Genomic DNA, 210,073 nt, shown 5'->3' on the forward strand with positions numbered 1-210,073 from the left:
TAATAAAAATGTTATCTTGGACAACCACTCAATATGTATACAGACCTCTGTGTCCATGGATAACAAATAATGTCATTTAAAAGTTTATGAGGGTACTGAGCTTTTGCCTGAACTTAGTGGAGGTTGATTATATATGATTAATAAATTATGAAGAGGTACTCAAAATCTTTCTGTTCTATATTGTCAACAAAATTAATTTTTAAAAATATAAATTGATTTTTTTTAATAAATTGTATATTAACTATAAGTAAACTTTTTAGAAATTATAGTAATAAGTGTAAATGTAAGGTTTTTAAGGGATTTATTAAGAATATATTTTTTAATACGCAGATCAAAGGAAAATCCAGATCCAAATACAGCACCAAGAACATAAGTTCCTTTATCTTATCTTATATCTCATGTTTATTAAAAATGATTTTGGATATTTATCTGATAAGTTAGCACTTTTTAATGCTAAAAAAAACTTATTCTTGCTGATTCACGTTATCATTTTTTCTTTTTCTGCTTAATCTTAAAGTAGCTATTCACAATTTGTAATAAAGTCCCACTGTGATTAACAAATATAAAAAACACTGATAGCCTAAAGTTGAGGTGTGGAACACGAGAAAATACATTAAATTAGTGTCAATCTGATATAATTGGGGTTATAATTTGAAGGACTTTAAGACTAACAAATAGAAGAAGAACCTCTTTCAAAACTTTCACACAATCTTAAAGGAAAAAACTTTAATACAAATAATACATAAACATAAGTATAATGATCATTTTCTTTTGTTACAGTTTGATCATGAGTGGGAGTATGGCTTTAGTAAGAAAATTATTAAAAAATGTTGGTGTAAAAAATTCAAAAAATTCAATGTTACGAACAAAACTATTAATGATAATATCATTATACATATTAATTCAATCAATTTTAGCATTAATACGTAACTGGGATCAGCTTGAGTTACGATTTGTATCATTAGAAGATTTAAATGACAGTTTATTTAGTACAGCAATATTAATCGAATTCGCTTTGCTTCCATCAGATGTATTTACATTACTTATAACAGCTGAAAAGAAATATTTTTGTGAAAATTATTACAATTCTTTATCAAAAAAATATCAGTTATTCATAAAAAAATCAAATAAAACTGAAAAAATTATAGTTAAAAGAATAAGAAATTTATATATATGTTTTTTTTTTAATTTGTCATTACCATCATTATTTTTGTCAATAAAAAACTATATAAAAAATTACGATAAGAGATATCCTTTTGAAGGAATTTATCCTTTTGATTCAAATAATATAAAATATTACATACCACTTTATATATTTCAATGTTTTTATTGTTTAGTTGCAAGTTCCAATACATTTTGTATCGTCTCAACATCAACAATATCAATGTATCATTTAATGAAAGAAATTCAAATATTTTGTATGTCAATAAATGAAATAGATGATAAAATACATAATTACTTAACTTCAAATAATGAATTAGAATTAAAAAGTAATTTAAATAATGAAAATAATAATTTTATAAGAAAACATGAGAAAAAATTTAAGAATATATTTGAATATCAGTTGAAAGAATATATTAAACAAGTAGCAGAACATCAAGATTACATATATAGGTATATTTTATGATTCAGTATTAGTAATGACAACACTCAGTTGCATCTGGGTGATGGACATGTATAAAAATCGGTGAAGCCAAAAATAAAAATAATATATTGATGACAATAATATTTATTTTGCATCAATTAATAAACATAATTATTAAATTCATTAATAATTACAAAATAAACCAGTTGTTATTAATGAAAAGTCAAGAAAGACATCCCTGAACAAACATTCTTGTTATTACTGCTGTTCTCTTAATTATTAATCCATTTCTAATAAAGTTAGAAATGAGAGAATTTTATCTAACTTCTACTTACACTACATACGCTAAGTTAATATAATTTATTTATCTTGTGTTTTGCCAGTTTAATGACATATTTTATTTCTTTTCAAATATTAAAAAGTTAGATTTTTCGTAATTTTTGAGGGGGTCTTCCCTGATCTATAAAATTAATATTTATATATTTTATGCATTTTAGTATACCTTTTTATTAGTACATTTAAATCAACTTGATAGCATACCACTGTTACTGCATGATTATATTAAAAAAATTTAATTTTGGTGACCATTTTAAGGTAATCATGTATTTTTGTAATCCTCCAACAATACAATCAAAATTTGAAGTCAGAATCAGAGACAAATAGTGTTCACACACACACACACACACACACACACACACACACACACACACACACACACACTGACATCAATAACATACTGTATATTCATTGAAAACCATAATAGAGATAAGAAAATTAAATCAGATAAACTGAATTGTCCATCTAGATGTACATAAAGACATAAACATTAAAAAACAATCTATCATTAAAAGGAATGAACAAAATTCTTTTTGAAAATTTGGTATCACTTTTGACAAAAAATCTGTTTTTGTGATTATGCAACAGAAAATAATTTTACTTTAAATTACTTTGTGGCAAGATTTTTCGATTTTGAAACCAAACACCTTGATTTTGCTGAATTAATTAAATTATATATGATAACGTAGTCATGTTCCTGTTGGATGATAAATTTTTGTATAATCTGTAAAATTAACTGTGGTCATGAATGATTTTGTGAACAAGAAGAAGGAAATTGTAAATTTGTTTCAAACATGGTTACTATGAGATTAAGCAATTGCAACAAGATAATTTTCTCACCAGAACCATAAATTAGTTTCAGAAAATTTATTTATTGTTGAGGGAACATGCATAAGTCAATTGTTTGTTTAAATGACCAAATTACAGTTATAAGATCTGTATTAATGATATTCTGAAAAGTATCTTATCAGCTGGGAAGTAGGGATAATGTTTTAGAACTTAGTGATTTTCACCAACTAAAGGAACATCAAGGAGACTCAATTTTCAACAGATGAAGAAAAACAAGTTGTATAATCATGGAAAATTAGTTGCTCATTCTTGTATATATGACTGCATGAGTAAATTATTGGTACAAATGATTTACTCTTCTGTTTAATAAAAAATACTTTTATATTATTGTTAGAAATGCAAACAAAAACTAGAACCATATTTTTTTTGTTTCAGAATGTATAAAAGTGTAAATGAAAGTCTGAGTATAAGTTCATTATTCATTTATGCAGCAATATGTCTATTGACTTGCATATCTTTATTTTGGATTGCTGAGGTAATAATAATGTGTTTCATTTACTTAATAACTTAAATATTTGTTATTAACTATCATTTATTTATTCTCATGGTAACTGTGAGAAGGTACTAATACATTTTCTGTGACATAAGAAATTGCATTTGCAATTTTTTTTAAATGTCAAACTTTAGTAGAATTCAAATCCAGAATATTCCAGGTGATAGGTAGAGATACTGCAATTCCATAACTGTAATATTACGTAAAATATTTTCCATAATTGTAAATTGGGCAGCCCAGTGTACAATAAAATAAAATAAAGACAACTTAAAAGAGACTGCAGAAAAAACAATACTTTTAAATTTTTATTTATATTTTAAATTTTAGGAATTTGTAAAAAGCCCATTTACCATTAAATGCAGCACCCAATTTGATGTTGCATTCACAAAATCAAAATTAAAGAATTTTAAAAATATGATTTTTTTGTATTATTCAGTGGATTCCTTTTTGAAGTAAACATTTAAATTTTTTTTAAGTTTGAATAGCCCAAGGTAAAAAGATAATTTAAATAGTACCAATTAAGTAAATACCAGTTGGAAATGGGAAAAAAAATAGTTATTTGAAACTAACTATTTTAAAATGTTTTCATTTTAAAAAAAGAAGTCAGGATGAAGAATTTAGCCGTAGCCGCTAAATTCTTCTTAATGTTAATATTTCTTTTATGGCAACAAATAGAATGCTCCCAATTCTGTGTGTTGTGATTTCTATTGGAACGCATAATCAAAAATTATAAAATGAAACATTAAATAGTAATTACCCAGTGGGAACACTGGACTGTTGTCCACTGGACTGTTGAGTAATTGTTGTGTTTACCTGGTGCAGTGCAAATGCTAACAGTCTTCCTCGTATAATGATTAGCTAACCTCAAGGTGATCATCTTACAATATTCTAACACTGACTTCCATGCAATAATCTATTTTGAATATGCCACATACTACAAAAGCCAACTACATTCTACTTGTTAAACTGTTCAATTGACATTTTAAAAGGGTGGGCAATTGAAATTCATCATATCTGTAATTAAATTTTGCCATAGAAAGAAGTCTGCTAAAGATTGCAAATTAAAAAAAAAAATGAAAACGTTTTAAAATAGTTAGTTTCAATAACTATTTTTTTCTTCATTTCTAACTGGTATTCAGGAGTAATTAGACGAACTTGAATTATGAAAAAATGGTTCTACCGATTGTGGGGTGAGTCTGCTTAGTGTAAGAGTTTATTAGGAGCTGTCCCCACCTATCAGAAAATATTTTAAATAATATTAAAAAAATCCATTTCCTAATTTTAACCACTCAGTAAAGCATTCATTTCAGTTTTAAATTTGTGACTAACAAAAAAACTTAATTGTTATGCTATCAGAGAAGCTGGTTAAATAAATAAACAAATAATTGAATTCCATTTTTCAAAAAGAATTCCTAAAAACATTAGGTCTAAAATTCAAGATGTAAAATGTAATGTGATACAGAAAAGTGCCTGGGAGCTAACGTTTTTTATTATTTTTTAATTATTATCCTTAAGATATCAGAACGTTTATCTTTAACACAAATGATACCAATGTATTTATATTTACGGTAACTACTTATCATGATTAGAAAATTCATCATTGGCAATTCAAAAAAATCATTCCTTGAATGAATTTACTAACTTAAACATAGATAAAACCATAAATGTGGTTCTCAGCTAGATTATTATTGCTAAAATATATGCCCATAGAGGTCATTTTTGTTTCCTGTAATATGAAATTTTTGGGTGAGTTTTAGGATATTTTTGTTAATAATTAAGTAGATTTCATAAATTAAAATTATACATCGCTTTAAAAAATTTTAACAAATGCTAATTTTATTATTAATTCTTATTTAATGTGAATAAAATATGTACTTAATTTCAATTAATCTCTTAAAAACAGTTATTTTATTTTTTATTTTTATGCTTTATTATTTTTTTATTATAATTATTATTTATTAATGAAGAACCAATTTTTTATTATAAATTTTGTATTTGAAGGTGCTGCATTGATTAAGGTTTCATATAGCCTTCCTTCAAACTTCTGAAAAAGTGCTAGATCAGATATTTTCTTCTTTTTTTTTGTTCATGGGTTAACACCTAAAATTTTTGATGTAATCTATATAATGTTTAATTTTGTTTGATTTGATTGTTATTTTCTGCCATTCCTAGGATTGTCACCTTAACATTTGTAGTTTATATGTTTTGGAGTACCTTCATTTTCAAAACTACTTTTAGCAATGAGTCTTCCTAAGTTGAATTCCCAACTACGAATGTCAGAGTGGCAATGCTAGGAATGGCAGAAAATAATGCTCAAATTAATCACGATAATCCTCGCAGAAATATAAAATATTGTGAAAAATATAATCATATGTTAAACTGAATAATATATTTATTTACCATTTATGGATTTATCTATGTTTGTTAGTAAATTCATTCAAGGAAATCTAAAAATAACTAAAAAAGAAACAAAACAACAAAGTTCTATTCTAAATTTCAGGCCAGCAGTGTTGTAAAAATGGTTGAATACAGTTTGTTTTTATCTGCTGGTGTGCTTGTGCTGTACTTTTATCTATCTAATGGTCAAAGAGTGGTTGATGAGGTAAGGCATAAAGTTATGTAAGCATTATAATAGGATTTATCATTTAAAAAAATCTGTTTTCATGCAACAATTCTTTTTTAGGAAATTAAAAATTTCTCATTTGGTAATAAAACTTACTTAGATATTAGGTATTAAATAAGTATAAGCATAAAAAATATGGCCCACATAAAAAAAAAATGCCTTTGGAAGAACACAAAGAAACTTGCATCTGCATAAAAATATGTTAAAAAATGCTGAAAAATAATGTAGATTGCCACAGGGTAATTCTGTGTAGTATGCAAATATATAGAAAATTTCTAAAATGGTTGCCTGGCTGTAGTTTTTTGGATTCTACTTGTTAAACTAAACAAAAAGTATCCTTAGGAAAAATGACAATTTCTCCTTCGTTCTCCTCCTGTCACCATTTTGTTATATTTATGTAATAATTTATATCTCAAGTTCAGATGGTCGATCACATTAATATTTGGTAATCGTCTTGGTAATAGAGTTTTAAAATTATCAAAAAAATCAGAACTGAAATACCTTTGCAAATTACAAAATGAACTTGAAATATAAATTTTTATATAAAAATAACAAAATGGTGACGGGGGAGAATGAAGGAGAAATTGCCATTTTTTCTAAGGATTTTTTTGTTTAGTTTACTAGTAGAATCCAAAAAACTATAAACAGCCCACCATTTCAGAAACACTCTGTATATATTTCTGCAGTCCTGTTTCCTTAATATAAATCTTTTCTTTCATTGTAAGTCATTGACTAATTCACTCTAAGTTTTCCAATTAATTTTTTTGAATTTTTGTATAAAAATTCTTTATCAGTGACAACAGACTACAACAAACATTATTTAAAAACTCTTTAAAATTAGTAACGATAAATGTAAGAAGAAAATATCTTCCTTTTTTGTTTAAAACATCAATCATTTATGTTTACTACAGGAAATTTAAAACTAGAACATCCATAAAATGAAAAATTAATCATCAAAGTCAAAATATTCATTAAAAATTTATAAAGAAACAGCATAAGAAAACTGGACAGATATTTTTCAGAAGATTAAATTTTTTTCCTACATACTTTTATCTCTGAATATAGGTTTCCCCAATTTTCTAGCTTAATTTCTGTTGTAAGAATAATTAAAACTTATCAATTCTAATTCTTCCTCCATTTATTATTATTTCTACATGAATAAAATATTTGACGGAAATTTTATCAATATTGTAGCCATTATAAATTTTGAATAAAATAGGCTCATAGGTCTTAATTAAGTTGGTTATTTTATTTGTATTATATACTTTTTATTTTATAAATTTTGTATTACGTCGACAGATGATTTTAAAATGCGTATAACTATTCATTGCTGTTAGTAACATTTTTTTTGTGTTGAGTTACTGTAACTGCTTTTATGTCGTCTTAGGACATAACTTATCAAGCAGCATAGTCTTAGTACATTTTTTCATAAATCCCAACATTAGTAAATTCATTTTTTTTTTTAAATAAATTCTTTAATATTTTTGTAAAAAATTTTAATTTGGATAGTATAGAAACTTACAATGTAAAAAAATTATGTTAACAAAATGTCTGAACATTACATGAAACAGGCAAAAAAATGTGTTGCTGAACAATAAAATCATTATTAAAAACTGTCAAAATAGTTTAAATTTAAATAATGACTTTTCCATGCTAAGTAATTTTAAATATTAAATGCTTCAATAGTTATTGAAAAAAAAAAAATCTTATTTATCATAGGCTTATTTAAGGTGGTGAAGTTTTTGTTACTATTCAATTGTAATACTAAGTAATTTTTATGGTAAGTGATATTTATGAAGACACACAATTATTTATTAAACAATTCAGATAAACTGATGTATGTATATTGAAAGTTAATATTTCTAGTGATAACAGCATGTCTGCTGGTATCACTTCCAGCCCTATATTCAACAATTATGGCAATTCACGACTCCAAAAACATGAAATATCAGTCCATTAGAAATGAAATCTAATATAGTTGTTTCAAAATAAACTCGCTTCGGCTTATCATTACATTTAATTTCATAAAGTAGCTGCGTTTATAAGCACAAAGTTCCAATTGTTTGCAAACAACATCATAGACAGTGCTTTTAGGAATGCCTAGTAGATAACTAATACTATGAACTAAGTGTTTTGGACTAACTGTTGGAAGGACAGTTAATTTCTTTTTGAGTTTTTCGTACTTGTTTTAAGCTTACCTGATGAGTGTCCTTTCAAACTTTCAGAATGCTCCTGGGGTTCCTAAAAATGGTTCATCACATTTACATATGCTTTTTGTCACTAGGAAGATTTCTAGGCTCGAATTTAATTTTTTTGTATGACAGTAACTGATTTTATTTCTGTGAACCAATCGCTTTCTCTTGTGATGACACTATGGTACTGAAGCCTGGGTTCACAACAGCTTGGTCTGACGAACAGTCTAATGCAACGATCTGATGGATAATATGTTAAAACTAAATTGTTTTCTCTTTAAGATTACGCATAAAACACTACTGAGTGCTGCAAAATAAAAACTATATTCGTTCTTGGAACCCCAGTGTTCATTTTCAGACAACTGGTATTTCCAAGCATATAAATAAACAAAAATCTAATTACAGTGATTACATAAAGGGAAATTAACGCATCTTCTAAAGGATAGATAATGTGAAAATTAATGGACAAGTAATATATTTGAACATGTTGTTTGAACCACAGAAATAATTAATTTAAAAGTTAAAATTAATAGTTTTAAATAGTTAAAATTAATCAAAGTTATATTTATTTAAAAATATTATTTATTTTCAAATTATATGAAACAAACATAAACAAAAACAACATTAATTGTTGTTATCAAAAACAACAGCATTACCAAAAACAACATTAGTTTCATTATCTACCAACAGATGATAATAGCAGAAGAAGAATTTATTTTATATCAGAGTATGAAATGCTAAACATATCTCTCTGTGATTCTAATATTTTAAACTGTCTCTAATTAAATCATACTTATAGATAACATTATGCAGAAGAAATTCCTGCAAAAATACTACAAATTGAATAAAAAACAAAAGCATTAAGTGTAAAAAATTAATTTTATTAAGTATTGTACAGAATTTTTAAGAAAATGAATAAGGGAATGTGTGTGTGTATGTGTTCACGTGATTAAGAGTGAATGATTATTATGAATTTAAAATCCTTTTGTTTTGATTGTCAGATCTTATTGTAAGAGAATAAAGATTACAGAAATACAAGATATGATTGAGTAATTGAAGAGTAGAGGAAAATAAATTTTCCATAACTACGGAAAGATCACAGAGCATGGTAGAGGAGATAACAGTAAAAATTTGATGAGGGTACTATTAAGACACTTATGCTATCAGATTGTCATAATGATTAATCTATAATTAATCATGATCAGGCATTTACAAGAACATTACGTTTATATGGAACATCTAAGACTTGGAGAGTAGACTAGACTTGGTTTAGTGCTTGGAGAGCAGAATTGAAGAAAAAACTTATAATGCTGAGAATACTTAATCATAAGTAAATAAACAAAAATATTGCTACTTTGTGTTTCATATGTAAAATTTGTTAAGAAATGATTGATTTCAGAGTGAAAGGTTAGTAATGCATATTATTTTATATTTTTCTTTTAAAAGTAAATTTGATCTATTATAAAAGAGGACATTTAAATATTTATGTCAGTTGGGAGTATAGAAAGCAGCTGTTGTACAATATAGACCAAAAAATAAATTAATTTTAAAAGTTATATAATTTTTTATTTTTGATTTCTGCTTTTACAAAATTTCAGAGTGAAAATATGAGAAGAGCCTTATTTGCATGTAACTGGGTTGATAAACCAAAATGGTTTAAAACTTCAATTTTATTGATGATGATCAGATCAGCAAAAACATTAGAATTAAAACCATTTGGTTTGAATCATTTTTCGATGACTGTAGATACATTTGTAGCGGTAAATTAATTTTTACAATAATTTTAATTAATGAAAGTGTGTGTATATATATATATATATTTGTTGTATGTGTGTGAGCACATGTGGTGAATGTCTGTACATCAAAGCTCATCCATAATGCCTTTTGGGCCTCAGAAATATTTGTTCAGTATCATGTTTTGTTTCCTCTTTATTTGATGGTAAACAAACTAACTGTCTCTTCTTATTTCATAAAAGCATATAAATTTCTTATTTCAGTCGATGAGTTCACCAGCTGATTTTGATTATATATTACTTTTTTTTTATTGTATTATTAGTCTAATTCATACATTGATACATTTAGCTTAACTCTTAATAAATTCAAATATATTATTAATGATTCTAATAATAAACACATGCCGGCCTCTGTGGCGCTAGTGGTAGTGTCTCGGCCTTTCATCCGGAGGTCCTGGGTTCAAGTCCCGGTCAGGCATGGCATTTTGACATGCTACAAATCATTCATCTGATCCTCTGAAACAATACCTAACGGTGGTCCCGGAGATTAAAAAAATAATAAATACATAATGAATAAACATTACACTATTTAAACATTTTTAATCTGATATAAAATGTAAAGGATATCCTATGTAAATGTAATATAATCAATATAAATGTGTTAGACTGTTTATAAAATAAACATAATATATTCAACTAATCATATAATAAAAGCAACTACCTTTACAAGGACTTTGAAAATCAGATGATTTAATGATAACTAGTTTAACCAACAAACTAACCCAGCAGGTTGTATCATTATCCTGTGTAAACAGTAACCAAAACAAGATCGTCTGTATATAATATCTTAAACTTAAAAAATAGATAAGACAACAATAAATATTCCTACTTTAACCTGTTATATTTCATAACTAAATCAAATGCTGGCAGCAACTGATAGTATAATATTCTTGTACATCCCAGTTAATAAATTCTCAAAATGTTTTGAGTCTATATAAAACAGTTCATCTCTATCCATTTGGTCAAAGTACTCTGAAATTCACAAGTAGAATTTCTTATGCCTTCTCAATAATTTCAATTTAATATATATATATATATATATATAAGTTAAATATATTATAGATTGCTGAATAGAGTTTTCTAAATCCTGCCTAATATTCATGTAAAACCTAATTTGTATCGAGCCACTTCATAGAATAAAAATGTATTAATATCTAAAATTTTGTGGAACAAATTTATTCTTTAATTACATACTTAACTACAGTTAAATAACATTAAAATTAAATCAAGAGAATCCTCTGGAGCATATTAATAAACTCTCACAGGTATATCATATATCTTAGATGCTTCATTTTTCTTTGAAGTTCTAAGAACAAGCTGAAACTATTTCATTCCCAAATTCCCAACAAGCATTTCATTACAAGTCTGTTCTTGGAAAAATCTAAATCTTACTGAATTCCAGAAGGATTTATAATTCTTGGACATTACAATTTTATTCCCTATTCCCTACGGGTTTTCTATTTTTACCTAACAATTTTTTTTTTAATATCATTCACTTTTCAATAAAATTACAAAATCTAACTCTCTACACACCTTCTAACACTCCCAGTCATTTCCAAAATTATTTTGGAAAGCCCTTTTTACAAGAATAATTCCCTTTTGTTATTTTTTTATCACAACCCTCATAACCTCAACATTTTCAAGTAGTTTATATTGTCTCCTTTGCTTTCAGCTTAAGCATAGTTGTTTATCTACTTCTTCCAAGCACTGAAATATAGAAATATTATATATAGAAATATTTCACTATTATATATAGTATTTCTATATTTCAGTGCTTCCAAGTACCGACCAGTTAACCAGAACAGAATTATCGGTACACTCTCATTCACATCTAAACTAGATGCAAAACAACCTAATTGAATATTCATGTCACCTGAGTAATTGGACGGCACAAATTAAAAATTGTTAATTTATACTATTCTAATTTTATAATTAGTATTTAAAATTTAACTTTTAAATAATTTATAAAGTCTATACAATTCTTGAAAAAACTATCAGATTTTCCTGATATTAAAATTTGATTAATGTAGTAAAATTTATTTGACAACGCCCAATAATGGTTTTTACTCATTTAATGTAAAATAATATTATTATTAATTTTAAATATAACATGATGAGGTGTGTTCAGAAATTAACGAGAATTTTTTTTTGGAAAGAACTTTATTCGTCTACATTAACAGTCCCTTCAAAATAGTCCGCATTAGATATTGTACACTTATGCCAGCGCTTCTTCCAATCCCTGAAACACTTCTGGAACTCGATCTTTGGAAAAGTTTCTAGCTCTTTCAACTATTTGCTTTTAATTTCATCTATGTTTGTAAAACGATGGCTCTTTAAGGTTCTTTTTATTTTTGGGAATAGAAAAAAGTCACATGGGGCCATGTCTTGCGAATATGGCGGCTGGGTTATCATTACAGTGTTGTTTTTGGGTAAAAATTGACGAGGTAATGAAGTGCGAGCAGGCGCATTATCGTGGTGCAAAAGCGATGAATTGTTTCGCAATAAATCCGGGCGTTTTTTTCGCACTGCTTCACGCAAGTGGCGTTGAACTTGTAGGTAACACTTCTTATTGATCGTTTGACCTTGTGGCAAAAACTCAAAATACACTATGCCATTAAAATCTAAGAACACGGTAAGCATAACCTTCACATTCGACCGTACTTGTCGAGCTTTTTTCGGTCGTGGTGATCCAGAATGCTACCACTGGGGCAATTGAGCCTTACTTTCGACATCATATCCGTAAACCCATGTTTCATCACTTGTTGTGACACGTTTCAATAGTGCTGCATCGTTGTTGACTTCAGTTATCGACTCCTGATAACTTCCATTCGCCACTGTTTTTGTTCGAAATTCAATAATTTTGCTGCCAGACATTTCATACCCAAAACATCCGAAAAATGTCTGGCATGAGCCAATTGATGATATAATTAATTAACATCATCAGCGACTTCTCTGATTGTGATTTGGCGATCATTCATAATCATTTCTTTTACTTTTTCTACATTTTCATTGGTTGTTGATGTGCTTGGGCGTCCGGGGCTCTCGTCAACTTCAATGTCTTCATGACCTTGTAAACCCTTGTTTTACTCATTGCAGTCACACCAAAAGCAATATTTAATATTTTTTAAAACATTGCTACACCTTATTCCACTCTTATAGAAAAATTTAATACAAATTCTGTGATCCATTATTTACACGAAAAAAAAAATCGCTGATCATACCAAAACACGTTATCCTTTTGACATCTGATAACAGACTAAACATCCAATATGGCTAAAAATGTACAGATACTTTTCAGACATGTTTACCCACACAACAACGAAAAAATCTCAACAATCTGACTAATACAACCCGTGAAATTTCAAAATTCTTGTTACTTTTGAACATACCTCGTGTGTTTGAAAAGAAATGTTCCGTTTATTATTGTATAAACAGTTAAGACTGGGTTACTGGGTGAACTACATCTTCAGGGCAATGTGGTAATTGCATTCTGGGTAATTTAATAAAATGCATAGGTCAGTAAAGTTTAAACAAGGTGGGTAAATTTTCACTGCATGTTATAAAAATCAATAACTTCTAAACGAGCACTGTAATCGATACCAGGAAAAATGTTTCCCGAGTAAAATGTATAAAAGTAGTATAAAGAAATAATCAATACTAGATCTGTTCCAGAAAAATAATACAAGATGAAAGTTATTTCAGAAAGATAAGAAACAGGGTTAAAGACTTACCTCTACAAACATCTGTTACTCAGCTGTGACTTGATGTGATTACATACATAATGAATAGTTTAAAGTATTGAATGTAAAAGATAAGATTTGTGGATGTTTTTATTATAGTACCAAATGTTATGTTACAGGTGTTAAAAGCAGCATATACATATTTCCACGTATTAAGAACATTTCAGAATAAATAAAATCTCTTTATAAATTAATAAAGATTACGGTGGTTTATTGTTAGTTCATACTCATTTAAATTTTATTTATATTATATTAAATATTAATCTTTAAAATATTCATACTTATCTGTTAAATATTTATTAAAGCTTAAATTCCGTAAATTAAAACATTAAAACTGGCGTTTTCATTGTTCAGATATTGTAAAATGGAGTTTTTTAAAGATCTGTTTAAAAACATCATGGTTTATTGTTAGTTCATACTCATTTAAATTTTATTTATATTATATTAAATATTTATCTTTAAAATATTGATACTTATCTGTTAAATATTTATTAAAGCTTAAATTCCGTAAATTAAAACATTAAAACTTGCATTTTCATTGTTCAGATATTGTAAAATGGAGTTTTTTAAAGATCTGTTTAAAAACATCATGGTTTATTGTTAGTTCATACTCATTTAAATTTTATTTATATTATATTAAATATTTATCTTTAAAATATTGATACTTATCTGTTAAATATTTATTAAAGATTAAATTCCGTAAATTAAAACATTAAAACTTGCATTTTCATTGTTCAGATATTGTAAAATGGAGTTTTTTAAAGATCTGTTTAAAAATACATCAAATCTTTAAGGTATTTTAATAAAAACATTGTATTATTTTAATTCTAGCTCTTGTCTTATCTTGTAAATAAACATAATCAGACAGTGTGAACACGATACTTCTTAAAGACAAAATATTTTACTTTATCGTTAATTTCTTTTAATTATCTATTTAAAATTACTAAATGCTTTGTTTATAACAATACAAACACATGATGTTGAAATAATACAAACTTATAATGTTTTACAAACATATAAAACATTGATTTTTTTTCTTTCAATAAAAATATTTTATTATTATTATATTTTCATAATCATCTGTTCAAAATGTTTATGAATGCATCATTTAAAATAAAAAATTGGTTCTTTTATTATTTATTTAAAAAGATAAGTACAAGGCTTGTTTAAAGATATCCAATTTTTAAACTTTAAAATAGAAATATTTCACACATATTTTATATTTTAGTTCTAGCTGTAATTTTTAGCAAGTGTGATCTTTGTACTGAAATAAAATTCGGTCAGTGATCTTCATATGGTTGAAAACATTATTTATGGCAGTCTTGTTGATATCAGAGTGTTGAATGTTTTCCGATTATTTGAATTTTTAAGGAAAAACAGATATAGAGCGCTGCAATTACAGAGAAGTTACTCACCAAACCTAAGGAACTGCATGTTCAGTTACAAAGTTCTGTACTATGTTTCCTTGCATTCCTCACTGGCATTGAGATTTCGCAAGACTTGATCACGCTTGCACATTCTTTCACACTGGTTATATGAAACAGTCCATTATCAGAGAGATGTCTAGTCTTTAATGAATACTGTTGAAATGATGGAAGAATGCAATCAACGATTTACAATGTTGTTTACACCAGAACCCACTATGAAGTCCATTCACAATCTAGCAAGTAATCAACACTGAACAACTACATTCTAGCATGTCAAATTGTGAATAATATGTTACTTTTTCTAGCTTTCCATAGCTGTTATGAAAACTGTTCTACTCTATTTGTAATGTACATGGAAATATAATTTTTTAATTCAAAGATTATTTGAATAAGTTTTTGAAAAGGATAAAAATAAACACAATTATTTGAAATCACTCCATTGACATGGCCTTTCATCCAGAGGTACTGGGTTTGAATCCTGGTCAAACATGGCATTTTTCATACATTGCAAACTTTCATTTCCACATACAAGCTTCTATGTAACATTCTGTGATAAAATCAATTTATCAAAAAAAAAATTGTGATGGTAATTCTAAATCTATTGAAGTATAATACAAAGAAAGCTGGCAAAAGTACAGGATGACATTCCCAGTTTCGTTGGTCAAGTTTTACCTTGCACATCTTTATCATTGCAAAATCTTTCCAGATTTGCCCAAATGCCTTTGCAATTCTATCACTAAAAGCCTTATTTTTATTTTCAGAATAAACATTTAAATATACGTAACAAAAAAGATGTTGTGGCTCCCATATCAATGAGTTTTTTTAATTACTTATAATGATTAACTGAATTTAAGCATCATTTCCATTAAATAAAAAAATTAATGATTTTGGTGGGCTCCAATAGTCTGAGGAGAAAATTTAGTACAATTTTTTTTTATAAAGAAGAAGAAGAAGAAGAAAATTTTTTCTTATTCTTTATATAAAGAATAAATTTTTTTTTTTTTTCGGTTTAACCTCCGGGGCCGCAGTTAAGCATTACTGTACAGAGGATGAGATGAATGATTTGTAGCGTGTGTGAAAAAGAATAATTTAAAAATATTGAAAAAATAAAGTATAACTTTTATGATAGTAATAAAAAAATTGCTTCTTTTTTTGGGTTCAGGTTATATTATAGTGGTCAAAACTATTTAAATTTTAATTGCTCTTTAAGTGACAAAAACATTTTTTTTTAATAATAAAAATGTAAAAATTTCAAGCCAAAAAATAAGATATTATATTTTTTTAGCGGTGGGTAATAAATTTAAAAAACCATTTCTAAAAATATTCTTATATGGGTTAAGCTTAAAAACTTTCTTATGTAAAGTTTCCACTAAACCAAACGCCCCCTCCAGTGAAGGGTAAAACAAGAACATAAAGATTTTCAAAAAACCATTTCTGTGTTTTAGAAAATGGTAGACATTTTTTGATATGATGTATAAAATACCAGAACATTTTTTAAATATTAAAATTGAAAGGAGGTGAGTAAAAAACAAAAAACACATCTCAGTATAAGAAGTAGGGTTGAATTTTTGAAAAAATTATTATTATTTATATTTGCAATGTTGGTAACAAATTGGTTAACGTAAAATTTTTTCTAAAGTGCCTCTGAAGAAAATTTAAATTGGTGTTTAGCAATATCTCCCCACCATCTGAATGAATATTTGAAAAAAAGATTAATACAATCAGTGCCCCATGTATAGAAATATTTCATTAAAATTTGAAGAAAATCAAATTGGTCAGTCTTGAGATATAAAGCCAAAAGTGTGGCACACATACATACTAAATACATATGCTTTTTTGTGTAGCTGAACTAGTTGGAAATTGTAAAGATTTGCAAAATCTGTTACCAGTTTCTGAAATGATCACCATATTTTCTCCTTCAATGTGTGCTCTCTAGCTACTTTCAAAACTATTTTGAATTTGAAAGACACAGTTGACATATCAGACAGAAGATCTTGCCGTGTGTTATGATCAGTGATTTTATCAGAAATATATATTCAACACTTGAGAAAATATTAATACATATTAAAAACATACACATGATATTATTACGGGTAAGATACATTGACGACATTAGTGTTATATAATAAAAATATAACAACACAATATTTAATACACAGAATATTTCCAAAATGGTTTCATCATTTGATGAAATATTAAGCCTTTTATTTTGAACAAAATGACATTTTTTTAAAATCGGTTAACAAATAGCCAAGTTATGGCAGAAAATTGATGTAGTTTTGTGTCTGTTTTCATATTCTCCACTTTACGTTCAATTCAATTAAATATTAATTATTTTTATTTATTGTTAATTATAATATTGTAAATTAGTATCAAATTAAGTAATAATTTTCTCACAATAAAATTTAACATACACAATAATAAAGCAATCGATATTAATTTTTCACTTTTGAATAATTTTACACAGCGCCTACTACTGCTGATCATGTTAACAATGTAAAAATGAAGCTTCTTTCAACAGAAATAGTGTTCCAAACTATCATAAGCAGCATATCTGGAGCAATGAGTATCCCCATGGTACCTTCCAAAGTAGTCATGAACAAAGATTTTCCCTGAACATATGGGAAGGTATTGTTAACGACTATCTTTTGGATACTGTCATTTTACCAAATCGTTTAAAAGGAGAAAATTATCTTCTCATTTAACCGAAAATCTTCCAGTTTTTTGCAACCTCTACAATTAAGAGGAAATATGTGGTTTCACCACGATGGAGCTGCAGCACATTTCAGTCAGTCGGTATCACATTTCCTGTATGAAACTTTCTATCAAAAAATGGATAGGCCGCAGAGGGCTAGTGCCCTGGCCTGTCAACCACCTGACTTCTACCTGTGAGGCCATAATATGAAACATATTGTTTATTGAACTCCAATAATCAACATTGAGGATCTTTAACAAAGGATCCAAAACGGATTTCAAGAAATTAGGAATACTTCCGGGATTTTTGAACCGTTAAAACAATCTCTCAGAAAAAAGACTAGTCTTGTGTAATCTCTAATGGTGAACACTTTGAACATCTCTTATAATTTTTAACAGATGTTAACTGTTTATTTATAAAAAAAAAAAGTATACCTAATGTTTTGCAACAATTAACGAGGAATTATCATATGTAGTTGTTTTAGTTTTTTAATTATAGGTCTGTTATTGTGATAAAATTATTACTTAATTTGATACTAATTTACAGTATTACAATTAACAATAAATAAAAACAATATTTAATCGAATTGAACGTAAAGTGGAGGACGTGAAAACAAGACATAATTACAACATCAATTTTTTGCCATATCTCGGCTGTTTCTTAACCGATTTAAAAAATAAAAGGCTTAACCGACTTTAGAAAATAACATAAATTTTGATAAGACTAATATTTATGGAGATATAACGGATTGAAAAATAAACATGGCAGCCAATTTGTCATTTGCGAAGGTATTTAAGTCCTGATTTTTTTGCTAATTTTAAAACTTTATTACAAAGACGCTTACAAAGTATTAATGTGATTCGTCTATCCGAACTTGAGGTATAAATTATTATTTAAAAATAACAAAATGACGGACAGTAGAAGAACGAAGGACACCGAGTTGTTTCTACTCGTGAACGCGGCTTCCTAAATCAGCTGTCTTGGAAGTCGAGATTTGGAAAGCGTTCAAGTCCTAGTAAAGTCAGTTATTTTTACACGGATTTAAATACTAGATCGTGGATACGGTGTTCATTGGTGGTCGGGTTTCAATTAACCACACATCTAAGGAACGGTCGAACTGTGATGGTACAAGACTACACTTCATTCACACTCATCGTCATTCATCTTCTGAAGTATTATCTGAAAGGTAATTACCGGAAGCTAAACAGGAAAAAAGAACGGGGAGAACGAAGGAGAAATTGCCATTTTTCCTAAGGATTTTTTTTGTTTACCTTTACAAATAGAATCGGGAAAAGTATAGCCAGCTCACCATTTTGGAAACACGCCGATAGAAATATTTGAGCCAAATTTTAAAGAAAACCTCTGTGGTCTAGAACTAACTGGACCACACGAAGCTATACCGGTCTTGAAATAAAGGATTATGGAAATCTTTTTTCCAAATAATCATTAAATGTATGAAAATTTATAAATGTGATTAATCCTCGTTTTGCAATTAATTGTTTAATAATATTTTTGGAACAAATTTTAAGCTCCTTGTTCAATATAGTTAATATTGTTAAAGGTGCATATCAATGTAATAACTCAATTGAAGAACGATCTTACTTTCTTTTTTTTTTAATGAAAGTTAGTTATTAGAAATTTTAAAAAATCTATAGAAACATTAATTTATTATTAATAACATTTTTAATTCATTATAGTATTTTAAACGTTTCTTACTCTTTTTATGTTTGAAATGAACCAACAATAAAACAATATAAATTTAACAAAAATTTAAATACAGTAGGTTCAATAATACTGTTCATAATATTAATAATAATAATTATTTCAAAGGATTATCCTCGTTTTCAGTGATATACGTTCGTCTTTATCCATAATTAAAGAATATATAGTTACATAGTTAATTATAGTTTAAAAAAATGTAAATAGGTTTTTTTCATGGTGACTACGAATAATAGGGAACAAACTTTAATGTGTTATAAATCTTAAAATTTTTTTTGTATGAATAATTTAGGTTGCGTTTAAAAATTATGTATAGAACAAATCTGAACGCTTTTAAAAAACGCTCAAATTGACTAAAATCTGCCGAAATGTTAGATTAATCTAAAATTCCCAAAGTTGGGAACTGTAAAAAAAGTATTGAGGTTAAAATTTTAATTATATTTAGAAGATTTAACATCGGTGACTTGTTTGAAGATGTATAATCTTTTTCTTCTTTTTTCAAATTTAAACTGGACCACAACCACCATATGCATGCATCATAGTGTATGCATTAACATTATTGATGTAACATAATTTATTTTAGTTTAAGTGAATTAAAAAATAACTGTATTTCTTTTAAAATGTGTAATGTTTATACTGTATCAAATTTTGTATTTTATATTTTATTAATTATTGTTAAATAATTGTTATTTTTTTTAATTTTGTTAAATAAATTTGTAAAATATATTTTTTTATTACAAGTGAATTTAACAAAAACTGGTATTTTATATTTTAATGTACTTGTATTTTGTTTTTCGCAATTAATAAAGTAAATAGCGAAAAACAATAATTGTAATTTATAATTGATCTATATTGTTCTGGGAAAAGATTAGAATGTCGCAAACAATAATGTTTTCTGCTCTGGAGCTATCTTTCTTCACCGTTACGATTCTGCTAAGAGTTTGTAGACGTTAGGAAAGTAAATTATTGAATAATAAGACGTTAGGATAAAGTAAATTGAATAATAAAAGTTATTATTTAAATCGCTAAAAATTTTATAAACATACAGATATTTAGTCTAAGAGTAACCAATTTTAATTAGACTAGAAATAATGCGTAACTTTCAATTATAGAAACTAATGAATATTATTTAAAGTGCGTAATTATTAACCGGAATGTAAAATATATGAAGCCCATAATTAAATTGGAAAATAAAACAAATAAAGTGTAATTATTTTTAACAAAATTTACTATTTAAAGACTGTAATAATTATTTATTTAATTATTGTTTATCATTATATAATATTATTTTATTATTCTGAAAAAGGATTTCTAAGTCATTACGTGTTTTAAAATGTTTTTTTTTTTTAAACCTAGAACGTTTCAGATGGGTGACTAACTGGGCCGCGGATGTAGCAGTACATTTTTGATAAACCAGAAATAAACATTTATTATTACAAGAAACATTTCGGTTACAAAAAATGCCCATAAACAACAAGCTTTGGAAGAAATACTGTAAAAAAGAATAAAGTACACATATTTTCTATAAATACTCGGAATACATTGAAAGTAATAACAATTACTTTCGATTAACGATATTATTTTTTTTAAAATAGCAAAAATATGAAACAAGAAATTTACTACTGTCTGTCGACAAACCGTCAAAACACTATGATTTTCGTTTAATTTTCATTTAAAAAAATAATATATATTTTGAAAAAATTCCCGTTGGGCAAAAAAAAAAAAAGAAGGAATTACTTGTTACTTTAACTTTAATTTTCAGGATAAAAAATACACGACAGCAGTTTGTAAAAAGAGCAGTATTCAGTCTCGTTTAACAGAACCGCTAACGCACCAATCCTTCATTATAATAATTGTAAATATGCTTATTTACTCGTATTTAAAACCAGTACTAGCGAATAGCCAATTTCATATGAAAGTACGATAGGCCACTTCTACGAATCGAGCCATTATGTGATTTATAATAATATTATTCCCGATCCGTGAGGTATTCGTAACGTATTTTTCTTTAAAAAAATCATATTTCAATAAAATTCTCAAATAGATTTCCATTAAATATAGTTTTCAATATAAAAAAGACATAGACTACCAACGATTTGTACTAGTAATCATTCAGTATACTAGTACTGTATGATAAGTAGAAACGACTAGTCCACTAACGCCCCACTCGCATAATGTCTAAATCCGTTATTTTATAAAAAAATAAAAAAGGGAAGCGTTTAATATTTCATATGACATTTATCGATTTATTTATAGAAGCTTATTAAAAATGAACGAAGTCTTTTTTTAAAAAAGTATTCTTTGAATAACAATAAAAGAGTACCATACAATATATATATATTATCTTTTTTCTTAAAGATTTTTTTATCTGACGTATGTACTCATATAAATTCTTTTTCTGTCATATACATTACATTTTCATTTATGTAGTTATATTTACATACATTACATTTTTTGTCGTTATGTATATATATATATATATATATATATATATATATATATATATATATATATATATATATATATATATATATATATATATAAAACATATGCAGTCATATATATGTAAATATATATATACATACACACATAAAATACTTTCACAAAACTGAGGTTTGGTACATAGCAACATAGAAATTAGAACGAGCATTAAGCTTAAAAGATCTTAATCCCAGACTACGTTTGTAACAATATTCTAATTCTACTATTTAAAATTTATATAAGTCCAACATTAAAATTGTGGGAAAATAAAAATTTGCATTTAAAGGTAAGCTTTATTAACAATTTTTTTTTATTCTTCGTTTACGTAACTGCAATATTTAAATTCGGCTGTAATTTGACCGTCATCCAGTTTTTAGTTACTTAAAAAGTGTATTAAGTTAATACTTTTTAAGAAATATTTTCAGTGAACCGTTGATTTCGGATTAGCCTCAACTTATTTTAATCTAATTTTCTTGAACATGTTTTCCGCTGATGTATTTTAATAATAAAAAATAATTAAAACATTTTTTAACCAAAATAGACCAAATAAGTCGATTTTTTAATAATATGATGTAAAACTATTTCGTGTAGGCTGACCATTAATATATATACAATTTTTACCGTTGTTTAGTTCTTACTTTGTATTTTGTTTTCAGGAGGAAATATATTAAAAAAAGAAGAAAAAATTTATACGATGGACATCGGTGATAGAATAAAAGCTGCATTAACATTCTTAGGTTATGATTTTAATGATTACAGAAGACCAAAACTAAATATAAGAATTGTATCGTTTAATATACTGCAAATAGTTTTATTAATCGGTTGTTTTTTATATCTAATCGATAATTGGGATAATATTGATAAAAGAATAGATTCATTAAAAGGTATAACAGCTTACACAGTACTTCTCTCATTTGTAATCGTGTATTTAACATGTTGGAAGGATTTTCTGACTACTATTTTAATAGCTGTTCATGAAAATAAGGATATGTATCCTTTCGTTGTGTCAAAAGACCGAAAAATATTACTGGAAAGTAATAAAAGAGAAATAATTTTTAATAATAGTATATTGTATAATTTTATTTTGTTTGATATGGGCATTTTTTACATACTTCCTTTATCAACTACAATTTATATTCTGCTAAATACTGAAGATTTGAGTAATATTAAAGTAGAAAATTTACCACTATTCTTCCCAGCTTATTACCCTTGCAATTACAGGAAACTATATTTGTATTTCATATGGTACATGTTACAGTGTTTGTATATGACATTTGTAGGGCATTACGCTTATGTTACTTATTCCGTATGATTTATTTCAATGCAAGGAATTGTTGACGACATAAAATTACTTAGTTTATCCATAACAGAATTATTAATTCCGAAAAAAGGAAAAAACTCTTGTCACTGCGGCATTGAGGAAATTAATTCAAATAATTCAGCTTGGATTTTTTTGCAAGAGGATGATGAAAGTGATTCTTTTTTTGACGATAAAATAAAATTAACAAAAAGTTGCACAAGATATATTATTATAAATCATCAATTATTATACAAGTAAGAATTTATTATTTTTCTTTAATTAGATTACTTTCATCATAGATCTATTCTTGACAACGAATATTTGCACATTAATTAAAGCTCTTAAAAAATAGCCGACTGTATTTGTTTTATATAGTAATGTCTTGACTGATTGTGTAGGCACCGAAGGTCTTTTCAGCATTCATTTCTACGAACCATTAGTTATATAAGGCATTGAAAAAGTATGACAGATCTTTACATCTATAAAATTCTGAAAAAAATTTAGTGCTGAAGTAACCACTGATATTCTATGTTGAAACTGATCATTAATAATTTTGATAATTATAAATTGGAAGGAGTGATTATACTTAAAAATCGTGTGCTTACAGTTCACTTAAGTTAAAATCAGCCATTTTGCTTGTTATAACAAACAATTAATATATACATAATAAGTTAGAAATACGTAGAAGATATATGTTTATCTCTAAATTTGAGCTTCCCAAAGAACATCAATAGGGGTGCAGAACATTATTTTTGAATAACAGTAGGGGAAATATGCAGTTGCTTTCTACAATATGTATCTGATTAAAAGCTTTTTTGTAAAAGATATCCCCTCCCTTAAAATGTTTCATGGGAGGGGATATCTGTTTGATTTGTTTAAAATTCATCTACATTTATCGTTCTGGAGATAAATTTTTATAAGTCAAATCTGCGTAACGGGCGTGAATCAGGTCTCAGAAGTCAATTACACATTTCAGTCTTTTCCATGTTTTTGAGATAAAGTTGCTGTATATCGATTCTCTAAAATGGATACAGATGTTTGTAGTTTTTATTCACATTCTTTAAAAGCCTATTAAAAATACTCCTTTTATGTTTTCGTTGGTATTGAAAAACTCGCAATGATTTTTAGTGTTACTTCTTTGTTTTATATATTTTTCAGTGACAGTTAGCACAGTCTGTATTTCAGTTTAATAATTTATGTAAATAATGATTGACGTCAATTTTTTGTTTTTGTTAATAATAAGAAAATTTATATAAATACATAATAATTAGAAGCGGGAACCAATATAGGAAATCATATATAAATTGAATGTGAAAACAAACTCATAATATAATATAACAATGTAATTTATATGCGATTATATAATGGTACAATGTAGTATATAATAGTAATAATTAATTTTGTTATTATTATTAATTTTAGAATACTATTTTATAATTTCTTGTAGTAAGGAGTGCATGTTAACAGTAGTTATTATAGTAAGAGTGCGCTCTGATTTCGTTATTTCAGGTACGGTAACAAACCTTCTTTTCCATAGAATAAAATTAAATAATGTATATTTTCTAAAATAAATATTAAAATGGAGATTATGATTACAGGATAGTAAGTTTAATCAACAAAGGAATTCCAGGTGCATCGCTAGCAGTACTATGTTTAACAATCGGATATGCTTGTTTGTCTGTGTATTCTATCGTAAAGGTATTTATAAAAATATATATTTACAAAAAAAAAATTAGTAAATAATCACACTGGTCAACATAAAATTTGGGACTGAAAAGGCAGTAGGTGTTCTATATAGTTTTTTATATGTTTAATATGAATATATATTCCAAAACAATCCATCATGTAACATTCTTAAGTTACAACCCATTAAATTTATATTTTTCATCATTAGTGGTACAAACAATAAAAATATGTTAGTGTGTCTGTATGTTTGCTTATTCATATCTGATTTATATTGTGATGCATGCTGTAAATACATAATATATTTGATACATAACAGTCGAATGATGTCATTTCATGACAAGCCAGACATGTATAAACACGTCAGTTAGTCAAGTAATCAGTAAGTCAACATGATGAAATTTTTTTCAGTATAAGTTCAGCTCTTGCTATGATTTGCTATATTCTTTAGTTGTGATAGTGGTTTTTTCAAACACATATTATAAAGATTGTTTTGTAAGTGAAGCCATAAATGTAGTGAAAGATTTCTATGACAGAACATGTTTTGGTATTATTTTATTAAACATCAAGCTTTGTTATGTTGTGTGTGTGTTGTGCTTTATGACACTCCACGGTGAAAAAGTTTGATGAAGTATTGTAACTAATTAACTATTTATAAATTAAAACTTAATTATTTTTATAATAAAGTAACTATTTTTGTAATATTTCAGTTTACTTTCATTCATTAAAACATTTTGAATTTTACAATAAATAAAAATCAGGCTTGTAAAAATTTTCCAAATATTTTTGTTACGTTTGTGGAGTATTCACCAAGAAAAGTCAATGAAAACCAGTATCAAATCTGCCGAAAACTGCTTACAAACATTATTTTGACTTTCCCTTGGGAGACCAAGATAAATCCCTAGCTCCACATGTAGCATGCATCAAGTGTTTAATCCAACTGGTTAAAAGCAAAAAAGAGCATTTGCCTTTTGGCATTCTTATGTTTTGGCAAGAGCCTACTAACCATTATGATGAGTGCTATTTTTTTTTAACAACTGTTATTGGTTTTAATTCAAACAATAAAAGCAGTATCGTACATCCAAATGTTTGTTCAGCTATGAGACCAGTACTTTATAGTGTTGATTTACCAATTCTGATCGTTCCAACTTCGTGGAAAGAAATTTACAATTCCACAGAAGGCTCAACCAATGAATCCTCAACTTCAATAGATATTAATTACATTCCATAAAAATCAAATATTGAACCTCACCTCATCACACAAGCAGAGCTGAGCAACCTATTTCATGACATGCATTTGTTGAAACGATATGCAGAACTCATACGTTCATGTCTTAAAGAATGGAATTTATTAAACAAGTATATTAACATTTCAGTATATAGAAATCGAAACAAAAATTTACTAAAATACTTTAGAAGAGATGGTTTAATCTGTTCCTATCATGATGTTAGGGGCTGATATCTGAACTGGAATTGAACATGTTAATCATGATTGGTGATTATTTGTGGACTCATCAAAAAGAAGCTTAAAGGCAGTGTTTTTGCATAGCTCAAATAAGTCTTTTCCTATAGTGGTAGCACATGTTGTAAGAATGAAAGAAACATATAAAAGTATGTCAGCAATTTTAAAAGCTATTAAGTATGACAAACATTTATGGCAAATTATTGCTGACCTGAAAGCGATAGGGCTTCTTCTCGGTCTCCAGAGTGGCTTTACAAAATGTATATATATTTCTTTCTTTGTGGGATAGTCAGGCTGCAGATAAACACTATGCAGTTAAAGACTGTGGGTTTGTCACTACATCCACAATTAAGTGGAAAAGAAAGGATAAACATACTGCAGAAAAGATCCTGACAAGTATGTGTCTGATTTATGTGTGATGTTTGATTTTAGAAAACTAAATTCCATAATTTTCTTTCATTCTTTTTGTAATATTCTTTTTTTAGAAAACCAGCTTAATATCAAAGTTAGCAGAAGCACCTTACTGTGCTCTTTTGTTTTATATAATATATTTATTTGACGTCAGAGGTGAACACATGACAACAGAAGTAAGTATGGCTATTAACATCAGTATTTAATTAATACTAATACACATAAATTTGTTATTAAACTTTTTCAGAAATGTATTACAATAGTAATTTTACAGAATGTACATAACTTGGTTTTTGAAAATCTGCCCAGGAGTTTTAGGAATTATGAACATTTAAATAACTTATTAGGATCAAAGACTATTTGACATAATTTTATTGAATAATACTACTGATGTTTATACTTTTGTTAGAAAGTTAAAATCAGGAGCTTGTTTTCAAAACTGAACATAATCACAAATCATAATTTTTGCGTTTTCGACTGCCAATTACTTTTACAATAAAGTGTTTTAACTTATTAAAGGTTTTCTAGCAAAACTTAATAAATCCATTACAGAATTGCACATAAAAAGTTATTTTCACATCAGAACAAAACATATCCATTCCGTTATGTTTTGTAAATTGTTTTTTTGTCAAACGTGTACATTTTCATAGTATGTTATACAGCAAAAATTTCTTTAATATGTCAAACGATATCGCCACTATACTGTTTGTTTACCTATCACAGATATTTTGGTCTTCAATGTTGGCAGTGGAATGCTTGGATGGCACATGTGTTTATGAAGCAGCACTGTTTTTTTTTTGTAACTTATATTTGTTTACCTATTGTCAGTTCATTTTGATATTCGATTTAATGCTCTTAATTAATGACTGTTATATAATCATATTTGGATGATGGATAAACAAGTTAAATAGTGATTCCAGAAAGCTAGGTAGACCTAAAACATTGTTAGCCATGGCTAGAAAAAACTTCAAATATAAAGACTATGATCCTAACCGTATAATCCTCAAGAACATGTTGCACCTGTGTAATCATGAAAGTAAAACGTTTCAATGTAATTTGATAAAGAATGAAGGTATTAAGCAAAATCGTTTATTGTTTGATTTTGCAGAGGTAAAAGTGAATCAGGATAAAGCTTTACTTAGATTTATTTCTGCTATTGAGTTGAAACAAAAACGTTCTAAACAGAATAAAACCTGAAAGCGTCAGTCTTATTAAATTTTTTCTTAATGTGAAATCAAAAGGAATGATACAAGTCTGAAGTATAACAAAGTCTTTCACCTGAAGTATAACAAAGTCATGGGTCTTTGAATAAGGAAAGTTATTCATGAAGGTCGTGTTCCTGAAGAAAGACTTGGGGGGAGGGATAGAAAATTAAATCAATTTATCTCTAAAAGAAAAAAATGTTAGAATATTTTTGAATAGTTTTAAATGTTATGCATGCTAATATGTTTTACAGCATCATGAAAAACGTTCAAAATGACTTGAAAAAACTGCATCTTCTGCATTTAACCTTCAGCAGGCCCATCTTCCTAAAACGCCAATTCAAGAGACCTTTTATAGTCGACAGATTGGATTTTATTGTTTCTGTTGTGTTTCTCTTGACTTAAAAAATCCAATGTTTTGGGTTTGTGGTGAAAATATCAGTAAAATCATTTGTTTTGGGACGAATGGGCAGACAGAATAAAGATTTGTATATTGTCCATACATTATGCCATTGGCTGAAGACAGAATCTTCAGACAACATCACTTGTATTCAGTTGACCTTTCCTGTCTGCAGCCACAGTTTTATTCCGACAGATCAAACATTTGGTAGGGCAGAAAAAATTCTATAAAAACATTGAAATTAAAACGCAAGAAGAGTATGCAGCATTTTGTGGAGAAGAGGAACACTAAAAGAGTTATGCAAAGACTGGGTAGAATATAATATAAAAGCAATGGAAACTGTTTACTCAAAAATCAAAGGTATTAGTGATGTCAAACGTCTTATAATGAAACATAAATCAAGGAATGGCTATTTTCACCAAAATACAATACTTCACCAACTACAAATATTTTCTTCATCAGTTGAACTAGCAAATGCCAGGAGTATCTAAAAAAAAAAAAAAAAAAAAAAAAAAAAGAAGGTTCTGTATTATTAAAAGAGCAGCCGTTGAGACATTCATTATTATCAGAGAAAAAAGAGATATGATGAAACTACTGGAAAAACATTTTGTAAGTCAATGAAAAAGTATCCTGGAGTTGACATATTACAAAAATATTTTTGATAACAATGATGGGCAGATGCAAGAAAACCATCTTGGGAAAAGTGATATTTGCGATTGTCTTGTGGAAGACTGTGCTTGTATTTAATAATTTTTTTTCTGACCTATAATATCAATCTATTCTGACCTATAGTATCAATCTTAATACTTTGAAGAAAATTGTCATGAAAAAATGTGCAACAGTCTTACTGTTTAATAATTTAATCTCCGTAAAGACTGTCAGTGTTTATTATTTTATTATTCTAGAATAAAATTATGGAGTAACTTTAATTCATTATTCTTTTAACTATTAAATTAAATAGCATGTACAAAATTAATACTCTTTTGTTTTGTTTTCAAAAGTGAACATATCCAACTTTTTTCATCAAAACTGAGCAACTCCATATGTTTTTAATTGAAAACTTTGAAACCAATTAATATTTTTTTAAAGTGAAATCAGGGTCAGAAATAGTTATCAAAAACTTATATCTTAAATGTTAAGATAAATAAATATAAATTAAAAATACCCACACATCTCTGATGTACAAATTTTTTACATCTTCTGAGAAATTATGTTTACCGGATATGTTCACTTTTAAATACAAAAGCTTTTCAAATGTTGTTAATATAAAATCAAAGTTAAGTAAAATTACAAAAAACTGTTAAAATAATGAAGAGAGAAGGGCAGCTTAAATAAGAAATGTCAAAAAACACAACAAAATTTTTATTTTTGTGCTTAATGTATCAAAATCTTTTTCCGCTATCTATGAATGAATTAATTAAAAAATTGATTAGTACTTCGAAATCTGATCAGTCAGCACTGATCTAGATAATTCAATCATAAAATATATTATGATTTCTTACATAATTATAATTTACTTGAAAAGCATTGCCAAGAAATATTTAACTTTTTAGTATCTCAATAGACTACTTCCAGTTATTTTCATTTGGCATAATATCATCTTTCATTCTCATAACTTTTCATTATGTAATTTTTTTGTCTTAATATTCAGTTACTTAATTTTTTGTAAATTATACACTGTTTTGCCATTATATTTTACAAAAACTGTGCACAGTAGCAGTAAATATCAGTGTATAATAGTCTTACGAATTTAAAATTTCTATTTAACAAAAATAGTTATTTACATAACCACTATGTAATCAACAGCAGTCAAATGTCATCATGACGTCATTAAATTATGAATTCCCTATTGCCACTTCCATGCTCGTCATCCTTCAAAGAAATTATAAATGAATTTTTCTTAATAATTATTTATTTCCATCCTATTTATTCATCTTCATTAAAAATAAATAAATTTTTCTATTTTTTTACAGTGGGAAAATTTAAGAAATATTCTTTATGACTGCCAGTGGATAAATAAACCAATGTGGTTTAAAAAAATGTTGTTGATCATGATGACTCAAAATAATAAAAAAATTGAAATAAAACCTTTCGGAGTAACGGTTCTCAATCTGAATAATTTTGCTGTGGTAATAATTATTTTAATATGTATTAATAAAAATTTTCATATAATATAATATTTATTTAAAAGTTCATAAAAAAAAATACCTTAAATTAAGTGCAGCTTCATCCTTAAGTGCATTAAATTTTATCGTAGCTGCAATCAGTGAACTGATTCAGGAGAACTGTTAACATGAAGATGATCCTGATCGGCGAGCGGGATCATGATGATGATGATGATCATCATCATCATTTTTTTTTTCACCTTTACCTCGCCCACCCCAGAGACAACCCACAATTAAACATAACTACAGTTTTGGGAAGTGCCATCACCTCAAATTACTTCAGCAGAACTCAAGCTGGGACCCGGTCTTTTGATTATTCGCCATACTTAAAATGAGGGGATCCCTTAGGTATCCCCCATCAGGACTCCAGTCTTTATGCCTTGCCTCTTGTGAGGAACCCCAAGATGGATCCCCCACCAGGACTACAGTTTCACATTCCTTCCGCCTTCCTCTAATGGGGAACCCCCAAAGGGATCCCCAACAAGACTAAGGTCTGATTTACCCCCACGACTCCATTTGGAGTTCCCATCCACTCATCGGTGATGAGATGCTGGAGCATCACCTCTTCTGGATTAGGCTATCCCACATCATAGTCACCATAATTCTACACCTAACTTCTAGTGTACATTTCTGCAACCTCAGCCCCCCAAAGCATGGCCAGAGGTTTTGTAGGAAGTGCAGCAGGCTTCCTTCTGGCAATTCATCTTGACATGGCCAACCTCCCTGCAATTAAGACGTTGGTCCTGTCAGGACCAATCACAGCTTCGCCTGTACACACAGCTTCACCTGGTGCCTCATTTCCCAACAATAGAAGCATCGCTCTTCCAACGATTGTCATATTACTCTGCCGGTTACTCAAACAATCCGCACCAGGCCATCGTGCAACAATCCCTGAGTAACCGCGTAGGCAGGTCTCATTGAAAGCACATCAATTGTAACCAAATCACTGGTAGCACAATGAAGATCTCTCATGAACTCTTCATTTGTAGTTATGGCATCCACATCCTTAATAAGGACATGGACGACCCACCTACCTCCCAGTACCGTCGTAACACCTCTACCTTCTCTGCAAGTTTTAGTAGCTGACTATTGTAGGCAGAAAACTAAATATTTTCATAAAATTAGAACATCTAAGAGAGATTTTGGCATTTCTTATGGAAATTTAGGCATTAGGGAATAGGGAAGTAAACACCTATGGGGTGGCATTGGGCTCGCTGAATGTCATAGTACTGTTTTGTTGAAAACCTAATCTCCTCTTACTGTCAGTGAGTAATGTGTATAGAACTATCTCTTATCAGTCAGTTCTTGTTATTGCAGGTGCTTATTGATATCCATGCCACTGAGCACCAATTATGTTTTGATGCCAAAAAAAAAGGCCAACTCACCTCCATGCGAGAATTAGAGGACTAAGGATTCCATTCAGGGCAGATCAGGTGAAATGAATCCTGTAATGGCCATTACACACGTGATATTTTCCCAGATGTAATACGTTTACAAGTCACTTGGTGGGTTTCCCCCAACCGGCATATTACTCAGTTTCTTTCTGGACATGATACTTTTAGAGATAAGTTGGCTTGACTGTTTGGTCTATGTCCGGAAAGTAGAATTGATAACAATGTACATCATCTCCTGTATGTCTGCTCAAAGTACAAAGCTGAACGTTCTAGAATAGTTAGAGATCATGCAAGAAATGGGTTTCCAAGTCAATTGGAATGCCCAAAGGGAGTGGAATATAGTTTTTGACTTCCTTAGATTTTTGGCCCTGCAGAGGGTGGTTGAAGGGGTTTGATACCAATTGGGTTTGGCTATAATGGATAGAGTTGCAACCCAGTTGGCTAGGGGCCTGCTCTCTTCATCAAGGTAGGCGTTTTGGCATTGAGCCCCAGTTAATTGAGCTGTTCGATTTCAGGATACAGGTAGATTGTGTTATTAATTCTGTGATGGAGCAGCAGTGTGATAGAGTGAGACATTGCTTTGAAAGCGGACCAGATCAGGGAGAGTTAGTGTTTACTTCTTGTTAAACTTCCGTAATTGAATTTCTTATTTGTCGTTGACAAATTAAGATGTGGATTTGGGTATCTGAGACAGAATTGTCATTGTTGCAATCAAAACTTGTTTAAGAGGTATGAGAATAAAATTTTGAAGTGTCTAGTAGACTCAAAAATAATTATTTGACTGAAAACTGTAGTTTGAAATTTAGTTATAGTAAAGGTTATTTTTTTGTCCTTCGTTGTTATAGATGCAGGGATCGTGTTTCCACGAAATGGTTAATCATTTAGTTGAGAGGGCTACAAATGAGACTATACAAGTGAAATTTGGAAAAGCCTAATATGAAGGTGACAGTAAAGTTGAGTAAACATACTGATGGAAATCTCTTCCGAGGCATTTGCATCAGTCGCATTCTGACAAAATCAAACTGATAACTCCGATGTGTAATTAGATTTCATCTAAAAGCCAATCTTAGGTAAAGCCCAACAGGATTCTGAACAGAGGGGGTAGTATGGCAATTTTGACCATCACAAGGCGGTCAAAATTGCCATTGGTGTGGTGGGGGGGGGGGGGTCAGATCTGATTGTCAATGTAGATTCCAATAATTAATCAAGCTGAAATTTTTCTATAATCAAAAAAGAAGTGATTACAGAAATTGAAATGGATTCGTATTAACAAATTGAAGTGCTGAGAAAAAATTCCTCAGTATTTGAACAATTTCTTCTTCAATTGACACTCATGAAAATGTTCACATATTCTTCAAATAGGCTTTATAAAAATATTATAACCATTTAATTATGCTAACTGTGCTAATCAGTTGAAAAGTTCACCAACCCAACCAGGCATTATCATTCAAATTTTTCCACCAGTTTTATGATTATGGAACAGTTTTATTATATGCACAAGTAATATCTTTTTGAAAACTATTCATCTGCAATATCAAAAAATTCAAAATGTGATGATGTAACATTTAGGAATATGTAAGCATATGTAAGTCATGATATGTTTGGATGTCTATTAAGAAATAATATTGTCAGCTCTACCACAGTCGAACTGCTGCATTTATTATTGTTAGGTACTTAATCATTAACCAGGAGATGTGGACTAATTTTCTGTATCTAAATAATCAAATACACCACTACATTTATTTCATTTGTTTGTTTATCTGGCCTACATCAGTAATGTAATGTAATCGTTCATTGTAGTTGTACATTTGCTGTCTGCTTTTGATGAATATTATATGTACACTTTTTATAATACAAAGTACCAATAACTCGAAAGACAAGAAAGCTTAACTAGATGTGTGGAGACTCAGGACATCTTATTTAAAATAAGTAGCTTACAACAGTTTCTTCCATTCTGAGTTTCTTGTTTTTATTATTCATAGCTGAATAATAAAAAGAATTTTATTTTATATCCTGTTAAATTATTTATTAACAAGTCCATAATATTTTGAAATAATGGATTGTAATAGCAGAATGAGGAATAGAGATGGTTTATTTGGTGAGGTATTTAATGTTACTGCATTATGCTAACTTTGTCAACTATTTTTCACTTTGAATTTAGCATTGCTGAATTAAAATATCCTTTTTTTATATTGCTCTATTTTATATTTATATAACATATAATATAAATTTATAATTTATTTAATAATACAAGGAAATATTATTATTATTCTACAATAATATTTTCTTTTTGTTTCAGTCTATAAATGCTGTATACACATATTACAATATATTAACTAGATTTGAAAGTAACCAAACAAATTTGTAGTATATATTTAAAATAAATTAATTTGCTTTTATTTAAAATCGCAGTTAATTATTTATTCACAAAATTATAATTCGTGAGTTCATCCCATACATTAAATTTATGGAAACGACTACTGCTTCAATCCTATATCATTAATCAGGTAGATCAGTTGGTAGTGGAGGCACATACACAAGATCATGTATAAAACCCCAAAGAAAAAAATCACATGGGGTGAGATAGAGTAACCTTGGAGGCCACTGCAAACTACCTCTTTCATCAGATCTGATGAATTCTGTTACAAAGACTTGATAAAGCTAATAATTACTAAAATTAGTTTATAAATGTTGAGAATGGAAAAAAAAATTCCAAATTGTTTAAAATTGAGCGCCCAATTATCAAGAGGGTTTTTTTATACTGATTAAGCTGATTATAAAATAAGATTAAGCATCACAATTCCCAAATTTTGAATAATTTTTTTTTTATTTTAGGGGGTCCTTACTCTTTGGAGAAAATTTTGGACATTTTCTTTTATAAAGAAGTGATCTCTAACAAGAAAAATGATCTGGATTTCTGACAGGATCAGAGATAATTTAGTAGCTAATCTGATTACATTGGCTGTGAAAATTTGGTTGCAGGATTGCATGAATCAATTCAACAGGAATTAAACTGTATGTTGTATGTAGTATTATTATCTGTAGGTATTCCCATAAGACATACAAATCTGATCCAATAACTATTTTTTTAATGTATGACGGTTATGTAAATAAATATAAAATGGAAAAATATAATTAAATGTTTTAAAAAAACCAAAAATGGTTTTTAGATATTTGTCTAAAGAGTATTAAATATCCCAAGTGCATTAAAGCCCAAGTGTATATATGGTTTATTATTGTTGGAAATGGGGAAAATTTACAATCAAATTCTTTTTTTATCTTTCTTCACCATTTTCAAGGTTGAATTTCAAAAGCTTATAAATTGGTTTACATATGGTCTATGTATTTACATTAAAATTAAGTTGATCTCTTCATTTGTTACCAAGAGATAAAAAAAAATTGTCAGATTTAAAAAATATTCAAAATCCATTTTAACCCTTTAAAGTTGGAATGTCAAAAAATCTAGAACAGATTTTAGATATTCACATGAAAATTAGACACATCAAAAATCAAGTTGATATCTTCATTTGTTACAGAGAAATTCAAGAAAGAGTAAATTTTATTGTTACTCAATTTTAACCCTCTAAACAAAGAATTTCAAAAAATCCTTTCTTAATGTGCACTTACATCATAAGAAGAACATGTACACAAATTTTTATCAATTCACCTTCGGCAGTTTTTGCTGAGTGTTGATGAATCAATAATTTAAAAAGTAATTATTAATCCATAATGAATATCACCTTGTTTCTGTGGTATTAACCGAGCAAATTTTTGTTCTTAGCAGTAAATCAAAATAATTAGTAAATTTTTATTAATAACCAAAAGTATGCAATGTTTTTGAGACCCAATAGTGGAATCCCAATTTTTTCAAATATTTTACACATTAGGGCAAGCAAATCTTTTTAATACTATTAAAAAAAAAAAAAAATGGGAATATTTGGAAGATCTGTGGCTTCTGAATGTCAGTAGTGATTTGTCTACCATTCTTTAATATTAATGTTGATGAACTTATATTGATTCCCTTTGCACTTCTGCTGATTTTTAAGCCTTCTCATTAAAAAAAGAGAACGGGATAAGTGTTAAAAAAATCTTAGATCAGGAGTGCGGTAGAAATTTTTATAATGCAGAAATTCATATAACTACTCTTTTTACAAAACAGCTAATCGCCACCATAGTTAAATTTGCCCTAGGATCAATTTCTTTATTCTTAAATATTCTACTTATCCATTCCATCATCAAATGGTAAACAAGAAATTACTTAGAAGTCATGAGAAAGCTTTTCCAAAATTCAATCATAATCCAACACAATACTAAAATATTTTATTTTGTCAAACATTTTGAGAAACTGATTTTATTTTGGAGGATTTATTATATCTCTCTCCAAAGGGGAGATTAGAAAAAATTTAATTTAAAGTTAATATTAAATATAATAAATAATTATATTAAATAAATTATAATTACAAAGGCTGCCTTTCAAGACGCATCTCTGCTGGGCTCTTTTCCGGACTCCTGTCCGTGATGTTGGGTTGAGTAGAGGGTCTTCCTTCTTCTTCTTCCGATGACCTCTTCTTTCTTCTTTGGCCTGCACTTTCTGAGAATTGGCAGTAACCGAAGTTACATACCATTAACCTTGGTATTCCCGTGGCCCCGAAGGGCTGAACGGGGGAAAGTGCGGGTTTCTTCTTTCTTCCATACTGTCAGTGGCTGCTGGGCTGGTGACTGGCGGGCTGGTATCTGCTGAGCTGATGGCTGCTGGGCTCGTTCCCTCTTCTTTCTTGAAAGGAAAGGGAATAGGGAACTTACAATTTTTGATGACACCTATTCGAGATCACGGTTTTGGAGTGGCGATCGCCTTTGTAGAAGAACTGACTGAATCTAGTTGGGAGCCAGCTTATATAGTGTAGATGGAGCCGAGTGAACCACCAGGAGCTGTGTGAATCATCAGGAGCCGAGTGAATGCAACATGTTTACTTTTCCTTTTTTGTTTTTTTTTAACATTATATACATGAAATAATACAGAGTTAAATCTTAATAAATAATCAATACAAAAGGCATAAATAAAAATCAGTTGAGCATATATTTATATGTATGTTGAATGGAACGCATAAATTTCAGTGTATGAAAAATTTCTATTTATAATTGAAATATTCATTAGATCGAAATACAGTTAAATTTTAGATGAAAACAAGTCAAATACCAAACCAGTTGAATTAACTTAAAACTGCTTTACGCAATGGCATAAACACTCTCAAAAATATAAAAAATGTGTTAAAAGTGATACTATTTTGACTCACTAAGTGCTCCAAGGGGGTTCTTGTCTTCTTGGCACTTTAATATTTTTATACTTATTACTACATTTGACAGACTTGTTTGAATCATTCAACTTCAGTAGGTTTCAATTTTTTTTGAATTGGTCAAATAACCACCTTGTTTTTTGGGACACTTCAAATGGATTTACCGCTATAGGATAGAACCATATAATGCCTCTATTACCATTTTTAATAAATTACCTAACCAATTTAAAACCCCTGTGGACTATTTTATTCAAAATTGAAATAAAACATTTTATTTTTCAAAACACTCATTGTATGACTAAAAAAAAAATAATACTAATTAATCACCTGAATTTTCTTTGACCAAATTTAACTTTTTGATTGTTATGTTGCACAAATAAAAACAACTTGAAAATCTAACATATAAAATAAATTGTTTACAAACTAGATATGCTTGAAAAACTTATATAATAACTAGACTACCTTAAATATAAAAACACCCTAAATTATTAATTTAAATGACACATTTAATTCGAACATACCAAAAGCAAAAATAACTACCACAGCTGTCTCTGACAGAGCTCTACATAATGTAAAAGCTAGCTCAGACTAATGTTATGTTTTTTTTAATTTACACCTTGAAATACAGTGTAGTTAGTCAGTTTTTAAAACATGGAACATCATAAACAAAAAGATACAAAGAATAAAATACTTTTAGTCTTGTTGTTTTAATGATTAAACCAAATTAATTACTATCTGAAATCAGTAATAACAATGAAGACATGCAAATATATACACGCAAAAGATAAAATAATTTTCATTTTACATAGACTACTACTTACATTTTTAACATTATATGAAACTGATGTATTGTTGTCAAAAAATCTTTTAATGCTTTTTCATAAAGAATTGTCTCCTTTTGTAAATTATCTATTTTATTTTCACTATCATTAATATTTGTCCACTTTAAATCTAAACTTTTAATGTAGTTTGATAAGAAATCTAACTCATAACTAATGAAAGCTAAAACTGATGAAACTATAAAGAACCAAATTGCATTTACAAATATTAAAATTCCTAAAATAAAAATCTGCATTGTAAAAATTATTGTAAATTTTTTAACGTTATTTGTACAATCAATCGGTAGAAAAGATGGAAAGGGCATATGAGCATTGTTATAATCAATATTTTCATTTCTTATTATATCACAAATAAAAATATAAAACGGTATCCCACACACAAATCCACAAAACAGTGTATATCCAGAAATCATTAACCTGAAATTAGAAATTAACATACATTTTTAGAATATAAAAAAAAACACAATTTTTTTGTAACTGACTGAAATATTTTCTTGTGATTAACATATATATATGGTCATAACTTTTATTCAATTTTATACTTTTTACTTAGTGTTTACTGTCATTTAGCTTTTGTTAATTACATTCCTTTTTTAAACAGTCAGTGTTCTATGCTTGTAATTTTATTTTGCCTTCCCAATTTAAAGATCTCTCAAGTTAACATGACCAGTACATCTCCATGTTTTCCGGTGAAAAAACCATTTTTCCTCAAATATACTTTCAAGTTTACATCTTCCACTCACTTTCTCCTTCAATTTATTCACTCATTGTTTCTGTAGTAATTTGTTTTATTACTGGTGATGAAACTTGGATATATGAGTAGGACCCAGAAACAAAACGCCAGGGCAAGGAGTGGCACACTTCAAACTCACCACGTCCCAAAAATGAGTAAATCAAAACATGCTGATTTGTTTATTCGATAGTAATAGCATTGTTCATAATAAGTTTTTGCCTATAAAAAAGACTGTAAATGAATATGTTTACCGAGAAATTCTTGAAAGACTGCGGGAAAGAGTTGCCCGCGAAAGACCAGCCATCAAAGGCAATGTACTGTCAATTAATAAGATTTTGGCAAAAAAAAATATTCCTATAGTTCCTCAACTACTTTATTCACCTGACTTTAGTCCCTGCGACTTTTTCCTGTTCCCGACTTTAAAAAAAAACACGTCAAAGAACACTATTTTGGCAGAGTAGAAAACATTAAAAAAATGTAATCTGAAGGATGTGCCGGTTTCTGATTTCCAACTGCTGTGAACGGTGGGAAACCCGTTTGAAGCGATGCGTGGCTTCCAAAGAGAACTATTCAGAAGGTGATAGAAGAGTCCATGTATAATTGGATTTTAAATAAAAAGTTTTTCTTAACCGGTCTCATTATTTTATTCACATAACTCGTACCTATTGGTCATTACGAGCAGAATAAAAAAATCAGCCCGATCGCTCAGTAGAACGCTCACGCGGACTGGAAATAGCTTTTCACCCCAATTTTTTTAATATATAAGATTTTAATATTGTGGATCGATACGATGAATTTCTCAAGTTTTGTTTGAAATTATTTGAGAAGTAACCCAAAGTATTTTGTTTTAACAAAATAACGTATTAGATTCAATTAGAACAGATTTTAATATTCTTTATAAATATATTATGCTATGAATCGACGGATATGTTTGATGTACTTACTGTATGTAGTTAGTCAATAGTTCACTGTTTATGTCATTTTTGTATAATTTTATTGAGCAACCTTAATTAAGAAACACCGTAATAATAAACGCAGTAAGTCATATGCTAATTGTTATTAACATTTTTTATTTATTATGAAAAAAGGTTATATATCTATTACGCATATTATTAAATATAGGTGTCAACAAAATGACCCAGTTTATTATTATTGTTTACAGTTAAATGTGTAACAAATAGACTTACATATTGCCCTATCATACATTAATGTAAACTGGTGCATTCAAGTTTAAATTGAATTACTAAAAAAGATATTGTATTTCAAACATTGTAATTACTATTCCATCGGGATTTTAGTATTTTCGAATCTTTACTCAATTTTTTCTTCTTTTTTTGAAGTCTTATTTATCAAATTAAATAAAAATTTTTAAAAAATGATTAATTTTTTTTACCTCGTTACCAATAAGAAATGTGTATATATAGAAAACAAAATGTCCTGACTCATGAAGGCACAGTTCAAACCGCTTAATCTAGGTAGGTGAATTTTTGAGAGTACATTGTTTTGGTAATATAGGGTCATTCACGGGAACCGGATGTTTTTAAAATAATCATAAAAAATTGAATATTTAGTTTAAAAAAGTTTTATTGGTAATGAAACACTTGTTAAATCAAAGCATTTGTTACTTACTCATGAACGAAAAATTATGTCTGGCAAGTGATGTCCAATTTGGGCAATACATTGTAGCCTTTCACAGTAAATGGCCTCAATTCTTTGCAGCATGTCTACATCAATCTGGGTGACGTGATGACGAATTGCGATCTTTGGGTCCTCCGATGTACGCGGTTTATGGCCGTACACACGCGATTTCAGAAACCCCCACAGAAAAAAATCACAACTACTCAAGTCGGAGGACCGAGGGAGCCAAGGAGTGTCACCGAATCTGGAAACGATCCGTCCCGGAAACAAGTTACGGAGAACAGCCATCGTTGCCCTCGCTGTGCGCTGTAGCTCCATCCTGCTGGAATAACACATTTTGAAAATCGATTCCCCGGTTTCGTAACTCGGGGATGAAAAACGTATTCAGCATCGCAATGTAAAGATCAGCTGTTATAGTTACGGCAGCGTCATTTTCTTCAAAAAAATATGGTCCAATAACACCGACCTTTCCTATTGCACACCAGACAGTCACCTTTGGGCTATGAAGTGGTCTCTCGTGAAGCTGATGTGGGTTTCTTTTTGCCAAATACCGGCAATTCTATTTTTTGACGAAGCCATTCAGATGAAAATGGGCTTCGTCACTCATTAACAATAACAAATTTTCATTTTCTTCAAAAATGGTAAGCATTTGTCGACAAAATTGTAATAGCTGCGTGAAATCTTGCTCGTTTAACTGCTGCACGACGGCTATCTTGTAAGGATGGAAATGCAGGTCGGTATGCAGAATTCGTCTTACCGTACTTGTGCTCATTTGAAGCGCTGCTGAATGCCTCTGAATAGAGCGGCGTGGGCTTCTGACAATGGCTTCCCTTACTCGTTCGATGTTCTCCGGAGTGCTAGCAATTCGTTGGGGACCCGGTGGTTTTTTCTTGGCTTGGGGACCCGGTGGCTTGTTCGAAGGTTGTTTACCCGTCGCAATAATTGTGTTACGAGAAGGGACACTTGCATTACGATGGATATTAAACTGACGGCGGAAATCTCGCTGAACAGCAGTTACGGATTCGTCATTTCGCACAAAACTGTCATACGCGTACAGGCGTTGGTCTAGCGTCCACGGCTCCATCTCAACGACTAAAATGTAAATGCTATGAACAAAGGAAACGTCAGACACCAGCCACGTGCCCCTCCCACCACGAACGCCCGAGTACAACCCACTTCAAAAACATCCGGTTCCCGTGAATGACCCTGTATAAACATTCTACGAAGAAAGAATTTTGGAAAGCAGCGTTTATAAGGCGATTAGAAAAGGGGGCAAATATTTTTCAAAATTTTTTAAAACTTGCTTTATAATTTTTAGTCATACTTCGTTCAAATTATTATCACACATTGCATGAGTTTAATTTGGATTTCAAAAGATAACATCATATATTGAAATTTATAAAACATCAAACAAATTTTCAACGAAACATTTACTATACAAAGTAACGAAATAGTGAAGTTTTTGATTATTGAAATACAGTTTTAAATTAAAAAACTTTTTTTGTCGGTTATACACATTTTACAATTTTACCCCCGTACGGGGAAATGTTTACAAAAGAAATGGTGGAATGTTGTATTCTCACCCGACTTTAGTAATCGTGCAAAATTTCATCAATCGGCAATGCCAGGAAGTGTGTTAAACTAAGGATGCAAGATTTGAGGTCAAACATGAAAAAAACATTGTAAGTTATTAATTAAATTAAATTTTATGTACTTTTCATTTTAAAAAATGCGTATATGTAATTGTACAAGGAAGTCATCTGGTGTCTGCATCAGTTTTTTCATAACATTGTCACTTAACCAGATATCTGTAGGTATGGTTTCTTGTGGTCTGCTATAATAAAAAATCAAAGTTTTCGGTGCTGGAAAATTTACGATGCACCTCTGAACATCAGAGGAAAGGGTTCAAAGTGTCGTTTTTCAACCTTTATGCATTCTTAGAAATATTTAATCATTGAATTATATATATTTTTCAAATAAAGTCTTTACCATTTTATAAAATTAACTGAGTTCTCAATCGCTGCTTAATTCAGATTTTTTATGATTCCTCAGACAAATAATTCGTAAGCCATAAAATCACGTTAACGTGATAACCAATTAGAAATTAACCAATAGAAATTTTATCCGGTCAAGAGTACTTTGATGGAAGAAGTCTCTAATTTGACGAGATTCCTTGTCTTATATCCAAACATAAAGGATAAGAATTATCAAATACTGAGTTTGGGGTTGTGTAATATCCCAGGAATATTTCAAGATATGATTCTCCTGTTCAACTTCCAAACTCCCATCATATATATGCAGAGTGTTTCTAAAATGGTGGGCTTGTTATACTTTTTTTTATTCTACTTGTAAAACTAAACAAAAAATATCCGTAGGAAAAATGTCAATTTCTCCTTTGTTGTCCGCCATTTGTTGTTTTTATTTAAAAATATATATCTCAAGTTCGGATAGATGAATCACAGTAACATTTGATAAGCGTCTTGGTAATAAAGTTTTAAAATTAGCAAAAAATCAGGAATTAAATACATTTGAAAATTACAAGATTACGGTCATGTTTATTTTTCAAACCGTTATATCTCCGTAAATATAGTTTTATCAAAATTTATCTTATTTGTTAAAATTTTAAGCCTTTTATTTTAAACAAAATGAAATTTATTTTTTTTAAATCGGTTAACAAATAGTCGAGTTATAACAGAAAATTGATGTAATTTTGTGTCTATTTTCATGTCGTCCACTTTACGATCAATTCGATTAAATGTTAATTGTTAATTCTAAATTAGTATCAAATTAAGTAATAATTGTCTCACAATAAAATTTAATAGTAAATAATAGAATAATAATAATAAAATAATTGATATTAATTTTTCACTTTTGAATTATTTCTATTACTGCTGATCGTGTTAACAATGTAAAAATTGAAGCTTCTTTCAACAGGAATGGTGTTCAAAACTACCAAAACCAGCGTATCTGGAGCGACAAGAATCCTTAAGGTACCTTCCAAAGTAGCCATCAACAAAGATTTTCCCTGAACATATGGGCAGGTATTTTTAACGACTATCTTTTGGGTCCTGTCATTCTACCAAATCGTTTAAATGGAGAAAATTATCTTGCTCATTTAACTGAAAATCTTCCACATTTTTTTGGAAGATCTACCTCTACAGTTAACAGGAAATATGTGGTTTCACCATGTTGGAGTTCTGGTACATTTCAGTCAGCCGGTATCACATTTCCTGCATGAAACTTTCCATGAAAAATGGATAGGCCGCGGAAGGCCAGTGCCCTGGCCTGCCCGATCATCTGACTTAAATCCTCTTGACTTCTACCTGTGGGGCCCTTTGAAAAATATTATTGTTTATTAAATTCAACATTGAGGATCTTTAATAGAGGACCCAAAATGAATTTCAAGAAATTAGGAATACTCCCGGAATTTTTTAACGGTTAAGAAAACCTCTCAGAAAAAGAATGGAAACTTGTATAATTTCTAACGGTGGACACTTTGAACATCTCTGATAACTTTTAACAATTGTTAACTGTTTAAGTACACCTAATGTTCTACAATAATTAACGTAAGATTATCACAGGTAGTGGTTTTATTTTTTTAATTATTAGGTCTATTATTGTAAAAAAATTATTACTTAATTTGTTACTAATTTACAATACTAGAACTAGCATTAAATAAAAATTAATATTTAATCGAATTGAACATAAAGTGGAGGACATGAAAACAGACACAAAATTAAAATTTTCTGCCATAACTCGACAATTTGTTAACCGATTTAAAAAAATAAACTGTGATTTTGTTCAAAATAAAAGGATTAATATTTTAGAAAATGACATAAATTTTGATAAAACTAATATTTACGGAGATATCACGGATTGAAAACTAAAAATGGCCGCCATTTTGTAATTTGCGAAGGTAATTAATTGCTGATTTTTTACTAATTTTAAAACTTTATTACCAAGACGCTTACCAACTAATATGTTATATTATATTTTATGTATTATAGTATGTTAATATTATATTATTTTGGTTTTTATTGTGATTCGTCTATCCGAACTTGAGATATAAATTTTTATATAAAAATAACAAAATGGCGGACGGGGAAGAACAAAGAAGAAATATAAAAATTCAATATATCAGCCTCAGCCCGCGCAAAAGCTAACCGGAAATATAAATTACGCATATCGTTGGACAGGGGAGGTTATGGGCAACCCGCAGGTACCCCAATGTCTGATGCCGAGCGAGCGAGACTGTTTCGGGAGCGTTGCAAACGACGCCGACGGTGCGAGCACGTCTACCGCTGCTTATTTTGCCTTATATCTGTTCTTTCGTCTTATATTTATTATTTCTCATATCACAGATCAATATTACCATTTTTGCGGGGTCAACTGCACTACTATATGCTAGGAAAACAAAAAAAAGAATTCGGTTAAAAAATATGCAATAAATAAAAAGATAGCTTTTTTCGATTTTTGAGGGAGCGGGAATTTTGGTGCACTTTTTTTTAAACGGTAAGATAAGCATGTACGCATGTACTGTGAGCTTAATATAAAATGGGGTTACGTTGACAAAATTTTGAGAAAATTGACCACAAAACATTATCTACCCCACATCCTACAAATATTTACCCCAAAATTTTACCAACAAATCGCCCCATATAGTCTCTATTCAAAATTTCATTAAAATCGGTTTAGCCTAGTTAAAAGTTATTAAATTTTGAACACGCAAGCATATACGAGGTGCGACAATAAAGTAATGAGACTAATGTGGAAAAAAATGTTGCTTACTGTTTAGTCATGTTGTCTCCTTCAAAGTAGTTCCCCTCTGATTGCACACACTTATTCCAGCGCTTCTGCCATTAATGGTAACATTTCTGGAGCTCATCTTCTGTAATATCCTCCAAGACCCTCGTCACAGCTTTTTGGACTTCTTGTGTTGTTTGAAAATGGTTTCCCTTGACCGCCATTTTGACTCTTAGAAATATAAAAAAGTCGCACGGAGCGATATCTGGTGAATAAGGTGGCTATGGTAGTACTGAAATTTGTTTTGAGGTTAAAAATTGCTGTACTGACAGAGCAGTATGGGATGGCGCATTATCGTGATGCAGAATCCAATTATCAGCAATGTTGGCACGGACACGAAGAACTCGTTTACGAAGTTTTTGTAAAATTTCTTTGTAGAAATATCGGTTAACTGTTTGTCCAGGAGGCATCCACTCTTTATGAACAATTCCCTTGGAATCGAAGAAGCACACAAGCGTGCGTTTCACTTTTGACTTTGACATGCGAGCTTTTTTTGGTCTGGGTGATCCCTTTGAGCACCATTGCGAACTTTGGCGTTTTGTCTCTGGATCGTATTGAAAAAACCAACCTTCATGACCAGTGATAACACGGCTCAACAAATCTGGATTGATTTCCGTTTGCTCTAACAGATCGGCTGCCACATTTTTCCCCGTTTCTCGCTGTTGTGTGAGATTTTTGGGGACCATTTTTGCACAAATCTTTCTCATACCAAGATCTTCAGTTAATATTAGACGAACCGTTTCTCGATTGATGTTGAGTTCTTCTGCGATCATTTTCACGGATAATCTTCGATCAGATCGTACGATTTCACACATCCTGGTCAAGTTGACATCTGTCCGTGAGGTTGATGGTCGTCCACTGCGGTCTTCGATATTCGTTCTGCTTCACTAAAAATTTTATGCCGCCGAAAAACTTCAACTCTTGATATAACCTCCTCTTCAAAAGCCTTCTGAAGCTTACCATAAGTTGTCGTCGCGTTTTCACCCGATTTAACGCAAAAAGAAATGGCATACCGTTGCGCAATATTTTGCGGTTTCATTTCTGTGACGAGAGACGCAAACACGTGTTCACTTATTACAGCACAACTCACGACTCAGCAGTTGCATCAATGTGCCGCTTGGACTAGAAGTAGCTTATAGACCAAGGTCAAAGATGGTGTGCCTACGCAAGCTGCAGGGTTGCCACATCTTGCAAAGAAAAATCAGTCTCATTACTTTATTGTCGCACCTCGTATACGTACGTACAAAGATTACCTCCCATTTTTTTTTGGGGGGGGGAGGGGTCCCTGGGATATAAAATGTCGAGAAATGAAAGGTATAAAAACCTCATACCCTATTTTTTGACTGATTACCATACTTTACTTCTTGCAGCATAACTCTTAGAGAGCAATGATGCCAAGAAAATAAAAAACGAAATCTAAAAATTTGATAACATTTAAATGTATATTTTAACTTTATAAGGATTTTTTTTAAGTAGATTTCATAAGAAAGTTGCCTATTGTAATGGGTACCATGATTCGACTTCTGGAAAATTTTGACATATCTTCGCTTTTCACATCCCCAGACACGAAAACCACTGTCAGTTCGAAATTATATATATATATTTCATTTTTTGTGGACATGATAACTGCCTTATTTTTGCGCCAAACACTTTCAAATTGATACATAAAATATAACGACCAAAATTCTCGGTCATTTTCGTTAATGGGCAAAATCGGACCATAGGGGGCTTTTTCGGAAAACAAAATGTCGTTGTAACTTTCTAGTAAGTAAAATATCGAATTCGTTTAAAGTTCCTACTATTTTTTTTGAATAAGGGCCTAAAACTTATCTAAGTAAAGTTTTTTGATATCACTAACCATTAGCCCAGGAGGTTGAAAAAATGGGGTTTCTAAGACAAAAAAAAAGAATACCTCCCTTAATAGGCACAGTATCTCATCTTTTTAAAGTGGTCGTTACTCCTCTAAACATTACCTGAAACTTTTGTCTGAAACAATTTTTGATATGATCAATCCTTACGGCGGGCTGATCAAAATGCTGCTGGAATTGTAAGAAGATGGGGCTTGTCGTACGTTAAACATGTGAATCGTTTTTCACATGTCGTATTGAATAAATTTGAAGTTTTTCTTAACTTTAAGGTGGAAATCTTTTTTATCCCCTACTTATCACCGGTGAAATCTACCTCCGCCTTACGGTGTGCCGAAAGGGATTTTTTTAAATGGGATTTATTTATTTAAATTTATTTTATTGTTTATAATTTGGCGTCGATTTGATAAATATTTGTTTAAAATTGCTGTATTTGTTACGGTATTTTTTTAAAATTAATTTTGTAATAATTTTACGTAAGTTTACTACTACATTAGTAATCATAATTTTTACTATCTCTTAAAAGGTAGAAAAAAGAGCGGGAAATGTGGAAAGGAGTACTAATTAATGAAGATTACTAAGTATGAATAATTTGGTAATAAATAAGTTCTTTCGTTCTAGTAACTAATCAGAAAGTTTAGTAAAGTAAAACGTTGTCAGAAACCGTTGAGGGAATATTTTGTTCTACTAATAAATTGCAGTAGTTATGGTATCGGGCGCAATATAGACCAGTTAGGTAGGAGATCGGCTGCGAGGTAGTCGGACACGGTTAGCTCTGGCTGCTTGTTGACTATTGTACTATCTACGTAACATTCAACTCGTTAATATTTGTCTACGGAACCTATCAGCACTGGTGTCATCTCATTATGTACTAACTTTTAATATTGCATGTTCTAAATTAGCTCTGTCTTTCATCTTTACTGCCGTCGAATTTATTATTACTTCATAAAATAACAGGTATTTATTTTTGTTTAATAAATGTATTATAATATTTAAAAAAAAACTTAATATTCGTCGTACAGCAGTATTGCCGAAAATAACTATTAAGAATAAATTACACCAACAACTTATGGTATGGTTAATTGATCTCTAAAATATATATTATGTTATGATCTATCCCACTCTCCCAGCAGGGAAATATATATAGTTGAATAGATTGATTAATAAAATTAATTAATTAACAATTATAATTCCAACATATATTTAAAAGTCTAATTATTCTGATCGTATTAGAAAAAATAAACATATATTTATCGAATATAGAAGACTTTGTTATAATAAATTTAGATCATTTAAAAATAATTAAAACTAAAAAATGCTAACGAAATTATTAATAAATAAAATTTTGTTTAAATATTTGATTTAATCAAAACTTAATAATATACGAGTGTATTTAATAATTATTTGATTATTATTTATCAGCAGATTGTAATAGAGTAGAATAACAATTTTTATTTTAACGATCGATATATTATCAAATTTCTATCTTTACAAAGATATCTATACATTTTTAAAGTTTAATAAAATATTTTTAATTAATTAAATATATTCATTCTGAAAAATTAATCTTTATAAGAAGGAAAATAAAAAAAAAATCTAGAATGATAAATGCTATTTTCCATTGATACTTCTATTAACTTCTACAATTACATTTTATTACTGTAATTTTTTTAAAGAAAAACAAGGTACTTACATATCGACCAATAAATTGCAAATTTTTGGCTTATTGTTAATATCACCCGATATAACACCATTATATTACCATTTATATTTATTTGTTTTATAAATATAATTTAACAAAATGTAACCTACGCTTCGCTCGCTAACCTTGACTAATTAACACAGTAATGTTTTGAGTATTTAAATAATAAATTCAGTAATTATTCCAATTTTTTTTTTTAACCTCCGGATCCGCAGTCAATAATTGAGATGAATGTTTTGTAGCGTGTGTGAAAAATGCCATGCCCGACCGGGATTCGAACCCAGGACCTCCGGATGAAAAGCCGAGACGCTACCACTCGCGCTACGGAGGCAGGCCAGTTTTTTATTATTTAAATAATCAAAACAATACTGTTAATTAGTCGACGTTAGCGAACGTAGATTACATTTAGTTAATTTATATCTACAATTATAAGCAGCAAACTTTTAGGTTTTTTTTTAATATCACCCGATAAAACCATTTATAGTTATTTATTTTATAAATATATTTTAACCAAACTTAACCTGCGTTCGCTTCGCTCGCTAACCTTGACTAATTAACACAGTAATGTTTTCAGTATTTAAATACTAAATTCAGTAATTATTGCAATTATCAATACTTCCTTGTACGAAGTAAAAGAAGTATTGTGATCGCGAAAAATTTCGGTTTTCAGATTTCAACGGAAATATCCATTTTGACCATCCCTGAATCCATTTTGACTAGTTTCGGCGTGACGTCTGTACGTACGTACGTACGCAAGTACGTATCAGGCATAACTCAAAAACGATTAGCCGTAGGATGTTGAAATTTTGGATTCGTAACATCTAGTTGTATACCTTCCCTTTTGATTGCAATCGACCGAACCAAAAGTCCAAAATCCAAATGTTTTTGGATTTTTCTTAACTGCAGTAATAAGCCCTAATTGAGAGCTTTTAAGCGATACATTATAAGTGGTACTTATTTTAATTGGTTTCAGAGTTATAGCCAAATGAAATTTTAACTAATGAAATATTTGGATTTTACAAGGGGAAGCCACATCGATTCGAATCGGACTTCATCTCATTTTTTTTTATTTAAATATATTGATTTATTAATAATTATTAACCTCTGATTCTAAAAAAAATGTACGATAATTAATAATTCAATAATAATAATAGAAAAAAAGAATATGAAAAAATATCAGAAGTTATGATTAATAAAATATAATTTTACGTACTTTTTATTCTAAAAAAAAATGTATATATGTAATTTAATAGGCGTACAAGTAAGTGATGTGGTCCCACATCAGATTTTTTATTACTTAAATAACCAAAAACACTATTGTAAATTATTTGAGGTTAGCAGGCGAAGCGAGCGTAGATTAAGTTTGGTTAATTAATATCTATAATTATAAGCAATAATGCTTATATTTTTATTATGTAAAATATGTCAATGATCCAGTAACTTTGAATTATTTTCAAACTTACGGGTTCATTATGGTTATAGTCGACGGACTAATACGTAAGTACCAAAAACAAAATAAAAATTTATTTTTTAATTATGTATTTTTTACTCGCACTACTTTACGCCTATATTAAACAACTGAAAAAAGTTCTATATATGTCTTATTTACAGTATCATAGACTTTTCGGGTTTTTTTAACAAATAGATATTCAGTCAAAAAGAACTTTTAAATAAACTGTTTTTTTAAGCTGAATAAGAAAATATTTATATTAATATCAATCATAATTATTACTTAATAAATTGGTATCTAAAAATAAAAAACTCTTGTGAAATTCTACGCAAGAAGACCGACATTTCGTTAATTTAATTTGGTTTTAATATTTTTTTTTTTTTTTTTTTAATTTGTTTAAATATCACTAATAATAATAATAATAGATACCGCAGTTAAAAAAACGTAACTATTCCAACTTGCAGCATCACCGTGAACCACGCTTCTACTTGCCCCGCTTAAATTTTTTCGATTTAAATTTAGCGTAACTCAAGTAATCTTCATCAAATTTTCACATTTATAACTTTAAATACACTACTAATGTATATTTAAATTTCAATGAAATTAATCTAGTAGTAATCTTTGAAATATTTGAGCCACAACCTTTTTATACATAGACCTATAATTATAAGAAAACCACAACTTAAGTGAATGGTATTTCGTAATCTTCATACCTCAAAACGTAAAGAAAATTCATTTTCATCCCCCTCCCCAAATACACCATGTGACCGAAAGTAATACCATATTTTTCTTCAAAAAATCTGTAAAAAGAATTCCATTAAACTACCCAATTAACTGATACGGAAAGGAAACAGTACTGTAATGTAATCATTATTAATAGAATGCATTATTTTATTTATTATAAACAACTAATCTTGTCAAAATGTATCGGCAGTTAAATAATTATTGTAATTATTTAACCTAACCAACGATTTTTTGGTCATTATGTAGGGATATTATTTTCTGTGTATTTGGTTATTTCGACTTTTTTTCTTTGCATAGTCTTAAGTCTATCTGGGCTATAAGAAAGATGGGTGTTTTAATTTATTTACTTTAAGTCATCCTTCTTGGTGGCTTTTCTTTTTGTTTTGGTGTGTTTTTTTTTAATAAAATACAGATGTTTTAGCTGTTAAATATAATTCAAAGAAATTTGGTCGTTGTGTTTGACAGCGGCCATCTTGCATTGATCTGATTGGTTTTCCTTTGTTTACATTTCCAAATTAAAAATCTACAAATTAAAAATAGATAGATAGATTTATTAAAAATAAATGAAAACAATCTTTGATGCGTTATATATCGTGTAAAATTTGAGCTCCATCGGTGCAGAACATTTTGAGTTTTTGAAGCGTACACAAATGAACTTAACATTTTTATATATATAGATTACCAATTCACCCGTGATGTAACGGCTTTTATTTTACATATATTTTTACTTATACGAAGTAAAGTAAGTATTGTGATCGCAAAAAATTTATATTTTCAAATTTTCGTTGAAATCTGGAAACCATTTCTGAATCCATTTTGACTAGCATGTACGTACGTATTTATCTCGCATAATTTAAAAAACGATTAGCCGTAGAATGTTGAAATTTCGGATTTAGGATTGTTGTAACATCTTATTTTCCACCTCCCCTTTTGATTGCAAACAACTGGACCAAAAGTGTCCAAAAAAGCCCAAATTCTTAACTGCAGTAATAAACCCTCATTGAAAGCTTTCGACGATACATCATAAGTGGTACTTATTTTTATTGGTTCCACAGTTATAGCCAAATAACATTTTAATTAATGAAATATTTCGATCTTACAAGAAGAAGGCACATCCCACATTATTACAAAGTATAATAATAACAATAAAATAAATATCTGTAGTACTAATAATTTTGTATTATATTATATTTTTTCCCACTTTTTGAAGAAAAATATAGTATTACTTTCGGTCGCACGGTGGGATTGGGAGATGAAAGTGAATTCTCTTTACGTTTTACAAGTTATGTATAACACTTGTGGATCGAAAATCTCCAAACCTCTTATTCAATTTCATTGCAATTTAGATATCCTGCAGTAGTGTATTCTGAGGTTGTGCATGTGAAAATTTGATTAAAATTGGTTGAGTCGTTCCTGAGTTACGCTTGATTTAAGGTCGACTACATCAAACATAAGTTCAATTTGAGGTATTTTTTCGGTAATATGCTGGGAATGGCGGGTGAAAATGAATTTTCCTTACGTTTTAAGAAAAGGGGATTACGAAAATACCATTTAATTCATTTCTATTTCATAAATTGAATTCATAAATTTCAATTTAATTCATAAAATTCATTCATGTATAAAATTTTATACCTCGAAAATTTCCAAAATTGTTAGATCAACTTCATTGACATTTAGGTGCACTGTATTACTGTATCACCTGTGTGTATAACCTCTATTTCAGGTTATGTTGACTTTCTATTGGTGTATTTTCCATACGCGCTTATGAGTCATATGGTAAACGAGTTTAAAATTGATGCTTATGTGTAGGTCTAATCGTTAATCGAACGTGTACATTGTACTCTAAAAATTAGTGCATTTCTGACTGCGAAATAGTGAGGGCGTCGGAAACGAAAAGTCAGTCTTCTTGCGCAGAAGAATACCCCTGATATAGAGCATTTTATATAATCTATGAATTTTTTTAGTGTATTTTAGGTAGATTTTTATTGTAATGGGTACCATGATTCGACTTCCGGAAAATTTCGACATATCTTCTTGTTTCACATCTCTCAGACCCCAAAACCACTGTCAGTTCAAAAGTTTATATAAATATTATATATATATATATATATACAGTTATATATGTGTGTGTGTGTGTGTGTGTGTGTGTGTGAATTTCACTTTCTTGTGGACACGATAACTGCCTTAATTTTGCGCTAATCACTTTCAAATTGATACATAATATATAACGATCCAAAATCTCGGTCGAGTTCGTTAATGGGCAAAATCGGGGACCATGGAGATGGAAATAGGAGGGCTTTTCGAAAAAAACAAAATATCGCAAAAACTTTCCTATTAAATAAAATATCGGATTCGTTTAAAGTTCCTACTATTCTTTGGATAAGGGCAAAAAACTTATTTTAGTAAAGTTTTTTAATATCACCAACCATTGGCCCAGGGGGTGGAAAAACGGAGTTTCGAAGACAAAAAAAAAATCATACCTCCCTTAATAGGCACAGAATCGAATCTGTTTAAAGTAGTCGTCAGTCCTCTAAACATTACCTAAAACTTTTGTCTGAAACAATTTTTGATATGATCAACCCTTACGGCAAGGGATGATCAAAATTTGCTGGAATTGTAAGATGAGGCTTGTCGTATGCTAAACCCGTGAAAATTTTTATCACATGCAGCCATTGTCGTATTGAGTAAATTTGAAGTTTTTGTTAACTAGAAGGTAGAAATGTTTTTTATCTTCTACTTAGCGCCGGTGAAATCTACCTCCGCCCTCCGGCATGCAGAAAGGGATTTTTCTTTATGTAATCTGCCTTTATCGGATTTTTTTCGTTTTATTTTTAATCATTTCTATCTTTATTATTTTTGTTGTATTAATATAATTATTATTGTAATAGTAGTTTTATTTGTGAATTTAAAAAAAATTAATATTTTTTTTTATATTGCATTTTTTTTTTGTTTTAATTTTTTCCTGTTTACACATTTCAGTAATTGCACGCACGCAATCTATCACGCGAACAATATATATATATATTTTTTTTATATGCATGATGATTCGATCCACAGTGTAATATCTTATTGTCTGGTGTTGGTTTATTTACTCGTATGTATTTTAATTTTTTATTTTAATTTCTAAAAAGAAATCTGATGTGGACACCCCATCATTTCCTTGTTCGTCTATTACATTATATATACACATTTTTGTAGAATGAAAAGTACATAATATTTTATTTTATAATTAACTTCTGATATTTTTTTCATTTTTTTATTTTTATTTTTTTATTGATATTGAAATATTATTAATCGTAAAACTTTTTTTTACGATCACAGATTAATAATTATTAATAAATCAATATATTTAAATTTAAAAAAAAGTTAAAAAAAAGGAGATGAAGTTGGATTTGCACCGATGTGCCTTCCCCTGGTAAGATCCAGGCATTTTATTAATTAAAGTTTTATTTGGCTATAACTCTGGAACCAATGAAAATAAGTACCACTTATGATAAATCGTTGAAAAGCTCTCGACGAGAGCTTATTACTGCAGTAAAGAAAAAGTTCAAAATCCAATTTGTTTTTTGGATTTTGGGCTTTTTTTGGACACTTTTGGTCCAGTTGATTCCATTCAAAAGGAGGAGGTGCACATCTAGAGTTAAAACAATCCTAAATCCTACGACTAATCCTTTTTGAGTTATGCGAAATAGTACATATTAGTTTCGGCGTTTTTGACTTACGCCGAAGCTACTGAAAATGGATTCAGTTATGGTCAAAATGGATATTTCCGTTGAAAACTGAAATTTTTCGCGATCACAATGCTTCCTTTACTTCATACCAGGAAGTAAAAAGAAAGAATAAAACAAATCTTTCTCTTATTTTAACATTCCATTTTAATTGCTTATTGAATGATTAATATATTTTACTCAAAACTTAAAATATTAAAACTATTTTTTTTTTTTATATATATTATTAGAATTGTCATTTATATGTCATAATTACGATGACACTCATAACCTTTTGTTCTTGTGCTAACACACGTATTTTTTTTGACGTAAAAATAATAAAGCGGTTTACTGGATTTTTTTTATATGGTCATCGACTTCTAAGGTCATCATCAGCACTCTCACATTATTTAAAAAAAGGAATTAAATCGCCAGCAGGATCAACAGATGTAAGGGTGTATAAGAGCCCTTACATTTTAATAAAACTCAAAAATAAACCTAACATGACACATTTAAACAAAACGCACACATAAAAAGCTTACAGGGTGTAAAGGGCTCTGACATTTACATAAAAATAAAACATTAAACACACAGTAAAATAAAATATTAAAAATTTTGAATAACATCATACAATTTGAGAACTCTATGTTCGGGTGTAAAGTCCCTTCATGTAGAGGATTCTCGTTCTAACATAACACTTACCGACTTCGTCGAAGGTTTGGTATAAATGCGTTAGTAATTTGCTGGCATGAGGTAAACAATTATTTTTCCTAATTTTTTGCCATTTTCTAAATCAGCAGCAATATTATTTCTTAGTTCATATCTCTTTCTGAGCTCCTCATATACTGTACACTCTTCGAGTGGGTGATTCACATAACTGGTTTATCATACACCCTGCACATCGATCTTCTTCGCCGTTTAAAAAATATGAATCTGTCATTCCCTTGTGACCGATTTTGAGTTTGGACACCGCCACTTATTCCTGGGGAATAAGTTTCGCGTCGCTCTTCCAATTGTATGGAATAATTTTAATGGAATTTAATTTTGTGTTTAATTTTCTCCAGTCATTAATCCACGCGGTTCTGATTGTAATGGATAGACGATTTTTAACGTCTCTCACTCGAATAGAAATCGTTTTCACATTTTCACAGATTATTGCCACTCCGGCAGCTTTGTCTGCGCTTTCATTTCCTGAGATACCAGTATGCTGTGAATTCCATACAAATAATATTTCGATGATCTATTCGGTATAATGCATATAGAATGGACGAGAGTTTAGCGATAACGATATCCTCAAATGTTCTTGTTCCGATTATCAGTTAATGCGCTTAAAGAATCGGAACTTATAAATCACTCTCTCTTCGCAGAAATGTTCTGTGTAGAGAAGAGCAATGAGTTCTACCATGTAAACACTTGCCAATAACACTTGCCATCTGCAAATATTTACACGATTGTGCTTCTCCATCTATGTATATAGAACATCCAACATGCTGTTAACTTTTAGAACCATCAGTAAAGATTTTTATATATCCCTCGTAGTTATTAATGATTGTCGAAAATTCCTGTTTATGATCACTGCTGTTTTCTCTTTTATTTTTCCATGAATCGAATTTAATAAAGTTATTAATACATGGAAAAAACAAATTTATCAATTTAAAATAATAATTAGTAATATATATTGCGATATTTTTGTTAATTTAAATAAATAAAAACTTATTTTTTTTTTAGTTTTTATACGGATGAAGTTTATTCATGATAAAAACAGGTTTAACTAATTAACGTGCTTTTTCCTGTTCGTCAATTTAAAATATAAAATATTTTAAACAAATAACATAAATGTAAAATATTAATTATGATAGATGTATGAATTTTAACGTACTCGTATATCACTATTAAGTGATAAATGAAAATAATTTTTTGTTACATAATGGGGTCGAATGTACATGTAGACATTTACATTAAGAATTTTTTTCTTTTTAATCATTAAAACCACAAGCAGCTGTGACTACTAGGGCTTCACTATATGCCATAATATTTATTATTATTCTAATACATAAAAAGTACTCGAGATAAAAAATTACAATAAAACTGTAAACCGTACGGTAACAGTCTCGAAGATATTTCTTCTTTTTTTATTGTAAGCCCCCTCCTGGTACCGGTATTGAGTTGTCCCGCGAGGTCCTTTCAACACCATTGGAACGCATCGACCACCTCTTCTGGACAGCCAATGCGCCTTCCGCTGAAAAGGCTATCCTCCACGGCTCTATACTATCCGCAACAGACGAGTGTTACACTCGCCTACTGCTATCGCGACCCGCACATACCTTGAGGATCCTTCATGTCATCATCGGGGAGTTCCGACCTATCCATTTTTGCGTGTGGGCGGATCAAAACACCCTACACATGAGAAATATCAATACCTGTAAGAAACAATACCTAATGGTGGTCCCGGAGGTTAAAAAAAAAATATTCCTTCTGCTCAAAAAACAAATTTTCTGTAATATAAATAAAACTGTTTTTAATAAAATTAAACTGATATCAAAAAAGGTAAGATACTGTATTTCTGTTATCAAAATCTGTTATTAATTTAAAATTTAAAAAAAAATATATATATGTTAAATAAAACTCGAAACTACCAGTTAATGATGTTAAAGAACAATTTAGATTCGGAGTAATAGTACAAGGTGAAAAGATAAAGATGCTACAATTTGCTGATGATATAGTAATTCTAGCTGAGAATAAAAAGGATTTAGAAGAAACAATGAAAGGCATGGATGAAGTCCTACGCAAGAACTATCGCATGAAAATAAACAAGAACAAAACAAAAGTAATGAAATGTAGTAGAAATAACAAAGATGGACCACTGAATGTGAAAATAGGAGGAGAAAAGATTACGGAGGTAGAAGAATTTTGTTATTTGGGAAGTAGAATTACTAAAAATGGACGAAGCAGGAGCGATATCAAATGCCGAATAGCACAAGCTAAACGAGCCTTCAGTAAGAAATATAATTTGTTTACATCAAAAATTAATTTAAATGTCAGGAAAAGATTTTTGAAAGTGTATGTTTGGAGTGTCGCTTTATATGGAAGTGAAACTTGGACGATCGGAGTATCTGAGAAGAAAAGATTAGAAGCTTTTGAAATGCGGTGCTATAGGAGAATGTTAAAAATCAGATGGGTGGATAAAGTGACAAATGAAGAGGTATGGCGGCAAATAGATGAAGAAAGAAGCATTTGGAAAAATATAGTTAAAAGAAGAGACAGACTTATAGGCCACATACTAAGGCATCCTGGAATAGTCTCTTTAATATTGGAAGGACAGGTAGAAGGAAAAAATTGTGCAGGCAGGCAACGTTTGGAATATGTAAAACAAATTGTTAGGGATGTAGGATGTAGAGGGTATACTGAAATGAAACGACTAACACTAGATAGGGAATCTTGGAGAGCTGCATCAAAACAGTCAAATCACTGAAGACAAAAATAAAATAAAAATATATATATATATATATATATATATGTTAAATAAAACTCTTACCAGCCCGACTTCATTTTTATGTAATACACATCACATTTACTTAAGTAATACAATTGTTATGATTATTTGTTGTTTAATAAATGAAATCGGGCCGGTAAAAGTATTATTTAACATGTATTTTTTTTTTTTCATTCTTAATTAATAACAGATTTTGATAATAGAAATGTAAATGAATTACTTATTTTGATATCAGTATCATTTTGTTAAAAACAATTTTATTTATATTACAGAAATTTTTTTAGCGAAAGTAATGATATATGCCAGACTCTTACCGTACAATTTACAATTCAATTGTAATTTTTTTTGGTATCACTGCGTTTTGTTTGATTATTCTTTTATTTTTTTTTTTTTATAAATTACTGATTATTATCTTATGGATTTATTATTAAAATTTAATGCCTTTCTAGAACAAGTATACATTTTTTTTTAATTTCTCGGCCAATTTTTTTGTTGATAGTCATATCATTCGCTTCATACCATATTGTTCCTTTTTTAATAAAACTAGTATAATGACCTTCACGTGTCGAAGATTCGTGATGTAATGTTGCACTTATTACTTCATAAGTGTAAGCTTCGATTTTTATCGTATCCGTGGACATACCTTTTACTTCCTTGTACGAAGTAAGGAAGTATTGTAAATCGCGAAAAATTTCGGTTTCCAGATTTCAACGAAAATATCCATTTTGGCTAGTTTCAGCTTGACGTCTGTACGTAAGTATGTATTTCGCTTAACTCAAAAACGAATAACAGTAGGATGAAATTTTGAAAGCGGTTGAAATTTTGGATTTAGGACTGTTGTAACATCTAGTTGTGCACCTCCCCTTTTGATTGCAATCGGCTGAACCAAAAGTGTCCAAAAAAGCCTAAAATTCAAAAACATTTGGATTTTCAACGATATATCATAAGTGGTACTTATTTTCATTGGTTCCAGAGTTATAGCCAAATAAAATTTTAATTTATGAAATATTCGGATCTTACAAGGGGAAGGTACATCGGTTCGAATTCGACTTCATTTCCCTTTTTTAACTTTTTTTTTTTTATTTAAATATATTGATTTATTAATAATTTATTAACCTCTGATTGTAAAAAAAATTTCGATAAGTAATAATTCAATAATAAAAAAAAAAATGAAAAAATATCAGAAGTTTTTAATGAAATAAAATGTTATGTACTTTTAAAAATGTGTAAATGTAATTTAATAGGCGTACAAGGAAGTCGTGTGTTGTCCACATCAGATTTTTATATATTACTATTAAATTAACTTTTTCTTACTTTTTTTTTATTTCTCCATCAATTAATACTAATTATAGAATAAAAATTTTACCAATCGAATTTATTTCTGTTTTATGTAATAAATGTTTGTTGCCACATTTGCATTTTTTTTCTTTTAGTAGCTATAATACTACTGCTCTTGTAAACTAATACTTTTATTTGTTTTTAATGAAGTAATGGGAATTAAAATAATTGTTTCATCTTCAGTACTTTCATTTACACAACAGCATTTACTATCACAATAGGCTGTAGTATATTTTCTTTTAAATTTTATTATTTCAAATACATTATCTAGTTTTTGTACGCTACCTAGTACTATCAAGTACTGCTACCTAGCGGTACGTAAACCCACCTTTTTGAGGAAAAGTGACATATTCGAGTCCCGCGGTTCATCAACTGGAAGAAAAAAAACGTTTTCTAACAAAATTCGATGTATTTTTTGAAAGTATTCTTTAGTACAAATCTAATTGAACTGAAATATAATGTCTTAATACTTATTTTCATATTTTTCCCCCATTTCACTTTTAGGTTAGGTCATGTTTAGAACTTTAAACATAGTTCATTAACTTCACCGTGCCGTCCAATTCTGCGGATTCTTACCGGCGAACATTTTGATAACAAGCAACAATATTAAATATTTAAAATAGTTTAAATTTCAAAGTGACGTACAGGAAAAAGTGCTAACTTTTTTAGGAATAAATTTCATCCGTATAAAAAAAAACCTGTTTTCATTTATTTAAATTAGCAAAAATATCGTAATATATATAACGAATTGTTATTTTAAATTATTAAACTTTTTTCTCGCTTTTTAATTGTTCTATATGTATTATTAAAAAAAATTACTGTACCTCTTTTCGTTGTAAAACAATTTGTTGTACGCACTGCTTCTACTCAGAATGGGGACGATATATACAAAACGTTCCTGGCTTATCAATAGGAACAAAATTATTAATAATAATGACACCATCCAGATTTCCTTCCGGAGTCAGCCTCCGTGGCGCAAGTGGTAGCTTCTCGGCCTTTCATCCGGAGGTCCCGGGTTTGAGTCTCGGTCAGGCACGGCATTTTCACACGCTATGAAAATTGTCATTTCATCTCATTTTCTGAAACAATATTTAACGGTGGTCCCGAAGGTTAAAAAAAAGATAAAAATGACTTCCTTCCGGGAGGTCCCCGGGTTCGAATCCCGGTCAGGCATGGGAATTTTCATTAGTTAAATAATTTCTACTCTACATTATAATCACCCATAATTTCGTGGTTATATGGCGAATTAATCATTAACAAAAAGAAAAAGAATTAACCAAAACTTTTAGGAAATAAAATATATACGGTTAATAAATTATTATATCTAGAAATACTTTTGAATAAAATCAATTTTAGAAAATAACGATTTAATAAAACTTCCTTTAAAAAGTGTAAAATAATAAATTTTCAATTTAAATTTTGATTTTTTAAAGTCGTTACAAAACTAAATTAGACACCGATTTTATAAAAAAAAATTATAAATTTAAAAAAGTATTTTTTTAATCTTTTCATAGTTCAGTTTAATGATTTTTATCTATCTACTTTTATTCTTATCAAAAATACCATCGATCTTAGAATTTCAGTTTTTATAAATTTTTAACTTTTTTTTCTACCTATAGAAATTTACTAATTTTTATTTATAAATGAAGTGTTATCAGAGTAAGAAAATTTTATTTATCGATAATTCCCTCCATAAACTCTATAATGATAAAAGTTTTATAAATAGTATTTTAGAACCTTCATACTTTAAATTTGTGTAATTTTAAATTAAATATTATCAAATATTTTTTATAATTATTTGTATTTAAAGAGATTAAAATTAGTATAATTTGAGATGTTTCAATTTCATTTTAATATTTCTTATGATATTGATGGATTCTTACTATATGCGTTGGATTCAATTCGTCCTTAATTTTTATTTATATTTGATAACACTAATCTACATGAGATGTATTACACAGATAACACTGCCCAACAATGAAAATGTTTCGGGCTCAAAGATAGCTTTTATCCTTATGTATTTCCATCTGCTGAATTCAAAAATCACCATAAAAATGACCAATTAGCTCTTGCTTTGAACATACAATGATATATCATTTTTACCCGATCTACATTTTTAGTTTGGGGGTAATTTTGTTTTTGAAGTTGTCACGCATAGTAAATGACAAAACACAACGTTCTCCAACTGTTTGTAGGTTATAAAGACTATTACTGTTGCTCTGACTGTGAGTTTCATATTGTTTGTGTTGTAATTAGTGCAGAATTTCTGGTTTTCGAGTGCTTTTGAAGTGAAAAATTTGTTAAATAAAAATGCCATGAAAATTTGTAAATTCAGTGAATAATGTTTGTTACATTTGTGGTAAAATAACATTTTCGTCACAGAAACTAAATCTAACCCCTCTTGTGAAGACTGCGTATCAGCATTATTTTGGTACGAAACCCAACATTTTTTTTCACCAAAAGTGTCCAAAAAAGGCCAAAATCCAAAGATTTTGATTTTGGACTTTTACTTAACAGCAGTAATAAGCCCTCAATGAGAGTTTTTCAAATATATATCATAAGTGGTACTTATGTTCATTGGTTCCAGATTTATAACCAAATTAAATTTTAATTTATGAAATATTTGGATCTTAGAAGAGGAAGGCACATCGGTTCGAATCAGACCATCTCCTTCTTTTTTAATTTAAATATATTGATTTATTAATAATTATTATCCTGTAATTGTAAAAAAAAATTGTACTATAAATAATTCAATAATAACAATAAAAAAAAAATAAAAAAATCAGAAGTTATTAATGAAATAAACTTTTAGGTACTTTTCATTTAAAAAATAAGATCTGTATATGTAATTTAATACACATCAGATTCACATTCACATCATATTTTTTAATGACATAAAAAAAATAAATAAACAATTAATTTATCTGACGTAAATGATATAATGCACTTTATAAAATATTTAAGCCGTTTTTAATTTCGTCACTGGAATTATTTGTCTTAAGGTCATCAGACCAACTTATTCCACTTTTCATTTAATTTTATTATCTTTTCTTTTAAAATTATTATTTTTTTTGTTTAAGAATAATAAACAGGAAAAAAGTATAATTAAAAAATAATAACAATAAATTTTTGTAACGTTATTTTATTACAGAAACGCAATATCTGAATAATATTTAACAATAACATCTTACAAAGAATGTAACAAACTTTCAGTACATATTCTACTGGTAAAAATATCATATAAACATGGCTTCGGTAATTCTTCGTTAACCAGTGTTGCTGGTGGTGAAAAATTTCGTTCTGATATCTGCGCGTTAGATAAAATAAATCAACTGTAGTTCTTGGGACTCAAATTATGGGGTGAATTTAGTGATTTTATATGAAATCTGACTTGTATAACTGAAAAAAAATCGGATGTGGACACCACATAACTTCCTTGTACGCCTATTAAATTACATTTAACATTTTTAAAAGTACATAAAATTTTATTTCACTAATAACTTTTGATTTTTTTCATATTTTTTTATAATTTTATTGTTATTATTGAATTATTATTTATTGTAACATTTTTTTCTTTACAGTCACAGTTTAATATTTATTAATAGGTCAATATATTTAAATTAAAAAAAAGGTTAAAAAAACGGAAAATGAAGTCGAATTCGAATCGATGTGCCTTCCCCTTGTAAGATCGAAATATTTCAATAATTAAATTTTTTTTGGCTGTAACTCTGGAACCAATAAGTACCACTTGTGACATATCGTTGAAAGGTCTCAATGAGGACGTATTGCTGCAGTTAAGAAAAATACCAAAAACCAAAGAATTTGGATTTTGGGCTTTTTGGACACTTTTGGTCATGTCGATTACAATCAAAAGGGAAAGTTCACAACTAGATGCTACAACAGCCTTAAAACCAAAATTTCAACATCCTACGGCTAATCGTTTTTTAGTTATGAGATACATATGTACGTACGTATATACAGACGTCACGCTGAAACTAGTCAAAATGGATTTAGGGATGGTCTAAATGTATACTTCAATAAAAAATTTTTCGCTGTCACAATACTTTCTTTACTTCGTACAAGGAAGTAAAAAAGGTTCCTGTGTGTATTTTTTTAGTTTTCATGAAATCTGGGGTAAAAGACAATAGATTGGGGTCGAAAAACACTGTAACCATAATAATAATATAAATCTACCAAGTTTTTTATATGTTTTGTTTTTAATAAAGTTCAAATTTTTTATCTTTGTACTTAGTTTCAGTGGACTTCACTCATACCATTTTACTCGGAATAAAATTTTCTACTAATTTTGTTTATTACACCGAACATAAAATAGTGTGTTTTCGACCCCAAACCTTTATCCTTTACCCAAGAATTCTCGAAAACCACAAAAAATACAAGTAGAGATTATTTTTTTTCTTTTTTTTTCAGGTCATATTGTATATAAAACCTTAAAATTTATTCCTAAACTAGCAGACCCGACAATGTTTCGCTATTGCTAGATTTGAATATATGTATAGATTAAATAAACACAATTGAAAGTTTGATAAAACATTAACAAAATGAACATTACGGTACTCAAAATGTAATCTTTCCCTTTCTCCCTTTCTCTTCCCCCTTTCCTTTTCCCCCATTTTCCTTATTCATTTTTACGATATCCCCTTTTCCTTTCCCAATTTCCCCCCTTTCCTTCCATTTTACCTATTCTTATTTCCCCCTTTTCCCTTTTCCCCATTTCTTTTTTCTCCTTTACGTTTCCATTTCCTTTTCCCCTTTTCCAATTTCCCCTTATTCTTTTTTTTTCTACTTCCCTTTTACCTTTTTGATTTTTCCCTTTTCCAATGTTTCTCCCTTTATCCCTGCGCGTAAATCGTTCCAGTAATTTTTTAGTCTATAGCGGACACACATATCGGAAACATTGAAATGGAATCGTAAAATATTTAGTGTAGCGTGTGTTGCTTTTACGTTCAACAGATAGCGCTGTTTTTTCAAAAACAGCATGTTTTTACCTGTCACAGGTGTGATATCTTGGTAGGTATATAAAAAATACGCGCGTATTCGAATGCAACGTTGTGTCAAAATTTCAAAGCAATCGGTGAAGAACATTTGGAGTTTAAGATTTTGAACAGACGAACATTTACATTTTTATTTATATAGATATGGCTTCAAGAATTACTGTTTGGCTTAGATTTCTTTGCAGTTAATTTTTTTCCTCAATCTTTATTACATTTAAAAAAACATCCCACCCCACCGTATTTTCAGCATGAATGAATTTCAATTAGATTTTGTATACTTAGAAATTTGAATTGTTACTTTTTAAAATTGTTTAGTTTCTTTCTTTCATTTCTCTCCAAAAAAAGGGGAAAGATTTCATTATTATCTTGAAAAAATGTGAAAATAATTGACCTATAAATTCTGAACCTTTCAAGATTCCATCTGAAATAGATTCAAAATTAGATAGGGGTTGCAACACTTTTAGACTACCTTCTAAGTTTTAAAAATTAGAATTAAATGTTTTATTATGCAGATCCATTTATTACTATTTAGGCTTCGTAAAATAATTTTCTTACCTATAAATTAACAATTACGTATTTCGAATTCGTACTTAGATTTTTTAACTAATATTATTTATTTTAAAATATTTTATTGACGTAAAGAAAAATATCCCTAACTAGTAAAACTTGTTTATATCAAGAATAAACGTGATCGTAAAAAAATTTACTTTTTTAACAAAAATAAAAATAGGAGTACGGTAATTAAAAGCCAGAAATACCAGTATTCTAATTTAAAAATAATTTATCATTATTTTTAGCTCTTGATTTTTTAAATTATTTAATTTTTTATCACTTTATAATTACCATTTTTTTTTTATTTAAGATCAACTATAAATTGTTATTATTCTTTCATATTTCTTCGGATTCACTGTTTTTTAATTTTTTTTTTCAGATAAACCTTCACGAAAATGGCTTCAGCAATGGTACAACTAATAAAATGGAACTACCAGCAGATTTTAAATGAAACTTCAGCGGGTATGTTTTGATGTTTATTCCGTAATTATTATTTATTATTCTGTAATTATTTCCCGGCTAAAAAGACTATAACACATATAAAATATGTTATGTTTTCTTCATAAAATTAAAAGGATTCTCTTTGCCCTTTAAATCATCTATTAATTAATGATCCTGCTGAAATTATTGAATCATTCATCGTTATCCTCTTCAAATCTGACAAAACAATTATAATTATAATTACAGTTAGTATTTATATAAAAGTATAATTATTTAAAACGACTAGAAAATTCTACGTTAGCATTTCAACAATTTATTTACTGGATGAATTATTAATTATAAATTAGAACAAAATTATTGCATTTTGCTTTTAAGATAGAGGTAAATTTAGAAATCGCATGGATAATGTTCCCGTTTACAATAACGAGAAATATTTCTATTGTCCATAAGTAGGGAGTGACTAAATATATTTAGATGAAAAATTCTCGTGAGGCGTTCAAATTAATGTTGTTTGCAACAAAATCATACTGTATGGGGTTTTTTTTTTTTACTTTCCCGGTGAATATAACCAAGGTAGAAATGACCTACAATTATTAAAAAAAAATTGTTACCAATCACTATTTAATAAAAATCTCATGTGGACACCACATAACTTGCTTGTACGCCTAATTTTTTAAATTACATATACACATTTTTTTTTTTTAATGAAAAGTACATAAAATTTTATTTCATTAACTTCTGATACATTTTCATATCTTTTTTTTATTTTTATTATTGAATTTATTGTAATTTTTTTACAATCAAAGGTTAATAATTATTAATAAATGAATATATTTAAATTAAAATAAAAAAAAGGAAATGAAGTCGGATTCGAACCGATTTGCCTTCCCCTTCTAAGATTAAAATATTTCATTAATTAAAATTTAATTTGTCTATAGGCTAACTCTGGAACCAATGAAAATAAGTACTACTTATTATTTATAGTTGAAAAGCACTCAATTAGATCTTATTTCTGCAATTAAGGAAAAGTGCAAAATTCAAATGTTTTGAATTTTGGGCTTTTTTTGGATACTTTTGGTCCAGTCGATTGAAACAAAAGGGATGGTGTACAACTAGATGTTACGAGTCCTAAATCCAAAGTTTTTACATTCTACGGTTAAATCGTTTTTGAGTTATGCCAAATACATACGTACATACTTACAGACATCACGCCAAAACTAGTCAAAATGGATTCAGGGATGGTAAAAATGGATATTTCCGTTAAATCCGAAAACCGACATTTTTCGCGATTACAATACTTCCTTTACTTCGTACAAGGAAGTAAAAAGAACTTTGACATCGAAAAAATAAAATATCTATAATGATAGTAACAGTTTTTTAAAAAATATTTTAAAGATTTATCTGCACTATTTACAAGGTTTTTATCTATAGTTATTTCGCTCTAATTAGACTTTTTAAAAACTGTCGAGGCACATGAGAATAGAAAATTTCCGACAGCAAATTTTAATTTGTTGGCCGACCAAAAAACAATTATTTTACAAATTAAATTTACTTTATAAAAATCGGCTGTATTTTATAACAATTATGTAAAATTTATAACTTTTGAAAAATAGTTAAGTAAATAAATTTGAATTAAATATACAAAGAAACTAAGTATACTGTTAAAATAAAAGTAATTCGCTTTATTACAGAATGATATTTTTGTTCTGAAAATGAGTCTCTATAAAAATCCTTAACAGTTGAAAATCTGTATTATATTGAGACATCAAACGAGTCTCATAGCCCACTTGCACTTATAACTTAAGGCCCAGAATCGATCTCATAGTAGTCAATCTGTCATATCGTGTATATTACTAGCCGATCGGTGCTGGCTTCGCTCGCCCGACTTTCCAGTCAGGGGGCTCGTGGGAGCCGACCCAGGTGCTCGCTGGGGATACTAGGCCTACCCCAGAGCTACAGAAATCGCTTTTCTCACCGTTCTCGTCTAGCCAGAGGGCTCCACCCGCTGAACTACCTCGTGTTCGTTATCTTCACGGTTGTGAGAATAATACTGATATATAAATAAATGATAAATAACAATTACAGTATTCAGATTTTACGGAAATCTGAAAAATAAACTAAATTACAAAAGACAGAATAGTAGTAACTATGGGAACAAAAGTACATACACCTTTGACGATGAAAAATTCATAACCTATTTCTTTGCCACGGTGGCAGAAATATAACAACGAAGTATAAGGATTAATCTTCTTTTTTTTCTTTAATGAATATCTTTAATTCATAACTTCACTCGTAATAAGGATGCGGCCTCAGTGTATGGCTTAAAATCTTTCCTTGGATAACCCGAATGTATCCCAAGAATTTGAAAGCAATCGGTCGGTTGATTCTCGCGTTATGCGAAAACAAACTTTCTATATATATATATATATATATATATATATATATATATATATATATATATATATATATATATATATATATATATATATATATATATATATATATATATATATATATATAAGATAGACGCGATAGACGTCTAAGACGCGATAAGATGTAGACGCGATTACATTTTGGAAAGAATCCATCAAGGATATCCGATCCATCAAGTTGATATTGTGTACAATATATCAGAGGCATTTTTGATTCAAGTAATACTCATATTTACAAAAAAAAATTCAGAAAACCCTCTTACAAACTTTTGAAACATATTTATTTTAATCACAACTGATTTTCATTATTGTATTTTAATTATTGATTTACTATCTAATTTTATGGGAGCTAAAATCTTAATTTAATGAATATTTAAAAAATGGAGAAAGTGACGGTTTAACAAGTAATTGTTAATTTCTTTGAACTTCATTAGCCTAAAGACTTTCAATATGGTTAAATGACTTTTATATATAAGATCTTAATGAATTTTTAATTTAAAAATAACTTATTTTAATATTATAGAGAGATTCCCTTTACAAAATCGGAAAAGTTAAGCAATTTTTGTCACTTTTTTAATATGAATTGCTTAGAAATTCATCAACATAGGTTTTATAAAAGAAAATATTTCAGTTTTATTTTAAATAAATCGATTAGAAATGAATTGGTACTTTGTCGACTTAAATGAAAATGTATTAATATCTTCCATCCGGTAAGTTGTAAGTTCGAATTTTAATTGAGCATAATATATTTTTAAACGCTACAAAAATTCAGCTGTCATAAAAAATTAAAAAATAAAAATATTTGTAATTTGATTTGTAAATCAATAAATAACAAGGTTCTTTATCGCTAAATAAATAACAAGGACGAACTAATGTACTTTGTTACGTTAAGTATGTTTGTTTATTTTGACGGATAGTTTTTTTTTTTTTTTTTGTTAATCTATTTAATATTTTTGTGAAAAAGGATATATATTTACACCATAAATATAAACGTATGGTTAAGTTAAATGTTTCAGTTTGCTAAATATCGGTCAATACCGCTCATCAATATGAGCGGTAAATAATGACAGTCCATATTTATGCGTTCTGACTTTATGATGAAGCTCAAAAGATAATATTTTTACCCATGAAGGAACAGCGACGGTGTATGCGTTTGGGGGAAGAGGTTTTATGTGTGTGCGCACGCGCGCGCGTTTTACCGTTTTGCTCAGAACCTACTCGACCGATTTCGATGCGGTTTTCTGCATTACATAGGTATTACTTCAGAGCAGATTCTTAGACATGTTTTACGGTTATAGGCCAGCAGGGGGCACTAAAATAGATATATTTCTTCAAAACGGTTTCGTGGGTTTTTAAAATTTTTAATTTTATCAGTTGTTATATCTCAGAAGAAAATGGATATATAAAATAAATATCTAATATATAAATGCGAACTTTTGTGGCGGGTTTTATCTGTCCGTTTGCATCAGCACGCTAGAATCAACCGACCGATTGCTTTCAAATTTTCAGAATATATTTCTGTTATCCCAGGAACGGTTTTAAGCCATAGATCACGGACCTAGCCCCCTTGAGGGTGAAGTTGGTGAAGTTTTCCTCGTCAAAAGCCTTTGTACTTTAGTTACTATACTTATTACTATTCTAGTCTTTTGTAATTAGGTTTCTTTTTCAGAAATTTGTGAAGTCTGTATATTTTAAATGTTGTTTATCAGTAATATTCTCACCAAATGAGGATAACGAACACGCGGGGGACCAGGGGACGGAGCGTTCTGGTTAGACGGGAAGTTTAATAATAATTATGACAATGTTTTAAGATGAATTTTTAATTTAAAAAAAAAAATCGGTGGACAGAAAATATATATATATATATTTTAACTTCTGTGGAATTGTTATGTTTTTTAGATTACAAAATTTTCAGTTTAATATAAGTTTCAGAAAACATTTGCAACATCCTTGACTGTGTACTTTTTAATATCATGCAATTTTTTTAATATGTTTCCTGAGCCAGTTAAAAAATTTGAATAATATTTAATAAGAAATAACCAAGTTTTTAACCAAGGTCACAAGTTTATTACTTATTCGTTTAGTTAATTATGTAAGGACACCTCTGTACTATTATCTGTAAGCCCGCTTAAAATCATTAATTCATGAAAAAAACGAAATTGTAGTACAAGAGAAGAGTTAATTGTAATTATTACAATTCTTACAACTAATACAAAATAACCCTATTGAAATAAAAGATATAAGGATATAAGGTGAAAAACAGTGAGTGCGACACACATACATACGTAAGTTTTTAGTCTAGACCACAATAGAACGCTAAAACATAAATATTCTAAAAAATATTAAAAATAATTATAAAATTTTAAATCACGATTTCCAAAAAAAAATAAAAAATAAAAAAAAAATAAATTCAACTAAAAAAAAAAAGGTATGGAAAAAGAGGTGTAAAAATTGTTAAGTCGTATTTAATAAATAATATAATAAGTGACCGATCAACTTTCAGTTTTAATCCGTTTAAATACCTCTGAATAGTAATTGTCTCTTTAAAAATTAAATGTCCTGTATTAAGAAGAGCTCTATAAATTTTAAATAACCGCATTTAAACGTTTTCTTATCGATGTAAGACAGGTGAGGACTTTTAATTTTTAAATACCTGCTATTTCTTCAACGTCATAATTCATTTAAAAATTAAATCTCTCTCAAAGTTGATTGGTTACATATTATTTTATTTAATTTAAGAGAGAATAATGATGTTTGTTCTTCTTTTTCCATACCTTGTGTTTTTTTTTTTTTTTACTTCATTTATTTCAGTTTTTTTATTTTATTTTTTAATATTATTATTATTATTATTTATTTTACAAATTTTTTTTGGCAGTCATGTTTTTTTAAATTTTTATAACTATTTTTATTATTTATACGTATTATATATATATATATATATATATATATAATATGTATCGTATTTTTCTTCATCGCCTAAATAAATATTAATGAAAATAAAAGTAGCTTAATTAAATATTTTAAAAATTAAGTCAGAGTAAAAATTAAAGTAAAATTCAAAATGAAAAGCAATATTTTTCATTACTTTCATAAAAGTTATATTCTTAAAATATTTTCAAAGTAATTATTTCCCTCGTTAAAAATTTCTTTTTCAAATGTCTTTTACTCCAGATTTCTCCAAAACTATTAAAAACAAATCTGCGACCTAATTTTTTTTTTTTTTCAATTTTTCACCTTAGATTTCATATAAAACTACTTTATTCACTAGCGGAATCTGTGCCCCAAGAATTACAGTCTAGCTTAATTTTACCGAAAACGTAGAAATCAGAGCGAAATGTTTCGCCAGCCGGTACACACTAAAAGAACGTTTTCAAATCTATGGTTATACGAGCATCTTATTTATTTTCACCAATAGATGTTGTCGTAAAAGTTTGTTACATTCTTCGTGAATGTTTGTGTGTGGTGTGTGTGTGCGCGCGCGTGTGTGTTTAATTTATAAAATTATTTCTTCATTTAAAAGTTCTAAATTTTAATTGTTAAAAGTTATTTATTAATTAAATCAAATTTTATTAATATAACTAATATTAATAAACAGTTGCAGTATACTTTAGTTTAATTACAATTTGTTATTTCAGTTACAGTTACTGTACTTTAATTATGCAAATAAATAAAAAAAAGCTATATTTATTAAACTAAAAAAAAAAAATACACATTAAACGGAAAATGAACAAAATTAATCAAGTCAAGGATACCTACAAATTGCATTAATTTTTTTTTTACAAAATATACGATTTTTTTTTTAACTTTTCTAGTTTTAAAATAAAATCTTAATCCATTAGTGTATTAGCTTTTTCAGTTAAATAAAAAACATGGTATATATATGTATGTAAAATTGTATTTTTTAAAAACCCACGGGCACTAAATACAAGCGTAAGAATTTCGAATTTTATTAAAAACAGAATTGTTCGTTTGTTCAAATTCTTAAATCTCCGAAAGTTCTCCACCGATTACTTTGAAATGTTGACACAACGTTGCATTCGAATACGCGCGTGTTTATATACCTACTATTTATATACCTAAGATGTCACACCTGTGACAGGTAAAAACATGCTTTTTTTAAAAACAGAGCTAAAAAAGCAACACACGCTATACTAAATATTTTACGATTCCATTTTAATGTTTCCGATATGTGTGCCTGCTATAGATTAAAAAACTACTAAACTGATTTACGCGCGGGGGAAACCGGGAGGAAAGGAAAAATTAGAAAAGGGAAAAGGGGAAAATGGAAAAAAGAAAAAGGGAAAACGGGAAAAGGAAATGGAAAGAGAAAAAATAAAAGGTGAAAGGAGGAAGAGGAAGGAGGAAAGCGCAATAAGGAAAAGAGAAATGAGAGAATGAAAGGGGTATAAGTGGCAATTGGGAACGGGGTAATAAGTGCAGTGTTATTAAAATTACATTATATAAAATTACATACGTAATAATGATAAAAATGATAATAACAAGTTTTGAGAGCTAAAAAGTTTTTAAACGCAAAATACAAGTAAAATAACTCAAGTTTTTTTTAGGTTTTTTTTTATTATTAATTATTTTTATTATTTAATTTGATTATTATTTTACTTTTATAATAAAAATTAAAACATTCGTAGTAATATTAAGTATTCAGAGGAATTTTATAAAATATTTTACTAAAACAAATTTCTTACCTACAATGCATATGTAAATAAACACTTTTTTCAAAAAAATCAACCCCGATCTCTTAAAATTGAAATATGTTTTTTGACGTGAAACGTCTTTAAAATCACACCGAAACATACGGGTACCAGAACAGAAATTTGTAGCGTAACGAAAATATCTACATCATCCTGCGTTAATAACTCTCTTAACTATTAGTCTCATGCGGTGTCATTTTATAACTTACATGGTCAGCTCAGCGATACGACTTTGAGTTTGCGTCACTGGTGAGAGGGCACAGCTCAGATCGGCTAAAACTGGCGCTCTCGCTCATTCCTATTCAGTGTAGCTCACGACTTAGACGTGATAGCGCGGTGATTCGTGTGTTTGTATTTATAGTATGTCGAGATAGATCAATTTAAGTAATAAGTATATTTTGGACGATATTTATGTGTAAAAAAATTAAAGTTTACATGTAAAAAAGTATAAAAATTCAATATATCAGCCTCAGTCCGCGCAAAAGCTAGCCGGAAATATAAATTACGCATATCGTTGGACAGGGGCAGTTATGGGCCACGCATAGATACCCCAATATCCGCTGCCGAGCGAGTGAGACTGTTTGGGATCGTTGCTAAGTTGACACGGCGCGCTCAGTAAACGACGCCGACGGAGCGTACACCTCTACCCCTGCTTATTGTGTCTATATCTCATACTTCTCATATCACAAACCAATCATGAACAAAATTGTCGTAGAATATTAGTCGAAATAAATATCATGTACCATTTAGTGTTTGTTTTATATTAAAATAAAATTTAGTACGCAGTCAATATCTCATTTTTAATTCAATGCAATTCACTAAAAGTGACTCGTTGGCATACAGACCGAACAATTTATCTGTAGAGTTGGCCAAACGAAGAAACTAAAAGTTTTTATTGGAGACTTTCAGTTTTGTTTAAAAAAGATACGATGGTGGGTCTCCCATTTAACTCTACTGACAAGTTGGTCAGTCTGTATCTTGGAAGAACTTCATCCAAGGTCTGTAACGTTTTACGGTAAGCAACGGGCGTGCGCCCCGACACAGCCCCACCCGAATTTTGTTTTTTGTTTTTTTGCTCTAGTTCCCTTCGGTTTAAATATTTTTCAAAAATTCTTTGAAAGTTTATACTTCATATATAGATATCAAGAAATGTCTCATTTTTATTAAATTATAGACCCCGGACCTAAAATGCTTAAAAGTTTATTGTATGACACGACCGGTGTAACCAGAAAAATCGTATAATACTTTACCAGATTTTTTAATTCATTGACAAGTAATATTATTGTTCTCTTAAAATAAAAGTTTTTAATATTTTTCTTAACACGTTAGTTGGAAGAGTTTCTAAATCGCTGATATAGTTATTTTTAAGAATAAATTACTATTCTGTTTAACAAAAATTGCAAATTCAAAAATGTAAATACGTGTATAATTTTAATTTCTTTTAAATATCAGTACACATGATTATTGGTTTTAAAAAATAACCTGACAACCCATTTTTGCATATTATTCTGACGTTTTGAGGGAGAGAACCCCAAAATATTATATTATACTTTAGAAGGATATATACGTAAGCACAATTATTTTTTTCTTTTCTGGCCATCATAGCTCTAGAGCTATACTGGAAGAAGGAAAGTATGGTAATTGGTCAGAAAATGAGGTATGGGTATTTTTTAGCAATACTCCGCGTTTTGTGACCCAGGGACACCAAAAAACAAAGAAAAAGTGAGGGGTAATTTTCATACGTATATATACATATGTGTTGGTGTGTTAAAAGCTTAATAAGTTAATTTATTAAACGTGGAACAGAGAAATATTTTGGCATGTTTGATTACGGGTACAAAATAAAGATTATGTTTTTTAGCGATGAAAATTTTGAATATCACTGTACCGTTTCTGAATAGTAGGAAAAAATGAAGAAATGTGTACATGAAAAACGGAAACAGTATAAACCATTCACGTACGTGTTGTTAGAAAAAAAAAACTTGCAGTAGGATTTGATGCAGACTACTAACAACTCGTTTTCTATGAATAATTCCCTCGCTTAACACAGATTCTTATTGTTAATAAAGTGTACCGTTACTAAATCCATTCATAAAAAAAGTGTTTTATATAACGCTAGTCATCACCTAACTATGATGTACCGTAACGTTCAATTTATCATCATCATCGCCACGCTATTCTTTTTTCTTCTTTTGCTTCTTCATCACCTTTTAGCGATTAGTGAAAAGAAGCGAATCAGTTCTAGTACATCATTCAATGCTATCTTGATATGATACGATATATATATATATGTATATACACACTTATGTAGGTTAGTAGGGTTTATAAAATAACGTAATCTTGTCATCATCAGCACATCGAATAAGTAAAACAATTTTTTTTGCAAATATGCAAAAATTGAATGAGATTTTATATACATTAAAATAAAATCATTATAAGTTAGATATTATTACATATGTAAATGATTCATAAAATAGAATTTTTTCTCTTGAATTAAAAATATTGTGTTTTTAAGCTACCTCTACTATATATATATATATATATATAAAGAGAGAGAGAGCGAAAGAAAGAGGGAGAGTAATATTACTCGTTCGAGTTCAACGAAATATTTTGTAAATGCAAATTTCAATACGTATGTCAATTGAATAACAAGAAAAACTCAAAAGTTTTATTTAAAATCTAAAATTAGAAGGTCATTTAAATAGATTATTAAACAATTAACATCAGTACAAGCTCAGGAAGTTACACAGTGTTTCACGAAGAAACTAAAAGAATTTCAGGACACGTTCTATAAGTGAAAATAAAGGAAAACATCTGACAACAAAATTGCAATACTTTACGGCCATTTTTTATTTATACAGTGAAAAAAATGATAAATTTTTTTTAAAATCGATATTTTTACTTTTTTCTGCTCCCTTTTCCTCCGAAAAATTTGTTTATCTTTTCTATATTAAATAAAAGAAACTTTTAAAAAATCCACTAAAAGTGGAAACTATAAAAAGTTTTCTAAGATTTCTTTTTTGAGGATTCGGGTTGAAATATGACGAAATTTTATTGCAATATTATTGTTAAAAATTCAATTATACCAAAATAAGAATTTTAAAAAATTCAAAAAATCGATATTTTTAAACTTTGATTGGTTTCCTTACCCCAATATTTGTTTCTTTTTTTTACGACCTAGTTAGAGATATGAAAAAATTCTGTTAAAAAATATGTTATATAAAAAGATAGTTTTTTTCGATTTTTGGAAAAGAGGGAATTTGGGGCAAATTCTTTTTTTTTAATGTCAGATAAGCACGTCGCATGTACTCAGATTAATATAAAGTAGAGTTATGTTTACAAAATATTCGAAAATTGACCCAAAAATCTATCTGTCCGAACCCCTGGAGAGACTGACCTAAAATTTTAATGAAAAAATGTCCCATATATACAACTCTGTACAAAATTTCATCAAAATCGATTTAGTCAAAAGTTATTAAGCTTTAAACACGCCAACAAACGTACGTACGTAGATTAACCCTTTTTTTTGGTGGGGGGGGGGGTTCCTGGGTCATCAAAGTCAAGAAATGGCCAAAAAATCCCATACCCAATTTTTTGACTGATTACCATTCTTTCTTTCTTGCAGTATAGCTGTAGAGCTATGATGCCAGGAAATTAAAAATTATTACACTTACATACATTCGTTTCGAAAGTATAATATAATTTTGTGGTTTCTCCCTCAAAACGTCTGAAAAAGACACAAAAATGGGTTTTCAGGTTATTTTTTAAGCCCTTAAGTCATATAGACCAATGTTTCAAAAAATTAAATTTATAAGATAAGCCTGTACGAGTGTACTGATCTCTGTTTTCTGTTTAGTTAAAAAGTAAGTATAATACAGACAAAAGTTTTTTTTTTTAATTCTTGTGCATTTCTGTGCAATAAGATCCACTTTTCGTTATTTTATTTTATAATTTTTATGTATAATTTTTTGCACAAGAAATATTCAAAACATAAACTAAATGAAATAACTAAGAGTATAATTTTTTAAATTTAATATAAAAATATTTTTTCTGATTATAAGAAGATTCAATTATTACAACCGTAAATTGATGAAATAATTAAAAATAACGAGTGGATCCTACGCACAAGCATCACGTTTAAACTCACTCACTACTGTGACTCACTGCATAACCGTGTAAAAAATACACTACCCTCAAATTGAAGTTATATTGTCTGTTGTCGACCTTAAATTGAGCTTAACTGAAGAAAGAATCAACCAATCTTCATATACACAACTTCAGGTACACTACTACAGCATATCTAAATTTCAATGAAATTGATCTAGTAATTTTGGAGATTTTCGAACCACAAATTTTATACGTAGGCATATATATATATATATATGTAAGGAAATTGAATTTTAGAGAATGGTATTTTCGTATTCGTCATACCTCAAAACGTCAAGAAAATTCAATTTCACCCCTCAATCCCACCGTCCAACCGAAAGTAATTCGTACTTTTCTTCAAAAAGTCGGTAAAAAAAAAAGATTTTTTTTATTACCGAATTTCTACAGTTGGGGAACAACTTAATTTTTAAGCTCTAAATAAATTCCGGAAAATTTCAGTAACATGTAGCCAGTTTTTATTTGTTTGATTTTTAATATATATATATATATAAAAATGAATGTTTGTCTGTCTTATGCCTTCCTAAACCGTTCATCTATAGCGATGAAACTTTGGGGAATGGTTGGACGCATACCAGGAAAGGTTTCTGAATTAGTTTGGACCCGCTAGGTGGCGCTGGCGTTGAGATATTTCGAAAAATTGTATTTATGTCCTATTTGCCTCATATTCAGAATACATGTTACTTACACGGAAAGAATTATCTCTGCAAAAAATGAACCTGCTAGATGGCGCTGGGGTTGAGATATTTAGGAAAATTATATTTATGGACCGATTTGGTTTATATTTATAATATGAATATTAGTTACGTGATAAGAAATATTTTTACAAAAACTATACCCGCTAGTGGAGCCGGTGTCGAGATATTTACGAAACAAACAAACAAATATACAAACAGACTTTTTTTATTCTATATATATATATATATATATATATATATATATATATATATATAAAAGACATGTTCGTTTGTGTGTCCGCTAAAGACCAAAAAACTAATGGACCGATTTACGCACGGGCAAAAGGGGAAAATGGAAAAGGGGAAAACGGGAAAGGGTAAAAAGGAACTGGGAGAGGGGCGAGTGAGAAGGGTGAAAGGGAGAAGTTGGAAAGGGAAAAGGGGAACGAGAATAAGTGAAAGGTAAAATTTGTACTATATATTTAGTACAAATTATACGTATGTTTTGCATAAAAAAATTAGGTAACTTTTAATAATTTTTTTTTTTCAACGTCCGGGGCCACCGTTAGGTATTTATTGCTATAGAGGATGAGATGAATGATTTGTAGTGTGTGAAAATACCATCCCTAATCGGGATTTGAACCTGGGACCTGGGACCTCCGGATGAAAGGCGGAGACGCTACCACTCGCACCACGGAGGCTGGGTTTTAATAATAGCGCACTTTTTTCCTGAGATCGTTAACTGCTTTCAGCGCTTTGTGTCGGTATGATATGGAACTACAATCAAACTTCCCGATGATGCTATTATGAAGCTTCCCGATTATGGTTAGTTTTAGATTTGTACATTAGATAGTTTTCTTTTTTAAAAATAGTAAGTGTCAAAAACGTTGTGTATAAGTAGGAAATTCATCAGTAAATAATAATATTTGCATACATTGAAAGTTCCACAAATTATTTATTTATTTTTTTTTTCTTAATAGGTTGCTTATAAAATGTGTTCATTTGTTATGAATATTGTATATTTCGTTTTTCTTCTTGTAGGAAAAGGAGTAATATTATTTCACAGTATTACGAGTGTTATAATTTTTATTATAAAATTAAAATAATAATCAAATGAAGTAATTAATATTAAAAAATGAAATAAAAAATAACTTGAGTTGTTTTACTTGTATTTTACTTTTTTTAAACCTTTTATAGCTCTCAAAACCTGTTTAAAGAACATATATATATATATATATATATATATATATATATATATATGTTCTTTATCTATCTAAAAAAGTTAATATACTACTGAATTATTTAAAATTCTAGAAAAATTAGGAAAAACTAGAAAAGTTAAAAAAATTATTTAATATAATTTGTAGGTATCCTTGACTTGATTAATTTTATTAGTTTCCGTTTAATTTGTATTACTTTTTTTTATTTCCTTGTACAAAGTAAAGGAAATATTGTGAACGCCAAAAATTTAGGTTTTCAGATTTCTACGGAAATATCCATTTTGACCATCCCTGAATCCATTTTGACTAGTTTCGGCGAGACGTCTGTACGTACGTATGTCTCTTGCATTACTCAAAAACGATTAGGCGTAGGATGTTGAAATTTTGGATTTAGGACTGTTGTAACATCTAGTTGTGCATTTCCCCTTTTGATTGCAATCGACTGGACCAAAAGTGTCTAAAAAAGCCAAAAATCCAAAATATTTGGATTTTGGGCTTTTTCTTAACTGTAGTAATAAGTCCTCATTGATAACTTTTCAACGATATATCATAAGTGATTTTATTGGTTCCAGAGTAATAGCCAAACAAAATTTTAATTAATGAAATATTTGGATCTTATAACGGGAAAGCATATCGGTTCGAATCAGACTTCATTTCCGACTCTTTTTTTAATTTAAGTATATTGATTTAGTAATAATTATTAACAAAAAAAAAATTATAATAAATAATAATTCAATAATAGCAATAAAAAATAAAATATGAAAAAATCAGAAGTTATTAGTGAAATAGAATTTTATGTACTTTTAAAAATGTGTATATGTAGTTTAATAGGCATTATTGCATATGTGTATATCTAATAGATTTGGTGATACATCTGATTATTTATTATTAATTGAAAATTATAATTTAGGATCGTATTATTTTTATTCATGCATTTGTTTCAGTCTACTCGATAATAAATATCGCTATAAAATTTAGTAACCTTCTCCTGTTTCCTGTTTCCTGTTTTTTTGTTTTTATTTAGCGATGGTTACATTATAATAATTTTAAAAAATTAGTATTAGATACATATAAGACTTGCATTTATTTAAATAGTAATAAAGGAACTCTACTCTATTTTTACTCTATCCTAATATTTGAGGTAATATTGTTGAATTAATAATTGTATAAATATTTGATGTTAATAAAAACTAATATTTTAGCAATTGTGTAACTGTCCACTTTATTAAATAACTGGAGGATCGTATCTCACTTTCAAATGAATTGCAGCAAAAAATGTGTACATGTAATTTAATAGGTGTACAAGGAAGTCATGTGGTGTCCACGTCAGATTTTTTATATACTCGTATTATCCTGTAGTTTATTATTTTCCATTCCCAAATTGTAATCTGTACAGATTAACGGTTTGGTTAATCCGACGATTTTAAAAACATTATTAAGAGTAAATTTCTAATTTTATTTGGATTTAACAATTTTGAATCAAAACATAGACATAAAAGCACTTACTATTTTTGATTTTAATTCACCATAAAGAGAAATTTATCATCCAAAAATGATATCTTGCAGATGACTGCCATTCCGACTTAAGCCTCTTGCTAAAGTCACCCGTTACTCTTTGCAGCCTCTCTAGGGGAATTCTAGGGTGTTTCGGAAATTCTATTTGTTAACAATCTTGAAAAATGAATATGAGCCTCATCGTTCATAATTAAATTGTTAACAAAGTGTTGCCTTTCATTAATTAACTGTCAAACTTTGACAAAAAAACTCTGTTTTCATAGTTACAATCGACGGGCAAAGTTTGAGGTCCTTATTTAAAATTCGCTGTATAGTGCGGTCCGATGCGCTGACCTACGTGGATTTTGTTCAAATGCCTCTCTCTCATAGTCGCGGTATTCACGGTGTACGTACTCTTTTTACACTACCACCTTTCTTCTTTAGCGTAGAACCAGCGGCCTCAAAGTTTCGAACCCAAGTCTAATGTTTTCGAAATTCACGCTGATCGATTACGTAACTGTCACCGTTTTTTGTAAAACACTCACAGCAAGGCACTCCTTACTGGATTTTTTTTTTTGTTTAACCTTCGAGACCACCATTAGGTATTGCTTCAGAGGATGAGACGAATGATTTGTAGCGTGTGTGAAAATGTCATGTCTAACCGGGATTTGAACCCAGAACCTCAGGATTAAAGGCCGATACGCTACCACTCGCGCCACGGAGGCTGGCATTTAGAGTGGTGCCTTATTGTCAAGTCCTTTAGCAAGGCGTTGTTCTTCAGTCCACTGCTCCATTGCAACTAAACCCTTTTCAGTAAAGTACAAAATGGCAATAGCGGTTACACTTCTATTCAACTTTACCGCTGAAAAAATGTTGCAAAATCTCCCGATTCATTTTCACATTCTTTATAAGGAATTTAAAGTTTAAATATTAAAATAATTGATTTTTTCGTAAAATGTAATATTTGGAAAGTATTTTAGACTTTCAAAATACGATAACGGATAAAATTGATACCCGATTGGCCGTTGGTATAGTAGGTATACATTTTTTTTTTTTTTTGTCTTCAGTCATTTGACTGGTTTGATGCAGCTCTCCAAGATTCCCTATCTAGTGCTAGTCGTTTCATTTCAGTATACCCTCTACATCCTACATCCCTAACAATTTGTTTTACATATTCCAAACGTGGCCTGCCTACACAATTTTTCCCTTCTACCTGTCCTTCCAAAATTAAAGCGACTATTCCAGGATGCCTTAGTATGTGGCCTATAAGTCTGTCTCTTCTTTTAACTATATTTTTCCAAATGCTTCTTTCTTCATCTATTTGCCGCAATACCTCCTCATTTGTCACTTTATCCACCCATCTGATTTTTAACATTCTCCTATAGCACCACATTTCAAAAGCTTCTAACCTTTTCTTCTCAGATACTCCGATTGTCCAAGTTTCACTTCCATATAAAGCGACACTCCAAACATACACTTTCAAAAATCTTTTCCTGACATTTAAATTAATTTTTGATGTAAACAAATTATATTTCTTACTGAAGGCTCGTTTAGCTTGTGCTATTCGGCATTTTATATCGCTCCTGCTTCGTCCATCTTTAGAAATTCTACTTCCCAAATAACAAAATTCTTCTACCTCCATAATCTTTTCTCCTCCTATTTTCACATTCAGTGGTCCATCTTTGTTATTTCTACTACATTTCATTACTTTTGTTTTGCTCTTGTTTATTTTCATGCGATAGTTTTTGCGTAGGACTTCATCTATGCCGTTCATTGTTTCTTCTAAATCCTTTTTACTCTCGGCTAGAATTACTATATCATCAGCAAATCGTAGCGTCTTTATCTTTTCACCTTGTACTGTTACTCCGAATCTAAATTGTTCTTTAACATCATTAACTGCTAGTTCCATGTAAAGATTAAAAAGTAACGGAGATAGGCCACATCCTTGTCGGACTCCCTTTCTTATTACGGCTTCTTTCTTATGTTCTTCAATTATTACTGTTGCTGCTTGGTTCCTGTACATGTTAGCAATTGTTCTTCTATCTCTGTATTTGAACCCTAATTTTTTTTAAATGCTGAACATTTTATTCCAGTCTACGTTATCGAATGCCTTTTCTAGGTCTATAAAACGCCAAGTATGTCGGTTTGTTTTTCTTTAATCTTCCTTCAACTATTAATCTGAGGCCTAAAATTGCTTCCCTTGTCCCTATACTTTTCCTGAAACCAAATTGGTCTTCTCCTAACACTTCTTCCACTCTCCTCTCAATTCTTTTGTATAGAATTCTAGTTAAGATTTTTGATGCATGACTAGTTAAACTAATTGTTCTGTATTCTTCACATTATAAAATAAATATATAGAAAATCGTACGAAATGGAATACGTATGAGGAGTCGCTTTAAGTATAGTGATGGTGGAAAAAATCATCCATCAAGATTTAGATTACACAAGAAGAATTTTTATCCGTTGGATATCGAGTATATTAATGGAATATTTATCGTAAATGTCATACGTACGTGTTGGAATTTTTTAATACTATTTATTGATTTTATTTCTATTACTTGATCGTTACCGAATTAAAAAACGGTTATCGTAGCCTATAATATTCTAAAGACAGAACGGCCTACATTTGAATGTCATTATCCTGAGTCAACAAAAGAAATTATGAAAACTTTAAGTAAATCAATTGATAACAAAAAATATCTTATATCGACTTTTTTATGTAAGAAGTTATAACAATTTTTTTTTAAAATGTTATATATTCATTCAATAAAATGATCATTAATTTAAAGATAATTGTCCTTTTAGTTTTTATTCTGAGAAAAAATGTAATTCTATTCATAATCAAATGGTCTTTGATTACCTATGTCGCTTGTTTTGTATTTCAACATTTATTTATATACTTATTTGCTTCGTAATGAGAATTAGGAAAATGTTGCTAATTTTATTGCAGCTACAGCTGTTTGTATAAAAAAATATTTAACAGAATAAATTATTTAGGCCTACTTAAAATAATTAAAACAGCTTTAACATAGACTATAATTACTATATATATTTATTTATTTATATTTTCATATAAATTTATCTGTATTGTTATCTATGGCTATTAAGTATTAAAAAAATTAGTTGTATATATATATATATATATATATATATTGTTATTATTATTATTATATATTGACACGTGTTCGCGGCTCGATCAGGATATTGAGAGGTTGACAATCTAACGTGTTTATATAATTACAATTTATTAGTTAAAGAACATTAATAAAAAAAGACAAATCAATAACAATGACAATAATAATAATAAAATGGTAATAAATAATAAAAAAGTATGGTAATCAAAACCACAATAATAATAGTAATAATAATAACAGACAATAAAACAACATCTCACAAAATTATTTAGAATAATGGCAAACAGTAAACAATAATAACATTAAAATGTCAATAACACAAATTAATCATTAATGTCAATAATAATAATAGTAAGCAGAGATTACATACAAAGAAGAATTTTAAGTAATCGTCAGGATTTATTCCCAGGTGAATAAATAATGAAAAGCAGATTTCAGTCCCATTGACAAAAGACATTACATGACCGGCTAGTCTTAACACTTTTAACCACTAATGTTGTATTAAAAACAATAGTACAGTAGTTAAGACAAGTATAACGTTCTTTATCTGCAAATACCTTTGCTGTTCACAAATAAAATTACTGTAACAGTTTATGAATGAAATTTAGTACATTATCTCTTTCACGTAGTCTTACAGTAACTCGCCGAACCATTTCTTGTGAACTTACCTTCGCTGCGCCGATTTAATTCACTTAGAAATTCGCTCTTTCATTGACTTCCTCGCAGAATACTCTCGTTGACAGAAAGAAACAATTATTGTTATTTGTTTTAATCACTTAAAATTTATTGTTAGAATACAAACGAAATGTGTAAATAAGCAGCCCAGAGTTTTTTTCCCTGTTTAACCACTAGAACTACCGTAAAATATTGCTTCAGAGGATGAAATGAAGGATTTGTATCGTGTATGAAAATACCATGCCTGACCGGCATTCGAACCAGGGACCTCCGGATGAAAGGCCGATACGCTACCACTCGTACCACGAAGGTTCGCAGCAGCTTAGTGGTTGAAAAATTGTAAGTGTGCATCTATATCCTGGAAAGTATATACAAAACTTGAAGGACAGATTCAAGGGCATTAAAATAAACAAAAATGTCTATGTGAAAAAAACGCCCTATCTTGCTTCGTTTTCCATTCGTCCAATTCTTTGTATTTTCTCAAAAAAAACGTATAACTTAAGAAAGAATTATGATATTTTAATGAAATTCCGTGTTTTATGCAATAAATTTTCTTCAAATAAATTGGTCTGTAAATTTTACTTTCAGTATTTCAAATTTGGCGGTCATCAAGAGTTTTTAGTCATTAACTCAGTAAATATCTGTTTCATAAAATTATGTTTTTATTATGTAAAATTTTAAGCATTTTATTTTGAACAAAGTGACACATTATTTGTTAAAATCGTTTGACAAATAGCGAAAATATAATAAATTATTAAAGTAGATCTACAGCACTTACGAAAAAATAATGCTGTCTAAAAATGTTGCTCCTATTATCACTTACTTTACTAAAAACAAAATTACTATTAAAAGATTATTAAAAATAATGATAATAAAAAATGCTGACAACACAACTGTAGGACTTTCCCGTCTGCGGCTAAATCCTGCAACTGTGGGTTGTTTTTTATACACGGCTTACACACATAACTTAATTTAAAATATTTATCATTTTATTTAAATATAATATCTTTCGTTAATTTAATTCAATGATTCTAACTAAAGCGCGCGCGCACGCATATCGTATTTAATTCGCGCGGGTGTGGCGGTACCACCGGCGACTATCTGCACTAACTAAACTAATGTAATTTCACAATTTACATAGAAAAAAATTTGATTATACGGTCGACAGACTGGTGTAGCCGCGAGGAATAACGCACCAGGTACCGAATCGACCGGGCGATCGAGTTCTAGATCCACCCAGACCGAGTTATTTTTTTACACTTTAGATATTATTCATTTATTTAATTCTACCGCTCACCTGTGGCATCATAACATAGACGACTACAACAGCATTTTTTTGGTGGGGATACGATTTTGCAAAAATTTTTTTTAAAGATACTGTTATGTTTTAATAATTAACAAGTTTGCGTAAGAAAAATAATACCTTAATTAAATGAAATCTCGAGACACTGAGGGATAACTTGCTCTACAGCCTCCCCCCCTTGATCTTTTAAGTTGAAAATTTAATGGCCTCAATGCCCCATATATATATATATATATATATAAGTAATCTGACGAAATTTGATCAAAATCTATCCAGTATTTCTGGAGATATAAGATGATTTAGAGGCTAACACCGAACATAACATTCAAACATTAACATCCGGAAAATTTCCATCCGGTTTTTTGGGTTCCTTAGGTGTCAAAACGTGAAGATCCGGTGAAAACCGCATATGCCCAAATTGGACCGATTACAATACTTTCCCTTCTAGAGTTGCAGCTCTGCTATAGCAATTTCTAGGCGAAAAAATAAAATTATTTAATGCAATAAAATTTAGCTTGTTTGCGGCTGAGCTCAAGTAGCGAATGACGTATTCATTTATTTTGATTGTGGAGGAGGACTCGTAAACTGGTTTCCCCGAGCACCAGAACTCACAACGCTAGACTTCTTCCTTTGGGAATGTTTGAACGGTATGTATATATACAAATACATACCTTTATCCTTAACCTACATCGTGTATAAAATAAATTTTGCAATGCCTGCAATTCAGGTAGCGTATAATATAATAAAATACAGATTTTTTTAACGAGGAAAAGTTAACATGTTTCTGTTTTTCATTTTTATTTTTGTGTGATATATGTATAGATAAAAAAAAATAAAAATAAATATATATACTTTTTTCTGACCCGTACATAAATACTTGTTATTAATTAATATATAATATATAAAACAGGAAATTTACTTCGTGACTTTTTATTTTAATTTTAACTTTATACCAGTAAGCTACCTTCAAAAAAAAAATCGAATATAGAAAATCCGTATGATCAGTATAAATTACCTTGAATGAGAAATGCCCTCATGATTACGTTTAAAAAATTAAAAAATCCATTTTGTATAGTGATATGATAACTACTATAGAAGTGCTTTTTTGTTTGTAAAAGTTACTAAAAAATCTTTAGAGAATCAAATCAACGTCGAAGTGTTTTTGTTTTTTTAATTTTAAAATATCTTTTACCGAATGAATCTATAATTGAAACAAATCGAATAAACATTTATATTCAAACGGGTAATTATTTAGTTGAGGTGCCTCACCCCGAAATCACAAAAAAACATATCAAATTCATTCGAAATTAATCTTTATTCATTTAATGATATATTTTGGGTGTCGGAAAATAGAAAATTAGTAAAATTTTACATAGTGATACAAATAACAAAATGAAAATCGAAAAAAAATACGTATGAAAATAAATTAGAAATTGTTAATCTCAGTGTAAGAATACTGTACTTCTGCAGAATCATCACACACGCGATTTGCCGAATCAGTGTGTATCTCGCTTATAATTCGCTATAAATGGTGAAATCGTATTTTATAATCACAATACTTCCTATTAAATAAAAATTCAGCTATATGTCCGTGGAAATGATGTTTGGAATTTCCATAACGCGGCACATTCCTTCTTACTTCCCCCCTCCACTGACGTTCGATTGTCTGCGTATGTGCCCCAGTGTCCGGATCTATAAAATTGTATGTATAATTCACAGTTAAGTGTCAGAAGCCTCCTGTTTGTAAACAATCATAAGATTTCCAGCAGTCACTAATAATTGTAGTACCTAGGTGCACATAGTCCTTTATAATGCGGAGCAAAGTTTCCTTATCGCGTGTCGGTACTGGAACTGTGAAAACTTCTTTTGCGTCTCGTTGTATTCCACCAAATATTATAATTCTGCCACGATTATATTTTCGTTTACTGATTTTGGCTTCATCGATTTCTACAATTTTTCCTGCTCCTCTGATCTTTTTCGAATTAGTACACAAATATTCAAAACAAATTTCCCGAAAATAATTGCTCCAATCTATCACAGTACTAGACGATAAATTTAGCTCGCTACGCAACATATCTTACCGAGGTGATTTTATTACACACCATATTATGGAGAAACGTAAAATAACAGGTAATTCTAACCTAGCGGTGGCTAACCAAGTATCGGCGTATTGCGAAATAGGTACGTTACACTGTTTACTTTCATATTTCTTACGTTTGAAGTAAACGAAGGCGTTTATCTACAACGGAAAATGTGTCGATCAGCCTCATTTCGTTATTACACGATGGACAGTGTCTGTATTTCGACAAAATGCCATGATTGTAAAAAGAAATTGCACAATCTGCATTATCGAGTGTGTCAATATTCAAATATATACTTTTCCGACGCTTCATTTCTTTCATAAAATACATTTCAAAAGATTTTACAACGATTTCATTTTTTTTTTTTGTGATTTCGTGGTGCGGTACCTCAACTAGATAATTATCTTCAAACGGCTTTAGCATCATAAAAAGGAAATGGACGTTAATGGATAACCATTAAAATAAAGCCATACATTTTATTGATTTCAAGAAAGCGTATGATTGTGTACATCGAGAATCCCTACTAAAAATCCTGAGAAATTTAGGGCTACCCAAAACTAGTCAAAATCATCGGACTAACACTAACGGATACAAAATCCAAGGTTAAATTCAGGGGAGAAATATTTGATCCATTCGACATCAAAACAGGACTGAGACAAGGAGATGGACTGTCACCGCTTTTATTCAACTGTGCCCTTGAATTTATAATACGGGATTGGAAAAAATTAAATAAGGATAACGTTAAAATAGGAAAAGATATCTCAGTAAATTGCCTAGGCTTTGCGGACGATTTACCCCTACTAGCCCAAAATATAGAAGAGGCCAGATACCAACTGTCAACACTGGAAGAGATTGCAAGAAAAATAGGTCTAAAAATTTCATACGAAAAAACCAAAATTATGGGGAGAGACCCACTATGCATAAGCAAAGTAAAAATAAAAAAATAATGACATAGAACTAGTAGAAAACTTTAAATATTTGGGGGAAAACATCACACACAACCTCCAAGAAAATCCAAACTGGAATGAAAGAATAAATAAACTCATCAAAGCTACAATAAAAACACAAAACATCTATAACAAAAAATGCATGTCCATAAACACAAAAATAAGACATTATAACTCGGTTATCCAGCCAGAAATACTTTACGGATGCGAAACCATATTTGGATCGTACCAGACAAGGTTTACCGACAAACTGGAAAAGATTGAAAGACAGATTCTACGACGATGCATCGGGAAAAACATTAAAAAAGACGGGATTTGGAGAATTATTCCAAACGAAGAGTTTTACAAAACGATCATCCCGAAAACTAATAAATTTAGAAAGGAGGGAATTTGCTTTCTAGGACATATTTTCAGAACGGAAGAGAGCAGACTTATCATACGGATAATTGAACTTTTCTGGAACAAGAAAAGCAGACCGAACTGGTTATACGAAGTACAGAAAGACATGGAGGAATTAGACATAACCCGTGAAAACCTAAAAACGAAAACCGGAAACTATGAGAAATTAAAAAATAAAGAAACAAGATTCCTATCAAAACCCAAAAAAACAATAAGCCGGATGTACTCTGAACAAGAAAGGGCAAGAAGATCTGAAACCCTTAGAAATTACTGGCAAAAAAGAAAAGCTGAAAAACAACAAATCAGCAAGAAAAGAAAGAACTCGCAAAAAAAAAATGAACTACAGTGATCCATTATGGTCTTAGAAGTAATAAAAAAAAAACCATAAATTAAAATTTCGACATAAAGTCGATATCCATATCGAAATTCAATATTACTCAAACTATGGGTTGAGTAATATTGAATTACTTTATGCAATATTTTATTAGGATTTTCTGATCCCCAGATATGCACATTATGAGTGTTTACTTTTCCATTAACATGAAATGCGACACGAAAGTCTTCATCGTCATGGTGCATCATTTCATTTGCGAAGTTAGCACGCAAACCGTATTCTGTAGACTTTAGAGCTTGTAACAGCTGTAAACGATATAGACGGTAAAACTACTTCAGTTGCTCATTTCATGTATAATTAACCAATGTACGTGAAACTTGATTATAAAGCTATAAAACTCCGATATTCATTTTGAAAAAAATTTTAATTTAAATAGTAATATTTAAATGATAAATAATAGTATTGTTTAAATAAAGCTATCTTTCTTTCTTTTTCCTGTTTAGCCTCCGGTAACTACCGTTCAGATAATACTTCAGAGGATGATGATATGTATGAGTGTAAATGAAGTGTAAGTCTTGTACATTCTCAGTTCGACCATTCATGAAATGTGTGGTAAATTGAAAACCAACCACCACCAAAAAGAACACCGGTATCCACGATCTAGTATTCAATTCCGTGTAAAAATAACTGGCTTTACTAAGACTTGAACGCTGTAACTCTCGATTTCCAAATCAGCTGATATGGGAAGACGCGTTCACCAGTAGACCAACCTAGTGGGTTAAATAAAGCTATCTAAATTTTTTAATGTATTTCAAACCAGTAGAGGAAAAGAACAGAAAACGTTTATTTCAATTTTAAGAGGTTGATTTTACAAAATGCTGTAAAATAAAGTCTTCGTCAGTCTTCAACACATATCTTAGAATGCGCCTATAATTCACTGTAAAGTAGGCTAAAAATATTATTTTTATTATCTACTTCTTTCATAATAAATCTTTATGTGTACAATAAGGGTTTTTGTCGCAAATATCTTCAATTGTATAAACAGAAATTTCAATAATCCGATTTCTTTAAAAATAAATCCATATTACTTATTTAAATAACCCGTTGTTTTTCAAAATCCTATGATACTTAATAATCTGTTTTTTCGGTACTTCAGTATCCCAGTCCCGTATAAACCAGAATACCGAGATCGCTCTGTATTCTTTTCTTTTATTTCATTATTTCAAAAACATCATATGCCAAATTAAAATTTTATTTCATTAATAAACATTCCTTTATTTACTTTTTTATTTTTAAATTTGATTTCTGTTACAGATCCGCTTGTCGACTCATGGTTTCTTATGGGAAGCCCGTGGCCAGTATTTGGTTTAGTCGGTTTTTATTTATATTTTGTTTTAATACTTGGACCGAAACAGATGGAAAATCGGAAACCGTTCGATTTAACAAAAGTAATGATATTGTATAATTTATATCAAGTTGTCTTCAGTAGTTGGTTGTGTGTTAAGGTAGGATAAATTTTATTATTATTGTACGATTTGTTTAGAATAATTAATAAACAAAGAATTGACTTACTAATTTAAATACTACTGCTTTACACCATGTAAAATTTGGATCAAAATTAATGTTAATCTAGTCTATCCGATTTATATGGTTAATTATCTTATATCTTTGATGAATTTAAAACAAAAAATATTATCTACTATAATACTGATAAGATAAGTGTTCGTTAATACTAAGTGTTATCTGACCGAAAATTAAATTGATCTTTTGAGTAATCAGTCCACATTTAAAGTTACAACCATTTGAAGATCTTTGCAAAGAGGCTCAAACTCAAATCTGTATTAACACTTTAATTACCATGAGTTTTTTTTTTCTAATTACTAGTACCTTAAAATCAATTAAAATGCAATTGCCCATATTTTTTTTACGTAAAATTTATCGAAATTATGTTTTCGTTTGAAAAAAAAAATTATGATTTTCATTTTAGCTGTTATTACCACTGAACCAGCAATCAAAATGTGTTAAAATTTTAATACAAGAGTACAATAATAGAAATTATTTTTTTATTTTTTTTTTTAATAATTTTTTTTTTCTCAATAACAATTATAATTACTGTTTACGCCATTTAGCGTAAAGTTTCCGTTATTTTCAATGAATTCCAAGCTAGGGTTGGATCCTGTTGTTTGTTACAGGAATGTTAAATTTCACTATGTTTCGTATTTTTGGGATTATCATTTTTACCTGTTTTATTATTTGTTCTCGTGTTCGACACTTCCGGGGCCAGCCAGACTGTCTCCCTCCGTCATTCTTAGTAACCGCGGGTATTCATATATCGAATTATTTTTGACTATCCCTTTCATACACCCGTTATTCTTTCGTTCCCATACTACTACATGCACACATCTCTTGTCTTTTACACACACTCTCTCCTGTCCACTACCTGGATCTGGTTTCCCCCTTTTTTTCTTTCACGCCATCTTTTCGGCAGAGTAGATCCAACATTTCTCCAGTACAGTCGCCTATGGCCATATTCTCCTGCAAACTTTGCGATAATATTCTCATCCAAGCAGAATCTCCAAACTCGACGCTACACATCTGAGTTGCTACGTATTATTCCACCACTAAACCACATCACACCTCTGTATTCCTGATACACCAGTGCGGACTACGCCCAGGATTACTGTTTGTATTCATGTATCTGCATTCACGAGTTCGTCTCTTGATATTATTTGTGTGCTACAGGCAAGTTCAATTTTCATTATTACGTTAAACAGTGATTTTATCATTGAAATTTGTGGAACATTCAGTTCATCATACCTTATGCCTTACGATTTCAAGTTTAGTTAAAAGAAAACCATTTATTCACTTAAATGCAATCATGATAGGTGGCTTACCTATTTTACATGTTTTATTATTACGATTTGTTATTGTAACTAACTCTATTATTTATTTGTGTAACTTGTTGATCGCCGAGATTAATTCTTTGCTACTTATGCACTGTATTCATAATACTTCTCGTAAATTAACCTAAAGCAAATTACTCCTGGTGTGCTGGTATGTTTTAGAACTTTGTGATTTTTGTACTTTCAAGAATGCTTATATATCAGAATAAACTCCATTTATATTATTACTTATTTTAATGTGATTATATTGTAATTAACGCCTTCTATACTGAAATTATTGTAATTAATGTTTTCTAAGCTAATGAAATCTGTTCATTGCTAATTTTCATATTACAGTATATGTTAGTAGTGCAACTGTTTTCCAGTTCCACTCTCTATTGATGTTATGTTTTAAGTATCTAATTTGAAAATAAGGTGTTTTATGTTCTCCTGTTTTCAGGCTTTGTTATATTGTGTATTTAAAAAATGTTCATTCATGTATTTTTGCATTTAACATCATTGTTCATTTGTTGATTCAGCTGATTTGTTAAGTATCATTAAGTTATGTTAATTTCATAATTTCCTTTTATGTTTTAAGGTTATGATTATAACATAAGTTCATTTATTTCACTTTCAATAAAGTCCAATTTCTTTTGGCAAATACTAGCTGTGTGTATTTTGTTAACTTTACCCAACAATTACAATCGACTTTCCTGCAGTCATAAGTAATTGACTAAATTTTATTGTAAAACAAAGAGAAACTATAAAGACTCAATTTGTTTTAATGTATTCATAGTAGAGGCGTGGAAATCAGCAAACTAATAGTACAATTCTTCATAACTTGGGAACAGTAATAAAATATAAATTATTAAATAAAATATCATAAATTGACAATAAATCTTAATGATGTAATTTTATTGCTTACCGATACAAATTCATTTATAGATGTAAATTCATGTTTATGCTTGTTTACTGATTAAATTTTTTTATTTGTTTAGCTTTTCAGATCTGATAAAGCGTTTGATTATTTATCTAAACATTACTGCCATCCGTTAAAAGGTGCTGATAATCCTATTAATGATGAGGTAAGCCCGTAATTTAACAGTTTTTAAATTATTATTCTTCTACTTTATTTGTAGCAATTACATTTTTTTAAATACATAAAATGAAACAGAACCTGTCTTCAAACCGACATTCAGCAGTTAGAGACCAAAAAAATTTCATTTCATTATTTTAAAGTTTTTTTCCTAATTCAGTTTTTTGCAATACCTCTAATAAAAATGATCAGCCCACTTTCCAACTGTAAATGAAAAAAAATTGCTTATAATTTTGTAACTATATTTTTTACATAGTGGCTTTGAGACTGCAGTCTACAACAAAAAAAAAAATATTCATTTCAAACTGATATAATTTTTTTAAATGTTAGCTATGATTTTACCTTGTTGTCGGTTAGGAGGTTCTTAAACTTTTAAAATGACAAGTTGATACAAATTGTAAAATAAAACTTTTTAAAAAAATTACTTCAAAATATTTTCATTCTTCTTTACATCCATCCCTCAGTGACTGGTGCTACGTTTTTCTCACCGGCACCACCATCAGCTAACTTATTTTTTGCAACAGCATGATGCAAGAACCAAACGACTGATTGCTTTCAAATTTTCAGGATACATTCATGTTATTCCAGGAAAGATAGATATGAAAGTGCACGAGCACGCCGGTTAGTCGTCATAGGTGCCGAGGTGCCTACCTTCGTTCATCGAACGGGAAGAACGAGACCTGATGTACTTGACATCGCAATCATGAAGCCGGTAACAACTCCGGTCATGATTGAAACGATAGAAAACCTCAGCTCGGACCACTCTCCTGTATTATTGGAGTTGGGCCAAGTATGGGGCGGCCGAGACCCCCCCGACCATACTCCGAAGGTCAGTGAATTGGAAAAGGTTCTATGAAACTCTCCAACGGGATTACAGACCAGCGCATCTTGAACTCCTGACCACACCGGAGGAAATCGACGACACGGTCGAACGCGTCACATCGTCAATGACCGAGTCTCTGTCAGACAGCTCTACGGAAAAGTCCACGAGGCCTATCAGTAATAATCTCCCACTTCACGTCTCTGATGCTATAGCAGAAAAGCGCCGAATGAGGAGGAGATACCGAATCACCCTGTCCCCCGATGATAAAAGGGATTTTTATATTCAAACGGACCGAGTGAAACAGCTGCTGGCACAACATCGAGAGGATTCGTGGAACGAATACCTCGCCTCGGTCTCAGACGATCACTCCTCGGTGTTCAGGCTAAACAAAAAACTGCGAGAAGGAAAGAAGCCCTGCCACACGGTTGTGGGGCAACGAGGCCTTTTGGCATATTCGGAGGCAGACAGGGCGAAGGTTTACGCCGACACACTGGAGAACCAACTTACTCCAAACCCCCCTCCCACCAGTAATGACGACCACACAACCGAAGGTGGAGACCTTCCTCGTAGATTATTTATCACAGGTGGAGGATGCCACACTAGAAATAGACCAAGTCACTGAGGCGGAGGTTTCCGCTGCAATCAAAGCCACACGCCCCGACAAGGCTCCGGGTGTTGACGGGATTGGTGCCCGCGCATTCCGGAATGTTCCACTCGTTGTTATAGCGACCATAACCACAATATTCACGTCAATTTTGTACGTTGGATATTTTCCGAATTGCTGGAAAACTGCAAAGGTGGTATGCCTACCCAAACCTGGGAAAAGTCTGCTCTTTCCCCAGAATTACAGGCCAATTTACTTATTACCAGTGTTGTCAAAGCTATTCGAAAGGATTTTCCTGGAAAGACTTACGCGACATTTGGGAAAAGGAGTACGGCCTGAGCAATTTGGGTTCAGGAAGGGCCACTCGACGACCCTCCAACTGGTTAAAATAATCGACAGTCTTGTCGGAGGCCTAAATAGAAAAGCGTAACTGCAACCGTTTTTCTAGATGTGGCTAAAGCCTTTGACAAAGTTTGTTATGGCGGCTTGCTGTATAAACTGGCACATACGACGATTCCCTGTCGCTATGTCAGATTGATACGGTCTTATTTACTAGACCGACAATTTGTTGTACGCGTAGGGGGAACAATCTCCTCCACCAGAGACGTAGCCGCTGGAGTCCCCCAAGGAGCAGTGCTTTCACCGTTCTTGTACACGGACTACGTCAACGATATTCCGCTGTCGGAAGGAGTCAAAATAGCTCTATACGCAGACGACACGGCATATTATTATGAATCCGGAAGTGTAGATTACGCGGCGATCGAGAGACTCCAACGGCAACTGGATCTATTAGAGCCGTGGCTCGATATGTGGAGAATCAAGGTCAAATCGGTGGCAGTGATGTTCACATACAAGACACGTGCTCCAACCAGGCAGCTGGAAATCTCAGGAGAGAAAATCCCCTTTGGGAAAACAGTCAAGTACCTGGGAGTAGTTCTGGACAAACGGCTGTGGCCCAAAGGGCCAAGGCCGTCAGGGCCTCACTATACCCAGTACTGAACAGTGCCAACCCATATCCACTAGCGACCAAATTGCTCATTTTTCGGCTATACGCCCTTCCAATTCTAACATATGCTTACTCGGCATGGGGAGCATTGTTGAACTCCACGCTTCAAAAGAAATTAGAAGCCGTCCAAAACATAACGTTGCGGGCGATATTTGGAGCACCGTGGTTCGTCAGAAACGTCACTCTTCGCAACGCCGCGGGAGTACACACCGTATCCGAGGTGGGAGTGGCGCAGGCACGCAGACTGTTCGGGAGAGCGGCCGTGTCCGAACACGGCCATCTCCGGGACATCTGCTGAGTAGACCGTACTCCACAGGGTATAAGAAAACGGCCTCATGCCGTATTAAACAAACCACCGTGAAGAGGCCGTACGAGAGTCAAAAAATGACAAACCAGGCTTAGGAGCCTCTATATTGCGTAACCTATAAATGGAAACCGCACAAAAATTCCGGCCGCGAAAGTGACCGTTTTCGCAATTAAAATTTGTTAAAACTATAAAAAGCTAGACATCACCCCACACCGTCTCACGAAGAGACCACAATTTCATTTAGTCAGCATATGCGACTCCCTCCGGAGAACGGGGCGCATTTCTCCCTCCAAATAACTAGAGCTCCGGTAGGCGCGCTCCTGCTAGCCCATAGGTGCTGGTACCGAAAGTAATTCAGCGGATGGACTGAAGGGGAATCACGCCGGGTTTACTAGGCTCAAAAGCTTAGTCTATCACAGTCAAAACCAGTAAATAAATTACACCATGGTCCATACGGATAGGAACGCAAATTACCAAATCCGTCCATAAATAAAACTTAATATTTATAACCGCCACTAAATAACCGATGAAATCCGCCCGATAATAGAAAGATACAGCAGCAAGGGATATTGCCCAGGCTCTGCGATCTGTAGGGAGAAATATTGAAACTCCCGCCATTCTTGCGTTCCGTTCCGTTCCGAAAGATAGATTGCCATAGATTGAGGCCCTAGTCCCCTTGAGGATGAAGTTGTGAATTTTTCCTCTTGGACGACAACCTAATATAATTTTTAATCATTTTTTGACATAAAAATAATAGGCTATGCCTTTTATAACATATCCGATTTTCAGCTCTCTACCTTGACCCCTAACCAAGGTATAGGGGTAAACATCTGAGAACTCTTACTAACACATTTACTTGCAGTAAGATCATTTGCTTATGTGTGTGTATGCCGTCAATGAGATCAGTATTATGTGTCTTAAGGATTACGGTATTATATAAAAACAGAAAACTGTTTGATTGACCCTTGTATTTTATTCATTTGAATGCACTGATGAATTCATCAAAAAATAAAAAAGAACAAAACTTGGAATGAAAAATGGCAAAAATCAAAATGTAATCAAATCTGTATTTTAGCAGATGAACTAATAGTATTCAGATAGCTATGACAATACAACAGAATGGTAAAATGAATGGAAATTTGTAAGATAAAGGAATGGAAAAGCCTTTCAAATGCTATAATTTAAGTTAGTAGTCCATTCAAATTATCTTTCTGCCTAATACATATTCTTCATTTATATTTATTTTTTTGTTTTCCTTTGTAACTTGATTTTTTGCATCAAAATTAGGTAGATGTATGAATGGAAGTAATACACGCCAAAGTCAATATTGTATTTTTACAGTTATTTTCTATGATACCAAATGACTGCCCATATGAATTCAAGAGACTACAATTTCCGATTACATGTGTTTCACCATGACAATTAACAAGGCTTAAAGCCAAACACTTAATGTCATTGGAAATTGACCTGCAAACACTATGCTTTTCCCCTGATCAACTTTATATTGCCTGTCCAAGATTTACTGGAATGCATGAACTTATTCCCTTGGTGCCCAGTAACAAAACAAAAAATGTGGTATGTCCTGAGGTACTCAGTTCACAGTTGTAAGATTCTATGTTCTTCTTGTTATTCATGGATGAGCAGTTCTACATTTGCATGTGTAACTTTTACCTTTAATTGTTACGCACCTCTGTAAATCAGCAGAATAAGATTGATATGCAAGTAGTGCAGATATACTAGATGTGAATTTTTCACTAATAATAATTTGTTGTGTACTGCTTTTCATAGAATTCATGACACGGTGAGTGGTTCCTTGAGTATAAAATCCTTTGAGGCCCCATTAATGTTGCAAGTGAGCGAGCCCTTTGATATTAAACTTTTTGAGGCCCCATTATTATCAAAGTGAGTTATTCCTTGGGTACTAAACCCTTTGAGACCCCGCTGAAATATAGGAGCGACATAAAATATTGATAAACACAGGGATCATTGCGGATAGATGGTGGGATAAGAAGATCATGTTTTTAAAAATGTTAAATGTGTAATGTACTTACAAAGTTCTTTTTTTTCCTTTCCATTCCTCTATTTACTAAAAGGTTTAACATTATTTTCATCCCTCTATCTTTCATTAAACCTAAACTCTGTCTACTTAAGTAAAGAAAAAAAAACAAACAAATTTACTCACTGAAAATGAACGAATACTGAAAATCCCAAAGATACTTAAAATAACACAGTCATTCTTTTTACATGGTGGTACCACTCCCCTAATTCCTACAACCCCAAATAGCTTTTGACCCCAACAATGAATGTAAGTATACTTTATACATGTAAGTATGTGGTTCTACAGTCAATATCGATCAGCTAATGTGAAAAGAAAATCATCAATCACTGATGATTTATTTTGGTTGGTTACAACTTTGGTTTGAAGTGTTTAAATTTTAAATTAGTATCATTGTTGCATGAGCGAGAATATAGAAAAAAGTGATTTGTTATTTTCATTTAATAAATAAACACTATGTATTAATAATTTTTTTAACAAAATTGTTTATACAGACCAAAAAGGTAATAACCACAAATATACTTCCCTTTATATTTTCCAAAAAATATTCTCAAAATATCTTACGTTTTCAGCGTCTGATTATGAAGCATTGGCACGGTGTCTCATCTAAAAAGAAATTTGTGTTACCTTTTTCACTATTCCATGGGCACTTAAAGAAAAACTTCAGAATGCTCTGAATATTTATCAAGCTTTTCTTTTCTTTATTTAATTAGAAAAATCCTTGTATTAATGAAGAAGGCTAACATCATTTAAAATATTTCACTTAGCACATTGGAGTAAAAAACACAAGTAACTTCTTTTTTTAATTTCTTAGACTCCTGAATTTTGGAGTACAATAAATATACATAAAAGTTAATATATACAAAATATTAGCTGCCAAACACTGGATGGTGAGCAAAAGTTAACAGTTTGTGCTTTCCCCAACATCTCTAATTGCCACTTTTTGAAATGGGAAATTTTATTACTCTCATATATCGTTCTTTCTATTCACTGAAAATCTTCACACAAATTTTTATAAGAAATTACATTTGACTGTAACTCTTGTCACAATTGATGAAATCCAGAATGGTCAAGTTAAAATAGGATCTCCCCACCCTCTGTCTAATATATTTAATTTCTTTCCGATATTCTTCCCATAAAGAGCTAATACTTACAAGTCCTTGAGATTTTACTAATTTATATTTAAGGTTGATATTATTAATTTATATTTAAACTATACTAATAAATTATAAAACTTAAACCAGAACTAAAATAAAACCAGTAATTTGTTTTCTCTGTTAATTTTTATAAGGTCTTTTTACTTAATATTTTATTTAACTCATTGAAAAGCATGATAAAAATCATAAACTTTTAATTAACTTACTTTAAAATTAATTGAAATAATCTTTCCAATAGTTTTTGAAACCAGCACTGACATAAAATCCAGTGAAGGTGTTGATAATCAGCTAAAAGGACATTAGAAAAATAGTATTTCCATTAATTCAGCATGAGTGATTTTATAAAATTGTAATTAAAAAACTGTAATGTATATTCTTTCTTTTTTTTTAGTTATCAGAAGCTGCATGGTATTATTTCTTTTCAAAAATGGTTGAATTATTGGATACAATATTTTTTGTTTTACGTAAAAAGCAATCTCAAGTAACATTTTTACATGTATACCATCATGCAAACCTTGCCGTCTCTACTTGGGCATATTTAAAATACGTTAAAGGTAAAATAATTTAAGTGGATATCTTATAATTAAAAGAATTACTTAAATATTTATTATAAATGTATGTATATGATCCATGCAATTGTTGCTCAAGAAAGTTTTTATGCTACTGTCAAAAATTAACAGATTTTTTTTTACTTCCCCAGTGAATATATCTAGAATAGCTGCTATATTTACAGAGAAAGTACAGTGATCGTGTCAAAAATTCGGTATTTAGTAAATCTTTCAGTTTTAGGATCTAATTTATCAGTTTTATAGGATCTAGTTTATCTAGATCAAGAGACATTTGTATGTATGCATTTGCACATGTATGTATGTACATATGTGTCGTAATGTTTTTGACCTTATATCTCAGGATTTACCAAACCGATATTCTTCAAATTTGACTCAAATATTTTTGTTTTTTGGGATATTGATAAAATCGTTTTTTTTTCAAAATTCATTTAGGGGTTGGGGTATATCATGAAAAGACCAGTTTAAATTTTTTTCAAGGCATTTTAGAGAAAATTCTATTGAAGATAATTTGTTACCTATAATGTATTTATAAATAATCCCAAAAAAATTGTTCAAAAAATCATCTCGCCGCTTAAAACTGAAATATATGTTGTTTTTTTTTTTCGTTTTTTTATTTCCTTCAATTGGAATATTTTTCAAACATTTTTTTGAAAGTTTATACTTCCTATATAGAGCTATCAAAAAGTCTACAATTATTTTTAAATTTTAGATCTAAACTGCAGGGAAGGTTTTTGAAAATTTTCTTTTCCTTATTTTAGTATTTTATTGAAGGGGTGTTAAACTTAGAGAAACTTTACTTTTTTTAACCTATATATGAATATTTTTAGAAAAATCTTTTTTGAAATTTATTCTTCCTCTAAAAAATTCATATTCGGTTTATTGTTTTTTTGACAGTAACTCTTTTAATTTTTTTTCTTCATCACTTAAAAAACTATTAAAATTATAGTAGCTTTGACAACTATATTGTATTCCAAACCCAAAATGAGAAGCACTCTTTACTTTCATAAAAGTTATACTTTATTTTTTTTAATATTTTAAAACGGTACTCTTTTAATTTTTTTTTTCATAAAAGTCAGTGTCTTAATTTTTCAATTGCAAAAATTTTCTAGCAGAGTTGGAAAGATTTTGCAGTGAAAAAGCTGTGAAGATGATGGCAAAATATAATATGTGCAAAATATAATATATCTCCTGTATAGCCTGGAAAGGCATGCAATACTTTGCCAGCATTTCTGAAAACTAATATCTGCTATTACCCAATCATCCTACTGCTGTTGTCATTAATTACTAATTGCCTAGAGCTTTCAATCCATCATCCTAAGAGTAATTACACTCAAAATTTTTAACTAATTAAAAAATTATCAATTTTAATTGATAATTAAAATGATCAATTCTACTTATTAGCATTTTGGTGGTCCTTTATAAGTTTTTCCACATAAGTGGAAAAAATTCATTGTTTACTCACAGAACATCCATTTTAAGTATTATATGCCATCATCGGCATCTCATAAAGTAGAAAAGATATAAAGAATTTCTAAATTATTTAATCCTTTATTCTCATGAACTTAGGTGATTTTCATATAGAAAGTCATTTCATATGAAATTTTCATTAGCTTACTTGAATTTCATAAAAAAAAATAATTAAATAGTTTGTCTTCATTAAATTTAAATGACATTATTTTTCTCTTTTTAGATCATTTCTTTGTAAAAGTGTAAAAACTATTTTTTCTTTAATTCTCAAGTACAGATATTGATAATTTAAAATTTATAAATATTAAATTTTGAGCTATTTTTGTTATTTAAAAAAGCAAAAATTAATTTTAACTCAACAGTAAATAATTCAACACATTATTAGGTAATTGAGAGCTATTTTATACATTATAGATTTTTAATGTATTGTAATATATGTTTTTTAATTATACTTTTATTAGAATATTAGGAAACAAACTTTCTCTGATAAGTAATTGTTTTATTTTTTAATGTAGGCAGTGATTGTTATTATTTTAATGAATAGTTACAAAATATATTTATGTTAATATACTGTTTTCTTTCTGTCGAAAACAAAAGTAATGATAAACAATTGAAATACTCCATGAAATTTAATTATGTTTTTTTTTTTTTTTATTATTTTGGTGATAAAAAGGTTATTATGAAAATGATGTTAGTTATATTTTCATAAGTGCCATTATAATAAGATTTAGAATTTATAAATAAAGATTTGTTACTGGTTATGTATCTGCCAATAATGTATGATAATTTTCTGAAAGCACCCAACATTTTTATATAATTAGCTAATTTTTTAATATTAAGGTGCACTATTTTTCTATATTATTTTTTCACTTGCTCACTCAATGTGCCATTTCAGCACTTAATTGGACTTTAATCTGCACCACTAATTTTTCTTTCTTTTTGTTGCTTAATTTTATTACATTTTTAGTTAGCAAATGTATTGTTACTAAGTCTGACATGTGTTTTGTGATGGCTTATGTATGATATATCCAAACATTCAGCTGTTTGTAGTTATTTTTTATGGGAATATGAAATGGAAATTTTGTAGTATACAAAAAATGCCATGAAATGCAAATGAAAGGCTAAGACGCTACCAAAAAACAGTCTTACTGTTCACAACAGTCTTACTTGCTATTTTATGATTAGTCTTACTGTTAATAAAGAGATGTTTTAGTGTAAAAAAAATTGGCTTTTCTTGTTTAAAATGTAATAAGCAAACATTTTCAATTACATTAGTTTTTTTACATATTTTTATGTAGGACACATATAATTTTCATTGGCTTTTATTTATTTTCATTTTTGTTTTAAAGATGTTTTCAACAAAATTTTGTTATATAGAGATCTGTTTAGCTATAATTAAGTAGCATTTAATTCTAATTAAACTATTGGTTTGCTAAATAGTTTTTAATTATCAAATTTCTATCCTTTAATTTTTTTTATTTTCAAAGATTCTACTCCCGTAATATCATCACAGATGTTTCATCTTCTATGGAACCAACAGCTTATAAGGAAATTAAATTTACCAACTTATCCAGAACACATCTTTTTATCCATTCATTGCAGTAAAGTAATACCACAGTATACAATTAACTGAATACAGTGTTCTCAATTTTGTTGATCGTAGACAGTGGCAGATTACGATGAAACAGGGCCATAAGCACTTCACAGCGAAAGGCCCTCCCACATATTACAAATTCAAGAAAAAATTTAAGATTCAAATTTTTTAAATAAAATTTTATTTATAATCAACACTAAACTTTTCAATTATATCATCAAATTACATTATGATACAAAAAAATATTGAAAATTCTTGTTTGTGCTTTCAAAGATCTTAAGATTTTCAATTTTCGATTATAGCTAGATATTAAAAGGGAAAGTTATGATTCATATAAATGTAATTTACTCCAAATAAATAAATAAAGTGATCATCATTCATGTCAAAAGTGGAGTATCTGATTTTTTGCAAATATTTATATTTTAGTATCCAGCTAATTAAACTAGACAAAAAAATATATGTATGTGCATAAGTATGCATGTCACATTGTTTTTGGCATTATATCTCATCATTGACCAAACCGATTTTCTTCACATTTGGCTCAAATATTTCTATGTAGCATTGATCATATTAATTTGTTTTCAAAATTTGTTAAGGAATTAAGGAATGTTGTGAAAAAACCAATTTCGATTTTCTTCAGAGGCATTTCAGAGAAAGTGTTTTTAAAACAAATATGATACCTACAAAACATATATAAATAACCCAAAGAAAATTTTCTCAAACATATATCCCCTCTTAAAACTAAAATATATGCCTTTTTGTTCTTTTGCTCTATCTCCCTTTAGTTTAAATATTTTTCAAGCATTTCTTGAAAGTTTACTTTGAAGATTTTTTTGATGTTTATTTTTTTCTTTTGCAGGAGAACAAGGAGTGTTGATTGGTTTTCTTAATTCTGTAGTCCATATCATTATGTACGGATATTATCTGTTAGCTGCACTTGGACCAAGTTTTCAAAAATATCTATGGTGGAAAAAACATCTTACAAAATTACAATTGGTATTTTTTTTACAATTATTATCTTTCAGAAAAACGTATTATTTTTTTTATTTTTAAGGTATTTAAATATCAACCAAACTCAATTAAACTACATGTCAAAGGGAAAAACATATTGTTGTTAGTACTGTGAAATACATGTGAGCAATTTAAAACAAATTGCTACAGACTAAACACAATTGTAACTTGTAACATTTGAATACAAGTGAATGAAATAAAAAAGGAGAATATTAATTAAATTAAATTCTCTATTTACATTAGTAAAAATTTACATATTTACCATATTTTTACAAAAGATGTTTAATTGAGTGCCCTGTGCAGCAATGCACTTTAGTGTCCTAATAATCATAGTGAGAGTCACTCGATGCAAAATGTTGTTATCAATGCTGTCAACTTCTTGTTGAATGTTTACCTTTAGTTCATCAATAGTGTAGGGTTTCAATTAATAAACTCCATTCTTCAAACAGTCCTGAAGGAAAAAATCGCAACTAAATAAATCTGGGGAACACAAAGACCTTCTGCTGACAGTTCGCTCTTCTGTAAAAACCACATGAACACTTGTTAATAAATCATTAGATATATGATACATTACTCCACCTTTTGGAAGAAGCTGTATTGTTTTTCATGATCGGTTAACTGAGCATAGAATTCTTCAAAAATTGTCTGAATTGATCTGAATTGACAAGTCCAATCAAATAATACTGGCCCCATTATACAACAACCAGAAGCAGCATATCATACACTGATTTTTCTCATCGGTAAGTGGACATCTGGTGAGGATTTTCAATCATCAGTATTGGTGTTGTGCAAATTAACATGCCTAAATAAATAAAACCATTCCTAATCTGATATGAAATACAGTATCAGTTCTATCTGTTCATTGACAATGTTTTTGAGAAGCCAGTCACAATAAGTAAGATGTTTCAGTTTGTCCTCTTATATTAGTGCAGTTTGAGCCAACTTGATTCAGTTTTAAGTTACTCACCTGATGGACTGTAACGTAATATCCCATGTAGAGCTTTTTTATTGTTCATTGTTTTCAAGTTAGATTATATAGTCTTTTTAGTATAATTTTGTAATTTTTACATTGAGGGATTTGCATGAGCAATGTACTAATCTGTAATTTAGCATGAAATTTGAAAAAATAATTATTGAAATATTAGATTTGTTAAAACAAGTTTATAGTAAATGATGTTTAAACAATCATAATGTTATAACTAGATTGAAGTACTTTATAATGGATATGTATTGGTAGATGATCCATGCCCAAGAAAGTCATCAACATAAATGCCTGTCAAAAGTTATGAACTTGTGTGTTCTAATTGTCATTTGATTCTCCAGGAACTAGCTGATGAGTGCGATATTTTAATTTACTGATGCCATGCTATTGTAACAAAAAAACAAGATGGAAGGAATCATGAAAAATTGTTTGTCCTACTTAATGTCACAGGAATAAAAAGATCATGTTACAGTCTGACAGGAACTTTAAATTGTAAAAGTAATGTATCATGTGTTTATGGCTATGAACTTGAAGTTAAACTTTTCTTTTCACATTGGTTTGAGAAAGTTAAGCCAAGTTAAGCAGTTAAGACACATAAAATTTAAAGGCATGTAATTATAAGTATTATTTACTATAATATCTACCTAAAGCATCAAACAAAAGACAAACTGGTAAGCATCATTACTACCTTGAAGTTTTTAAAAAGAATATAAAAAGATATCAAGAAGAAGAAGCCTAAACTTTCAATAGTCAAGTGTTGGGTGCTTCATTACAACAATGTAACTTAATGTTAACATTCTGCACTGTTAATCCATGATTTTAGTATAGGAAATGGATGACTGTTCTTCTGCAGCATTCATTTTATTACAACTGGACCCAGAACACTTTTTCGTTTCCTTATCTTAAATCAGTGTTAAAAAGGCCTAAATGTGGCATGATTAATGAAATAAATAGAAATTGTACTGTAACCATTTCAACTTATTGTTTTTTAAATAGGAAACACTTCTGGGATAATGCTCAATAGTGTAGGGGAAGAGTATATTGATGGTGATATGAAATGATAGGTAAGGTATTATATTAAGCTACTGATAGGTAAAGTATATTTTAAGAGGGACAAACTGCCGATATATTAAGATATTAAAAAAATTGTAATTCTAACTAATTTTTAGATAAATTTTTTAGTTAAATTTAAAGATTCAGCTTTAACTGAAAGGTCCCTCAGCTGCTAATTTTATTTTATATTTTGTACCAATAAAATAAATTGGATCCATTAACATCATAATAGGTATTGTAACCATCCTGCTTATTTGTAATAAATAACCATATGTTCTACTCACTTCTTTTTAGAAGATACCAGCAGATGGCACCACAAATAGAACCAACTGCTGTTAATTTTAATAGTGCATAGAACAATCTGATATGACTAGCCATATCACATCATTTTATACTAATTTTCTAATCTAATTTACTTTTTGAACTCCTCTCCAAAAAACAAATCCCATTTCTGTTATCAATTAGAATGGACCTTCCTAACCATTCATCAAATCATTCAATTTTGTACATCCATCATTATAATTATTTTTGTTATATTTACTTTATTATAACTTTTATTAAATATTTATAATTTTTTATTGTTTGTCTTTTTTTCAGTTGCAGTTCCTTATTATGATATTGTATTTAGTATCTTTATTATTGATGGACTGTGAACTACCAAAGGCATTAACTGTATATATGACTTTAAATACAACATTCTTTTTTGTATTATTTGCTGATTTCTACAGAAAAGCATATATTAGGAGTCAACTAAAACTACAAAAGGAAACATAAAATTATTATTCTTGTTATTATTGTTTGTTTGTTTTTTTTTTTTATAAGTAAAAATAAAGTTAGGTTATAAATAATTTTTTTTTTCATTTATAATTTTAATAAACCAGTATATATTGGTCTCCCATACAAATTAATGGTCTGTTTGATTAATATCATAAACTCTGTACTGAGGTTTTATTATTTTCTATGTTCCTGGGCATGCTATGGCATTTTTACCCCATAATATTATTCTCTTTTTTCATTACTTATACTTTAGCTAAATGAATTTTTAGGGTCATTTAATACAGAAAAATTAATTTTTTTGAGAAATTCTTAAAAATTATTCTTTATATCTTCAAATTTTGCATATTGTTTGATGATATAAAATTCATTTAACTTTAATTTGCCAATTACTAGATGGTAACTGATAATTATTTTAATTAATTTTTATCCTATACAATTCTATTTCAAGATTGTGTTTTTATTGGATTGTAAAAGTAAATTAAATTAAAACAATTTTGCTAATGAACTCTTAAGTTATAGAACTCTTTAAGTTAAACATTAATTCACATACGTTACATACATACACATATTGTCAACACATATAGTCAGAACTTATGCGTTCTCCTATTGAATAACTCCACTTTTAGCAATTCCAGCCATTTATTAGCACCATCTTATGAATTCTTCATATGTGTTGAAGTAATGGGTAACTAGCCATTCTACTGAGTGTTCAGAAAATCACTGTACAGTGTGATTTAGTATTATGTGGTGTATTCTATTCTTTCAGTGTTAGGTTGGTTGCCCTGTGGGTTCGTTAGGCATTGTTCACTAGAGGAAAACGCATTTTTCTCATTAAACATTTCATGAAGGTGACAAGTATAATGATTTAGTGAAGCACAAGTTTTCTGAAAAGTTTCCAAATATTGCTTTTCCTTGTTCAAATTCTTATCGAAAAATTTTGGGCAACAGACTCTGTTGAAGATGGTGATCAAACTGGGAGACCACCTAAACTAAATGAACAAAAGCTACTTAACATTTCAGATGCTATGGCCAAAAGTCCATCAAAGTCAGTGCGTAAGCTAGCACAGCAGTAAAATATCCGGCTTCCTATCTAAAGCTGTAAGAAAAGAACTGAAACTTTTCCCTTACAAAAATTTGTGTTGAAGAATTGAAACCTACCGATCAAACTAAAGAACTTTGTTATTGTCAGTGATTGAAATGTTTTATTGGCCAAATTCTGTAGGTATAGTCAACAATAAGTTTTTAACAGATGAAGCATATTTTCATGTGGGAGAGTATATTAATTCACAAAATACATACATGACTGTGGTTGACAACTAACCACCATGAATTGCACAAACAATCTTTACACAAAGCAAAATTGGGAGTCTAGTTTGGTGTTAGTAGAATGCGCATTGTGTCCACCATTGGGCCAATCTAGATGTTAACTTGTCACAAATCAGACATTTAACAGCTGATTTTTGAAGTCAAAGGTTCTGAGGTTCAAATCCTAGTAAGGTTAGTTGCTTTTATATGGATTTGAATACTAGACAGTGAATACCAATATATTTTGATGGCTGGCGTTCACAATTAACCACACACTTCTTGCATAGACCTGAGTCTATGCAAGACTATACCTCATTTTTCATGTCATGCATAACATCCTCACCTCATTGGGACATTGGGAGGTTGCTTATTATTCTCTAGTTCAATAAATTGCAATGTACACATCAGAAAAATAAATAAATATATTTTCATCCTAATACAATGTATAATGAGTTAGTCGAATTATTTTTCTTTGTTGATTGCCTTTAATCTTGACAGATAATTAATAATTATCTGTCTAATTTATAATTATTAAATTATAATAATTTAGACAGCTATATGCATAGCATTCCAGACAGGCTGATTGCACCCGTTTTTTAGTTGCTCAGATTACAATGTACGTAAACTACTTATATCAGAATAAGTGCAGAAGAGTTTAATGCCTGCGTTATTATACACTGTGTGGAGCACAGGAAATGCACGTTTTATAAAAAGTTAGTACTTATGGACGAGTGGGGGTATTGACCCTAGTCGCTATGGAGCGTTGGAGCGTAGAACATTGTGTGTTTGCTGTTGAACAGTTTTTTTTAGAAACAATGATTCTGTGGTCAAGGTTCAACTCTTTTCGGTCGAAATTTAAATTTTGAACGTCGAGGACAGTTCCAGATCGAAACACCATATTCCGATGAGGTGAGGCGTTTCTTCCTCACAGATTCAGTACTGAATGTGTGAGGAAGAAAAAACCACCTGGCCTTCCCCGTTCAGTCCGAACTCCGGAAAACGTAGAGTGAGAAGGGCAGTTCCTGCTTGTCCGAAATGATCCGGTGCTGTAGCACTGAGTATGTCGCTTCGTTCGCTTAATCGCACCTTACACGGTGATCTCAAATTTCACCCATACAAAATAATGATCGTCCAGCAGCCAACTGAAAGGGATTTTGTGCAACGCAAAGAATTTGTTGGAATAATGAACACCATTCTTGAGGTAGATGCAAACTTAATAATGATGGTTGACGAAGCCCAATTCCATTTGAATGGACGCGTGGGTTCTCCCATCGGAGAACCCACGTGAACTAGACCAAAAACCACTCTATAACTCAAAAGAAACAGTGTGGTGCGGTGTCTTCAGGATAGGAATTGTTGGTTCTCAATTTTTTGAAGAGGGGAACCGGAGTTACAGTGACATCGCGGGCTACATCGACATGTTAAACAGCTTCCTGCGTCCAGAAATGGAAAGGCATCGGTACCACAGCTCACACGGCGAGAGTATCGATTGTAGTGGTTCGACAAGTGTTTCCGGGACATGTCATTTCACGATTCAGCGATGTTTCTTGGCCCCCACGCTCTTCCGATTTAATGATTTGTGTTTTCTTTTTTGGGACTACCTGAAATCAAGAGTGTACGTGAACAAGCCACACACAATCGAGTACATGAAAATTTCCATTCGTCAAGAAATTGAAGCTGTGTCGAATGAAATGTTGGAGAAAGCCGTGCAGAGCTTTGAGGAGAGACATTAAGTAACGATATCTTTATTGCATTTCAAAAATGCAATAAAGATATTGTTATTTAATGTAAAACATTTTTTCTATAATTAAAAAAAACGAAGTTATTCAGCAGTGAAAAACATGTGTTTCCTCTGCTCCATTTTTCATAGATATTTAATATTCGTAATACATAATACATTCTGAATATATATTTACAATAAAGTGTTTTAAATAATGAAAGTTTTGATTTAGCGAAAAGTTTTGGTTGCTGTGTAGGACAGCGATATATTTATATATTTTACCTTTGTTATTTGTTACCAGTCTTTTTAAAGGGAGGTGTCAAAGGTTTGTTAGTTCACATGCTGTCTGGAAAATTTTGTAAATATCCTGGAAAAATGTTGGAGTTGTTATGAGAACCATGTAGGTAAAATGAAAAGATCTTCTCATAGAGGAATATGCTCATGACAAAGAATCTCTGAAAGTTTTGGATTCAATTACTTTTACGGATAGAATGAGGAATATTTTAATGTGGGTTAAGCATGCTACCGATTAAAGAAAATCTTGAATTGACTCTAAAGTATTTTACGTGACAAATTAATTTTCCAGTTGATATTAAGCGTCATCAACAAACAAACTGAAACTTCCTAAAAGAATAATATTTCTTCTCATATCCTTGAATTATGTATTTGTGGAAGTATCTTACAAAATTACAAACTGGAAGAAATAAATTACGAATTGTTAAGGTTGAACCCTGACTCAAGGATATTCAGGTTTAATAAATGAATTTTAAAATATTATTTTTAAACTAAGAAGACATAAATCCTTTTTTAGGAGAGTAAATAATCTCTCTTCAGTTTTTACTACTGTTGTGTTTGAGGTACTCGTTAATATAGAGTGTCACACGAAAAATCAAAAAAAATATTTAAGACGTGTTCAAAAAATGAAAATAAGGAAAAAAATTCTTATAAATTCTAAAGTTCGGAAATGCTTCGTTTTCGAGTAGTAGCTAATGAAAAATTTCAACTTAACGGAAGCGAAATTTCATATATAATAAATTTGATCGATTCACGTGCAAAATACAAATTCTTGAATTGAATGATAGAGTATGGTGGATTGCATCGAATCGCGTACGAGTTACTTATTAGATTTTGTAGTATTCGGTTGCTGTCAGGTGAGATGTGTTGGTCTTCTACGAATTTGGTTGTAATAACTGGAACCATTTGATGTTAGCCGTTTTACGTAGTATCAATTGCCACTTTTCTAAAATGTCATCTTATTACAAATTAATTCCAATTAAGCTTGGTTGTATTGTTTTAGGAATAGATTTAAAAACTGAAAATCGCCCTGAAGGTATGGAAAGTGCTATGTTAATTCTAGTTTTATATAACATTTTAAAAAAGGATTCTTTTACCTTAAGTAATTTATTTTTTCGTGCAGTGAAAGTTTGAAAGTAGTAATTATGTAAATTGATATTTCCGCTGAATCTTGTAGTAAGTTTTATATTGAAACTGACAAGAGGATGATGCAAAATAGTTGAAGATTCCTAATGTTTTTATTTTTAATCATATTGTGTATGAATATCTTTATTATTCCTGATAGATATTTATTTTTCCCCAAAATGAAGTAAACGTGAGTTACCTGAAGTAGTTATCACACTTTAACAATGAATGTCCAAGTGCTGCAAATAGAATCTTTTTTATCTTTCAGCAAATTGCTGGGAATCTGAATCAGTAAGTTGGTTATTATTCATATTGAAGTGCTGAAATATTCTTTTGAATGCATAAATCATCATAAAAAATGGGTAATATGTGAGAAGGAAAAAAGTAATGATAGTATTAAATGATAATTCTTAGCTTAATATACTTCTTTGGAACGGAATGCAAGGATGTCGGAGGATGCAATACCCTGATGCTACTATAGTATACAGACTTAATGTTTTTTTCCTGCTGGGTTTTTGTAGTGGACTGGCAGGTAATGAATAGAAAGATGGTTATTACTAATAAGATTGTTCAACAAAATAAAAGTATAAAACATTTCTAAACTAATACTGTCATATCAGTAATTTATTCATGACTGACTCTTACACTTTAATGTAGAAAATCTTTGGTGTTCTACTACATTAATGGATTTAAAATTGCTCATGTTAAGATGCTAATGTTAAAAGTGGTAAATATTTTAACAATGGGGTGTATTAGAAATGGTAGAGGACAAAATTGATAAACTTTGTCATTTATTCATCAAGTCAAAGTGGTTTATTAAAGATATAATTAGTCTGTAGCTGTGAGTATTTGTTTTTATATTCTAGTGTGTAAGATTTTGTATTTTTGTCTTTAATGTAAAATTTTTAAATATTCTCGTCTGAATATGAGTGCAAAGTTTTTATTTAAAGTTTTGTAGTTTGGCTATATCTTCATTTACTTACATTTTTCCTATACAAAAAAAAATTGGGGCAGTTGTAGAGAATATTTTAAAATATATAAAATTGTATTTGTTTATTAAAGTCTTTGAGTGTAGGTTTGAATTAAAATTGTTGAAGTAAATGAAGTATATTTCAGATTTCTATAGAAAGAGGCAAATTTTGTGATTTTGGTTTATATTATCTAGCTGCTGCATAATTGTTTTTTGTTATTGTCTTAAATTGTTATTTATGTTTATTTGGAAGTTTTTTATTAGAATGGAATGTATCCATTTGTTAAGCAATATTACATTAAGTTACTTGAAAATAATTTACTAAGGAACTGTCAGAGTAACTCTACCAAATAAAAATAAGAATTATTGGAGTAAAGCTTGAACATAGAGAAAAAAACTTATGAGTCAAATTAAGAGCCTCCTTTGATTGAAGTCTGTTTAAAAACATCCAATTTTATCTCTTAAGTGTAAATGCCAGTTTATGTATTATTTTAAATTGTACAGTACACCCCAAATTCTTCAGTTTTGGATCCTGTTCTCATGGAAATTGAAATTTATTATACTCAATGTAATTAACGTTACTCGTACCCTAACTCTTCTAAAATGGCTCCAGCTGTGCTTGCATGAATGACAGATTAGGTCTATTTATATTTTATAAAGTTCATAATTTTTTCATTAAAATAAGTTTAATAAATATAATAAAGTATGCAATACTTAAATGCATTGTGTTCCGTTCATATTTTGGCCTGGCTATTGGAATGCTTGTCACAATAAGATATTTGATTTTTTTTTTTCAGTTATAAAACAAATAAAGGAGGATGTAACTAAACATCGAATATTAGTATTCAAAAATCAAGGAATAGTTAGTGGAGAGAGACATGTTGAAATAAGTGAATGGTTTGGTGAATTAGAATCAACATTTTATAAGCATCCAAAATCTCCTCATCCAGATGTTTTTAGAGTTTCAAATGATAGAACTGAAGGTTGCACAGGTAATTTATTTGTACTGAAAATATTTTACAACAGATCATTGATCACTGATTTTTTAGATAAAAGTGTGCATATCCCTTATAATAACAGAAAGAACTCTTAAGTTACTTTCCTCACAATTGAAGAACAAGTACTCACTAGATGAAGGTTATTTGAATAGTTTTCTACTGCATTAGACAACAAATTTTAAACCAAATGACGCAGATTTAAATCCTAGATTAAAAACTATATTTTTAAAAATATTCATTTTGATTAATTTTTATAATAAATTAAATGTAGAAATCTTAAATCTGTAAGATATAAGTTATAGGGTGGGTGTTAGTTTTAAAATTGTTAGGATATATGTAGCTTACCTTCTATACATCTAAATCATCTATGTGGGTTCCACCATGTTCAAACCATAGCTGTATGCGCACGCCTCCATGTCCAGTTTTTATCTGCAACAGCATATCAGAGGTGATCGTTTCAAATGCTGAACGAACAGTGTATTGGAGCTGTTCGTTAACATATCTGGTTTTTCAAATCTCTTCTTTTACAAAACCCCAGAGTGCGTTGTCAGGTGTAGTGAGGTCAGGGCTTTTTTCTGCCCAAGGCAATGGAGCTGGTAGCTCTTCTGATCCAGCGATTTGGAAAAATTTCATTAAGGCACCTGCAGACATTCAAAGCAAAATGCGCTGTAGCACCATCTTGCTGAAACATAATGATGTCAGCGATCCCTTTTGCAGCTGATTTTGGAAGCAACCATTCATCAGTCATTCTCAGATAACTGTGTTGATTAACTGCGCCATATAAAAATTAAGAACCAAGAAGATGTTCAGATGTCATCCCAGCCCAAATCATTATATGAGGTAGATTGTGTTCAATTTCCTCAAAAAAAGTGAGGATTGTCTTTCCCCTAGAAAAAAACATTTCGGTTACAAGAGCTTTGATAAATTGCACTCTTGCTGAGAACAATGACTTTTTTTTTTATCGTTTGCTCTCAGAAAGCGTTCAAGCAATAACTGACATACATGAACATGTTGATCAATTCATTGTCACTCAACTCATTAACTTTGGCTGAGAGAAACATTTAACTTTCAAGTCCTTCCACATCTGGTCTCGCATTGTCGATCTTGAAATACCTAACTCTGCAGAACGTTTGCACATTGATTTCATTGAAGATCATTGAATCGATGTCTCCACCGCAGCACACATCTCAGCTCAAGTGCTTGGCCTCCTACTGTATGGCATATCAAGAACAATTCCCATTGCAAAAGCCTTCTCCTATGTCAATAATGTTTGCTGTGATGGTGACAGTTTCCCATCACACACAAAGGAGTCGTTCACATAATGTTCTCCAAAGCTTTACCAGTGTTTGGATGTTCATGGACCCACACACAAGCTAACAAATGCTCTTCAACAGTGAATGCACTCATATCCACCATTGTTCCACACTCGATTACGATCCCCACCATGGCTTATCTTGCCCACCTTTCCCAGCAGCAATTAGTAATATCAGTGGGGAGAGTTGGCAGTGGCAGAGCCTGATTAAGATGGACTTATTACAGTGTAAAGGGGCTCCTCCTTGTACAATTAGGGAGATTCCTCTGGTTTTGATAAAATTTGTAATGTACCTTATTTAGGACCTTTTTTTAGCACTACTTTAGGGGGAGGTTAACGCCCCCCCCCCCCCCCCCCACACACACACAACTGGTCACCACAAGGAAACATAAAAGCCATATCATCATGCATCACAAAACACAGCACATTCCATATCAAACACAGTTCCAACCAAGCACAAGCACATGAGACTTCACACACACCACATCCCCACACACATGGGTACGAATCACGCCAACGCACAGACACAGACATCACAAGAACTCAAGTGAGGAGAAACACCAAGCTTGAAAGGCACTATCAAAAGAGGCACCCATCAACTACCACGCACACACACTCAAACACACCTAGCAAAACTCAAACTCAACTCACCTACTTACCCATAACAGCCATCAGTCATTACTTCAGTGATGGGGCAACATGCTCAGGCACTGGAACGGAGTGTCCATGACCTCAATGTGCCAAGGCGACCCCCGCACGCTCCCAGGAACTTCCCAAGCACACAGCCTCAGACCTGCCCAGCCCGGCACCCTCGCATCTTCTTCCCTGCCAGAACTACTCCCATAGACGCAGCTTGTCTGTCGCCTTCCTAGCATATCAATCCACCGCAGTCCACTCATTAATATTCGCTGAGTGTCTTCCAACTGGAACATATTTCTATAGCCCAGGGTATCTAATAACTCCTTTCGCTCTTCCCTGAAACAAATTGGGGCATCTCCTCCTCTCGACACTCTGAACAGAAGTCGGTGTGGTCTGGACTGAATTGGAACAGGTATGCCCTAAATCCGTGGCTTCTTGGTGGAAGGGGAGCAGGAGCTTCACATCGTTACTGTTATTATTGTTATTGTCCACCAATTCTTCCCCATGGGGAAGGAGGCCCTCTATAATGTTTCTTACCTCCTGCTCTTCCCGTGTAATTGGGGCTCGTGGTCTTATTCCTCTCTTCACAAGTATGCCATATGGCTGCCTCATGGGTCCGCATCCACTTAAACGATCAATTGCTTCCAACAATTTCTCTTCCCATCCTGAATCTGCCTGAAGAGGTTCCTCTTACAGCAACAATAAACATGAGGTCCACAATGTACCCCCTGGAACCCCTCCTAAAGGTAAAAATTCTTCACTTTCATTTAAGCACACAAGGTCCAACACCGCTGTTGTCTCCATAAGAAGTCTTCTGCGTATATCTGTCCTTACAGAACCCCAGTCCATGGACCAGGCATTAAAATCGCCCGCGAAGACTGCAGGCCAGTCCAGGGGAAGATCCTTAGATATATCCGCCAATATATCCATATATGCTTCCAGAGTGATGTTAGGTGACAGATAGCAAGTATAAACAAAAATTCTACTAACCCTCGCTCTCACAAAACCCCTTCCCTGATGAACATCACACTGGGGTGTATGCATGCATGACCACATGGCTGTTCTCCTGTCTTCTTATACCTTCCATCCGGTGTGTGTGTGTGAGGAGCATACAGCTCAGAGATGAGCAGGTGTCCACACCCATCTCTGTTGCATACCTGCCCATCAAATTCCTTTCACCCGACTTATATCTCATAATTTTCACAGACCCTTACCAAACATTTCATAATTCAACACTATACAATGTAATATTCACTATGTTTGGACTAAATAATTCAATTGAGTTTGTTAATTAAGTTAAGAATTAGATTGGATTCACTTAAGATTAAATTAAATTAGGTTTAGAATAAGTGCAGGTTAGGTTAATTGCAGTATGCATTATTTACTAAGTAAAGCTTGCTTTTACTTAAATTTTAATTTGGTTAGGTTTGGTAACTAACAGTCCTGTGTTCTGAACTTCATACAATAACAACATAATCAGACTAATGAGTCCAAAATTACGTACAGTATCCAGTTATTAAGTCCAAAAATAATGTGTATTACACTTGTACAGTGCTGAATTAAAAAAATGTTTGGTGACTGTAATATTTAACTTACAAGGAACATAACCTGGGTGAAAGGTGTTTCTGGTAATTAATTGTAACATATAACTTAGGTCCTAAATAATGTATATTCCAAATTTCATCAAAATAATTACCCTTAAAGCATTCATAAAAAATTTTGCTACACTAAGATACATAGTGATTTATTTTTATTCAACATCTTGATAATATGATAAAACAATTTAAAAAGCAATATTTAGTTTTATATTAGAAATATAACTATTATTTTAATAATAGTTTATTTTTTCATTATATTTTTATCAATTTTATTATCACACGTTATTGTCTCGACAAAGATTATTTATTGAATAACTACACATATGTAAAAAATCTCACAAATTTACAATTTATTTAATCTTTAGTACCTTATTATTTACAAAATAAATAAACAATAATTTTAATTTTATTACGAACTTTACAATAAATATGAAATTAATACAGAATTATGGCATTGAGATTAAAATTACAAAATCAGTAATAATCTTTATACAAGAATTATTTACTTCTATTATTTACAAAAAATAAACTAGCTTGTACTTTTAATTATTAACAATGATTTCACTAAACAATTCCTTGTAACTAATTGCAGAACAGAACACTTTTATTGCAAAATGGATATACTTGACACCTTGCTCAACATGATCAATAGCAGGAATTTCCAAAGAGGGGTGTCGACTGAAGTTTTGTGCTTGCACAAAACAAAGTATTTTCCCCCTTCCCTTGAGAATGAGTCCCCACCCCTCAAGATGAGCCGCTCCTCAAAAATGAACTCCTTGATTTCTTGTAATTTTAACTAACTTTTTTGGGGTGTCTTTTATGCCAGTTTTTATTTTCATACTTATACAAAATCTTCTTCTTGAAATTTATTAAAGAAAATTAACAAATTAATAATATGAAGTAATGTAGATTATAAATATCTTTAAAGTTTTAACTTTTGTTTTTCACAACTTTAATTACAAAAGTCTGAAAAGTCAAAATTCAAAAGCAAATAAATAATATAATATTTAAAAAAATAAAAGTAATTAATTACTGACTTTGAAATTAACAAAGTACAAAGTTCAACAATTTCAAAAAAGTCCCCTTGTGTCCCTTGACAACTCATCCAATATCTCAGCTGCAGTCACAGCGATATCTTGGTGCCTGTTCAGGTTCGCCAACCCTGTCATTCTGTCTGCTTCCATTGAATTTCTGAGATAAAGACTTATCTCAGACTGAATGAAGACTCATTCAGTCTTCTCAAGCTGCTGAATGACTTTTCACAAGTTGCAGTTGTGTTTAGCAAAGCTGCCACACCTTGAAAATATGTCTTACATGCGGAAATGATGAGCTTGCACATATTTTGAGTGTTTTGAAAGCATTTGATAAATCAAGCTTTTATGTATCATAAAAATCTTTGCAGCTTTGTCCTCATCTATCATACTAATATTGGTTTGTATGGTTGTTAAAATATTGAAACTTTGTAAAATATTTTCATGCTTAGAAAATCTATCCAGCAAGTGCATAATAAATGCACCAAAAAAAGATTGAAAATTGAAAGACACTAGTACTTTTCTGAATCCTTTGCACGTTACTACGATGAGTTTGTCATTCCATTATTCGTAGCATCTTTATTTCAGTATAATACTGTTGACATCCTGCTTTACAGTATCAAAAGTTTTCTTGAACTGAGAATTTGCATCTGTTTAATGTAACGTATCTTATTTAATGGATTGATAGATGTATTAGCTAACTTGACAGCCTGTGGCAAGTCCATATTTTCCATTTGAAGCTATGTATGTACTCAATGGTAGAGTAATCCAGTGTACAGTCTGCATCACTCTGCAAGAAATTTGAAATTCAGCACTTTTCAAGTATTTAAAATTCTACTAACTGCAGTTGCTACCTAAGAATCAGTCCAAGTAGTCAAAATTTGTTGAAGTGCTTTAAAACAGATGGTAACTTGATGTATGTTTCAACAACCTCGTGACATTCAACCCAGCGTATTGGACATAATTTTTTTAACTTATTATGTTTGGGCTTAAGTGGCTTACTTCTCTCTTCAGTTTCAGTCTCTCTGTCAGCTGCAGCCCCATCTTCAGATTCTATTTCTTTTAACAGAGCAGCTTTTCGTTATATGCCCGGCCAGCACTTCCACCACTACTAACGATACCGTTCTATACACTGATTTAGTTTGCAAACAGCACCTCCTGTGGAGGGACTCCAGTTTCCCTCTGTATTTATGGTATCTAGCTACTCCCAACTACAACTCGGCTCCATACAGGAGAGAGTAATAAGCAACTTCAACCAGTAACCTCCTTTTCTGTTGCTGAGGTCCACCTTTATTTGGCAGAAGGCCTGCAATCAGCCGCAGCACCCTATCAACCTTATCACTTGTCTCAATGGCATGAACTCCAAAACGGAGTCTGAGTCTATCCAGACTCCAAGATACTTAATAGCAGGTCTCGTAGCAATCTTGTTACCCTCTAGCGTAAGTGTCAAAGTAGGCCTTCTTTTAGTAGCAGTGATTACCACTGCCTCAGTTTTCTTCGGTGCTAGCTCCAGCCCAGCATCACTTAGTAAAACCTAGGAAATCTTTGTGAATCATGCTTAAGTCTTCATCATATTAATGCACAGCTACTGACAACTGTTCTTTCCCAGAAATATCAACCGTCTTTTTACCTTGAATCGAAAATGCCTCAGATTTATTAACGTGCTCCACAATTTTCCTTGTTATTACTTTGTTATTCACTTCAGTAATTAATTTTGAATTTTATTGCTAATGTCTTTAGCATTCTTCAAATGAGAACTCAACTCTGTGTCAGTTTTGGCACAAAATCACAGTAAAGCTCAAAAATTATCATCATTTACAACTGGTTCCTCTTAAGTAATATCAACATAACCTTTAGTTCCTTGCAGTGCCAGTTCTTGTTGCACATAATAATAGTATTTCTACTATTGCCCATAATCTCTTCCTATTACCTTCAGTTATGTCCTTATTGTGGTGATGTACTTAAACATCCTGGTAAAACACTTCCTGAATGAACCCACTGTCTGGCTTTTTACTCTTGTCAGTTTTACTTTTCATGTGGTATGTTTTGTTTGATGACCACCAAACATTTTTTATGTTTTTATCCAGTCAACACATGGCTCATTTAACAAAGCACCTACTTTTTGGTCGACCATAGGGCCAACTTTTGATTCAGCAAAGAAAACAGTATTTACTAAATTCTCCATCAAATTTTGAAGAATAAACAAACCAATCAGATTCTTTGAGCCAATCATATTTAAGTCATAAATTGCAGAAGTCTGTTAACTGGAAACTGAAATTATGTAATGACATCAAAAGTTTATCCATCAGTTAGTTTCAGTAATGACTTTATTGTCATTTTCTGTATTTTTAATTTTTCATCAGCATTTTCATTTTCTCCTCATTCATTTTATCAGATTTCATTGCCTCTACATCCCTCTTCTTGATTATGGTGATACTACAATTGAGTCAGTCCTTTTTCAATTTGTCCACCTAACAGTTGTGACTCGTCTGCAGCAACACTTTGCTTCTTAAAATATGAGTCTAGAGTATTATTCTGATTTGTTCATCTCTTCATATTCATTCACAAAGAGTAGACAAACTAAACCAAAAAACCAACTTGCGTACTTGCAAAAAATTGGTTTGGTTCATTTACATGTCTCGCACACACACAGCTGGCTTTCTATACATTGAACAGTCCAAGAGTCCAAACATTTTTACACCTCTATAAATTCATGCTTCATTAATTACATAAATATATACAAGGATTCATCCCTAGCAAAAAACTTTGAACATACTGTAATTGAAGTGCAAAACAACAAAAACAGTAAACACGCTGAAAAGTAAATCACAGTAAAACCAGTAAACACAAATCTCGAATCAAATTTCAAAACTGGACAGATACATTATTCGCATAAATACCGTAAGATACTGTAAATTAATTTTCCTGTTTTCCCTAAACAACCCAACCAGTTCAGATTTCTCTACTACCATCGCTAGTGCACTACTATCTTTTATGATTGCAGAACATTTATTAAACCCGCTGTCAACAGTCTTTCTTAAGGCATCATAGATGTCTTCCTTTCTTGGTGCCATGTAGAATACATAATTCAAATAATTTCTCATTAGTAGAAAAATCTTCTTGCATTACACAAAGATCAATCTGACATCTGTTAAATCAGTGATTTCATCAAGATAAACTGAGAAATAGGAGCTTTTTTAAGAAAACTTAGCAATGATCTCTCTGCTTGTTCTCCCATAATAAAAGCTCTTCTTCTTGAAAGAAAAAAGTTTGCTTAGAAAGCAGCACAAATTTCTCTGCTATCTTAAGATCCCTGAAAGCCTTTGCCATTTCAGTAGCACATTCTTTTTATTATAAAATCATTAGCAAATGATTTCTCTGCTGTGACAAGCAGAAAAGGACTACGAGGCATACAAAGCAGATGACTAGGTTTGGGATATTTTGTTAAATATAATAATTTTCTGTTCAGTTTCTTCCTTAAATTAACTAATAAAACATTTCAAGATTCACCTACATACTTTTGATACAATTTTTCACGCAGTGTTGAATAATGTCTTTTCACATTACATTCCTTAGGAACTGAAATGACATACCTGCACACCAAACACTGTAATTTCTTGTTGTTATACATAATTAAATATTTATTTTCCTAACATTCCTGGTATACTCTATTTTCACTCCCAATATTACATTTTCTAGAAATTCCACTTATTATTATTTTGGGTATTATAAAATTGAACAATAATCAAATGCAGATTATAAAAAACATTTGCTTTGCGCAGTCAGTAGCATGCACTCACTGTTGGAAAAAATGAAGCAAATATAACATTTATTTTGTATTATGGTGTAAGAATTATTTTATTCTGTTTTTGAATAAGTGTGAAGTGGAACAGTTGTTATAAAGACTTTAGGTCATAAACTGCAGCACTAGTGCTTACTAAAGACACAGGCCTGGTCTTAGGAGGAAGGTAAAATGCTAATCTTGAGCGACTCAGTGAAAGAGCTACCACATAAAGTTGGAATGTCTGTAGAAAAATACCAATGTTTTTAATATTGAAATGTACAGACATCAATGTCTTTTGACATATCAGTGGCATCACATTTGTTCATCATTTTGTGTAACTAATAATATCACTATTATTCCTGCTTAGATGAAATTTATCAAAGTTTTTACAGTTCATTATTTTTGTTATTATTATTATTTGAATAATAAAATTACACACCTGAAATGTGTACATTTAACAAAAAAATTACTATTTTCAATCAATTTTACTTTCCCACCTAGCACTATAGCAGAGCTATAGCTTTAGAAACGATTATAATCGGTCTAATTAGGGCATATGTAGTTTTCACCCGATCTTTACATTTTGACACCTAAGGAGTCCAAAAAACCCAAAGACCAGATGGAAATGTTTGCATGTGCATGTACACATTTGTTAAAAATTAAAAATAACAATATTTCCAAAAAAACTTTGCAAAATCGCACCCCCACCCCAAAAATTTTCTAAATAAACTAGTGGGTCATTAGTACCTCCTCACAACAAGGAGCGATAATTTAGCACTAACATACAGCTGCTGTAATCTGTTATGTTGTAACGTCATAGGTGAGCAGTAGAATTAAATAAATTAATAATATTTGAAGTATAAAAAAAGTATTTAAAGTGGTCGCTAGTACTGCCACACTTTTTTTTATTTTTTTTGTGTGGTGAGTTGGAGGAACCCCATTTACGGGTAGTGTCAGACTCACAACAAGTTCCATAAGATATTGTTTAAGTGTGTATGTGTACCTTTCTTTTTCCTGTTTAGCCTCCGGTAACTACCGTTTAGATAATTCTTCATAGGATGAATGAGGATGATATGTATGAGTGTAAATGAGTGTAGTCTTGTACATTCTCAGTTCGACCATTCCTGGGATGTGTGGTTAATTGAAACCCAACCACCAAAGAACACCGGTATCCGCGATCCAGTAGTGTATGTGTACCTGCACCCTACCAACTAAACCTCCTATCTTGCCACCTCCCCTGCCAAAGCCAGACCCACAATCAAGCATTACTCAGCCCCGGGAGGTACCTTTGAGCTCAGGGGATCCAGAGTCCCCATGCTTCATTGCTGAAGCCTATCCACGCAAGCGCGGACAAATGACAACTCCACAGGAGGCTGGCATTCACCCCTTTGCTCTCCATTCCTTTTCTTCACCTGTTACATAGGGCTTTGTGTAGGTAATCTATACTAGAAACCCCTCCTCCTTTCCTCTTCTTCCTTAGCCTGATCTGTCATTATTTAATGATAAATATTTTAAATTAAGTTATGTGTGCTTGCCGTGCATCAAAAAAGACAGAAATAGGATTGAAGACAGTCGCTTGTATAGTCATGTGGAAGATGAGTTGTCCAGCCTACTTGATTAGCACAGTTGATAAAAGAAAAGTTAAGATTATTGTTAATAAATTTTCATAATGATTTACAGTAAATTCATGAATTAACTTTTATAATTTATATAAATTTAAAAAAATAAAGTTACAAATTTTTAATTTTGTCTATTTCTTTTCATACAATTGTGTGGATCGCCAAAAAGAGCTTTGCTGGCTGTGAATTAGTAATCCCTGCTCTATAAGCTTCTCTACTCATCCCAATTATTTTATTGTTCTGATCAGTTTTAATTTATTTAACAGTTTTTAATTTCAGTCTATATCCTCCCAATTAAATCTGTATAGACTGTATAACTTTGTTTAATTGTTGTAAAAAAAAAATTTTTTTTAAAAACAGGAAACCGGAAAAATATCCTACTAGAAGAGAGTACCATTCTTTAAAAAAATTTAGAAAAATGATTTATAGCTGAACAAAATTTGGGATGGAAGATGTAATAGATAAAGAGCAAAATAGGCTTAAGACAAAGAATATAACCATCTCCATTGGAGAATTAGTTCTGGGGAAAGTGTTTGATAATATATAATAGAATAAAATTGTTAAAAATTTTAAGAAGAATATAGCCTTGGACAAGACTAAACTACTTCTATCAACCTTGATACTAGGTTAACCTTACTGGGTGAAAAGGGGTAGGTGATGTTAGCATTGATCCCTTTGTCGTTATTTTCAGTTTGGTAAATACTGCTAGATCCTCCGTGATGGAGGACTTTGATGTTAGGAACCAATTAGAGGGAAGGGCCAATAACGCCCTTCAAGCTTGTTCATGTAATCATGAACAAAACATGAACTTAAACAAGCTCTTTATTACTATTCATAATGAATGAATAACTTTTACTTGTTTCTGAACTATGTTGTAATTAAAAATAAAAAAGTTGCCAGAATAATTAAGTATTATCAAACTTTTACATATCTGTTACAGGTGTTGGTAGAACTGGTTGGCATATAGATGGATCATTTCAACCGGCACCATTTGGATATTCATTATATCATATGGTTAGTGTACCAAAAAAAGGAGCTACTGTATTTGCCCCTCTTACTGACATCATTGAACAGCTGCCGAAACAAAAATATGATGAGTGGAACAGATTATGGATGATTAGTGACCGTAGAACTGGCCCAGTTCATCCTCTTATATATAAACATCCTCGTTCAGGAAAAGAGGTATATATATATAGATATGTGCATTTTATATTATTAAATTTTAAAATTTCAAAAATATTTAAATCTTTTAATTTTATTAATTTATTTTAACCAATTGCTTGTTTTTGGTTTACTCATTTCCCTGTTTTTTTTTAGGTAGTAAAAAAGTACTCTTGTATACTATACTGATTTTTTTTAACACTATATTCATTTTTTAACTTTATACAGAAAGAGTGGTTCTTAGTTATTTTAACTGTTTAAAAAGTGGGCAGTCTAAGCAGTTAGACCACTGTGAGGTTCCTCAATATTCATTTTACCAGCTTCTGATTCGTAAAATTTTATTGTCCATTTCTTTACAGTATTTCAATCAACAATTTCATCACTGTAGACAAAATATCAGTAGCATTCATTTTTTCTGTTTCTAAAGATTGAATCACCGCACGTTGTTTTTGATGCATTGACATACTCGACTGTAATGGCAACTGACAGAAAATGAGAGAGCATGGGACAATTCCAGTTCTGGAATGCTAGTTCTAGGGGAATGAAGCCAGAAAGTGATAGCACCTGTTGCTGTGTGCAGATTTTGTTCTCTTGGTACATTCTGCAGTGTGCATATCATTTCAGCCCCCCTCAAAGATTTACTGTTGGTTTCTGTGGAATTCAGAATTTTCAGCCCTTTCATGATTTTGTACAAATGTATGCAAATAAAGATTTCACTTGAAAATTTTTGATGGAAATCTGTTTTTTTTATAATCTTTAAATATATTTTCCTCGGGGCTCTACACTTAAAGAATTTATTTTCTTTCATTTATTTGTTTTGATTACACTACTTAATTAATAGTACACAAATTAAAGCCCATAAAATGCTTTGGAAAGGCCAGAATTATACCAGTAAAGAAATTATTTTATTTACTTATTTTAGCTATAAATACAGTTAAATCACCCAATTACAGTTACTAATGAAAGATAAATTTTGTAGCTTGGCCGGGATATGAACCCAGAAACTGCTGGATAAAAGGTAAAAACGATACTACTCCATCATTGAGGTTGGCAATTATAATTTCAGCAGACAACATTAATTAAAATTTCCCTTATAATAAACTGACTTCATTTGGCTCCTACTTCAGCTTTAAAGGAATTACAAAAGTTAACTGTGATTTAACAGAAAATTAAAAAAATTATCTTTTCTCGTAACTTCAGTAACTGTTGACTTTTAATTAATTTTGACTGTTTATCATTGCATTTATATAATAGCCAATATTTTTTTTTACTTTTTTTTGGGGGTGGGAAGTAAAATGTTTTGTATTTACTCTTGCTCAGTAGTTTATCTATCAAAATATCACTTGCAGTCTTGGTTCGTAGATCCTTGTCATTAATCAGATATGGTTGCAACAAAATAATTTTTTTCTTAATTTTTCTCTTCAGATTGTTTTCATTAGTGCGTTTAAAAAAAATAATAAATTATTATAATTGTTTTTATAATATTCTTAAATAATTTTTTGCTGTATGTACAAGCTGTTCTACATGATATACTCAACAAAATTTGTTGTCCACATTCTGCTATTATTTTCTCATCTTGGTTTCAAATTTAGACCAATATTCTTGTAAATATTAGGTATGGGCATCAGGATTTGCCCGTACCTAATGTGAATAAGTAGATAAATAAAATCAAAGATATAGTTAATGATTATAGTGGTTCTGTGATTGAAGTCAATTCACTGTAGCCATTCTAGCTACCTGTGATACTGATGATACTTTGTTCTACATATCCTAAAATAAGATAAGGAGAGAGAGTGCTGTAACCTTTAATTTATACTAATTTCAAAGAAGTCTTATTTATTTGTCTTTACTTTTATTCTCCAAACTTTGACTTTGGTAACCTTGATGTATGTTCTGCGACGAAATCCATTAATATTACATTAAGTTTTTGTATTACATTAATTTTTGTGATTGTTTCAATAAGCCAACAACCTGCATGTTATTGCTCAATAGTTTGCTATAACTATCAATTATTTCTGTTGTGTTCACAAATATCAGCTTAAAGAACATTTTTATTTCTGAAAAAATTATATCTGGTATTCATCCGGATTATTTATAATTTTTATTAATCATCTTAGACAGAATGGTCTAAGATGATCATCCTCTGAAGAATTATCTAAACGGTAGTTACCAGAGGCTAAACAGGAAAAATAAAGACAGAATGGTCTGATAATTTTACAATCAGAACTGTAGAAAATTAAGAAATATTACTGTAAATGACTGATTTATTTAAGGAATTTTTATTCAGAATTGAAATGTAGTACAAGATTTTACTAACCAGACACTCGTAAGTTCAAATCTAGTTATTGTATTCCTTGTTGTGAATTTCTTTTTTCTATTTTTATTACAGTGTCTCTCTGCCTGAAAAAATTTATAATGCGCATAAAGTGATTAAACAAGTATAGATTTCTTGACTTGTACTTAATCTTGCAAACTGATTTATCATATTCCATTTACCAGGTAAAAGTTTTTCTCAAAATAGTTTTAGATGTTGGAATAAGGTAAAAATTATTGATATTTTAAAAATATTATCTAACAAAATTTGAGGATTTTTATTTTTTGAAAGTATTCTTTATTCCAAATAATTGAACTGAAATGTGATGTTTTCATGCTTATTTTTTAATTTTTTCCCCCATTTCATTTCACTTTTAGGTTAGGTCATGTTTAAAACTGTAAACATAGTTCATTAACTTCACCGTGCCATCCAGTTCTACGGATTCTTACTGGCGAAGTTCTAACGAACTTCTTGGTAGCTATCATACAATAACTGATAAATACATTCATAATACCTGAAATAATTATAACATCTGAAACATAATAAAATGGCAACATTTAATCAACAAATGTCACTATTTTTTCAGTATTATTATTAATAACGTTTTTTTTACTTTTCTGGTGAATAGAAGTGGAATATTTGTATTAAAAGATCAGTGAAAAATTGGTATCGGTTTTTTTTGCAAATTGTTATGTTTTGGAGTAAACTATTTCATCTAGACAGAAAAAACATATGTATGTACATGCATACGTATGTATACTGCACTGCTTTTGACCTTGCATTTCAGGATTGACCTAACCGATTTTCTTCAAATTAGCTCAAATATTTCTATTTATGGGGCACTGATCTTAATTTTTTTCAAAATTTGTTAAAGGGGAATATCATGAAAAAGTCAATTTAGATTTTCTTTAGAGTATTTTAGAGAAAATTTTATTAAAGCTAATTTGTTAACCTACGATGTATATATAAATAATCAAAAAAAAAAGTTTTTTTTTAAACCAACCCCCTTTTCTTAAAATTGAAATACATGTTTTTTGTTGTTTGCTCTATCTCCCTTAGGTTTAACTTTTTTTTCAAAGTTTATACTTCATATAGTTTATACTTTACATTTCTTGATAGCTCTATGCTATCAAGAAATGTATAAAAAAAAATTTAATTCTGTAGACCCCGGATCTAAAATGTACAAAAATTTTTTGAAATTTTCTTTTTTTATTTTAGCTTTTATTGAAGAGGCTATTAGATTTAGGGGAGAATTTACTGAACCAAATTTGATCATTTTATTCTGAATATGAATATTTTTAGAAAAAATGTTTCTTAAAATAGATTCTACACATCTAAAAAATATATATTTTTATTTACTTAAAAACTTCAAAATTTCAAAAACGTGAAAAACACATGTAGCTTCTGTTTTTGTGGCTCAACTCTTTTAATTTTTATTTTAAAAATTTTATTTTTTTCATCACTTTAAAGAGCTATAAAGCAGTTGCGGTACCTATATTATATTCCGGACTCAAAAAGAGAAACAGTTTTTTTCATTAATTTCATAAAAGTTATAATCTATTTTCTTAATTTTTTTGAGTAAATCTCTTTAAATTTTTGCTGCAAGTAAGGAAGCCTCTAAAATCAAAAAACGTTTATTTTATAATTGGGAATTTCCTATTTTAGTAATCAATATTTGAATGATATAGCCAGGTAAGTCATGCAATACTTCACCAGTTTTTTTTATTCACAAAACAATTTAGTATGTTTCAAAGCAGACATATTCTCTTTTATAGGTTATAAGTTTCAACCAAAAAGTGTTTGAAAAATGTTGATGAAATGACTTAGTAAAAGTTATTAATACAGTAAAGTATTACATTAAAGTATGTTTAAACCTGAGTTCAAAAGACATTTTATAAGCATTATCTGTAAATTATTTAAATAATATGTTACATAACTTCAGCATTTATTTTTTTCTTTTACTGTACTGTTCTTAGTATTTATTATATTAAGCATTTAATAACTGCTTAACTACTATTTATTGGAATGTTTTAGTGTTTCAAAAAAAATTGTGTGTATTTTGAACTATATAAACTCATCCTGTTATAAAATAGACTAATTGATCAACGCTGTGTCCCTTTACAGTATTTTTACAGACCTTATAGAGTTAAATAAAAAGGGTATAATGGTAATAAAAAAGTTTAAAACTTTTTTCCTTCATGCAGGTACAACAACCGTAGATTGTTATAATGGATCTTACTTTATATTATAAATTTGTATAGGATCTTGTGGATGTGGGTGCTTGCACATACACACAGAAATGAGACTAAATATTTCTATTTAAAAACTTAGTAATCCTATAAACTAAACAAGAATTATGAAAGTGCCTCAAAGAAAGGAAAATACTTATTTTTATAATAAACAATTGCAGATATAAATTTTGTTAAAGATCACTAGCACTTCATTTCACTTATGCTCTGTTTTAACTGTATATAGTACAACCTCGCTACAATGCAGATATAAATGTCTCTGTTATCAGACACTAAAAAGAATTCTACTTTTTAGTAGATACACAAAAATGCATTTTAATTATGTTTATATATTAAGTGATCAGAATAAATAAATACACTTAATACAGTTAGCTCAGTGAAATTACAAATAACTATATAAGAAAACTATATGAACTCCAGATAAATAAAAATAACTTATTACTTTTTCAAGTAACTGTCGTAAATCTGTTAAGTTTTATACATTCAGATATGTTGTGTTAATATAGTAATCTGTTCTAATAAAGTAGTATTGAATATTACTTTACGGGATTTTGAATTCAGATTGATTACTACAGTGCTGTATTTTCAATTAGGCTATAAAGGAAAATCTTTAAAAGACTGTACAATTACTGTAGTTTACCATTCCAAAAAAAACCATGTGACAATGAAAATCCAGCTAAAAAAATGTAAGTATTGCACAATACATACTCAGTACTGTATTTTTATTTTATCACATAATATTATCATTTCTAACTGTAACATTCAGTAATATTTTAATTGTGACAATGTTTAACACAGTTGGCATTGTTTTTTGTTTTCATCTATCACTTTATCTCCAAAATAATGCAGTTAACCTATAACTCGGGTAACAATTTTCTCCAGATGGCCGCTTTATAGCAGGTTCATTTTATACTTATTTTCCACTGTTTATTTTTGTTCTAAATAAGATATTTCTTAAAACCATTCTAAATTACATAAAAAAATGTTAGCTTTAGTTTTATCAGGTTTCTATTTGTAGGAAATACTGTTTTGTATATAGGGGTTGTAAAAAATTAATATTACTATAATTTTATCAGTTTTTCAGTAGAAATTGCTTATTAAAATTAAATTACAGAACAAAAAAAAATTTTAATGAACTTAAAATTTAATTTAAATTTCATCTAATTCTGCATGCAATGTTGTATTCAATTATGTAAATCACATTATGAAGACCACTTTCAACAACTATTGTAACTTACACATTTTACTGTAAGGTTGAATCACTTTTTGAACATCTTGTGTTACTTACCTAATAAATTTGATTCTGAACAATATCAAGTTTTTTAAGCATTCAAGCCTGCCATTTAATGCTTTATCTTTTTCCTCCAATATTCCACAATTTATAAATCTTGAGCTTGAATTATTAGTCTTAAAATATGCATCCTTTTTGTCACACAATTCCTTTTCATGGTAGTTAATTAGCTTTTATTATTTATTATATTTTCTGCCTGGTAGCTGCACAAAAACCATTATGGCTGAAAATGCCTGACATTTAAGGCCAAGCCAACTAGTCCATTTCCAGTACCCTTACATATTTAATAGAATGAAATTGCATTGTTGCAAAAATCTGCAATACACTACAATATTTCTTTAATCTTATCCAAACAATCGAAGAGCTAAAAATAAATTTGAAGATATCATCAAAAAAAGTTCTTAAACTTAAATTTTTACATGTAATTTATATTTGGTGAATTAATCAACATATTTTTTTGACAAATAAAAAGTAAGATATGGGTAAATAAATATATCTGGGTGGATAAATATATCTTTTTCTTCTTTTTTTTTCTGTTTAGCCTCCGGTAACTACCGTTTAGATAATTCTTCAGAGGATGAATGAGGATATGTATGAGTGTAAATGAAGTGTAGTCTTGTACATTCTCAGTTCTACCATTCCTGAGATGTGTGGTTAATTGAAACCCAACCACCAAAGAACACCGGTATCCACGATCTATTATTCAAATCCGTGTAAAAATATCTGGCTTTACTAGGACTTGAACGCTGTAACTCTCGACTTCCAAATCAGCTGATTTGGGAAGACGCGTTAACCACTAGACCAACCCGGTGGGTTAAATAAATATATCTAGTAAAATATTATTTAAAATGCTAAGTTTATTCAGTTTTATTTTGTTTACAGGTATTGTGTTTTCACTTAGGTATGACTACTGCATTTTTATATGACTATAATACAACAAATGAAAGGATTGCAACGCCTGAAGAGTTTGAACGAATTTTGAGTGATATTCATCATGAGTTTGTTAAAGATAATGGAAAAATTCAATATAAACATGAGGTAATTTTTGTATTCTGTTCAATTGTTTCAAATTTTTTTATGGAAATTGGCCCACTCATTATATTAATTTACAAGGGTGATTTGGAAAGTAACTTCCAACTCATTATTTAAAAAAAAACCAATTGATAAAAAACAATTAATTATATACATCTTTAGCTATTTTTCAACACAGTTGCCATCCAAATTAAGGCACTTATCATATTTGTAAACAATTTTTTGAATACGCTCATCATAAAACTCTGCCACCTGTGAATTAAGCCAGGTAGTAACACAGTTTTTCAACTCTTCGCAATGCGGAGGACCAGAAGATATTTTTAAACTAGCCCTGAACTGAAATTATGCTGAAACTTACTGCAAGACATTGAAGAAATTAAGAAGGGGTATACAAAACAGATGATGAGACATGCTCAGTTTAGACATCATTTTTCTTCATAACAATGCTCACACGCATACTGCATCAGACTTCACAGACGTTCACTTCAAAACAATCACTTTGGAGCAGCATTTTTCAACGTAAGGATCGCGTTCCCCAAGGAGGTTGTGGACCAGCATTTCTCAACGCAAAATTAGCCTGTAACTTTACATGTAAACAATAATGAAAACATTTTATGAGAAAAAAATAATTTATTAAGAAAACATTTTACGTACATTTGTAAGTACACATATAAAGAAAATAAATTAATGAGATGGGTTTTGTTTATATAAGTGCCAAATCAATGGTTACAAATGGTATTTTAACCCTCCTCCATATATACCCCTGATTTAGCTCCCAGTGATTATCATCTTTTCCCAAAAATTAAGAAATAGTTAGCGGCACAACATTATGAAAATGATGAGGAGTTGAAAAACGGTGTTGCTTAGTTCACAGTTTTATCATGTTCAAAAACTTGTTTACTAGTTGCCCTAATTTAGACAGCAGTTATGTAGCAAAGTTATAAGATGTATATAATACTTTTTTTTTATCAATTGGTTTTTTTTTTTATAAATCGTAAGTTATTTTTTGAGTAGCCCTCATATTTATTTATTATCTGTCATGTTACCTTTGTAACCATTGCAACTAATAAAATTAATTATTCATGTAACAATACTTTGGGAAGAAGTAAGTAAATTTTTTTATTACTGTCATGTAAAATGATATTAAAGTACATGAAGAATTGTTTTAGGTTTATGAAGAATCTTTAGAATTTTCAAGGTAGAGGCCAATTTTGTAAACATAGCCATGGTAATATTACTGTTATGATTTTTTTTTTACCTTGTCGCTATATGGACAAATATGAATGAATGCACCCATCATCATATACATTGCAATTTGTCATTTTTTATAACGGATTTAAGCTGTCTTTTTTTTTCTTTTTTTTTTTTTTTACTAGCAAAATATTGCATACTTCTAAAAAATGTTTTTATAACTATAATTACTTTACAAATAAGTTCAGTAATAATTATAGTCCAACTTCTGTATAACGAAGTACCACAGGACCTGCAAATAAGTTCATTAAATGGAAAATTCTTAAAATAGAATATTACACTTGTAATACTGTAGTACTGTAATTTTATTTACATAAAGAAATTTAAAAAAATGTGTACTGCATATGAAAACTAAGTTATAAGTTCTACATTACTTTTCTATTCCTTTGTATATTAATAAAATATTCAAAACTATTGGAATTTAGGTTTCATTATCTATCTAGGTGTAGGGGAAAAAAGGTTTCTTTATAAACAAATTTTACTCTACATCTAATATTTTAAGACCTAATTAATGGATAAATTGTACATCAAACAACACAGCTCGTTTTTTAAGTTTAAGACAAGTCCAATTGATAACTTAAAAAACGCTTTGTACATATAGTCTTGCAAAGGCTTGGTATTATAGTTTATCTAATGTCTGTGGCTAGTTGAAAGGATGTATAAAATAATAAAATAGGAAATTTCTTTGTTAAAATAAGATGCAAAAGAATCTTTTATCTATACAGGACCCTGTTGTAGATTATCTGTCAGTAAATGTTGAGATCTAGTGAATTTATGAAATCTTAATTTTTAGATAATAATTCTGGACTTAGTTTTTATTCTTTATATAAGAATACATTGCAAAAAGAAAGATGTACATTAAGATTAGGTAATATTGAACTCAGGTTATTACATTGTGTATTGAATATTCATACTCCTTTTGAAACTGTTCCATATATTTAGCCTTGAATCAGTAGGTACTAGGAGAGTAGGTGCTTAATAGTTGGTGCTACGAGAGTAGCCTTTGGAAAATATTATTATGAATGTCTGGTGATATCTCATAAGAAAATTTGGTTTTTTACAAAAACAGGATTGCTGTCTACCAAAGTTTGAGTACATCTTATTGATAGGGGGTTGTTGGTAGAGGATGTATTAGGGTTTCACTTAAGTATATTAGAGGAATTAAGAATATAGATGGCAGCAGGTTCAATGATGTTGTGAGTTGCTCTGTCCTGTTTAAAATATTTTTAAAAATGAACCAACAAAAAAATTGTATTTTATTTTGCAGCTTTTATCCTATAGACTAATATTTTGAGATCATATATCTGGTACAAATTGCACTGCTGAAGTTTTTATAGTGAGACTTAAGTTCCACTCAAAGAATTTGATGTAATGATTATTTGTTTCATTATAAAATATGTAGTGATTTGTGTGTGTGTGTGTGTATATATATATATATTTATTTATTTCTTCTTATTTCAGTGGGAAGATGGTGATTTTATAATCTCAGATAATTTGGCTGTTGGCCATGAAGCATCTCCTGACAGTCAAATACCACGTTCTGAAGTCGGATTAAGAGTTCTTCATCGAACTACAATTAAAGGTGTTGAAGCACCTTCAAAGTGATTGTATTATACTTTTTATTAAAATCTAAATTGAATAAATATTTGAATGCAGAATTAATAGTAATAATAATTTTATCATTCCATTAATTTTTTTTTGCATTGAATATATTTTTGTATTATAAGTATAATGTGATATAATTGTTAAAAATATTTTAATATTTATGTATAAATTATATTTAATAAATTTGATTTATTAACTTTTGTTTATTTATATTATATATATATATATAAAATCTGAAAATGATACAAAATCAGTGGTGAATGCATTATCATTGAATATTGATTGTTAAAAATAAAAATACAAAATAAGCACTTATTTGTTTTTCCAGACAAGAATAAATCTTTAAAAAACTGGACTCTTCTCTTGAACAATTATTCTCTGTTCAACTTATCCCAACTATTTTGTTAATATTATTTACCAATTTTTATACATATCAATTTAAACATGACATACATGAGCACCTTACTACATGGTTGCCATCATGGAGGGGCATGTGGACAACAGAAGGGTCTCTGTAAATCACATCAACCCTGGCAGTCAGATCGCCAGCTCTAAAGATTGTGTATGTCTGTATGCAAAATCATTTTCAATTTGAAATGATTGCAGGTGGCTGAAAAGTCCAGTCATAATGAGTGACCTGTAAATGGAAGAACCAGGTCAAAAGAAAATTTGCATTTCCAAGGGAAACATTCAAAGCTCTGTTTAACTTTCTTTAATTACAGTGTTTAATTACTAGCTTCAGGGCTTGCTTCATTCACCCTTCCCATCTGGCCAGGAGACTCTGCCCATTGTGTTCGTTATTCCCATGGCTATGAGAATAATACTGATAAATAACAATTAAAGCCTGAAAAGCTTCCATCTTCCTTTTCCCTCATTTTTTATGAAGAAGCTCTGATACGCACCTGCTGTAGATGAAGCTACAGCTCAACTTTTTGGTCAGCAGCTAATTGAGTATCATACACTTCAGCTATTTCAGAAGCGTGATGCTCCTTATTCTTTTAGCAGAATTTGAATAATAACTTACTTTTCTTTTTTAAGGCATACTTTTTTTTAACTTTTGACAATCCATTATAAACAGCAAAAATAAACAATCAAAACCCATAAAAGTTTGCTAAATGTACTACTTTAAAATTACAATAATAATTTATAATCTTGTGTATTAAAAAAATTGGGCTGAAAACTTAATCCAGTTGATCTGGGCGTTCTACTGAACACTTAAGTGATTTTTTTTTCTGCTAGGAATGACATCAGATACGTCATTGGACCCCAAATTTGAGTCAGATTTTCTCAAAAAATTTCATATTCGTTACTTGAGGAACTTTCTAAAGTTATTATTCACAGGAAAATCATCAATGTTTGATGAATTATCTGTGGACTACTTTGATCAGAATAAAAATAAAATCAGTCCAACCTGACCAGTAGAACATCTGGACAAACTGGAAATAGATCTTGAGCTGCATTTTACCCGGAAAGGAAAGGAAAGATGAAAAGAAGGGAAGGAAGGGTCTTGAGACATGTTAATTGTATAGGTTTTTAGCCAATTTTTTTTTAAAAATATAACATTACTTTGCAATAATGCTGTGGAGTAGCATGAGTCCACTAGATTTTTATTTTTTTTTAAATATGTAACTACATAATATCACTGCTGAGCAACAAGGGCCACTAGTAATAAAATATTTTTCAGTGCCATTGGCATTAATGTTATGCTACTGATTGGAAGCCATGCATAAAATACTTACAGTATGCATTTATTGTTAGAATCAAAGAGGGTGTGCATAATAAATTATAATAATTATATAAGAAAATGTTATAATTCTGTAATGGAGATAAAAATCGAAATCACTCAAACTTATTTTCAAAGCCAAATTTATTTTAGATAATACAGTACTCAGATTTGTTTGGTTTTTAGTTAATTTTATTTTATAATTTCTTTATAGACTACATTTGTGGTTTTACTGTCAGGGACTAGTAGTACCATAATGCAAGGTGCACTCACTCTTGAACAAGCTACATACAGATGCCTGTACAAAATACAATCCTCTCTTAAGTTATTGCCTGCTAACTTCAAAGACTGTCCCTGAGACTTGATAGTCACAACAAAGCACAGCTTAAGAGGAAACTGTAATCACTTAAAAGGAATCTGATAGATGGGATGAATAGAATTTGAGAGGTTAAGACAGATTCTTCCTTAGCACAGCCAGTGAACGTGGTCGCCTCTATCAAATTTCTGTGAAGAACTTTCACTTTGGAGTCTGGTACCATTGCACAATTATTTTGGACAGAGATTTCAAAGTAACATCACAGGGCTCCCACTTTGAGGAGAGCCTACAGGCTGTTAAGCCAAGTGGATCTAAGGTATTCAGAAACTCAACAGGATAGAGGATAGCCTCATCCAAGTCTAAAACAGAATCAACATACATTCCATCTCTGTACTTTCAAATGATTTTAAATAGTTCAGTAAACGATGTTGGCTCATGAACTACATGTAGCAACAGATGTAGATAATAGCATTCATTATTGTTTGACTTTATACTCTTCCAAGGGCTTGATCTTTTTTCTTATTTGGGCATCCTACAACATCCTTCTTTATACTGACAAATCTCCCATTTTTGAAGAAAAAGTAAAAAGGAACTTCAATATAAACAAAGAGTTTTAGCAAATTCGTCTATTTTACAGAAATCGAAGAAGGCAAATAAAGTAGCTGTTAGAGGATTCAATGCTTTCTCTGCAAAGTTTTTGGAAGTGAAACAGACACATTGATTGTTCTCAAGGTGAACTGCCAAGTGAACAAAAGTTAGGTGTCTCACTTGAATTGGGAAACTAAGATTCTCCAAATACTACGGATGTACTTCCCACTCACAAACAGTGACACTTCGTCCCGTTCATTTTTCAAAACGAATATGACTTGGATCACCACTCCCTTTATTTAAGTACTTACAGATATATTTGATTTACTTCACCAAGCTACAGTACTCAACATTGATATGAGAATTGAAAGTACGTAACAAAACAGGGTTGTGTAGGACGCTTGCCCAACGACTGTCAACTTCAACTCCATTGATTTTAATGGTATAGCTACGATCGGTCATCAACAATATTGTGGGTAATGGGTAACCATCATCTCCTGTCTGAGTATCTTTCAGAAGTTTCTAGGAATATTTTTTACTATATACTCCACTTACCATGTAAGATGATCTGCGATTAAAACTACCACCAGGACCATGAAAATCTTCATCAGGGTTTTTTTCAGCATTGGGAATCTCTGTACAAATAATGTGATCAACTGTATTTGAAAAATTCATTGCTACAACCAGAATAAGGTGTGAATATGCAACAAGCGATACTTCTGCAATTCTACACAATACATGAAATAATTAACTTCTCCAAACAGACATCCCTTGTTAGAACAGCCATGATTTTATTTTTTATTATTAAGTGGTTTTCAAGCAATTATTTCAACAGTCATGTGGCTTTTGAATGGGTAGCAGCACTTCCTGTATATCAAACCATTTGGGTTTGCCAGTAAATGTTACAAAAAGGTCCAGATGACCATAATGCCTGACACAGGTTAAGAGTTTTTGAGTGTGGTCAAGCATGAGTACTACCCATAAAAGATAATGCAAGTACCACAATCTTTTTTTTCTTTTCTGTTTAGCCTCCGAAACCACTGCAAGGTATTATTTCAGAGGATGATATGTATGAATGTAAATGAAATGTAGTCTTGTACAGTCTCAAGCTGTAACCTGATCTAAATAAGATGCACTGGCATCCTGTGCAAAGATGCACCTGCTGCATCTTTGAGTTGAATGTAATTTCTGCTCTTAATTTGGCCTGATTTTCCAGATGAATATCATTCAAATCGAGTTAGGTGAAGTGGCCTTACATCATAAGCTATATGTTTTTTTGTTGCAGCATCTGTATATTACATTTGGTGACCTGCCGGGTTTTGTGGGATGGAAGCAATTTTATTGTGGTTCTGACACCATGTCCAGTGTTTTGTGCAGAAAAGAAATAAATTGGACTTCTTGCGGCAGCTCTGTAAAAATCATTAAGTTGTTTTTAGGGTTAATATTCAGAACCTACAATCTATGTGTTGTAAGTTCTTATTTCCAGTATCAGGATCCTGCTGAGTGTCGTCTTGAAATCTAGGAGAAAATTCTTCAATTTTCAGAGCATAGTTCAATTGTTATTGGTACCGATATTAATGCTAGATCTCTTATGTGGCATATTCGACATGTGGTTAATAAGGATTGGGGTCAGAATTTAAACCTATTAAATATCCTCTATAAGTGTATGTGTGTGTGAGGCAATTATGTTGTATGTGCATGCACCTGTTTGGGCGAATAGGCAAAAATTTAAGACTTATCACGACATGTTGTTGAGAGCCTAGCACCTTTTGTTGATAACGGTGACAGATGGTTACCATACAATTTCTCATGAGGCTGTCCTGGTAATTGCTGGAGTAAAGCCTATTAATGTTCTTGTATTTGAGCATCAACAATGCAATTTAGCAAAGAAGTTGGGTCAACTAATTGCTGCTAGAATTTGAGACATTGGGAATGATGGATTTCAATTACGGCAGACTAGATCTAGTTGGTATGAGATGGCTGATGGGCATTACACACATGATCTTTTCCCTGGTGTGAGGAGTCTGCAGGATGATTCTCTTGGGTGTTGTCTAATAAGTATATAACTCTTCGAGCAATGGTGCTTTTAGGGATAGGTGGCTTGTTTCAGCTTAGTTGATCCATGTCTATGTCCATAGTGTGATGTAGTAGATGATGCCTTTCATGTTTTACATTTCTGTCATCAGTTTGATAAAAGACGATTAGAGGTAGCGAGGCAGCTCGGGGATAATGGGTCTATTTTAGATTTAAACATTAACTGAAAAATCTGGGTGAAATGGTTAATTGTAGAGAACTTCATGAAATATTTGGTTCTTCAGCGAGTTGCAGAGGGAGTGTAGGATGGGGAGTTCAAGCAAGTTACCTGGATGGTTAGGGACCATCTGTTCTGTTTTTGCCAAGATAGGCATTCCATAGTTTTGTTTCTGTTCTGGCATTTCGTGATGTTCATTTTATTTTGTTGGTAGAACTATAGTTAAAAATGTAAATACTTTATTTCTACTCAGTTCTGTTTGTTTGAGTAATTTGTATGACAGTATGTTCTTACACCAATGTAAATGTCATTCATGGCATTTACATTGGTGACATTCTGATGCAGGCCAAGCTGTTAACTGAGATATGTTATTCAGTCTGTGGATTCAGAAGATAACCTCTGGTAAAGTCCATCTGGCTAGGTATGAAGGGGATGGCATGGCGACCGGAATCATTACATAGCAGGATCTTCCCCTTCAGGATCGGAAGTACATATCACAAATGGTGTAAGTCACTTGTGGAATCTGAACAGATGTGTCGGAATGTTGAGTTAAGTGTATTTAAGGCCTTGTTAATTGCAAACAGCTCCGCAACAAAAACACTGATGATACTGGGAAGCCCAAATATATGTTCTACTCCCAACCAACAGAATTACTGTGTCTAGAGCTATCTGCATAAACTATAAATCTGGATTCATGCTACTTACATTATTAAAAAAGCTTTTCACAAGGTATCCAGATATGTGTTTTTTTTTTTTATATTGACCAAAACTAAAGCAATAATTCATTAGCAAAGACCACCTCAAAGTTATCACTCTGGGGGGATAATAACTGAAGGTCAGGGGAGCAAAAAATATTCAGATCCCTGAAATTTCCCCTAAACATAATTTTTTTGCACAGAAATTTCCCCAAAACTAAAGCAAGGGTTTATTACATTTTACAGACCAATTTATTGTATGTGATGAGTTATAAAAAGAGAAGTAATAAAAATACATGGGTTGCAGATATTTAAATTATTCAAAAAATTATATTGTGAACAAGAAATGCATTAATAATCACAACTCAAATAACATAATATTGGCTGTAGTGATGGCTTCAAGGGAAGATAACCACTGAAATAAAATAAATGTGTTAGGCTTAATCTACGAGACATATAAAAAAAAGATTACCCATGTTAAAATACATCTGACACTATTTTGAAGGGACATAAAATTGCCTTCTGCAGTGTGTAAGTTGCAAAGAACATCCTTTTAGAAAATTTTCTAAATTTTAGTTTAAAATTAGAGGTCATCTCGAAGCAGCTGTTGTACTTCTGTGTTCTGTTCATACAGTGGGAATGTTCAAGTGATCAACAGGACTGAAATGTAAGGAGCCAGACTTTACCAGAGCTGTATCACATACCACACTACTAGATCCCTCTTTCCACTTGCTTGACAGATTATTATCACTTTATTTGTAAATAATTATTTTTATTTCAAACAATGATTAAAAATCATTCCATTTACACCAAATCACCATGACAGCTTATCAATATCATTAGGTAAGTCGTACGTCAAACATGCTAACTTTTTAACAATCCATACAAAAATCATGTTTCAAGCACATAAATAATTATAATACTTTTATTCTATACAATATTAAAAGATTGTATAAATAAAAATCACACATCCTATTAGAAATAAAAAAACACTGTGTAACAATGTAGTGTATATTAACATAGAAATAAATATTATGCTGATATTTAAACTAAAATTACAACAAAAAAAAGATATGAAATAAATAAAAAAAATTAAAAAGAAAATAACTGTTAGCTATTAAAATACAATTTTATATGTTGATTTTACATAATTAAACAATAATAAACAAAAATTGTTATTTAATGAAATCGGTTTTTTTAATATCTACTAGTTGTTCATTTTCTTCAGATGGTAGTCTAATTTGACCCATCGGTTTAAGATCAGGTGATACTTGAAAATTACAACCAGTACTCATAAGAATTTCAGGTACTTCAATAGAATCCGCAATTTCAATTAATGTTAACCCTACTTCAGGATGGACAGTGAATACAGCCTGAAACAAAATAAAATAAGATTTCACAAGAGTTAGCAATCACAAGGATATTTCTTAGAAGATTCAAATGACAGCGAAAATATAGTCAAATGTCTACATAAATTCTATTTGCCAAATAATCTTAAATAAGTTGAAAGTTAGGAAGGAAAAGTATATCAATGAAATCAGAAATTTTTCTCTAATATTGGTTCATTGAAGTTTATGTGACTAGAACTATACAGATGGCATTGTATAATTTCGGTGAAGAACATACATTTTTGTATGCATGTACGTATTAATTATTACTCATTAAAGTTCAAAAAGAATAAGTGCAGTAGTTCTTCGCTTGGAACATCCGAAATAGTGTTGGCATTACTAATAGTACAGCAGAAAAGATATTGTACTGCAAAAGGTCATTGTAGATACCAAGAAGCCAGTCAGTCACTTTATTGCACTCATATTGTTAATTTTGTGTTCTTCAGTTCCAGATTTTATAAACACTATTTTTTCATACTTCAACGAAAGTATCTTTTATACCTTACTTTATTACTATTTGCAATCGCAATACCTCAGCCAAGTCTAACCAAAGATTAGGACAAGAAGTGGCTTTAAAAAACCAAACCAATGCAAGAGGGTGAATCAGTATTGTCTGCAATGCAGCCATAAACTTTACAACAAAGTTCAACTGTTATCATTAATTATTTAAACTGTCACTATATCCAATGTTGATTTACATAGCAAAGTGGTGATATCTACCTTTCAACCACAGGTTCCACATTCGAGTCCCAATCAGGCATGGCATTTTTCACATGCTAAAAAACTCATTATCATCTATCAGTAAACGTTATTGGGTTATCAGCCTATTGTTTCTATCCAAAATAAATTTTTAATTAACCAAAACTAGATATTAATCCCTTATTTAATGTTTTTTATTAAGGAGCTACAACTATTAAGTACAAACAACCAAAATTGAGAATAACAAAGGCTTTCTGCATCTTAAGTCACATTAAAATGGATTGTAACATACATTTCATAAACAATATAAAAATAAAATAATTACAATATTGAATTAATAAATAATTAAAAATAATACCTTTTCAGTAATTATCATACTAATACATTTCATTCCAGTCAATGGTAAATTACATTGCTCAACTATTTTTGGTGAGCCATCTTTTAAATTATGTTCCATTACAACAATGATTCTTGTATTTGGTGCATTTACTATATCCATAGCAGCACCAATTCCTTTTACTACCTTACTCTGAAAACAAAAATAGACAACTAAATTATTAATCGATAAATTATGGAACAAATACATCTATCTTTCTTAGTATCTGTAAGTTATCAATTTGGATGGCTTGAGTGGCTATAACTTAAGCTTAAACAGCACCAACATGATATGCTAAGTTTAGAATTAGTGAGCAGATGACCCGTGCAATCTTCTTCAATAGGTGATAATTATAATTCAAGTTAATTTTGGTACTTTATGATATACAAAAGTTATCCAGTAAAAAACTAATTTATTAAAATATCCCAAAATATGTTATTATTTGTAAAGTTTAATACATCAATTTTTACCTATATTTCTAAATAGTCTCCAGCCAAAAAGACGCATTTCTCATAGCTTTTAAATTTCATTAGTGCAAGATTTTTCAATTAACGATTTGAGATGACCTTTCACATGGGATTGTTAAAATGCTGCAAGTGTAAGCAATTCTTCATGTTCAACATGAGATATAATCACTAGTGCCTGATTTGGGTTTAAGGAGAATGATGCATTTTCTTCATCTAACAACACAGCAAAATCTGATTGTGTGGACAGGCAAGAAAATGATACTTCAACATATCATACCATGATGTTTTGTTTTGGAATGTCCCTTTTTTAATACAATCCTGAGTCAATTATGCGAGATTCTATGAAATCAACAGACTAGACTTCTGTTGTCAAGGAATACAATGACAGTAATTTTTTATAATGTACTTCCATACAGTAACATTTTCTTTTAAACTGGACAATACTCTGAATTTCACATTTAGCAGAATTTTCTATTTTTCTTCAATCATTTTAAATCTATCAAGAAAACAGTTATAGATTTGCATTAACATATCTGTCATCACAAAACTAAGTTCAGACCGACTTAGACAACACATCGACAAAGACTTCACATCATCAATAACAGGACACCTGCAAAGTACTATACGTAAACTTTGTGGGTGGGCTCTTCTAACTGTCATTTACTTTCTGATCTTTATACTTAAAACATGTAAAACTGGAATTCTGTTCAACACAAATCTCAAAAAATCACTAGCATGCAGTTTCATTCAGTTGGTATGAATAGGGGTCAATCCATTTGAAGTGTCCCAAAAAGACAAAAGCTGATTGCTGTGTGGTTATTGTTTCGTGTAATATTTTTATGTTTCATGTTGTGTGTTGAACTCACTTTTACCTTCTACGGATAGGTAGTTCAATTCCTTTGTTTAGTTAGGTCCTTTCAGAATTGCTTAAGACTCAGTGAGATGTTTTGTTTTGAGTTCATTAAATAGTAGCACACCGATAATTATTTTACTCCATTTTTTACGTTCAACTTTATTGATAATTTTCTCATAGAAAGAAGAGAGACAGGTAAATAAACCACTAGACCAATCTTTTACCTTGAGAAAATATGAATAAATTGCCTTTTTTTCATCCTTCCAAGACCAATAGTTTTTAATTACGATTTTTTCCATAAACCCTTACAATCACAAAAACAGATGTGTGCACCATAACAAAAATAGCTGCCACAGGTAAATTGCTTAAAAAAATTATTAAAAGAATAGTTTTAAAGTCCTGAGACATGTAGGAAATTTTTTTGAATTGGTCAAGCAACCATCCTTGAGTCACTTTAAATGGATTGACCCATAGATGGTAGCATCCCTAGTTTAAAAGTGGCACTATTCATACAATAATAATATATTATGTACTGAAATTTAAAGATGGAGTAATAATTTAATTTAGGGTAACATATCACCCTGATATGCAGGGTAAAAATTAAACACACATTCCAAGGTTATACATAATATTGAACAGCAAAGTTGTAACAAATATTGAACATTATGTGAGAAACTTAAAAACTATTTCAGCAAACAACTGGACACCCATTATTTATACAATGGTAATAATTTTTTTTAGAAATACTTCTTTCTATAAAAACTTACCGGAACAAGCCAACTAGCTATGTCACCATACTGTGACACTTCCATAGCACTGATTACAGCTAAATCAATATGACCCCTAAAAAGAAAAAAAAGAAAATAAATGACTTGCAATCATACTGCAAACAGGATATCCTACCTAACTAAATGTATTATGAGCCAATAAAAAAGGATACAAATTTTAATTTTATTTTCTAAGGAAATATGATTGGTTCCATATTTTCATACCTTCATTAGGCCATTATGAATTTATTCTTAACCGATAAATTTGTTATCCATCAAAATTAAACAAGAAACTATATTAAAATATTTAAGTTAATTGAGAATCCTGCTAATAGTTAAGTTAGGACAGATTATCCTACTTTTAAGTAGTTTATGGCTAAAAAGCTACAAGTGATAAAATGGTTAGAAAGTGGATGTGCGAGTTCAATGAGGGATGCAGTAATATGAAAGAAGAACAAAGGGAGAGCATCTTTACATTGTGAATACGAATTTGAATTTGCGAGATGAAAATTTAAAGAAAATCTATGTTTACAATTTTTCATTAAGTATTGAGTTTTCTGAAATTTCACGAACAGTTCTCCACAACATCATAACACAAAATCTAGGCTATCACAAACTCTGCTCTTATTGGGTGCCGAAAATGTTGAAGGTTCACAAAACGAAGAGATTAAACTCTGCTCTGTCTTTTTTTACAATACAAAAATGAAGGTAATAATTTCTTGAGCAAAATAGTGACTGGTGATGAGACTTGGGTCTCATATCAACACAGAATCCAAAAGCAATCTATGAAATGGCGACACACAACATCTACAAAAAAGAGAAGTTCAAAACCACCATTTCAACATATAACATCATGTGCATTGTCTTCTGAGATAAGAAGGGGTTTTAGTTAACTAAAATCCCTTTGCTGAGAAGAGAGACTATAAATGCTTCACTTTATTACGATATTCTTACAAAAACTCCACTATGCAATCCAAAATAAAAGGAGAGGCATGTTCAGTTGAGGGATTTTGATGCTTAATGACAATGCTCATCTGCATGTTGTTGATGAAACACAAAGTCTGATTGAACAATTTGACTTGTTGCAATTGAAGCACCCTCCTACTCCTGACTTAGCACCCAATGACTACCAGTTTATTTCTCCATCGCAAGGGATCCCTTGGTGGTCAGCACTTCAATGAAGATGCAGACACGAAAAATGCTGTACAACAGCAGTTATCTTCATTGGCAGCAGTAACATTTGAGGAGAAAATGAAAGACTTATATTATAAGATATGAAAACTGCCTTAATTTTGGTGGAAATTATATAGAATAGTAGTTTAAGATACACTCTTCTAAGTTAAACAGTATTGTATTTTTTAAAAACAAAATGGTACTTACTTTCTGAATTTGCCCTATATAAATATAAAATTTGCAGATGAAAGCTACTATTTTTCAAATAAAGAGTTGGAAGCTGTTCATGAAGTAGAAAAAGAGTGGCTACAAAATTGTTTAAATTCGGTTAAATTTAACAAATTCATAGCTAATGTAATATATGTGTGTTTTTAAATCCACTGTAATAAAATTTTACCATTGCAGTTTAAAAAAAAATATACATCATATAAATAATCACCCTGAATAACATGAGCCCTGCTGTTCTTTGGGGAGTAATTTCTTAAAACATAAATTTGTATTAAATTGGATTGTAAGAAAATAAAACATGTTTAAACGTAATTTAAACTGTAAATAAAGAATTTAAGTTATAATAAATATAACAACCTAAAGTAATTAAGATAAGAAAATGTTAATACATTATATTAATATATTTGAAGAAAGTAAATAATGAATTTTAGAATATCCCTTGTATAAAAAAATTTGCTTACCCTCTGATCATGCCAAAGCTTTCATCCATACCAAAAAAGCTGCCACCTGGTAACTCTGTTACAGTTTGTTTATCAGCATTTATCAGATCAGCATCAATTTCTGATTTAGTAGGATAACCTCCAAGGCCAAGAGCACCAACTTCACTATGTATTATAACATTAGTTGATGGAAGATAATTTAATAATAATGTAGGCAAGCCAATGCCAAAATTAACTGATAAATTTCATAATAAGGAAAATCATAATTGATTGGTTTTTTATTTTTTAAATAATCTAAAATTAAATTAAAAATAAACTTCTAAATAAATAATTAATCATACATATGTTACATTCACTGAAAAATATACATTTTAAATTATAATTAGTACAGTTAAATTATTACATGTAAATAAAAATGAACAGAATTAAAAAAGGCAGAAAGTCACAAAAATATATTCTGAAAGTCATTTGTTATCTGTTGGCCTTTTCCATTTTTAACCTAAATTCATATCCAGAGAACAAATTGAAATACTTTTCTAAAGTTCCAATGATACAAAATATCTTAATTTTGTTTGAACAAAATTAACTAATTTCAAACAGCCAAGTCAATGTGATTGATATGTTGTACTTTATTCTAGCACTTCAAAGCTCCAATTTCAAAAAGTAAAAAGGCAAATAAAACTTAAAAATATTTTTTTTTCCTTTACAAATTTTTTTTCCAGTCATAAATGAAGCCCAAACAAACTGGAATTAGTTATCTGAATAAATTTAGATAATAAATGATCCCATGATTGCATGATCTTATGTTTATTAACAGAGGTAACAAAATATTACATATCTTTTGAAGTTCTTTGTTACTTCAATCAAACAGCAAGACTGTCTGAATTGAGAATGATGGAATGGTTATCTTGATTATTCAATGTAATATCAATAAATTTCTCTGTGAAAATTCAATCGTACATGTAGACAAGATGTGTAGGATTTGAGGAAAAATAATTGCTTACATACTCCTTTTAGGTTCATTATAAATTAGGCAATCAATTGCCAGTGACCAAGTTGTCAGTAGACCAAAAATGAGAGACCAGAGTAAATCAAATCAATAACTCAAAGAATTTGTCAGTATTGCATAGACCAGTCAGCAGAATGGTTTATGCAATACCACTCCTACGTTTCCTCTGTAGTTATTAATGAATACTGAAAATAATAAAAACAAAAAGAAAAGAAAATATTTGCATGGATTCTTAACTGGAAGAATGTGAAAAAAGATTGTTTATAGTATTTTTTTTACAAATGATGATAGATTTTTTAAATTTGTAAGAATGTCCATAAAATCATTTGATGAAGTGTTATTACACTCAGCTAATCAATAATAATTGGCAGGGATACGAATTTTTATATCTTTTTCTCCAGAACAAAAATAAAATGGGCATTGTTCATATTATTGGTTGTTGGAAACTTGTTGATTATCACAACCAAGTGTGCATAGTGTCATTTAGGTTTGGCAACTGATCGCCTAGGGTTTAAATAACCTTATACAAGAACCCCTTGCTGAACTTTTACATATTCCACTTTTTTTCATCAATTTTACCATTTGTAAATTTTTTATTTTTCAACTGTCTTGAAATGTTTGTTTTTAATTGCTACAAGCAAAATTGTATATTGTGTTTGATGACTTTTCATTCTTGCATCTATCAATAAATTACACAACAATTTACACTTTGCTGCAAAACATGACAATAAATCAAATCACTTAACTTCCTTGATCTTGCTATATAAAATACAGATAACAGTCTCATAAACACACACACATTTAAAAATACATAAATTTAGTATATACATTTGCCCACAATATGTGTAACCAGCCATCAATTACACTGAATAATAACAAAGAATTTGACACAGATTAATGGCTACTTATGCACAAACACACATACAAAGAAAGAAAACTTGCTACATAAAATACACAACAAAACTTAATGCATGCTTAGTAATAGAAAATACATAACACTAACATAAATCAACCTAATCAGACATTCAGAGTTGCCATAATTTTTAGGTAAGGTTTCAAAAAATGCTTTCAAAACAAACAAAATACACAAGAACTATGACCAACTAACAAAACATATTGACAAGAAGGAAATTTTTTAATCAGACTGCAGTGATGGTAATATATACCATAAATATATATATATATATATATATATATATATATATATTATTTTTAAAAACAATTCTTTTAATAACCACACTTCTCTGTACCAATACAAATTAATTTATATTTAATAGAAAAACCCTAAGTACAGAAGAATTGAAATAGGATGACTTACCTTATTTCGTTACATAACAGAAGCACTTTCACAAATTTGATTCGCATCATCAGCTACATACGTTATATATATATATATATGTATTACAAAACCAACAAAACCTTGCAATCTTTTATTTAAATTAAAAATGTTAAAATTATATAGATCAATTAATTAAAATTAACAAAGTCAAAATTAAAATGTAAAAAATGTAATTAAAATAAGGATAAAAATTAAATAATTAAAAATTAAAACTTTAAAATAAAAACAAAACCAAAGCAAAGCAAAGCAAAATTATGTGCTAGCCATTTCACTGATTTTACTTTACTCAGCATTTTACTTTACTTGTAATATATATACATACTGTCGCATGTTCTACAGCTCAATCAGGATATTGAGAGGTTGTTGACAATTTAAAATGTTTATATAACTACACTTTATTGTTTAAAATGTTCAAATAACAACCAGGCAATCTGTAATAACAATGGCAATAAAAACAATGATAATAAAAATATTAAGTGACAATAATAAAACATTTAATGAACATAAATATTAAAATAGTAATTACAACCACAATCAGGATAATAGTAGTAAACGATAATTACACGACATAAAACACAACATAATCAAAACAGTAAGCACTATATAAAAACAGAGAAAAATACATAATGTAATCAACAAAGAATTAACAATCAAAATATACTTTTCTAATAGTGATAGTAATGTCAATAGTAAATAATAATACAGATTACACATAAGACAAGAGTTCAAAATAAATAATCGTTCAGAATTTATTCCAGGTATATAAACAGAAAACTAGTATTCCGACCCATTAACAAAAGAAATTCTAGTTTTAACCCTTTTTAACAACTAGTCATATTAACAATCTTATAAACTTCACCTGCAAATTCATTTTGTTGTCTAACCTAACAGTTTATAAATGAAATCTATTGCATTATTTCTTTCACTTATACATTTATAGTTTTACTGTAACTCACTGATAGTATTTCTGGTTCACTGGAATTACTTGTGGCGTCATGTTAATCGTATTGAACTGGATACTCTCCTCGCTGGACTGACGTCTTGCACACTTGTCTCGCAGACTCACATCTGTGACTCACCACACTGGACTGTCATCATATGTCTCACTAGACTGGTTTGCAGAACTCCGCCAAATCTACACAACTCGCAGTACTGCCCTTGCGAGACCGATGTCATAACACCTCACAGACTGCTTCACAGAACTGCACCGAATTTGATTTTTAGCTGGTCTTCCAGAGCTATTTATGCTACTAGCCTCTTTACCTGTCGGACCAGACCCAAGTCAAAGCATGAGAACGGTTGACCGAGGTTTTTGTTCCCCTGAATTCCAAACCTGGTCTCTTCTTACTACACAACAGGTGTTCATTGTATATCAGCAGGCTGTACAACAAAGGAAAATTGTTAAACAGACCTATAATTTACAAAAAGGTTCTCCTTTTTGTCCCTTTCTGAATCCCATTATTATATTAATTATTACTTTCATAATAATTGGTGGGAATTTGTTACTCAGGCTTGCTGCACCGGTCTTGTTACAATATATATATATATATATATATATACAGAGTGATTGAATGAAACAGGAAATTTTGAAAGTTGTGTTGGTAGCCGTGGGCGATTGGTACCACTTGATAAGTGGCGCCAGCCTCTCTAACCTAACCTGCCATTTAGTTGTCATGGATCCTTGGAGTGGTGCGCAACGTGCATTTGCTACCAAAGCGTTTTACAAAAACAATGATAGTCGTCATTTTTAATCTGGGACGGCACAAACGTGTTCCATTAGCACATGCAATTAAAACATGGATAATTAATTTTGAGGAAACTGGTTCAGCAATGAAAAAGAAACCTCCAGGTCGTGAGTGAACCGTCCATACACCACAGAATGTTCAAGCTTTACAAGATGCTGTCACACGAAATCCGTGTGTTAGTGAATAAGTGTTCGAAGAATGTTAGTAAAGGATTTGCAACACCATCCATACAAGTTGCAGATCGTCCAGGAACTGAAACCAAACAATGCAGTTATGCGAGCACAATTCTGTAATGTAATGCTTCAGAAGATAAATAATAACGAGGAGTTTGTTCACGAACTGTGTATGTCAGACGAAGCGCATTTTCACCTCAGTGGATTTGTTAACGAGCAATATTTCAGATACTGGGCACAAGAAAATCCTATGCAGCTACACCAGCGTCCGTTACACAGCCAGAAAGTGATGGGGGTGTGCTATGTCATCTTACGGTGTTATAGGCCCTTATTTTTTTGAGGATGACAACGGTCTTGCGATTACAGTGACGTCGGCTTGTTACGTAGCCATGCTTGAAACCTTTGTTGTGGAACAACAAAAGAGATTTCCACCAATTCTTAACACAGCCTGGTTTCAACAAGACGGAGCAACGTCACATACTGCACGAATATCGATGACAGCTGTACGCCGATTGTTTGGACGTGTAATTTCACAAAATGGTGATATTAGATGGCCTCCCAGATCGCCTGATCTCTCAGCTTGCGATTACTTTTTGAGGGGTCACCTTAAAAGCAAAGTGTTCCACAGTAGAACTGCTACAACGGAAGAACTGAAGGCAAAGATCCGAGAAACAATTGCAGAAATTCCAGTTGAGATGTTACGTCAAACCACGAACAATTTAATGAAGAGACTTTGTGAGTGTTCACGTAGAAGAGGTCACCTGGAAGATGTCATCTTTAAAAAATAAACTAAAATGTATGTATCCTAAAATGGCAACATTTGTACAATTACATGAAATAAAATTCATTTTCTAAAAAAAAGTCTCATTAACGTTATTTATTTTTTTAATTTCCCGTTTCTTTGAATCACTCTGTATATTGTAACAATATAAATATATATATATATATATAATGTAAGGCAGCTGATGATGCGAATCAAATTTGCAAAAGCCCTTCTGTTATGTAATGAAATAAGGTAGGTCATCCTATTTCAATTGTTCTGACTTAGGGTTGATCTATTAAATATAAATTAATATATATATATATAAATTCAATTCTTTTTTGTTATTGTATTGTTCATATTTTCCTCTGTACCATTATGTCAAAGACAAAAGTATAACACAGTTTTCCACCAACAGTACAGAATTCATAATACCTCTTACCTTATGCTTACTGTTTTTTTCATTTTAAGAGTGCTTTGAGGGTTTCCCTCGTCAGTTAATAAAAACTTTTTAAATCACACATTAAACTCAAAAGCATTAAAATTGTCGCATATTATAAAAATATGTAGTCAAAAAATTAAAATAAAATATTTTATGTGGCCAGCCACACGTTCAGTACTTTACACTACTGTAAAGAGTACAGTACTGTACGTGTGGCTGGCCACAAGACATATTTTATCTTAATTTTTTTACTAATATGTGACAGTTTTAATGTTTTTTGAGTTTAATGTGTGGTTTTAAAAAGTTTTTATCAACTGACGATTAGGAAAACCCTCGAAAACACTCTTAAAATGGAAAAACAATAAGCAAAAGGTAAGGGACAATATTGAATTCTGTACTGTTGGTGGAAAACTGTTGTATACACATATGTATATTTAATATATATATTACATATCAGATAATAGAAAATATCAGATACTGAGCATGCCACAATCTACACTCATGAATAGATTGTCAATTCTCATCATCCTTTCATTCTACTTAACTTTTCCCCACTTCAGTTTTGAAGGTCCTAGGTTCTCCATGCTGAACAAGCCGAGATCTAAAAATCCGTTGTATTCTTAATATCAAGGAGAGAAAATGTCTGAGGAATGACATAAATCTTATTTTCTGCCCAGCAGTTACACAATAAGACTGGCTGAACTATTATCAGATAAAACTGAACCTCCTAAGCACCCAAAACAAGATCGAACAGACTGGATGCACAAAATCCACTTTCATGCAACAGAATCAGATCTTGCATATCACCCTCAAAACATGATATCCATGGAGTACAAATCACAACATGAAAATTCTACATACTGTGCATAAAAGCAGATTTCAATGCAAATAAAAAATGTGATAATTGATTTTAACAACAAATTAATAAATAAGCAAACATACCATAGCTTGAATAAAGTATTCCATTAAATATTAACATGATTTCCATAATTTTTAGGATGGCCACCATTATCATCAATGGTACTGGTTATCCCAGTGAAGAAAATGCTTTTAATTAGCTTCAAAAAACTTTTGGAAGGAAAAATGAATTGTATGAGTGATTAACGTTTAATAATTTTAAGGAGTTACCATGTTTTTGTCATGCTGTTCAACTGATTAATTATTTTTTCATTTTTTTGTAATTATAAGTGTCCACTATACTTTAAGATTTTAATGAAATGTGAAAACCCCATTTTAAAAATGTATTTACAATTATACTGGGTAGTAAAATGATAAAATAATGTAAAAAAAAAATATTAATCAAAATAATTTTTAAAATAATAAACTAATTTTTATTACATATTTGTTTAAGAAAAAGGATACCATACATTCCGTCTTTTAATTCAAGCGCTGCTCTTCTAATAATTCTATCTCTTAGAGCAGCAGCTGGAGTTGTAGATAAAGCTGAATCAGCACTACACTTCCTACTAGTTTTTAATTTCTGTAAAAAAAAATTATGAAATTATTGTACACAAAAATATATACACTGCTAGTAAAAATAAAAAATGTAATTTTAAATGCCACCAATAATTTACAAAACTTGATTGATGTAACCAGTCGTTACGAAATTCATTTTTGAAAAAATTTAGTTGTGATGAATCAAAAATACGGCAGCATTCATATAAAGTATTAAATGAAAAAATGTTTTATGAATATCCAAAAAACTTAAAAATGTAAATATCAATAGCCAGAAGAAAGAAAAAATACATCTGAATGTGTTACAATCAACCAAAAATGTTCAATTAGCCAACTTCAGTTATTTCTTCAACATACTGCGAAAATACATGTATTGCAATAAATTTTAATGTTACTGATTTATTTTTTTTTTTTTTCATTAAATATAAAAGGAGCTTTTAGTCAAAAATAAAAATTAATTTAAACATCACGAAAACATTTTTGAAAGTATATGTATGGAGTAGCTTTAAATGGAAGTGAAACTTGGATGATTGGAGTACCTGAGAAGAAAAGATTAGAAGCTTTTGAAATGCGGTGCTATAGGAGAATGTTAAAAATCAGATGGGTGGATAAAGTGACAAATGAAGAGGTGTTGCGGAAAATTGAAAAGTTGAGAAGCATTTGGAAAAATACTTAAAAGAAGAGACAGACTTATAGGCCACATATTAAGGCATCCTGGAATAGTCGTTTTAATACTGAAAGGACATGTAGATGGAAAAAATTGTGCAGGTAGGCAATGTTTGGAATATGTAAAACAAATCATTAGGGATGTAGGATGTAGGGAGTATACCGAAATGAAATGACTGGCACTAGACAGGGTACCTTGGAGAGCTGCATCAAACCAGTCAAGTGACTGAAGACAAAAAAAATAATAAAATTATTTGTTTGATTGTATTTAAATTTTTTAATTTTAATTTTTAAAACCAAGATGCTCAACAACATAAAGCAATAATCAAAATTTGTAATATTAGCATCAGAATTTCAATTAATGTTTCCAACCTTTTGAAAATTTGGGGCTCAGGCATAGATAATTTTTTTTTTTTATTATTAAAACATTCACTAAAACTGATTTTATTAAATAAAAATAGAAATAAAAGAAATGTTTCTTTTTTTTTTTATTTCGGAGCTCCCATATCAGTGGAGGAGTATTACGTTATTTTAGTGACTTTATTGTTTTACAAAATACATTTTTATATTAAAAATTTGAAATTGTGAAAACTTTTTTTTTATTTTGGGGCTTCCATAGTCAAGGGGAAGCATTCGGGTAAAATTAATTTTTAAGAAAATAATCCCTAAGAGGTGATATTAAATTTAAAAAAATAACTTTTTAAATTTCTTTAAGAAATACAAAGATACATCCATAATTTGAAATAAACAAACCTGCAATTTTCTAGGAAGGGGTGAAAATTTTTGGCTAATTTTTTTTTTCAAGCAGTACTAAATAGTAAGGGCTATCAAAAAATTAATATTTTTACATTTTAAATGCAATGGACAATTGCGAGATGGATTTAAATTTAAAATAAACTTTAAAAAAAAATTTGTTTAATTAAAGAAATATTTTTTGTTACCACAGAACACTGGAGTAGGACGGGCAAAAAATGTTTTTAGTGGTTTAAAGGTCTATTGTTAAAGAAAATAAAAATGCAAAAAACTCTGCTAAAGCAAAATATAGCTAAAAAAGGAAAAATATACATCATTTTTTAGGTAGGGGTAAATATTAAATAATTTTTTTGATAATTTGAAATCTTGATTAAAAAAATGTAACTTTTGTAAGAAATCTTTTTTTACTATAGTGCCGTAGTAAAGAGTCGAAATTTTATTTTAGTCAAACACTCCCACTCTTTTTTCCAATTTTCTCAAAAATGTGAATGCTTTCTTTCCCTCTGAAGGTAGTACCAGTCTACCATGTTTGAAGAAAATCAGTCAGCAGGACCCAGAGTTATAAGACCATTTACAGGCCAAGATACTTAGGTATGAGGTCTGTTCAGAAAATAACCGAACAATTTTAACTATGCACCAGCAGAGATATTTAGTGACATACGGTTAGCAGCATTGTGTTCTGCATAACCTCTGTAACCACATGTTCTTGGATTGTTGATATTCTGTTTAGTTTTCAAATTATTATTATTTGATTGTAATGTGTTTACATGTTAGTAGCAATTTTTGTAATGTGCGATTTTTCAGGAGCAACAATACAACATAAACTGGGGAAAACTTTCACAGAAACGTTTAAACTTTTGAAACAAGGTTATAGACATGATGCTCTGGGTCGTAAACAATATTACGAATGATTTTCAAGATTTAAAGTCAGTCAGCATCAGTCAATTGACCACAATAAAAATTATCTGCACATAGTGTCCTTCCCACTGCATACTTTCAGGATAAAGAGTGATTAATGAAAGTCATTTCTTCAACCAATACAATTGCTCAGGTATGCAATAATACGCTTTAAACACAAATCATTTCATATAATTCTTTGTTTCCTGGGTGTTTATTCATATAAAAACAGATTTCTATAAAATATGTAATTTATATAAAATATAATATATAAATATATATTTTATATAAATGTAAATATATTTTATGTAAATGTATATATTATTATATTAGCATTTTACATATATATATATTTTATATAATATTTTTTACATATATTGATTTCTATAAATTTGTTCAAACTGATAACATGTTAAAAATAGACAAATCATTAAATATCAAAATAAGAAATTTTATCAATTGAAATGCCTTTACTAAATATATAAAATAATTACATAATTCCATTTACCTCTATTCTTCTTTCATATTTTTCACCAAGGAATATTTTATCAACATAAATACCAGGAACATGCACATTATCTGGATCAATTGGTTCATTAACTATTTCCTCAACTTCAACTATTGTGTTTTTTGCTGCACGACACATTACAGGATTGATATTCCTTGCAGTTTTTCTATAAAAACACATTCAAAAATAATTTAATAAAATAGCTGAATTATAAGAAAAGTTCAGCCTCCTCAGTTCAATCTCAGCAGAGGGGACTTTCTGGCTGAACAATTTATAATTTGGTTAGGTTTTTTTTTATATGTTTGTTGCTACATCCACAAAACTGCAGTCTCAAATAATTCTTGTTCTACCAACTACAAAAGGGTAGAGAAAGTTATGAATCTTTTAATTTTTAAAATATAGTATCAAAAGTCTAATATTAATTACAATACAATTTGTTCATGGTTTTTAAGCACAGTACTTTTTTTTAAGAAAGTTTTTAATTTTACCAAATAAAGTTAGCATTTTTTGATCAGATACGTTTTTCTGCATTCATACTACTTAATGAAATGAAGTAAATGCTAAGGCAACTATAAAAATTAGGATTTCTATTATCTATTATAAGTTAATGTAGGCTTTTAGAATTACATTTGGTATGAGTGAAACTTTATTTATTTATAATAATATATTTATACCTACAAAGTCTACAGGTTGTCCTTTTCTACATGCCTTCTTATAAACCAAGTAGAGAATTTTTTGTTCGCTTTATTAGAACTAATTTTTCAATAGAACTATTTTCTATTTTGACCAGAATCTATTTACCTACTTTCTTTCAAGATATTCTCAAGAAAGGTGTGATTAATGAAAGTCATTTCTTCAACCAATACAATTGCTCAGGTATGCAATAATACACTTTTTTTTAGACAAATCATTTCATATAATTCTTTGTTTCCTGGGTGTTTATTCACATAAAAACAGAACTTACTAAAAATAGTATATTATAACATTATATCATAATATTATTGGGAATAAAAAACACTCAGCAGGAAAATGGTTTTATCAATAATTATGATAAACTCCTAACTAAATATTCATTTATTATAATAAACATTTTTAATTTATAAATTAAATTTCTTTAATAAAATTAATATAAATTAAATTGAATTTTCTTTCATAAATGGAAAATAGTAAATAATCAGTTTATGAAATCTATGAATTTTATGTTTCAAAAGAAAAAATAATATAACACATCTCTACAACCTCTACACCAAAATGGTAGGATCTCTGTCTTCCATCAAGAAGGAACTGTACTCAAAATTCCAGTCAGGCTTGGCATTTTCAATAAACTACATTTAAATTCATCTCTCACAAGATTATAAACTTAGAATTGGATTATTTAAGAACACGCTGGGATTGTGTCAATAGCAATTCTGGCTTCAAGAAAATTTAGAAGTAGTAATAAAAGTCGGTGTACAGACAAGACTTAGAAACACTAGCTTAGTTTTCACAGCAGTCAAACTCTTCTAAATCAAAGAAAATTTGATAGGTGAAGATTAAGTCTGAATAATAACATCTGCATATTTTTTTTGATATCTGTATATCACAAATGCAATCCGGAAAGTCAAAAAAAAGATAAATACCATGAAGAAGTTCTCAATAACTTAATGATGCCTGTTTATCACAAGGACTAGATCGGTAGAAATAGTAAAACTAGAAACTTTTATCATTATGACATTCCTGCCCATCTCAATTATCAGCTGTTCCTTGCACCCGATCACAAAATTTTCAACTAAGAATCCCAGTCAACAGGTTTGCAAAGCATCTTACACAGATCGGAGTCCTGTGATTTCTGATATTTCCTAAATCAAAAAACCACTTAAGGTTTGCAATTTGAGACCCAGATAAATACCAATCTGAAACAAGATTTACAGAAATTTTTTGAACAATAAAAAATGAATTGCGCTTGGGATATTCAAAAGGATCTTATTTTGAAGGAAATAAGCATTACAACCAAACATGTGAGACATTTTTTGTTTTAACATCAAATAGATTTAATGAGCCTCATATATAACAAATATATTTTGATATTTCTGTGCCTCATATCCTTGCTAAATATGAGTACATGAATATAAATCAATAGATATATTTTACAACATTCTGAAAAAGTTTACTATTTTGAAATATTTTAAAACAAAAGATTATGTAAATTACAAAAAATCATTACCTAAAAATTAAATTGCCATACATATCGGACTTCCATGCTTTAATAAGAGCAAAATCAGCAGTAATAGCTTCTTCAAGTACATAATCTATTCCATTAAACTGTTGCAATGAGCGAGGATGACTTGATATTTCTACATTACCATCAGGTGCATATTTTACAGGAGCACCACCTTCCTGTATTATTGTACGTGCTGCTGTTGGGGTGAAAAATGCAGGAATACCAGCACCACCAGCTCTTATTCGTTCTGCTAATGTTCCCTGAGATTTTAAAATAAAAGACCAATTTTAAGTTTTCATCATGTTTTAACAATAATTATAAATAAGAAATAAAAAGATCAATATGTTTAAGAATGACAGAATTTTTAATTTTGCCAATCTCCGTGGCAGACTGGTTGCATATTGGTCTTTCATCCAGAGGTCCTGAGTTCAAATCCCAATCAAGAATGGCATTTTCAACCCTAAAAATTTCCATTTCTTATTCCCAGGTACAAGCTTAATTTTGTAAGCTTCTGTGATGAATTAATGAACCGGTAAAAAAAAATCAAAAGCAAAAATGTATAAATAAATCAACACATAAACTCACTCTGAAATAAATATTTTTCAAGTTAATAGTAAAATAAAGTTAATTTTTAGTATTTAAACAATCTCTTGCTTACAATAACTTCTTGCCTTATTGTCAATTCCCATAAGACATAAAAACTTCACACCAGTAATGAAATCATTCCTCAATGAAATCTTATTTTTAACCTGATTGTAAAATGCCAAAACAGGTTTTTCCGCAACAAGTTTTAAACATGTTGAACATTTTGTTGATAAGTAAGAATTAGAGTTAGAAATTATACTTCTGCATAGATCATTTTAATTTTAAGTAATTACCAACTGCAGTAATACTTGGCATATATGTGGCTTGGTAGAGGTACACAATGTATGCAAAGGTTTTTTTAATGTTATGAGTGTTAATTGTTATTCAAAGTTACTGTTATCAGCAGTAACACTTGATATGGAGTATAGTCTTATTATTTACAATGTAGAAACATCCTCCGAAAAATTAAATTGTAATAAAAGATAACTTGAAATCTTCACAAAACTTCTGCAAAATACAGAAGACATCATTTTATATCTCCAAATTTTGCAGGTCATTATATAAGGAACTGGGAATCAATATCTCATTTTTTTCTCTTTTTTTCTGTTTAGCCTTTGGAAACCTCCGTAAGGTATTATTTCAGAGGATGAATGAGAATGACATGTATAAATATAAATGAAGTGTAGTCTTATACAGTCTCAGGTCGACCATTCCTGAGAAATCAATAGTTAGCTCTTTTATAGCTTTGATGATTTATAGACTTTAGTATCTATTAAAATTACTATTCCACAGATTTTAGTAACAAAATACTAAGCCTGCCAAAATACTAAGCAAATCTTAATGCTTGAACTTTCATGTCATTTGGCTAGAAACAAATAGATCATTTCCCAAACACCCCAGAACAACACAAGTAACTTGTACTTTTATATATATATATATATATATATATATAAATAATTTATTTATATGTCTTATAAAAAAAATTAAAATTGCTAAAAATATTTTAAAAAAAAACACATTCAAGGTTTAACTTTGATTGTGGATTTGATATTTTTTTTATTAGCTATTTTTATTGTCATCACTAAATTAAATGACATCCCATGCAGTTCTCTAGAGCCTAAACACTTTCTCTTCCAATTAAAACAAAAATAATAAATATAACTACCTGTGGAGTTATTTCAAGTTCAATTTCACCAGCAAGAAACTTTCTCTCTAAATCTGTAGTTTGGCCAACAAATGATGCAATAATCCTTTTAATACGTTTCTCTTTTAGTAACAGACCTACTCCAAAATTATCAACTGTACAATCATTAGTCACCTATGAAAATAAACAATAAACACACAAAAATTATATACAAATTTCTTCTGCAGAAATTTGATTGTTTTCTTATATTATTTTCTTTGATTGTTTGATGGGAATTAATGGAGCAGATTCATCTAGTCTAGACTGCACCAAAAACATAAAGTACAGTTTGAAATAAAGAATTAACAAAAAATTTGTAAAGTGTTAGTGTCCTATTTTAAAGTCAAATTCTGATTAGATATTAATCTGCATCACACGTGCAATCAATTGCGAAACACTCCCATTTACTTTGATATAAAACATACGTTAGGTAAGTTAAAATATATTCTCCATACAAGAGGTATGATAGCCCTCCTAAGGAACAGTGCAACTAAAAATGTCACAAAGCCAAGAAGAATCCTTTGCTGGAGGTGAGTATCAGCTGTCTATAAATAAGCTGACATACACAATTTATCTTTCAAGCGAAAATATTCGCATTTATTTAAAAAATAGAAACCCATACTGTAGGTAGAGTAGAGCAAAGTTAACTTAGCATGGCCACTGCACAGCATGGACATGGAATGCTAGATGGGTGGAAGTATGACTGGGTCTGTGGTGTATACGTACAAATGTCTGCGCTCACATGCATATATGTATTCCACTGGTGCACTAAATACACATACATGATGAATGACAACTAGGTGTACTGTTGTTCTTATTTTTGTTTGTATTTTGAAATGTTATTTTTGCATATTTTTTTTATTTTTAAAATGTTTTTTAAATTCACAATTTTATTTTTCAGAAAGGAAAAATAGAATAGTATTGACTGGATAGATAATAAATGATACCATATTATTTTGTTTTTTAATAAACTATGTTTTATTTTAGTTGGTCAAGTGCTCAATGCCATCCATACCATCATCAATCAAACTATCCTTATCGTCACTATATGATATTTCAGACTCATCGGTACTACTATTGCTATCAATAGTCACTATGAAAAAATTTTCAGTTTGCATATCTGCAACTGCATCTGTCTCTGAATAGTATTTTTCAAATTTTAAAACATGATCGCAACATAGTTTCCAGTCTTCAGCCATTAATTCAGAAAATTTTTGTTCTGCCATTTGCCTAGCTTTGCCAATATTTTGCTGTGATAAAACATTGTCTTCAGCCATCTGACTCTTTAATCATGCCCAAATCAGCTCAATCAGATCAAGTTTAGGACGATATGGTGGCAGTCTTAAAACACTATGATTATAATATTTCAATATTTTGTCAAAATAGAATTCTTTGTAGTGCACTTTATTTAACTTCACCAATCGATTAAGTTGGACTTTTAACATCCGTGATGAGCATGGAATATTTCTAGTTTGCAAGCATTCTAACAGCACTTGCTTTCTACAATTTGAGTTCAAAACATGTGTAATTTTTTATTACAATAAGATGCATTGTCAAAAACTAAAACTGATCAAGGTGGAAGATTTGGAATCAATTTTGTTTTCAGCCATTTTTAGTTATTACTATTCATGTCACCATGGTAATCACCTTGTTTCTGACCCAATTTGAATACTAAAAGAAAATTAGGAACTTCTCCAGTTTCACCTCTGGTGTGCACCATTAGCAATCTCTGTCCTTTCGATATAGGTTTCTTATAACCATGTACAGTCATCAGTCTAACCAAAACATTTTGTGCAAGTTGAATGAATGTAGCACTCGTCAGAAAAAATAATTACTCAGTGTTTCTGTACCTTTGTAAATTTTGTAAATAACTTACACATTTTAAATGAATATTGTGTTTTTCAACTAACAACTTTCTGTTATCAGCAGTTTTTTCTATTTAAAACCTATATTCCATAAAATTTTTCTTAACATTTGATACATAAATTTGAAATCCAAATCTTTATGATCTGTTTTTAAAACTGCTAACAAGTTATTTAACATTCGTAATTTTTTATGTGATATAAGAAAATTATGTTCAATGTTCCTTAACACACATCTTTGAAAATCGTCAATGCTAACTTTCTTCGTTTTCTTTTTTTATTTTCCTGTGTATGAAACTTTGATTTTCGCAAAGTTTATTTTTTTCAGTTACAATTTTTCACAACATATGAACTGAGATACCACATAAATCAGTAACGCAAGCTTGTATTTCTGAGCATAACAAATTGAACATTGCAGATGTTCATTATAATATATTTAGTCTGGATTTTTATAGCCACTCCCTTTCAATCTACAATTAGACCTTGGTTGAGCCATTAAACACCATAATTCTAAATACAGTAATTCTAACTGAAAATACATCAACTGCGGTAGTAGTATTGAAAATACTACATTTTACACTGTGAAAGGAGTATTGGTAAATACTGTTTTAAAAAAAGGCAATAATATTTTATTACAACCAAGCAAAACAGTAAACAGGGATGCTACCAATAGTTGCCTCCCCCCCCCCCCCGGCATGCGCGTGCGCGCATGTGTGTGCACATCGTTGTGTTTATGCTATGTTAACTTTGACACTCTCCATCATTTGAGTCTAGCAGCCATTGTGTATTTTAGTTTAACAGATAATGTCACATTTTTATTTTCTGCATAATGATGAATGCATTAAACACTGTTTCTGCAAGTTTTGTCAAAAACTTGACATGTTTTGTTTTTAATAGACTTTGAAATTCTTACTTTGTATTTTGTAATTAGTTTCTGTGAACTTTACTCGTATCCTTTTATTCAGAATCAAATTCTTTACAAGTTTTGTTTAAAACTTTTTTGTTACATTCTTCATGAATCACCCTGAATAATAATAATAATAATAATAATAACACTTTATGCCAGTGGTTCCCATACTTTTCTGAGTCACGCCACCCTTTTTCAATTAAAATTTTTCCATGGCGTCCTACCCTAAGTAAAAGTATGACTACTCGTAAGTAAGAGATAAAAAAAATTAAAACTGTTGAATCTTCATTATTTTTTACTTTATTAACATTAAATTAATAATTATAGATGTTTTGATTCAATTAATTATGAAGCTTTTACAACATTTCGCAGTGCCCCTGTGAAGAGGCTCCCTGGGGTGCCACAGCACAGTTTGTGAATCACTACTTTATGCAACAGTAATATTACACAAAATACTAGAATACATAAATGAAAATATTTGAGGCAGCAGGTATCTTTTGATAAATCCATTATGATAAAAATAGAAATGAGTGAAAGTATAAAAGCTTTTAGGAAAGATTACTGAAAGAATTTTCATCAGCAATGAATTGAGAACACATACTTATATCTTGCCTAGCTTGATTTATGAATTGTAGACTTTTAAATTAACAAATTAGAAGTATGTAGAGATCTAAAGAGAGAAAAGTACACCAGAGAAAAAGAGAATGGACCTTAAAGTAATGTAAGGTTCTTTTAAGTATTTAATTAGTCTGAATTTCCTTAAGTAAATTAAGGAAGACCATGATCAAAAATGTAGCAAAAAAATAAATTAGACACATCTCAATAACAAAAAATATGGATAACACTAATGTCAAAGATTCTTTATTATGGAAAATGAATAGCTTATCAGAAAACAAAATGGAAAAATAAAATTTACATACTTGCTAGAAAAACTAGGTCACATTCAGCAAAGGCTTAATAGAGAGACAGAAATCTTTTACTGAAAGATAGAAATGTTGTTGAATGTAGTAAATTTTTTGATTAAATTATATGTGTATAATGAAAATTCATTTGGTCTGTTTACCAAATTCAGGTTAGTTTACACATAACAAAAACATTTGGGTTAGTTTACACATATTATAGACTACATTTTAACTGACATCACAAAATAAGCAAAAGATTTAAAACTTAATACTAACTTCATAAAAAAAGAAAGTTTACTTACAACTGTCAGATCTTTAACTCCCTTTTTTACAAGAGAAGCAATTATCTTTTCTGGTATACCACAAAGACCATATCCTACAAAAATAATCACAGAAACAAAAAATGTTATAAGTAACAAATAAAAGGAAACTAACAGAACTGGCTGAAATTTAATGCAGACACTCATAACTCACAAGCGAAAAGAGATAGTAAAATGAAACCAATATGGCATAAAAGCACATTTTATTTGCAGCAAAAATTTATATTTATTTTTCTATTTAATCAACATTTACAGCTTCACTCCCAATGGTCAACTAGTTTCTCATTCCATCAATGAAGAATGTTTTCTTGATATATGACCTCACTGCGTCCTTCAGTTCATCATCCATGGTGAAATGAATACCTCTAACATCCTCTTTAATTCCACAAAGAAGCAAAAATCGCAGAGTGCCAAATCCAGTGAGAACAAAGAGGGTGTGAAACAGGTTCAAATTTCAATTTCATAAGAGACTCACCAGCTGTATGCACTGCGTGCCGTCAAGCAATATGCTGCAGAATTATTGGTTCCATATATGGTTGAACACTATATACTTATTCCCTAAGGTGCTTTAACATTTCTATGTATCAAACAGAATTTATAATCAACCCGACTTCTGGAAAGCCAGAACACTGTCAAGAGAATTTTTTTGCTGAGGAATGTGTTTTGAATGTTTTTTATTGTGGCAGACCAGTTCCAGCATTCCATGCTCTGCAGTTTTCTTTCCGAGTCGTAATGATGCACCCAAGTTTTGTCTCCTGTCACAATATTGAAAAGGAAGTATCATCTCCCTCATCACAACAATGTTTCAGAGACTATTTGCAACGTTATTTTTGTTGTTTGTTCTTTTCTGAGAGCACCCACCAAGAACAGATTGTATAATAGCCTAATTGTACAATAATGCATCCTACTTTTTCTTTCAATATGCTTATTTAGTTTATAAGTATTGATATACTTATATATGCTTATTTCGATATGGCCATGCTTGAATGAATGAATTCAATTCATCAAAGAATTCATCACTCCAAGGTTCATCCTCAATATTCACTTTACCAGTTTTTGATGACCAAGAATTATTGTGCCAAGTCACAGTACTTCAGTGAGCAGTATAATCACCATAGAGGCTTTTAGACAATAATGAATGTCATTAGTGTTCATTTTTCTGCAATTAGATGTTTTAGACACACTAACGACATAGCAGGTGTCCCTCATAAATGTAAGGATGTATGTAGCTCTATGTATATATAAACAAACACATATGTGCTTATATATGCGCGCGCACACACACATTACACATTACACTTTATTTTAAGAACAATTTTATAACTCTAAGCAATATGATAATAATGGAATATTTTGCATAAAAATGAAAAACAAAGAACAATTCTATGCCTCAAAGCTGTTCATTAAAATGAAAACAAAACAACATTAGTCCAATATGTATTAGTACAGAACTGCACATTTACGCAACACACTCTTTTACAACACCTACATCTTGTTACCACATTTATGCCTAACTTAATATCAGCGGACGACAATGGTAGCAGCTCAGATATCAGCGGGAGCACAGCATACGTACATGCTGGTACAAGTGTAATTCCCACCTCGCAGATGACTGTGCAGTTCTCCCACCATAGCTGCGCTATAGCCCTACCAATCTCAGGCTCCAATAAAAGAGCATGCACGAGAGTGAATTTTCAATTCATCATCGACCACCAAACAAGAAGAATTGGTTTGCTTGGCATTTCTCCCGCCACCACCCGATTCAGTCACCCTAAAGCATAAGACTGAATGCCTGTGCCATAAACGGCTAATGAGCATCAAAACAGTTTAGCAACTAGTGTCCTAAGTAGCTTCTAGAGCTAACCTAAACGAGTGAGCAGAATAAAACTACTGATGTCGATTGAACAAAGCAACCGCATCAAGGAACTTCCACACAGTCTGACTCTGTGGCTCTCGCCCACACAGTCTGACTCTGTGGCTCTCGCCACATTGACTCACCGCTTGTGGGTGGTCAATTTTCCCCTTGACCTCTAAGTTCCAGGGTGGTGTGAGTTCTGGCCCCCCCAAGAGCTGGGCAGTCAAACATCATGTGTTCATTCGACTGGACCTCCCCACAGACGCACAGCTCATCAGCTGCCAGGCGGAACTGAAACAAATACTGGTATATCCCAAGAAAAAAAAGATGGTAGGAGACAAAAGAAGTTCTCTCGCCGCCTCAACGTGGAACCTCCTAGCAAATGCCAACATCCCCGCCGGAGCAGTAGGCCATACTGTAGTGGAGACTCAACTGCTGCTTAGGGTTATATTGGTATCGTTCGTGATTCGATTTGGGGCTCCCGCCGGTGGGCGTGGGCGCGCCACCGGGATATGTTAACCGGTGCGAACAGGGGCGTGGTTTCCCTCCGCCGGTGGCGGTCCTGATTGTGACTTGGTAATGCCATGCAAGACACCATATTGGAACCAAGTGGTGGTGCGGGGTTTATTCCCGGCTTCTGCGCGGACCAGAATGAGGTTGAGTTCCCCTTGTTAGGTGACCTAAACTGGTCGACTTATTTGGGTCCAGGTCTGAATTTCTATGTTGCGTAAGACATGATTTTGATTGATATGAGTGTAGCACTGATTTAACATTAAACTCTTTCGTTTTCTGAGACATTCACAGTCACGAGCAATGCTGTCAAATCTGGACTAGGCGCGGGTTCGCACTTCTGCGGTTTCAGTCAGTTAGTTGAGGGAATCATGTTAGGTTGGATGTGAAGATGTCTATTTGAGGCCTATGTGAAGGCAAAATTTGATATGTATTTTACTGATTTTTTTTTTTTTATGCAAATGTCTGCTGAGGCAATTACATCGGTGGCATCCCGACCGAGGTCTGACTGATGACTGTTAGATGTTATCAGTTAGAGGGTTTACAGACAAACTCCAGTAAAGCCCCTCAGGAGGGGGTGGAGTGGCGACCGGTAACGTCACAAGGTGGATGTCTTCCCCCTATGGGGTTGAGATGCTGCTTAGGGGAAGCCCAGTCTGATTTCAATGGACAAGCCGCAACACCGACTACAGGCAAGTCAACTTCACAAGAGACCACCTTCCGGACCCAATAGCTCTTCTCAGAGCTAATGACAAAAATGACCCTTTTCAGGGCTACCACAAGGTTATTAATTAAAACGAGCCGTCAAAGCCAAGACAACAAAAACAGCCCTTTTCATTGCTACCACAAGGTTATTAATTACAATGAGCCATTGAAGCCAATCGACGATGACAACAGCCCTTCTCAGGGGTACTACAAGGTTATTAAGTGACACGTGCTGTTGAAGCCATTCGGCGACAATCTACAAGGTCATCACATACACTCAACACAATTTCATCACCACGTTCGCACTTTTGTTTAGTTAGTGTTATAACATTGCATATAAATGATACAACTATTTTTCATTTTACACATCTTATAAAGCTCAACCTCCTCTATGAATCATGAGACCTTGCCGTTGGTGAGGGGGCTTGAGTGCTCAGGGATACAGAGTAGCTGGACCGAAGGTGCAACCATATCGGAGAGGTATCTGTTGAGAGCCAGACTAAGGAATGATTGCTGAAAGAGGGCAGCAGCTCTTTCAGTAGTTGTTAGGGGCGTGAGTCACAATGACTTAAACGGCCGTATCAACATCACTCAGTCCTCTGAGTACTGCGCAGCTGAAAGCAATGGAAAACTACAGCTGCTTTTTTTCCAAGAAAATGTGGCTCTCTGCATTTTCACATAGCAATAATGGAGGCGCCTTCCTTGGTAAAATATTCCGGAGGTAAAATAGTCCCCCGTTCGGATCTCCGGGTGGGGACTACTAAGGAAAGGGTCACCAGAAAATTAAAAAATAACATTCTACGAGTCGGAGCGTGGAATGTTAGAAGCTTAAAAAAGGTTGGTAGGCTAGAAAATTTAAAAAGGGAAATGGATAGGGTGAATGTGGATATAGTAGGAATTAGTGAGGTTCGGTGGGAAGAGGAAGGCGACTTTTGGTCAGGTGATTTTAGAGTAATTAACTCAGCGTCAAATAATGGGCAGGCAGGAGTAGGTTTCGTGATGAACAAGAAGATAGGGAGGAGAGTGGAGTATTTCAAAACGCATAGCGATAGAATCATTGTAATAAGGATAAAATCAAAACCTAAACCGACAATTTGTTAACGTTTATATGCCTACAAGCGCCCATGATGATGATGAGGTAGAGTGTGTATACGAACAGATTGATGAAGCAATTAAACACGTAAAAGGAGATGAAAATTTAATAATAATTGGAGATTGGACTGCAAGCATTGGAAAAGGCAAGGAAGGAAATATAGTGGGTGAATACGGGCTGGACAAAAGGAATGAAAGAGGGGACCGACTTATAGAGTTTTGCACGAAGTATAATTTAGTAATTGCCAACACCCAATTTAAAAATCATAATAGAAGAATATACACTTGGAAAAAGCCAGGCGATACTGCAAGGTATCAGATAGATTATATCATGGTTAAGCAAAGATTTAGAAATCAACTTGTTGACTGCAAAACTTACCCTGGAGCAGACATTGATAGCGACCATAATTTGGTGATAATGAAAAGTAGATTGGGGTTTAAAAACCTGAAGAAAAGTTGTCAGATGAATCGGTGGAATTTAGAGAAGCTTGAGGAAGAGGAGGTAAAGAAGATTTTTGAGGAGGACATCGCAAGAGGTCTGAGTAAAAAAGATAAGGTAGAAAATGTAGAAGAAGAATGGGAGAATGTTAAAAAGGAAATTCTTAAATCAGCAGAAGCAAACTTAGGCGGAATAAAGAGAACTGGTAGAAAACCTTGGGTTTCAGACGATATATTGCAGCTGATGGATGAACGTAGAAAATATAAGAATGCTAATGATGAAGAAAGTAAAAGGAACTATCGGCAATTAAGAAATGCTATAAATAGGAAGTGCAAACTGGCGAAAGAAGAGTGGATTAAAGAAAAGTGTTCAGAAGTGGAAAGAGAAATGAACATTGGTAAAATAGACGGAGCATACAGGAAAGTTAAGGAAAATTTTGGGGTACATAAATTAAAATCTAATAATGTGTTAAACAAAGATGGTACACCAATATATAATACGAAAGGTAAAGTCGATAGATGGGTGGAATATATTGAAGAGTTATACGGAGGAAATGAATTAGAAAATGGTGTTATAGAGGAAGAAGAGGAAGTTGAGGAGGATGAAATGGGAGAAACAATACTGAGATCTGAATTTAAGAGAGCATTAAAAGATTTAAATGGCAGAAAGGCTCCTGGAATAGACGGAATACCTGTAGAATTACTGCGCAGTGCAGGTGAGGAAGCGATTGATAGATTATACAAACTGGTGTGTAATATTTATGAAAAAGAGGAATTTCCGTCAGACTTCAAAAAAAGTGTTATAGTTATGATACCAAAGAAAGCAGGGGCAGATAAATGTGAAGAATATAGAACAATTAGCTTAACTAGTCATGCTTCAAAAATCTTAACTAGAATTTTATACAGAAGAATTGAGAGGAGAGTGGAAGAAGTGTTAGGAGAAGACCAATTTGGTTTCAGGAAAAGTATAGGGACAAGGGAAGCAATTTTAGGCCTCAGATTAATAGTAGAAGGAAGATTAAAGAAAAACAAACCAACATACTTGGCATTTATAGACCTAGAAAAGGCTTTCGATAACGTAGATTGGAATAAAATGTTCAGCATTTTAAAAAAATTAGGGTTCAAATACAGAGATAGAAGAATAATTGCTAACATGTACAGGAACCAAACAGCAACAATAACAATTGAAGAACATAAGAAAGAAGCCCTAATAAGAAAGGGAGTCCGACAAGGATGTTCCCTATCTCCGTTACTTTTTAATCTTTACATGGAACTAGCAGTTAATGATGTTAAAGAACAATTTAGATTCGGAGTAACAGTACAAGGTGAAAAGATAAAGATGCTACGATTTGCTGATGATATAGTAATTCTAGCCGAGAGTAAAAAGGATTTAGAAGAAACAACGAATGGCATAGATGAAGTCCTACGCAAGAACTATCGCATGAAAATAAACAAGAACAAAACAAAAGTAATGAAATGTAGTAGAAATAACAAAGATGGACCACTGAATGTGAAAATAGGAGGAGAAAAGATTATGGAGGTAGAAGAATTTTGTTATTTGGGAAGTAAAATTACTAAAGATGGACGAAGCAGGAGCGATATAAAATGCCGAATAGCACAAGCTAAACGAGCCTTCAGTAAGAAATATAATTTGTTTTGTTTACATCAAAAATTAATTTAAATCTCAGGAAAAGATTTTTGAAAGTGTATGTTTGGAGTGTCGCTTTATATGGAAGTGAAACTTGGACAATCGGAGTATCTGAGAAGAAAAGATTAGAAGCTTTTGAAATGCGGTGCTATAGGAGAATGTTAAAAATCAGATGGGTGGATAAAGTGGCAAATGAAGAGGTATTGCGGCAAATAGATGAAAAAAGAGGCATTTGGAAAAATATAGTTAAAAGAAGAGATAGACTTATAGGCCACATACTAAGGCATCCTGGAATAGTCGCTTTAATATTGGAAGGACAGGTAGAAGGGAAAAATTGTGTAGGCAGGCCACGTTTGGAGTATGTAAAACAAATTGTTGGGGATGTAGGATGTAGAGGGTATACTGAAATGAAACGACTAGCACTAGATAGGGAATCTTGGAGAGCTGCATCAAACCAGTCAAATGACTGAAGACAAAAAAAAAAATAAAGCTCAAATAAATTAGCTGATAACTCCATTCTCTAACATAAATAGTACATTACTATTATAACATACATATGTTAATAGTACATTTGTTAATAGTACATATGTACTAGTAACATATGTACTATATAGTACATATGTTAATAGTATTTATGTTAGTACATTACTAACATAAATATTACATTACTATTTATACAAACACATTTTATAACAACACAAACCAGTCAGATCACAGTTAATTATTGCTAATAAAATTATTTTTCGGCAAAAGGAATCATATTGTACAAATAGTTTTCTTTATATAAAAAAAGACTTTAAATCTTAAGTAAATTACATAAACCAATGATCAATATTATTTACATTAATTAAATCATACCTCCAACAAGAAGTGTTGCACCATCTTTTATATCAGATATTGCAATATCAGAACTAATTACAATTTTCTTACTTCTTGTTGAGCATCTCAACAACTCAGAACAAAATCTCCGTTTACATATCTGAAATAAAAATTCTGCATTGCACAAAAAAATTACATGAAAAAATCTTTATACAATTTATAGAAATGTTTTCTAAATTACACAGAATTCATTTAAAAACAGACTGGCTCAATTGAGCATTAGTAGAAGGTGACTGAAGGTCACCTTCTACTAATATGTGATTGCACTGGTATGTTATGGTGAAACCTGGGTTAACGGATCAGGAGTATTACCTCTGAGGAAATAAGGGTTACTCTTAGTCTTAGTCTTTAAAGGTTAAAAAAGTAGAGGTAAGGGTTTATCCTAAACATTAATGATGACCAAGAGTTATGTCTATGACATGAATCATCATCTCTCTGATGATGACTTCATGAATCTGGTCAGGGAGAAAAATACCGCTATGGGCAAAGCCGACTTTTCAGGGTTCCTGTTTAAGATAGGTAAACATGAGACAGAGCATTACAACAGTGTTGGAGAAGGGACCTGGCCTTCTACAGAAGTTTGTTTCTGAAGGCAGGTTGTTTGTGGATTTTTCATCTTGTAGGGTGTAGGAATATATAGATGTCCAACGTAAGTATTGTCTTTATGGGCACAGGGTAAAGTTCTGCCAGTTTCTGTTGCTGTGTGCTCATTGTGGAGAGGAAGGGCACAAACATCAGGAATGTCTCAAGAAAAAAGAAGGATCAATTTGTGTCAATTGTAAGAGGTGGCACAAAGAGCATAAGCACTCTGTGGACAGTAAGGATTGTAGGTCTTACTTAGGAGCTATTGAGACATACTTCAATTCGATGAATGGTTAATTTTGGGCAATTGAACGCTCAAGATGCTTACAGCATGCAGATTGAATTAGGCGAGATTGCAGCTCGAAGGAATCTGGATGTGGTTCTTTTGCAGCATTTTTATGTTGTGACAGGTGATCTGCCAGGTTTAAGTGGCTGGCAGAAGTTTCTGTGTTTGTTTCCTGCTAGTATGTCTGCTATTCTATGTAGAAGACATCTGGATTGCATCTTTGTTCAAAACAGCTCTCTGATTTTCACCTGTTGTTGTGAAGCTCCAAGACCTCAATTACCATTGAGGCCTTGCAACTTTATGTTGAATAGTAACCTGGGTGACAAAGGGCTCATTTGGGTGCTTTCCGCCAGAGTAGGCACAAGCAATTGTACCTGGTTGTTATTTGGTATGTTCATGGGTTGATGGGTAATTTTGGTTGCTTTAGTATGAAAGGTCAAAATTGCAATGTTACAAACAATTTTTGACAGTAAGATTAGATTAATGTTTTGTTATAGCTCAATTTGTAAATTTTTATTGGTTTAACAGTTTTTGATTCAGTTTAGGTGAGTTTGAAAAGTATCTTTTATTAGTTGATGGGTTTTAAGACCGATGGAAATGTCTTTTTCGAGGCAGAGAGACATTTCTTTAGAGGAGAGTGAAGGATGTTTTTGTCTTCTTCAATGACAAAAGTCAAGCTAGTCGGGCAGGTACATCCACCCGGGTAACAAAAAGTAGTCTGATTAGTGATTTCATTAAGGCTGGGCGTAGGGCTGGTAGTTCTGTTCCTCTAGTTGCACAATTTGAGAAAAAATGTGAGCAGTGGTTGGGGTTTCTTGAAGTGCTTCTGCAACAGTTTATAGACAAGTAATCCTGAGGTTTAATGAGTTTTAAGGTAATGTTCTCTGCTTTGGTGAATGGATTTGGAATGCCTGCCTCTAAGCCAACTTAAGTCAAGGAGGTTATAGTTAAAGAGGCAGTTTTCGTTCCAGTACCAGCACGTGTCCCCATTAGGGTGGTGTGGAAATGCTACACTGAGGTGTTTAAAGGCAAGCAGGAGGCCCAGCTTAGCTCACAAGCAGCTGGAAAGTCATCTTCTAAACAGGGAGGGCTCCATAAAAACAATTAAAGAAATTAGAAAGGGATTTCAGACTGCCCTTCACAGAGAGGTTAAATTTGAAAATTAGTAACATAAAGGATACTAGGAAAGATCTGGTTGTCGTAACAGATGACAAAGAGATAGAGTCATTTCATAATTTTTCATTAGTAAAAAGTTGGAAGTCAAGGTGAATAAGAAATGTAAAAGGAGGCCTCAAGTCATTGTCTATAATATAGATTGTTGCCTATCTGAGGAGGTGAGGGGAGGTTGTGTCTCTCATATGGGAGCAAATCAGCAACTTGGATGTGGTGATATTCAAGTCTGAGTGCAGGTTTTAGTTCAAAACTGTTAAGACACGATGCCCAAAGGTATCAAGGTAAATTCAAAGTTGGGCTTACTCTAATTAACAAGTTTGATGTTGAGGGTAGATTGTGGATTTCTCTTCTGGTAGAGTCAAGGAGTACATTGATGTTCAGAGATGTTTTAAGTATTGTAGATTTGGTCATAAGGTTAAATTCTGTGAATATGCTTCACCCTGTGCACATTGTGGTGACAAGGGTCACAAGCGTGAATAGTGTCCTGAAAAGGTCTGAGGCTCCTACTTTGCAAGGATTGCAAGCACTCGATCGATAGTAAGAACTGTGGTTGTTATTTGAGGGCTGTTGAGACTTATTTTAATTCACTGTATGGTTACATTTGGACAGATTAATTCTCAAGGTGCTTACATTTCTCAGATCAAGTTAGGTGAAATTGTTGAACAAAGGTCACTCAAAATAATTTTCAGCAACATCCAACATATGGTACAGGATGAACTGCCAGGTTTTAATGGTTGTCAAAACTTTTATACTGAAAATAACAGTATACCCATAGTTCTGTGTACAAGAACATTGGATTGTACCTTTTTGAGGCAAGTTTCTGTTACTCATCATCCTATAATGCTAAGTTCTGATGTAAATTATAAGTTGCTTCTTATCCTGCAATTTTTAAAAAATTGTTGGTGGATGGTCAGTATGGTTTTCACTCAGGCAAGGGAATCGAAGATGATATTCTTAAGGTTATGAGCATTGTTTCTTCTAGTGAGCCTGAGTATGTTTTAGGTATCTTTTTGGACATTTCAGGGGCTTTTAATAATTTGTGTTGGTTCTCTGCCCTGTTTCAGCTGCAGAAGCGTGATTATATGCAGAATGAGTTGAATGTGTTAAGCAATCTCAATTGCTAAAATAGTTATTTTAGCAATTGAGATGGCGTCTCAGAAGTAGGAAAAATACTATCTAAAGGTTGAACGCAACATAGCGTTTTAGAAACCTTACTCTGGGTTGTTGAATTCAAGCCTTTGATGTAGTTGAGGTAACCCTGTGGATGCCGCACAATTGTGTATGCAGATGATGGGCTTTTGCTGGTAAAAGGAGATTCGAGGAATGAGATCAAATTCAGAACAGCCCAGGTCTGCAAGATATCCCAGTTGTGGAGATTGCAACATAAGATATTGTTTAGCTCAGAGAAAACAACAATAATGTTCCTTAAGGGCAGACTAGCTGTTACATGACGACCTTGTGTATCAATGGCAGGTCATCGAATTTGGTATGTCCCACTGCAGAAGTAACTAGGTGTTATCTTTGATGAGAATCTTCAATTCAAGAAGCACTTTCAATATGCTGCCAAAAAGGCTTGTTCTGCTTGGAGAACATTTCAACCCGATTGCAGATTTAATTTCAGAACCATGAGTGTTTATAAGGGTGTATACAAAGCTAAAATTCTGTATGGTGCATGTGTCTGGGTCATCTAATAAGGTACAAATTTTATAGGAATATTTTGTTGAGAGCCCAGCATCTCCTATTGTTATCTGTGATTGTATTGACCAATAGGAACATCTTGAGTTGCTCCTTGTTATTTCTTAAGTCCTTGTGCCTGAGTGCCAATTACGTTATGATGCGCATAAAAGAAATAGATGAGCAAAGTTTCCATTTATGGCAGGTAAGGTGGACGAATCATCCAATGGCCATTACACGCATGGAATTTTCCTGATGTGAGAAGTATGCAGGTAGTTAGGTGGATTTCACCCAATTGTCATATTACACAGTTTCTTTCTGCACATGGTGCTTTTCAAGACAGGTTGGCCAGATTTGGTTGATTAATTCAGGCTTGTGTCCAGAGTGTAGAGCCATTGATAATGTGCGCCATGTCTTACATGTCTGCCCCAGGTATGAAACTGAACATACCAAAATAACTATAGAACTTGCGAGAATCAATTCTGGTTTTGATTTGCAAACTAATTGGAAAATCGAAAGGGAGTGTAACACAGTTGCTGGCTGATTAGATTCTTAGCCCTGTGGAGAAAGACTGAGGGGGGTCTGATGCTGTTATAGATGTACAGATAAAATAGTAACCTGGGTGGCTAGGGCCCCACCTGGATACTTACTTTGCAAAGATAAATGTTTTGGCACCAAGACCCGGTTAGCTTAGACGTTCACTGTTAGGATGAGAATGGATGTATGAAGAACTCTGTGATGGAGCTGTGTTGTGAGAAGTTGTAGGCATTGTTCTCGTTACCAACAGTGAACGAGAGCAGAGAGAAATAGGGTATATTTTCATTAGAGACTAATTAAATTTGTGAATCTGTTTCTTGAATTTTAAGCATTGTGCATTGGAGCCATGCGAATTGTCAGGAGCTGTGTGAGCATCCAGAGCTGAGTGCATCCAAAAGGAGCTGTGTGAACTGATCGAAAGATGTTTAAATTTTAAAGTCCTTCTTCTTAAATAAATTTTTAATAACATGCAATGAAACTGAGTTGACCACAATCAAGTAATGATCTGAGAGAATAGTCTAATTGAAGTCAGATATAGAAAGAGGTTTTATGTGAAACCTTCGGTATTAGAGGAAGGTTCGGGGATCATGCTTTAGTGAATCAGTTAATTTGTTAGTTGATGGTTGTAAGTTATGGTGGGTGGTCGTAGTTGGAAAAGGCCATACGAAGGTGATATAGCAGGTTGCATAAATACACTGATGGAAATGACTATAGAGGCATTTGCATCGATGGTATACTGACACAGGCCAAACTGATGACTGTGCTGTTATCAAGTTTAGAGGGTCGAAAAGACAACCTCTGGTAAACCTCAGGGCTGGGAACAAAGGGGTTGGTGTGGTAACTGGGATCATCACAAGGCAGGTGGTCTTCCCCTATGGGGGTCAAGATGTTACTTTTACATTGATAATGCAACAGTCATAAATCAGTAGCACAACTTCATCAAATTTTTATAATGGAATGACCTAAGTGTCAATTTTATTCCTTGATTTAACCCCTCTGGAGGAGATATTTCAAAAGGACACAAATATTTCAACATATATCCCCTGTATTTTCAATGGAATGAAAAACATCCCAGCTACTATTCAGACTAAGATTTTGGTGCATCACATATTATTATTATTCACACAGCGTAGCAAGAGTTAACAGCAAAGGCTTGTTGCACCAGTATTGGTAGAGCAGGCAAATTATTTCACATTGATACAACATTGAATATTTTATTAAGAGTAATTTTATTAGCCACTTCTTAACCATTGTAAACATAATTTCCATTATAATTAATAAAATTTGTAATAACATTATTGTTTACACTTTTAAGTTTGTTGACTTACCAAAAATTTATTAGATAGTCATGGTAAATACTGTTCTATTTATGAAAAACAAAAGATGAGTCAGTTCTTCTGACTCATCTCTTGTTTTTCAAGGATTTATTACAATTTTTTTGGATTTATTATGATTTATGGATTTGTTATTGCATGGATTTATTATGATTTTTTGGATTTATTATGATTTATGGATTTGTTATTGCATGGATTTATTATGAAGAGATAAATTTAATTAGAATATAAAAGAAACTACAACAAAAATATGTAATTCAACAGAAAGGAGGATGATGAAGAATTAGACATTAAGATATAAGACCATATTAACAGAAATTTCAATTTTTTCTTATTTGGGTAGCAAAATTACAAAGGATGAACAAAATAAGGTAGAGATCAATATGGCAAATATGCACAAAGAAGGAGACTTTAATGCAAAAAGTCAATTAGTAAGTATACATCTAAGAATTAGAAAGATGATCTTGAAAATACTTATAAGCCATAAAAATTTTATAGTAGTGAGACGGAATTAATTTTTTAGTTAATTTGGTAGTAATTCTACATCCTTTAGGGATGTACAGGGTAATAACAAAAAAGAAAAATAATTATTGAATTATTAAAGTAGATATCTGAGGCTGTATGATGTAGTAAATATTTTGAAGTTAAAGGATTAGCAGGAAAAAAAGGAATGCGAAACAACATTAAAGCAATCAAATAACTGATGACTCAAAAATGTACAGACCAATTATTGTAATCACATTTGGTAGGTATCAACAAGAGGCAGCATAAAGCTCATCATTGGGTTGTGAAGCAATAATTATTGTGTGATAAATAGTGGTTCAGTATTTATGCTTTTACAATTTAATCAGATGAATTGCATTTCCAGCAAAACTGATTTTGGAATTATTTTGTTTGGTTATAAAATCAAACAGTCATAAAATGTCATATAGATAAAATGTACCAGAAATAAATTTCTCAGTACAACCACTGTGAATTATTTAATTTATTCTTAAGTGTATAATTTAAACATTCAATTCATAATTATTTACTTAAGTATATGAATATAAATGGTGTACTATAATTAAAATACTCAAAATGATTAAAAAATCATTTTATCATTAGCAATGATAAAAAGGCAACACAATCTCATGTTTGATGTACTATTTATTTAAATGTATGATGAACATTTATCTGAATTTATTAAGACTATTGGTACAAGAGAAGAAAAGTTTAGTGTACAGACTACAGTTGGATGTAATCTAAAGAAAGAAAAATGCATTTTGATAAGATATTTGTGAACTGGAATGAAATCGATGCAATTTAATAACTGTAAACACTGAAATAATTAGAGATTAGGTTGCCTTCAAACTTGTACAAGTATTATATTAGGCAGCTGTAATGAGCTTAAATGTAGAAAGAAAATGCAAAATAAAGATGTGGTAATCCCATTTTTCTTTTTAATTTCCACAGTTAGAAAGCAATAAAGATAATTATTTTAATACGGTTAAACTAGCAAAAAATGTTTGAAATTAAAAATTGTTTTAAGTTAAAAGATTAGAACTGATCTAGGTTTGAAATTATACTATAATTTCTCTTCGGTTATCTGAAAAATCAAACTAACCTAAAAACTAGCCGAAACGCGACAATTTCCTTTTCTCTTACTAGTAAAAAAATTAAATATACTAGCGTATTAAATAATGATAAAGTTTTAAAATACATTTTAACACCCAAAACTAAACAAAAATAAAAAACAGCTACAGATACCGTAAAAAAAATTCAATACATATATAATAAAACTTTTAAATAACCAATTTAACAACTTACTTTTTCAGTAAATACAGTCCTGCTCGCATTAGTGTTGAACAAAATGCGTGTAGGTAATAAAATGGTAAAATTCATCTGTACAGTTTAATGTCTCATGAAAAATATCATAATACGAATGACGATCCAAACCACTCATAAGCCCTAGGGCACTCTTTTTTGAGTAGTTCGTTGAACAGTCTGAACTATGAATAAATGTCACTTCTCAGTGTTCAAAAGATACACATAAATTGCTTAAAACTATATTTAATACCATAACATGAAAAAAAATAAAATATTCCAGTACTGTTAAGCAAAAGATCTTTTGGTAGTTTATGTCTTAGTATTTAAAAGATGAGTGATAATTATCCACAACTTTGCAACTTAAAGTTAAAACCTAATATGGTAAAGTCATCTACGAATAATACAAAATTCAGTTAAATTAAATTCATTAAATTTCAATCAAAGAAAAATAAAATAGTTAAATTATTTGGAAATGATCTGAGTAATATGACTATGTGTACAAATTTTGTTAAGTTCTGAATACCTTCTTTTTTTAATTTCTTATTATTACTTTGTACTTACAAGCTTACATCAGGGATGAACATGAAAGAAAAGAGCCACCAGCTGTTTTCACTCCAAGATTCACTTTACATTTCAACATTAATAAGATAGGAAAGAAATTAAATTGCTAAATTTTGTAAGAAATAAATTTTGTTTTTATATTAGTTAAAAAGAGTTGTCTAGATTAATAATATTCATGTATTTTATTAGACAAGGAGATCTCGTTCCGTATTTTCTACAAAAAGTATGCTCAGTGATTTTATATAATCTTTCTTCACTTTGTAGAAACAATCACAATTTCACATTTTATACCAATTACTTTTAGCTATGGCTGTTAGATTGGAATGAAACCTCTAAAAGCTACTGTGAATAGAAATTCAGTTATTTATTTTTATGGAAATGTAAAACTGTTGATTAGTAAACCCATGTAAATAAAAATCTCCTGATGCAGGTACTTGCTGCCTGGAAGATGCCTTGAACTTCCTTCTTGATGGGATTACACGTTTCATACTGTGGTTCCTTCATAGACATTTCAGTCCATCCCCACTAACTACACTTTTTCATTATCCTAGACCTCTTCCTTCTAATTTTTGTCCTCTGTATAGACCAAACCCTTTAGCAAACATAGTCATTTCATTTTTAGGCTGATCTGGTAAGAGGGCTGTCTACAGATTAAGAAAGGTACTTCATTTCTTAAATGTACAATATATGCCTGATGACTAAAGTGTCTATCTGATAAGCACTCCTAAAATTCAAATTGCAATGCCTGAAGAGGATAAGATGGAAGGGTGATGTCAGAAATGAAAAAGTATCAGATGAGTACAACATTATGAGAAATTAAAAAAAGAAGCATACTGGATTACTGATTACTCTTTTTTCAAGAGGGATTATCTGAAAAAATAATTTTGAATCAGAAAGTGAATTGGAGGACATGAAAAAGAAGTAAGTACACATTATAGACAAACAAAAGGGGAAAAAACAAACAAAAAAGAATAAAATAATAATCCACAATATTATATTCTTAAATACTGAAACCACATTTATTTTACAGTTTGATGTTCTCCCCAACCACAGGTGGGTTTTTCTTCTCATCTGTTTTGTCAGGATACATAAATCCACAATTTTTCTCCTTTATTTAATACAACCCTATTAAGGAAATAAAACCATTACCATGTAGGTTTCATCCACTCTTCAAGAAGATGAGGAAGAAAAAAATTTCAATAAGGACATTTTCACTAATACGTTTTTTAGAGTAAAGTACATTGATAATAATCACTCACCTTATTGATTTTTTTTTTTTGTTATATATACTAATGAAGTGTTTTAGCAGTGATCTTACTTAAACAAATGAACCATATATTTATTAAAAATTATTAACTTTTAAAAAATTCCTTGGATGTTCATAACTGATTATTTCATTACGAATGAACTGAACAGTTTTAAAAATATGCCAATAAAAGATAATGATTTTTTTTAATGTTTTAACTTTTTTTTGTTGATTTCTACAAGAAAAAAATCACATCATTAAATCAAGTATTTTGGCACAGTGAAAACTATATGGTATTATTGTACTTATAGTACTTAATTAACCATATCACAAAAATCACTGAAAATTTATTTCTTCAAAAATCCTTCTACCTGAATTTTTCCAATAAAAATACTAATCAAGATATATAAACTAATTTTATATCAATAATTTACATATTTTAATTCCTGCTCCATAATCCAGATAAACTTTGCTTTTGAAATAGTTTGTTACAATCTTTCTTTCTTTCAGAGCAATTCTCACAGACATTTAAAACTGACGATTTTATTTATAATTTTATTTTGATATTTTACTTTCCATTAGACCTTCGTTGTAAGTCAAGTTAAAGCAGTTTTCTTCTAACGTTTATAAATAACTTCTACTAACTCACATATACTATTCTGTTAGAATTTATTTTTTTACTAGCTTCTTTTCCGTTTTTTATCTCAAAACATATTTCCACAGATATCTCCATTTCTGTGGTACAGATTTTTTATTAAGAAATAATTAAAAAAACATATTGAAAGAATAAAATTAGAGATATATGTTAACTATATCTATTACTGAAATAGTAATCTCTAACATTTTGTTGCTTTATTTCTTTATAAAAAAACAGAATGTTAAAAAAAGCAGAGATCATTGTATAAACAAAACAAAAAATAAAAATCAATGATTGAAAAAATATTATTTTAACAAAATAATCAAACTCTGTTAAAATATAATTTGCTGAGCTACTTAAATGTATATTATATAGGAACCACTATATAATAATAGTTTTTTCTATCAAAACATTACTAAATCAACACATTGGCATACATATACATAAATATTTGATATTTATTCTATTTTGTTTTGTTTTTGACAGAATAGCATATCCAATATGCAGATCTAGTTATGTTTTTATACATATACTTACAAATAAATTAAGTATGGAAATCCTTAGACAACTTATTTTGTTCCTATGAAGGCCCTTGGCAACATGTGTTGTGATGTGCTGGTTTCATACAGACAAATAGATCATTTTGAGGTAGGTGCATTAGGTAAATTTTATTTTTCTGTGTTTAAAGAAAGAAAAGGTATTGTAATGTATAGAGAAACTTCCAGAAAGAAGAGAGAGAAAATGAAGAAAGAGGAATCTAGAAGAAACAACAAAGGGATTTTGTTAATGTCGATCAGTAGATGGATTATATTAAAAGAGAAGCATGATAGTATGGTGATATGTTGAGTTTCTTATCATAACATTAGGAGATTTAAGGAATTCTGTAAATTGCTTCCTTTATAAAAATTATTTATGACTTTTGGAACATTTTGGGAAGTAACATCCTTTGAGAGGTGTAGAGCATTAAATGTCATGACAAGCCCTGTTTTAAAACTTTGTTATAATGTTAAGTGAAGCAGAACCAGTAGGTACTGTTTAAAATACAGAACATAACTAAAATAGATATCAACAAACTGCCATTAGGCAAATAGAAATCGCATAATCATTTCAGGAACAAACATCCATTCTAACAGAGTAATGATCTTTTGTCTTCTTCAGTAAGTTAATTCAACTCTAGAGATATTGCTTTATTATAATTTTTTCAGAAAAATTTATTGACTAATGGCTGTTATATTTGAGATTAGTTTCACAAGGTAGTATTAATGTATCAGCTGGAATTTTGTGAAATTGATTATACAAGGCGTTAGTCTTTTTGTAAGAGCTAATGTTTTTGCAATAATATAATAACCATTAAATTTCTATTTTTTAAATTGTCACCACTTCAGCTTTTTATGTAATTTTTTCTTCCTGTATTTTACAGGGCTCCTTAACAACTGGTTCAGAGCTCCAGATTCAGGTTCTTCTCTAACAGTTCCAGCTCCTGGACTCAATAATTCCCCAACAAGACCTGGACCAGACAAGAAACAATGGTTGCGGCAAGCTATCAGTGAATATGAATCTCGTCCAATAGGCCAGGTAATTTTACAATTTTTTAATTATTTTTTTTTAACAGAAACTTTTGTATGGATGCATTAAAAAAAAATTGTGTGTTTTTCCTATATATCTGATCCATGCATTTTCAGCCAGCAACTCAATTTTGATAAAATTCAAAATTACTATTACATACTGATTAAGTCAATTTTTTCTTTTGCTTTACTACTAACAGCTCTGTCAATATTTTTTTAATGACTTCGTTTTTCATACTGTAATTTTAAAGTTACAATAATAATTGTAAGTAACGAGGAGATAATATTATAAATTAAGATTCAGGTACATATAACAAAAGTTAATAAAATCTGGTTTTTAATGAGGGTTAATAATGATAGCTTCTTTGCTGATTAAACTGTATGAAAACAATCTTTTTCACTTTGCAAAACTGTATAGACCAACTAGCAACATGGTTTCAACTTATTCATTCACCTAGTAATAGATTGAATAAAAATTTTTATATTTATTTCATGTTTAATTTGGTAATTGCCTGGAAAAGTATAATTATATTGTATCCACCATGGGCTTTTTTCATACTTTCATATCAAAGATGGATTTCATATTCTATACAGTTAATATATAGCATATGTTATGCATCAAAATTAAATTTATGTACCATATTGCAAAATGTTGTACAGTAGAATTTGAGTAAGGTGAGGTGACATTAGTGGTGTACCATTAATTTCATATTTTTTTTTAAATTATGCTCGATTATTTAGGTAAACTAAAATTTCTTACAACAAAGATGTATCCATAAACGTTCTCATTGCTTTCACATTTGGTACACACACATACTTACCAGAATTTTTAGATTTACTGAATAAAAGGACAGGGTTGAACCAATTTACTCACAATTGAATCCTCATGAAGGTACTGTAACATGCAGAGAATCTTCCAGAAAGAAGAATAAGAAAAAATGGAGAAAGAAGAGTCTAGAAGAAACGACAAAGGGATTCTTTCTAAAAAAGCACTTACAGAAAAATGTAGAAGGTGCAGACAATGGAAATTATTACATTTGAACAACCAAAGGACAGGTCAGGTACTGGTACTAAAGGTCAGGAGATATAAGCACTGCTGGGGACTAGCAGAATGACAGTTTTTAAGTCTTTTAGTTCTGTGTGATAAAAGTGATTACAGTGAGCAGGAGCATTCAGAGTAAGTGTTTAGTAGCAAATGAGTGAAGAGTGTGTCACAATATTCCACTTTGGGCAGTGGTTGAGAGCAAGAAGTTATTCAGCAATTTATGAACAGGAGTGAAAGTGACATTATTCTATTAATTAAAAAGTGTAGGATAGTTTTTTTTGTAAACAGTAAAAGTGAATAATTTTTACATTGGGTAGATTGTTGATTTTTCAGTTATCTTATTGTTAATTTTATATTAGTTTAATATAAACTAATTAAGTTAATTGTTATTAAATTAAATTTGTATTTAATTTGAATTGATATTTTTGCATCTTATAAATTATTTAGGAGTAATAAACTGTATTTATAAGAAATTTTTACATGTGTTATATCTCAATATCCATGTCAAAAAATTTCTGTACTATGTTAACATATATTAAGGATCCTGCATTACTAAGTATCAAATTCACTCGCTGCATAATTTTATGTAATGCATATTGTTAAGGTTTCTTTATTATAAGGTTTAAATAATGAAACATATATATATATATATATATATTAATTTAGTAAAATTAATTCTCATTTTATTGTATTTGTCCAAACATAATAAATATAAAACAATAATTGAAATTTAGTAATACAGCAATGTTGAAACCTATAAATAAACGTCACAATATTCACATAATATATTCCTCTATTAATAATACTACTGAAAATTTTATTATTGTTTAAAACGATGTAAAATATAAACCAGCATATAAACCACATAATAAAAATTTGAAATTTCATAATGATGTAATGATCCTAATGATTTGTGTGGTATCTATAAAATAACATCCAATGATTGTAATAGAATTTATGTAGTTGAATTTCTAGTTTTAGTTAAAACTAATAGATCATTTATAGCAAGATTTGCAGAAACTTTACATTTTATTAAAACAATAGGTTAGGTTTCTCTAATCTTGCTGACCATTTAATAGTTAACAAACATTCCATCACCGACTTAGATACAAATTTAAAAATAATCAAAATTACAAAGAATGTGATAACAATAAAAAATGAAACATTTTAGTAAAGTACTATACGTTTAAATATAGACAAAAGTTCAACTTGATTAATATGCAGACATTATTTGATAATGATTTTCTTATCAAAACTGCCATAGATAGCATTACATTTGTATAAATTAAGTAAAATTCATAGAAAATTAGTACAGTACTGTGTGTGTGGCTGGCCACAGGCAATATTTTATTTTTAATTTTTGACTACATATATATGTAATGATTTAAATTTTTTTAATTTTAATGTGCATTTTTTTTTAAATTTTTGATTAACTGATGATGAGAGAAACCCTTAAAAGCACTTTTAATGTAAAAATTGGAGAAGCAATAAGATAAGGTAAGAAATATTGTTAGATTCTGTACTGTTGGTAGAAAGCTAAGTTTTACTTTTGTCTTTTATATACATATATTTACACTCCTTGCACACTACCTGTCCAGTCTTTTGTTTGGCTGTGATGTATCTAAGGTATAAGAGGCACCACTGATCAGATTTACTTTCTCTGATATTCTTGATTGCCATTATATACAAGCAGACTCTACGGTGAACAGAGTGAAAATATCATTTACAAGCCTGACACATTTCAGTGGGGTTGGTATACTTACATACAGAAGTATATTCAACTCAATGAAAAAGCTAACAAGAAACCACTTCTTCTTTAAATTTTTCCCTTGGTACACTAGACACTGGATACTTGTTATTTTTGGGAATGGCTATATCATTTTTATGAATAACTTGTGTCTTGAATTGTTCAGTCATGGTACCCAGTGCATATATATAAGCTTGAAGAATTTATTTTTTTCACATTTAAGAAAAAAATACTTCAAGAAGCACAGAAGAAGGAAATGACTTAAGTAACACATACACATCTCTTTTTATAATCATTTTCTCTAAAGTGCAATAATTAATATAATAATAATAATACTAATTGTAACTAATGAATGAAATAATTATTGATAATACAAATCAGCTACAAAAACATCAAAATAACAAGCTTAATAAAAACTAAAAGATTTATAAAAAAAAGCTTCTTGAGTCCATGGATTCATCACCATTTATAAAATACAATATCTATAATATTACATGTATAAGTTGATTTCATTACCAGTAACAGCAACAGTACTTTTTATAACAAAGTTATAATATATATATATATATATATATATATATATATATATATATATATAATCCATTAATTTGATGTATTTATTATCTTACAATGGTGGATGTAAGAAGTTGTAACTATCACACTAGTACATACATACTAATTTTAATAAATTTTAACTATATATTTTAATTACTAACTATGTGTATTTTGTAAAAATTGGTCTGCTGATGATTGAGTAAAATCTCTCAAAGCAGTACAGAGAGGTGAGTGTTCATGGGCAAAGATTTTGCCCAAGTTTCTGCTCTAAAAGTCAAATGATACAAGACTGTATGGACAAAAATTATTGCAAAATTAATGGTTTTTTATAAGCAACCTTACATGAAATAATCAAAAAACGTTTTGACTAACTTTTTGAGTTTAAAACAATTTTCAGAAACTCAAAATGAAACAATTCTGGGACCCTTTTTCAAATCTTCATGAAAGTCTGCAAATAAAAAATTAATAATTTGTGTCCATATAGCATTATTTAACCTTTAGTCCAGAAGCTTTTTGCTGACAATAATTTGAAAACTTACAGGCTTGCAGATCTACAATATGAACTTTTTCCATATTTTGATGAGAGGAATACTCTTAAGTATGGCAGAAACTTCCTGAACATTCTATATAAAAACAAAATGGCAAGTTTACTAATAAAATTAGATAAATAATTTAAGTAAGATTTAGTTAAACAGAGTAGAACCAAAATTCACGTAATAAAAAACTGCTGATGAAGAACCTTCTATTAGATAAATGCAAGGTAAAAGTAAACCATCATAAGGGAAGCATTTATAATCCTAAGAAAAATATAATACAATCACACAAAAATAACTGTGGCTGATATACCTACACACATTCAAAATCTATAAAAAATCTATCACAAATGATACAATCTCATTTGCAGTTCTTTTATTCATCCCAACATAAAATTTAAGGTTTCAAAACCATGGTAGGCAACTTTTCCACAAATTACAGGATAAAAATCAGAACGAGACAAATAAAATAAAAAAATTCATTGCACTAACTTATATTAACAATTATACTAAAAAAATACCCATAAATTGAAAAGCCACAGGTTACAAGCATTGCATACACAACCATAAAAAAATAAAATACACATTATCAAACAAAAACTCATACAAACAACCTTCATGAATTCATTTACCTTTGATTACATAAAATTTATGGTTTAAACTGTATTAAATTCTACATAGGATAAGAGATTGCAGCACAACAAAACAAACAAAAACATACTTCTCTCAATTATTGAATCTACCTCAATAAAACAACCCAAACATGTAAAAAGCATCTACAACATTAATTTCTTAAACATAAATGAATAATGGGCATAAAATAGACACAAATGGGTAACTCAGGATACAAACACAATAAAAAAACCATTCTAAACAAGCAAACATATTTTATGCAACATAAATCCTTTGAATAATATAAAAAAATAAGAAATATCAAAAATAAATTCGGATACCAATGCCACATTCAATGGGGACACCCACATTTCAACCCTAACCCACCAAAAAGTCCTTCATTTGCACTAGTATTGTGTTTTGGCAAGGCGTTCAGTAGATCTATGCTATTTACATCACTCTATTAAAAATACCAATCCTAATCAGCAACTGCATAAAAGGCTTAAGTTGGGGCTTAGATGCTTACTGGGCATAGCTGGGTCTTTTACTTCACTGATGTATTTTAGATTTGGTATTGGTAAAAACAGATAACCTGAAAAGTTCAGCAATCAACCTGAAAGGTTTTTTGTGGTCTTCTAAGATTGTGTTTCCTAAGTTTTTAGTATGATGTGGAAAATAGCCTATGGAGTCAGGATCTGCAAAAGTACTTAATCATAAAAATACATACAAAGCACATCAAAGGTAGTAATAATAAAAAATCATTTTAAAAAATAATAGTAATTTATTTACATTTTAATTAGCTATGTTTAAGTTTACGAACATTTATAAAATTAAAAATAAATTCCTACGATCTCTATAACTGAGTAAACTTACAGTGCAGAAAGATACAAGTCACTTTTTCATTTACATTAAATCAATAATACTTTTCATGGTTCTGTACTAGGAGCAGTATCTTTCAAATTCTCTTCCGGCTCCCGACCTTCTTTCAGAAGTTCTAACAACTCCTTTTTCTCATTAGCCTCAATCATTGGTTTCCGAACAAAAAGAAAATCAATAAAATGAGTACATAATTGTAATGTTGCTAAAGATGTAATACCGACGCAAAAACAAACAAAACCTTTATGTAAATTATCTAAATTCAACAGTCTGGTTGATTTCTTCATAATTTATTATCAGAATTGAACCTCAACTGATCACAAGAAACTACCATAACCTATGTTATTTGCAAATTGGTAGAATTTGATAGAGTCGATAGTTTCGACAAAACGATAGCATCATTATCGAACTAATCGACTCATAACGACTTCAATCAATGTATTTTACGTAGCAAGTTCAAAACTTAAAGTAAAAGTATATTAAGTATTTTACATTATGTTCTTTTAAAAAAATATATTATATGTAAAAAAACGAATTCGGTTAATCGAATAAATAATAAAATGTCAATACAGATATTTTTTTAAATATTATTAGATAACGTAATACTTCATTTAAATGTCCATGTACACAGAAACAAATATATAATTCGTTGTTACTAATTACCTTCTCTTTCGCCCTTCCAGCGTGTTTTTGGACAGATCAAAGAGCCCTTGCTTTCCGCCATCTTCTGAAAGAACAATCTTCTTTCACACTACTGAAAAAACAACTAAACCGCTTTCATATCCCTTCAACCGACTAAATTAGAAAAGGAACGAACAAGCAACGCTCCATACACACGCAGAGTAAAAAAAAACTACCTTCCTCCAGCACGCCAGGATCGGAACTGCGGGAGCAACAGTGCTCTATCTACCTTTCAAGCGGCTTCCTATTTGCGAATGCGCACAACAGCCAAACACCACGCCACTGGAACTGTGAAGCATACAGTTCCATACAAGGATTTTGTATCTTTTTCATAAACTGGGGGATGGCTACCGACATTTAAGCTCAGGGATTATAATATGTTGTACAAATATAAAAAGGGCTCATTATATTAAATATTAGATAATATCAATTGGAAATAAGGGGTGCGCAGTTCCACAGTGCCTATACGCGAGCCACCAAACATTTAAAAACATGCTATTTTACAAGTGTTGTCAATTTTTTTTTCTTTTTAAATTGGATTTCAGATTGTGAAAAGTTTAACTTACTTAATGATTTCATTATACTTCTGCAGAATCACATCCCTTGTATCAGTGTCGATTCAGAACACAGCTTATCTACATAAAACACAATAATCATTACTCATATAATCAAACATCTATAAATTTATATTATGTCTTTCAGTTCTATTAAAACCCTTGGTCTTTTCATACGATCACTACTTTGTTCTCACATTCAATTTTGTGGTGCTTGTGAATTTTGTGCCTGAACACTTGTTTGCGCAGTTAGTTTACTGTAACTCTATAAGGTAACTGAATTTACTATGGTTATTTTCATTGATTTTGAATAATTTATGCCATGTCCAGTGGAATTCATTTTTGTGGAAATTATCAAAATTACTAATGGTATATGAGTACACTGATTCGTATTCACACATATTAAGAAAAAATGCTTTCAATGTATTTAAGAATTTCAACATAGTACTTGTGCCAGCAACTACTGCAGTACAAGCTTTTGTACAGAACAAAAGTTCTGTAACTGGAATTAGACAGAATAACAATGAATTTTTAATATTTCAGGTAAATGCATTCTTAAAATACGAGTAAACAAGGCAAATTTAAATTCTGGTAATCTATAGGTGTACAAAAAAGAATTATGGGGGTTATAATTATTTGATATCAACTTGACTTTAGGAATGAATCATGAATAAAATGAAAAAACTCTTACAGTTTTTCCTTACAAGTGTTTAGTGCGAGTATCTTTCATCACCCGATATATACCCAGACAGCATGTCTGGATTAATAGAAGCAACAACTGCTTCAATCCGGTGTCTCAAATCGTTTGGATCAGTAGGTAGTGGAAGCACACAGACAAGATCCTTTATAAACCCCAAAGGAAACAATTACAAGGGATCAGATCATGTGAACTTGGAGGCCACCACAAACAAGCTCTGTCATCAGATCCATGCCAAATGACCCAGTATTGGGGGGGGGGGGAAAGTAATTCAACTGATCTCGTACAGAGTTATGCCAGCGAGGAGGCATACAATCTTGCGGCCAAATAAAACTTTCTTATCCATCTTGCTACTGCACGCAGCGTATCCAAGTAAGCAACTTGTGTTACACTTACTTTAGCAAAAAAGAACTTGCGATCAGGATATTACACATAATTTTAGGGGGTGCTTTTCCTTTTATAAGAGTTCATGGGGATTTTCTGATTTCCAGATACGCACATTATGTTTAACTTTTCCACTAAGATAAAATGTTGACTATCATTGAACGCAATACAATCAAGAAAGTCATCAACTTCAAACTGTAACATGTTGATTGCAAACTCGACATTCTGTAGGCTTCAAAGCCCGTAACAAATGTAAATGGTACGGACACAAATGTAAGCGTTTTCTTAAAACATTCCACGCTGTTCTCACAGACATCGCTATTTCACATCTATCCTTACCAACAGCTTTTCAGGACTACACAGGAAAAACTCTAGTAATCTGAGATATTTTAGAAGTAATTTGTGATATGCCAGAGCAAAATGAATGTCCTGATAAAAATGTAATATTTTATATTAATAATCATTGAATTATTAGTAAAAATAATTCTATATATCAGATTATGCATATGCACGTTGAAAATGGTTAAAGAAAATACTAACGCCCATTAAAATAAATAATAATGTCCACTTCAATTTACAGTAGACAATTAATTCATGTGTACAGTACTATTTGATACATGTTTCTTAGGGATGGAAAATTTTGAAAAAATTTTGATATCATGGACTAACTTATGCAACCAAACACATGTACACTGCTGTTTAGTTATTAAGAATTGGTGTAGTGCTGAATGTGCTTTTGCCATCAAGGTGTCTTACAAATATAGTGACCGTGTAGAGACGTAGATCATTTTAATTTAGGATTTCACAATCATGTTCCATTAACATGCACAATAAAAACTTCGGTGTGCAATTTTAAAGAACTAAATTCAGCATTAAAAAAGAAACATACAGGCAGCGTGCAAAGAATTCTTACACTATAAAATATTAAAAATGTTCAAGTGGACTAACAAAACATCCATGTAATTCAACTCTCATCAGCCAGATGTCTACAAATCTATCACTGTTTATAGTCTATTTTCACTGGACTAAATTATCTGTACAAGAGTTGTAGATCGTCCAAAAACTTAAACCTGAAAATCACCTAATGCAACAATTCTGACTGAATGCTTGAAAAATTAAACAAAGGTGAATAAAATCTCTGTGTTCAATGAAGCTCAGCATAAGCAAAATTTTTGTTACTGTGCTTGAAATCCTTATTGAATTACTCAGAATCAATGTTACCTTGTGGTATACCATTTTGTCGTACGACATAATAGGCCCCTTATTTTTTTTTTAAACGAGAGAATATCAATCAAGTTGATTAAACCAGAATTTATTATAATAAAAAATGATGCAAAGTACTCTATTGAATAATGTTTTCAATGTTTACCTCTACAGGGAATAATAAAAACTAAACAAAAAAAATTTCAGTTTAGTATAATGAATTATCTAAGAATAAAAAAAATAAAAAAAAAGTTTAACTTTATTAATATATTTATTGTAAGATAATATTATGTACAGGAATAAAATATAATAATATTATGTAAATTTTAAATTAATGAAATAGTAAATGTAATAATAATTATAATAATAATAATAATGAATAAACTGGACAAAGCTTCTCTATGAATAACAATAATAATTGATGATTGAAAATACTTCTTTAGTTTGTTTTGATATTTCACATAAAATATCCTACATATATATATATATATTTAATCAATAATATAATATTTATAATTATATAAAATATATTTCCTCAAATATATGATTTTAAAGAATTAAAAATTATTTTTCTTGAAAACAACAAAGACAATTTTTTCTTTTAATAATTTTCTTAAAAATGTCTAGTTCTATAATATACATGTATATATAAATATAATATTACAATAATTTCTACAACAATGTATCCTTAAAATGAGATTTTTTAATATATTACATATAAATATATATGCATATATATATATATTTTACATTACATTTAGCAAACTATTTTTTATTATTTATTAATTTACACACACATATATATATATATATATATATATATTTACAAAATATATAATTCATAAACAACCATTTATATATAATAGAAAGAATACACAAAAATTATTTTATCTGTATATAAATTAATAAATAAAACAAAATGAATGTCCCTTAACCAATTTTTTTGACATTTTAATTATTAGATATAATAATAACAATATTTTTATGATAAAAAATATTTAATTTGTAAAAAAAACAAATAAAAAAATATTTATAATCAAACGCACGCACACACAGATATATATATATATATTTTTTTTAAGTAGAAATGTTACTTATATATAATAATTAATAAATATCTAATAATATGTGTATATAAACGGATTAAATATAAATTAAAAATAAAGATGTAAATATATACATATATAATAATACAAAAAAAACAAAACAAATCATTATGTATTATTTTATAAAATATGTATATACACATATTCACCAAAGTTTAACCTTGGAACATAATAATGATGACAATTTGAATAAAACAGAACAGGAGGTTAAAATGTCCTTCCTTTCCATATAAAATGACTGGTTACCGTAGCTAAAAGTTCAAACTTGCACAAAATTATGTAATTTGAGGGGGCAATCAATGTTTAATTTTAGTAAAAAAAATCTATAAAAAAAAGAAATTTTGCACGTTATGTTATTTGTGTTGAATTATACAAAATTGTGATAGTATTTTTCAGAAACTATAATAAGATCATTATTATCCATTAGAAACTGTTACTGGGGATCAGCCTGTTGTTGCTGAATAAATACATTATACTGCTTCACTTTATGTGTCTCTGCCTTTCAAATTCAATTGGTTAATCCTAGATAGGCTTGGCATATTTTCACACATTACAAAATTCATTAACATTGTCTAGTAACTGTTATCGGGCATCAGTGTGTTACTGTTACGTAAATAAATGATATATTTAAACAATTTATATTTTATAGGTCTTTGTAAATCATTTCTTAGTTTAAAAGCAGAATTTAATGAATACACTTTTTTTATTTTTAAATATAAAACTATATGTCAAACACAAAAATAAAGAATAAGAATTTCAGTATACAGACACTTAGCATCTAGTAATATAAAATATATGCTTTCCTAGCGTATTGATAACTCTACTGCCATAATACATTTTCATGAAGTTTAGGACAATAGCTCATATATAGAAAAGTTACTTCTTATGTTACTGAAAAATCTGCAAACAATTTGGGAGAAAAAACATAAAATGCTAGCTAACAAAATTTAATTAAAATATTATCCAACTGTTCTCATGAATATAAATATGAGTTCACGTCAGGATAAAGAAAGAAACTTTAAATCTACCTATAGCCAAAATTCTCTATTTCTCATCAAACATATAATATCCTGAAATGTTTTCCACAAGTAATTATAAACCAATTCAATATAGTTTAACATATAAGTATACATTTGTAGTTAATCATTAAACAACCATACAATTTTTAATCTATCACAGAAAATGTTTGTTTTAAATACTTGCACTTTCATAAATTTAATAAAATGTATTTTGACAAGGAATAATATTTATTTTTAATTTAAAGATTTTTATAAAATGTTATATTTAAATAAAATTTACATAATTTCTTAATTATAATATATAAATCACTTTAATGAATAAGGGGTTTTTACCTTATTAAGAAGTTTGCTTTAATGTAAAAAAAAAACCTCCTACGATGTAATAAATACTGCTTTATTGACATTAAAATAATTACTTATATGATAAAGAAGTTCTTGGATGTCGAACATAAACCTTAAATAGAAACAGTTAGGTTATTTGATTTATTTTATAACCTCTGGAAGCAGCAACTATCTAAAAAATGTACACTTGGTTTATTTTAACTATTTTATCTCTATATCTAAAATTTGAAATACATCGGGGAATTTTTAAGATACATTCTTCTTTATTATTGATTGAATATTATTTTTATCAACCTCCTTTTATTTAATGTGAAACTGTTTAAAAAAAATTATTATGACTAATAACTAAAAAACTGACTTCAATCTTGTCTTTGTGTTAATTCATCTTTTAAGTTTTTTTTTTTTCAAGAAAATGTAAGATGAACTATTATAAAAGAAAGGAAATGAATGTAATAATATAAGTATAAATAATACTTCAGTTTTTCTGGACATTAGCAAAGATAAAGAGAATACTGAAATTATTAATTGATGCAAATCCTAGTAAAGGCAGTTACTTTTATAAGGATTTGAATACTAGATCATGGATACTGGTGTTCTTTGGTGGTTGGGTTTCAATTAGCCATATATCTCAGGAATGGTCGACCTAAGACTGTACAAGACTACACTCATTCATACATATCATCTCATTCATCCTCTGAAGTAATACCTTACAGTGGTTCTAGAGGCTTAACAGAAAAAAAATTCGAAAATTATGAATTGAATATTACTAACAGATAACTAATAGTAAATATGCTGTTAAAACTTTGATCTCGAAGAAAATAATCAGATGATATTACTTCAGTAGGTTATCGCCACTAGACTTTCCTGTTATGTAAATTCAACACATTCAAATATTCTGAAATTTCAGATATGTAGTGACCACAAATATGCTCGATCAAATGTATACCTCTTTTTGATTTTAACAAAATTCTAAAAACAAATATTTTTTCCCATATATTTTTATATATTTAACTTTCGCAATTCTAATAGGCATGATGTGATATTTTTATAGTTATTATTAGATAATTCAAGAAATTTTCTTTCATTAAATATATATATAACACTACATACATATATATATATTTAATATGACCAAATATATAAGATTCATTTAAATAAATAAACTTGCCAGTACAGAACTTTACTACTGCTGCTTCTAGGATTAAAACATAATTAAATACTAATCTACCAGACTGGTTAATGGTAAAACAATCACAAATCATCTGTCTAAGTTAAAGATTCTGAGGTCAAATCCTTGTAACGACAAGTTACTTTTATATGGATTTCGATACTATACAGTGGATACCAGAGTACTCTGATGGTCAGGCTTCTATTAACCACACATCTTAGGAATGGTCAGCCTAAGTCTGGTTCTGGGTTTGAATCACAATCATATATGACATTTTTCACATACTAAATTTTAATAATACTTTCCTCTAGAAATTTTATATTACAGAAGGTAATATGTTAACAAAAATCTCATCAACTACATTCTAGAAAATAATAGGTGCAAAACAAAAAGAAAATTGCTAATAAAATAGGCAAGATAGTTATGATAAGTATTCAAAGTTCATAGGCTATTAAAATAATGCGGCAAATATACATATTTTTTATATGAAAACTTATCATTTATAAAATGTAATATTTAATTTAAAAAAAAACATTTTCAGAAAATATTATGATGAATTCTATAATAAAAATCTTTAAACTTTCCTAGAGAAATTGTAAGATATAATTTTATATTTTTGATGTTGCATTGATCAAGCTTGATAATCGTACATTTTTTACTTTGTTTTTCATCTTTTTTTATTTTTATTTTTTTATTCAACATCTACTTGTTCCTAATGGGATTTATATAATGTAACAATAATTACGTACTGATTCCTGATTTAATTTATAATGTAATAATTATATACTGATCTGAATTAAATATTTATTTATTGCTGACAAAATAATGGTTGTGACTAATTATTAAAATGATAGTTTTGACATAAATAAAATCTATTTTTAATAAACTTATCATTATACTTCATTACAAATAAACAACATCGAGTTAAATTTCACTACATATTATTGTTGGCATTAATTAATGGTTAATGTTTTATAAAAGTTAATGTGATTTAATGTTTATTAAAAATAAATAATTTTTCCAATTTATTGCAAATTCTACAATATAATATTTTAATTTCCCTTTATACGCAATTATTTTATTATTCATATCATTCATATATTATTTTATGTATATATACATATAGAAAAAATACATATAAGTTTGGGCTTAATCAAATAAATTATTGTAATATTTTAAACATTTAAAAATATCAACACATTTATCAAATACAATTACTTTTTTAATAATAATATATATTTACATATGTAACTATTGTTAGTTTAAAAGTATAAAAAAAATTAAATAAAACAAAAAATAAAAATTATAACATTTTATAAAAATATCTATTAATTACACTACTAAATAAACAAGCTATGAAATAATCAGTAATATTTTACATTAATTTATAACATTTAATAGCAATTATATAGAATATATACCATATATTATAAATAATTTTGTACTTTTAAATAGATTAATTTGAAGATTTTTTTCACTTTGTTATACAATAAATAAATATAGTAATAAAAATAATTTTATTTTTTTTATGGAATGAAGCAAATATATTCAAAATAAAACTTAACATAAAAAAATTTACATCTCTTACTTATATTTTTACCCATTAGTACATAAATTTGCAGTTACCATAAAAAATTTATCAATTACAATCTCAAATGTAAATTAAATAATCTATTTAGAGATATTTTCAATAAACTGATATTAAATTAAAAGTTTAATTAATGGTCTGATTTTTTTTACAATAATGTATAGAAATTCATTATTATAGATATTATTTGAGAAAAAAAATTGATTAGATTTGCACAATTAAAATGATTTCTTAACCTGACCTCATACCGAAGTTAGGATCCACTGTACTTGCGCAGTACATTCTTACTGTACAGTAAATATAACTACATCTTAAAATCATTATGGAAATGAAATATTATATCACCCATCTACTTATCATGATTTAGTTTTTACATAAGTTGTATATTAATAAACTAAGGGCAAAACTAATATATGTTCTTAATATCAATAAAAAAAATATTTTGAACTTACTTATAAAGCGATATCGTAACCGATCAGCTACTAAAACAATTTTTCCTGGTACTGCAGGGTGATATAAAAGTCAAAAACTAAAACTTCCATAAGGGTTGAAATATCTCAAAGAAAGGCAATAAGAAAATAAAAGGTATCAAGAAAATGATGAAATTGCTAACAATTAAGAGCCACATTTAATAAAATAAAATGATTCTTGTATTATATTGTATAATAATGCCTACGATTTTGTAAGGTAGTTTTAATCCAGATTGTCTTATGCAAATCCAAATCCACACAATCAGTTGATGAAGGATAGATGGACCCACAGACTGATCCCGGACCTCCCGAGATGGCTGGCCCGCACACAGGAAACTGCAGTACGAGCTGACCCAGTTCCCCGTCATAAATGTGAGATCCTCCATAGATTGTGATTATTGTGGAGAAGAGGTTATAGGACATAGCGTTTTTGTGTGATCACACACAAAAACAATTTGGTTCCTACAGCTTAGAGAAGCACATCAGAGAAAATTCAGCATGTTTATTCTGGAGAATATCATTGGGACTTTGCAGACTAAGCGATCGTGGCATGTAATACCCACGATGTTGGTTAAGACTATCTAGACAAATATGGCGGAAGAATTGCAGGAGTAAGAAATTCTTCTGAATCTCCCTTGAGACTGTTCATATCAAAGCAGGTCTGACTCAAAGGTGGAGTAAAAATAATTCCACATAAAGCCAAGAATATTTGAAAGATTCCTGATAAGTATTAATGCAGTAAACTACAGCTGCTATACTCAGTTGAGAAGCATACCATCTTCTAAAAATCCTGATGGTAAAACACCAGATTTACAGAAAGAAAGTTGTGCTTGGATTTAATGCAACTGATTAGCTGTTAAAGTCTTTCATAACATTAATCTGTTTTTTCTTTTTAAAAAAGAATAATGATTGTTAACAATTACATTAGTTTTTTAAGCTACCAAAACATTTCAACCTGCTGGGTTGGTCCAGTGGTAAACTCGTCATTGTAAATCAGCTGATTTCAAAATCAAAGTTCTCAGATTCAAATGTTAATAAAGGCAGGCGCTTTTGAATACTAGATCGTGGATACCGGTGTTCATTGGTAGTTGGGTTTCAATTAGCCACATGTCTCAGACATGGTTGGCCTGAGTTGATCAAGACTACACATTTAAAGAACTTATTTCATGTTAATTCTTAATCATGAGCATGCAGTAAAACTGCATTCAAGTTGATGGTATTTAATTCTGATAATATAGAAAACTGGTTTATTAAATATGGGTTTAGCAACAGGTACTGTACCTTATAGCATTCAATTTCAAAGATGCTACTCCCTTAGGGCTGTAAGAGTCAAAAAGTTTAGAGTTTGTATATAAATGTAAAGCTATTTCGTATTACAAAATATGAGTTAAACTTAAAATAGATAATTAAAAAAAATATATAAACTAGAACAAAAAGTAAAGAAATATACATAAAAGAAAATACTACATAAAAAAAATTGAGTATTCAATTATATATAACCGAAAAATGATTAAAATAAAATAAAACAAATTATAATACATTAACTAAATTAAGTTAATAACTACTGATTACTTAACATTAATATCTAATGTACAGAATGACTAGAAAAAAAAATATAACTGAATTATATGACGATCACATTAATACAAACATACAGCAAGCTGAACTAGAAAATAATAAATGTTTAATATTATTATTATTATAAAAGATAACATAACTGATTGATCAGCTATATTAACTTATGTGATGTTACATAACCCTGATTTTTAATAATAAAAAAACTTGATTTTTGAACAGATATAATTCAAAATAATTACTAATTAGAAAAATTGTCTTATCATTTTTCTATAACAGAATTAAATTATTTACTTATAAATTAAAAACATGTTAAAAGTTCCATTTTTTTTTTTTGGGTGGAAATTCTGCAGCATATGAAAAATGTCATGCCTGTATAATATATACTATATATTACAGCATAGAAACGTACTATATTCTACAGCATATTACTGTAGAATATATATTATCTGAGGAGAAACATAGTGTAACCATGCTAAACATTACCTTTCCACATTCTTGTAGGGGATAAAAGCCTAAAGGATTCAGCCTGTTAGTAGTGCATAAAATATTTATGCTAAGATACTTAATGTAGTCAGGGGAAAGAACAAATGGGTTTTAGAAAGGGCCATTTGACAACAGATGTCATTTACAGCCAACTGAAAAGAGAAGGGAATATAACTTGGAAACACACATTTACATTCGATTTTCACAAAGTTTTTGACACCCTATATAAAACAAATGTATGAAGAATAAGGATATTCTTTCTTTTTCATTTAATGAAAACAATAATTAAATTTGTATGATGGTACCTCAGTTGCTAATAACTTTGTAAAAAATTGACATCGATATTGAAACCAATAGAGGAAATTTCAGCAGGGTTGTATCTGTCTGATCCTTTTTAATATTTATCTGAACAATATCATATAAAGGTTTTTGATTTTTGATTTCGAGATACAGCTAAACCCTGAAACACAATTCAGCATAACAGCATGTGAAGATGACATCATTATAAAAGAAAAGAGTAATCGTTACACCAGGGATACATTCTTTATAAAATACCAGTAGTGAGTATGGCTTAAAGATATCTGTTCAGAAGATAAAAATTTCTACAGAAAATACCAGTGAGAAAAAAGATAAGAGGAGATAAGCAGAATGATTTTGGAGAAAGTGTCTAGCTTCCATTATTTAGGGATGTGTAGTTAAGATCAGGATGTGACAACTAAACTTAATATGTTTAAGCATATTTATGGAAGGATTCACAGAATAAGGCACAAGACCAGGAGAGAAACTAGATTTGAAGTTCTATAAGAGATGGCAATACTGGACTTGTTCAGAAGTGAAATATGTATACTTGATAAAAAAATGAAGTTAGAGCTGCAGAAATGATTAAATGCAAACAGATTAATTACCTCACCTGTTTACAATATCAACCACAAGGTTGTAGAAATAATGGCCAACTGGTTTTTGTAATAGGCAACACTGACAAATCCTAGAAGTGAAAAAGATTTTTGGTTTCAGGAGGTAATAAAATATTAAAAAAGGGAGGAGAATATTCTGTTTGTTTATGAAAGTATTTCAATTAATAACCTGAGATTTGCTGGACCAAACGTATCTTCGAATTTGACAATGTTACTCTCTAACGACACTGATGATTATAAAAGTTGGGATCTCAAATAGGTGAAAGATAGAAGGGGGGCTGCTGCAGATTATATGTTAGCTGGGGCTGAATTCAATGAAAATTTTACTGATATAAGTTTTGAACTTTGATAAAAAGATTACGATTTTGTTTTATTGGAATGGATAAAATTTACAGATTGGTTGGAATATTTTTATATCTTGGGACAAAGGAATCCAATGTTTTTTAAACTTCTTGTTTATGACCGATTGTATTTTAATTTAAAAAAAATTGTTTTATTTATAGAAGTGAGCTAATGTAGATGATGTGAGTTAGTGCTTTAGTATCTTTCACTATATTCATGGATCTTTTTTAACCAGTAAAAACATTCCATTACAAGCATGGAGTGCCATGCTGGCATATTGTAACTTGAGTAAAACTGTTAGTTACAATAAATTTAATGTGATAACTTAATTACATACCGGTTGTTTAATTTCAGCAGGAATGAAATCAATTTTTTAACAGTTTATAATTACATAATATATTTCATATTATTAACATTAATTAAGGTAATTTTTCTTGCTATTAAGTTTATTTGTTTCATTTTCCAATAAGATTACTTATTTAGGTTTCAAATTAGCTAGATTTCCCTAACATACTTTTGTCTGGATTTGAAATCTTTTACTTTTGGTTTGTCCTAGACATCGGTTGTAAATCAAAACTAGTCTACCAGAGTTGGGTAACATTAACTAACAAACTTTTACATTAGAATTACAGGCTGTTGTAAATCTTTTCAGAAAATAAATAAATGTAAATAGAAAGGAGGTAGCAAGGTAACATAAGTATATTTCAATACTGACAAAGTGGTTATTAAATCACAACAACGTAAATTTGATAAAAATGGGAAATAATTTGTTATTAAGCTAATAGTTAAAAAAAACAAACAAGCAGGTTTAATGCGTTTTATGTTACTCCCAAACTTATATCATTGAAACTTATTTATGCTTTTGTGATCAATCCAAAATTGGGGCAAAAAGGATATAATGCATTATACATAAAATGATTTCAGAGATTAAACTACTCATTAACAATAACCAGAAAATTTCATATAATGTGTTTTCATTGGAATTGCTTAACAGTTAAAAGATCGATGTGCATTATCCAATAGAAAGTCAAGTTATGGGGTGATAAATATTTCAGGGAAGGTGGTCTACAAGAAAAGGTGTACTTCATTTTAATAAGATGTCAATATTACTGATCTGAAAATTTTAATGTTAAATTATGTCATGATAAACTATTAACATAATTACATTCAAACTCAGTTGAATATTCAACAGTCCCATTAAATAAACCAAAATGGTTGAAGCAGTTCGGTGTTTAAAATAAAATTAACTGTAACTTTGCTTCAATAAGAATCATGAAACTTTGAGAACTACAGTTACAGTAGCTGAATGAAATATTCTGAAATAAAGTATAACTTATTATTTTAAAAAAATAATAATAATTTCAATAACTGTATTGAAATAATTAACATGTATCTGAATATCCTTGAACCTTACTCTAATTTAAGATAGAAAAATATAAATATCACAAATATTTCACCACAACATGGATTTAAAAAAAAATTAAATTAATGCACTTAAAAATAAAAAATAAAAAAATATATAAAATGAAAGAAATTAAAATTTAAAAAAAATATTTGTAAACTACTGCAACCTACACCAGTCTGACTATAAATACCCTTTACTTAGCAAAATTTAAAAAACAGTATAAAAAAGTTTAAAAACATGTATAACTATAATCTGATAATTATTTTTAACTTTTTTTTTCATTCAAATTACATAAAAATCAGGTATCATATCAAAATAGAATCTGTCCAACGATTACTATAGGTAATGAAATCATTATTAAAAAAAATATTCATCCGCCCATTAAAAATGTTCATATTTTTTAACGTTATAATACAATCTTGTTTATCTGGACTAATTTGGCATCAGGATATTATAAATGTATTCAACCAATTTTTTTAATTTTTCATACTAACACAAAACATTAAGCTGTGTTATAGTCACAATAGCATACTAATTTCACCCATCTTCACTCAATGAAATATTATTACATAGAAGCTGTATTATATTGGTCTACTTTCTTCAAAATTTATATTTATTATTAATACACAGATTAAAAAATGATTAAAATAAGTTTCATATTTTCACTGAAATGTAATTCTAATACACTATGTAGTAATCAGTTTATCCAGACTTTGATTCACAAGGAGGACCAACATCCAATCTCATCTAGTTCAGTTGCCAGTTGAACAGTTATAACAAAATTAAAATACTGTATTTAATAATAAAATATCACTTAATAATTCAATAACAACAAAATCTAAAAATATAATAAAAAAATAACTACAGCCTAAACATTATTTCAAATACTCACAAAATAAAGTGAAAAATTTATGTGATCTGAAATTGGACTGATGTAACATCTGATGTTTTAATAAATCTAAAACCTGATGACTTTGTATAACCCTGGATGCTTCAGGAAAAAACATACTGGAAACTGAAGTGTGTTAAGTATTAATATTTAATAAATTGATGCCTATATGTTTCTAAAATAACACTGAATACAGTTTCTCTGTATAATGTTATTTATTAGTGATGGATGACTCTACAAGGCAGTAACAAGTTAAAAAAAAATTAACAGTTGTACAGATGTACATATAGTCAATATTCAAAGAGTTTGCTTTATGTTTGTAAGATATGGTTTGCTTCCTTCTCTTTCTGAAGAATAAATTACAGACTAAAATTAAGTGAATTGTACATAAATCAAAAACAATTATTATTACATTACAATTTCATTACAGTTACAGATAAAAAGAATTAAAGGCCAAAGTTTAGGATTTCTCACAATAAAACTGGCTGCTTTATCAGGTCTCCTGATTAAATAACATGATAAAAAAAATAAATAGGTACATACATAGGCACTAATAAACAAATAAAAAACAATAATAATACAAATTAAATAGGCAATAATACCATTTAAAACACTAATTAATTAATCTTTTCATAAAGTCCGGTTTGATTGTTGTAATATATTTTAAATACTACAAAAAAAAAAAAATTATGTAATCCACAGCATATTATATGTATGACCTTTTCACTCTTCTGAAAAATGGCTCAAGAATGAAAAACACTGGTTTCAAAAAGTACAATTTCACTCCAATAGAATTTCTACATTAATTTTCTTCTTCGAAATATTGTTTTGTCATATACTTTTGATTGAACAACACAATTATATTATTTTACAATTATAGCTTATGTAACTTTCATATTTTATGCTGGCATGCTGGTTCAAAGATAACACAACCTTTAATTGTAAAATCAGAGGCAACATTCATTTATTTATGAAATTTCATTAAAATTATAGATTTCATGTAGGTTATATACAGACTGTGATAATGTCTGCCACACTATTTAGATTTGTAGAGAATATGTTGAAATATTGCTCATGAGAAAAGGCACATTAATGACATTCAAAATTTAGTGCAATTTTACACAGGATATGGGAAAGTGGTTGTCATATATTAAACTGATATTTGTCAAAATTCTTCAGAGGTATGCTTAGTCAGATTAATTAAAATGGTAATACATGTAAAGATCAGTAAAGATTTGCTTTATGGTTCCTATTGTCACAGATACTGATTTTTAATCTTTACACTCTTTTTGATTCCATTTTTATTCATTTCTTTCAGCATACGTTTTCAGATGTATTTGGTTAGGGACTGAAGGGAGCATCTCTGATCAGGCCTATATGGTCGAACAATGCAAAAAAAATTACATCCCAAGGAATAAAGCCTAGAACCATTATTACGGCAAATATGCTAGATATAGTAGGGACAGTTGGGTGTGGCTGGAGATATACCCTGCAGTGTGGATTTATCCCTAGGATTAAAAATTCAAATGATCGTATTACACTTTAAACACAAAGTTGATTCATTTATATATTGCTTAATACAGGTTTTTTTCTTAAAATAAGAGATGGTTATTAATTCTACATGTGGCTTAACCGAGGACCAATTTAACTAAACATCTTAAACATGTACTACTTTAGTTGAGTTCCAACTGATTTCTATTTACTCTCCCCATTTATCGTAAACATGGAATTTAAAGTCAGTTAGATTAATCAGTTTAATACAGTAGTTTTTTGCTTTATAATTACATAAAACGACATCAATCAACAACAAAAAATTAAATCTATTGGTGATGCTGAACAATACATCAAGCTTTATAGGAGAGAGGGTTGACCAAATATATTTAATATATTTTTCATTAATAAAATAAATATTTTTTTAATTCAATAATCTTTTCTTTAAATTAAAAATTCAAACATATTGAATTAGAAAAAAAAAATTATTAATAATAAATAAATAAGGAACTGTTTAATGAAGCCTTCAAATATAATTTATTTTTAATTAGTAAAATATTTTAAAACAATTTAAAAAAAAAATTAATTAGAATACTTAAAAAAAATCTTAAAATAATTTAAATTTAATGCCAAATCTACATCCACTGTTTTTTTCAGTTTGGTTAAATAGAGAAAACAATTAATTGTCAACTTTAAAGCAATAATTATAACAATTTCTCAAACCAATTAATTTTACTACTGTATTTATAAATTTTTTTAATGTTAAAAAAAATTTATTTTTATATTTTAACAGTTTATTATGATTATATGTCCAGGCAGACTGCAATCTTATTTTAATTCGGCACTTGCCAGACATTTAATAGAATAATAAAATGCGTCTAAATGTGTTTGACTCTTTTGTATTTCGGTTATAAATGTAATTATCATCTACAATTGGATGGTTCAGAGAAAACTAAAATAGTACTCAGGATAAATGAGAAGGAAAAATTATGAATAAAATGCTAACTGAAATTAAACAAGGTTATCTATAGTTTCATTGCATTTAACTTTATCCCACTGGTTTTTTATCACTGCTAATAATCATATAAAAGAATGGGCAGACAAAATGAGAAGTAAATATTTATAATAATAGTAGAGGAGTGAAATTTTATAGGATAAAAAAATAAAACATTTTGTTGGGATCAAATTCTGAGCAGAAATTTTCAATTAAGTATCATAAAAAGAAACACGGATGTTAAGAAAGGAATTAGAAGTTTAGAGAATGTAGTTAGAAAAGAAACCATAAAAAATGAACATGCTCAGATCCAAGGAAAACAAAGGGCATTCAGTTGAATTGCAAATTAAGATGATAACATTAGATTCCACTTAAAAAAACTTTGGCATTCAAATAGAATTAATTGTTAACCCTGGACATGATGATATCCTATCCTGAACTCCTGACTAATTATTGACTTTATTTTCTAGCTTAGAGAAGGGGTGGGTTTGTATAAAATGTCTCAATAAAAGCAGGTAGGCCCCTGTTGATAAATCTAATCTACGAAAGAATATTATTTTAAACTAGTCCAACAACATTAGAAAACTCAATCAACAATTTTTCAGCAATGATACTTAATATTCATATGTCTTTGTTGTTATTTTATTAAAAAAAATAATACTTTAGTTTTATAATATAAGACTTCTTTCAAATCATGAAAATCTACATACTTGGTTAAGGTAAGTTCCTAGATTAAGACTGATCCATTCTTGAAGTAGCTCATAGGAAAAATGAAATGCCTTCTTAACAGTTTACTGTCAGATAGTAGCTTGACTGCTATAACAAATGTTTTGGGTTTGATTCCCTGACTACTCTTGGTCCGACTGTAATTTTTACTAATTAGTTCGCAGATTTTAAAAATAAATGTTTATGCAACTAATTTATCTTCTGAACTTTGTGAAACATAAAACAATTTTTATATTTTTCACTAATTACATATGGATATTTCTGTACAAAATCATATATATTGGCTGTACAGCCAATATATTATCAAAGCTATATTTTCTTTCTTAACTGACAATTTCAATAACTTTATTCATGACCAATTATATTAATAATAATAGTATTAGGTTTCTTTCATACCGATAACAAAAGATCAGCCAGGAAGTTTTGTCTTCATTACAGTTTTCAAAGAATTTGAAAACAATTTATAAAATATATGATAATAAAAATGTACTGCATCGGATGATAGAAGAGAATATAAATAAACAATTAAGCTGATGAAGTTACACTGAATTTTCCAATTAGCAAACTTGGGATATAAAAGAATTTTGTTGCACTGAAACTAAGCTAACTATTTTTTTTTTTTTATGAAAACAATTGCACACTATTTTTTAAGTTTTTTTTTTGCAAAATTATAATTAGGCTGTGTTTTTTCTCTAAATATGTAACAAGCACATTTTACAATCATAATTCATATTCTTCCAATACTGCTTATAATAATAATAATAATATTCTTGTTAAAAGTCAGATTAGAGAAAATAGTAAAAAAAAGGTTACTGCTAAATAAATATTAATTCTTATTACACTCATTTATCTTGTTATTTATTTCTCCACTAATCCACAGGTAAATTATTGTTTAACTTAATGTTAAGTAAGATTTAGATTTATGGCTTGATTGAGGGTACCTCAGATCAGGCTGTAACACTGATTACAGTTTTATAGAGCACAACACTTTTATTACAAAGAAAATGTCATTACCTAAATCTCAACAACCAAAGATTCCATTCATATCAACTAAAAAGTAAATCTAACATTTTGAGTCAACAGTAAATAAATTACAGTTTTCAAGAGATCCATTGCCAGTCTATGGGTTGATCAACCCCTCTGTTGCCCTCCTTCCAATATCTTTGATTCCTTCTGAATATCATAGAAACAAAGTGTAGGCTGATATTCATGTTCCACCTGCATTACTAGGTAGACAACAGCCAATTAGAAACCTTTCACTGCCATGTTGGAGGATAGTGTGAAGGAATTTCTGTCAGCAGACTTATCTTGTAATTTGTTACAAGGATTTCTTCAATAAAAAAAAAATCTTTAAATATAACTTGAACTAAGATTCTGCAACAACATACAATATCAAATGTATTTTATAATTAAACAAATACTTTTAAGGTGTAATAAGATTCAATTATCAATATTGTCTGCAAGTCAACATTAAAAAACAGTTTTTTTTAAATTTAACACTATAAAATATTATTCCTTTAAGCAACATATTCCAAAAGACACAGCACTATAAAAGTAAAGTTTCCCCTGAATGCAAATTTAAATTCTCTAATATTTGTAACAAGTGGGAAATTTTGGTTTTGCAATTGGTACCAATCAGATAATAATTACTATTCAATTCAAATAATGTTCAGTTCGTTATCTCAGTTGAGAATGAGATTTAAGTACATAAAAGATGTATGAGTGTTTATGTAAGTGGAAAAATAATAAGTATACTGCTATCATCCATTACAAATTTCATACAAGATTTCCTAATTTTTGACTTCTGGATATGAAACTAAATGTAAGCTTCATTAAGATTGTTGATGTAGGAGATGTTATGATGATTAAAGGCCTAGAATTAATTGCACTTTTGTGGCAGACATTTAACATTGACCAGAAAAGCTTCTATTAGGCTGCCTATCTAGACAAACCTAGAAGATGTAAATGAAAGATTATTCAGGGAAATAAGTATGATATAGCTAAGATTATTTCATACACTTTGTTTAGGTAATTTTGACTAAAGGTTATAATTTTATAAAGAGTTTATTATTCACAGCAAATCAGATTTCCATTTCTATAGCTCAATGATACAGTCTGATGAATGATGATCTACAAAACAGTCATAATTATTTATTGGTATGATGAAAACCCTGGTGTAAAAAGGCATGTAATATACTTACAATTCATGTGCAGTATGACATTACAAGGAAAGTAGTGTTAGGACCTGATTTCTTTAATGGAAGTGTTATTATGTAATAAATATTTTGAGTTATTAAAAGCTGTTATTTACAAACTATTATACAACATGAAATTAATAAAATAATCTATAAACTATAACCTTCGGCATCAAGCTTCAGGATACTATCAACAAACATATGCACAAATTTGACTGTGAACAAGATTACATTTTCCATTCAATCACTAAGGATTCGATTTCAAAGATTTTAAATCAATTTTTATAATTGAAATATTATAAAGTAATCCAATTTCAATTATCATGGCAACACAGAAGTTATCACAATTACAGGGTTAGTATGTAAAGAAGAAATGTATGATAAGCAAACCAAATAACTTGTAAAAATAAAAATATTATATAGAATGAATATATTTCGTAGTTTTTTAAATATATTTCCTGAGTGAATTTAATAACATCAAATATATAATTCACACCTATTTCAACAAAATAAAAATAAATCTTTTATTGTTTTATTTATTTTTAACAAATTTTATTTAAGTTATCATTATTAATATTAACGATAAACAAGGAAAGACTAACTACAATATTAAATTATACTGAAAAAAAAAAAAATGTTTGTGTATTTACAACAGAAGATAATTAACTAAAGTATACAAATAAAATAAAACATTTTACAACTTTTAAAAACCATTAAAATATTTTCAGTTAAAAGAAAAATTTTTATATAACCAATTTTTTTATATATTAAAAAAAAATTTAAAATATAATTTTAATCAATCTGGAATAATATAAAAATAACACAATAACTGAAAAAATCACTAGATCAAAGGATTTTAAAGGCAGGAAACAAAATATATGCAACATCTATCTCGCAGAAAACTTTCTATCGATATTTTATGAATATAAAAATGGAGAAAGCCATAAAATCAGCGTTATTAATTATTAAAGAATAAAAAATTGTGCATTTACAATTTAAATATTCAGTTCTTCTGTACACATGTGTAAAGAATGTAAATTCTTGATTGTTGTCTAAATCCTTAAACAAACAAACAATGACAAGTTTTTTTTTTAATTCACTGGCAGATGGATTCATCTTAAAAAAATTTAAGAGTTAAATAAAAAAATAATAAATACTTCTGATTATTTTTTATATAATATTTTTAATTTTAAATGCAGATTCCAGTACACATGTTAAATAATATTAATGTTTTGGTTGGAGTCATATTTATTTTTCAGTATATTTTACAAAGAATGTGGTTATATTTTTATTTTTTAATTAATTTTTTTTTAAAGATTAAGTAAGTAATATGTTTGAGAAATAATTTGGATGAAGGTCAACTACTATATTGTTTTAATAGAGATAAACAAATAAAAAAAAATCCAGCAAGTATTAAATTTCTAATTACAGAATTTGACCAACCGATCTTTCCTTACCAATGGTTATTCTGATTTTAAAAAAAAGAATTATTTACACACTGATCATAAAAATTATTCTGATAAACATTATAAATTGAAATAACGCACAAATGCAAATGCAAGATAAAACTGGAAGAAAAGTCATAAAAAATTTACTAACCGCTCTGTATATTAATGAACTGAAGGATTAATACAGGCTGCATAAAAAAAAGAATCATTCCTAAAATTAAAAAAATTATTTTTTAAAACGAAAACATAATTTTTTCTTAGTGATGACATACTTGATATTAAGAGTAATTCAGCACACTTATATTTTATTTTTTCTATATTACTATACAAGGTGTCTCTGTTAATCAGATAACGGAACCTTTCACAAGGTCTTGGCAACTGGTAAATCTGTAGATGATTCAACAACTTCTGAAACGTTTCAGGGAATAACATATTAAACATTAAGTAAAGATAAAATTCAAACCTATGATTAGTTTTCAGACACTTTTCAAATTAGTAACAATGGGTAATTTTTATTTTATTGGATAATCATACACTGTGAGCATTGTTTTCTTCGCTAAATCATTTAAAACTAACACTGGAACGCTAAAAATAATTAAAACTAACACCGGAATAAATGTCAATGATACCTTATAAAACTTATTTTTATAATTCCACACAAGTGGACAACACATTTACAACTTAATGCAGCCTTAAATAAATAACATAAGGATTAAAATTATCCAACTAAACCTAATCTTATTTCACAAATTGTTATACCCCCATGCTAATTATAATGATGTATGGATGTTTTATATTATCAGTATAATCAATGAGAATATTAATTCAGATCTATAAGCAACTAATACAAATTAAAAACAATGAAGCAATATCTGAAATGTTAAAAATAAAAAAAATAACTTTCAATTTCTTTTAATTACTTATATTTCTTGAGAACAGCAAACCATTATATAAGTCAAAGAAAGGTTTTTTTTTATGAAGAACCAATTTTTACTGTTAAATAAATAAAGCTTTGATA

General features: G+C 30.0%; 4 protein-coding genes across 4 annotated transcripts; 3 read left to right on the top strand and 1 right to left on the bottom strand.

Annotated features, from left to right (window-relative positions):
* Positions 1–1,443: 1,443 nt before the first annotated feature.
* Positions 1,444–30,504, top strand: LOC142333261 (odorant receptor 67a-like). The gene is made up of 7 exons (XM_075380268.1): positions 1,444–1,614; positions 3,146–3,245; positions 5,764–5,865; positions 9,677–9,838; positions 24,832–24,931; positions 26,864–26,965; positions 30,365–30,504. Exons 2-6 carry the CDS (start codon positions 3,147–3,149, stop codon positions 26,935–26,937), a joined length of 537 nt encoding a protein of 178 aa, XP_075236383.1. The 5' UTR covers positions 1,444–1,614; position 3,146; the 3' UTR covers positions 26,938–26,965; positions 30,365–30,504.
* A 17,363-nt stretch (positions 30,505–47,867) lies between these two features.
* LOC142333027 (very long chain fatty acid elongase 7-like) lies at positions 47,868–106,569 on the top strand. Its single transcript, XM_075379800.1, has 7 exons — positions 47,868–48,079; positions 65,500–65,582; positions 90,445–90,635; positions 93,011–93,097; positions 99,453–99,615; positions 103,551–103,687; positions 106,335–106,569. The coding sequence occupies exons 2-7, from the start codon at positions 65,516–65,518 to the stop codon at positions 106,509–106,511; spliced, it is 822 nt and encodes a 273-aa protein (XP_075235915.1). The 5' UTR covers positions 47,868–48,079; positions 65,500–65,515; the 3' UTR covers positions 106,512–106,569.
* Positions 106,570–110,652: 4,083 nt separating this feature from the next.
* LOC142333149 (alpha-ketoglutarate-dependent taurine dioxygenase-like) lies at positions 110,653–134,009 on the top strand. The gene is made up of 5 exons (XM_075380088.1): positions 110,653–110,869; positions 112,726–112,920; positions 123,850–124,091; positions 130,807–130,962; positions 133,669–134,009. The coding sequence occupies exons 1-5, from the start codon at positions 110,743–110,745 to the stop codon at positions 133,810–133,812; spliced, it is 864 nt and encodes a 287-aa protein (XP_075236203.1). The 5' UTR covers positions 110,653–110,742; the 3' UTR covers positions 133,813–134,009.
* Positions 134,010–140,378: 6,369 nt separating this feature from the next.
* Positions 140,379–178,151, bottom strand: SCOT (Succinyl-CoA:3-ketoacid CoA transferase). Its single transcript, XM_075379797.1, has 11 exons — positions 178,002–178,151; positions 170,589–170,709; positions 163,465–163,538; positions 159,474–159,626; positions 157,727–157,983; positions 155,524–155,689; positions 152,607–152,724; positions 145,798–146,011; positions 143,936–144,011; positions 141,831–142,001; positions 140,379–140,758 (listed from the first exon to the last, which is right to left on the bottom strand). Exons 1-11 carry the CDS (start codon positions 178,074–178,076, stop codon positions 140,561–140,563), a joined length of 1,623 nt encoding a protein of 540 aa, XP_075235912.1. The 5' UTR covers positions 178,077–178,151; the 3' UTR covers positions 140,379–140,560.
* Positions 178,152–210,073: the final 31,922 nt, after the last annotated feature.

The sequence above is a fragment of the Lycorma delicatula genome, chromosome 12 (genome assembly GCF_047948215.1).
Source record: "Lycorma delicatula isolate Av1 chromosome 12, ASM4794821v1, whole genome shotgun sequence".
In the NCBI taxonomy this organism is placed as follows: Eukaryota; Metazoa; Arthropoda; class Insecta; order Hemiptera; family Fulgoridae; genus Lycorma; species Lycorma delicatula.

Coding starts and splice junctions, on each gene's coding strand:
- LOC142333261 (XM_075380268.1), top strand. CDS start 3,147: ATGTATAAAAGTGTAAATGAAAGTCTGAGTATAAGTTCATTATTCATT. Junction 3,246..5,763: donor CTTTATTTTGGATTGCTGAG/GTAATAATAATG, acceptor TCTAAATTTCAG/GCCAGCAGTGTTGTAAAAAT. Junction 9,839..24,831: donor CTGTAGATACATTTGTAGCG/GTAAATTAATTT, acceptor TTATGATTACAG/GATAGTAAGTTTAATCAACA.
- LOC142333027 (XM_075379800.1), top strand. CDS start 65,516: ATGGCTTCAGCAATGGTACAACTAATAAAATGGAACTACCAGCAGATT. Junction 93,098..99,452: donor ATAATCCTATTAATGATGAG/GTAAGCCCGTAA, acceptor CTTTTTTTTTAG/TTATCAGAAGCTGCATGGTA. Junction 99,616..103,550: donor ATATTTAAAATACGTTAAAG/GTAAAATAATTT, acceptor TTTCTTTTGCAG/GAGAACAAGGAGTGTTGATT.
- LOC142333149 (XM_075380088.1), top strand. CDS start 110,743: ATGTTAGCCGTTTTACGTAGTATCAATTGCCACTTTTCTAAAATGTCA. Junction 110,870..112,725: donor AACTGAAAATCGCCCTGAAG/GTATGGAAAGTG, acceptor TTTTTTTTTCAG/TTATAAAACAAATAAAGGAG. Junction 124,092..130,806: donor ATCCTCGTTCAGGAAAAGAG/GTATATATATAT, acceptor TTTTGTTTACAG/GTATTGTGTTTTCACTTAGG.
- SCOT (XM_075379797.1), bottom strand. CDS start 178,076: ATGAATTTTACCATTTTATTACCTACACGCATTTTGTTCAACACTAAT. Junction 163,539..170,588: donor TGCAACACTTCTTGTTGGAG/GTATGATTTAAT, acceptor TTATTTTTGTAG/GATATGGTCTTTGTGGTATA. Junction 157,984..159,473: donor AACTTGAAATAACTCCACAG/GTAGTTATATTT, acceptor TTAAAATCTCAG/GGAACATTAGCAGAACGAAT.